Here is a 288,358-nt window from a genome sequence, read left to right on the forward strand (position 1 = left end):
ATATGTACATACATATATGTATATGTATACATATATGCATATATGCCTATATATGTAGCCACACACAGATATAGAATATATATGATTTCATTTGATCCTCACATCAAATCTGAGAGGTAGATACTATTTGAATCCCAGTTACATAGATAAGGAAACTGAGGCCAAGAGATGTTAAGTGACTTGCCCAGAGTTTCACAGCTAGTTAGTGTTCAAGGCAGAACTCAAAGTCATCTTCCTGACTCCAAGATTAGTGCTCTATGTACTTTGCCAACTAGCTCCCATTAAATGCATTTAAGAGTGAAAAAAGTGAAAATGAAGAAAGACAGGGAGGGGGGAGGGGGAGAGAGAAGAAGGAAGGGAGGGAGGGAAGAAAGAATGAAAGAAGAAAGAGAGAAGGAAGGAGAAAGGAAGGGAGGGAGGAAGGGAGAGAGGAAGAAAGGAAGGAAGGAGGGAGGGGAAGAAAGAAGAGAAAAGGAGGGGTGGAAGGAGGCAGAAAGGAAGGGAGGGAGGAAAGAAGGAAGGAAGGAGGAGGAAGGAGGAAAGAAAAAAGGAGAGGGGGAGGGAGAGAGGGAAGAATGAAGGGAGGGAAGAAAGAAGCAAGGGAAGAAAGGGGAAAGGAAGGATGGAGGGAGGAAGGAATAAAACTAGATGGATAATTCAAACTAGAATATCAACTACTGAATAAGTAAGAGGTCATTTTAATCTGGAGGGTGATTATGTATTTTTAATTATTGACAGACAATTGCTTGGCTGATGGCAGTGTAAATCAACAAGGTTAATCAGTCAATGATAACCTGAAGGTTTGGCTGATATGGTTTTGCAATTTGAGGTTCTATTGTAGAATACCATTTCTCCCTCTCCAATTTCACATGTGGTTTGAATTAAAATCTCTCATTCTTGGGAAAAATATTGTATTTCCAAATTGTACTTGGTACTATTCATTTATCAAATAGAATAGAAACAGCATCTTTAGGGCTATTTTTCTTAATAGATATTTAATTAAAGGAACATCCCTACATCTCACCCTGTCAGAATTAAATAGAGATAATAGTTTCAATACAAATAAAATAGACATAGGTTTAATTCTTTAAATAGGACTATTGTAATGACTTTCCTGAATCCCTGCCCCCACATCTCTCTAATACTGACAGGTGAAAATACTTCTCACCTGTAGGCTGGGCCCAGTTTCAGACTCTAAGACCAATCCTTACCCCCATAATGGAAGGAATATAAGGATCTCTTTCAGGAGTTCAATGCCTTAACATAATCTATTTTGGTCTGACCTTGTTACCAGAGTCTTCAGTGACTAGGTTACCCACCTAGTGCCCCAATGAGTACAGTCCTCCAGAAACTGGGTTCCTGACACTTTCCCTATTCCAGTCATGAGATAACAAATGTTTAACAACTGGCTGTCCAGAAAAAGGAAAATACAAAATAATATGTGCCCTCAAGTGCCCTCATTCTTGGGATGGGGATAAGGAGGAAGTGTAAACATATAAATATATACAAAAATAAATGCAAGATCAAGGGGGAAGGTGTAGCAGCTGGGACTATGAGGAAGGGGCTCATGTAAGAGGTAGCATTTGAGCCAAACTTTGATGGAAATTAGGGTTTTTAAGAGTTAGAGACAAGGAGGGAGTGCATTCTAGGCATGGAAAACAGGTTGTGTAAAGGAATCGAGATCAGAAATGGAATTGTGTGTGTAAGGAACCACAAGAAGGCTAAAGTACAGTGTTCATGAAGGGAAGCAAGGTATAATTATGCTGGAAAAATATGTTGGAGCCAGATTGTAAAGGGTTTAAAATAACAAACAGCAATTTATACTTGATCCTAGAGGTAATATGGAGTCATTGTGGCTTACCGAGCAGAGGAATGGCATAGTCATAGCTCTACTTTAGGAAAAATCACTTGGGTAGCTCCGAGAAGGATCTAAGGTTGCTTTCAGCTTTAACATTCTGAAATTCTATAGTCTATATAAAACACTGGAGACATAGGGAATGTTCATTCAGCTTTATTATTGCACAAGAATCATCTAGTGAAAATTCCTTACACATCATCCCTCAAAGCCAGATCTACCTCTGAAAATACTCTTAGGGATTTCCAAATAAGGATCCACTAATATTCTCCTTTCTTGATTAACAGACTGCATGATCAAAACCACCTATCCCAAAGACCCTCTCCCATATAAGTCTTGCTGCTTCTAACAGTAATAGTAGTTAGTGTTTATATAGTACTTTAAGGTTTGTAAGGTGCTTTACAGTCATCATAGTTTATCCTCACAATAATCTTGAGAGGTAGATGCTATTATTATCATCCCTATTTCATAGTTGAGGAAACTGAGGCTGAGGACATTTGTATGATTTGCTCAGAATCACACAGCTAATAAGTATCTAAGGCTGTATTTGAACTCAGATTTTCCTGACAAGAAGACTACCACTCTATAGTGGTACCTACCACCTAGCTAGATAATGCATTCACGTTACAATGATCAGCTTAGCCTCATCTGGATTGTTACAAACCTCATGTTTCAATAAGCTCTCTCCTCATTCTTAACCTCAGACCATCAGAGTTAACCTTGGTTTTCTATTCCTCTTTCAAAACAAGCCAAAGCATTCTGGGACTTGTAATGCAGATATTCTACTCCAGTTTTCTCAGTAATTACAATTTCTTGGGCTTTGAGTATGTTGGCACTCTTTAATTTGTTTTTAATTCTACAAAGATAATCTAGGTCTCTTGATTTCAGTAAAATTTATAAGTTCTTGAACTTTGGTGAAGAAAGTAACTTGAAATAGCATAAACAAAACTATGTCCTCAATCAACTAGAAATGGAATTAAGAAATTAACTTTCTCAGGGAATGACACTCACCTAAAAGCAAAAAGAACCTTGACTCCAAAATAATAGCTTTTCTAACATTCACTGGCGAATTAAAATGGAAAACTTTGTTAGATAAATATTCCCTCCCCCTGCCCATCAATTATGTTACTAATATAGTAAATACAAGTTTAGAAGTAGATGATTAAAGTGTTCACCAAAATGAAATCGAACATAAGTATTCTTATTATCATAGTTATCTGCACGGGGGAAATGAGGTAGCTACTTTTAAAATTATATATCTTAAAATTGGTACTCTCTTCAATCTGCTGCAGGTAGAGCTTTTGAAGTATGATGACCTTTCCTTCATTAGCATGAATTTACCTTCAAGGCAAACATTTTTCAATCAGTACTAATTTGCATATAATTTATCAAGAGAGATGGAGAGGAAAATAATTTTGTTTAAAGATTTCCCTTTGTCTTATGTGTCATTAGCAGTTCTGACTAATCAAATTTTTACAATCTCATCAGGCGCTTTTAGAAAATCTCTATGAACTCATCTGGAGGATGCATTTATTCCTAAGTGTCCTATATTGCATTACAACTCAGTAACGAGTCACCGTCTGCTACAGATGTTTATGTGAAATACAATTAACACTCTGCCAATTTAGTTTTTATAGGGACACAATCAATTTTTATTCATTTTAAAAGCAGAATGCTTTGTTTTATTGTGTGCAGCCTTTCTGCTGATTATAAGCTAAACAAATTACTCCTGTTTGTACTAAGTGGCAACAGTGGAGAAAGATAATGGTATGGTATTAATGGAATACATTTATGTCAAATACTAAATATTGGATGTTCCTACACTTTTTTGTACAGGCTTATTTTAAATTTGGTCCTTCAGCTTCTTCTAAAACTTAATTGATTTATTTTTGGTTTTCAACATTCACTTCCATAAGCTTTTGAGTTTTAAATTCCCCCCCTCCCTTTTCTCCTCCCTCCCTGATATGGCATGCAATCTGATATAGGCGCTACATATACATTCCTATTAAACATATTTTCACATTAGTCAGGTTGTGAAGAATTAGAACCAATAGGAGGAAGATCCTTCTGCTTTATCTATTGAAGGTGCATTCATTGGTACTGATGTCTGTTTAAATCTTTACATGAACTAGGAAAGGGCAATATGCTTTTAAATACTTAAGTTGTGTGTTGTATGACTTAAGTATGAGCCATGTTTGGTAGACTTCCAATATAGTTTTTGTGGCTTAATATTTTAATTGAACTCCAGCTATAGAAATATTAACTATGTTCATTGAAGTGTTATCACCACAATGACATTCAAACAGATTTAAGCAAAAGAAGAAAAAGAAAGTGAAATAATGTATAGTGACACAGACCAAATAAATTGATGTATTCATGTATGATTTTCATTTTAATTATAATATCTTGAATGAAGCCCTTTTTAGTGGTCATGGAGAGACAGTTTTAACACTATTATGTTGTTCTTGTTTGGAGATGACATGCTCATTTCATTGATGAATCAATAAGAATTTATTGTGTCTACTGTGTACCAGGCACTATTTTAGGCAATGGAGTTTTGAAGACAAAATGAAATGCTTTCTTCACTCAAGGAACTTACATCCTATCTTGAGAAACAACAGATACATATATAAGTATAAACAAAATAAATAATTGCTGGTTGTGCTTTAATATTTACAAAGTGCTTTTTATGTAGAATCACATTTGATAATTACAACTCTGTAAAACAGGCACTGTTATTATCCTCATTTTAGATGAGTTATAGCATATTACACATTATAGCATATTACCAGTGATGCCTTTTGCAAGAGCAGTGGCATAAAAGACATCATCAGTCAGTTCATAAACATTTAGGTGCCTACTATACCCTGGCACTGTGCTAAACACTGGAAATATAAAAAGAGACAAAAGACAGTCCCTGCCCTCAAGGAGCTCACAGTCTAATGGGGGAGATAACATAGAAGCAAGCTACATATAGGATAAATAGGAAGTAATTAAGAGAGGGAAGGTAATAAAATTAAGAGGCGTTGAGAAAGGGTTCCTATAGAAGATGGGATTTTAGTTGGGACTTGAAAGAAGGGAAGCCAAAAGGCAGAAATGAAGAGAGTGGGTATTCCAAACATGAGAGACAGCCAGAAAAAAATTCAAGGAAATATTGATCACAAAAGGAATGGGGCTGATTGTATAAGTGATGAAGGATGAATACAGACAGGGGCCTGTAAAAATAATGTCATGAATGCTAAAACTTAGAATGACCTAAGGCTGGTGAAGGAAGCTATGGACCATAGAAGAGATCGTATTTTGGGAAACTGAGGAAGACTTTTGAATTATTAATTGCCATCATAAGCCCCTCTATTTGCATAATATAATCTGTGCTACTCAGCCAATTTGTCTACAAGTGTTGACTGAGTTAATGTGAATGTCACCCATCCAGGGGTCTTTGATTTCAGTCTTGAGTTTTAGTTTTCTCATAGACTTAATCTGTCAGTATATCACCTTCAGTTACATTTGACAAATGCAGTGACATGAGTCCATTGTCAGTTTTTATTATTGCTCAGGAAAGTGTTATTTGCATGTTTATTTATTGAATTCTCAAGGATATTGTGAGGTTTGTATTTGTGGTGTGTAAGTAAATGTGTTGTCTATCAGGTTATAAATGGCAGCAAGCCTTTGGTATATAATTCTAGCCATTTGATCATGTCTTCTAGGTCTCCCTCTACTAAGTTACATTAACTGCATGAATGTAATACACTGGTTTTTGTTGTTGTTGTTGTTGTTTGTTTGACAAGGCAATTGGGGTTAAGTGACTTGCCCAGGGTCACACAGCTAGTAAGTTTCAAGTGTCTGAGGGCGGATTTGAACTCAGGTCGTCCTGACTCCAGGGCCAGTGCTCTACCTACTGAGCCACGTAGATGCCTCAGTGTAACACACTGTTAACCATCTGTCTTTTCATAATAAGCATAGTCAGTGCAGAATAATAATCTTTCTTCAATTTTTATTCCATTAACTTGATCCTGAACAATATTAGAAAGACTTTCATTTCTGCAAACAAATCGTCATGATTCAGTCATTCTTAGATGACTTTTTATTGGTTGAGTTTATGTGTAGTCACCTAGGATGCCTCTTAATATCACTCATTTGAGCTATTTCAAAGGCTCTGTCCAGATAGAACCTATTTTCCATTATGTTTGACAAATATAGTATCATCAGCCTTTGTGGAGTGTTTTTTGTTCATTCCTTTTTGTTCCAAAAGAATTTTTGGTGGTAAATTTTGACTTGTTTATCACACACTCTGAGAATATCTATCAGTCTTCAACCTCCTTTTTTGGACAAGGAAATGTTCATCTTTCTGTAGACGCCGTAGGATGATAAGCCATATGTTTTGTTAGCATTGTATGGGTTTTTGTTTGAATTCTTCTAAAATATGTTTTAGCCCAGTTATCATTATTATTTGTAGCTATCATTATTATTTGCAGTTATCATTATTGTTATTATTATCACTTCTAATTTTATTCAATAGAGCTCAGGTACAAGTTGTTCTAATATTATATGAGTTTTCATCTAGGCTACTGGAGGACAGTTGTCCTCCCTTTTACTGTATCAAAATATACAGTGAGACTGGTGTTATATAGGTGTTAATTGTTCTAAATGTGTTCTTCCCTTTAAGCTTTGACATCAGGATGCCAGTCTCTTAACATACTCAGCCTCAACTTTCTCCATGATAGCCTTATATTCGATGTGTCTTTCCTGGAGAAGACCAAGGTATTTGTAAGTATTTCCTATTCCTCTTAAGTTGTAATCCTATTTCTTTCTTGATCATCCTCTTGTTCTCAACAGAGCTTTGAAAAGGCTTTATTTGCTGTTCTAAGTATTCATTGCAAGCCTCACCTCATCCTAGGCTTTAAGCCTTCCTGACAGTGTACTTTGCCTAAATAGGGCCCAGTTTTTAGAGGCTTGAATGCAAATTAATGCATTTTTATTTTATCTTATAGGGAATGAGTCAGAAATCACTGAAAGTTCTTGAACAGGAATCTACTAATTCAAACAGTGTTTTAGGAATAATGATCTTAGGATAAATATCTGAAGCTTGGATTTAAGGACAGTGTCACTGGAGGCAAAGGCCTCAATTAGGATACTATTATAGTAGTCCATGTGTGAGGTCATGAGGGCCTGACCTAGATCAGGAAGATATTACAACAACTACCTGGATTCATATTTTTCACTCTCATTAATCACCAGGGCTACCAAATAAAAGGAGTGTTAGAGTCGAGATTTTGTGAAGGGAGAATCAAAATGACATAATTACTATCTGTATGTGGAATAAGAAGGAGAATTTAAGAATACTCTTAGGTTTAGACTCTGGTTATGTTGTTGTTCAGGGGTTTTCAGTTGTATTTTACTCTTTGTGACCCTATTTTGGGTTTTCTTGGCAAAGATTCTGGAGTGGTTTGTCATTTCCTTCTCCAGCTTATTTTACAAATAAAGAAAACTAAGGCAAACAGGGTCACGTGACTTGTCCAGGGTCACACAGCTAGTAAGTGTCTGAGGCCAGATTTGAACACATGAAGATGAGTTTTCCTGACTCCAGGGCAGGCATTCTATCCACTGTACCACCTAGCTACCTTGTTTTAATTAATAGCATTCTTCTAATCATCCAAGGCAAAAACTTGGAGTCATGTTAGACAACTTCTTCTTCCTCATCTACCATGTTATTATTTGTCCTTCATTTCTGAAGAGGACCAATGACATCCTGGGTGTCTTGACTCATGCATGAATTTGGTTTCAGTGAGGCAGAGTTGCACAGTCATCAGCATCACTCCCTCCCAAAGTCATCAAAGTCCAGTGGCAAGACAAAAGTCAAGACAACTGGTATGGGATGCAGTGGATGACCTTTGCGTCTTTGATGTCTGTCCAAGCTCCAAGTGGTCCACTGTGCCTGCTTCAGCCACCTTCGTGACTGTTGGAACAAGTTGTTCTCATCTACCCATTCCACCAGGGGGAACCTTCACATTCTTGGGATAGACACCACCACTGCACCCAACTCACCAGCAGGTTTGAGGCCTGTCAGTTACCCTCAACCTAGTTTAGTCCATTTGCTAAGACAATTCTGCTGGATTGTGGCCGCTGTGCATGCTACAACTTCTTGGAGCCACAGGTGAGAGTTGAGTGCCAGGTAGACACTAGAGGCGGATGAGCAGTTCTGAAAAGGGCTCAGCAAGCCCTCACACCAGAGGTGCTAGTCCTCCCTGAACACCCCATATACCCTACCTACTATAGCTAAACAAGAAATAACTTCAACCGATTCTATTTCGAAAATGTGTTCTGACTTGTCTCAACATTTCCAGTCTCCATTCCTACAATCCATGCTACAGAGCTTTAGTTCTAGGTGGCAAAATGGTTAGAATGCTGGTCCTGGAGTCAGGAATACCTGGGTTCAAGACCAGCCTTAGGCACTGTAAAATGGGATACTAATAGCACCTCGCCCAAGGTTGTGAGGAGGACCAAATGAGATATTTGTAAAGCATTTAGCATGGTGCCTCACATACAGTAGGCACTTAATAAGTGTTCCTTCCTTCCTTTCCCCTCCTTCCCTCTGTTCCTTCCTTTCTCCCTCCCTCTTTCACTCTGTGCCTACCTTCCTCCTTTTGTCTCTCCTTCCTTTCCTTTCCTTCCTTCCTTCCTTCCTTCCTTCCTTCCTTCCTTCCTTCCTTCCTTCCTTCTTTGCTTCCTTCCTTCCTCTTACTAAAAAAGTCATGAGGTTCCTGTTGCCTACAATAGAATAATAAGATTTTAAAAAGAAAAAGAAAAAAAAAGAATAATAAGATTATAGATTTAGAACCAAAAGGTATTGGAGGCCCCCAAACCCACCTTAGATATGATCCTCTCAAGAGGATCAAATAAGACAATATTTTTGAAGCACTTAGCACAGTAGCTGGCATCCAGTAGGTGCCCAATAAGTGCTTGTTTCCTCCATTCCGTCTTCTCCTTCCTTTCTTTCTTTCCTTCCTGATTTTCTTTCCCTTCCTTTTCCATCTCTTCCATTTCCTTCCTTCTTTCTCTTCCTCTCCTTCTTTACTTCCTTCCCTTTTCATTCTTTCCTTTCCTTCCTTCCTTCCTTCCTTCCTTCCTTCCTTCCTTCCTTCCTTCCTTCCTTGCTTCTTTAATTCTCCTTTCTTTAATATCTATATGGTTACTCCTTCAACCTAATTTCCCAAATCCTCAGCCTTCTTAAATCCCACAACCAACTTCATCACTCTATCGTGGCCTCACATAGTGCTTTTCAAGCACTATCATTTTTCCACTTTCCTGGTTAAAAGGTCTGACAGTCTCCTATATGACCATAGCTTCTTATTATGCCACCTTTCCCTATGCCTCACCAGTCTGGAACTGATCAAATCCTTCTATCCCTCCACCTCTTAATACTTTCTAAGCCCATAACCCTAGCTTTCACTTCTCTTTCTTCTCTTTTCAGTGTAAACCCAAAAGATAACCTTTGCAATGCTACACTATCCTCTACTCTCCATCCTTTGCCCTCCTTCCTACTATTACTCATCTCTTGCCAAACCTCAGCCATGGATCATTCCTAGAATCCGCCTCTTCCACTCTGACTCACAAGCCACTGAATGCAGCTGAAGAAAGTCTCACAACTTTGTTGGCTGGGTACGTTACAAATTCATGTTATCTAACCACAGTCAGTCTGTCATGATCACAAGGCAGTCTTTTTATTTCTCCCTATTTGATTCCCTATCTAAACCACACAGAAGCTATTTCAAACCTTCTCTTCCCTCTGAAAGCCTTCCATACCATCCCTCATCCCACGTTTTCAACTGACGAGATGAAGGCCATTCTAAGCAAGCTCTCTTTTTCTTCATTCTCTTCTCATTGTCTCCAACTCCCTTGACATCATTTCTTACTCTCTCTCTTTTCCCACTTTTTGAAAAAAGGTGGCCTTTCTTGCTAAGATGAATACCTCTTCATATGCCCTTGATCCCATACCCTCCTCTCTTTTCTAATAAATTACATCCTCAATCATCTCTTCTATTCCTACCTTTTTTTGTTCCTATTTGTATACCTAGGATTTAGCATCGTGCTTGACAAATAACAAGCACTTAATATTTTTTAAATTTTTGACTTCTGTCTCTCAAATCATCATCCTTTCCACCTCTATTGTACCTTCTATATTGTCTTCAGGATTTTGTGCTATCATTCTTTCCTAGTTCTCCTCCTATTTATCTGATTAGCCTTTTTCAGACTTCTTTGCTGGCTTCATCATTCATATCATGCCCCCGATATTAGGTGTTCCCCAAGGCTCTATAATAGGTCCTTTCCTTGTCTCTCTCTCTCTCTCTCTCTCTCTCTCTCTCTCTCTCTCTCTCTCTCTCTCTCTCTTTCTCGCTCTTGCTCTCTGTCTCTGTCTGTCTCTATCTCTCTTGCTCTCTGTCTCCCTCTGTGTCTCTCTCTGTCTGTCTCTGTCTCTGTCTCTGTCTCTGTCTCTGTCTATCTCTCTCTCTCTGTCTCTGCCTCTCTCTTTCTCTTTCTCACATCAGCTCTCATGGGTTCACCTATCATCTCTAGATAGATGGCATATATATGCATATATATACATGGATGTATATGTGTGTATATATACATAAATTGGTGTATGTGTATATATACTTAGACACATGCATATGTATATACATCCTAGGCCCTATATCTAACCCTGAGCTTTAGTCCCATTTCACCAATCGCCCATTGGCATGTCAAAATAGATCTCCAAGAGACATCTAAAATCAACATGTCCAAAATTTAGCTAATTATTCTTCTCCCTATATTTTCCCCTCTCCCAAACATCTCTATTCCTGAAGGTCATAAGTATCCTCCCAGTCCCCCAGGTTTATAATTGACATTATCCTTGACTCTTCATTCTCTCTTATCTCACATATCCAATAAATTGCTAAATCTTGCTTTTCTTCTCTCTCATATCTAACCCCTTCTCTCCATTCACACAATGACACCTTAGTTCAGAACCTTATCACTTCTCCCTCAACTTACTGCAACAAACTCTTAATAGGTCTCCCTGTCCCAAATGTCTCACCATCCCAGTCCCTTCTACACATTGTTGCCAAAGTAATTTTCTTCCAGCAAAAATCTGACCATGCCGCTCTCTCACTCAGTCAACTTTAGTGACTTCTATTGCCTCTACAATGAAATGTAAACTCTCCTATTTAGCCTTTAAAGCCATAAATACAATCATGCTCCAACCTAATTTTTTTTGAGGAAATTAATTGTTTTTTTCCAATTACATGTAAAACAATATTTTACATTTGTTTTTTTTTTAAATTTTGAGTTCCAAATTTCCTACCTTTGTCCTTCTCCTCCCCCCTCATTGAGAAGGCAAGCAATTCGATATAGGTCATACATGTGCAGTCATGCAAAACAAATTTCTATATTAGTCGTGTTGTGAGAGAGAAAAAAAAACAGACAAAAAAAAAGACCCAAGAAAAATATAAAGTTTAAAAAAAAGTATGCTTGATTCTGCGTTTGGACACCATCAGTTCTTTCTCTAGAAGTAGATAGCACTTTTCATCTCATATTCTTCAGAATTGTTTTAGATCATTGTATTGCTGAGAATAGTGTCTTTCACAGTTGATCACTGTACAGTATTGCTGCTAGTATATACAGTGTTCTCCTGGTTCTGCTCATTTCACTTTGAACCAGTTCTTATAAGTCTTTCTAGGTTTTTCTGAAAACATCCTTCTTGTCATTTCTTATAGCACAATAGTATTCCATTACATTCATATACCACAACTTGTCCAGTCATTCCCCAACTGTTAGGCATCCCCTCAATTTACAATTCTTTGCCACCATAAAAAGAGCTGCTATAAATGTTTTTGTACACATAGGTCCTTTTCTTTTCTTTCATTTTTTAAAAACTCTTTGGAATACAGCCCTAGCAGTGATATTGTTGGGTCAAAGGGTAGGAACAGTTTTATAGCCATTTGGACAATAGTTCAAATTGCTCTCCAGAGTGATCCAACCTACCTTTCCAGCTTCATTTGGACATTGCTCCCCTTCCCACCCACACTTGGTGATCCAGACAAACTGACTTTCTTTCTGCTCCTCACAAGTCTCTGCTCCTCACACACATCAATGGCAAAGACGATCTCTGCGCCTTGCACTGACCATTTCCACATGCCTATAAGGTACTCCCTCCTTACCTCCATCTCACAGTCTTCTCTTAAGTCACATCTCAGCTGTCGTCTTTTACATGAAATCTTTCCTGATCCCTCCAACAGCTAGTGCTCTCCCTCCCTAACAACCTTGTATTTCACTACTTTTTTATGTATTTGTATTTATTCACTTCATTTTTATACTTCATAGACATTTTATGTACATATGTGTACATATATTTATGCACATACTCATGTATGTACACATACATACATATATCTCTGTGTGTGTATGTGTGCATGCTCATCTCCATTAGAAAGTAAGCTTCTTGGGAATAGAGATTATTTCACTTTTTTGTACTTATATCTCTAGCATCTGGCACATGGTAGATACTTAATGAATACTTGTTGATTGATTAATTGATTGAGAAGAGAGTAGGGACCATGTCCTCTCTGTCTTCAGGCATTTTAAAGGCTGTCAGCTAGAAGAGGGATTAGGCTTGTTCTGATTGGCCCCAGAGGTCAGAATAAGAAGTAATGGGTGGAATATATGGTGAGGTGGCTTTTGGCTGTATTTAAAGCATCAAAACTAAGCATTAACACTATGCTAAAATGTAATGAACTTCTGCAAATTTCCGCTCACTGGAGATTTTCAAGCAAATGCTGGAGACTGGTCAGGGATGTGGTAGAGGGGATTGTTGTTCAAGTACAGGTGGGCTGGACCAGATGGCCTCTCATGTCAATTTCTACCCTCAGACTCTGTGAATGAATTAAATAAGGAATGAAAAATGAAACCCCCAAATGCAAGGCTCTATTTAAAATTAAATTAAATGATGGATGCTAGGTTCATCTTTGGTGTCTATCTTTAACTTTCCTGTAAACTGTAAAGTCTTTGCTAGGCATATTTGAATTACCAGCACCTCTCTGACATATTTGTCATGTACTGTTATGTGAGAGTTATATGTGCGTCTTATCAAGACTCAATTTGAGCAGGGACTTTTTTTTTTAATCTAAATGCTGCATTTCCTCTAACTCTTTGGCAGAGTTGTCGTAGAATGTAAACTCCTGGAAGGCAGGGACTGTTTCAGTTTTGACTGCATGCCCAGAACCTAGCACAGTTTCCAATACATGAATGGATGGAAGTAGGTACTATGTCAGATGTCACCACCTCTTCTGTTGTCATATGTTTAGTGATGTTTCCATCCTCATCTCTACTTCCTGGCTTCCAGCTAAAATATACACACACATATGTATACACACATACATAGTATATACATATATATATAACATATATATACATACATACATATATATACATATATATATGCATATATACATAACATATATATATATATACATACATACATATATATACATATATATATATATATATATATAGAGAAGAGAGAGAGAGAGAGAGAGAGAGAGAGAGAGAGTTGCTGTTTAGTCATTTCGAACTCTTTGTGACCCTTTTTGGAGTTTTCTTGGCAAAAATACTGCAGTAATTTGCCATTTCCTTCTCCAGGTCATTTTATAGAACAGGAAACTGAGGATTAGGTGACTTTCCAGGGTCAAACAGCTAGTAAGTGTCTGAGGCTGGATTTGAGCTCAGGAAAATGAGTCTTCCTGACTTTAGTCCTAGCAGTCTATCCACTGTACCATTTAGCACTGTGTGTGTGTGTGTGTGTGTGTGTGTGTGTGTGTGTGTGTGTATTATAGTTTGTACATAGTTTGCATGTTGTCGTTCCCATTAAACGTAAACTCCTTGAGAGCAGGCACTTTTTGCCTTTCTTTACATCCTCAGCACTTAGCACAGTGCCTAACACATAGTAAGTACTTAATAAAAATTTGCCTGACTGACCAGATTGTAATGAATTTACATGACTTTACTTAAATATAAATTCCAACTAGGGGTTCAGTGGATACAGTGAGTGCTGGTCCTGGAACAAAAAGACCTAAGTTCAAATCTAGCCTCAGCTACTTACTAGCTACATCATCTTGGGCTACTCATTTAACTTCTTTCTGCCTCAGTTTCCTCAACAGTAAAATATTAATAATAATACAATAATAACACCTACCTTGCAGGGTTGTTGTGGGAATTAAATAAGATAGATATTTGTAACTTAGCACTATTTGCACTTAGTAAAGTGCCTGGCCCATAGTTGGTGCTCAATAAATGTTTATTCTCTTATCTCCCCCTACCCCAATTTGTTCAGTAATATACATGGTCAATCCTCTCAGCGTTGTTTAAAACATACGAACATAAAATAAAACAAATGTGATACTTGAATTTCACACCTTATTGCTTGAACAGATCCAACTGTTTCTTAACATTTTAATGTTTTTCATTAATGTATACATGGAGATATTTTTAATTTAAAGATATTTACATTCCATCTCCAATGTCATCATATTTTACAAAATGCAAAGTTTGCCTGTTTAAGTGGGTTATGAGAATTCTTTTATTTTTTAAGTTATTTGGTAGATACAATAATTAAAGAGAAAACAAAGTTTGGGGGCAAACAATTATGCCTTTGGCATGGTGGGAAAAATAATTTATGCAAATATAATCAAAGTATTAAAGAAATCTGCAGCCCTCTTTTATGTGACACTATTTTGACCTGATATGGCTTGCTGTGGAAGGTAAGCAAATACTTCCACTGAAGGTGCTAATACTAATAACTTACAGACAAGCTCAGAATTTTCCTTAGCTTCCCTGCAGACAGAAGGGAAGGCCTCTCATTACACTTCTTGAAATTTATTAGTATTTGGGTTCAGTGAAGCCTAGATGAATAATTGCAGAAAATAAACACCCCTAGGAAGTATGGAAAAGGTAAACTGTAGAAACTCTTATTGAACTTCATTAAGATTTTTCACTTCTCTCATGTTTCTCCTGGCATTTTTCTAAGGAAATGCCACAATGACTCTGAGGTTTTTAAGTCACATGCTGAACTTGCAAGACTATTAGAAAGGCAAAGTATTGTGAAACAGGAAAAAAAAAGACAGAGTTAGGACACTTTAATGAACAGTTGAATGCACCTCAAATGAAAAACAGATGTTCTTTGTTAAATTTAATAGCAAGCTTTATATTCGGATTGAGGTAACTAGGCCATTGAATAAGGTTGAAATTGACAGTAAGATGGTCCTGTACTAGGAAAGTTTGTATAGCTCATGTTGTTCCTTACACAAAATTTTACAAGTTTTTTTTCCCCTAATTTGGAAAATGAGCCTTTGGGATTCTTATTTTTAAGCGTCATAGAAAGTAAGTTAGTGTTATCTCTTTGCAGTCATTTTTTTTTTTTGGTACAATTAGAAGCTATGCACAATTAGAGCTAAAAAGGCAATTATCTCTTATGACCAGTAGCATTTTCTTTATAATTCTGTACTTTATAGTAGGTTTTTAAAGAGGTTGCAAATCATCAGCATAGGACAATTTAACTTTAGATTTATATGTTTTTCCTTAATATGTTAAAAGTTACCTGAAATTATATTAAATATGTGTTATTTGATGGAAAAGAATCACTGACCAGGGCTAATTCATTCATATAACAATGATTTATTAAGCTTCTATTATGTATGAAATTATACATTTTATTTATTTATATATATTTCAAATATATGTATTTATGTGAATATACAAGTTTAATAGAACATAAGCTCTTTCAGGGCAGATTTTCTCAGTATCATTCAGTAATTTCAGTTTCATCTGACTCTTCATGACACCATTTGGGGTTTTCTTGGCAAAGATACTGGAGTGGTTTGCCATTTCCTTCTCCAGCTCACTTTACAGAGGAGGAAACTGAGGCAAACAAGGTTGAGTAACTTGCCCAGGGTCACACAGTAAGTGTCTGAGTCAGGATTTGAACTCAGGAAGATGAGTCTTCCTGACTCCAAGCCTGGCACTCTACTGCATCACCTAGCTGTCCCTTTTAAGCACAGATACTGGTTTGTTTTTGTTTTTGTTTTTGTATCTCCAGCACCTAGACTTGTCAAAGCTCTGCCTCCTCTAAATCCAGTTCATGTGCAAGTCAAGACATCACCATCATGATGTCATTGGGCCTCTTAGAGAATGATGGGTGAACAGCATCAACAATTTGATTAATAAATGCTTATTGATAAATGGATTGACATAAGGCACTGTGTTATGCTTTTGGGATACAAAGACAAAATTTAAAAACAGTCCTTGCTCTCAAGAGCTTACATTGTACTAGAGGGGTAGAACATCTAACTGATAAGAAAATACAAGATGATTTAATAATAATAACTAGCATTTATATAGAACCTTAAGGTTTATAAAGCACTTTACTTACGTTATCTCATTTGGTCTTCCTGCCAACCTTGTGAGATAGTTACTATCATTTCCCCTATTTACAGATGGGAAAACTGAGGCGCAGAGAGTTTAAATGACTTGCCCTAGTTCACACAGCTAATAAGTGTATAAGACAAGATTTGAACTCTGGTCTTTTGACTCCATCCATTGTGCCACCTATGGGCCTAAATTTAAGGAGGGAGAGAGCATGAACAAGTAAGGGGATCAAAAAAGGTTTCCTGTGGGAGATTGAGCCAAGTTAACAAGCATTTTTTAAGCACCTCCTATACACCAGACACTGTGCTAAGAGAGGTGGCATGTGAACTAAGCTTTAAAGGAAGGCATTAGCCAATTAGATCAGTCAATTGACAAGAATTTAGCAATATCCAGGCTCTATGCTCTGGACGGTATAGTAGAAGCCTGAAGCACACTCTCTGACTACATGAAATGGAAAATTTTTAGAAACAGGAATGTATGACTTAATTAGAGATGATTAGTGACCTAGTGGGGGATGCAGATAGGTAATTATAGAGCCTGTTATCATTTTAAAGAATCATTGCAATTGAGATTTATTCTGCTTGTAAAAAAAGTTTTATTATTTAAAGACTTACAAAACAAAATTAGTAGTCATTAAAAAGTAGGGAAGATTATTTAACAAGCTTTCTTAAATAATGTGAGGAGAAAGGCATTAAAGGCCCTCACAGTTAGGTACTGCATGCCTCATGCAAGCCCCCGAACTGGAGCAAGGTCAAGGCCAAACTCGGGGCCCAAGAAGAAAAGGAGGGAGGAAACAAATAAAAAATTATAGTTAAAGATGGCATAAATCATACATTATCCCAAAACTCTTTTAGGGTTGCATCCAATCCAATCTTACACTAAGAATTGGAAAGAAAAGCTAAAAGGATTAGATAAAAAGCTTGAGGTCTTAAGAAATGGTCTACTTACATTATTCAAATACATCTGAATAATAATGAAGCTCATCTTGGGCAAGTTTCAGATAGTGGTTTCAAATTGCTTTCTGATTATTTACCTTCCTGGTATCTCACTAAGCTTTAATGCATCACTTTTTTTTTCTCTTTTAAAAAAGGCAGGAACCCAATTATACATGACAGACCTTTTCTTTATTGAAAAAGATTTTACATAGCAAAATGACAGGCAGTTTGGTGTAGTAAATAGAGATGACCTCAAAGCCAGGAAGAGGTGAATTTGAGGTCTCCTTCCTGACACGTTCTGGTTGTGTGACCCAGGGTAAGTCATTTAATTTCTCACTGATCTAGGCAAATTTTTGTAGCAAAGAAGGCACCAACCTACTTTAGTACAAGAAATTTCTCCACTTGGATGGTCTGAAAAGACCATCGTGAAATGAGAGGTCTAGTTTATATCCCTGTACAGAAATTGTAACTCTTCCTGCATGCAGTGGTTTTATAAACCTAGAAAAAAATAGACTTGAAGAGAAAAGGGAATTCTTATTTGTAAAGTAAAAATGTTGTTTAGGACTTACTGACACAAATAATAGCAAGAAGGAACCTCCAAATGCAAGAAGCTACCCCCCTCCTAGACTGTGCAGTGCACAGAGAGTTGAGCTTGGAATCAGGGAGACCCAAGTCCTCATGGCCTCAGTCACTTACCTGCTGTGTGACCATGGGCAAGTCATTTAACCTCTGTTTGCCTAAGTGTCCTCAACTGTAAGAATGAGGATAATAATCATACCAACCTCATCGAGTTATTGTGAGGATCAAATGCAATAATTGTAAAGTGCTTAGCAGAGTTCCTGGCACATGGTAGGTGCTATGTCAATGATTATTCCCCATTCCCTTATTTCCAAATTCTATACAGTCAGAAAGTGTGTTTAAAGTGTTTTAAAAGATTTCAAATCTAATTCTAATGATGCCAAAACAAGTCAGGAAAGAATACTCACATCTAGTCTACAGGCTTAAAGAAAAACATCATTTTACTTTATAATATTGTAAAATAGAGGCCCTACTGAAAATTTGGGAAGCTACCTGTTGACTGACATTAAACTTTGAAGAAATGAAATTGTTTTCCTGAAAAGTCTAAATAATAATAATAATAATAATAATAATAATAATAATAATATAGTGGCTTAGGAGAGAGGTTTAATCTTATATTTCAGAATATGCAAATGTCTAACTGGAAAAAAATTCTCTGCTTTTTTTCTTCAAAAGTAGGAATTTCCATTTATTGTTATTCAATTTATCAAAAGAAAAACACCAATCATTTTGGTTTTATATTAAATGAGTTGATGGCTTGCTTTCTCGATTTTCTTTTCCACTGAGAAACAATGTTTTAGAAGTATTATTTTGGAAACAGTGTACTACATTCCCAAGTTCCCCTTTCTCTTAGTAGAACTCTGGAATCCATGGTGTTTTCTTTAAGAGTTTTTTCTCCATATACCAGTAGCCCTGATCTCCCTGCCCTTAGACTGGAGAATAGGAAGTAATGTGTAGCTAAGCAGAGCTGAGGAAATAATCAATCAGGCCAGGGCGAGAACTAGACACCAAGAAAGTCTTTTCTCTTTATACAAAGCAAAATGAAAAATCTTAGTAGGCAGAAAGTTCAACAGGAACTAACATTGATCACAGCGAGAAGAGAAGTTTATGGATTTCACTTACATCCTACTCTAGCTGTGTTAGAAGATGACATTCTTCTGCCATTTTATCAAGAAAAATGGTCCCACTGTGGAGAGTGTTTATTTTAATGAGTTTTCATTTATGTGGGATTTATGTTTTATTAAGCTAGGTCCATGGGCCAGGGAGAAAGTTTAAATATTAATATGAATATAAATCAATTGAATTTAACAAGCAATTATTAATTGTCTACTCTGTGGAATCTAATAGGGGGAATTAAACCCTTGTGAACAAGCCTGCATACAAGAAGGATATGATGAAGACTGATGAGCAATCTAAACAGTGCTTTTAGAAGTGGAAGGTGAGAAAACTCACTTTTTGCTTTGAAAAGTACTTATCAAACACCTACTATGGTCTAAGCAGTGTGTATCCTGATGCTAAAGAAGCAAAAACAGTGATTGTGCTTTTTCCCTAGGGAATATATATTCCATTGAGGCAGATGTTTTTAATACTTTTTGTGTTATAGATACTTTTGGTAGTCTGGTGAAGCAGATAGGCCACTTCCCTGAATTTTTTTTTAAATTTATAATTGAAGGAAATGCTAAATTTCAGTTATGGATTAATGAAAATGAAGGTGTAGTTTTTTTCTGTCCAATTTTGCTAACCATTTGAAAACTAAATATGCACCTAGGTTAAGAATCCCTGTATTATATCATGTAAGATAAGTAAAATAATATAATGTATTCAAGGAATGGAGAGCACTGATGACTAACAGAATCAGAAAAGGGTTCCCATTGGAGGTAGTTTCTAAGCTGAATGTTTTTTTTAAATTAATTTTGATTTATCAACAATCACTTCTGTAAGCTTTTGAGTTTCAAATTTTTCTCCCCCTTCCTACCCCTCCCCAAGAAGGCATGCAATGATATAGGCTATACATATAAATTCCTTTCAAACATATGTTCACATTAGTGATGTTGTAAGTAAGAATTAGAACCAATAGGAGAAACCACCAGAAAGAGAAAATAAAACACAACAGAAGAAAAAAATAGCAAATAGTGTGCTTTGATCTGCATTCAAACTCCATAGTTCTTTCTTTGGATGTAGATAGCACTTTCCATCATGAGGCCTTCTAAGCTGAAACTTGAAGAAAAATAAGACAGTGGGGTAGCACAGTGCCAGGCCTGGATCAGGAAGACCAAAGGTCAAAATTGGCCTCAGACACTTAGCAGTTGTGTGAAAAAATGGGGATAATAATAGCACTTCTCTCCCAGGGCCCTTATGAAGATCAAACAGATAGTATTTGTTAAGTGCTTAGCCCATAGTAAGTGTCAGCTTACTTGCACTTATGGGGCAGCTGGGTGGTACAGTGGGATTGGAATCAGGAAGACTCACCTTCCTGAGTTCAAATCCAACCTCAGACACTTATTAGCTGTGTGACCCTGGGCAAGTCACTTAACCTTGTTTGCCTCAATTCTTCATCTCTAAAATGAGCTGGAGAAGGAAATAGCAAACCACTCTAGTATCTTTGCCAAGATAACCCCAAATAGAGTCACAGAGGGTTGCGCCAAGTCAAACAACTAAAGAAGTGGCCACATGGCACTGGTTATCTATTAAGTGGTGGAGGCAAGGATGGCGTACACTGCTGCTCGGGAAGAAATCCTATACTAAGTCAATGGGGGGAGATGCAATCCTGAAGGTGAATAACAAGATGGGCTGGCACATCAAGGAGAGTGGCGTGAAATATGTCTGATGAGGTAGGCTAAGGCCATGCCATGCAGAACTTTAAATGCAAAGCCAAGAAGTTTGTATTTTGTCTTGGAGGCCATGGGAAGATATTGAAACATCTGAAGTGGGAAAGTGATGTGTTCAGACCTTTGCTTTAGGGAGACTCTTTTGGCAGCTGAGTAGGGGATAGATTAGAAAGAGATACATTGGAAGCACAGTAGCCCATTTGGAAGCTAATGGTCTTGGTGAAATGTGATGTATACCTGAATTATGGTGGGTACAGCATGATTGGAGAGAAAGGATGCATGTCAGAGAGACTGTTGGGGATCAGGACAGGTTTCAGGGGGCACTGACACCTGATATGGGCTTTGAGAGAAGAAAAGGATCTTGGCAGTCAGAGCTGCAAGATGTGTGTTTCAGGCAAAGAAAATGTCTGATGGGAGAAAATGGAAGCGTTACATTGTCCTTTGGGTTCACATCCCCGGGGATATGTAGTATGACAAGGTACTGAAGTTCTTCTGATATTTCCCAAAATAAATCACCTTTGAAAGTCCTCCAATTCATTTTATGTTCTGTGATACATTGGATTGTTTTGTATTGAGGCTTCCATACATAAGTGAGATAAGAAATGGAAGCGATAAAGAATTCAACCACCTTGTTTGGAAAAAGAGTCACAAAAATTGGGGTGAGGGAGGATTAAAATTAAAATGACCCTTTTACATTCTAAATTCCTACTGCAAGGAAAATTACCTAGAGGCAAATAAATAGAAATGGCTAAGGGAGAAGACCCAAATGTCCAAAGAGAAAAGTCCTTTAAGCTGACCAAAATTACATAGCTTTTTTTTTCCTCCAGCATAAATGTGCACAGTGCTTGACATTTAGTAGGTGCTTAAGAAATGCTTATTTACTTCCTTCCTATATATTCTAAGAACCTTGAAAAAAATAATCTTCTCATTAAAAGAAAGAAGATAACAATGAAATGATGACCAAGAAAGAAATATTTTATTCTCTCATGCTTCCCTTTTTCAGGTTAGACATGGTTAATTGTGTGTCACATAGTGAACAGTATTGAGTAATTATAAAGAAGCACAACTCTAAACATAGTATGTCTTCAAATTAAGTAAAATGTTGATCAGATTTTTTCTTAATCTCTTTTGACAACATTGAAGAACCAAATACTCATCCAAGAACAGGACAAAAGACCAAAGCATACAAAAATTAAAATGGTTTTTAACAAACTATGAAATAGGCTTTAATAAACTATTAAAATAGTTTCACAAAAATCATCAGAAAGATACCAAGTTGATGAGGGTACAGAAATCCTCTTCAGTGATTTATCTAATTCAACGAACATAATCCAGACTGAGTTAGATGCAAAGAAGAACTGGGTTGAACACTATATTATTTGGTTTGGTTATCTAAATTCTTCCTTTGGGAATGTTTTTCCAAACCAGTTTGTGTATATGAGAAGACATAGCTGTAGGGAATTTCTAACTACTAGTAAATAGCAAAGCCCCTAACAGGCTGGAGGTAAGCTACTGACATATTTTAAAATTAGCATTTAAAACTACTAGCTTTTGAGACTAAATTTTATTTGCCAGCCATGGGCTTTGACAAAATTACTTATAAGGAGATAGATAGCAGTGATAATACTAATGCTCCACAGTTATGTGGGCATTAAAGTTCTTTACACCAAATCTCTGGATAAGTTAGGTAACACACCTTGCAAATGAGGGAAACTGAGGCTCTAAGATAGCTATTAAACATAGCTATTAAACGTCTGAGGTGATATTCCAATGCAAGTCCCCTGACTCCAATTCCAGCCTGCATTACACTCAGCACATTTACTATTTTTAGAAAAATACTAAAGCACATGGCGTGCCACCTATGGGAAAGGAAGAAGGATAGGAATCATTTTGCAGATGCAGCAGCAGTAACTCGGGCTCATTAGTTCTAGGTCCCTTTTGGCCCTACGCTGGTCTTAGCTGAAAGCTGAGAAGGGTCTAGAATCAGATGAGTAGACTAAACTAAATTTTCTCTAAAGTCCCTTCCAATTCTAAAAAAAATTGTTCCTAAGATTATGTCTAAGGTCATTCCCAACTTAAAGGTTCAATGACTATGATGAACATATGACAAAAACAAACAAAAAAAATTTGACCAGGACTCAAATTAACTCATTACCATAGTAGCAACATTTAAGAAAAAAATGGACATATTTTACTTTCTAACATGTTTATCCCTCTCCTAACCAAAAAACTATTCCTGTAACAAAAATAAAATATGCTATAGAAATTCAGCATAACTAATGAATATATTGATTGAATCAGATACCATATTGAGAATTTCCATAGTTCCCAATCTGTGCAAAGACAGTTGTGTGGTACATTTTCATATTCCTTCATTAAGGCCAAACTTGGTCATTATAGACGTAAGTGTTCAATTTTTATATTTTTGTGGCTTTCCATTTATGTTGCTGTAGTGATTGTGTTTTTTCTGTTTTGCTTACTTCACATCAGTTCATATAAATCTTATTTTTTGTATTCTTCATATTCATCATTTCTTATAACATCATAATATTCCATGGCATTGCATTAATATACTGCCATTTGTTTAGCAAATCCTCAATCTATGGGCAGCTACTTTATTTGTAGTTCCTTCTAATAGTGCCATGATGTGACAAATTAATTTGACACCATTGATGAGCGCTCATCCTGTTCCTTACTTGTCTCCTACAAATGAAAATGAGGGGTTTTTTTTAGTTTCAGGTTTTGTTTTTGTTTTCTGAAAGGAGAGGGGAAAGGGAAGGGAACAAACATTTCAGGGCTTACTAAGTGCCAGGCACTATACTAAGTGTGTTATAAATACTGTTTCATTTGACCCTCACAATAATCCTGGCAGGTAGGTGCTATTATTATGCACATTTTGTAGTAAACAAGGTACTCCTTCCCTAAGATTTTCACCTTGACTTTCAGAAGAGAAATTCTGTCCCCCAACCCAAAGCAGTTGAGATATTTGTCTGAGCAACTAGTGGAGAGAATCTTCTGATGTAAAGTTGAAAGGAATCTTACAGATCATCTATTCAACCTTCATCATTTTTCAGATGAGAAACTTGTGGCCCAGAGACATGTACATACATGTAGGTCATGCACATAGACCAGGTCTCCTGACATTAAATACAGTATATTTTTCTGCTATACTTACTCACGTGACTGGGCTGACATTTGATGCTCCCTTATGATATGTTGCTAGCTACTGTTCCAAATGCAGATTTAGCCATAATCAGTACCCACAGGTTTGTCATTGGTTTTTCAAGCTCAAATAAATGCACTTGGTCAATTCCTTGTCATTCTGCCATAATTTTGTCAGGAAAAAATGTCTGCCTTGAGAAAAATAGCTTCTAGGACAACTTAGTCTGAACAGTATGCTGCTTGTACCTTTACCTCTCACAAATAATGCTTTTCTCCTATCTGACATGAGGATGTTTCCTTCCATTGTTCATATTAATTCATAAAGGTTCACCTATAACTGAGATAATGACTTAGACTCTAAGGTTTTACTATTCTGGTCCAGCTAAGTGCTTCGGGAGACTCGGAGCACAAAACTCTGCCCACTCAAAAAGCTTGTTAATGGGTCCCACATGACTCAACTATCAATTTTTTAGTATCAGATATACATGCTGTATCCATTATAACTTTCACTTAGAGGCAATCTTGACCTAACAGTACAATAGTAGCATGTTAGATTTTACTTGTTTTCATTTTGAGTAGCAGACAAAAGGAAGGTTCTTAGAGACACAGGAACCAAATACAACAATTTCTGATAAAAAAAATATGCATTATACGCAGATGCATGTGTTTGGTGTGTGTTTTATTGAAGCAGCCACTACTATCCTTTAAAAGCAGGCAGTATTGCTTTTTGGGGTGATACACGCTTTCCTCTTTTAATGTAGGCTAGGTTGTTTAAATGTGCTTTGTAAGCAATGATAAAATGACAAGTTATCATTGATCTGTCCTTTATTCCATCTCAGAGGGCTTCATTAAATAATGCATGCACCCTTGTGAATTATCCTTCTTCCCTATAGTATCCCCAGACCATTAGCCAAATATAGCAACATTAGTGTCTTTCAACCCTTAGATACCCTTTAGCTTTCATTTAATTAAATTATCCCATTATGAAAATTCTTATAATGAGATTAAATTTAATTATTTATTAGACACTTATTTGCACTAGGGAGCCTATCAATTATGCATGACTGAGCTAAATATTTTTCAATCCATCACCTTTTCTTTTTAAAGAAGGTGTAATTTATTAAGTGCAATGGGAATTCAGTATCTGAGGCTTTAATAGAAATAAAAGTATAATACTCTTGAGAGTACCCAAAACATAGATTTAAATGAGGTGTGATTATATATATATATATATATATATATATACACACACACACACACACACACACACACACACACACACATACACACACACACACATGTGATATACTAATATATTATCATATAGTACTCTCTATACATGAAATGACAATCTTTCACATTATCCCAATCTGATTTGTAGTCTCTTCTGGAGAAATGTTTCCAATATTGTTTACTTATCCAAAAAATTCCTTTTTTTTGTCTAGAGAGACTTGTAGAAAATATTGATAAAGACTTTCACACATAACTGACAGCTTTCCTAGAAATTAACAAGATACATATAAATTATATGTCTTTTAAAATGGTTTCCTGTCTTCCATTAGTAAACCCAATTTCAGTAACTCAACCAATATTAGCAATTGTGGAGGTTATGGGGAGTGTGGCGGGGGATGAAACTTGGCTACCAAAAATTTGTCAACATCTTGAAGATGGAGTGCATTCTTGGCCAATCTTAGGAAGATTTCAAACCTTAGTTCAAAGTTCTTTTCTATCAGGTTTTATCAATATATAATTAATTATTCAGCTCTAGCTCTCTGTGCTACAGCTTAGGGCTGGATTTCAGGGAACTTGCCATTTTTCAAATTGTGGAGTCATCATAACATTGCTTAATTTTCAGTTTCATGGCTTTCATTCATTTCAGGAGAAAAGTTGTATAATTTGGTAGGATGATCTATGAGCTGAAAGTGAAAGTTAATGATAGTGGTTTCTAGCATAATTACCACCTTTAGCACCTCAAAAATAATACCCTCCAATTTCTTTAACTTAGGTTGGGTAATAAGGTAGTATTGGACTTGGAGTCAGGAAGACCCAAGTTTTGACTTCTGTTTCAGACTCTTACAAGTGAGACCTCGGGCAAGTCTACTAACTTTTCTCAGTCTCAGTTTCCTCATCTGTAAAATGTGGATAATAATTGTGCCTCTGTCAAAGGTTATCATGAGTATGAAATGAGATATTATGTGTAAAGTTCTTTGCAGATATGAAAGCTCTTCATAAATAATGGAACTTAGGTCTTGACAAATGCAAATATAGAAGCCTCTAGGGCAGTTGCATTATTTGAATTTGCATGGCATATTTCCATTAGGCTGGAACCAATTACCAAATTTTATGTAATTATAACTTCAAATACCATGAATTCAAATACTTGTGACCACTTCAGGGGATCCAGTATTTGCACTAATTGGGACCTAGCTATATCATTAAATGTATTTGTGCCTTTAGTGGATTACTTTTGTGATCCAAAAGGATACGAGACTAGACTTTTAGATTGGAGATAGTTTAGGAAGAAAGGTATCAGTTTTCTTAATTTGTAAATTCACTGACTGGATAAACTTTACATATTGATATTTTTATTATAGCAGTCATGAACATCATGGGAGTAGATGAATTTTTTTATTTAAATATTCGCTCTCTATATAAAAATATCTCTATTGAAAGTGAGGATGCTGTATGTAAGATCCTTTTTCATTTTTTCTATCCCCCACAGCACCTATTACATGTAAATAAATATAGAAAGTAACTTGTTTTGATGATAATGACAACAAAAATTAAATCATAGCAACCAGGATTCTCAGTAACTAAGAAAGCAACACAGCATTGTGGTAAGAATAAAAAATGATTTGATTATGTTATCTATAACACAGAGAGCAAGTTTAAATTAATTTCAAGAATACAGAGAGACCTATTTCAGTAGAAGAATACATTTTTGGTTACCTCTTCCTACAACTTGGAAGATTTCTGACTGACTAACCATGGTCATTTGGAACAAGGAATCAAGTTACATTCCATTTGGCTTTACTTCTGGGAGGTTGGTAGAAAATTTTCTGGCTGTGTTCCAAAATCTGAAATTTTTTTCTAGCTATTTAGAAACATCCTCTCTCTGCTACCCACAACATTTTATTTCCAACTTTCAAGATTTTCTTTCCATAAAATCATACAATATTAGAAGGTACCTTAAGGTCATTTAGTTCAATGTCTTAGGCAATGTAATAATCCCCTCTATGATATTCCTCTCAAGTGGTCATCCATTCTCTGCCTAAATGGGAACTCACCCTTTTGCAAGGTAATCCATTCTCTTAATCCAGAGTTCTAATTCTTAAAAGGTTTACCATGGCATTGAGTCAAAGCTGTCAGATTTTGTATCATAAACCTTTTACTGTAGTCCTTATCCTGTCCTTTCTCACAGGATAGTCCCTCAGATATTTTTAAACAGTTATCATACCCCTCTCAAATCTCCTCTTAACGCATTCCCCCAACTGTTCTTCATATAGCATTGTTTCCAAACCCTTCATTATCCTAGTCGCCCTTCTTTAAAAGTGTTCTAATTTGTCATTGTCCCTCTTTAGCTGAGTTGCCCAGAAATCAACACAATGTTCATCACCCGATACCCAATCTTCTACCAATGAACTCAAATCAGCAAGACTTGAGCTCTAATCCCACCTTGGATTTATGAGGTTTGTGGCTGTGCATCATTAAATGTATTTTATTCTATGCAGTTAAACCATTATGCCAAGAAGAGGTCCATAGGCTTTCACCAAACTGCTAAAGGGACTCATGACACACAGAAAAGTTAAGAGCTCCTGCTCTAGAAATGCCTCACAAGTGGGATAGGCTTGAAGTGTACCCTGAAGATGAACTCTATATTTGTCATGTGGCTACCAGCCTAGCTGAGTTCAACAGAGGCTCCTTGGTAGAAGATTAGACACAGGGTGATGAATGTTTCCAACCAAAATAACTTATAAAAGGAAACTACTAAGATGTAGAGTGGCCTTGAGCAGCATCTGAGGAGGGTATTAACCATACCTTGAAATAACAGATCATGCAAATAGGGAAGTAAGACAGCATTAGTATTTTCTACCATCACGCCATATTGTGATCTGTAGGGATGATTTCATTCTTCGAACTTGTATCCTCGTGGCTTAGCACAGTGTCTGGGACTTAGGAGGTGCTTAATTAATACTTGTTGATTTGTTGTTGTCAACTAAAATAGCAAGGGATTTTTTAACGTGAACTTTTTTTTAAGGTCAGGCTCCACTAGTATACATGCTTAACATAAATGTAGATTTTGTATGTATCCCTGTTCAGTTTCATTTGGGTTTGGTCTCATTGCTCTAGCCTTTTGAGAAAAACATTAATGATACTTCCATCATACAACATATTCACCGACCTTATCTGTGGGTTTTGTTGTTGTTGTAGTTGTTGTTGTTTGAGGCATGCCTTCCACATCTTCATTCAAGTCATTGATGGACATAGTAAACCAGGCAGGGCCAAGAACATTGTCTTGTTGCCTGGTGCAAAAGGTGTGCCTTTACATTGACAAATTGACTTAACTGTATTCTCATCTAATAGAAGGCTCTCAGGAATGTTGATTGAGTCTCCTGTGGAAAAAGTCACAGACCTAAATTACTCATGATGAGAGGCCATGCCTAGGTTTTGATCTCAGTAACTAAAAGAAGTCTCGGAAGTTGAATCGCTCTCACTTATTTTTACCTTCTGCTGAGTTTTGTTTCATCTTTCTGATGGTTCCTCCTGTTGGTTTTAATTTTTACTTACAACTTCACTAATGTGAAAATATGTTTAATGGGTATGTAAATGTAAAGACTATGTCAGATTGTGCACCATCTTGGGGGGGGGAGAAAAAGGGAGAAAAAATTTTCAACTCAAAAGCATATGGAAAAAAATTAAAAAGAATATTTAAAAAAACACTAAAAAAAATAATAAAAGAAGTCTCCACATAGATGAGATTATGGACCCTTTCAGCTCAAATAGCTTCATATTGTGCACGAGGAGCTAATAATAGCTCACAATTCTATACTGCTTGAAGGTCTACAAAGCACTTTATGTATGTTATGATCATTTGATCTTCATAACAACCTTGTGAGATAGGTATTGTTATTTTCCTCATTTTACAGATGAGCAAAAGGAAGAAACTGAGTCTAAATGACTTGCCTAGAATCACATAGCTAGTAAATGTATGGGGCAGGATTCGAACTCTGATTTTCCTGACTCCAAGTTAAGTCCACCACTCTGGTACCTAGCTGCAAAATGAGAAATTTTGTCATATATGCCTTGCTATAATGATTATATATTATGATTGTATATTACATCTATGGCATTCCCTTGATCACTTGTTTATTAACTTTATTTTTTAAAAAAGGAAACGAGGTTGGTTTGACATGAATTGGCCTTTGGAAATCTTTTGTGGCTTCAGTTGCCGTAAGGGAAGTTTGTTGTTGTTTTTAATTTTGACAGATGAATTTTGAAGGAATTATTATCATAATTAGTTGATCAAGCAAATGAGTGAAAAATCACAATCCCCAAATTATGTAAATCCAAGATATTCCCCCAACCTATGTGGGAAGAGAATTTCTTTCCTTCTTCCAGCGGGCTGTTATTCAGAGGGTATAGAATAGCAAATTTCAACTAGATTTTAGAAGGCTTTTTACTTAATAACAATTAATAATCTGGCAAATCACACTTATCTATGTATTCACAAACCATTAATAATCAATTATACTAGTGATTAACCTTAAGTTTATATACCTAATCTATTTGAATGTACTTGATTTAACCTGGTCCATTTGATGTTTCTCCTCATGTCTTCTCCTTGAACTTCTCTCAGCCCTGAATATCCTTGCCCTGGAATATCCAACCATATCCTGTGGCCTTCTCAGTCTGGAATATCTCTCTGCTAGGCTAGCCTCTCCCATTGGTAAGTTCCTCCAATGGCCTCCATTTTTTTTGCAGAGTTGTAGACTGGACAGACTTCATTCTCTTCCCAGCTCTGCTCCTGACTTCTAGACTTCAAAATCATGCCCCTGTTCTAGGTACCTGTATAATGCCTTCCCCCACTCCATACTTTTCATCTCTCATTTCATGTATTGTCCACCCTTTAGAATGTAGGCTTCTTGAGGCCAAGGACCGTTGTTAATTTTTTATTGTATTTGCATCCCTAGCACTTAGCACAGTGACTGGTACTTACTGAGCTCTTAACAAATGCTTGTTTCCTTCCTCCCTTCCTAGTATTTTTTTTGTTTACTTAGAGTTTTCTTGGCCATCAGAGATGTCTTACAATGCTAAAGTACTGATTCTGTGTGAAAAAGTCATCAAATAGCATCATCATCATTATCATAATCAGAATATACTTGCCAGGCACTGTACAATTAAACAGAAATGTTTTGTACTTTCCTCCTCTACATATTTTCTCACGTCATTTACCTCAAATGTGCTCCTTTCCTTTCCTTTCTATCAAAATTCAGTCCATCCCTTAAAGACCAGGTAGATGAACACATCTTTATAGTCTTTCCTTCTTATGAACTATAATAGCATATGTTTTCTTCAGCATTTTCTTATAATTTCTTGTTTACTGTTGTTAATGATTCTTTCATGTGTTCATCTTTAAGCAGATTTTAAGTGCATTAAAGGCAAAGAACCAATTTCATACTACTTCATATAAGCATGTTATCTCCCAAAGCTCTATCCAGGGACCCTTTTCTCTTTTCTCTCCCTTACTTACTTCATCTACTTTCAAAAGTTCAATTATTCATCTTGAACAGATGACTCCCAAATCTATCCATCTAGCTTTAATCCTTAACCAAAGATGTTGTCGGATATATCCTACTTCCTGCTATACATTTGTACTTTTATGGCCCAAAGGCATTTCAAGTTCATAGTCTCCCAAGTTCATAATTTTAGAGTCATCTTTGACTTTCCCTTCTCCTCACACTTCATATATAATCATCCTCCTTCAGCTACCAAAATATTCTTGCTAAGTGCAGAATTGATCATGCCATTCTCCTACTCAAAAAACTTCAGTGACCCCAATTGCTTCTAGGATGCAATTCAAATGCTTTAACTTATCCAGCCACAAGTTCCTTCTAACCTCCCTTTCCAGTCTTTTTCTCCTTCATGAATTGTGTATTCCAGCCAAACTTGACTTCTAGATATTTCCTGAACACAATATTTTGTTCATTCACCTTAGCTATCTCTCATTCCCAGAATATACATTTTCATCATCTCTACCTGGCAGAATGCTTACCATTGCTAGGAGGCTCAGCTCAGGCATCATATCCTCCTTGAAGATTTCCCTTATGCCCCTGGTTGGTAGTGTTCCCTCCCTTCTGAAATTACTTTATATTTGCTAATGTAAATGCACCATCATGCGGGAATATAAAAACAAAAATGAAATAGTCCCTGTCCTCAGGGAGCTTACATTTTAGTAACTTTCAGCTAGGTGATACAGTGGATAGAGTGCAGGACCTGGAGTCAAGAAGACTTGAGTTTGAACATAGTCCCAGACATTTACTAGCTGTGTGACTCTGGGCAAGTCACTTATCTTCTATGCATCTAATTTTCTTCACCTGAAAATGAGGATAATAAAAGCACCTGCCTACCAGGCTTATTGTGTATATCGAATGAGATAATTACTTTAAAGCACTATATAAATGCTAGTGATGATGATGATGGTGATGATGAGAAGAAGAGGGATGCAGCCTGATAAATATTATAGGCCATGCTTAAAGCAGTATCAAATGCCTAAAAATTCAATCAGCAATTGACAAAGTGCTAACGATAAAAATGACAATTAAAAGCTTTTTGCCAGGAGAAACTCCAATTTTATGTGAGCTAATCTGGTACTTTAAAGGTATCTGAGATACTATTTTGTTTGTTTGCTGCTTGAGGTATAAAAGACCAGCCCAGGTTAGGGAGGGCAGGGTAGGAGTTGGAGTTAGTGTTAGAATTTTCCCATTGCCTCCCAATTATTCCCTGGGAAATCTTTTCCTGGCTGTCTCAGTGGCCAAGAGGAATTAAGTGTTAGCCTAAATTTTATATCCACATGCATAGTATAGCAAAACTAATTTCTATATTGACAATATCCCCCCCAAAAAAATGTCTTAATCTGCACTCTCTACCATCACTTCTTTGTCAGGAGATAGTCCTTTGGAATTATTGTTTGTTATTGGGTTGATCAGAGTTTTTAAGTTCTTTAAAGTTCTTTGCCTTTACCATGTTATTTTATAAATAATTCTCATAGTTCTGATCATCTCACTCTGCATTAGTCCATATACCCCTTCCCAAGTTTCTCTGAAACTGTCCCCCTCATCATTTCTTATACCATACTAGCACTCCATTACATTCACCACAATATATCCAGCCCCAATTGATGGGCAATCCGTTAGCTTCCAGTTCTTTGCCACCATAAAAAAAAAAAAGAGTTATTATAAATGTTTCTGTGCATATGAATCCTTTTCCCTTTTTTATTTCTTTACAATATAAACCTGGTATTGTTATCACTGGGTCAAAGATTATAAATAGTTTAGAAACTTTTGGGGCAAAGCCTTAAATTACTTTCCAGAATGGCTTGACCAATTCACAGCTTTAACAACAGAGTATTAATGTATCTGTTTCCCCAGATTCCCTTCTGCATTTGTCATTTTCCTTTGTTGTCCACTTTGCCAATCTTAGGTATATGACATGGAGCTTCAGAGTTGCTTTAATTTTCATTTTTCTAATTATTAGTGTTTTGGAACATTTTTAATGTTGCTGTTGATAGCTTGAATTTCGTCTTTTGAAAACTGACTGTATCCTTTGAATATTTGTCTTTTGGGGAATGACTGTTGTTCTTACAAGTTTCAATTCCTTGTATATCTTAAATAGGGAAGACATCACTTTTTAAAATAACAATTTTTATGTTTTGTTGTTTTGAACTTGACAAACATGAATATTTCCATATAAAAATAAGAAGATAAAAAGTATTATGAATGAAACTTATAGAGTTTTTTTAAAGTTTGTAACTATTTCAGCACATTAATTTCAGAATTGTTCTCTGAGTGTGTCTTTCAGAACTTTCTTCTGTTTTCTTCTGTGCATTTAAAACCCCTCTTTTTCTTTCCTAATTAAAAAAAAAGCCTACCTCAAAACAGCAAAATGAATCTTTAATTGTCCATGTCCAAAAATGTGCATCTAATTCTCCACTTTGAGTTCACCATCTCTCAGTCAGTAGGTAGGTAACATACTTCATCTTCTTTAAGAGGTAGCATTTCAGTCCTTACCAAAGAAAAATAATGGACCCTGAGGGCAACTATACACACACACAAATATGGCACATGCACATATATATACATACACATATCATCTCCTCTCTTGGCTAACTTTGTGAATACAAAGGTTGTCAGAATAACTGTGAGCTAACTAAAAGAGAAGAGCAAACAATCAGGCATCTGTTACCTGATTCAACATAGGTGTCCCAGAGACTGATTCCTACCTGTTTCTTTCCAGAATGATAAAATACCAGTTTATAAACACCATCATTAGAAGCCTGGCTAATAAGTGTTTGAGGCTGGATTTGAACTCAGGCCTTCCTAAATCTAGGCCCATTGCTCTATCTACCAAACCCCATAACTGTCTCAGTTGGTTAGATAATTTTAGACTAGGTTCTCCTAACATTTTTGAGACCTACCACAAAGATAGTTTCCCATTTTTCCCATATCAAGAGTCATTTTTGATCCCAATTTTCTGGATATTCCAAGTAGATATGAACCCTGGGAAGGAGCTTAGTCCAAGAACCCTCCAAAGTTAACATCTGCATTTCTAGGAACCCAGGTAATAACTAACAGGCCCCTAATATCCAAATCCTCTAAACACAGGGCTATTTCCATTGCACTGTACTGACAGTTATTTGATAAAACAATTTATGATTAGTGAACTTTGGAATAAATAAATATAGGAGTTTCTGGGATTTGTATTAGAGATCCAAGAAAGAAAGAAAGAAAGAAAGAAAGAAAGAAAGAAGAGAGAGAGAAGAGAGAGAGAGAGAGAGAGAGAGAGAGAAAGAAAAGAAAAGAAAAGAAAAGAAAAGAAAAGAAAAGAAAAGAAAAGAAAAGAAAGAAAAGAAAAGAAAGAAAGGAAAAGAAAGGAAAAGAAAGCAATAATTCTCATCTCTCCAGGATGGTTTCATTATGATCTTGTGTGAAAGTTGGTTATGTAGGGTACTAGGTGAAGTCTAAATGTACCCTTTTCTGTTACTTTACTGCTAATAGAATGAAATGTTTTATTACTAAGGATTTTAGTCTGTATCTGTCATCAACAAAATATGACAACCCTCACTCTCCAGTTTCTCTTGAAACCAATTTTTCCCCAGGTGTTAACATATCTTCTTTAAAAGACATTCTCTACCTACAAATGACTTTTTTGCAAAGTCAAGCCCAGAATGAGAACATGGAAGTGTTTGATTGATCCTCTTTGATAAGAGGTATTTGAATAATACAGGAGCTGTTCTTGCTGTTATTGCCTCCTGAAAATCTTGCCAAGTTCTTGAGGCTATGTGTGAGGTGCAGAACATGCCTAATAAAAGGAAAATGCTATTAAGTTTAAGGGCCCATTGATTTAATCTGCAGAGCTATAACTGTTTTTCATCATTAGTAAGAGAAACATGCATATCCTAATGTGAGATCTTTTGGTACACATTAAGGAAGAAGCTATAAAATATGGGTTTTTAATTGTTTTAATAATATATCAGTTAAAAGTACATAGAGACAATAAATGACAAATTCTCTCTCTTTTCCTTCCTCTCTCTGTCTCTCTCTTTCTCTGCCTCTTTCTCTCTGTCTCTCTTTATATGTGTGTGTGTCTTTCTATCTCTCTCTTTCTCTCCCTGCCTCCGTTTCTGTCTCTCCGTCTCTCTCTGTCTCTCTGTTCTCATCATTATCATCAATATCTTGCTAGAGTCTTGAGGTAAGCAGATTGGTTGGCATTCTAATATGATAGGGGTTTCAGTAGAGGAATGCCCTGCCTCTTTTAGTCCACAGAGAAATTTGTATGTAGAACCTGGCATGCTTCCCAAATCTCTTGAAACTGGCTAAGATAATGAAGTATTGCCAGAATGTTGATAACTACCACTGGTCTACATAAGACTTGGTATGTATAAATTCAGTTCATGAAGGAGTTAATCCATGGGTCATTCTCATTCTTATGAAAATGTTTCTCCATTGACTTGAGTCATTGAGCTAAGAAAGAAGTGTTCAAACCTAAGTCAATGGAACCTGAACATGATAAGTAGCTGTAAGGCTATAGGGAGCAATTGTGATTACTCAGGTAGAGAAAATTCCTTGATGAGGAACTCCTGCTCATGCAAGCTGGTGCCTTCCCTACAACTTACAGAGTTGCCTAGAACAGAGGTTTCAAATTCATGGACACCAGCTACACCAGATTAAAATTTAATCGGGAAATGTTTAACAAAATAAATAACAATACAACATCAATGATGTAAATTTATGTTGTTGTTGTTTAAGTCAATATGCAGCCCACAGGGATCAGTTTCTATTTGAGGTTGACACGACTGGTCTATAATATTGAGAGGTTTAGTGAAAAAGGTTAACTTTCCTTAAAGTATACTACATTATAGCTATAAGATTTCTGAAAATTAAAAACAATATTTATAAAAAGATTACCATTTTACTCTTTTAAGATACAAATCTGAAGAATACAGATTTAGATCTGGAAGGGACCATTGAGGCCATTTTGTCCAACCACCCCATTTTATTAATGAAGAACTAAGGTTCAGAGACATTAAATCATATATCTATGGTGAAATAGTTAATAAGCAGCCAAGCTAGATTTGAATACAGGTCCTCTGACTCCAAATCTGGCACAGCTTCCACTGCACCATACCACCTCTTCAAAATCTCTTTATACACCTTTTCTTCTGTTCTCAATTGTGATGACAGACAGAAGTCTATAAGTTTCTATTCAAGGAAAACTCAAGAAGTCATGCTACAGAAGGAACTATCTCAAAAATCCACATCTAACTAGTGAATTTTTAGATTGTAAAACTCAAACAAGAAGAAGCAGATTTGACAACTTCTTTAATGATGGAAAGTAGGAGGCACATTCTCAAAGTGGTAAGTGAGAATGCAAGTGCATGACTGCCATTAAAATTAATAAGAACCACATTGCTCAGTTTCAACTGAGGGCTTTGAAATTTTTTTCATAGGTGTTTCTTTATGAATATTTATGCAATCAGAAGGAAAATGTACAAGGAAGCACAAGTACAGAAGGAAAATGTACAATGAAGTACATGTAGATGTTATTCAATTATTACAGCTCATTTTTTCTAAATCATAATGTAACTCACCTGGACATATTAAAACATATCTCACCATCATTTTGAATTATCATCTTTACGGTGCTTTTTTTTACCCTTATGCTTATCATGAACACTAAAGTATGCCACTTCTTGCCTTTGAACAAATAGAAGAAAGTTGCATCATTGGGTAAGCACAGATACATGGATTGTTATAACAAATAGGATGATTTGCATTGTCCTTATTCATTTTTATAACCATTTTTTCCCCTTTGCGCCATCATTCCCTATGAATACTACATCTATGGTCAATGTGTGTTTAAGGCGTTGGGGCATTCTGTTTTATTAAGTGATTGGAATGTTCATGTAATTTCTTCCCTCACTGTGAGGCACCACATTGCCTATGATCTCATGGATGTGGACATTCCCTCCAGAGGCACTGATGATAGCTCATTCATACTCTTCATCCCATGCAATTTTTATCCTATCCAGATCATTCTAACCACAATCTTAGAAACCTTTCCCTAAGTCTTTTTTATGTTTCATGAGTACCAGAGGAGCAGTGAGACTGTAGATGTGTCATTGCTATCTTTATGTACCTGGCCCATTTGCTTTTCTGGTCCTAGATTTCCTCAATGACAAATTTGTTCCACTTTATGTCTATTTTGTGGCCTCCTAGTAGTTTAATCTATTAATGCTTTTTGGATAATATGGTTCATGGGTCTTACAATAAACTTCATGAAGATTTTTTTTTGCTTCCACTACTGTGCACTGTTTTATAAAGTAATACAGCTTATAATTCGTTGCTACTTTCTTCAAGGTGCTTTACAAGGAAGGAAACATTTATTAAGTACCTACTACATGCCAGGTACTGTGTTTGACAAATATCTCATTTCATCCTTACAATAACCCTGGGAGATAGGTGCTATTATTATTCCAATTTAACAGTTGAGGAAACTGAGGCTGACAGCAGTTAAGTGACTTGTCCAAGGTCATTATATTAGTAATATCTGTCTGAGGTCAGATTTGAGCTCATCTTCCTGATTTCAGGTCCAATGCTCTATCCATTCCACCACTTAGCTATTCTAAACCTGGCTAACATTTCTCTTTGTTTGGCAAAGAGACACTGTTTACTGTTTAAGCAGGGTTTGTTGTACTTTTTGCCAACTCAGTATGGTGATTTTTATATTGGTTAAATTGTTGTAGCCTATGATGATAATTTGGTCAATATCTTTTTCTTTCTTCATTCTTTCTTTCTGTCTTTATTTCTTTCTTTCCATCTTTCTTCCTTGCACCATGTGAATAGATTGTATGAATAGGTAATGTTAAAGCTATTGAAATTGCTAGCATCTCTTCTCATCATTAGGCCGTCTTTTAATGTGATGTTGATGGATAACTGCAAACAGACAGCAAATTCAATTTTACTCAAAAAAAATCATTTAACAGTTGATACATCTGATTCTGATATGGGTTCCATATTAGTAACCCGTCATTTCTTCTCATTTAAGTAAGATATAATCACTTCTATTTTTTGTGATGTTATTGCTTGCTATGTCCGACATCTTTTAACTCTTCTCTAGAAGAATGAGTGAATGGCAAAGCATTTAATAAGGGCTTATTATGTGACAGACAATGTGCTTAGCACTAGGGACACAAATGCAAAAAGAAAAGCAGTCCCTGCTCTCAAGGAGCTTACATTCTAAGAGGAGACCACAAATATAAAGGAGCAGAGGGGAATGTTTTAGACTGGGAAATCACAAGACTAAAGAATGGAAGCATAGGGCAATTGATTGTCATGAAGTTTCTAGAAATAACAATGTTATTTAATTACAGTTTGGCGAGAGGGCAGAGAGAGGCTAAGAGATTTTTGAAATAGCATTGGAAAATACCATAATGCAGGGCTCCAGGGGAGGAGATGGATAGCCATAGGGAAGGCAGGAAGAAATTACATACATATATACATACATACATACGCCCATCTATATGATTTATATATAATGTTTCTGAAGCTATAGTGGATAAGCCTTTGACCTCTTTCATTTCTTCACTCCTAGATTATATTTTCCAAAATATTTTTCTGTCTTATCCCCTACGCCCATCTTCATATTGAAGTCACCAAGTCTCAAAGTGTATATTGCCTTAGTTTGGAGGATCTTGTTAAGTTATGAATAAAATTACTCTTACTCTTCATTCTCTGGAACATATAATTTTAGATAGGCCACAGTTATCTTAATGGTGGTTTTCCATCTTATGCTTATGATGAGTACTCTGTGATATCTCTTCATCAACTCTTTTTTTTTTGCTTCTCCAAAGAGATTCTGTTAGCCATCGTTCCATTTAGCTATAACTACCTTATGTCTTATCATTTCACTTATCACAAGGATATCAGTATTCATGCAGTTGATTTCTTTCAATTCATGCAGTATGTCAGTTGGTTGGTCATTGGGTAAAAGTTGAATATTTAGATTTCCTGCTTTTAAGCTAATAGTTAAATTAAAATTGAGTGATTCCTAACCATTCTATGCCCCTTTTACCAATATTCTATGATTGTTTCTGTGGAAACTGAATGGTGCTATACAAGACTGGTGGCCATTTTGTATTTTTCTTTTTCTAAAATAAAAGAGTTGAACTAGATGTCCTCTAGGGTCCTCTTGGGGTCAGAAATTCTCTTAGTCTATATTTATTTACCTAAATAAGTCAAGACTAAATTATGCTGAACCATAATCTCTGAGTCACTGTGATTAAATTAGATACCTTTGGAAGATTTCTAATGTTTTAAGGCTGCAAGGGTGCTATTAGCAATAGCCCAGTAGTAATATGGCTCATAGATCGATGAATCCAATGGATATGCAGATCCATAGAGAGAACTGAAGAGCAGTTGAGAGATCACTTAATCTACCCATCTCATCTTACAGATTAAGAAATTCATTCTACGAGAGCAGAAATGCATTAACCAAGGTCACACAGTTAATAAGAGAAAAAGCTAGAAGTTGACCCTAGGATTTCTAATAGCAAACCCAGTATTTTTTTTTCCTCTGTACCATGCTACCAACTAAACAGTGCTGTCCTGAATTCAAGACAGGAACTAAAAAAAACCAAGTAGCATCTTGTTTATATAAATAAAGAAATTAGACTTCCTAGGTTATAGTCAGAAAAAGATGATGTTAGCACAAAAATGAATGTCAAACACTAGAATTTCTTTGCCCAGTTTCCTCATCACTAAAATGAGGTGGTTGGACAGGAGTACTTCCAAAGGCCCTCCAGAGGGGTTTAGTAGAAGGAAGATGGTATTTGGGGTCAAGAGAATTGCAGTTGAATCCCATTTCTGCTTTTTATTTCCCACGTGACCTTGGCCAAGTCATTTATCTTATGTAGACCTTAGTTTTATCATCTAAAAGATGTTTGGGGGTAGGAATCAAAGGTGAACACTATGGCTTCTTTCAGCTAATAAGCCTGTGATTAAGCACACTATTTTGTGAATCCATCATTTGGTGGACTTAGTATGTATGCAATATTTCATTTAAAGGCCACTGCATTGGGCAGTCTGACTACCAGAGAAAGCCAGAAAACTTTTTTTTAAAAATACATGTACAAAGATAATAATCACATGTAATATTTCACATAGCAATCAGAATCATTAAGTGCAAATACTGATCACATCCCCTAAAACATAATCACAGTGCTAAACAGGGAAAACCAACATTTTTTTTAAAGTCCTTATTCTTTGAGTTACATAATATAGCTGGTTGTATATTTAAATATAAAAATGCAGGATTTATTACATTAATCAAATAAAATAGAAAACTTTCAGTAAAAATATCAAAAAGAAAATCTAGAATTTCTTAAAGAATTTTGGTAATTGATTTAATTAGCTCAAGTAATGTATTATCCAAAGTCCTACAAAAACTTTACTGTCATACTTTCTATAATTCTTTCTCTCCTCCTGGGGCTAAGCATAAAATCAAGATAATGCAATATTGGTTCTGATGTCCATTAGAGGAAGTAGTGTGATGTGGTGGTGGATAGAACTGGCCTGAAAATCACAACAACCTAGGTCCAAATATGGCTTCTGACATGGATTGGCTTTGTGACCCTGGACAAATCTCTTCAGCTCTCAGTGCCAGGTAACTCCATAAACTGCATGAGTTTCAGACAAAGAGCTGATCTACTGTACATTAGGAGAGAATTCTGTATAACAATGAATCCCTTTCACTATCCACTATTTGTTATTGTTGTCGTTCAGTCATTTCTAAGTCAAGTTCAACTTTTCGTGACCCCATTTGGGGTTTTCTTGGCAAAATTACTGGAGTGGTTGGCTATTTCCTTTTCCAGCTCATTTTAGACATGAGGAAACTGAGGCAAACAGGGGTAATTGACTTACCCAGGGCCACACAGCTAGTAAACATCTGAGACCAGATTTGAACTCATGAAGATGAGTCTCCTTGACTCCAGGTCCAGCACACTATCTGTTAGTGCCACCATTATGCTAATCCACTATATTAAGGACCAAATTAGCATTAGTATTTGTAAGTACTATTGAATTTTAATGTGTCACATGACATATTTAAACATAAACTTACAAAATTAATTAGTTATGGTACTAATAAATATGTTACTGAAAGATTTCTTATTTTAAAAAATTAGACTGAGCAGAACAGAACAGAGATGGCTAATAGGAATTTGAAACTCAAGATAAACCCTCAAGAGAACACCAGGTTGCCTTTCCTGAATTCAAAACATGGGGTTTAGGAAAAGTACGTTAAAGGTACTGAAAGACCATGGGACTGAGATTGCTGAAACATTGTAAATGATGAAAGATCACATAGAAGAGAAGTGAGGGGCAGCTAGGTGGCGCAGTGGATAGAGCACCGGCCCTGGATTCAGGAGGACCTGAGTTCAAATCCGGCCTCAGACACATAACACTTACTAGCTGTGTGACCCTGGGCAAGTCACTTAACCCCATTGCCTAACCAAAAAGAGAGAGAGAGAGAGAGAGAGAGAGAGAGAGAGAGAGAGAGAGAGAGAGAGAGAAGAAGAAGAAGAAGAAGAAGAAGAAGAAGAAGAAGAAGAAGAAGAAGAAGAGGAAGAAGAAGAGGAAGAAGAAGAAGAAGAGGAAGAAGAAGAAGAAGAAGAAGAAGACGAGGAAGAAGAAGAGGAAGAAGAAGAAGAAGAAGAAGAAGAAGAAGAAGAAGAAGAAGAAGAAGTGAAGAAGAAGAAGAAGAAGAAGAAGTGTTATAGACCCAGAGAAGGACAAACATTCTGATTTGCAAAAACAAGAAGAGAATGAGTCTAATAGGGTGGGGGTGGGAGGACAACACGTGAACAACTCTGCATGTGCTGGTAACCATGTTATAAAAGTATTGCTTGAAGGCAATGGGGAAAGTTTGGCCTATAAACAGGAGAGTTTTTAAACCTTTAAGAGTCTCAAGTATCTGAAGGGCTTCCATATAGAAGGAAGATTGGGAAGAACTAGAAGCAAAAACCTTAGAGCTTAGCAAGAGGGCAATATCTGCCTCAGAAAAGAGTGGGTTCCTTTTCACTAGAGGTCTTAAAGCAAACTTAGTATGACCACTCATTGCAGATGTTATAGAGGCTATTCTTGCACAGATAGAGATTGGCCTAGAAAGGCTCTGTGATCTCTTCCATCTCTAAGATTGTATGATTCCATTTATTTCCTAAATCATGACTACTCAGCGCACTTACATTATTATTTGATTTATGTGCTTGGGGAATTCATCTGTTGTATAAAGTGAGGTACAGTTTGCTAGCATTTCAATTGCTAGCTTTTAATATGTTAGACTTATATTTTCTGGCACTTAGCAGAGTGTTTAGCACATAGGAAACATTTAATAAACACTTGACTGACTGGCAGGCATGCTTGGGCAATGGGCTATGCTGATCATTCACATATCCTAGTTAATAAAGAGTTTCCTTAGATATAATACATTATTGCAAAATTTTAAAGAAGCATAAGATGATGAAATACATTTAACACTAAATAAATGAAGCATTGGAGGGAGTGAGACCCAAAGAGCATAAAAGAGAGATGGAAAAAAAATCAGAAAGTAAGTCTTATATTACTTTTCTTAGACTCATAAATTTGTAGCCTTAAAAGTCATCTAGTTCAATACCCTCATTTTATACATGAGAAAATGGAGGAACCAAAAGGTTAAGTGACTTTCCCAAAGTCACACAGGCAGTAGTCACACAGTAGCAGATCCTAGCTTACAATCTGGATACTCTGAATCCAAATCCTGCATACTTTCAACTACTCTTGAAAAATTAAGCCAATGAACATTTTGGATTTTGTTCTAAAATGGTATTCAAAAATAGATGTTTATGTATTTTTATCTTGCTTTTACTTACCCCCACAAAATGATTTCTGAAATCTATCCATTGGGGAATCTTTTATGTATATTATGGGATCAGATCATTAAATTCTTAAACACTGAGTCTAATCAATACAACTTTATTGTCGTTGTTTCATTCAGTTGTGACTGCCTCTTCGTGGCCCCATGTGGGGTTTTCTTGGCAAAGATAATGGAATAGTTTGCTGTTTTCTTCTCTAGCTCTTTTTACAGAAGAGGAAACTAAGGTAAATAGGGTTAAGTGACTTGCCCAGGTCATACTAATAGTAAGTATATGAGGTCAGATTTGAACTAAAGTCTTCCTGACTCCAGACCCAGTACTCTATCCACTACACCATCTAGGTGTCCTTATATAGCATCTACTATGTGCCAGGCACTATGCTGTGTGCTTTACAAATATTATCTCATTCGATCCTCACAACAACCCTGAGAGATAGGTGCTATTATTGTCCCTATTTTACAGTTGAGGACACTGAAGTGAACAAATTTAGTCAGTTGTTCAGAGTCACACACCTAGTAAGTCTCTAAGGCCAGATATAAACTCAGGTCTTCCTGACTCCAGGCTCAGCACTCTTATCTACTGTGCCACTTAGCTGGCCACAGTGACCATTAATTTTTTTTCAAATGCTTTTGATTTTTACTTAACCACAATTTCCAAAGACATTACCTCATCATCCAGTATGCTCTTGTCTATAAATGAGAAAAATTTTTCACCCAAAACAAGTGAAATAACAGCCTTGTCTTATGGGGATGCAAAGCATTACAGCAGTGGCCTTTTTCATAAGCAAATTCAAATTGTTCAAACTACAAAGAATAATAACAACAGGGGTAATATAAAAAATGGTGAACTTCTTAACAAGATGGCTTTTTTGTTCTCTTTCCCATCCTTTAATGAGTGTTTCCCAAGGGTCTATCCTGTGTCTCCTCTTCCCTGTATATTTCCTCCCTTAACAATCTCATTCATTCTCATTCCTTTAAGTATCACCTATATCTCACCTTTCCTGTGGTATATGGGGCGATCAGGGAGGACTAGTGTGAGGTCTTGGTGAGCCCTTCCAGGGCTGCTCATCCACCTTTGATGTCCACCTGATTCACCCAACTCGCCTGTGGCTCCAAAAAAGCTGTATCATGCACAGCAACCACACCCCAGTAAAACTGCCATACCCCAATAAAACCATCTGGGCAGAGGGCTAAACCAGGGTGAAGGTAACCAACAAGCTTCACACCCATTGGCGAGATAGGCAGATGTCTACCCCAAGCATGTGAAGACTTTCCCCAGCAGAAAGAGCATATGAAAACAAATTTGTTCCAGTGGTCATGAAGACAGCCTGTGGAGTGCTTAAGGCTTGGTCATACAGGAAGACTCCAAGGTCATCTGCTGCATCCTCAGATATTGCCTGTTGTCTTGACTTTTGTCTTACTGCTAGACTTTGATGGCTCAGGAGACTCAGAAAGTGAGGGTGACAATTTAAATCCAATTCCCATCCAAGTCCAGACATCACCCTTGACATCACTGATCCTCTTTGAAAATGAAAGACAAACAATACCTCATTTTTCATACCATCTTATTGATTACATCCCCAAAACATCTCTTGCATCTGTCTTCTTTTTATTTCAACTACCATCACCCCTACTACAGAAATTCATTACAACCTGCCTGTAATCATCTCCAACCAGGTTTGCCAATACATTGCTAGGTAGTGCAGTAGATAGAATAGTGGGCCTGGGATTAGGAAGACCTGAATTCAAATCTGCCTTCAGACACTTACTGGAAAGTCACTTAATCTCTATCTTCCTCAGTTCCCTTATTTGTAAAATGGGGATAACAATAACAACTCCCTCCTAAGGTTATTGTGAGGATCAAATAATGTAATATTGTAAAGCACTTAGCAGTGTACCTGACACATAGTAAGTGCTATATAAATGTTAGCTATTGTTGTTACTTTTAAAGCTGAACTAATCTTACTAGGGCATCAGTTTGGTCATGTCACTACCCCACTCTCCTGCCAAAAAAAAAATTTAGTGGTTGATTTCCTGTCACCTAATGAGTAAAATTCATACTCTTCTTCCTGGCATTGAAAGCCCACACTATGGAACCAAATTACCTCTACAGTCATTTCAAATTGTTCTGCTCTATCTACTTCATATTCTAGCAAAAAATGGAAAGACTCAGCTTGCTAAAGATTCATTATCCTCTCTTTTCTCACATACTTTTATTAGCTATAGAGAAAAGAAATGTTATCTGATAAGAAATCATCTCTCACTCTACATTTTGTGTCCCTTTGCTTTATTATAGATTACTAGCTATGGAGTGAATGCTTTCCTTTGCTTACACCATAAAGGCATGAAAGAGTTAATCCTGTTCTTGGAAGACTGACAGATTCAGAAAGTCACATCCATTGGGAGGATTTGTCTGAGTAAGCAGCTAATCCCTACACCACCTATGTTATTGTCCTTGCAAAATAAATGATTTAATCAAGGTCATAAAAAAAGTAGGGGGGAAAAATCCTGTCTCCAAGCTATACCTCACAATCCTTGTCCAGGTGGCAAAATTACATCCCTAAAACTGGTATTGGTATCATTTGCCTTCAGCTATTAAAAGAAAAATCACAATTCTTCCTTTAGTGTGAGAGCTTTTGTGAGAAGGACTTAAAAGTCTTTCTATTCCTTTCATTTGCTGCTCTTATCAGGATAGTTCTCTCTAGGCGTGTGACCTGGCATAACCATTTTCAAGCAGGGTAAGCAAATATCTGCCCGTTGATTTTCCGTACCATACACCGTCTTTTCTCTTAGTTCAAACGAAAAGCAAAACCTTTTGGCGCTGGAATTATCTGATTTGATGGTCTTCATACTCACAATTCCTGTAGTTGCAAGTTACTTGTTTCATTTTTATGCTGTGTTAAACTGACCTGTGAATTATGCATATAAATCATTCACATATCAGTAAGCAAACTCAGACCTTTGATTTTTTTTTAAGGGCTTTTCCCCACTATTGTAAAACATTTCACTTTGAGTTCAATTTCATCTTTTAAAATTGAAAACTGAGCACCCCATGGGTATAAAGCAGTATTTGAGGTACTAATAATAGTGTGATGAAACATAATTGAGGTATATGTAGTCTGCATTCCAATAAAATTAAATTTGTTATACATGCAACATGCATAGTTAACTATCTGGATACTTCCCCAGTGGCTCTTTTTATTTAAATATTTCTGTTAGAGTAGAACAATCTTGGGATATTGTTGTCTACTTTTATATGACAGTACCTTGGGCTATATTTTCTAGCATTTTATGATTATAAATAATATTCTATATAGAAAATTATCTTACTACTATATGAGAATTATTTTAATTCATCATATCACTTAAATTACAAAAACTAGTCTTTTATCTACTGTCTTCTGGTTTTGATTTCTTAATTTTTATTTTAAGATCCCTTCATAAATATTTTGTGAGTCATCTATGGCTCTACTAAAAATGTTTAGTTTCACTATAAAAAATAGAAGATTGAATGGTAGCCTTAAAAATATGTTCTTTTTCTTCTATTCTTGCATATCATTAGTAAAAATAAAAATTATTTCAATGTGTAATGAAAATGCAGATTCAAAACAGGATCAGCTTTATGTAAAAACAAGTTATAAAGTGCCTCAGGATTTAAAGACATTAGGTTGGATCTTAGCCCATCTTCTCTGTACAAAGTGTCTCTCTATAAGCAAGAGCTCAGAATCATCCTGCTGCCAGAAATACCCAGAAAACTCAAATGGCAAATTGGAATGAATGAGATAAATAACAATGGAGTTTATCCACCTAGGTGAAAACATAGGTAGTTTTATATTGAAATTAATATATTAAAAAAATAAAATGGCCATCATTCAAAAATAAGCATTTTGTTGTTGTTGTCGTCGTTGTTGAGTCTTCTTTCAGTCATGTCCTACTCTCCATGACCCCATTTGGGGTTTTCTTGGCAAAGATACTGGAGTTATTTGCCATTTTCTTCTCCAGTTCATTTTATAGAGGAGGAAACTGAGGCAAACAGGTTAAGTGACTTGCCCAGGATCACACAGCTAGTAAAAGTGTGTGAGGCCCCATTTGAACTCAGATCCTCCTGACTCCAGCACTCCACCCACTGCCCCACCTAGCTGCCCTAAACATTTATTTAGCACCTGCTTTGTGCTGGGCACTCTATTATGTACGTTATATGTAAAACCAAAACTGAAACAGCCCCTAATCTTGGGGAGAAATTGCTTGTGTGTGTTTGTGTGTGTGTGTGTGTGTGTGTGTGTGTGTACATAATAAGTAACTATAATGGCAGAATTCTTGCTTTTCAGATACCATGACAAGTATAACTTTACTGGAAGGAGTTTGTTTAAGCAATAATATATAATAAATAACAATATGTCGTAACATATGTATAAGTTTAATATATAATAAATAATAAAGTAAATATGAATTTACCTCATTTTTTTCTTTAAAAAGAGCTGATTGATTCAATACCTCTTCCTGGAACTTCTTACTGACCATCGCCAGATATGATTTTATATCTTGGCAGAAAAGGAGGATGTCCTCTTCGTATGATTTGTCGATCACCTAAAAGACTCATGAACGTGGTTGGTCTAAGGAAACATTGTGAATCAATCAATCCATCAACAAACATCTATGTGACTACTATGGACTAGACACTGTAGACATTGAGGATACAAAACCAAAAATGAAGTAGTTCCTGGCCTCAATAAGTTTACAGTCTAAAGAAGACAGTTTTCTCATAGTACTTGTCCATTCTTCTATCCTCTTTTGTAGTACAAATAGCTAAAGATAATAACATTGAATAATGAATTGATGGAATTTAGAGTAAATTTTTTTAAAGAAAAATTCTAAGGGAAAATTTTTTATCTTTTTCACTAGAACTTAGCTGTTTTCATAATGACCAATTCAACTCTCATCTATTCCTCAGAATCTGATTATAATTTCATATTTAACTCATTTTATATAGAGATAATACAAAATGAGCTAGTCTTTTGTTATGAATAGGCCTGGGTTTAGCTGAAATATATGCAGAAACTCAAGTTTTAGAGCTAGACATGAATAATGAATATAATTCTCCTCAGAAAGAAAAAAAAATACCGTCCCTCACCCTGGTATTACCATATAATAGTAGTCTTACATTTTCACTTAATGTATTTTTGGAAGTATTTTCAAAAATTCCTGTGGAGCATGGATTATTGACTTGTAGACAGGAAAGTAGTTTAGGAATCAAGAAACCTGTCTTTCCCACTTATTCACTTGGTGATTGTATTGAAGAATAAAATTATGTGAAATACTGAAATGGAACAATGGGGGAGTCCTCTGATTTGTTGGATTGGTGCTCCTCCTATGAAAATAGGCAAGTGCACTTTGGCTCTGTAGGGTTAAAGTGGCTCCATAGGGTGATAAGGGGACACATGCTCTGTCCCCTTACTAAAGGAAATGCATTACCAGAAATTCTTCATTGGTCTCTGTGGCCAGGAATTGTATCAAAAGAGAATAAATGCTTGTTTATACACTGCCTGAGTGACTGGCCACCAAAGAAGGATGAGGCGCTCATTATAAAGGCTATAAAAGGAGATACAGAGGTTTTCCTCTTTCTTCCTCAATTTTGAAATATCACTTGGAAGTCTGCCAACTCTCTCTTGAACTTATAGCATGGGAAAAGAAGAGTATTTCTCTCTACTCCTTCTCCCTGACAACAAATATGATGGCTATTCACACATGGCAGCAAGAGAATGTACTTCCATAAGTGAGCCTGACATGCTTCTCAAGTTCCCAGCTGCCTCTTCTTCAAGTTGCTTTTACTGAACATGAGTGGTTTAACAGAGAACCTTGGTAGAGACCTCAAGAGTTTGAAAAGTCTGAAGCCATTTAATCAAGTGCTAATTGTCCACTGGGTATTGCTTTCTGCAACTACATCCTTCTCAGAGAAGATCATTGCCAACAAGAAGCTGAGCCCCTTGTGCCTGGAGGTCCAGAAACTGAGAACCTTGTGTGAGTTGGTCAAACAGCACAGATCCCTGGTGAAAGTGAAATATCTGAATGAATCTGTTCATCAGGTATACAGCATGTTTCATGTTGTAAATACTGAACTCCCAGGAAATAAACACACACCCTCAATCCAGGAGGGAAGAATTAATATTGTTTGTGTCTCTAAAAAACAGTGGCTACTTCAAAAGAAAGTAACAGAGAGAGTGGCAAAGACAGCCATCTATTTTAAAAGTCTACTGTATGAACAGTTTTTCCTAGCTCAATATCCAATTCATATTGACACAGCTCCCAATCAAAAATCCTCTATATGTGTCCTTTAAGCAAGGGGTCAGAATAGATAGATAGATTCATACATGAGTCTATCCTCAATGAACCAAATCACATGTGCCCAGTTCCATGGGATATGCCCTAGTCTTGCAGATCAGAACTTCCCTGATCTCCCCTAATATATACTCTAATGGGTGTTTAATCATTTCATCAGACAACAACATTTAAGTGTCTACTATTTGTCAAACACCGTACTAATACTAGGGATACAAAGAAAGGCAAAAAAAAAAAGTCCCTGCTGCCAGGGAGCTTACATTCTAATGGGAGGACCTTATGGTCTATTCACATTTGCTTTTAGCCTATCTCCTAGTAAATCAAGTGGCTAGTTTAGTTTTCATTTTTTACTAATGCTAAAGTTGTATGATTGGCAAAATGACTGAAAAGTTGTTTTCCACTCTCCAAACAAGCTCAAAAGAATAAAAGATATGCCTCTATTCATTAAAATTGAATCCCCAAGATTAAGATAGAAAGACTACACAAAGAAACACCCACTTACTCTACCCACCTGTAGTCTGGCTGACTCCGTGCACCAGACCGAGGCCACACAAACAACCTCACAGTTGAAGTAATACCTTCCTGGACCTCCCATGGCAGTGGGAATTCTCCATCCCCTGTAGGGGGCAGAAAATATTGATTTTTATCCATCCACATAAAGAAAAGGGAGTGAAATCTGCTGGAGGGAGAGAAACTGTCATCATAGAGCTGGCTAAAGAGGAAAAAGCTTTTGTGTCCAAAGGAAAAGGGACTAGAAGCATATGAGAGATCCAGCCCTTCTTTGAGCTGCTACTTACCCTGGATAGGAAATTAGCCAGCCCATAGGCCCTTGCCCCAAATGTCCAAATAAGTGAAATGATAGTAGAAAAATCCAATTTATTTCCTTTGATATTTTGTTGATGTGAGTGGGTATTCCCTCTATCACTAATCTGTTCCTGCCTTCCCATCCTGTCTTGTTCTTGTCAGTGTCCTCCCATAAATCTCTATAGAAAATCCATCTGATATACTGGAGGCCTTCTTTGTAAATTCCAGGGTGGTACTTGGGCATTCCATTGGTTTTCCTTTGCTCTTGTTACATGAGAATACCTATTCTAACCATGTGTGTCTTTTACACTATTTCTCCACAAAGTCCTATTCATTGTCACATCTTGGTATAGACATGATCTTTACAGAGAAGCACAAGTCCAGGCAGCTCCTACCAAAAACTTTGAATATTTGACCTGGCAATAGATTGTGTGGAACCTAGAATCAGGAAGAACTGAGCTCAAATCCAGCCTCAGACACTCACTAGGTGTGTGGACCTGGGGCAAGTCACTTAATCTCTGTCTGCCTCAGTTTCATCTTCTTCAAAATGATGTATGCTATAATGCTATAACAATAGCACCTACCTCCCAGGATTATTACAAGGATCAAATGAGATAATATTTATGAAGTGCTTAGCTAACCATTATAAATGTTAGCTATTATTATTCCAGCATGAAAACCATCTCAAGGAAACAGAAAATTGAGCAGCAGTAGAATGTTATTAGGTAATACTACATAGGTAGTAAGATCCAGGATTCAATGGTCCTGTATCTCCAAATGCAGTGTTCTTTCTGTTGGACCCCACTACCTCCTCCTAAATAACCTTTAAAATTGCTCAAAGATTTCAATCAAACTGTCTACACAGGAATCTCCACTTAAGTGAAAAATTGACATAGCCCAGAATTGATGCATCAGTAGAAATATCTTAGGCAGAAACTCCTGGTAGATAAAGAACTGACTAAGAGGAGAGGGGTGCTGTTGACTAGCCTTTTGGACATTATACGGGACTCCTAATTACTACAAGATTTTCCCTCCAAACAACAATTCATCTTTATTCATCGGTATTTTACCAGCGGTGCTGTATGGTTGTGAGTGATGGAATACTGTATTCTCTGAAGAGTTAAAGTTATGAGTCACTCACAGGGCAATGTAAAAATGATGGTGGGCATCAGTTATATTACAAACTAATAATTGTGCAGAAATGGAGGTGTCAAACTCTTGGCTGGTTATTGGCCTGCAAAATTCTGGAGTGCTGCCTGAACCAGTTTAAAATATACTTGGGAGATGTTTAACAAAATAAATAAAAATATGATGCAACATAGATAATGTTAAATTGAGGTTTTCTTAGTTAATATATGGCCCCAGGGGTCTATTTCTATTTGAAATTGACACCACTGATATAAGAGACTTTATCCAAGAAATGTTTGACCAGGAAAGAGAATGGGCCTCTCATGTAGAGAGAAGAAGGGACAAATAATGGATAGGATGACAGAATTTACAGTTGAGAAGAGTCTTATGGACATCTAGTCCAATCAAAATCCAAAACAAACCCCCAGGATAACATAACTAACATTCTGTCATCTACAATGTCATCTACTGTATGAGCAGTTTTTCCTAGCTCAATATCCAATTCATATTGACACAGCCTCCAATCAAAAATCCTCTATATGTGTCCTTTAAGCAAGGGGTCAGAATAGATAGATAGATTCATACATGTGTCTATCCTCAATGAACCAAATCACACGTGCTCAGTTCCATGGGATATGCCCTAGTCTTGCAGATCAGAACTTCCCTGATCTCCCCTATTATACACTCAAATGGGTAGATCTGCAATCAAAGGGAAATCAGTATTTCTTAAAGTAATGCATTCCACTTGTGGACCACTCTCATTGTTAAGAAGTTTTTTTCCTGAGCTCAAACTGAAAATTTACTTTTTGAGCTTTCAGTCTAGATATGTCCTCTGGTTCAAAAAGAAAATCTGTATTCAAACAGGAAAATCTCAATTTTACATGACAGTCCTTCAAATAATGGAATACAGCTATCATATCATGCTTGTGTCTTTTCTTTTCTAAGCTTAACAGCTTTTGTTATTGTTGCTCAGTCATTTTCAGTCATGTCCAACTCTTTGTGACTCCTTTTGGGGTTTTCTTGGCAAAATTCCTGAAGTGGTTTGCCATTTCCTTCTCTTGCTTGTTTTACAGTTAAGGAAACTGAAGCAAAGAGGGTTAAGTGATTTGCTTGAGGTCACACAACTAGTAAGTGTCTGAGGCCAGATTTGAACTCAGGATAATGAGTCTTCCTGACTCCAGGCCTAGTATTCTATCCACTGTGCCACCTAGCTGCCGCTAAATTTAACCAAGCCTCATTTGACATGTCATCTAGGCCCTTTACTATCTTGATTACTTCCCAGATTATCAATGTCCTTGTTAAATTGTGATGCCTAATTAACACACTGCTTAAGATGTAGTCTAACCAGAGATTGTCACCTTCTTTTTCCTAGAATCAATGCCTCTCAAATATAACCTAAACTGCATTAGTTTTTTTAGCTGCTAGATTCATATCGGACCTGATATCCATGTAACACTGAGATCTTCTTAGACAAAGTCTGCTCTGTTTCCCTCATACATGTGTAGTTGATATTCTGAACTCAAGCATAAGATGTTGAATTTATCCCTGTTAAATTTCATTATGTTAGATGCTGCTCAAAGAAAATTTTCTCTTGACCTTGTCATCCAGTTTTCTAACTCTCCCTTGCAGCTATATGTCATCTGCAAATTTGATGAGCATACCATCTATGCCTTTATCCAAGTCTTTAATAAAAATGTTTTAAAGCACCAGGCTAGACACAGGTCACTGAGTCACTCTACTGGAAACCACCTAGCAAGTTGAATTTTAATAATTAACAACTACTCTTCAAATTCAGGCATTCAACAAGTTCCAAATTGTCTAGTCCATATGTCTTCATCTTTTCTACTAGAATAGTATGAGATTTTTTTATGCAATCCTTTGCTTAAGGCTCAATAGACTCCACATTCATTATTCTCTTAATATGAAAGCTTAATTACCTTGTCAAAAAAGGAAATATTATATCATGTCCTACTCTTGAGGAAACCATCCTAGCTCTTTGTAATTACTGCTTCTTTCACTAGATGTTCACTAGCCACTTTGCTAATTATCTCTTCTAGAATTTTCCCAGGAACTGAAGTCATACTGGCATACTATTTGTAAACTGTTTTCTTCTAACCTCTTTTGGAAAAGTTGAAAAGCTGTTTTCTTCTCTTTTTTAATATTTTTCAAAAAAAAATTACAGGGGCAGCTAGGTGGCATAATGGATAGAGCACTGGCCCTGAAGTCAGGAGGACCTGAGTTCAAATCCAGCCTCAGACCAAATACTTGACACTTACTAGCTGTGTGACCCTGGGCAAGTCACTTAACCCCAATTGCCTAAAAAATTTTTTTTTAAATTGCAAATTTTGATTTATTCTTCTTCAAACTTGTACCCTTTGTCTTTCCCCCATGATCTTTCAAATATCACTGATGGGCTCAGCGCCCACAGATGCCAATTCTTTCAGTGCTTGGGGATGTAGTTTATCTGGACTAGGTGACTTGAATTTATTAAAGGTAGCTACATGATCTTCACTCTTCCCATAATAAGAATCCATCATATGTTTCTTTTGCTCATGCTGTTTGCTTATTTCCTGGCCTTTAAAGAGTCTGAGCTCTCCTTCCGGAGAGCAGAGGGCACTGACCCAAGCTTCTTGTGTTGGCAGACTAGGGCCTGGTCACAGGCTTTGTGTGCTGGGGCCTCCAATGCTGGCAGTTGGAGGCTGTAGGGTTCTGGTAGCTTACCTGGTGTTGGGCTGGAATCAGCAACACTGGAATTCTAGGGGTAGGATTGGGTAGTGTGGCTCCTGAAGATTTCTTGCTCCTTCCTTTTGTTTTCTTTAGCTCCTTTCAGATGGATATTGCAGGATGTTTATTTGCCTGGGACCCCTTGGAACATTTCTTTCCTTAGTTTTGCTGAGGCACTGGGAGACCTGGTTGCTGCAGAATGCCAAGGCACCTGGTGGTTTTCCAAGTTGGTTTCCACTGGTTCCCCTCCCCCAGTGAGGCTCTTGGGGGTCGTGGTGTTGGTGTTTGTCTGCCCCACCACCTGGGTTTCAGGATCTTCCAAGGTAGGTCTTTCCACTAGCTTGCTAGGATGCCTCCAGTTCTGTACTGCTCCCCTTCCCCCTGGGCAAGAGGGGCCTTTCCCATTAATCCTTCAAGATGCCAGGGCTACTGGACTGCTGTACCCCATCTTTCTTCTGGTTCAGCTGTTCCAGGGTTTTTCCTGGGGCACTATTTTCTGGGCTTTCAGAGGTTAACAAGGGAGGGTAAGAGTGACTTACTTCTTACTCCAACATCTTGGCCTAAACTGGAGCATTTTTGAAGCTATTTTTATATGATTCTGCCATCTTCTTACATTCATTCCTATCTCCCATCTTCTAAACATCTTTTAAAACTCTAAGTTGATTGGTGAATTCCCTAAGCATCCACATTGTTCTCTTTAGACAATGTTGATTTTTTTTTCTTTATTGAATTTGTTTCCCCCTGTCTTCAGAATTTCATTCTGGAGTGCTTTCCATCTCTTCTGAAGGGCTTCCCCTGTAGAATTTTAGTCCATGAGATCCCACCTCTGCTTTCTCTGAACCCTTTGAAATAGGCTTTCACAAAATCATGTTAGACGATGTCCAACTTTTCCTCTTCTCTATCATAAAATCTATGAGAGAATGGTCATGTATCCCAAAGGTTTCCACCCTAGCAAGTGTTCCTGACCCTAGATACAGCTGAGAATTTCCTCCATCTTTTAAAGAATGAAAGTAGCATTAATATTGATTGGAGAAATTATTAGCTACTCTACTTTTGGCAGAGACTACCAATAGGTATCTAGATAATTGAATTATCCATTATTACTTTTCCATATCTCTATGTCAGAATTGTGATGTTTCAAAAATTTCTTGTCTAGTTTCTCTTGGTGGTCCAGGTGGTCATTCGTATGTTCTGATGACAAACAACTCCTCTTTCTCTTTCTATTGACCTTTAGTCAAGTCAACAAGGATTCATTAAGTATTTACTGAGTGTCAGGCACTGGGCTAAGCTCTGGAAATACAGAAACAAGCAGAAAGACAGTTCCTACCCTTAAGGAATATATTGCCTAGTGAAGGAGGATAACATATAAGTGGAAGATGAATATAATTATGAATATATTTATATAAATATAAAATATAAAAGGAGGTGTAGGGGAAGATATACTTAGGCCTAGGCATTGTAGAGAAAGTCCAGAGAGTCAGTAGTGTAATCTGAACAAAAGACATGGCTGACCTGGACATCCTCATTAAAATTCTTTATCCAAATTATTTATAATATAGTATGTCATATTAATATAATATGCCATACTTTACCTCTCTGATTTCTGGAGTCCTTATATGAGTTTACCTTCTTAATATAGAAGTCTTTATGTTCCATTGACATTCATGTGATGTCAAAAAAAAGTAGGGAAAAGGTCTCTAGCCTTTCATTCAACATAGTGGCAGGCATGTAGTCCCTTTCATCAATGATTTCACATTCAAATGGAGTAGAAGACATTCAAACAACTTTGTATATACAAAATATATGCAGTGTAATTAAGAGGCAATCTCAAAGAAAAAGCACTAGCAGTTGAGGTTGGGGGTGGGAATGTGAGCAAGAAAGGCTCCTTGTAACCAGGAAGTCAATGGGCAGAAGAAAGGAGGGAAAGCAATCCATGCATGGGGGACAATCAGTGAAAAAGCAGGGAGAAGGAGATAGAGTATTATATGCAAGGAACAGCAAGAAGGCTTGTGTTGGTAGATCTCAGGGGTATGTTGCAGAGATACAAGTGTATGAAGATTAGAAATAAAAGAAGGTACATGGTTGTTAAGGAACTCTAATTCCAAACAGCTGATTTTGTATTGGATCATGAAATAACAGTCAAAATTTATTGAGTAAGGGGGAGGGGTAACATAGTCACACCTGTACTTTAGGATAATCACTTTGGCAGCTAGGTGGAAGATGGATGGGAGTGAGAAGAGTGATGCAGGAAGACTTAAGAGATGGCTACTGCAGTAGTTCAGTTGCAAAATGATAAGACCCTGAATCAGATTGGAATGAAATGAATGGAAAAAAGGTAATACAAAAATGAGAGGTTGTGAAGGTCACATGACTTGGCAAAAGATTAGATATGTGGAATGAGCTTGAGTTAGGAATCAAGACATTGAGATTCCAAGCCTAGGTGGGTGGGAGGATTGTCCTTGATTCTTGAAGAGCTCCATGACATCAGGAAGATGATGACATGACTTGCAATTGAGTTGGATTTGAATGAGGGAGGACTGTGCAGTCATCAGTCTCACTTTCTCCTCCAGAACAATCTGTGACCAATGGCCAGACATGGATCAAAATGACTGGAGATGGCCCAGGATGCAATGGGAGACCTTGATTTTTTAAGCTAAGGTGTTTTTGAGTTCTTATTTGAGTGAAGCAACATCTGTTCAGTGAATAGGCCTGTTTAAGAAGTGAGTCAAGGGATGTCCCCTTTAATAAAAAAAAAAATCAAACTTGGAGGGGAAGACCCACAGGGTTACTGGCCAGAAGAGAAACAGTTACTATTTACGTTCACTCTGAGAAGGAGGGCCCCCAAGAAATCCTCAACAGTAATAGAAGGTTTGGGGGAAAAGAAAATAAGCTCTCTTTTGTACATTTTGAGTTTAATATGCATGTGTAAAATCCAATTTGAGATGTTAATAAGGCAGTTGGTGATGTAAGACTGAAAGTCGGGAAAGGAGTTGGGAGTTAATCTGAGAATCATATGCATAGAAATGATCATTGAACCTAATGAGATCACCAAGTAGAATAGTATAGAAAAAGAAGAGAAGGCCTAAGGCAGGATTTGGAGTTCTAGTTAGTGGATATCATATAGAGGAAGATCTAGCAAAGGAGACCAAGAAGGAATAGTCAGACAGGTAGAAGAACTGGAAGAAAATGGTGGTGTGAAAACCTAGAGAAGAAAAGTATCTAAAAGAGAATGACCAATAGTAGCAACTTGGGTTAGCTCCTTTGAAAGATATATGAGAAGACATTTATACACATCACCCTGGATAAAAAGGCATGAAGGGCTTATTATATTCATCACTAAATTTAGTAATCACATTGATAAGATCTCATACATTAAAGTTAGTATGGATTCCTCTACATCATGGGTTCTTTGCCTCAGGTTGATGAACTTGGTTTTATAAATACATTCACACACACACACACACACACACACACACACCCATACACACACATATACTATTTAAAAATATAACCCATTTCCTTTGTAATACTAATTATTTTATTTAAATTTATTTATATTTATATTAGATTTCATATTTATATATTTATTTAAAATTATTTCATGTAAAACATTTTTCAGAGAAAGGGTCCATAGACTTCACCAGACTGTTAAGGGAGCACAGGATATAAAAAGGTTAAGAATCCCAGCTCCACCCTCCCTCTTACAGAATCTATAATAACCTTTTGGGTGAAGAATACAAAAGGGGAGATGTGAACTGTATTAGGGAAGAATGATAAGCTGAGTGCTGGAGAAACAGCATATTAGGCATGATGATCTAAGGCTGTGCCTTTCTTCTTTCTTTTATACTAAAATTTCTGGTGGTTCCCACTTCCTTAACTTTATTGCTGTTTAACTATATGACATTTTCAGTAGAAGCAGTACCTTTAAGACCCAAGATTACACTCAGTATTTAAGAAATGTTTTTGATCATGAAAAATGATCCTCCCAAAAAAAGTCCTGCCAAGATAATAACACTATTAACAAGACCAATGATGCAGATTCTAAAGCCAAAAGAAAAAAGGGGCAACAAAATTAAGCAGAAAATAAAATGAAGACTGATTCAGGGAAAAAGATAAAAATTCTACTGTGCACCACATCAGAGATATAAGGTCAATTTCCATTAGGAAGACCAAGATAATATATGCTACCATGCCATTCTCCCTGTGGGCATTCAATAAAAAATAATTTTATTAGATTGGTTTGAAGACTAGACCATTTACAGCCTTGTTTTCTGGAATAATATTACTTACCAAATGTCTTAACGTAAATTTAATGCTTTTATCTCACAACATTTCTGTAAGAGGTGTTACCTTTCTCTGCATCCACTTTATAGATTTGGTATAGAAAGTTTAAGTAATATAATAACCAAGGTCACTGTGCAAGTCTCTAACTGCACTAGAATTGGAATTCACTTTGAGTCAATAACTATTCAATTCAGTTAACATTTGTTAAGCACCTACTATGTACGATAGATTGTGCTAACTCCTATCTTGCTAGTAGGTGGTTTAGTTGACTGAGCTGCACTCCTAAGCTACAGGGGTGGAAAGTCATTGCAAATAAAAGCAGTCATTTAAAAACCCAGATACACATATACATAAAAGGGGAAAAAAAGGAAGGAAAGAAAGAGTGCAAATGATTTACTTGTAGCATCTTTGTGTAACTTTTAGTTTAGTCTTCCCTTTCTTAACACTGCTTTAATCATAAGTTGGAATTGATGTCAATTTGAGGTATTCTATTTAAAGTTTTGAGACATTACTTTTAAAATTCTAGATACTAAACGAGATTAAGTCAATTTGGATGGGTGCCATTTTAGTGGGATGTGTGCATGTGTGTATACACACATATGCATATATGTGGGTTGTATGTACATGTATAAACACACATGCCTATCATAAGGGTATCTAGCTGGCACAGTGGATAGAGTACTGGGTTTAGAATAAGAAAACTGATCATGAGTTCAAATCTAGCCTCAGACACTTACTAGTTGTATGACCCTGGGCAAGTCATTTAACCTTGTTTGCCTCAGTTCCTCAACTGTAAAATGTGCTAGAGAAGGAAATGCCAAACCATTCCAGTATCTTCACCAAAATGGGGACATGAAGAGTCAGACACAACTAAAATGACTCTACAGCAACAAAAATATATATCATAAACAGAGCAAATTCCCCACCTTTCAATTTGCCCAAAATATCATTATTAGATTTTTATGGAATTATTATATGATATGCGGTAGGGATTGCTAGATTCATTTCTTATGAATAAATAAAAAGCAGCAGCTTTAAAAAATACAGTATTTAAAAGAGCAAAAACCATGAGAGCTGAGCATGGTTCATGTTTGCAGGCATGCTTTTTAATTTGCCAATAAAAACATTCATTAAAAGCACTAAAGAAATAGTTATGAATCCCCAGGAAAATTGTGAATATATATACATATATGTATATTCATGCATATAGACATTATACATGTATCTATACACATATATACATGTGTATATAATTTTTAGGAATGCTACTTACAATATTCCAAAACCAAGAGAAATTTATAGGTACATTAATGATTATACTTATAATTAAAATTGAGCAATATCAAAATCTTTCTGTCTAAAAATGATATCTCCTTTCTTTAGGCTCCCCATACAGGCACCATATCTTCTCTTTTGAGAAGTGGACTTTCAAAACTAAGGCAATTCTTTGGTTTAAAGACTTTGCCTCTTTCTTATTTCCTTTCCTTTGACTTCTCCATCTCTCTCTCTCTTTCTCCCCACCCCCCACCTATCTCTCACACCTCTCCTTGAAGCCAATACTCATAGAGAAGATGTCTCTAGCAGGGACAGGAAGGAAAGTGAACAGCTTTCCCATGAGGTTAGGCCTAATTGGGGTTTTATGGATCCCTCAGCGGGAGTTCTCTTGATAATAGTGTCAATAGAATTCTCTTCTACCAACTGTCTGACCTCTCGATAAACTGTTTGTTTTTTCTTCTACCACACAAAATAGCTGTTTAAATGCCATGCCAATGTTTATCAGATCCATATTATTTAAGCTTGTTACCTATTCAGAGTATATTAAATCAGAAAAATCAATTAAACAACCTTAAATCCTTGACCTTATTTTATTCATCACCTTTCAGTTTGGCCAAAATACCATTATTGGATTTTCATAGAATTATTATATGACACACAGTAGGGATTTCCAGATTCATTTCTTACAAATAAATATAAAGCAGCAGCCTTTAAAAAATCAGTATTTAAAAGAGCAAAAGTCATGAGAATTGAGCATGGTTCATATTTGCAGGCATGCTTTTTAATTTGGCAACAAAAACCTTCTTTAAAATGCACTAACAAAATAGTTATGAATCCCCAGGAAGTTTATTTCCTTTATTCCATCTCTAACTGACCTTGTATCTAATTTATACATAGAGAAGCCCTAATTTTACTTCTTCCTAAACTCTTAGGCTAATTAATGATGATGCAAGGTCTGGTTTAATATCATTATAATGCTTTTAGGTAGAAAAGACATGCCCATTGAAACAATGCACACCAAAGCTTAATATTTTTCCCCAATTTCAGCCTCCTTTAAGTATCCAGGGACTAAGAAGTTTAAGCTTTATTTACATTTTGTCTACCAAGATGTGCCCCTTTAAGTATTTGTATAAACAAACTGAAGCTGTTGCTTTCATTAACATGTAACATAGGGTCCCATTTCCTTACCTCACAGAATTTTACTAAAGTAAAATTCAGTGGCCAAAGGCAACTTGATCTCCTGTGTGTATGATTCTAGATAAACTACAGTACAGAAAACCCTCCAGATTGTATACCTATTGACAGTACTTAATAAAAACATCTCGAATAATGGTGCTCCTGGTTGTGTTTCCAATAGTGATGTGATTGCAGTGCACTGTGGATTAGGTTACCAGTCCTTTGAATTCTGACCTTCTGTTTAAAACAGCTTTAAAGGTTACTTTTTCCCCGATTTGGGAGATTGCAAGGAAAAGGCTGAAGGGGGGGGATGTTAATGCTACTTGAAGGAAGAAAAAGTTTTGGTCAGTTTGTCAAGGTCTATACTTTGGCAGTCATTTTGTAGCAGCAAATATAGCTTTCTGGTTCTAAATATTTAAACTATATCCCAAAATCTGTCATATGACTTATAGAGCTTTGCAAATATAATTACTTCCTTGGTGAGCAAATGATGTGTTCATAATGTAATTGCTATTAAAGATCAAAGCCAATCATTTCAGTTTAATTGAAATTAAAGAAAGCAATAGGGAAGCAATTGATGCTACTATGAAACAAGTTATCCATGAAATTGCTTATTGTAAACTCAGACATTCACTTTCTCCTTTCCTTTACAAAATAGGAAACATTTATGAACTGCAGATATTTCTCTATTCCTGATCATCATAAGAGGAGTGATCTTGTCTGATTAAATGATTCAAAATTAAGGATACTCATTTATATTTTATTCAGCTTAATCGAGGTTTTGTTTGTTTGGGGTTTTTTTTGAGGAATTTATAAACCAGCCTTCAAAGTATGCTTAGGAACATTTCTTTTAATTGGATCTAGTCAATATTCTATGTTCTTTGAAATTTCACAAATTTAAGTGTTCTAGCTAAATAACTCCTATTTTTCTGGATTTATAATATTTTGTATGTGTCACCTTTCAAAAAGAGTGGTACAACCCTTGACTCACCTAGGTTACATTAATGACCCAGTGCTCCATCTACTGTTGAATGGTGACTTTAACAGTGTTATAAAAATGGGGGAACACAACAATGTAAATATTTAGGGAAAAGTATTTTAAAGTAGTATACAAACGTAATAAGCTATTCACTACCATGCTTGGTTGAGATGTGCATTATTTCTGAAGAAATTTTAAAAATGTGAACTGGGTTGTAATTCAAAACTGGGATACAAAAAAGTGAATTTCCAGCTCTTATTACATTTTGTGAAAGGTGCTGCCAAGATTGGTTTTGCCCATGCCAGGGGAAAAATGGTAGAAGCAAAGATACCCTCAGTCTGCTAGGCTGATTCATGTCGATATAAATCTAATTTATTACGTATAGTAGACAAATTACCTCATTGCTGTGATCAAACTCAGCCCACGTGGACCAGTTTGATCGTAATAATTTAAAGAAAAGGAAGAAAAATAAAACTTCATAAGGGTGTAGTTCTCTTTGTTGTTTTTGAGAATAAATTAACTACAATGGAAAATTAGTCATGTCAAACACTTTGCTTAATGGAATGAATAGGTTAAAAATGCTAGCAACCCTTTTATTCTTCAGTTAAAATTTTGCTGCTGTTCTATTATTTGCCAGGAATAGATATTTTTTAGTGTTCACAGTTTAGATTAACAGTTAATTTTTTAAACTCCATAGATAATCACTATTGAATTTCTGAATTCATATTCCACAAACATTATTATATCTGACAATAAATGATGTGCTCATTAAGGTTTCAGGAAATGGGCTGTATTTTCATATTGTGTTGTAATAAAAGCTCCAATACAATTCATCACAAGTCATTTTCTTTAGGAGTTTATAATTGTCTCCTTTCATTCACTGCTAAAAGCTATTCACGGTAGAGGTGACTAAAAGAAAGTTAACAAAATACTGTTAGATAGTATGGTCAATTTCATATCATTCTTAAAATAAATTGTGGATGTTTTCCTTGCTGAAGTTTCAGCAGCGGCTACTGGGAGTTTAATTCAGGATCACAGTCCTGGTTTGTAGATCTTGTGCCAGTAGAGAAAGAATAGGTCATGCAAGTGACCATGGAAGCTGCCAGGAAGCATGGCAAAATCCTTGATGACTACATGAATTTTTCTACCAGCAGTTACCTAGAATACTCAGAAATATGTTGCCATAAAAGAAATCCTGCAAAAGGGAAATGATAAATCTGGAATTAGAAAGAGGCTAATATTCTAATAATCTTAGATGATTTCATTATTAAAATCCTGGCTACTTAAAGGAACAATTGATATAAGTTTTTAATATGAAAGAAATAATGCCAGTCTTTGATTTACATGTTTCTTTTTGGAAGAAAAACAACTATTAATATCTATTTAGTAGTATTTTTTAAATTAGATGATGGAGTTTGATATGCATTTATTCTCAAATGATAACAATGTCACATGCATTAAAGATTCTGATAGATTAATGGATTATTCTGACAGGTAACACAATAAATATTTAATACTGAAGTATTTAGTTGTAAGGTTAAAAAGAAAATAAAGAAAAAATGCTAAAACAAATGTTTCAGTAAAATATATATTTATCTTTAGAAGGGATATTTTGGACCTGCCAAATCCATTTAGAGTACTCATGTCAAAAATGGAAAAGATGCAGTGTCTCTTAACCCTTAAATATTTCAGTTTGATTGTTTTATGATGATTTATTTTGAGTTGAATTATCTAATTCTAGAAAATCTGGAATAATATTTTTGAATTTTCTCATAAAGTCCCATAAAGCTTCTTTCATTTAGAATTTAAATTGAAATAATGACTTTTCTTATCTTTGTAATCACTACAGATTGGCTTCTTCTTTAATCTTGAAGCAATAAGAAAGCCTGTCAAAATTTCAAACTTGACTAAAACTGGGCATATAGCTAGGCAACAGCTTGCTGTGTAAGATAAAACCTGTTTGGGGATGCAGTATAGGGAATAATATTGTGCCTTTTATGACATTCAAACATTATGCTAGAGTTTGATATTCAAAGTGTTTTACTTTAGCAACTAAAATGAATTTTTTAATGTAATGTTATTGTTTTCATTGGGCAGTAAACATGTTACTGATCTCTAAGTCTCCAATCACAAGCATTTGAGCACTAGATTGATGCAACAAATTGACATTCATTATTCCTTCTTACAGTCCTTCTTAAACTCTTTATTACCTGTATGTTACCATTTAATTTTCAGGAGATTAATTTCCTAAATTATGCCATTGACAAACAGGAAAGACTAGATTATACTCATATGTACCTTCATTTATCAGTTAGAAAAATTGTGTGTTTATCATAAAATTCTAGGAGATAATCCAAGCGTAAGTATACAGTGAACAGAGTAGATAGCAGGATGTAATAATCAAATATACTGATGAATTGAGTGTGAATAGAGTTCTTTTGTATTGATTTTTCCTCCACACTTTCTTCCTTTCTTCTTCCCTCCCTCCCTCCCTTCATGTCTGGTTTATTAGAAATGTCTACATTTAAAGTTATGGATAGTAACTTCAAAAAGATTCCAGTTTGATTGTACTACAGATAGTATACCAGGCTATTGCAAATTTCCCCTTTAGTGATGAAATATGTCAATATGGATATTGTGTTTTTATCCAAATGACTTGAAGTTTTTCTGTTCATAACTACCAATCATTAGCTACACTATCATGCCAATTAGTGGTCACTTTGAATGTATGATACTTTTGATATTTCATAATTGCATGCATAGGTCACTTAAAGATAGCTCATTTGGCTATATAAGCACAAATAATTAAATTTTAATTTAAAAATATGCTATGTAATGATAGATATAATTTAATCTAGTTGAATAATTTTCTTACTTATTTGTGACTTCCATTGCAAATCACACCTGCCAATTATTATCTTAAATGGTTAGTGTTGTGATATTTACTGATTATAAATTTTTATAAACTACCTAAAAATAAAATGAGATTTTGATGCTTAATTGTAATTTTTCAATGTTTAATGGTATATAATTCAAATCATAGATCTTTATTGGAACAACTGAGATGTTATACATACTCAGGGTTGAATTTTCATATATCACCTCAGTTTTAAAAGAGATGGTATTTCAAAAGTCTTTGGGAAGAGTTATGATTTAAAAACAATGACCATGGTTATGGTTGATATTTTAGATTAAATTAATGCTTTATTACATTTTATATGACAATACTAGAACTCTCCATTACATTCAGTGTTAGATTTTCTGAATAATTAACTTTCTTCCAAATAATATCTGATATTTACAGAATAAGAAACTATTATAGGTCAGTAAGATAATCCTATATCTGCTGGAGATATAGACAGGTCCAATAGAAACCTACTTATTTTGAACTGGCCTCCCACATATGAGGAGAAGGGTATCCCAAGATTCCTCTCTCATCTGTACTACATAAAATGGAATCATAGGTGAGTTTGCAACTTGAAGCTGTATTATAGCTTTGCCAAAGCTTTCTTTGTCTGAGGAATTTAGATTGGCATCCTTTCTGAAAAAAAAGTTCATTACTTCTATTTCATAAATAGAAGTTTGTTCTTGACTTGAAATAGTTGTCATTCATTCATAAGTTAAATAAAGGTAAAAACACATCTTACTAATCTTAAGAACCAGGTTGCTGAAGAAAAGTTGTACTAATTGATGACCTCAAAGCTTAATGCAAACATTATATGATATACTAGTAGCAACCCAATTTTAACAAGTGCTTCTTTATAAATCATTACCTTGTTCTTTTTTAAAGGAGACTGTTTTTTTGATAGAAAAGTCTTGGCACACAGAAAAAGGTTTCATGTAATAATAAAAACAGTTGGAAAAAATACCTTAATATATAACAGAAAGGAATTTATAAGAATTCCACTTTATTTTTTATAATATAAAACTTATGATGAAACAGGCAAAAACAGAGACATTTGTACTCAGACTTTGATCTAAGACCTGTCATGTAAAATATATAGTTAGATTTTTTTAATCAATGCTTTTAAATATTTAGAATAAATACATTATTGAAATAATTGACCTTAACCTTCAGAAGCCATTTAATAGTATAAAATGTAATAATATTAAGAAACTGTAAAAATGCAGTTTTCAATTTTATTCTTAATCATAATATTCACTCAGATGGTATAGAGTTCCATAGTGTCTCATGTAGCAAGCTGCAAAGATTCGAACTGTATGAGAAGCTTTTCTCCTAAAATGATTTTAAATTCAACTATTAAATACTGAATCCCATTCATATACTTGCTCACATAGTTTATGAGAAGGTAATGTTCTCGGAATGTTGAGAAATGCCTTCATTCCAACTTCCATTGGATTCACCATAAAGGTAATGATTTGAGTTAGAATTTAGTTCATTTGTAAATTCGCTTTTTTTTAATCTTCTGGGTTGCTAGGAGTTAGCAAAAGGTAATTAACCTCCAAACCTGTAAATCAGGTAAAAATTATGAAGAAAGATTTAGAAAGCATTGACTCTACTAGTTTCAGAAGGGAGAACAACAACAAAATCTTTGGAAAAGTGTTTAAAAAGTGATTATACAGCAGCCTCCCAAATAACTATATTGGCAGCTGCTGTTAGAACCGAGTGTGTGCTGACAGAGTGCTTCCACTAAGTAATTCTCACACAACTGTTTATCCAGATAGCATGAGGCTCATTCATTTACATAATAAATTTTTCTAAAGCAGCAAGATTGAGTCAGACAGAAGAGTGCTCATTTCAATTGTTACATTTAAACCAATAAGGTTAGGACAAGAGAATAGCTGTGGTTTGGGTTGCAAAAACAAAACCAAAAAAAAAAAAAGCCCTTAGGCTACATGGGCAGACCTACAAGACTGAGCAAACAAATAGGAGGGATGAAGATTCTGCTGTTTCTTTGTCTAAGGATCTTAGATATTATCTGCTGCTGTTTGGTGGGGGGGAAAGCCCACTGCTCGAAGCTGTGACTAAATAGAACAGTGGGAGCTGATGGCTCAGGGGTTGGTGCTAGATACAGACTCTCTAGTACCACTTCCGACTTTAAGTCTTCCTGTTAAAGTCCACTGCGGTGGTTTTCTTCCTCGAGGAACCGTTTTCTCGCAGACACTCGGCAGTCAGAGCCTCCAGCAACAAACTGGGAGCTTTGCCTTTAGCTTGGGTTTGCCCTCCAGAGACTCTGCACTTCTGTTCTTGGGCTCCACTGAGAACTTCTAAAAATCACCCTCACCGTCGTCAGCACAAAACTATACCTTCCCCCAGGGATCTAAACATGCACGGAGCGGAGATTTGTTAAAGCAGAGAACGGGAGAGAAGAACGGAAAACTAGTGGATGCAGCAGACAAGAGCTCTGTAAGTACAAGCTGGCTGTTGATTGTGGAGACTGACCAAAACTGTCTTGTGGGCAAAGTCCCAGATAGATAACAGGAGAGATGGATTGGGCTTCCCCCTCCCTCTCCGTTGAAGGGTTTTTTTCGTCTTTTTTAATGAAAAACAATACTTAGAACTGGCCAAATTTGTGGGGCAATTTCTATTACTTCATTAATCCCGATGTGCCATCCTAAGTAATCTAGTTATTACCTACAAACATGATTCTAATCATTAATGATACATCATCCCGAATCGTGTAAGTTAACATGTTGCGTTCTACGTTAACGCTGTAAATTTAAACAGAGAAATATTGGAGGGCTATTGTAACATTTTGCAGACAGCATTTGGCACTGCTATTATGAATGGTCTCTCCAAGTAATATTGCATAATATGGAATGGAAAAGGTACATTTATGCATATGTTATATTGCATATATGCAATGGCAATGAGTGCTTTTTCATAGCCCCACTCAAAAACAATACCTGAGCATGAAGAAAAAGCTTAAAATTTGGAAGAAGGAAGCAAAATGAAGATAAGTTGGCAGCACATTTTGGAGGAGTAAAGTCGTTTCCTTAATATGTTTAAATTCCCCCAAAGATAAAATATGTGACTCCTCAAAAAGGAACTTTTCAGGCTGATAAAATATGCATTTATACAAATAAAACCTTTGGCCTTGATTGGCATTTCATTTGACTTATAGATATATACCTATCACTTTGAAATCAAAATGTTGATTTTTAAAAGATCTTTTAACTTATTTCATAACCAAAGCTGATACAAGAACCACCAACTATTTAGGAATATATATGTCCTGGAATAAGTATTTTAAAATAGATTTCAGCACAACATTACATGAACTTTACTAAATTCAGACCTGTCATTGTATTTACTAGGTTATTTTTCTCCATGTTTTGACACCTAAGTGAATGGCAAGGGTGAAATAGGAAAAAGTTAGTGATACGTCACAGTGTATAACATTTTTGTCATCATATAACATTTTTCAGATAAGCTTTAATTGATAATTATTTTATTAAGTCTTTTGCTCCATACTGTTCATTTTGGAAGCAATATACTTATGAAAAACAGCGCTCATACATTGTCAAATGCTTAACAGTTAAGGCCCAGTGTACTTTGTGAGTGAACAGCCGTGGATTTTCAAACCTGAAAATACTTTGCGGTGACAGACAGAGAAGCCTAATTGAGCCACTGTTCAGCATTAGGTTGTCTGCCATTTAAGGATACAATTCCAAAGGAAAGGCCTTTCTTATGTGTTTGATAGATATAATAAATGGTTTCTTAAAAGAAAATTGCCCCTTGGAATTTTTTTTAAATCTGTGGTATTTTCTGAAAACCAGGATACAGTGGAAGGGTAATATACTTGAAGAACAAATCAGTTTACATTTAGTCAGATGTCAAAAGCATTTCAGTCAAAGTTTACTTAAGTGTTTTTTAAGTCAACTAAACTTTGAAAACTGTAGACGCTATATAGATCAATTATTTAATTGTTCTTGTTTGCACAAGAATTCCGTTTTTTAAAAAATTTGCTTTGAACTATGTGATCAAGACCAATGTCTTGTTGGATGTAGAGAAATCCATAATTAATTCTATTTGAAAACATTCCATTTATAAATTGCATATTAAAGGATAAATGAATAAAAACAGTGAAGTCTAAAGGATACCTGTCTGTGCCGTGTGTGCTTTTGAATCTGTGTTTTTGCTTGTTATAATACAGTTGCTATGGTTATAAGTACTGATTGGAGAGAATTTTTACCAAGAAAAATATGCTGCTTGAAAAGCAGGATTATCATTAAGACAGGTTTTCCCTATGAAATAGTCTGATGAGAAAATAGCCATTGTCTTTCAGATTTGGTAGGGACTAGGGTCGATCTGTGGTTGAACAAAACTAGCTTGCCTGCCAGCTCTATTTATTTGGATAAGCTTGGTACTTTCACTTTGAAAATTTCTTTTCAGTTAAAAAATGTTTTAAATTACAGTCATTTTATAAAAATTGCTTCTAGCAAGCAAAAAAAAAAGACTATGGAAAACCCATAATTTAGACAAGTACCTATGTTTTATTTGCTCTGTGCTGCTGAGATTTAGAATCCCTTACCATTTACAGTTTACTTTTCACAGAACATTATTAACTTTTTGGCTTCATACATGATCTTCTGTCAGATGCTTTTGATTTGTAATTTAGCAAAGTATAATAAACAGTGCAAAAGTCATGAATTTTCCTCTGCATCCCTAGCTCTGTGGTAGGGAAAATGTGATAAAATGTGTACCTTAAGTCTTGTTTGATGATCTCTCAAAGCAAGTTTGCCTTCTGGAAATAATTTCTGGGGTTGAAGAGCATGGTATTAACAGATTTAATGTGGCTATTCAATGGATTGGTGAAGTACTCTGTGAGGTTTAACAAAATGAGAGAGACAAATTGAACATCAACAAAACTTACATCTGTGAAGAATTATAAATTTAATTAGAAAAAAGGCAAACTTAAAAGACCTCATTAACTAATCAGAAGTCAATGTTACCAGTTTGACTTTTTTAAGGGTAGAATTCTGTGACTTTCTTATCAGTTTCAGTTTGTCTTTTATAAGAACCTCTCAACAAGATATTTCTATTTTGTAGATAAAGAGGAAATGCTTCAAAATTAAGTATTTGAATTATGTATAACCTTATGTGAGATACAATATAGGAAATGCATATACAGAAATCATTTGAAACTCCAAATAAGGACACTATAGTGAATGTTTTGAAAATATAGGAAAAAAGAGTAAATTTGAATTAACTCGATGCCTTATTATATCTTTTCTGAAGTCCATTGAAGAGTTTTTTTTTCATTTCCTAATGAAAATAACCTTAATCAGTTTTGGAAGATATTGCAACTTAGACTCTTACCAAATACAGCGACTTTTATTAAGCATAGTACATCATAAGAGAAAATCAACACCAATCAGAAATAGGTGTCCTTTTGCATAAGTCTTTAGAAGAGTCTGTTTTCCTTACTGTATTGTAATGTTGGGCTACATATAAAAAAACTAAAAGCATGTGAAGTGTAGCATTTTGTAAACTGTAACTAATTTTGCTCACATCTGTGTCTAATTGTTGTCTGCATTCGCATTCTTGAGAGTAGATTTATTTTTCCTGGACCTCTATGTGGATTCAGCTGACCAGCCTAAGTGAGGATTAGTTGTTTTAAAGTTATTTTGATTAAAGAGTCATTTTTAAATACAGTAACACACAACACATGGTTTAAATAATCCCTGAGACACAAAGGAATATATCTGAAGTATACTTAATGAAATGAAGATCGTGGATGTGGACTTTCAGAAATCTTGGAGTGTAAAAAGTGCAGCACATGATAACTTGAACCAAGCTCAGCGGAAATAAGATGTGGTCTTGAAAATACCTTTAAATTTTGGGTTTTTTTTAAAGGAAAGTGTTAGATTCATTTGTGCTCATATTAAAATTCCCTTTATAGTTAGTGGTATCTTATTTTGAAATTGAAATTCTACAGGTCAAACCTTAAACATAAAATATAATTATTTCAAATTATATAATACCAAATTTATATTACAAAGATATCTAGCAAATATGAAAATAGAAGTATCAACAAAAGAATTTTTTGTAATCAGGTAGTATAGTCTAAATAAGCTCCTAGGTAACTAAGCCAAGATCACTTTTAAAACAGTTAGCTTTCACCTATAATATATTCCAGATATATAAAAATAGCAATAGGAAAGTATATCCTTGAGGTATATTGCTACACTTTCAATCATTTTATCTTGAGTTTAAGCATTTTCTGAAAAGACTGTGTTTTAATTTCTAGAAACTTGTCTCTGCTTCCCGAAATTGACTTAGTTTATTTGAATATTTTAAAATTTAGATTCCCATCTAATCTTTTAAATTTATTTTTTAGCTAAGGTTTTTTTCCCTATATACATGTAATGGAAATGCATACATTGAAATAATATCTAATGTTATGAGCCTGTCAGACTTTGAGCACCTTATTCTTATGCAAAAAGTTTATTAATTTTATAATTAGAAATAACAAAGCTCAAACACTGATTATGTTTGCCTAGATAATATTTATGCCACTTGAGATGCTTTGCTTTTCTTCTCTATTCTGTAATCATTAGTGATATCAGTTCAGGTTGAATGAAGACACATCAAAAATCTGGAATTGAGTGTCATGGAAACACTAGGTAGAATACATACTCTTCACTGGTGGTTCCAGGTCAACAACCAATCTTCCCCTGAACTTTATCACCTGCTGGCAATTTGGACTGTCCATGGAAGGACTGTGATATCAAAGGCTGTATATTAAACTATTCATTGTATCCTAACTAAATGCAAATCCATCTAATAACAAAAGGGTCCATCATAATGCTGTTTCACCAAGGTGTTGAGTTGATTATTGAAATACTAAATATACTGATTTTCTGGACAAGGCTTAAAAGACAGATAATTAACTAAAGACTAAATACATTCTAATTCTGAAAGCAATGAAACTATATTGATTATTTTATGTTTACATGAGAGAAGTAGCATAGCTATATGCAGAATATATCATGGAAAATACATTTTTGCTATTTTAAGTCAGGCTGGCATTAAACGGAGTTGCTTAGAAACTGTTCTAATGAAGGTTAAAGGACAAACAGTAAGAGTAGAAAAAGTTCAACATGATAAGGATAAGAAACTGTCAAGACTTAAAGGGGTGGGTGGGAAATATATTTCAACCAGTGATAACAGAAGATGAAAGATCTTTTGAGGATGCAGGAGGGTTAATGTTTGAACTACTTCTGTTAACCATGTTGATTGGGTGAATAGCTACCTTTCCTAGGCACCCTTTCCAAGTTGCCTTCCCCAGGCTGCTTTGCATGTTGATTGGGGGAGGGGTAATCCAGTTTGCAGCTGTCATAGGCCAGTGATGAATCACTATCCCGTCATTTGGCTGCCTTCCCCCTTACACGGGGAGAAGGATAGACCTGCAAGAGGAAACAACAGTTGAGACTTCAACTTATAGACAATATGCCTTTCACTGCTGCAATATCCCCCTTTTTTTCTTTCGGTTAAAGGCTGTATTGTCATCCTCAGCCATGTGCTCTGTATAATTAAGCCTGGACACTGAGGCAGAATAACAACAGCGTCTAATTTTTCTCCCTGACCACAGGTGCAAAAATCTCAAACCAGTTCAGATGTTGCTGTTTCCTCAAGTTGCAGGTAAGGGCATTACTGATATTGGGCTTTTATTGAAGAAGACACTTTATGATCCCCATCCATTTTTACATACGGTTTCTTCATTTCTTACCATTAATAGCAGAAATTTTCATTGTAAGCCATTTAGCAGCTTTCTGTGCATGTAAGATTGTTGTTTGTAAGAAGAAATGCAATAAGAGACTGAGCTTGAAAAAAAAAAGCATCATGAGCCAATAATCATTTCACCGTGGTAAATATCTGGCAGGCCCATATAAGTGAGTACCTACTGAAACAGATGAGATTTAGCCGGATTTAAAGGAATCCTGGCTGGAATTCAGCAATGAAGGTGAATTTGATAAGTTTTCAAAGGAAAAATAACTTGAAAGTTTTTCAAAGTTTCTATTGAAATATTAAGAATATTTTAAGTGGCCCTACATAACTGATTTAATTGAAATCATTAAGCTAAAATTTTAACTTGCAGTAGCTCTGAGTTTGTAGGTGAAGAGTAAAGAGTATCAACATCATATATGTGTATGTATATACACATACATGTGTCAGCTTCATATGTACAAGCTGTTCCAAAAGTTTTAGTGCAGCTTTAAGCTGTTAATGTTAATGTTAATTTAAGCTATTAAAGCCTAAATCTGCACCAAGATTTTTGGGTCACCTTGTACAACATATAAATGTATGATATCCATGCACATCTACGTGTGTGTATATTATGTATTTATAATACATATATCCTCTTTTAAGGAAGGGGGACTTTTTTAGAATTTTTAGAAGTCCTGGCTAATTAGAAAATAAAGCAATGTGTAGCTGTGCTTTTTTGTAACTTAAAATAAATCTTCCCAATCTTCCCCTACCCCCTTTACTAACAGACTACAAAATATAAACTGGCAGTTTTCTAATGGTGAACATGACTAGTTGCTTCTGTACCTTTATGAAATAATTAACTGCTGAATATAAGAACTTTCAGAGGGAATTTATCTGTTTCTATATTGTAAAAATGTGAAATTACAGCACTGAAGTAGAATTTTCTTATTTCCCTGACTAAGTGACAGCTGAGGAACTAGCAAGTGCTAAGGCAGCCTAATGCCTGTATGGATTCCCTGTATGTCGGCCTTATCCCTTCTCAATTGGGCACGCTGTATATAATCCACAAAGCAAACAAGTGAGCCGACATAATAATGTTTTAATGCTGCATTTGTTTCAAGGGAAACAGAGGAACAATTAAGTAGTTTGCCAGAGTAAACACATGCATCAGGAATATCTCATTCCCTGTCACTGGACTGTAGGCTTCAAGTGTTTTATTTGGTTTGGAGACCCATTAAATTACAATTGGGTGGTAAATTATGAGGGAGTACACAGTGCTAATTTATTGCTTCTTTGGAGCATACTCTATAATAAAATGATGGTCCTTTACATTATGTATATACAAAGGTAACTTTTCTGCTGTGAAAAAAGTGTTTTTAAACATTTTTGTAACATGATTGAATTTCTTCTTTCAACATTAAAAATAGATGTATTGAGCTGTGACCCACAGAACTACTTGTTCAGTTTGGGGTGGAGTAAAGTAGGGATTGAATAGCATATTTAAAAAAAAATCAGGATGTGATCTCTCATGGATATAAGCTTTGATATCTCCCATTGGCTGTTAACATCATAATAGGAGTAGCAGAAGTCACAACATAAGACAACCATTTGGATTACAAAAAAAAAAAAGAATACAAGGAAAATTTCTACATGTGTATTTCAAAGAGGGTATCAAATAGCAAGCACATTAAAGAGTGGTGTTATGAATTTAATACATCTGTCAAATGGAAGACTTCTTGTCTTTAGGTCTATGGAAATGCAGGATCTAACCAGCCCACATAGCCGACTAAGTGGTAGTAGTGAATCCCCCAGTGGTCCAAAGCTTGATAACGCTCATATAAATAGCAATTCCATGACACCCAATGGCACAGAAGGTGAGTTTTTTTTTCCTTCTGATTATTATTTACTTAGTATTTTCATTTGTTACTATGGACCATTTTTTTTAAAGATTCCTATGGTTTGAAATGATTATGCCAATGAATGTCACTATTGCTCTTTTATTTTCCAGTTGCTAAAATGAGATATTTGCAAATAATTAACTTTCTATATTATTCTGAGATGAGTTATTTTCCATTCACATACACTGAAAAGTATTGCTACTGATCATTTTTACTTATGTCCCATTTTTGTTCATTCTTAAATATCAATAACTGGTTATTCACCATTTTTCAATTAAATGAGCAGTAAAAATGCCAAATTATCTTATTTTATGCTACCCTTTAATAGATATAACTAATTTTGGTAAATTGTGAGATTTTAAAATAATAAAATATTTTGATTATCTGTTGCTGTTCTTTAAGCCATGGGTACATAAAAAAGTCAAATCACTAGTTTACAAAATATGTTTTAAAATAACAAAGCATTTTAGTATTAAAACTCAGTAGTATATCTCAGTTAAAGTTATGCTGTATACATATTTTATAACTAATTACGATAGTTTATAAATCATAGGTTTAATTCATCTGTAGAATTTCATAGGTGATTTTAGATATCATGTACCTTGGGCATTTTTAAATCTTAAACATTTACATAGATGCATTATAGAAAATATTATCTAAAATGACATGAATCATGCATGTGTGTGTGTGTGTGTGTGTGTGTGTGTGTGTGTAAATACACTGTTTATTTCTGCTCTCACCTAATGTAAGTATTTTTTGTTTGCTTACTCTTGGCCCTAGAAGAGCAAAGACAGTGAGCCACTGTAATCTATAAAATTTAAAATTTCTGTATACTGGTAAATGCAGAGATTTTGTTTCCAACAGTAGTTCAGGAAATTGTACCTCCTATAATTCATTATAGTAAAATAATACAGTTACATAAAATAAGTTGTTTCTCTTGTAAGTTGAGGTTTATATTTTTGTACCCCACAGAAACTTTTAGCAAAATTTTAAGTAATAATTATTTCTGTGATTTATATAAAATGAGGATTTGTTAAATTGTCTTCCATAACTTGAGAAAGACAAAACAAAACAAAACAAAAATCTTCTTTACAAATAATTAATTTTCATCCAGAAACCTTTTTTGTTCACTTACACTTGGGAAAAAAATACCTAAACTTAATTTATATGAATTATAGGAATACAAAAGAATTTTTAAAATTTATGTGACATCTAGCACAAAGCCGAACAGCTCTCGTTTTCTTTTTATTTTTCTTTTGGCCTTTCCCTTCAGGTGACAACATGACTCTGCTCAACACTGCAGCCTGGTTTTTAAATATGAGTACTCAGACCACTGCAGGTTTGTGTGACTGTGGTGAACACAAACACAAAGGTGTTAGCGGGCATTCACAGATACTGGCAGAGAGCTTAGGAGAAGCATCACAAAGAGAGTGGGCAACCCTTCTAAACCTTCTTAGTTATTTCAAACACTGGGGTAACCGCCTGAGCAGGCCATTGTATAGTATACTCTATGGAGTGGATGGTGGGTGGGGTGCTGGACTTAGAAACAGGAAGACTTAGTTTCAAAGCCTGCCTCTGACACTTTGTATCTATGTGACTAGAGGTGTGTCACTTCAGCTTTTTAAGTCTATGAGTTACAAACTTGTGGCTCTTATCCCTTGACGTGATGAGCAACTAAGAAACAATATATCTAGGTTTCTTGTTATGTTATTCAGTAATTCAGTTTGCTCATCATCCAATTCCATTTATCAGTAAAAAACCTCAGCCATAAGTTGAAGTGATCTTAATGAATGAATTAAGCATAAGTAATTAAAAAAAACTTCTCTAACATTTTGCTGAAACACAGTCTTAAAAAATGTTAAGCCACATCGTTTTAATGTATCTTATGTGTGTTGGTGACTTTCTCTTTGGAGTGCCGCATTGTAGTGGTGTTTGGTTTGCTCTTTTTCTTGCATGTGGAATGGTAAACTTCTTTAAGCACACACATTTTACATCAGTTTGAAGGTGATTTGGAGTAGTGTAGCTTTACAAATTTTATGTATCAGGAGGTTGTTTTTATTTTGTGAGCAGTCATACACCATAAGATTCTACCACCCCACTTCACTCTACAGACTAAGTGGACTTTGCTCTATAACCTAGAGATCTTAAGTTCATTTCCTAAATTCTAAAGGGGAAAGGGAGGTGACAAGATAAACCTTAGAATGGCTATTTAGGGGCAGCTAAGTGGCGCAGTCGCTAGAGTACCAGCCCTGAAGTCAGGATGACCTGAGTTCAAATCTGGTCTCAGGCACTTACTAGCTGTGTGACCCTGAACAAGTCACTTTACCCTGATTGCCTCAAAAAAAATAAAAGGTAAAAGAATGGTCTTTTTAAACAAATATCCATGTCCATTGATTCTGCTCAACATATTTTCAGACATGTCTTGCACTGATGTAAAAATGGGACTTTGTAGATTGATATTTGTGTGTCATTACTGTCATTTTTAGTATAGATTTAGTTATCCTGCTGAGTTGTGCAATTTTAGGTCCCTACACTGCTTTGAAAGAAGAGACCTCATGCTTCAGAATATGCCATGGCAACCTGTCTTTTTAAAGTAATATAAAATGTTTATATGCTAAAATATAAAACTTCAGAAATTTTCAGAAGATTTGAAGCTAAAATTATTATTATCCAATTTAGGCTTCAAATCATTTAATTATTATACCTATCTCTTCCATTATGTGTTTCCTTCATTTCTCTTGGCCAACTCTAAAAGAATGAAGATTAAGGGTTGTTAGGTTATTGTTACCCAAGATTCCTGTCTATAATCTTATCATTCTGATATAAATTTTCCCTTGTTACTTTTGACTGTTTCAAAACAAATAGGAATGTTGCAATTTGCAATAATAACAATAATAATGGCTAGCATTTATATATGAGATAATACTTATAAAAGCACTTAGCACAGTGCCTGGCATATAGTAGGTACAATGTAAATGCCTTGTCTCTCCTTCTTCATCCCTTTTTAAGGTTTACAGAGAGGTTTGCAACTATCATCTCATTTTTATCCTCACAACAATCCAGGAAAGTACCATTGTCTCTTGTGGATAATAATGACATGGAACACTGGAAAACAAAACAAGAAAACCAAATCTTAAACTCTTATTACTAAAAACAAAAAGTCAAGAAGTCAACCTCTGCCCTTAACAAAAATAAAACTTTGATTCAAAAGAAGGAAGACGCCAATGATCAACATGGTTTTGTTTTTTAGAAATTTAGGAAGGTAATTGGAAATACCCTTGGAAATCGTTTCCAAAAATCATTAGGTCAGCAGAACCTACACATTTTTACACTGGTTCTGCCCACATTCATCTTGTCTACCTTAACACTTTTCATGCCTCTCAACTTTTCACTGCTTTTCTATAAGAAAAAATAAGAATTTGCCTTCAAGAACATCAACCATCACTTCATCAGAAAAACAAATAAGGGAATGCAAAGGAAAAGCAGAGTGTTACATTGTATGTGTAGCCTCTGGTTATGGGGTCAGAACATGTCTTTTATGCCCTGAGTACACAGGCCAGTGCCTATTTTCATGGTCAATCAAGAAGATAAATACAAAAAGGACTTGGAATCATGATTTCAAATACTGTGCTTTTCCTTTCTAGTCCCATCTTATTTGGAATAGATAAGTGCTGATTTCTTTGTAATAATAATAGTCAGCATTTCTGCAGTGCTTTAAAGTCTGCAAATCAAGGCTTGCAAGGACTTTACAAACATTCTATCATTTTATTGTCAGAATAACCATGGGAGAGAAGTATTATTATTATGCCCAAAAGGGGAAATTGAAGAAAACAGAGGTTAAGTGACTTGCTCAGGGTCACACAGTTAGTGTCTAAGGTTAGATTTGAACTCAAGTCTTCTTGACTCCTGGTCCAGAACTCTATCTATGGATCAACCTCACTGCCTGCATCTCATGAATAAACATTCTTTAGATTCTACCACCACCACCACCACCCCCAGTTCCTAATTTTCTTTGAGTGTTGCTTATTATTGTTGTTGTCATTGTTATTGTTACCAGTATCATCACCACAATTATTTTTCTGGTTTGAATTCTGATTGTAGTTAAAATGAAATAATAGATAAGGACATGTATTAGCCACAGGAGAAAAAAGGGGAGGGAATAGAACAAGGGAGGAAATTGATGTGAATTTTGTTAAAGGCAATTTTGATTTAGTAAAATATTTATGTGTGTGTGTGTGTATTTACTAAATCTAAACTGCCTTTAAAAATTCTCACCAATTTATATTGATATACATATATATATATTCCATAGTTGTTGTTTTTTTATCTACACTGAACAAGTATTTCAATATTGAAAGTGCTATAGTCACAGGGGTGGCAAACTTATGGAGGAGGCTGTCTTTTTTATACCTTAACCTCTTTATAATCTTCCTTACTCTACTATTATCAACACCAAATGGAATTTCAAGCTGGAAAGAACCTTAAATATTTTCAGTCTCATCCTGATTTTCACCCATGGTGAAGCTAAGACCTAGACCTGTCAGTAGCCTGCGCTAAGATCACACAGCCAACAGTTAGGGCAAATCTGATTAAATCTTGGATTTCCTAGCTTGTTATCCAATGTGCCACATTATTCTTTTGATGATCTAGGTGGGGGGAAGGGAGTAGTAGATCTAAAGCAGTCTGTAATTATTTAATGTGAAAGCTTAATTTGTGACTCCTCCCAAGAACCATTGCATATTAAGAGTGCAGCCTAAGGGAACATTGGTGCTACAATGGAAAGAAATTGGAACTTGGGAAATGTAGGTGATATAAAAGAAAAGATAACTTTTTAAGAAAGGAGAAGCAACCTAGATGGAGGGTGAGAGGATCACGATTCCAATCCTACCTATGCCACATACATGACCCTGGAAATGTCACTTACCATCTCAGAGTCTCCATTCTTCCATCTGAAAATGAAGATTTTGAACTAGATCACTAAAGGCCCCTTGTAGCTCTAAACCTCTGATCCTGTGAAGGCTCCAAATAATGCTGACTCCCAAGATTACCCTGACTGAATCCTCTACTCAGAACCTGTCCCTAAAATCAATAGACAATTAAAAGAAATTTTTGTCTCTAAGACAATATATTAAATAAGTACTATAAGTATATTCATAATAGTTTAAGTGTCAGTGACACTTTCAAAAGTTAACTATCCTTTAAAATATTGCATAAAATTATATCATAGTTGAATATAATCCAAGTTGCATGCATACTTTTAGGATGGTAAAAGTTAATTCTTTAAATTATACATGAATATGTTCAATAAATAGGGCCAGCTAGGTGGCACCGTGGATAGTGAGCCTGGAATCAAGAAGACTCATCTTCCTGAGTTCAAATCTGGCCTCAGACACTTACTTACTAGCAATGTGACACTGAGCAAGCACTTAACCCTGTTTGCCTCACTTTCCTTGTCTATAAAAAATGAGCTAGACAAGGAAATGGCAAACCACTCCAGTATCTTTGCTAAGAAAACCCCAAACGGGGTCACAAAGAATCAGACACAATTGAAACGACTAAGCAATGAAATGTTCAATAAAATACATATACATTGATGATTAAGATGACATAACCCTGAGTTTAAAGATGGATATCAGATAACAGAGTTCTCCCAAGTTTTAAAAATCTGAAATAAGGAGAAAAATTCAGCATGGAAAAAAAATGGAAGCAGTCCAAATATTTCAGTTGAAATAAGCTTCATCCATTTAAAATGGAATTATTTTTCTAAATATGTTAATAAATGTTGTGGTTGGTAGTGTATTGTTATTGCACTACTAATAATAAATTAACACATAACAATACATAACAACACTAATGAAAAATAGGGAGATTAGCAGAAAGTTGGGAAAGTAGCTCCTATTACCATTATGGTTGGCAAAGTTAATTTTTCATGACAGGATTAGGTTGTATCATTGTAACATTGTGTAGGACTCTTGTAAGACTTCTGAAAATGAAGACATATATTCTTAAGAAGTATACTTTTGGGAGTGAGGTAGCTAGATGGTACAGCAGATAGAGCAGTAAATGTGAAGTCTGGAAGACCTGAGTTCAAATTCTCCCTAAGAGTATTATTGTTGACCGTGGACACATCACTTAACCTCTGTCTTCTTCAGTTTTGTCATCTGTAAAATGTTGATGATAATAATAACACTTACCTCTAGAGTTGTTGGAGGATCAAACAGTGTGACATATAATAATGTGTTTCGGAAACTTTAAAGTCTATAAAATGTTAGCTACGAATGTTTGAATGAAAACAAATCTATAAGAAGTGCTTAAGATGATCTCAAAACTGTGCTAAACTCTAGAGATTCAAATATAAGAACAAAGACAGTCCTTGCCCTCAAGGAGTTTAAATTCTACTAGGGGAGATGATACATAAAGAGGAGTGGTGGCCTGAGAAGGGGTGCTTTGGTCTGAAAAGTTCCAGAGATAGTGAATGAGGCCATAGCAGAATATGTTACCACTAACTTTCCAGAACAGTGGCAATTACCTTAATTGTGATTTGTATTTCCAAAATTGTGAGGGAAAACTGAGGATAGAGAGTAGAAGTGGTGTGTAAAAGTTATCAGACGGTCACAAGATAGCTGTAAAGACTGTGAAGGAGATGGCTGGAGAGTTAGGAGTAAAGTTAATTTTATATTAGATGAATATCAGAGGTCAAGTCAGACAGGATTTCTCAAATTTGGATTTATTCTGAAACGTGTATTTGACAGTGATGCTAAGAATTTTCATTGTTGCTGTTTGTTTCAAGGCGTGAGAACCAATTTCTGGCATAAAGACCTCAAGGTTTGAGTGGTTATAAGATTTTTATTTACTTAACCATCACAACAACTGGATATGACCAAGAGAATGAGGATCAGGAAACCTGGATTCTAGTTCCACCTCTTCTATTAGCTGGCTGTGCAACTACTGTCATGCCACAACTTTCCTAGGCTATGTTTTCTTCATCTACAAAGTGAGATTTCTGATGACCCCTCCAGCTTGGTGAATTTTATTATATCCTGATTTTTGAGGCAGTAAATCAGATGTTCCTTTAGGTTTCTGGTTGTCATTCATCTGTTTGGACCTAAAGTTGACCATTTTATGTTATTAGTTTTGATGTGCAATTTTTTTGGGGGAGGGGGTTATTTTAGAGCTCTAAATATTAATTTTCTCTTGTTCTCCCTATAAGTATTAAGCCAAATTTTTAAAAATCCTTACCCTTTTTCTTTAACAAATCAATTGTTTTTATTTAAGAAAAGCCAAATAAAATGCAATTAGAATCTTCATTTGCTTCACTAAGGTTTGGAGAATTCTGATGATAATTTAAAGAGCATGTCTGAGTTGCTATCTCATATTTCTGATACTATGCGCAGATAGACTCTTGAATTAAGCGGCTGAATTATATGCATTTGGAAATGAACTTTATATGATGTTGCATGTAGAAAGAAATAGGTTAATTTAATTTTTACAATTTACTTTAATTATAGAGGATATATTTATGATGCTCTTTAATAAATCTCCATTTTTTCATGTTTTAACATAATTTAATGTAGATTACTAACAACTTACATGTATCTCTTCTTTTTTTATATGCTGTTTAATTATGACAAAAAATACTTGTAGCTACTTGAAATACTTTAAGTACTTTGTCATATAGGCATGGCCATATCAAAAATAAATTAAAAAAATGTTTAGATAAATGAATGAATAGATAAACAAATAAATAAGCTTTCATATAGAGACTTCTAAACTTAAGGGTAGGGCAGCTAGGTGGCACAGTGTATAGAGTACAGGGCTTGGAGTCAGGAAAACTCATCTTCCGAATTCATATCTAGCCTCAGATACTTACTACCTATGTGATCATGAACAAGTCACTTAACCTTCTTTGCCTCAGTTTCCTCATCTGTAAAATGAACTGGGGAAGGAAATGGCAAACCATTCCATTATCTTTGCTGAGAAAACCCCAAATGGGGTCACAAAGAATTGGACACAACTAAAAACCAATCAAACAACACGTAGAGGTAACTTTTAAAAGATTAACATGTTTAAAATGTTTGCGATTCAATCTTTGTAAGATGTAGTGTCTGTAAACTTAGGGTGAACACATTGAAGGTAGAAACATTTATGATTTGCAATATATTAACATAGTTGTGATTGTCCTGCTAAGTATATTTCTTCAATATTTAAAAAATAATTATAGGAGGCAGGAATATCCAAATTTGATACAATTTTAATGTTTGTATATGCTTTGTAGTTTAATATACTTATTATTGAAATATTTAAACTCTTACTACCATCCTCCAACGCTATTTATGGCAAAATCATTGAAAATTGACTGTAACACCTTGAGCTACAGAATATAATTTTACAGTGTAAGGCAAATCTGTAGAGCACCCTATACCACCCAATTTGGCCTCTAAAGACCAAAGGAATGGCTTATTTTAAGGTATTTTGTCTATGAATCAGTTCCATGGTGTGAAACCAAAATACAGTTTATAGTGAGGCTCCTTGGTACTACTATACTCATGTTCTTACACGGAGTTCAAAATACATCAGATGTGCAAGGTGACTTTCTCTCTTACTAGCTTTCAAAGCTTTGACTTCATTCTAATTCCACTAGCCATTTTCCTAAGCTGAGCCTGATAAGAGAAAGTGTGAATGTCACATTTTGACTGTTCTTCTTTTCATTTTAACAGTTTTGCTTGTCACTTTGTTGAATTTCTGGTTTCATCAGTATGTGTACTGCCATATCAAATAGAAACCTATTCCATCTCCATTCCCCATTTCCCCATGAGGACTTTTCATACTGTTTAATTCTTATCTGTACATTCACATTAATTCTTTATATAGGATGATAGAGGGTACTATTATCCAACACAATGAAGATCTTCCTTTTATTCCTTTTAATGTCTTGGGGGTACAGAGGTACCATTTGGGCTATGTCTGTTGTCCTTCTTTCACTATATATGTCTAAACTACCAACAGAATATTCATAGGAGGGAGGTATATTTTTCCATTTAGGGTGAGTTAGTAATATTGTCCATCACTTCAGTACTTGGAGATGTATTATTTCATCAGTTGATTCATTCATTATAGCATTTATAAACATTTATGTTTCAGGCACTGTGCTAAATATTTGGGGTACAAAGACCAAAATAAAATAGTCCCTAGCCTTAATTATCGTCCAGTCAATTAGACATATATGTAAATATAAAACAATTTTGAGAGGAATGCTAGCGACTGTGGGGATCAGAATAGGCAGGAAGTAGCACATGAGCTGAGCCTTAGAGGGAGCTAAGAATTCTACAAGGCAAAGGGCATAGGGGGTGCGTTTCTCTTGGAGTCAATCTGACATTCCAAGACGTAGTGGCAGAAGATGGAATGTCATGTATGGGGAGCAGTTATTAGGCCAATTTGTAGAGTATATCAAAGACAGTAAAACACAGTAAGCCTGGAAAAGTCGATTGAAACCAGATAATGAAGTGCTTCAAGTGACAAGCAGAGGAGATGATTTTTTTTATCCCATAAATAATTTGGTGCCACTGGTGTTTCTGATATGGAGAATATATTGAGGAGGTTTGAGATTCATTAGGAAGTCATTGCAATGGTTTAAAAAAAAAAGAGGTGGTAAAGTCTAAACCAGAGTGGGGATCATGTGAATGGAGAAAAGACAGACTGAGACAATTTGTGAAGTAGAACAGACAAAACCATGACAACTGACTGGATATGAGGGTCACAGAAGATTGAGAAATTGAGGATGGCTTCCACACTGTGAACCTGGTTGAGTAGAAAGACATCTGTGCCCTTAACAGAAGTAGAAAAATTAGGCAAAGGGGAGAGTTTGGGAGCAAAGATAATGATTCCTATGTTTTGAGATATCTAGTTGTAAATGACCAATAGGTGACCATACATGCAAGTCTGGTTTGCATGCTTTTATGCATCCATGCACACAGATGTCCGTATATGTGTATCTAGCTCTAGCTACTGTGAGTATATGAATACGTGTATAAGGATATATTTATATACATGTAACTATAGGTATGTATGTATAAATGTATGTTTATATATGTGTAGATATAGACATACTTATAGATATAGGATTCTTTGGCATAGAGAAGATAATTGAACCCATCAGAGCTGACAAAATTACTGAAGGAGGATATAAAGAAAGAAAAAAAGAGCCCATGACATAACCCTGGGATATACCCATACATGGTAGGTAGAATATGGGCCATGATCCAGCAGAGATGACTGAAGAGGAGTAGCATGATAAGTGGGGGGGGGGGAGGATGGGAAAAAAAGCATACCCAAAAAGAAGAGTCAAGGGACAATGTGAAATGCTTCAGAGAGGTAAAGAAGAAGGAATAGTGACAAGAGACCATCTGATTTGGTAATGTAGAGAGTGTTGATAAACTTGGAGACAGCAGTTTCAGATGAGTGTTGAGGTCAGAAGCCATATTACAAGGAATAGAGGAGAAAGAGAAAGGAGAGAAAGAGGAGGCAAAGAATATAGACTTAGCCTACCATTATGAGTTTAACAATAACAAGAAGAAAAGATATAGGATGGTATATCTTGAGTGTATATTTGTAGGAAATAGGAAAGGAGCTGGAAGATAGGAACAGATTTAAAATTATAAAGGAGTTGAGAATTATTGGAAGGGTAAGCTTTCAGGCAGACAGGAAAAATGGAATCAAAGATACAGGTAGAAGTGTTGGCCTTGATAAGGACTAGGCTTCTTTTTTATCAAAAACTAGAGAAAGGGAAGAGAAAGGGGTTGATATCCAGAATTATATGATAATGCAATTAGGGAGAAAGAGCTCCTGACAAAGAGCTGCTATTTTCTCAGTGTAGATTATGAGGATATCTACTTCTTCATGCCTTTGGAGGCAGTTTTGCTGAATTGGGGTAGCCAAAAATATTCATCACCTGGATAGCAGCTTTCATAATGAATTTATGACTAGAGCGGTTTTCAGAAGACGGCCTAATGTTGGGGCTTAAACTTGAACTTTTTATCCCTGATAGGATTTACCAAAATTTGCACTCCACTGGTACAGCCTTAGAGAACCATGGTGAGTCATAGGAATTGGACTATAGCAGAGGCATTATGTTTTGAGGAGGAAATTTTGATAACAATCATTCTTAAAATTCTTTTAATCTCAGAAAATATTTCAATTCAATTGGTAAGTTGGTTCATAATTTCCCCTCTCAGTTTGCCATAGGTAATTTTGTGAAGTTCACCAGGCATCAGATTTAACAAGCTAGTCAAGACCATTTCAATGAATGTTAGTTTTCTTCCAGTGGTCAAAAATGACACAAACATGCTCCTGATGATACAGTATTCTGCCTGGGAGATACAAATATAATGATTTTGAATCCTTAAAAATATAATTTCCTTTGTCTTTGAGATACCATTTATTAAATGGAAAAATAAGACAATGTCTCTGACCATTATGATAATTTTAAACCATATCCCTCCAAGAATATTGCCAAATTCTAAGCTATAAAAAGCCATACATGGGGGGCAGCTAGATGGCATAGTGGACAGAGCACCAGCTCTGGATTCAGGAGGACCTGAGTTCAAATCCGGCCTCAGACACATAACACATACTAGCTGTGTGACCCTGGGCAAGTCACTTAACCCATTGCCTAGCCAAAAAAGAAAAAAAAAGCCATACATGGGGCATTATTTAAATTGATTTATTATATATTGATATTCTATGATGTAACAGAAAAAGTGCTAGAACTGGAATCAGAAAATCTAGGTTGAAACCCCAGTTTGATGTCTACTAGTCATGTGATAAAGAGCAAGCCATTTAAGTGGTTGACTTTAAGTTTCCTCAACTATACAAAAGAGGGAAAATTGTGTTTGTACTGCCTACATCCCAGAGTAGTTTTAGAGAATTTCTTTGTAGACTTTAAAATCCTATGGAAATGTCTTCATATTGTGATTATTTTTATTGATCACAATTCTAAGAGGGAATTCTGGTAAGCTTCTTATTTGTGTCTTGTATAACCATTAAAAAAACCCGTAATGCATTTTTGCACAAAAAGTAACTTATAAAGCATGTTTATTATTTTTACCCCATTTTAATTTGCCAGGCACTGGCAAAAAGGGTCTTCAGTTTTTATTTCAGCCCTTTCTTGTTACTGCTCAGGGAAAAATTCTAATGAAACATCATTCAGGATAATGATGATGATGATGATGATGATGATGATGATGAAATATACACATACATATACACACATATACTCATTCCATGCTGCGAAATAACTTTTTATTCCAATGAAATATGAATTAGAAATGCTTGTCCTCACTCTTTCTGTTAATGAGGAGGCAACATAACATTGATATAAAAATTCCTACTATGTAGTGTTTATTGGTGTCATCAGACTAAAAAAATTTTGATGCTCTTTTAAGATAGTTAATATTTTTAATTTACCAAGAAAAATGTTTGGATAATGACAAAATTATGAAAATTCATGTTTTATTCACTAGTACCTTATCAGAGCTAATTCATTAAAATGATAATATTTTAAATGTAAAATGACTATGTAGTTTTCTATACAATATTATAATAGACTATTCTAAGGCTCCAAAGGAATTTTTCCTAAATCCTTGAAAAAGACTATTCCCTTATTAACTTATCCTGTATTTGTGCCATTTAATCCAAATTGAATTTTGCATTTATGGTCATGAATTTTGTCCATATTAATAGCTGAACATTTCATAGGCTTCCTTTTCATGTCTGAAACTAAAGCTGTGTTAGCAATGACATAGAGGTTCTTAGGGCATTTGAGGATACTCTATTGTTAAAAATTAAACAAAAACATTCAGTCTGTATTCTCAGTTGAGAATACAGTAGGGCACAGAAAATTCTAGCTCAGATGGTAAGGGAAAAAAGTTGGAGAAGAACATAAGAAGAAATACACTTGGGGAACAAGAATATTTGAACATTTGGGAGTAGAAGGGTTGCTCAGTATATGCTATAAAAAGAACTAGGACACCAGTAATTTTTGCAGTCTTGTTTCTGTGGTAAAATAGAATCTGTCCATTGAACTAGGACTTGAGGATGAATGATAAACACTTTGATACTTCAACAGATGTGTGATTTCATCAGCATGGGTTCTCCCACCAGCACTATATGTTACAACCCATCCATACCTTTAAAAATATTTTATTGATATCTTTTATTTTTATATTGCTTATGCAAATAAGCAATATATAAATTATATAGCCAACATATATTTCCCTCTATCCCTCCCCAATTCTGGAGAGCCATCCTTATGTACACATTTTTTAAAAACAGCAATAAGAAAAAAGAATCAGCAAAATGTATCAACACACCAAAAAAAACCCCATGATGTTTTATATAACTCTGTTCCACACCCCTGGATCCCTCGGCAAGGGAATTGTGGGGAGGGGAAAAGATGTCTTCTTATAGCTCTTTTTTGGGACTAACCTTATTCTCTTTATAATTTCACAGCATTCAGTTTTTATTGTTTTGTGGTAGTTGTTGGTCTATTTTTATTATTGGAATCATTACACGTTTTGTTTAATTGGCTCTTCTTACTTCCCTTTGCATAAGTTCCTACTATAATTTATTCCGTGCTTCTTTGTATTAATTGTTTCATAATGACATTTTGTTACATTCATGAACCATTTTTGCTTAGCTATTCTCTAATCAGTGGGCATCTATTTTATTTCTAGTTCTTTGCTATCATGAAAAAAATCTATTTCAAACATTTTATTACATATGGATTCTTTCTTTTTTGCAACTTGCCTCCTTGAGGTATATACCTCGCAGTGGAATTTCTGGGTCAAAGGACATGGCCATTTTAGCATTTAGCTTGAATAATTTCAAAATGATTTCCAGAATGGCTGTACCAATTCACAGCTCACCCCCAAACTGCATTAGTGTCCTCCTTTTCACCACCCCTCTGATATTGACTATCTCCATCTTTGGTCATTTTCCATCTACAACATCTGACCTGTATGACTTCTTTTCATATCCTCTGATAAGTGCTTTACTGGCAATCCACTCAATATTCTAGGGAACTTGCACTAGTGAATTCCATGGGTCTGCTTTTTTGTTAATATTTCACCCTCAATCAATTGATTCAGTTATATTCAACAAGCATTAAGTGCCAAATATACACTAGGTACACTGAATAAAAAGAGAAAAGTTCAATGCTCTCTGACCTCAGGTAGCTTATATATTGACCCATTTAATTTTTCTGGCCATATGTCTCTTTGATGACATCTTTATTGTTGATTCTGGAGCTCAGTTCTCCACTGGCAATATACCCTAATCTATTTGTTCCCACCATGCATCTCTTTAAAAAATTTTAACTGTCTGGAAATAATGTTCTGTGATAAAATAGGCATCTTTCTATGAATATTGGCCTCCTTTGATTGAAGACTTCTTGAGGACAGGGAGCATGTCTTCTTCTTCCACTATATTCTTGTGTAGTATCAGATACACAAAAGGTATTCTAATATTTTGATGAATGAGGAACTAATGGGTTCATTATTTATATGGTGTGTTTATTTGTGAGTTCATGTGGGTAGATGAAAATGGGTATGAGGTATATTTGTATGACCTTTGAGGGTAGGACATGTATACATTTTGTAGGCTAACTAAAAAAAATAGATCTAATGATTTTCTTAAATCATATGGTTGAGGTTCTAAATCATGGGTAGCTTATCTACATTCAACTGTAACTGATTTCATGGGAATTGGAACCATACCTTAATTTTCTTAAAATCTTCCACAGTACCTAGGATAAGCCCTTGCACATAGTTGGAAGTAAATAAATGGTTTTTGGATGAATGTAGTACTGGCTGGCTAGTTGGGGGAATGAATGAATCTAAAAAATGCTTTACTACTATCTACTCCATAAGTAACTACTTTGTGTCCCTTTGATTTTTTACCTTTTCTCTCTTTTTGCTGCCCTCTGTATGAATGAGATGTATTTTACTAGATAGGCAAAGAAAAACCCTACTCAATAAGTTTTGTTTCATTTAGTTGTTTATTTCCTATAATCCTTAAAAAACTTCTTTAACCCATCATAAACTGAGAAATGATTTTATCTTCATCTGAATGCATATAATTAGGGTATTTATCTCATTAGCTTTTTTGACTTATCACAGTATTGACTCTTATTAAAACCCACAAATGTTTTTACAAAGACTTTGCCATGTAGTAAAGTATGTTTGTTGAATGCTTTATGAACTCATTGATTAATTATATAAAGGATACATTGCTATACATCTTCCCCCATCCTATCATTGTAAAATTTCCTTTTTTTAAATCAAGTCAAGAACTGTACATGTTTCTATGCATCTTAATCTTATTAACTTTGATCCATAGTTCTATACTGTCAAGATTTTTCCATATTTCAACTCTGTCATCCAACATGTCTTTGCTGATTGTCTCCTGAAAATTTGACAAGCATTATTTTTGTTGCTTCATCCCCATCACTGTTATGGTTGAGCAGTAAAAGGTACAGGACAGACCCCTGTGACATATAGGTAGAAATTTCACCTCAGGTTTACATCATCGAATTAATACTTATCCAACTGTTTAAAGATACCATTATGTCTTCGATTTTGGATGCTTAGTATTTTTCTCGTGGTCCCTTCTTCCCCTTCACTATTTTTACAATCTGTTACTAATGCCTGAAATGACCTAGAAGTTATCACTTGTCCAAGCAATAGTATTGAATTGCTGTTTTAAAATATTTAATGCATAAGTACAGGGAAGGCTTCTGAAAAGGAAATAAAAATTCTCATAATGGAAATAGTTTTGTCCTTGTTGCATGAGACATTACTTTGTTTCTGACAATCTCCTGGTTATTTTCTGTACAGTTCTGAGATAAATCCTTTCCTTTATTCTTTGTTGTGGTACTAGAAATTATGCTAAATTTGATGTAGTGCTGTAGCTGAAGATTTGTGGGCTCTTGATATGGGTAACTGCTGAACTTTTTTCTCCCAAAGATATTCATCACAAAACCCCATTTTAAAATCTAAAATATGGTAATAAAGTTGTTTATATCTTTTCTTTCCTAAATTAAGCCAACTGAATCAATAGAAACTCTAGAAACAAAAATTTTCCACTTTTGTATATATTTTATAGGCTCCTGTTATTTCAATGTAAATAAAGTATACTGTTTTCTTTATATGGAAGGCCCCTGAGCAAGCCTGGTTTTTGACTGTAGTCATTTTGGATGATGATATGTAGAAATTTCATTAAGGTACAGTCTTTCCAAAGTATCACCATGCCTCTGTTAAAATCCTATTTAAACATTCAAGCTACAGATTGAAAATTGCTATGAATATGCTAGTCCTTAAGCCATTCAAAGAGCCTAAGCTCTGGCAATAGAAAGACAACAGGAAAAAACAGTCCTCACCTGTAGGGAGCTTGCATTATCCTTTGAAGATAGTATATGCAAACAATTTTGTGTATATGCGATAATTTGACGAAGAGGGAAACAAAAAAGAATCACTAAAAGCTTCCTCTAAATGATAATACATGAGTTGAGCAGACACTTGAAGTTGATGATTTTAAGATGAGGAGGTAAAGAAGTATATGCCAGGTATGGGGGGAAAAACCATAACAAATTATAAACTCCATTGGGCAGAGTGTATGTTCTTTGTCAACTTCCTATACCTAGAACTTAACTGTGTACATGTTAGGTGCTCACTACATGTTTACTTAATTTAATCCTATTATTAGTAACCACCCTATGGGCAGGGACTATGTCATATCTTCTTCCTACTCTTAGAACTTAGAGAATGCCCTTTATGTAGGACTATGCTTAATTTAATTTCCATGAAACAGAGGGTAATTATGGTCCAGAATAATATTATTTCAACTCCATTTTGGGTAAAGGAGATTTGGGTGAAAATCCAAATTACCATTTAATAATGTTTCAATTGGAAATTATGTTTTGAGTTCCAAATAATTGAGTTTGGTGCACCACTAGTATTAAAGTGGTATGGTGGACAAAGTACTAGAAATGGAGTCAGAAGGTCTTGAATTGAATCTCAGCTGTGTCCTAGGAAAACCAAATGAATTCTCTGTACCTCAGTTTCCTCATCTCAAAAATGCCTCTCTGGTAAAATACTTATAGTTCATATAGAGAGCACAAAAAAAGAGAAAAGGTTAAAAAAAGCAAAGGAACACAAAATAGTTGAGTCATTAATTATTGTAACTTTTACTAGCTAAAAACTCTTTTTTTTTCAGGGTGGGGGCAAAGTTACAATCAGGGATCTGCTGGAGTGAGCTATAACTAGCATGCAAGAGTTAAATTTTCATTGTGACCATTGACACCTTGGAAAGCAATCTTTGCTACAAAGCAAGGCTTGATTTGTTGTTGTATTGATTGACTAAACTTAAAAAAGTGTTTAAGATGCGGATTAAACTTAAGTGTGTGGAAGGATCTTTTTTTTCCCCAAAGAGCCCAGTTGTTAAACATTTACCAACACCCAGATTATAACGTAGACAAACAAATATGACCCATGATACAACATGATTGGAATAAAGGAGAGCTTCAGTTAGATGCCAGGAGAATTTGAAGAGGGAGGGAGGCTTACTTAGTTGGGAGTGAATGGAAGTGGATCAGAGTACCCTTCAGGAAGATGTGCACTTGATCTGGGCCAGAAAGAAAGAGTTTTTAGCTGGTAGTGAGTGAATGTATTCCACACATGGTGGATAGTTGGCCTGAAAATTCATAAAGTCAGGATGAAGTCAAAGAATAGCCAGTATTTTACCATACCATTTTCCCAACAATAAGGAGTCCCTAAGGTTTTTTGAGCAAGTAAGTGATATCATAAGGTCAGTGTCTTAGTATGAATATTTTGACAATTGTACCAAAAAATATTTTGCATAGGAAAGAGAACAGAGGCAAAGAGACCAATTTGAATGATATTCTAACAGTCCGTATCAGGTCTGCACTTAATTAGGGTAGCAGTTGTTTGAGTATATAAATGGGAGCAAATGTGAGAGAGATTGTAGAGACAGAATTGATAATACTTGACAATTGATTGGATGTAAAGAGGGTGAGAGTCAAAATTAGAGGCAGATACACAAATTTGAAAGTCACCAGTGTAGAGGTATTTATGGAACCCAGGGAAGATAAATGAAATCACCAGAGACACATCCAGGTAGAGATATCAAGCAGCTAATTGGTAATGTGTGATTGCAATATAGGGTGAGACTGAGACTAGATATATAGATTTGGATGTCATCTTCACAGGGGGATGATTGAAGTTCTGATTATGAGTTTATAGAGAGAAGGGAAGGCTAAGGACAAAAATTTGGGGAAGGTAATACTTGGCGACCATAGCCAGATATAAAAATACTGATTGTGCTCAGGCATACCTTAATATTTAAAAAGGAGGGCATTTTGCATTTCACTTTTAAAGTTCACATATAATGAAGTAAGATTTAATTGTTAGCTTTAAAATTGTTAGTTTTAATTTCTTTTGTTTGATGGACAAAAATATTGTATTTTTTGATAGACAATTCAACACATTTTTACCTTTAAAATTACCCCAAAATTGCCTAGGCAAGCAACTTAATGAAACATACTGTGTTTCATTACTGTATTTCAAACATGTCTGTGTTAGGGATTTGAAAGTCAAGGTAGGAGAACAAGGAGATAGCAATATACTGAATATACTGAAAGCCAAGAGTAGAGAGAATATGAAGAAGGGTGAGGTGATTGCCAATGAAAAATATTGCAGAAAGATCAGGCAGGATAAAAAGTGAGAGAAAAAAAAACATTATATTTGGCAGTTACAAAAGGATAGCCCTACCATGTAGAAGAAATGTTAGACTTGTTCTGCTTAGTTCTAGAAGACAGAAATAGGATTAATGGGTAGAAATTACAAAGAAGCATGTCTTTGGTGTATAGTGGAAGGGAGAAAGGACAGGGGCTCCTCAATAATTTGAGCTAACCCAAAATGGAATAGGCAGCCTATAAAATAATTGATTGACATAACTGAAGAATTTCAAGAAGTTGTAGCAATACTTTCCAAGGATCATAGGCTCATAAATTTAGAACTGGTCATCTTGTCAAAGAGTCTCTTTTTCACAGGTGAAGAACTGAGTCTTAAGAAGTTAAGTGATTTGCCCATGGTCACATAGGTAGTATGTGTCAGAGACAGGATATAAATTCATGTCTTTCTAATTCCAAGTTCAGCACTCTATCCACTATGCCATGTTGCTTCTCTGTTCAGATATGAATTGGGCTCTGGGTCCCTTTCATCTCTGAAATGGGTGGTGAGCAAGTGAAGGCAGGAAACAGAGAAGAGAGGGGCTGATAGAAGGCAACAGTTTGAGAGTTTGTCAAGGAAAGAGTTTTTATAGGATAAAAAAGACCTGATCATGTTTGTAGGCAGAAAAGAATGAGCCAACAGAGAAGGATAAGATGGAGAAGGAATGATCTATTTATCCAAGTTCCCAAAAAGATACTGAAGGAATTAGATCAAAGATATGGATAGTAAGAAGGAAAGAGACTTTCTCTTTGTAAAGAGAAGGGCAATGTCATCCTCTAAGACTGGAGGGAAAAAAGATTAGTTGGGTGTGGGTAGAGAGGTTTGGAGATATAAGAGTTGAATGAGGGTGCTTCTCATGAATGGCCCCAATCTACTCAACAAAGTAGGACATGAGGTTATCTGTGGATCAAAACTAGAATAAGTGAAGTCAATTAGAGTACTAAAAATCAAATTTCTATATGAGGTCCAAAGAGGGAAAGAACATTTTCTACTGAAAGATGAGGAAATATGTGGAGGAGAGTAGCGTGAGATCTGACTGGAGAAGTAGTCTAGTAGTCTAGTCTTAATAAAAGGGACATAATTCATCTGTTCATATGAAAAATTAACCTAGCAGCAATGTGAAGTATGGGTTGTAGTTGTTAGATATTAAAGTCAGCATAATTAAGAAGTTATTACAAAGAGTGTAGGTAAGTGGTGCAGTAAAGGGAACCTGTAGTTGTCTGGTACTGGTGAGAAGAGAGACTAAAAGATGGATATAAACGATAGAAGAGTAGGACATAGTGAAGAGAACACTGGATTTGGAGTGTCAATTCCTGGTTCTGGTAATTAACTACCCATCTGACCTTGAGCAACCCACTTAGTTTTGTTGGGCCTTGATTTCCTCTTCTGTAAATTGAAAGAGCTGAACTTGACCTTTGAGGACCCTTCCAGCTGGAACATTCTGTGGTTCTAGATAGAATTGATAGGACTTGCAACTGCTTGAATATAGGTCATGCAGGAAAATGACTGAAATTCCAAGTTGGAATGCCATAAATGACTTCACCATTACCCCCACACCCACAGTAGGATCTGGGACTCTGCTATCCTTATCTCCTCCACAGACCAGGCAGTGGAAAGAGGAGATTCCCTAGCCTCAAGCTTTTGAAAATGGGTTCTATAGCCTGGGGCAAGGGTAAAAGTTATGGGGACATGGGGAATAAGGAGAATAGAATTAGGAAAGACATCATGTTGTAATGGATCATAGGAGCTAGAGTTGGGAGATACGTAAAGAGATTATCTAATCAAAATCTCTCATTTTACATGTGAAAACACTGAGGTGGAGTGACTGACTTGTCCAGAGTCATACAAGTAGTAAGCAGCAAAGGGTATATTTCAGCCTTCTGATTCCAAATCCAGTGTGCCCTCTACTCTATCATTTTACTTGAAATTGAAGCTTCTTTGTCTCCTAGGTTGGATATTCCTTTCCATTTGCTCCCTTTTACAGACTCTAAAGATTGATTTATATAATAAATATCCTTTCTACTGCCCTTACATGCTGCTGCAAGTCATGGTTTCTTTCTTATATTCTATTCTAAGAAATCAGTAGTAGAAATTCTATTGGTTCAAGGTTTTTTAAGGCTTTTCATCAGTAGTCAGAAAAGAGAAAGGAAATGGAATAAAGAGAATCTTTTCTATGACTTGGTTCCTTTTTCACTTAGAACCAGTGATAATAATAAGTAATTACATCTGAAAGTTCATAAAGCACCAGCTGAACAAGGAATGTGTAAAGTAGAGAGACAGATGACTTGAGAGTCAGCCATCTTGAGAAAATGGTCGAAGCTATGAGTGTGGAAGGAGAAAGCATAGTAAGCATTATCATTTTTTGGGGTTTTGGCCAGCTCACCACTGAGTTTCAGATAGGTTCACTGATCAAATAAGTATCAAAGCAGGGATTTGAACCCAGGTTTTCTGACTGCCAAGTTCAGCATTTTTCTATGACACCATACAAATGTTATGGCTTTGTTCACAAAGAACAAAAGCGAGATTTTTAAATCTTTATTTTCCCTTTTAAAAGGGAAACAAGACTTAAGTGGTTCTGGACATTTATTAGAAGACATCCTAAGGCACGGGTGGTAGCTCTTGAGGGAAGAAAAAGATAGAGTCTCTGATTGGGACCAGAGAGTGCTACTTGTGAGATCAGCCCTGGATCAGTTAGAGAAAGGGAATAAAAAATTTCAGAAATGGAAAGGTAATAAAAGGAGGGGAGTGAAATACAAAGCCAAACATAAGAGAGAAAAAGGAAGTTTCTGTGGCCATTAGCCATTCCTGGAAAGATAGACTGGAGCCAGATTGTGAAGGTCTTCAAATACAAAAAAGAGGAGTTTGTATTTTATCAAAGCTTCTTGAGCAAGTAAGATGTCAGACATGAGCTTTAGAAATCCTTTATAAAGTTGGTTGCTGTGTAGAGCAGGGATATCAAACATGCAACTCAGAATACTCCTGATTTGGCCCAAAGCAGATTAAAATGTAGTTTCTATCTAATTTTAATGTGTTGATATATTAATAATAATTATACATATGAGAGAGGCAGACAGACAGAGAGAGTGAAAGAGAGATGTGATTTTCAAAGTCAGTATGTGGCCCACAGAGATCCTTATGCATGGTTTCGTTAATTTGACACCTCTGGTGTAGAGGGTAGACTGGTGAGAGAAGCAGCTGGAGGCTTGGAGATCTAAAAGGCTAGATTTAGAATATTTGGATATATTAGATATTTTCAAAGATGTATTATGTTATATGTTATATAATGTTTAAGTATTTACAATTTAAGTCGAGATTTAGGTTATTGCTGAAGCTCACCTGAAAGTTGATATGGAAGGAAGCATTTATTAAGCACCTACTATGTGCCAAACACTGTCTAAGTGTTTTGCAGATATTTCTCATACCTTACAACAACCCTGGGAAGTAGGTACTGTTATTATCTCCATTTTGCAGGAGTAAGGGAAGAGGAATAAACATTTATTAATTTAACAAGCATGCCTGCTTTGTACCAGGCACTGTGCTAACTATCTTCAAAAAATAATCTCTCATATGATCCTCACAACAATCCTGGGAGGTAGGTGCTATTATAACCATCATTTAACAGTTGAAGAAACAGGTAAACAGAGGATAAGTGAGTTGCCTAAGGTCTCAGTGCTAGTAAGCCTTGCCACCCAGAATAGAATAGATAGATGACAGATATATGAATGGGTGATAGAGCATTTATTAAGTGCTTACTGTGTACCAAGCACTATAATAAGTGATAGGAATTAAAAAAAGAAAGAAAGAAAGAGAACCCTTATTCTCAAAGGGCTTACATTCAAATAAGGGAAGAAAAAATACAAAGTAACAGTGGGGTAGGGGAAAGACTGACTCAGGGACCAAGCAGCAATATGGTGATGAGGAGGAAGGCTGGGTAGCAAGCTGGTGATGGAAAGAGAGCAGGATGCCTTGGCCTTTGAAGGTTTTACACAGAGACTCATCAATTATTGCTTCAACTTCAGGGTGGAGTCCTCCACAGTGGGCCAGGCAGTCAGTGTGGAAATGAAGCAGGCTGGAGGGTGAGTCAGAAATGGAGATTGAGCACTCCTTCCTTACATCCCTCCACCCCACACCCAACAGACACACACAAATTCACCAGGCCAGAAAGAGGAATCAGCAAACATTTTAAATTTCACTGTCACTTTCATTTCCTCTCCCTACCTCCATTACTCCATCCATTTATATAATCCTATTCTAATCATTGTTGAAATACTAACAGGACACTGAAGTGGCGATGCCCACTTGGTCATGTCTATTGACTGTGTATTGGTCATGTATATATTGGTCATAGGTCAAATTCCCTTCTTTCTCAAAAAACTTAATACTTTGCTCTCAATCTTCCTTTCCACTCCAAAAGTTGACCTAACCCTCAGTGACTTCAGTATTCCCATATATAACCCTTCAAACACCATGGCCTCCAAGCTCATCTCCTTAGTTCCCAGTGACAATATCTCAGTTCTAACTCAGCCACCCATGGGAATAGTGTTTCCACTTCTGAGATGATTGACACTGAAATTCCCCTCTCTGATATAAAATTCTGTTCTTCAACCTCTCCTATTAAAAATAAAGATTCCTCTTAGGTCTGTTCTTCATAATCACTATTACTTCTAGTCCCCTAATTATTATCTATTTTCTTCTATCTACCATCTCTTTTATGTACTGATTTCCCTTTCTTCGCTGTCTTAACCAACTCAACAAGGTGCTTTCATCTCACCTTGATCTCCTTACCTTTTTATTCTTCTGTTGGTAGGTTGCTAATCTTTGATCCTGTGTTAAACAATAGCTTTTGTCCAGTCCAGTTCCCAATCTGCCAAAGCTTACTGGAGGTACTCACAGAACCAAATAAAATGCACTTATTACAACTGCATATCATCTAATCTCAATTGTACCTTCACCACTTGAAGGGCAAATATTTCCATTCATCTCTAATACTTAACAAACAGAAAAGAAAAAGTAAATAAACCTGAAGCTTTCACCTCCTACTTTACGAAATAATTGAGGTAGTCCATCATGAGTTTCCTCAACTTGAAACCTATTTCCATACTCTTAGGACCTCTCCTCATTTATTCCTTCTTTGAGGGTGAAATGACTTTTCTCCATGCCAAAGCTAACTCCACGATTGTGCCCTTGATCCCATACCTTTCTGCCTCATTCAGGAAAATGTTTCATTTATTGGTACCTCACTCATCTTCAGTTTTTATCCGATTCCAGATTTTCCCTCAGCTGCCTTTAACCATGATCAGCTATCCCCTATCATTAAAAATTTCCCCATGATATTGCCATTCTCTCAAGCTATTTCCCCATATCTCACTTCCTTTTCACTTTTAAATTCTATAAAAGTACATAGTTTACTCACTATATTTGCATCTTCATAATTTGCTTATTCCTTAATCCCCTATAATCTAGCTTCCAACTCTATCCATCTAGCTTCTAAGTTTGCCAATCTACTAAAATACTCCTTTCTCAAAGGCTACCTGTGTACCTTTTACAGCTATGGAGAAGGGAAGAATTCTTGACTAAAAGAATAGATGTGATAGTGAAAAAATACATGAAAAAAATCCTATAAAACTAAAAGTCTTTTTTGTAAACAAAATTATAGTCAGAAGCTATAAGTCAGATTTTTTTTCATTAATAGCTTTGATTAAAGCCTGATATCTAAGGCATGTATGTGTGTGTCTGTGTGTGTGTGTGTGTGTGTGTGTGTATATATATATATATATACACACACACACACACACACACACATATATATGTGTGTATGTATGCATGCATGTATGGAATTAAGGGAAATGTATGAGACCAAAAACTAATTCTCAAGAGATAAGAACCAAAAATAGAAACAAACAAGTTTTTAAAAGAACAACTTGCAAATTATCAGCAGCCATATCATAACAGACTCCAAATCACTAATAAAAAAGTAATTAAACAATTCAGATTTCAAGTCATACCCATCAAATTGGCAAAGATGACAAAAAACATAAATACTGAATGTCAGGGGGAACTTTGAAAAGACAGACTCATTAATACACTGTTGGTAGAACTGTGAATTAGTTCAACTATTCTGAAAAACAATTCAGAATTATGTGAAAAGATTCTCTATTATTCATACATTTTGGTAAAAGATCCTGCTGCTGGGCATATACACCAGGAAGTCAAAGACCAAATAAAAGTCTTGTATATATACCACAATGGTCATAATATTACTTTTTTGTGATAGCAAAACACTGAAAACACATATGTGCTGTGTTCTCAGTAGGATATAAGTTTCTCATGTGCAGGTTATATTACATTTTTTATCTTTTTTTATTCCCCAATGTTGGGCATAGTCCTTTGATGAACAATGTAAGCATTTAGCAGATGAAATTTTAATTTATACATGTATATTCATATATTATATATATACACACATACATATATACATATTATAATAATGACTATTGCCATTTCTGAATCTTTCTCTGTGAAGGAGGAACTATAAAGATATAATGAAATAAGCAAAAGAAGCACCTTGAGACCTAAACAAAAAGTATTATTTATCACTCTATTTTGCCTGGGTTTCAATGGATATTTGAGGGATCATTCACTCAGAGTAGATTTTATGTTCTAATAGCCTAGTTATATGGAGAAGAGTAAGAAGGGATTTAGCAGATAAGATGAAGAAGAATAGCATTGGGTGATTGTAGCCAATATAAGACCTAAAGGTATGTGAAATTTCTATATCACACAAAGACTTTTAGAATCACTAACTCTTCAGATTAGAAGTGATCTTAAAATTTGTCTTGTACCTTCTAATACACTTTGTAAATTATATATATATGTTTCATAACCTATGCTTGAACACTTCTAGTGACAAGCTACTACTTTATAATATCTTCCTTACATTGAGTAGAAAACTGTCATTGGCTAAGGATTATAATTAGGGAGGTTCTTAGATACACTACATAAATTTAAGTCTCCCATTTGAAAATAAAATTACACCCCAGAGTAATGAAGGAATTTGAAGTTGCAATTCTTGAACCCCTTTCAATAATTTTTTTAGAAACTGTGTAGAACAAGATTGATATAAAAAAACCAGAGGCAGCCAGATGTTATCCTAATTTTTAAAAAGTGAGTAGAGTAAAAGGAGTCTTGGGAAACTAAAGACCAGTGAGCTTGACATTCATCTTTGACAAAATTCTAGAGCTAATTATTAAATGGATGACATGTCAGCACTTAGAAGTTGGAGCAATGGTCACTAATAGCAAGCATGGCTTCAGTTGACAGGTTTACTAGACAGGTAAATCAGGATAACTTGTGGACAGAGTATATCTGGATTTCATTAAGGAGTGTGATCGTTTTTCACGTTCTTTTGGACAAGATGGAGATATGTGGATTGGGTGATTGGATTTTGGTGGAGTCTATCTGCAAATGGTTAAATGACTTTACCCAAGGAGTGTTAATTAACAGAAAGAGAATAGAATACTGAATCAGCCCAAAAGGGATTTCTAATAGTATGTCACATACCTGTGTCCTCAATCCTTTTTTGATCAATGTTAACATGTGTGACTCCAGTGAGGTCTGATGGCATGTTAACCAAATTTGTGGATTTCACATGAAGTGAAAGGATTCGCTAATATGTTGGGTGATTAGATGCTTGAGGGCTCAATAATGAGCATCTAAGAAGATCTGGACAGGTTGGAACAATGAGTGAAATCTAATAATATGAAATTTGAGAGGGATAAATGGAAAATTCTGTACATGGGTTATAAGAATCAACTACATAAATACAGTCTGGGTGATATGGCTAAATAGCAACTTATATGGAAAAAGCATCATAGGGTTAGTTGACTCTATACTCATAATGAATCTGGAGTATTATGCAACTGCCAAAAAGAACATATTTGATTTGATGGAGTAGCTGGTGGAGCAGTAGATAAAATGCTAGGCCCAAAATTTGAACTGAGTTCAAATCTGGTCTCAGACACTGCCTGTGTGACCCTGGGCAAACAACTTAAATTCTGTCTGCCTCGGTTTCCTAACTGTAAGATGGGAATAATAACATCCCTACCTCTCAGAATTGTTGGGAGGATTAAATGAGATAATTAATATTTGTAAAACACTTAGTATAGTATCTAACAAATAGTAGGTGCTTTATAAATTTATTCCCTTCCTCTTCCCTTATGCTTCATTAAGATAAGCATACTGTCCAAGACAAGGAGATTAATAATAATTATTATTATTATAGATATCATTTATAGATCATCTTACATGTGTTACTTCATTTGAACCTCATAACAACCATGGAAGGTAGGGGCTATTATGATCCCCATTTTACAGAATAAGAAGTGAGGCACAGAAAAATAAGGTATCTGGGTGGTGCAGTGGTTAGAGCACTAGGCCTTGAGTCAGGAAGACCTGAGTTCAAATCTAGTCTCAGACACCACTAGCTGTTTGACCCTGGGCAAGTCACTTAACCCTGTTTGCCTCAGTTTCCTCAATTGTAAAATGATCTGGAGAAGGAAATGACAAACCACTCCAGTATCTCCAAAGAAATACTCCAAGAAAACTCCAAACGGAGTCACTAAGAGTAGAACTCAACTCAACAACAACACTAGAAAGATTAAATGACTTGCCTAGGGTCACATAGCTGGTAAGTGTCTGAGGCAGAAGTTGGCCTTAGGTCTGCCTGACTCCAAGTCTAGGCTCTAAGCAACACTATGTCGCCTAGATGCCCGACTGATGTAGTATAGTAAATAAGAGCACTATACTTGGAATCAGGAGAGAGCTGGCCTCAAAGTTCATCTCTAAATTTTACTAAAAAAGATAGCCATGGGCATGACTCAGAGAATGGGATGAGAAGGAGTCACCATTATGTAAACAATAATGCATCTATCTGAAACTCAATTTCCTTACCTATAGGGTAGGGATAATAATTTCCAAGCATTTATAGAGAGCTTTAAGATTTGCAAAGTGCTTTACAAAATATCTTATTTTATCCCCCAACAACCCTGAAACTAGGCAGATAAAAGTTAGGTGACTTACATAGACTCACATAGTTAATATGTGAGATGGAGACTAAATTTCAATTCAGTTCCTCCTGACTCTAGGTCCAGAACTCGATCTACTGTACACCTAGCAATCTCAGAGGGGAAACCAAATGAAATAATGCATATAGAAGATGCTGTTGGTCTTAAAGTACTATATAAATGCTTGTTATGACTTTTATAAGTCTGATGATACTTTGTGCTACACAGACCATCTTTGATTATTATGTTCAGTTCTTAGAACCAAATTTTAAATGGGATATTGATGAGCTGGAATGTGTCCAATGAGAGACTTGATAGCTATCTTCAAATATTTAAAGGGATTGACAGACCTTCAAGGGCTGAAAAAGGGATTAGGTTTATCCTTTGAGAACAAGGAATTATGGGGGAGAGAAATTAGAGAGACAGATTTCAGCATAGTATAAGCAGAAGATTCTAATAAATCTAGAAAGTGGATTTTTTTTTTAGGTTTTAATTAACTTCCTATTACTGGGTATATTCATGGAAAGTGAGATGATCACTTCTCAGGGATGTCATATATGGAATGTTTTAATAGTTAATGACAATAGTAAACACGTATGTACTGCTTTAAGGTGCTTTATGTATATAGTTCTTCACAACAACACCATGAGGTAGATGCTATTTTTTTTTCAATTTGATAGATGAGGAAACTGAGGCTTGATCTCTAAGATTCCTTCCATCTCTGATTTCATACAATAAAATGATACTCATTATAATATAATTTTAGAGTAAGAAAGGAACCTTATATTGTGTCCAACTTCCTCCCTTTATAGATAAGGAAATCTGGAACTGAGAGGGGTTAAAAGGGAATATTTAGCTTCATTCTGATTTCTTCCTAATATCTGTAACAGACTGGGGATGCTGGGAAAAGAGAAACCTCACTGGCTCCATAATGCTTCCATTTCAAAATGTATGATTGTTTTATGCAAGAAAATTGTCATTTAATGCAGTAGATAGAGCTCCAGCATTGGAGTCAGGAGGACCTGAGTTCAAATCTGGCCTCAGACACGACACTTACTAGCTGTGTGACCCTGGGCAAATCACTTAACTTCAATCGCCTCACCAAAGAAAAGAAAGAAAGAAGTATTTCCATTGATTGTCCTTGCAAGGGACCTATTGTAAAAAATTTTTTTTAAATTGCATTGAAAATTAGGCAACAACTTAAAACTTTATTCTAGTCTTAAAATCACATCATTAGGACTGCAGTAAGTTAGTAAGTGATGCCTACTCACTTAGAAGAATTTCCAAATGTTCCACTTACTATTTCCTCTTCTGTCTAGAAAAAAGTACAGTAATTTTATTTTTTAAAAAAGACTGAATTCTCTATGAAAGTTGTCTATATATCATCTAGGAATGAAGCAAGGAATACTTTATTTTTAGGAAGTTCATAGATTTTGGAAAAAAGCATGTTAATCTATGTGGATATTTATTCTATTTCCCAAAGATAAAATCCAGATAGATCATATTTTAATACATGTCTCATTATCTGATATTCTACTATTAAAAACTTTATTTGTAATCACAAGCCACATGTTAAGTAAAGATACAACTAGTACTCAAAAACCATGAGAAAGATTATATTCAATATGATTTTAGTGTGAAGTGCATTTGTGTTCTTATCTTTAAATTTTTCCTGTTTCTACATAATTTCTCCATTATTTGATTAATGAAAGTACCCTATTCTTTGGACTTGTCAGATTTCAGAAAATATTATTTTTCCCAATACACTTGTCTACATCAAGGTTCTTTTAATTTCTCTCTCTCTCTCTCTCTCTCTCTCTCTCTCTCTCTCTCTCTCTCTCTCTCTCTCTCCCCCCCTTCTCTCCCCCTCTCTTCCCACACTCTTCTCCCCTCTCTTTCCATACACATACATTTAAATACATGTACAGTAGTAACTCTAATGCTAGATGGTGAGGATTTCATTAAAGTTCTATAAAACCACTCAACGGAAGTAGGGCACTAGAGGATGTCATGGAGGATTCAGAGTTTTTCTCCTCTCTTAACTAACCAAGTCTCAAGATTAGACTATGAAGGAAGGGTGAATGGCTTCAAATACTTCTTTGAGGACAAGACCTGGGAGAGAAATAGCATGGTGCAATGGAAAGAGAAAAGAATTTGTGTTCCATCTCTTCTTACATATGTGACCTTGGAAATGTCCCTTAACTTCTCTGGGCCTGTTTCCTCATGTGGAAAAATGAAGCTGTTGAGCAAGATGACCCTTAATATCCCTTCTGACTCTAAACCTCTGGCTACCCCACCAGTTCTAGGACCACAACCAAATCAACTGTCATTGTTTCTGGAGACAATATGTCAGTGTATTCTACTGTGGGTCAACGCATAATCCCTGTAAAATTCCTATCCAAAGTGCCTTTTCCTTGGCACCACTCCCTTATGTGTGTAGTCTCCCCCATATAATTCCTTGGGGGCAGGGACTCTTTTTGCTTTTGTATTTGCAATCCCAGTTCTAAGCACAATACTTGGCACATTGCAATGACTTCATGATTGCCTTTTCATTCATTCACTTAATTTAATTTCATTCATTATGACAGACTGGAGCATTGGATTGGAACTAATAAGATAACATTCAATTAGAATCAGTTTAAAGGCTTACATTTGGATATGAAAAATAAACTTCATGGTTATAAGATGGAGAAGCATTTTGTCTGAAAAAATTTTAGGAGTTAGAGTAGACTGCAAACTCAAATGGTCTACCAGTGGGATGTAACAGCCAAAAAAGTGAATGTGGTATTGATTGAGCTGTATTAAGTAAAGTATAGTTTCCAGAAATAGGGGATGATAGTACCACTTTCAGGCATCATCTGGAGTGTTTTGTTTGGATCTGGTGGCAACAATTTAAGAAGGAAATTGATTAGATACAGAGTGTTCTAGTGGAGAAACGCCAAGATGAAGGGACTGGAGTCTATGTCCTATGAAACTAGGTTGAGAGAACTAGTGCAGACCTGGAGATGTTTAACCTGGAGAAAAGAAGATTCTGGAGGGACAGGGTAGCTTTCCTCAAGTATTTGAAGATATGTTATATGGAAGAGGGATCAGACACGTTCTATTTACATCAGAGGGCACAATCAGTAAAAAATGAGTGAGAGTTGCAAAGAAGCAAATCTAAACTCAATGCCAGGAAAAATTTCCTAATAATTAGAATGGACCTAAAATGTAATAGGCTATTTTAAGTGGTTGCATTCCTTCTTTCTTGGAAGTATTCAAGCAAAGGCTGGATGACCGTATTTTTGGTTTTATAGTGGGGTTTCCTTTTGTGTATGTTTTGGAAAACATAGCTTCTGAGATCCTTTCCAATTCTCAAATTCTATGACATATATATATATATATATATATACATATATATATATATATATATATATATATATATATATATGTATATATATATATATATATACATATATATATATATATACCTATTCTTCTTGTAATAAAAACAAAATTTCCTCAAAAATAGATGAGAGAAGCCTAAAGAGAGATTAGTTTGAGATCCAGCTAAATAAAATTATTCCCCAAATGCTCATAGATGCAAATAGAAGAAGGCAGCAAACTGGCGTCTGATAAAATATGTCTGCCAGCATTTTTATGTGATTTATTTTCATTGGCAGCAATAGTGGAACCACCACATTTGGACTCTACCCAAAGTATGTACGATGTTGAGAAGTGGCAAGTGCACATAAGCAAGTGAAGCATTCGTTTTAAAATTTAAAAAAAAAATGAATCTCCTAATATCTCAAAAATAGCCAAAGGAATGCAAAAATCACAAATAATTGTTATTGATCATGCTTTCTATGACATCTTTGAAAATGTTCCACATGGTATTTAATTTAACATATTCTCGATTTCAAACTTGAGAGGTGAGCAGGTATATTTTCCCAAGAAATTTTCTACAATAGACTACTTTTTAATCAGACAACTGACTAAAGCATTTAGAGAATATAAAATCCTACTGTGTTTATTATAAACAATTTGTAACAGGGTATGCAACTTGTTAAAGTAAAATATGTTCATAAGACTCTCCTCAGTCATGATATATCTCACATAAACATTAAAATTATTTTTAAAAACTTTATGACAGACACAACTATAGATAAAATTGTATTTCAATGTTTGGTGAATATTGATGTCAAGTGAGGTCTTATGACATCTCCAGTGTCATGGTAGCAGTCCTACACAGGATTCAATTAAAATAATGGCATATTGTTGTTGGCAAATTTCTCCACAGTGTCCCTATTTATAAATTTTATTATACTAACTAAATTGAGCAAGTATGAAATCCACAGTATTAAAAAAATGATCTGTCTGATCATTTACACTAGAAAAACTTAAGTGGATGAAAAACACATTGCAGAAATTATAATGTGCAAATGGATTGTCAGTCCATTAAATTAATCTATCCACTTGAATATCTTAGACAGGACCTTGAACAAAATTTCCAAAACTGAATAAGAGGAAATTTCCTGAATTGTATTTGAGAAATTACGAAATGTTTTCAGTACTTCCAAGTTCCTTACTGTTACAGAAACTCATCTCTTTAACACGATTATCTTCTGTGTATCAGTAATTAAATACTGTGGTTTGGGAAAATAATTAAAAGAAGACATATGGCTGAAACAAGCTTCTTCATGTTTTCTATAAAGTTTTTCATTGAAGCACTGACATAAAGGGCATTAGTGAAGATATGTATGATTAGAAAATAATTTGATTTGATCTATTAGTTAGAGTGATAGAAAGTAGACAGGGAATACTATCATACCTCTCAGAATGTCAAAAATATTAAAAGAAAAAGTGAAGAATTCTAATATTGTGAGGAGCCCCTATATTGAATATTTATGGAGAAATATGGTCAAAAATTGCCAAGGATAAAAAGGTTTTAAGTAATTAGAATTTGCATATGTGGCAAGGTGTACCTGTAGGGATAAAACAATAAATCCCCCAGAGTATAAAAATATGTACACATACTATGCTAAACCTTTCAGTGTTAAGCATAACCAAAAGTTTTCATGACTTTAAGTACTTTTTTGTTCTAGGTTTTTTACCCTAATTACCTAAGATAACTTCAATTTCTCAGTTAACTAAGAAAATTCATCCCAAACACATTTTCAGAATGAAACCGGAAGGACAACAAACAAGTAAAAGATAAATCAACAACCATTTATTGAGTACTTACTATATGCCAGTCACTGTGCTAAGTACTGGTAAATATAAAGGCAGAAATAGTCCCTAACTTCAAGAAGATTCCATTTAATGAATGATTCAACTTACACATAAATAGGTGTATACAAGCTGTATTCAGAGTAGATTCAAGGTCACCTTAAAGGGAAAAGCAGTAGCAGAAGAGGGGCCTGGGAAATGCTTTCTGAAGTAAGATTTGAGTTGAGCATTGAAAGAAACCAGGGTTTCTAAAAGATACAGGACAGAAGGAAAAGCATCGAGATACAGGGGCAACAAATACAAAGGCATAGAGATTGGAGATGGAGTGCTGTATGTGAGGAACAGCAAATGGGCCAGTATGACTGGATTGTAGAGTATGTAGAGGGTAAAATGTAAAAGGACAAGAAAGATAGGAAAAGCCACATTGTGAAGAACTTTATATGCCAAACAAAGGACTTTATATTTGATCTTGAATATAACAGAGAGCCACTGGAGTTTATTAAAATGGGGAAGGAATGGCCAGACCATAGGAAAAACATTTTGGTGACAGTATGGAGAATGTATTGCAGAGGGGAGAGACTTCAGGGAAGGAGACCAGTTAGAAGGCTATTTTAATAGTTCAGGGTACAGGAAATGTGTACTTTGACAAGAGTGGTGGATATATGAATGGAGAGAAAGAAGCATATAAAAGAGATGCTGAAAAGGTAGAAACAACAAGATTGAGGACTGATTGAACATATGGAGTGAGTGAGACTGAGAAACCAGGGATGTTACCTGAGTGCTCTGATCCTTGGTGACTAACAACATATCCTACAAGTAATAAGATAATTTGGGAAGAGAATGGGTGTGGGGTAGGACCTGTTAAGTTTAAGGTACCTGTGGGGCATCTAGTTCAAAGTATTCATTAGGCAGTTGGTAATATGGAACTGGAACTTAGGAAAGAAAATAGGGTTGGACATATAGATCTTAGAATCATATGGACAGAGATAATAATTGAATCCATAGAAACTGATGGATTGAAAATAATGAAAAGAGAAAATGGCACAGGACAGAGATTTAGGAGATATGATAGCTTTAAAAAAAAAGAATGGGAGATATAGGTATATTTATAGGTAACAAGAAATGAGCTAATAGATAAGATTAAAGACATGAGGATGTCTTCTCTTCTAGAGAAGATAGGAGGGGATGATATCAAGGGTGAACACTGAGAAGTTGACTTTGGCAGAAGAAGGGCTACTTGGAAGGAAGGGAGGGAGGAAAGAGAAAAGAAGAAAAGAACGGAGGGAGAGAGGAAGAATTTGCATAATCAACTCTTCTCATAACAAATCTTTTCACCAACAAGAACAGTGGATCCTACACATTTGATATCTAACATCACAGTTCCAGATGTGCTTCTAAGGGAAATATTGCTAAAGATAACAAAAAATGAGAATGGCATATGGATATAAATGGTCTGAGTTAAAGGCAACAAATTGGAGGGTACTGAAGGATCAATTCTTAAGATACCTGAAGGAGGCACAGATACCAATTGAATAAAAACATCTTACTTTATTATTGACCACTCTCAACATGACAGAAAAACATCAGTAACTAAAGACACATATGTCTCTTTTCTTGTCTATATAAAATTGTTGTGAAAATAATCTATGTGTATATCAAGGCCACCCTTGATAAGGATATTAGAAGAGAATAGGAAGACTTTTGAAGCAATAATCTGCAGCAGATCATGACTTTCCATCTCCTAACTCCTTGCTATCGAACAGGTAGTTCCCCAGGCCTATAAATGTGGTCCTTCCTTCTTCCTGCCTCTTAGAAACTTCAGGCCTCTTCAGAGCTAACGTGCCTCCTCCTATATAAGATATTTCCTGATCCCACCTCAGCCAATTGCTAGTGCCCCCCAGCCCTTGAAAATACATAGCACATAGTAAGTACCAAATAAATGTTTACTGATTGATAGATTGATTGATGGATTGATTGATTGATTAAGAGAGCTCAAAAGTTAGCACACTGTGGGTCCATCCTGTATGGCAAACTTATGGAAGGACATAGAGTAAAGTCACACAGAATGGGCAGGCATGGATAGATCATAAGCTGTATCATTGGAGGGAATATTCACATCAGTGAGATCACAAATCCATAGGAATATACTGCCTCAGATAATTGATGAGAAATCAAAGTCAATTGGTATCTTCTTCCCAGAGGTTCCTATTCCTAATAATGTAAATGATAGAAAATAGTATTGCTTCCATATCATTTGTCTCCCTAACAAAGGAAACATTTAGCTTCCAAATAATTTATTATATCTACAACATTAAGATTAAAATGTCCTTAATTTTTGCAGTTTATTAAAAGAAGATATTCTATTAAGACATATGTGGCTGATTTAATATTTTTAAAAGAATTGTTGTTTGCAGTGGTTCTTTTCCTAGAGGTCTTTTTTTTACAATTGCAAAACTTTATTTTTACTTATGAATAAGATTAACATTATTATTGACTCTCTTAAAACTGCATCTAATTTCCCGAAATACCCTAGGCTAGCTTTCTCCTTTTGTTTGTTTTCTGTAATTTTTAGTTTAGCTGATTCTGGTTTAGGAGTGTGTGTGTGTGTGTGTGTGTGTGTGTGTGTGTGTGTGTACACACACATACGTGCACATGCCTGTGCACACTATGGCTCTCTGGATATTCATGGATATACACACATTATATAGACTATTTCTTTTTCTAGTTAAAACAGAGCCAATGAGCAGCAGTGAGATTGCTACAACAGCATCAGACGGGTCTTTAGACAACTTCTCAGGATCAGGTATGAACAGCAAAACTTAATCTTCTTAGTCCTTGTGCTAAGTGCTCTTTCTGCTTCCTTTGTACTCTACTAAGGGATACACTACTTTACTCCTGTTGAAAATTTCTTACAATTCATCTAAGTGACATGATTTATTGATAATTTAATGACTATTTCAGTATTGTGCCTGAACTCTATCTATTGGCAAATCCCACCAAAATTAAGCTGAAGAAGTTTGACTTAACTGATGGCTGCATGAAAGATTAAAATGTGAAAGGGAAGGCCCTTCAGTAAACATAAAGTATATGTGGTAACATTCCCAGCAGTTACAAAGAAAGTATTTGTGCTTCCTGGCACAACGTAAACAACACAATCAGAGATGAGACATAATTGATGTTTGATTAAGAAGTATTCTAGAACCTTTTTCTGGGGGAAGAGTCCTAGGGTTAAATGTGAATTTGTGTTTCGGCTGCCTTAGGATGTCCATCTAGGAAAAAAATATGTTTGATACAAGTAGCACATTTCCAAAAATCTATAGAATCAGTTATGTGTAAATTAATGATGTTGGATCATATTTGAATATTTCTGATTGTCACATCCTGAAATATATTCAAACATGGAATTTGTGTTTCTCTAAAATGTTAAAGAATACAATGTCATAGGCAATAAGAAATGTAAGTTACACATATAAAGGAATCTTAGCTATCATGGTTTCTAAGTTATTGTAGACAAATGAGAATCTATGGTATATATCTAATGACGTTTTAGAGATAAAAATTATATAATGTTCCTATAGTAATCCACTTCAAAATCAATGTATTCTTACCTAGGTCTGGATGATAATTTGGATGGCCTGTTATGTTCTTTTCAAAACAATGTTTCCTCTGCTTTTATTACATTTCCAACAGCAGTTAGTTTTGTGTACGTTTGGAATGTATACAAAACATAGCACTCTATTCTGCTAACAGTCACTTAGAAAGTATAATAACATAACTCTGTACATGTGAAGACTTGGGAATACTTAGTTAACATTTTAGATAGATTACTTTAGATGTGTATGCACCCATATTGCTATCCATATTTTTTCCCTTCTTTCTAGCAATTGGAAGTAGTGGCTTCAGCCCAAGACAAACACATCAGTTTTCCCCACCACAGATATATCCTTCCAAGTAAGATGTATTTTCTCTTAATAAATATTTTTAATAAAAAAAAGTTTTCCTTATTTCAAATCATAATTGGGTCCATGTGTGAAATCATAATTTGAAATCAAAACTTGTTCTTCAGGAACTTTAATGTATTTGCTTCTTACTAAAAGTAAGAATTTGCTATAACTATTGTTTAGAAGAATTTTTCTTTTCTATAGCACAGTGTATTACAATGTCAAATAGCAGAGTTATGATATAGTTGTTACTTGGAAACCTTGCATGTTTCCATCTAATGCATGGGCTTTCTATTTTCTGTCATTTCTGACAAATAGCAGACCATACCCACATATTCTCCCTACCCCTTCCTCACAAACTATGGCTGCATATGGGCAAACACAGTTTACCACAGGAATGCAACAGGCTACAGCATATGCCACATACCCACAGCCAGGACAACCATATGGAATCCCCTCGTATGGTGAGTACATTATTAGCAGCATTATATAGTATTTTATGCTTGTGTATTAAGACGATCCACTTGAGGGAGCCTTAGGAAGTCTTACCTCTGAGCCAAATTTTCAGAAAGTATTTTCTTACCCTTTGGCTTCCAGATTCCCCACAAGATTGATTTTAGTGTGTATGGATCACACTGCATGTTGATTATTTAGGTAGTACAGGTGACAGACTACATAGTCTATATGTACTCTTTAAATTGTCATTTTTTTTACATTAGGTGTTTAATACTTTTCTGTTTTATTTTTGTACTCATAAAATACCATTTTGTGCATTTTTTTCTAAGAAAAAAATGGGTGAAGTCTTTGGTTGTTTTTTTTTTTGAAGGCGATTGGGATTAAGTGACTTGCCCAGGGTCACACAGCTGGTAAGTGTCTGAGGTTGGATTTGAACTCAGGTCCTCCTGAGTTCAGGACTGGTGCTCTTTCCACTGCACCACCTAGCTGCCCCAAACAACTGTGGTTAAGTGACTTTCCCAGGGTCACATAGCTAGTAAGTGTCAAGTGTTTGGTCTGAGGCCAGATTTGAACTCAAGTACTCCTAACTTCAGGGCCAGTGCTCTATCCACTGTGCCATCTAACTGCCCCACATGAAGTCTTTGGTAATAAGCCACTTTTCTATTTCTCAGATATCCAACTTTTTTGGGGGGAAGTAAAAGAGAGAATTAACAAGCTCTCCCTATGTCCTTTTCTATGGCAATATTATCAAAGGTCAGAGCAATCAACAGTCAGGAGAATGAATCAAACATTACCTTCTACATTGTATTTTTTGGGAAAAGTAAATCAAGAAATGTTTGAAGATCATATATGCATTCAAAATGTTCATATTTGGGATTTATGAGTAACTTTGGTCTGTGGAAAACTGTGGACCTTGGATTTCACTCTAGCCCACATGAATTGAAAACTGTCTTTTAAGATCCTACGTTAATTTAGAGCAAGCATTCAATATAAAGTTTTAGTCATTTTGGGAGTGCGTTTTTGGCCATTTTTCATCATATCATGATTTTAAATATTGATCATTTTAATTTATCTCTAAGGGTTACTTTTACTACACAAGAGAGGTGAAGGGAAGGAGAGGAGTAGACTCAATTCTGTAATTCAATGGAGTAGCATCAGGTTTAAGCATTAGTAATGCAGATATCTTAGTTACTACCCACTTCGAGTGCTTTATTCTCCATTTGTCCTGATTTCAGTGATGAATATTTTACTTTTAAGCATTTTTAAGAATATAATTGTAAGAATATAATTTTGAAATACAATAGGAAGCTCTGATCTGAGTCTGGTTCTTTCAGTGTGTTAGGAAAATTCCTTGACTTCAGTATAATGATGAAATGAAATAAATAATGAATGAAATGAAATTAACTAACTAAATAAAAATGAAATAAGAATAGCAAGATTACTATGCGTTTTAGATCTTAAGGATAGTTTTTTTAACATAAAAGTAAAATTTTTTTTTCTAATTTCCCCCATGTCCTTCCTCCCTATCCACCACTCCTCCACCCCAAGTAATTCTTCAGAGAATTATTTTCCTCTTCTTTAGGCTGTGACTACAAACAATTGCAGATTTATAGTTATCCTTAATCATGGTCTAGAGGTAGTGACTGGCCCTCCCTGTTACCAAGTTTTAGTCCTGACCTTGTGATATTAGACTTTAGCTTTGGAAACCATTTTACAATGTTATAAATGCTTAGAGAGTCAGCATGGTGTGAATACAGTCAGTCTTAGACTCCCAAATGCTTGAGTTTAAGCTCTCCTTCTAACATTTACCAGCTAGGTAACTCTGGACAAGTCATTTAACTTCTCAAGGCCCTAGGCAACCCTCTAAGACTTTAAATTACCAAACAGTTCTTGATCTCCATTGGTAGAGTTGTGTTGGCAAGATTTCCTTATAACAATAAGGGAATTCCCAATACTAATGAGATCAGGTCTGTAACAACAATAAAAAGGCAAAGGATTCAAAATTTCCATTTTAAAATATGAATTCTGATTTAGGCAAAAGAGGGAATTTAATATTTGAAGTACATGACACCAGTATAAGGAGTTGGAAAGGGAACTATTGACAAACGTTATGTATTCTGTATGCATTTTTAAAAACTGAACGCTTTGGAGAGTCTCAGTAATATGGTAGAAGAGTAGTCTTCACGTCAGGAAGACCTGGGTTCAAGTTCTTCCTCTGAAACATATTAGTTTTTGTGACCACAGACCACAAACATCACAGTTCCCCAAGCTACTCCCTAAGGAAATTATCCACAGATAAATTGCTGATATGTATCAGAAGTTTCCAGAACTGTTCCTCATGTTATTGAAATAATATATCCATATTCTCTGTCTTCTCCTTCCTACCCACCCCTCCAAAAAATTAGGTAAACATTTTTCTTCCAAGTTCCCTCTAATCTATCATTTGTCATGATTTGAATATAGCAAATGTGTTCCAGGATGAAGGATGGTTGCCTTCCTAATTCTATGCCTGACAGAGCTCCCATTGCCTTCAAAGAGAAATTTTCTAGTAGAATCACATTTGTTGTGGGCAGAGAAAAATAGAGCAATTAGGCATTTTTAAAGTTGTTTGCCAAGACAAAGCAGCTAGGGGTTTTGTCACCTCCAAAATTCCCAAGTGCTAAGCTAGTAGACAGCTGGCAAGAAACAGGAATGACATTTTTGTACATTCTCTGTTTAACCTGTGGTGACAATTGGATTTTCATTTTCAACCTCATCCAAAATCTCTTATTGAATAATACAGACAAAATAGAATAATAAAAGTGTATTTTCCAACTCTTTAAAAAAATAAACATAGTACATATAAATCAAAGCTCATTCATTAATAGTATTACTAGCTTAGAATCCAAACATGTGTAATTAAGGTAGATTTTTTTTTCTAGAAGACATATTTTGGGGGAAAGAACTTAAACATTTTATATATTCCATTTAAGAGTAATCCTTTATTTGGACTTGAAGGTGTAATGATAGTATATCCTTGTAAATTTACATTCCCTTTATTGTTCTTAAACAGTATAAATACTACTAGATGGTAAACTAAACCATTACTAGTTGTATACTATTGTGTTTCTACCAATTTTTGAATCTGAACAAATAGATAAGCTATTACTAACTGATTTAGGTGCATTGTGGGCAGGCATCAAGACAGAAGGTGGATTGTCCCAGTCACAGACACCTGGACAGACAGGATTTCTAAGCTATGGCACGAGCTTTAGTACTCCTCAACCTGGACAGGCACCATACAGCTACCAAATGCAAGGTCTGTATTTTGGCATCGTATTCTCTGATTTCATTTATTGTGGGGAGTGGGAAGACAAGCGTTTATTAGATACCTACTGTATGCCAGGCACTGTGTAATCACTTTACCATTATCTCATTTAGAACACAAAGCTAATTCTGTAATAATAATCATATGCCCATCAAGTATAACGTGACTAAATTCAGAGCAGTTGAAGAGGCGAGACTGATTAAGTGAAAAGAATGTTTTGGAATACTTTAAATGAAGTATAATTTTTCAAGTAAATAAAATGCTGTATATTACAACACGGACATATCATATGTTAGCAACAATAGTAACAACAAAAAAGGCATGCTGTATAAGAGGAAGAGCTTTGGAGTTGGAGCCGGAGTACCTGAGTTTGAATCCCACCTCTGCTCTTTGTACCATGTGTGACCTTACACAAAATCATTTCATCTCCCTGGGCCTCAGTTTCTTCATCTGTAAAATGAAGCATTTGATCAAGACTACATGACTTCTAAGTTTCTTTTCCTGTCTAAATCTATGATCCTGAGAATTTCATCAATGAAAAATGATGTCTTGAATTTATAAACACTGGTGAGCTATTCATTTGTTGTGGGGGAGGGGGAAGGGTATGCCACCTTCCTTGATAGGAACAGTAAATATTAACAAACTCTATTAAATAAAATGCTGAAAATAAATGCAGCCTTTCAAAAATTCATACTTTTTTCTTTTCACACACCAAGGTAAAAATGCTTCATGTGGGCTCAGTCACGGTCTCAATATTTTGCTGAAGTATCAACCTTGTTGTATTTGGAGAAGCTCATCACCAGATTGGCTGCAGGGTGATTGATTTTTTTTTTAGCCGTGGGCAACCCTCAGTGGTCATCTACTAAGTTATAGTGGAGGGAGCATGTTACACCATTGGTTCCCATTTATTCAGTGGTTCATGAACCCCTTTGTGATGGGTGGTCAAAGGGATTCGTTCTAGAAATTCTTTAAGAGCACCTTAATCAGTAAATAATTGCCCGATAATGTTACAAATATATGTTCTTCTTTGATAACAAGCCTGTATATGTTTACATTTGTTTCTGCAGCAATTTAGAGCTTGAGGGGGGAACAAAATTATCATTTTGGTTATTGTAGGCACTTAACAAATCTAAAGGAGTATTATGAGTAGCATATTAAATTATTCTAGGGCTTCATGATGGCCTTTTGTTGTTGTTATTGTTAAAAGGTGTTTGCAGTACAAAGATGTTGGGAAATACTGCCATACACATATGGCATTGTGGATCTTTGAAGTATTGAAATAAAACCATCTTAGAGGGGAAAAAGCAAACTAATTTATTGCTTTGAAAAAGAGGCCCACCATTTAAACCCTACTCTGCTGCCCCACAATGTTGTGGAAATTCTTAAAAGCTATACTAATAAAATATAAGCTCTAGAAGTTCCTTCCAAGCTGGAAAGGCTGAGGTATAGGCCTGGTGATGGACTCTCTGTTATCCAAGTTGTTGTTGTTCAGTTGTGTTCAATGCTTTATGAGTTCATTTGGGGTTTCTTAGCGAATATAAGGGAGTGGTTTGCCATTTCCTTCTCCAGCTCATTTTACAGATGAGGTTATATTTGAACTCAGGAAGATGAATCTTCCGACTCCAGACCCAGCACTCTACGCACTGTCCCATCTAGCTTCCTGGTTATCCAAGTAGAACCAGTCTAGCTAAGTTCCAAGTTTCTTATCACCAGAAGATTAGTCTTCAGAGGATAATGCTTGATTATGATAATGATTTTCTCATCTTAATCACTTGCTAGATATGTGATCTTGGGCAAATTGCTTAACCACTCTTTCTCATCTGTAGTGTAAGCGGTTTGGGCTAGATGACCATTAAGGTCCCTTCCAGCTCCGTGTCTATGATCCTTTGATAGTTTTTACTGTTGTTTTGTTTTTGCTACACTGACTCATGAGGTTAGTCCACTAAGGTATGGAGGAGCTGTAATTTATTATATAGAGGGAGTAACCATAGTGATGAAATCACTGCATCTTAGGTAGTCTTGAAAGGGTGTTGGGTGCTTATTTAGAAGTTCATTGCCATTGATGAGCCTTTAAGATCTTACTAGCAGAAGCTATTTGTCCTATGTTGCCTTTTAACAGGTATAGTCACAAATCGGTTTAATAGCAGTCATGATTCATTATTCTCCAATAGAATGACAGGTAACTGAGTTACTATATAGATGATAAATTGAATTTTCATTTTTAATAAACGTTTGTTGAATTGATTTGAGCAGATTATTTGTGTGTAATCACTTCTAAAGTGCTTGAGAATGAATGTTTCTTCTTTGTTGCCTGTCTGTTATATGTTCAAAAATCATTTAATCTTTTTTCTAAAAATACTGTATAACTGAACTTTATCCCATCCTCTATAGAAGAGTAGAATCTTGACTATGAAATTTTACTGTATATGAATTTTTCAAAGTTAAAAACTGTCTCATAAAGATGTCTTGGAGGATCGATGTTATGTATGGTATTCTTAAAGGATCTCAATAACCATTCACCTTCCCCCTTCTAGGCCTATTTAACATATTGTGAAACCCTTCTAGTCTATATTGAACTTTTTTGGAAATGGTTCACATTGTTTCCACTCACAAAAAAAACAAAAAATGAAGAAAGGATAAACTAGAAAAAAATAAGCTGGAGAGGAAAATCGGCTCAGTTCTTTCTTTCCTATTCTTTTCAAATGCAAGGATATACAAAGGGTGAAGCTAATTCTTTTAGTGGATTGACAGTATCTGGCATATCAGATGCTTACTGAGTCCAATTGATTGATTGATTTCTGAGCTTAATAAAGGTTTAGACCAAATAGAACATAGATAATACCAACTATTTTAATACATGGAGAATTTTTACCCTTCTAACTAGCATACTTATTATTTTCATCATTATTTTTCTGGTCAGGAGTATCCATGGACCAATAAAATATTGTTTTGATAAAATGCATCCATCATACTGTTGGTTCCTTGAGAGTTGGGACTATTTTTGTTTTTTAGTATTCCTATTGTCTATCGTAATGCCTGGCATATTGTTGTTCATCCTCTGTTCTCAAAGAGAACCAGTGGCATCATGAGGGTGATATCTTGACTTGCAAGTGAATTGATTTAAGTGAGTCAGAGCTATGCAAAGTCACCAGCCTCACTTTTTCCTCCAGACTCATCTGAATCCAGTGGTAAGACATAGGTCAGGATGATTGGCAATGACCTGGGATGCAGTGGGAGACTTTGGGCTTTTTAAGCTAAGGTCTTTCCCAGGTTTCTAATGCTTGTTGTCTTAATTTTAGTGGCATTGCCAGTGGGGTTTTGGAATTTATTCTCCAATTCTGATTCTGCGTGTGAGATTCCATTACATATAAAAGTTTCTATAAGGTAGAGATACTTGTACATTTTAGATTATTGAAAAGTACTTTCAAAAATGTTGGTAAGTATTGAACATGCTAAACAAGAAAGCTCATTGAATAGCAAATTGGGAGAGAAAGAGGTTGGCATGGTACTCTGCAGAATATTTCTACCTAGATTCCAATGACCACTTAGATTTATTTAACATATTTCCTTCTGGTAACAAAAAAAATGCCTACCTCTATTGTTAAATAATTTTGTTTGACTATATTTAGGAATTATCATTTGAGACAATTAATTTTTGGTGATTCTACCTAGGTAATTCTTATTTAAAGAAATTTTTGTGGTGATATCTGTTTCTTTTATTTTAAAGAAAGCCAATAATACTCAACAGGTACTTAATAACAGTAATTTTAACAATAAACATCTCAGCAACATTTTAACATATTCTAGGAGTTATTACATGAACTATATAAAAATACAGAGATTTTAGTCATATGTAGTATAGTAAGAGTAGCTTTGCACATGGGCTCAAATGTTGCCTCTGATTATTACTAGCTACATAGTCTTTTAGCAAATCACTTCATCTTTCTCAGCCTAAGTTTCCTCATCTAGAAATACAGAAAATAAAACTTATACTTCCAATATCCCTCCTTCACCTGGAGAGAGTTGTATAAAAAAAAATTCTTATCATCTTAATATATTCTAAAATATGATCAGATATTATTTATCTTCTATTCTTTTACCAATGTGCCAGATTAAATGCTCAATAGTTACAGTTCTCCAGGATAACATAAAAAATACTTACTTTTATTATTCAGTGAAGATCATTGAAGTTTCAGAACATCTCCACTGAGGGTAGGATGTCAGCATTTCAGGTGTATTCCAAACAGCCAACAAGGCCTTACAAGAGATACATCTCCTAGGTGAAGGTGAATCAGTGCAAAGCACAAAGGCATTTATTGGATGCAGTAGGACAATGGCTAAGTCATTATAAATACTGAACTAGGCAACGATTGAGAATTCTGTTATTCTGCATATAGTTGCCTGTACAATAGTATTTCCCAAAGCCTTCCTATGACATAAATTTCAAATTTTCTCAAGGAAATGACAAAGGGAAGAAACATAAGAGACTTGCACTAACTTTGTTATGGGGAAGAGGGAAGGGACATATTCTGGAGAGAGAGAACTGCACCAATAATTTTACACGTGGTAAGAACTCATGATGTAGAAACCCTCTGCATCTGCTGATGCAGATCAGCGCCTATAACTTAGACTTTATTATTTTTTTTAGAAAGTTTACCTGTATTAATCTAACATAAAAAAATCTAAAACAGGGTAATCCCAGGAAAAGCAAAATCAACAGATAGATAATAAACACCAACTACTTGCTGGGCATTGTGGTATATGTCAAACATAAAACAAAGCAGTGTTTGCCTTCAAGTAACTTTCCTGGTATCATGAAAACTAACTTGTAAAAAAGATATCTAAATACTAATAATGGATTCTAAATAACTTAGAAGGGGAGCACTAACAGCCAGGGAACAAGGGGGAATCTGGAAAGGTCCAATGTAGGTGGTGGTATTTCAGATGAGCTTTGAAGGAAGTGAGGCATTGTAAGAGGCAGGAGCCAGAAGGTAGTTAATTGCAGGCATTGGAGACAGCCTGAGTATGGACATGGAGACAGGTGATGGATTGTTGTGTATGGAGAACAGCAAATAAGAAAGTTTGATTAAAACATGGACTGAGTGAAAGGGAACAATATGGAATAAGCCTGGCATAGAAAACTTGAGTCATATTATAAAGGGCTTTAAATGCCAGACTAATTGGTGAAAATGTTGATGGAATTGTACATAGGAGTTTAGCTCTTCAAATGTCAAGTAACTCTGAATCATCCAACAGCATCAAACACTGCTTTGCCATTCACACTTGTAACTCAAAGTAAATGAACAAGAGTGTGTTTTTTTAAGTTACTTGGAATACTTAACTGGAAGAGGTGAATCAGGAAAGTGTAAGGCTTATCCATTGTTCTCTGGATGGGCTGACCCTGTGATTTCCCCAAATAAAGGTAACTTGACTGTACAATTTGTGGTAGTGGGGGACTGGATTCATGCTTTTCTCTGAGGGGAGAATGAGGCTACATAGAGGCATTTGTCATCATTAAGTTCACTTTGTAATAGCTATAAAACCAACTGAATGGCTTCTTAAAGCACAAAAAAACATTTTTTTTCTTGAGTTTTCAATACTGGTCTAAACATTTCAAAAGGAAATGTTATAAAATATGTAGGACTCCTCTTTCCTTAGCAGAAGTAGAGGGTGAGGGGTGTCCATGAGTCTAGAACGTTGCACAGATGGCGATTTCCCCCCATATATTGACTAGTTGTAATGATTTTTTGAAAGTCTTCATTATATGGGGTGTTTGTTGCTGGTGTTCATTCTTGATTCTCAAAAAGGAACAATGACATCATAAGGGGGATGTCTTGACTTGCACATGTATTAGATTTAAGTGAGGCAGAGCTGCACGAAGTCATCAGCCTCACTCTCCAAAGTCATTGAAGTCCAGTGACAAAAGTCAAAGATGGCCCAGGATGCAGTGGGAGACCTCTCTGGGAGGCAAAAGCAGAGGGATGGAATTTATTTAATGTGGGGTGTGGGGGTGGAAAGGAGAGTCCTTTAGAAATCACCTTCACTTATACATCTTTATATATTTGTTCAAAAACATATGTGTGTGTTTGTATGTGCATGTGTATGTTTATCTTTCTTTTTCCTCTCCCCTCCCTTGGGATCCAGCCCCAGTAGTTCAGCAAAATTAACAGACAAATCATTGAATCTAATTGCATATGAAGTCTCCTATGCCCATAGTCTCTTATCTTGAGAAAGAAGAGAAGGGGGAAATTTTCTCATCTTCTTTGGGACCAAACTTGCTTATGATTTGGTGTTCAGCTTTGCTAATTTTTGCCTTCCATTTCCATTGTTCTGGTCATTGTAGATATTGTTTCCATGGTCCTACTTATTTCACTTTGCATGGATTCATATGTTTTCTAATTCTCTTATTCTTCATATTCATCATTTCTTTCAGCTCAGTAATATTCTATTATATTCATGTACCACAATTTGTTTAGCCATTCCCTAGCTGATGATAAGCTTTGCTTTCAGTTCTTTGCTAACATAAAAAGTGCTGTCATCAATATTTTGGTATATATGGGATCTTTCTTTCCATCTTTGGCTTTCTTGAAACATATTACTGATAATGGAATCTTTGAATCAAAGGATTTGGACATTTTAGTCCCTTTCTTTGGATAATTCCAAATTGTTCTCCAGAGTGGTGAAGTATATACTTCTTAAAAAATAAAAATGAACAGCAATTTTATAATTCCAGGAAGAAATTTTGTTTTTATACTTTTGGTACTATTGGGTTATGATGAAGTATCTGAGATCTGCTGATAGAAAGTACGTTTTGACCACCATAAAATGAAATAGCTTAACAATTAGATAAACAGAACTTCAGTTTGAGGTAAATTATTGCAGCTTTTATAATGCTTAAAATGTATAGTTACTGCTTTTCCCTTCAGTGTCTTGAACTATATGATTATTCTTTAGTGTTCAGCTTACTAGGATTTTAATCTTAACTTAATAACATATCTAGTTATTGAAGTACCTTCTCTTACTCTTAAGATTGCTAAGTTTTACATGTTGATTGAACCTTTCCTGCCCTCAGTCACTAGGATAGTTAACCAGTGAAGCCTGCTAAGGTAACTATATTTGAATGGTTTTTGTCAAAATACTAAAGTCAATAAGATTGGAAATTTACCCATAAAATGCATATGAAGACTTTATAATGTTTATCACCTATGTAAAATTGTGGGGGCACATATATAAGCTATAGGCCAAGTGGAAAGACTTTAAGAGGAATTTTTAAGTGACATAAGCAAGCAGGAAAACCTCGATTTTTAAATAGCCCATCTGGCCTTCGTAGGTTTTTCCCCAGAGAGCTTCACTAACGTCTGCCACATATATTGTGCCCTGATGATAGACATGGCCCATGGCAAAGAGGCCAGTGAAGGAAAGCAAATGGACTTCTGCAGAAAACACACAGGAGACAACACCTCCTGCTTGCTGATTAAGTACTAGAGAAAGGTCCTCCACATGGGAACCACAGACAAGCCCCAGCAGGTTCCAACATTCTTCCTACCCTGGCTGAGATTCCTAGCTTTAATGTGGGTCCTTGTTCTTTGCTAAAAGGACCTTTGACCTAGAAGTTACTGCTTTTATCATGATGGAGGTTATAGCTGGGCAGTTTACTTTAGATTAAATCACTAAAACTCCCTGTTATGTTTTATTCATAAAGTTTCAGATTTTTTTCTTTATAAATAGCAGTATACCCCATGTGTTGACACAATTAATTTTAAATGTGAAATCAAGTCTTTTTTTTTCTTCTATTGTTACTTGGCAATCATAATCCTGGGTGGCCTAGACAGCATCTTCCAAGAAGGCTGTTTCTTATTTGTTACGCTTGGTGAGACTACTACCCTTTCTCTGTAGGAATCAGTGATGTTGACAAGATAAAAGAGAATATGCTAAATAGGGAGTCTATTTATTTACATTTTAAAACTTTACCTAAATAATTTCTCAGCTTGAAAAGATAACATTTTAAAAACTCAACTACTGGATGTGACACTTTTTGTTTCATATATCTGCTTAATAATAAATCTTGAAGCACTATGTAAATGAGTCACTATCTTTATCATTCTTATCCTGTAAATATATTTATTTCTACCATGTAAGTTTCTTTGTACCTTTTTGTTACTATAAATAAATATCAGTCTTTATAAATGCAGTGTCCATGAAGATGAAATGGAGGGTCTCAAAGTTTTATTCAATGTAGTTTAAGCAAAAGAGCTCCAAATCCAATTTCTTCCCCCAATTTTGTCATTACCTTGATCTGTGACTGTGGCTAAGTTACTTTAATCATATGAAAGACATTTATTAAGTGCCTTCTATATGTGAGGTACAATGATAATCATTGGGAATGGGGAATGCAACAGTGAATATTGTCCTAAATTCAAGAAATCCAGATTGCACTGGAACCCTACATAATCCCTCCATGACTATTTCCTCAGCTGTGAATTTAACATTAAAATACTTGCCCAACCAGACTTGTTGAGAAAAGTACAAAGTGCACAAATATATTATATTCTTGTACCTTTGATGGGAAATTTTTTAATAAAAAATGGAATATGTATCCTCATTTTTTAATCTTGATGTGCTAGTAACTGAGTTTTCAAGGGCTATATCAGCAAAGTAGAAGGTGTGGGAAGTCCTCCTCACCATCTCAAAAACAAAAGAAGCTTCAAGCATTGTCTAATGATAGATTGTTATCCTAGCCATGTTAGAAGAGTCTTAGTACCCAAAGGTTGGCCACCAGATATTTCCCTTAGAATACAATATCCATGAGGGAAAAGTCTCCCTAATTTTGGGTATTTATATCCCCAGCAGTAAATGTAGTGCTTGGCACATAATAAGCACTTTTTTTTCATTCATTCACTTACTCATTCAGATATAGATATAGATATAGATATAGATATAGATATAGATATAGATATAGATATAGATATAGATATAGTTATAGATAAAGATACAGATATAGATATAGATATAGATATAGATGTAGATGCAGATGTAGATGTAGATATAGATGTAGGTGTAGATATAGATATAGATATAAATAGATAGCATATATATACATATATATTCTCCCATCTCTGACACACATAGGAAATTAATTCATGGATTTATAATAGCTTTTTATATTCCCCAACTAAAACACTTGAGAGAATGAAAAGGGAGGTCTATTATGTTCTAGTTCTCAATTTGAAATTTTGAGGTGCTAAAATTGGTTTATAAATAATTTTGATCCTTGTTTGAAGAATGTTGTACATGATCAATATATAAAGTCTGCTAAATATTTGTTCTTAACCTGGTTAATAAAATCTGCCTAGTATCCCTTTTGTTCCTTCTCAATTACCTTATCACTCAATCCTTTTGCTAGCCCCTAAAATTTGCCATAGTGACTTGCACCAAGGTCACAGAGCCAGTATATATCTGACATGACTTGAACTCCCATCTTCCTGACTTTCCACTCCATCATGATGGTATATTATGTTTTCCTAACTCCTCTGAAAAGGAGTAACCATGGCTGTGTTTCCCTCGATACTATATTTCCTTCTAACTCACAATGGCACTGTACCTAATCAATACTGTTAGTACCATTGACTGTTTGAGAAATCATCTAGTAAAGGATTCTTCTCTGGGTTGTTTTTTTTTTGTTGTAAATATATAGGATTTTGCCTACAAAATTTGTAGAAACCCACAAAATAACAAGGAGAATGTTGAAAATATTTTTATAATTAGAAATTTAGTATAGAAAAAACATTTATATTAGTCTCTTCTAGATAATGTCAATTGACCAATAAGCATTTTTTAAGTTCATATTACATGTCAGGCACTGAGGATACAAAGACGTAAGTGAAATAATAGTCTCTGCCCTCAAGAAGCTACCATTCTGGATAGGGTAGAAGACATTTCATCTGTATTTGCAAAATAGATATAAGGTAAATTAAACATATAAGTACATATATCTACACCCATACACAGGAGTTTCACAGTGGTAAACCATTTAAATAGATGATGGAAAATATATAATTTTAATAGTAGGAGGCTGGCAGTGTTCTGGAAACAGTTGAAAAGTTGGAATTAAGAGGTCTTGGGTTAAATCCTAGCTCTTCCCCCTCACCCCTGATGACTTTGTGATCTTCAAGTCTTTTAACCTCTCTGAAGCTCAATTTGCTCACTGTAAAGTAAGGATAATATATGTTATACCTATATCATACCATTATTGTAAGAGTCAAGTAAATGATGGAATGAATTGACTTTAAATGACAAGTCACTGTATAAATGTGAGATATTAATTCTTCACTTATTGATAATAGGTGTGTACTGTTTCATGAGTTATGATTCCAAAACGATAAAAATTAACATGGGGAAACAAAACTAATAATTTGCAATTCTTCCTACCTTGAGGAATTTTTGTTGTTGTTTAAATAATGCTGGATTTAAAATTGTATTATGTAGTCTTTGTACTTAATATTATTTATTTAATTTGGTTTCCCAAGTAGTAATTTTTATCAAATATGTAAATGGGGGGCCATTTTTACCTAATTAAATTTGTGATAGGGTTACATAAGATTAGATTTATTGATGAGGGTAAGTAAAGAACATGCTTCAGACCTGGAATATATGGAATTCTTCAAAACATTCACCAAGCTGATTGGCTGTCAGAGGAGGCAGTAGTTTCCTCCTCATTAGAAGTCTTCATGCAGGTGCTGGACAACCTCTTGTTGAAGATATTGTAGTAGAGATCATTGGACAACAACGTGGTGGACTAGATGGCCTCAAAAGTGCCTTCAGCTCCTTCTTGTTCAAAACTTTTATTAATAACTTGAATGAATATACAGAAGAAAATTCCAGATGATAAAAAAAGCTAATTGGCTTGCATAATCAAGATTCAAAAAGATATCCTAAGACAAGGGTTATGGGCCTAGTCTAACAAATTGAAACCTAAAAGGGATAAATTTACTACAGGTACTGATTTAGCAAATCAACTAAATAATCACAGGATAAGGAGTAATATATATATATATATATATATAAAACCAGAATATAATTCAGTTATGGGTTTTAGTGGTCTTAAGATGAATTCACCTCAGTTTCCCCAACTGTAAAATGGAGATAATGTTGCCACCTCTCTCCCAAGGTTGTTAAGAGAATCAAATGAGATGATATTTGTAAAGTACATAGCATGTTGTAGACACTATATAAATGCTAGTTATTATTAGTGGCAATAACAATTACCAAAAAACTACTCTAAAATTAGGCTGTATTAATAATCCTAGAGTCCAGAAAAGTAGGTAACAGTCCTTCTGTATTGTGCACTACCATATGAAGTAACATGTTCATTACTGGATGTCACATTTTAAGAGGGACATTTTCACAAACTGTAGAGTATCATTTTGTTGGGTTTTTTAAGTATTTATTAAGCATCTACTGTGAGCTAGCCACTGTGCTAGGTGCTGAGAATAAAAAGGCAAAATCAAAACAATCCCTCCACTCTTAGAGCTTATATTCAATGAGAGGGTGTGCATAATATATGCAAAAATTAAATGTAAAATACATACAAAGTAATTTATGAGGGGACGACACTAGAAATTGGAAAAATGTGATCAGGAAAAGCTGCTTATATAAGAGAATACTTAGTCCTAGTTTTGAAGATAGTTGGGCATTATAGGGATGGGGCAAAATTTGCACAGAGACAAAGAGGCAGGTGATAGAGTATGCAATAAATCCAAAAACATTATCTGGAGATTGTTAAGGTTAAAAGCCAAATGATTTGTAGTTTATCTTAGAAGGAGCCATTTAAGCAGCTAAGCTCAAACTAAGGGGTTGAAGGACGGACAAAACATAGTGAAATGATCAGATTTGTGTGTCCTTGTGTTATCAGTACAGCAGCTGTGTGGACTATGGATGGGGAGGAAAGAGACTGGATGCTGGGCAACTAATTAGAATGCTTTTGCAATAAGCCAAGTGAGAGATGATAAAGGCCTGAACAAAGGCAATGACTGTATGAGTAGAGAAGAGGAAATGATACAAGTGTGTAGCATCAAATCCAAAAGAAGATGACTTAAGATGATGTAGGGCCTGAAAAAAAATTATATGAGAGACATTTGTAGGAACTGGAAATGTATAACCTTGAACTTAAGGAAACAGCTACCTTCCCCCATTTGAAGGATCATCATATGGAAGAGAAATGAGACTTATTTTGTATAATGTAATGGGAAACAACTGCAGTATGTAGGCAGAAGATACAGAGAAGCAGATGAGGAGATAAGAGAAAGAATTTTCAAACAAAGTTATACCCTAAAGGAATGGGCTCATTCCATCATTATTATGCTCCCCAATCCTGGTATGTACAAAATCTGGAAGAACTAAGTGTGAGATGCTAGAAAAGGGATTTCTGTGTGCGTTGTAGGAGGTTGGCTTAGATCACCTTTGAAATCTCTTGCATATGTAAGGTTATATAATTCTTTTGCTCTTCAACAAAGAGAGAAACCTGTAAATTTGTGCCATAAGGGAATTGTACTCATATCAAGCCTAATTCTTAGACTTACAGTTTGGGGAGAAAGCTCATTCAAATCATATAAAAAAACCTTAATCTCACCCTATTATCGGAATTGAGTGCTTTCCAGCCCATTTATGTTCTATATACCCTGTATAAGAGCACAAATAGCTGGCATCATAAACAATTGCAAATCCTGTTACTGAATAGTAGAGCCAGAGACAGGGTTAAGACAGTTTGGCAAGTGTTATAGCATGATACTTGAGAATACATAACCACTGTGGTGGTGTCCATGCTCTTAAGAGTTTTCTAAGCATCTGTGAATTGTGTGTTGAAATGTATTGATGCTGAAGACCTTACAATGCCAGATACAGGAAAGTGATCTTGTTTTTTCCTTTAACCTAGTAAAGCATAGATTAAATATTTTTTGGCTAAGAGAAAATTCCTTTCCTCTGTAGAAAGCATGTACTATTACATGTTTGATTTTTGTTTTTTGTTTGCTTTGCTGTTACCACTTACTAGATAAAGTGTTCTTTGGTCACAGCAATTTGTTTCAATCAGTTGCCCCCTGCTGGGATAGTCTTATTTTTCCATCTTACTTTTCAATCCTTAACTGCACTGCTCTTGGAAAAGTCGTGACGCATTCAAGTACTTGCTACAAAGCAACACAGAATTTTGGTCACACTACTTGAATGTTACCATAGCTTTGATGCAGATCATGGATTATTTGGATAAATCCTAAAGATTTTAGTTCAAGTATATGAGAAGAGATTATGCAAAAAAAAAAAAATCTAAGCACCAAATCAGTAACATGTTATTGGCAATGCTGATGATTGTCTCTGGTTAATTTAAGTCTAACTCAAAACAAATAAGAAGTATTAGAAAAGACTATAATTTAGAGGAAAATGTAATGTTGCTTAAGCAAGATTTTCCACTATGTAAGTGTATGTACTACAGTGTGTACTCTCCCTGGGAGGAAGACACTTTTGGAAGTTGCATTAACTCTATCATGCCACTGGGGGACCATTTAGTAAATAACTACTTCAACATTCTAAGTGGTATCACAGTGAAATCTGCAGTCAGCCAGCAAATGTATATCACATGCTAATGTAGCATCTTGGAAGTACCTTTAAGTCTGGCTGGTTACTTGGGTACCATTTTGGTAGGCCAAAGCGTAATTTTCTCAGTAATACCCCAATGGCCTGTCAGTCCACAAATAGTTTTCAAAATTGCCTTGTTGGCCTTTCTTCCAAAAGAGTAAGTGGGGGAGGAAGGGGATCATTATTCTAAAAGTATATTTTACATGTATATAATAGCTAAATAAATAGTATATAATAGGTAAAGGTAACCAACTGGTGTCCTTGTGTTGCATTAAATTCATACCCTTTTTATATAAAATGTTGATTTTCACAGTCATTTCAAAACCCTATCCATTTATTCTGTGTAAAAGATAATACTTTCATATTTTAAATTGTTATTAGCTATACAGTGATACATGTGGTTCTAGAACAAAAAAAAATCCCTGTACATCCATGCTAAAAATTATTAATTATTGCTGCAAACTACTTGAGAACAAGAAGAGAGAATATATTTTTTTCATTTCTTAAAAATCTCCCATGGTGACTTTTTCAATGTTTTCTCTCATACTGTGCACCAAATACATTTTATTGACAAGTTCTTAAGAGTAGGGACTTTGTTTTGTGCTTATTATATATCTCTAGAGTAGTCATTGAAGTAATCTGTAATTGATCGATCATTGGTAGCAAATCCTAATGGATAAAACTCTGGCTTAAGTTTTCCATGGATTGATATGTAGAATAAATCTCCCTGAGTGCTCTAATTAATCCATATTTGTAATAAGATATTAGTATATGTACTAGTTAATACATGAGGGCATTATAAAAGGCAAATATATATATATATATAAGCATTTAAGATTCTCTAGAATAAAAGAAATAAATCTATCTAAATATCATTTCTTTTAAAAAAACTTATTGCATGACTGGTGGTTTAGAATTAAAATATTATATCATCTTTGTTTATATGAATTTTAGGTGAACCAGGAAATCTTTTGGTTTCAAATTCTCATAATTTTAGGCTTATGGTATTATGGATTTGGAACAAAAAGGAATCAAAGAAATCATATGTATTTCTTAATATTGAAGAGCTTAATAATTAACTAAAATTGTAAATGAATCTTTAACCATAATAAGGCTAATACGTGAAATTGTTAGTGTACCATAGCACATGCAACTACACCACAAAATAGCCCTGACAGAGCAAATACTTTCCAGAAAATTTTAGTAACCATGATTTCTTTAATATGTTTTGTTCCAGGTAGCAGTTTTACAACATCATCAGGACTATACACAGGAAATAATTCACTCACAAATTCTTCTGGATTTAATAGCTCACAGCAGGTAAATTTGTAAAGTAAAAATGAGAAAGATTTTGGAATATATGAAATATGTAACAGATGCTCCTCTTTTTTTCTGAAGTGAACTCTCTGATTTTAGATTCCCCCCCCCAATTTCTTTAAATTTGTATTTTTTTCTTTAAAATATCCATTAATGAAACTGTGTACTTTTTTTAGTGACTGGTTTAATTTTTGCTAGTAACATGCATCTTGTTGGATGGGAAAGTGTCAAAAAACATTCCCAGTCTTACATAAGATTTATGTTTGCAAGTGTAAACAGATCAACCTGTGTTTATTTTGTTTGCCCTACTGTGTGAAGTACAGAGAGAACACTGAAATACAAACATGTGTTTGCTGTTATGATTTGGAAGGCTTAATGCAATATTTTGACAGAATCCTCTCATGTTGCTTTTTGGTTTGGTAGGAATATGCATCTTATACCAGCTTTGGCCAGGGTCAGTATGCACAGTATTATAATAGCTCACCGTACCCATCCCATTACATGACAAGCACCAACACCAGTCCAACAACGCCTTCTACAAATGCAACATACCAGCTTCAAGAACCACCATCTGGCATCACCAGTCAAGCAGTTACAGATCCCACTGCAGGTAATTACAGGAATTTTATTAGTCCTACAGGTCATATTTTTGCTGGTTCATGTGTATTTCAATGGTTAGTGCAGTTTTGGCAAGACATAGGATTAGAGTTGGTTAACAAGAAGTTGTGTTGTGCTGTTTAATAGATTTCATTCTTCTATTTTTTATTTAAAATAATGTTACAGTTTAAAATATAGGAAATACTCATTTGTAATGATTATAATATTGGTTTTTTTATCAATAATTGTGAATTTTTTAAAAGATATAATACCCATAACTAGAGATGATATGAAATAGCATAATAGAATTGCTTAGGAATAGGAAAATATATTAGTGACATACATGGATAAAATTCTATACATTGCATCCTACATACAATGCATAGAATTTTTAATTCTATTCATTGCATCCTATATACAATGTATACAATTCTATGTATAAATGTTCTATACGTAACATTTAGAATTCTATATATTATATTCTATATGTGTGTGTTAGTATTCTGCAATTGTCTTTTGTTTCAGGACATGTAAAAAATTTAGAGGGCATCTGCCATAGAAAAGTTCAGTTTTAGAGTCCATATTGTAGATGGGACTCATTATTTCAGTAGGGCTTGGTTTAAACATCATATATTTGGAGCTGGAAAGGACTTAGAGATAATCCAATCCAACCTTTTTTATTTTATAGATGAAGAAAATAAGTCCAAAAATCACACTGATAATAAATAACAGGCCCAAGATTTGAACCCACCTCCTCTAACTCTTAACCTTGTGTTCTTTCCACTGTACCAGATTTAGTGACCTCTGAGGTCCCTTCCAGTTCCAAGTCTGTGATCTACTGCTAGTATTGCAATCAATCAAATACGTTCATTGGTCAGTAGACAAAGTCACTGTTGTAGTAATGTTGCCCAATAGAATGCATTTTCCTATGTTAGAAAAATGGAACACCAAATTTAAAGGCACAAGAATATCTATTGTTTTTCACTTTTTTGTGAAAGTTCTTGCCCAATAAGAGTGAATGGTCCTTAAAATAAGAAAAAAGAGACAGCTTCTGTATATATTACCGTGGTACATGATGTGATGTCTGCATGTCTAAAAATCAAACTGTAGTTTAGTTATGTTATCATTACAAACCTTTGAAGTTGCCAATGGTTTTAAGAACAAATTGGAAATTTGTTCTTAGAAACAGAAACAACACTCTGATCTCTGCTAAACTGAGAGGCAGTGTGGTTTAGTGGATAAAGCATTGTTATGGAAGCCAGGAAGACCCTGAGTTCAAGTCCTACTTCTGACACAAACTGATGCAATGAGTCTTGGTAAGTGACTTAATGACTCAGTGCTCTAAACACATTTCTAAGGTTATGAGGTGCAAAGAAGGTGCTGCCCATCACTGGTAGAGAGAATTTCCTTACCTAGAAATTCTCTATACCAGTGAAATTCCAGGTCCAATCTTTTGTGGGGATTGAGAAGACTTGGTGGAATGAGTGGAATCCATTCATTGGATTAGAGGTTACTGTTAAAAGCATGTGATACCGTAAAGTGATAAAAGCAACATGAAAGTAATGATTTCCCTTCATTTGGATGGCGCAGAAGGAAGAGGGTGTGAGAAGAATGCAAAGCAAATTGCTATCATTTTATCGTTTTATCAAGGACAGTAGTTGAAGCAGGATGTCAAAAAATTCAATGAGGTTCTGTCCTCTTAACTCTGGCCAATTTTTTTTCATAAGTACTATTATATGGAAATGAAGTGACACAGTATGGGTGCCTCAGCACAAAGTCATCATCACTACTCACAAACAACTCAAAATGTAGTGGTTTTCTGTCTTGTGGAAGTAGCATCATGTCCATATCCATAATGTCAAGATCATCATCTAGATTTTTTAAGACCCTGTTTTATCTTCTAAATCAGCCTCAATACAAGTTTTATTTACAAATAAACTAGCCTAATATTTATTTTAATATGTACCAGATATTGTAGGATAGATTCCATTCTCTCAGAACTTCTATGCGCATAGACACACTTACACACATGCACTCACAGAAACACAATGTTATGCTGGTCAAGATGGAAATATTTAGAAACCTCTTTCTCTTTATACAAGCTTTTCTATTAATAGTTAGTCATAGGGATTTCAGTGAGCTTACAAATTGAAAAGCAGATTATTTTCAAAGTTAAAGGAAAATTTGGTTGAGGTTTATTTTATGTTGGTGTTGTTTTCTAAGGAAAGAAATCCCCTTTAATTTGGCAACCATTGAGTTGTCTATTCCTAGTTATACATAAAATTAAAGACCAGGTGCACTTGATGAAAGAGGAGTTTACTGATCTTTTGGGAGGCATACTTTAGGGGCTCATTTAACTAAGATTCTGGGAAATGATCCATTAAATATGTAAGCTCCATGATGGTAGGAGCAATGTTTTATTTAAACCTCATCTGCCAGAGAACCTTGTATAGTTTTCTGTATAAAACAGGTGCTGACTAGATTTTAGTTGAAATGAAACTAATGTTTTATCACTGATTCTAAGAAAGCAGTGTGCTTCTGCTTTTATTATCTATGAGAAGTTTTTTCCATAAAGATCCAGGAAATTACTTTCTCAGACAGTAGTACCAAGATAATAATTTAGCTTTTTTGAATCATTTTAGATCTTTCTTTGAATCTCAAGAAGTATTTGGATTTAGAGTGCTGCTCAGTCCTGTGAACCTGGATTCTAGTTATATTTTTATCCTAAATCTTCAGAGAATTAATTTATTCTTTCTGCTTATTATGTCTCTAACTGACTCTTGAAATGAGGATTTCAACCTTTACCTATCTTACCAACATCTTTTAAAAACTAAGGAACTTGCAAGGATATTTTGATGATTTTTTTCCAACAACAGTTAATAGAAATATAGTTTTAAAAATCTGTTACCTCTATAAAATTTTCAGTTATGTTTTAATATACATATGTGTGTATGCATGTATGTACATATGTGTATGTGTGTGTGTGTAGTAGTAGTAGTAGTAGTAGCTCATTCACTCTAAGTATGGATCTTGGGTAGTATGTGCTCATAGTTAAATGCTGAAATCTGTGTTTTTTGGATGTGCATATGTAATCCATTAAGAGGAACATAAGTAGAATATATAGGTCTAGACCAAAATACATCATTGATCTCTTTCAAGAATACAGTATTCTTATGACAATTTATTTAATATTTTTTCAGTGATGTATTAAATATCATAACAAAAAAATCACATCACTTAGAAATACACACGAAACCATAGACAGTCTTAACCTTCCACCAGAATTTTAGTGAATCTTGTCATTTAAAAGGACTTTATACAAAGCTACTTCTTTGTTTAGTTCCTTATCTGATTCTCCTCTGATATTAAACAACCACCACCAAAAGAAATCCTGGGTGGTCTTTAAAAGGATTTTCCCCTCAGTTCTAAATTAATCCAATGAATTGAGTGTATGGCTGAAGCCTCATTTTGTAAACTAATTAGCTTTTTTAACCAATTTTTTAAAAAGTTATTCTGCTGTTACTTTTTAGATCTTTCATTTTAAAACTCAGTCCTAAGCCACTTTACTTGAAAAATGTAATTTAATGATGTGTAATTATTATCATTAATTACATAGCATCACAGAGTTGAAAAGGTATTTCATTGATAATCTGGTCTAATTCATTCCTTTTCCAAGTGGGGAAACTGAGATCTAGAGAAATGAAATGGCAGTCACTAGCTATCATAGTCTTCTTCTTAAGTATTATTAAAGAAAAGATTTGATGCTTTTAAGTATGATGAAAAGAAAAAGCACAAAGTGGAAATTACATTATATAGCCAAGGAAGACAACAGAGAACATTGGGAAGATGACTGGCTCCTCAGTCAGAAGATCTGGGTTCAGATCTACAGTATATCATTTAATCACCCTGAAGGTCAATGGGTTGAACTAGATGGTTTTTGTCTGTTTTGGGGGGTGTGTGGGTGTGAGTGAGGCAATTGGGGTTAAGTGACTTACCCAGAGTCACACAGCTAGTAAGTGTTATGTGTCTGAGGTCAGATTTGAACTCAGGTCCTCCTGACTCCAGAGCTGGTGCTCTATCCACTGGGCCACCTAGCTGCACCAAGCACTAGATGGTTTTTAAGGTCCCTTCCAGCTTTAAATCTGTAATGCTATGAATTTCAGCCTTCTCAGATGGTAGTGAAACTCACAACCATAAACAATCATTGAAAGATTATATTTTGATGGGCTTGTGATTTCATTGATATATGGAATTCCCAGGGAGGAAACGCCTAGTACCAGTGGAAATCAGTATCTATTCTGCACCTACTATTCATAGACACTTACCTGGTGGGCACAGAGAAGTTAAATGACTGGCCCAGAGTCACACAGCCAGCAACAGGACTCAAATAGAGAGACCTTGAGGTCAGCCTTCTATCTCCTACATCACTCTGCCTCTATTGAAAGAATGTTGGTATTGAAAAGATGGACATTTGTTTCAGAGAGAAGCTTCAAGTCATTTAAAATACTTTTGCAATTATCTGAAGGCAATATTCTTTGGAGTATTGAATCTAGGGAAATATTCATAAAGCATATTCTTTTTTCCTCTCCTTCCAACCTTTCTGCCCCCTCCCTTCTCTTCCATTCCCTTCTTCCCTCCTCATCACTTCATCCTCCCCCCTCCCTCAAATGACATATATCAGAGAGCACCAGCTTTAAAAGAATTACCCCTCTTAAGTGTTTTAATGCAGGTATTTCCCTCATTTCAAATGTCCTCCTGAAATGCTTAATTCTTCTTTACAAGAGAAATGGTATTCTTTTATCACTTCAAAATATGTAGAGATGAAAAATAAGAAAAATGGATTTTAAGATGTTTTCCTTTTGTGATGAGATTTGAACCAGTACATTAGAACATCATTCCTTAACCACTGAAGTATAAACAGCATGTTGTTACCTTGCACTGAACCCTTAAAGCTTAAGGCATATCATTACCAAAGTAACCTAATATTTTTCAGAGAATCAAAATATTTTAACCATTTAGATAGAAATAAAAAGAATATTGGGTTTTTTTAATCTTGTTTTTTCCAGAAAAGTCGCCTATGTCTTTTTCCCTATGTTTATCCATGTCAAATGTGTTTTGTGTAGAAAGTAATTTATATTGTCAGCTTATATTTTAAAACTGCAACTTTCTTTTATAGCTAAATAATGTATTTAATCTGGCAGCTAGGTGTTGCAGTGGATAGAGTGCCAGGCTGGAGTCAGGAAGACCTGAATTCAAATCTGGCCTCAGACGTGTACTAGATGTTTGACCCTGGGCAAATCACTTAGTCCTGTTTGCCTCAGTTTCCTCATCTGTAAAATAAGTTGGAGAAGGAAATGGCAAACCACTCTGTTATCTTCTCCAAGAAAACCCCAAAAGGGGTCACAAAAAGTTGGACATGACTGAAAAATGACTAAGCAACAGCAAATATGTTTAAAAGTTAAAGGACTAGATCATGTTGTATACAGATTTGTTTGTTGTCTTGCAAAATTCTATGCCATACATGAATTAATGTTACATACAACTGCAACCATGCTTACTTTTACGATTTGTTATTATTTCAGAATCATTACACCTATAGGAGTTAAAAGATCTCTTAACCTAAAAACTATCAGAGTATTCTAATTTGCTTTAGCTTGATATATCTATGACATACATGGTAATTTTAAATAAACAGATTAATTATTTTTTTATTTCATGCTATAAAATGAAATGACAGACTATTAATATTTGAATTGCACAAAAAGCATGTTGCCCCATTCTTACATTTTAGTGTCATTTTTGAAATGTCATGAGAAAGCAACAGTCATTCCTTTTTCTTTCATACTGAATGTCAAAAAAAAATTGAGTAAAGTACATATTGATTACAAGTTGACCAAGAAACAATATAACCATGTAGAAAAAAGTTAAGAAGTATTGAAGGCAAAAATGTGATAACAAAATAGAAGTGAGCTGAACACGATTATTGCCTATATGTGCTTAACTGGTTAAGGTGGTGTATAGTAAAATCTTGCTAATATTGAATTTCAAATGAGAGGGAAAATCAGCATAAGAGGGAATTCAATATGCATGGGAAACCATTTGCTCCTTTTACTTCTTTGATCCCTGCCAAGGCATTAGAAAGTAGAACAGAGTCTCACAACAACACTGAAACATTCTTGTGCAGAGTTCCATGAGAACACTAGACTCTCGAAGGAATTAAGTAAGAGAGGGTTAAAAACTAGGTAGCTGTCTTTACTAATAGAATGGCATATGCTAGAAACTGAGGCCATGTCTATACTACCGAATGTTAACTGTGGCAAAAGTCCAAACATTTCCAAAAGTATGCATGCTGACTTGTTTTTTGCTGAGTGAAAATTTTTAAAATGTTTAGTCCATATTTGCACATTTTTACAGATGGGCCTGTGAACAGCAGTCAATCCATGGAAACATTTGCAAAACTGCAATTCGTTAAGCTCAAAAACAAACCATTTCACTGTAAAAAAAAAATGAAACAAACATTTTGGAAACATTTGTCAGCAAAATAAATATTTGTAGCTAAAATAACTGAGCTGGTAAGATGTGAGAAAACAAAACAGATGTTTATTTTGTTGTTGATGTTGGAGTGGGGTTTTTAAGGCATTTGTTTTATTTTTCCAATGGAAATGTAGTCTTGTCAGTGAAATTTTCAGAAGAGTAAAATGAAGTTTACCCTTTATTTTCCATTGACAAAGGAATTTAACTTTTAAAAAGGATTTACTGTCTGTCAATTTGAGGTAACATGAATAGTGAAAACTCGTACACTTAAATATCATTTTATCTACATGCACTCAAATAACCAGTTTGAGTTTGCTTTTAATTGATTTAGCTGGCTTTTTTATGTTATTTGCCATGATCCAAACATACAGCAGCTCCAATATACAATAAAAATTCACACTTCCAACAAAACACATAGAACTTCATTTAATTCTTGATTAGTTTTAGTATCTGAAAAGATATAATTTGTTGATTACCATAAAGGACCCCTACAAATTAATTTAGAAGAGTTTTAGAGTGTAATTTCAGATGTTTTTGTACTCTATCACTTCCGAGTTAAGAACATACAAGGAGAGAATGGAAGAATATTAACAGTTCTATCTTGTACTGTATATCATATCTCTGCCCCCATTTATTTTGCATAGGATTGTAATTGGTGAGTGTGAGGATGAATTTAGGATAAAGAAAAATTGATAGATTGATGAAAGGTAGTGCTAGCACAGTCTTAGCACAGTTACAAGAGAGGTTTTAAACAAAAATGTTTCTTGCTGAATCAACTATATAGTACTGTGAGTGAAGTTTCATGTAGAAATAACAGTGGAAATTCAGGACAAAGAATTGTACTTGTTGAAATGAATAATACAGTTGAGAAATAAGGTGAGATGAAATGCAAATTATATATTTTAGCGACTTCTTAAATTATAATTATTAAACTTGCAAGTAACTGATGATAGATGATAGATAGATAGATAGATAGATAGATAGATAGATAGATAGATAGATAAAGTAGCTTGCTGTACCTTTCTCTCCTCCATCACAAAACCTGTACTGTCTTCTTCCCTATGATCCAGACAGTAGCCACCTGCCATGGGGCAGAATGGAGAACTGTCTTAGTCACTCTTCCAATAATGACTCCTTTTTCCTCTCTCAGAAGAGTCATGCATGTACCATTCCCCTCACTTTTCTCTTTCATCACTTGTAGCTCATGGAAGCTAAATATTAGAATCATTCCAAGGAAAGCTATGAGTCTTTAAATGAAATCAGGCATTTTCTTTGAACATATCTCTAGCAAAAACAAATAAACAAAAAAACTTTAAAGTACTTAGAAATTCAATTTAGAATTTCTATCTACCTTCTCACCTGCTAAAAGAAGTTGCTTTTTCAAACATGCAGTATTTATCAGTTAAACTAAAGTGAAATGTGCTTGTTTAAGCTAGCTTTGGAAGTTAACCCCCATTTAGGAATTTGTCATGTTTCTCCAAATCTTTAATGCTATGGAGAAGTGAATTATGATTTCCAGGGGAGCAACTTACAAACTAACTTTTGGAACAACTCACGTACAATGAGAATTCTTTTTATGCCTTTAAATCTGATATAATAAGCTTGAATTTCATGTCGTGGAGAATGGGAAATCACTGAATTTTTTAATTAAAAAAACCTTAGAGGTATCTAGTCCAATGACTTTGTTTGGAGGAGGAAGAAACTTGTGTACAGAAGAGTGATTCACCTAATTTCACACAACTAGCATGGAAGTTTTGTGAATATTCAGGTGATGTCATCTTTTCTGTTGGATGTTTTCCAAAAGGAGGGCTTGAAGTCCCCCAAACTGTGTTTTTCCAAATGGTGGAAATCAGCAAGTATGAAGTGATGTTTGAGAAGAATATTAGTTCCTGAATATTGTACATAATGTACTGCAAAGTGGGTAGAAATTTAGAGTCCATTAATAAGTCTGCCTTAATCAACTGACTAGATCTATAATTAAGAATTCCCATCTTTTGTCAATGTTGAAGGAGTTGTGAAAAGATGGACACACTACCATACTAACTATTGCAGGAAAAAAATCAGTGCTTATTTTAAGCATGTAGCTAAAAAATGTCCTAAGAAATCCCACTGCTAGACATATACTACAAGGTGTTCAGTGATAAAAAGAAAGGACTCATCCACACCAAAATATTTATAGGATAGTGGCAGAGAAATAGAAACAGAGTAGATGACTACCAATTGGTGAATGACTAAACAAATTGTGATAATAAATATAGTAAAAATGGCTGCACTCTATGAAATTATAAATATAATGGATACAAATAACCATAAGATTTGTATGAAGTGATATAAATAAAAATAAACAGAAACAGGAAGATAATATACACCATCACTATAACAACATAAGTGCAAATACCACCATTAACAAAATAACAGACCCTAAATTCTCTAGAATTATAAAGGCTGATCTTGGTCTTAAAAAAAAGCTTAAATAAGTGTGTTATCTCCCTTCTTTCTTTGTAGAAGGGTGTGTAGAATGTGGTGTACAAATCAGGCTTCATTAATGGATTGGTTTTGCTGTACTTTTTAAAAAAATAATGCAAGAAAGTACAACTTTCTCTATAGGAAAGAGGGAAGGAATGTATTGGGAAGTGTAGGTCATCTCAAAACAAAAGATTGCAATATTTTAAAACTAATTTACCTATTGGGATAGGCCAAAGGGTATGCTATCAATGAATCTATAAAGGAAGAAGCCTTAGCATGCGGTGGTGAATGGAATATGAGCAGATATACCTCAGGTGAAAGATAATGGAACCTAAGATTTCATTTGGAACTGAAGCTCTCAGGTGAAGAAATTCCTTCCACTAATAAATAGTGGTACTTTCTCTGCTACTGGTAATCCTACAGAATTTACCAGAGCACTGAGAATTTAAGTGGCTTACCTAGGCTCATAAGAGCTTGTATCTGTCACAGGTGGGATTTGAACCTGGCCTCAAGGGTGACCCTTTCTGCATGATGGCATAATATGTCTTGGGATATACCAAAGCCAATTCTCAAATTTGATTCCTTTTGGAACCATTCTATTCAATTCATTTAATGGGTATTTATTGACCAATAATTGACCAGGTTAGCTTGCCATAAACTAGTGTATGATATTGCCCAAGAGAATGTGGGCAGGGGACAGAGCTTAAAAGTTGTCCCCTGCTATTCTTGTTCAAGCAGCATTTGTATTCTATAATTTCTACCACACCACTAACTTTAACATCCTTTTCATTCCAGTCACTATTCTTCCGCTTTTTTTTTCAGATTACTTCTGTAATTCTCTGTATCTCTAGAAAAGCAAATATATACTTCAATCCAAAAATTCAATAAATATGTACTGTCTCCTTTTCTTCATTCTGGGCAGAATCTACATTGATATCTATGACCAATTTCCCTCCTTTTCTTATCTATCATCTTTCCTTATCTACTTGTTCTATGTGATTTCTCCATATGAGCTAATGATTACAGAATGTTCTATAGAACTTTTTTCCTATCTAGTCAGTTAGCACTTATTAAATCTTTTTTGTAAATTGACTAGCCAGATTTATTAAGCATTTGCTATGTGTCAGGCACTGTGCCTTAGCACTTCCCAACCAGACTCTTGTAAGTGTCTCTTATGATCCATCTGCCCAACTAACTTTCCCCTGTTGTTCTCTGCTTATTTGCATGTATCTAATGAAGGCTACTAATTTCTAATTTTGTCTTCAGTAGAAAGAAAGCATTGAAATTTCCTGCTGAATTATTCTCTTAAGTTCGATGTTCTACTTTATATCTTCCATTATTTTATGTACCTAAAAGATCAGAAAGAACACCTCCTTCCATATTAATGAAATTGAGTAGTAACTGTCAAATATTTGTAATTAGCAAACATTTATTAAATTCCTGTTGTGTGCTCTGCAATGGGGATACAAGTAAAAAGTGAGACAGTCACTGCCCTCAGGGAACTTACCTTCTACCAGATGGGTAAAATATGGTCAAAGATGAATACATATAAGACATATAGGAAATGGGAACTAGATCTGTGATTTCATTCATATAGGGAATTCCCAGGAAATTCTCTCCACCAATATAGGCTAGCATTTTCTCTTCATTGTTCAGTCTTTGATCATTGTCTAGAGCAGAGGTTCCCAAACTTATGCCAACTGCCCCCTTTTAAAAAAAAATTACTCAGCACCCTCCTGGAAATCTACTTTCTTTAACCCTTTAATGTTTTTTTTTAATTTGTGTCATTTCAAATATGTGTGTGTGTGTATACACGTATATATATATTTAAATGATACATCTTAAATTTAATAATTTATTGTAAATTTATGATTTTTCTTGCATTGAAAATTTTGAGGATGTAATATTACATCATGTAACCATATAGTATCATATTATAAACGAATCATTACATGCATATATTCTTGTCAATGCATGCTGGGCTTCCTGACAATGCATGGCATGCTTGCCTACTCACACTTGCTTGTTAAGACCCGTCAGCAGATTTGACCGCTGATTGGTTATGATTTTCATTTTGTGTGTTTAATTTGGAAAATAATGTAACCACTATGACTTTAACTCTGTTACACAAAAGATGAAACATATATGAACAGTTTTTTTTCAAAATTTTCTCCTTTCATTATGCTTCCAAACCCCCTTATTTGTATTCAGTGCCCCCCAGTGGCACTCAAGGCTACTACTGCCGCCCCATGCCAGATCATTCCAGCGCCCCCCGGGTGGCAGTATAACCCACTTTGGGAACCTATGGTCTAGAGCATTGAGAGGATAAACAACTTGAGTCTAGGCTCAATCAATCAGTACATGGCAGAGGCAGGATTTATACCGTGGTCTTCCTGACTTCGAAGCTGACTCTATTCACTATGTCATGCCCCTCATACAAAATAAATACATAATGAGTGAGGTATCTCAAGACTCTCACCAATCCAGTCCAACTCCCTCAGAGATGCCCGAAGGGATTTTCCTCAAGTACACCTCTGACCATGACCCTCTCATGTTCAATAAACTTCAGTGGTTTGCTATTGCTAGTGGGATAAACTATAAACTAACTCTTCTATTTAGTTTTTAAGGACTTTTGTAACTTGGACCCAAACTATTTTTCTAGCATCATTATTAATAATTCTTTTTTGGTGCACTCTATGATTCAACAAAACTTCTTGTCTCTGTTTCTCTCATATGACACTCCATGCTTGGTTTTATGCTTTTGCACTGGCCATCCCTCCATACCTGAAATGTACCCTTTCCTCATCTCCACCTCAAAGAATTCCTCTCTTCCTTCCAACATGTAGAACAAGCACAAGCCACATACACGAAACATTTCCTGAAACCACCTGTCACTGCTAGTCCCCTGTCTCCCTTGTCGTTGTTGTTGTTGTTTAGTTGTTTCAATCTTGTTTGACACTTCATGAACTCATTTGGGGTTTTCTTAGCAAAAATATTAGAATACTTTGCCATTTCCTTCTCCAGCTTATTTTATAGATGAGAAAACTGAGGCAAACAGGGTTAAGTGACTTGCCCAAGGTCACACAGCTAGTAAGTGTCTGAGGCCAGATTTGAACTTGGATCTTCCTGACTTCAGGCCCAACACCCTATTCACCACACCACCGAACTGCAACTGTCTACCTAGCTACCTTTTATCTTTTATGTATTTATTCTCTTCACATTTATTCTGTGTATACTGATAAGTGTGCTTCTTTTCTCCTCCATTAAAATATAAGGTCCTTGATAACAGCAATTTTTTTCTTCTTATTTTCTTTTTTTGTTGGTATTTTATCTCTAGTTCTTAACAGAATATAACCTCAGTAAATGCTTAATAAATGCTTCTTGATTGATTGATGACATGCAAGTCAAATATATTTACTGAGTCCCTTTTATGGTACTGTGTTGAATGATGGGGATACTATGAAAGAAGACAACCCTCCTCAGTTAAGTGCCAATCTGATTGGACAGAAAGAATTAACACATAAAGCAATCTGAGAACAAAGCAAGCCTATATGTAAGTACTAAATTTCACAGTACAGATAAGTGGTTTATAAGTTGAGAAATACAGCAGATTTATTGCACAGAATACCAGAAAATAGTGTTTGGGGCAACCAAATATTCTGGTTAATGGGAACTATTATGGTAATAAAATTGTCAGTTTGCAAACAAATAGAATGCAACATAACCCTAAAGCTGTGCTGGACATAATCTGATCATTCTTTAATGATACAGATGATGTCATCGAATTTTGTATTACCTCAGGTTCAGCAATCAACCAACAATCATTTATTAAGCTCTTACTATGTGCCAGACATTGGTTCATCATGATGACCATGAATTACGATTACACTATACATGTGTATCAGTTCTAGTTAATAGAGACTTGTGACATTATTTATGTCACTCTCTACTGGAATTTTTACAGATCCAGTCAAGCCTTTTCATCTTGTACAATTATTGCCCATATCATTCCATAAAACTTCCATAGAAAATCTACCAAATATACTAGAGGCTCTCCTTTGTGTTTGAAAGTGTTTAAACTGTTACCACCTTGCATGATGAGTTCACTTCTTTTTCCAGTCATACATGTCCTTGAGACAATTTTTAGTGCCAATCCTCTCACACAGGTAATCATCAAACATATTTCATAGCCCATTTACACTTACCATGCCTTATTGGAACTTCTAAAGTTCTTTTACTTTTATGTTTCATTTAATGATTTTAGGCTCTTCGTCCTATTTTAGGCTTTGCTCATCAGTCAGCTGTGATGATAGTCCAAGGTACAGGTACTGATGGACTAACTCGGAAGACTACTCATCCAACTTCTTGACACTGTAGGGGAAAACAGTCTTCTTTATTTACTTGGGTGGCTAGACCATTCTCTTCTGAGTAGACAAAGATCTGATTGAAAAGATATTGTATTGTCCCTGTGTTTGATGCAACCAACCAAAGTAATCCACAAACCAGGAGCATTTGAAGAACCATGTAATCTATGGGAAATCACTCTTTACTTTTGATATACTCGAAAAAAGTGGTGAACACCTTCAATGATCATACATCTCTCTGATGTATGTCTTGTTTGTTTTTACCAATCAATCAATTACTAGGTATCCAAGTGGCATAGTGGATGAGTTTGGGGCTTGGAGTCAGGAAGACCTGAGTTCAAATTCTGTCTTAGGCATTTACTAGATGTGTAACCCTGGACAAATCAGCTAGTCAATAAACAGTTATTAAATACCTACTTTGTGCCAGGCACTGTGCTAAGCACTGGTAATACAAAGAAAGGTCAAAGCACCTGTTCTGAAGAAGCTCACAAACTAATGAGGGAGATGAGATACAAACAACTATGTCCAAACCAGTCACATACAGTATAAATTTTAAATAATCAGTGTCAAGAAAGCAATAGTATTAAGAGACATCAGAAAGAGTTCTTGTAGAAAGTGAAATTTTAGCTAGAGCTTGAAGGGATCGAGCAAAGCCAAGAGGCAGAGAGGAGGAGGGAGAATATTGCAGACATGGGAGATAGCCAGGGAAAGTGTCTGGAGCCAAGAGATAGAATGTCTTGTTCAAAAAACTTGAAGGAGGACAGTGTCACTGGATCGCAGAGTATGTAGGACAGGGGGCATGAGGTGCAAGAATTCTGGAAAGGGAATGTGGTAGATTATAAGGGCTTTGAATAACAGAGGACTTATATTTGTTCTGGAGGTGATAGTCACTTAAAGGTCAAGTCACTTAATCTCTATTAGCCTCAGTTTCCTCATATGGACAAGAGATAATAACAGTATCTACTTTATATTGTTATTTTAAAGATCAAATGAGACTTCATAAAAAAAGTGTTCATAAAACACTTTGCAGATCTTCAAATACTATATAAATGCTAGCTATTACTAGTGGTTAATTATTGAACAACCATAAGTGTATGGTTGCATCTCTCAAAAAAATTATATCGTATTCACATGTGAATCAAAGATATCCTTTTGGAAGATATCCTATAAGATTATGTTTTGCTTGCCCAAATCAAGTGATTTTTAAAAATCAACAGCAAAACAAACCACAGACTGCTTTTGTATTATCCATACCCTTCAGTCAATTGTGTGATTATGAAAATATGATCTACTGGGTAGTATAATGCCAACTTATACCAACCACACAGTGTCATTACCATATATTTGAATCATACTTTCTATTTTAAAAGTATTTTCACATACAAATCTCACAATTTAATATCTGGCATTTATATAGCACTTCAAAGTTTGCAAAGCTATTTACATATTTTAATTCATTTAAACCTTACAGCAACCCTGTGAGGTAGATGTTATTATTAATCCCATCTTACTGGGAAACTCAGGGTCACACAGCTAGGGAATATCTGACATAGGATTCAAATTTTGGTCTTCCTGATTCAAAGTCCTGTGCTCTATCCATTGTGCTGCTGCCTCTGTAGTTCAATAATCTTGTGAAATCAACAGAGCATTTTTCTCTTTTACAGATCTTAGAAAAGACCATTTATTTGTTCAGTATGGCCCAAATAGTAACCTGCAGAGACATGGTTTATACTCAAGTCTTTTTAAACCAAGTTCCATCTCCAAAACTTCTGGCTATGTGACGGTGGGCAAGTCACTCACCTTTCTGACCCTCAGTTTCCTTATTGGCAAAAATATAGACAATAGGGGAAGAAAGGAAAGAATAAGCATTTATATGGTGCACACTATGTGCTGGACACCGTCCTAAGTGCTTTATAAATAACATCTCATTCAAATCTCACAACCCTGTGGAATAGATGTTATTATTTTCCCTATTTTACAGCTGAGGAAATCAAAGCAAATAAAGGTTAAGTGACTTACATACCTAGTGAGTATTTGATGCTAGATTTGAACTTAAATCATCCTGACCCCAGACTCAGCGCTCTATCTGCTATGCCACCAACTGCCATACATTGACTACCTACTGCGCAGGGATGTTGTGATGCTCAAAAAAGATATTATATGCAAAGCACTTTAAAAACTTGAAAAATTTACATAAATTTCAGTTGTTAGTAGATAGAGGGTAGGATAGAGTAACCATTACAGTCCTAACAGTTCTACCACACATTTTAAATAGATGCTGTTTGATGAATCAATAGATGTGACACTATAACTGAAATTTAGGATAGACATGGAAGTAGGAATTCAAGACAGAGAATTGCAAATTAAGACCTAGCTGCTGAAAAAGAAAATTAAATTAAGAAATGAGAATTTTTTCCTCAAAGTTTATGGGAACAATTGGTGTTTTTGTCTTGGCCACAAGGCTGTAGCAGGGTATGACTTTTTTTTCCAAAATATGTGAAGGGCTGTCATGTAGAAAAAGAATATGATATATTCTGCTTGGCCCCAGAGAACAAAATTAAGGGAAATGGATAGAAGCTGTATAGGGGCAAATTTAGGCTCAATATAAAGAAAATCTTTAGAATAATTCAGTTGTCCTGCAGCGGAGTAGGCCCTGTCTGGACATAGTGAGTTCCCACTTACAACAGGTCTTCAAGCAAGGTTGGATGACCCCTCATTAGACATATTGTAGAAAGGAATTCTTGTTCTGGTACGGATTGGATTGGATGATCTCTGGAATCAACAAAAACAAGCAGCAATCCACTGAATCCAACAATTTCTGGAATGCTCCATTGCCCTAGTACTTTCTATAATGAAGGAAAGGTGATGTGTTCTCATATCTCTTCTTTGGAACCGAATTTAGTCAATAGCAAAATTTTTATATTATTTGGCTAAAATGTCTCCACTAACATTTCATCTTGATTCCTTGCTGTGGCATAACTATTACCTGGATTTTCAAAAGCTGTATCAATAGCCTCTATTGGTTGTGTCAGATCCTACAGAAGGGAAAAAGCACAATGGTGAAATCTATAAATGTTGTCTGAGAACTAGCCTAAATTAGAGAAGCAGAATACTAGAAAGTTGATCATGAGGTGATGGATATTTTTTTCAACCATTGCAACACATGACAATGTCTAGTAGATTCTCATCAGTGAAATCATAGATTCTTGAAACAATGAATTAGAAACCAAGATGCAGGGTGAGAACCAAGTCTTGTTCTTATTTCCACTGCCCTGCCTCCTGCAATTGTTGTTGTTGAGGCATGTCAGTCATATCTGACTCTTTGTGGCTCTGTCTGAGGCTTTCTTGACAAAGACACTGGAGTGATTTGCCATTTTCTTCTCCAGCTCATGTTACAGATGAGGAAACTAAGGCAAACAGGGTTAAGTTCCTTGCCCAAGGTCACACAGCTAGTAAATGTCTGAGGCCAGATTTGAGCTCAAGAAGATGAGTCTTTATGATTCTAGGCCCATCACTCTATTCACTGTACTACCTATGCCTCAATTGCACTGATCTCTTTTAGTTTGGGAAGCATCATTGTAGTGATTAGAGTAATATATTTGTCTCTTTATGGAATGCATTTTTAGTTCTAGCTATATGCGGCTGCTTATAGTTGAAGTTTAAACTTCAAGTGTTCATTCAACACTCATTCAACAAATATTTTTAAGAACTGTATACAATGTATAGTACTAGGTGCTAGGAGAGATATCTAAATGAATGAAATGTGGTTCCTTCCCTTAAAGAGCCTGCAATCTAGTAATAAGAATATTCCTCATGAAAATACTATGTTGCCCATAACTTCTACAAGATTATTTTTCAGAAACAATCTTTTATTTTTCTAAAGCCTATCAAGTCTCACTTGAAAAATCAATTTTTGTTAACCTGGATAAATTTGCATTTAAATGAAGTTGGGACCTGCTTTTCCATCTTCCTTTTCCTCTGCTTTGCCTAATTTTCTCCATATGGAGCAGTTGGGGAGATAGAATCTACAGTGGCAGAACATTTCAGGCTGCCCCCTTCTCTCAGAAATGCAGCCTAACCCATTGTCCACTGTCATCAACATCATTTGCTGTCTGCATATAATTTGAACGTGTTTGCTTCCTCCAGATTCAGATACAAAGAGTCCAGTAAACAAGCAATCCTTCTCAGCCACAAGGTCATAGGCCCAGGCTGCTTCTCAATTTGCTTCAGTTATGTTAGGCCTAATGCCAGGATGTATCCACTCTATCGTACTTTGGAACTCTGAAAACTACTCAGGATGGTTGTGTTGAGTGCCAATATCAACAGAAGAAAAATTTGTAATCCGCCCTACATTTGGACTTTGCCATCTCCAGGATTTTTTTAGTGTCTTCCAATTCTTGCCTGTCCTGAGCATTCAAGAGGGAGACAAACATACTGCTTTTAAAACCCACTTTCCATCTTCTAGCTCTGGGTAGACATTTTGACACATATAGTAACACAACTCATTTTGTCCCCAAAGCAATTATATAAAATTGTGCCCCCTCATCTAAATGGCATGATATACTTGAAATATTTAATTTTTTCTATGTCCACTGCTTTGCACATGTGAGGTAAATACCTGTTCTATGTACTTGTCATTCCCTGTGCTTTAAAAACACAAACTTATGGGGGCAGCTAGTTGGAGCAGTGGATAGAGCACTGGCTCTGGAGTCAGGAAAACCTGAGTTCAAATCCAGCCTCAGACACTTGACACTTACTAGCTGTGTGACCCTGGGCAAGTCACTTAACCCCCTTGCCTAGCAAAAAATAACAATAAAAATACAAACTTAGAATTCCTGTTGCTTTCAAGGTATTTACATTCTCCATACTGTGATCTAGAATTTTTCTAGTTCAACACTCTGCCTTTAGGTAGGACTGCAAATAAGTCATCTAATATACATTCTTGCTTAAACTGCAGACATTTATTTAGGGAACATGACTCTAAAATCTTGATAATGCTTCCTGTTGGGTGCTCAGTAGATATTAAGTAGAATGAAATTCTGTTAGTGATATGTTATCATGTCATTCCGACTATAGACTATGCTAAGTCAAAACTAAGCTAAACTCTAAAAATAATCACATTCATCTTGGCCAATGCCAGTAAACCTAGTATCTTGGATGTTTAGATATGAGGCAGACTCATCAACAGTAGTTATAACAAAACAAATCTTACAAGGTATTGGAAATTCATTTTGGGGTATAACGTTTTAATTTTTGGCCAAGCCATAATTAAGTTACTTGAGGTCAGTATGGTGTAGTGGAAAAGGAACCAGAATGAAAATAATCTGATCTATTCTAGTTCTGGATCTCCTATGATTCGCTATGTGACCTAGGATGAGTCAAGAGCAGGTGATTACAAACTAATAAGAGAAATAAGATACATGTGCAATTAAGTACGGCATAAAATAGAAAGTAGTAAAAGAGGATCCTAGATCAATGCTGTAAGATGTATGAGGGTGAGGAAATCATCCAAAGGGGTGGGAGATGGCTTGTGTAGAGATAGGAAAAGTTCTATGAAAAGCCTTGGCCTCAGTTTCTTTGAGTAGGGGTAGATGAATTTTAAGACATCTTTAGTAGATTTCTGTTCATCTGATCCAGGGACCTTTGCTGTGCAAACAAATTTCTCTAGACAGTTTATAACCAAATAATGACCAAGACTTACATTTAAATTGTGTTTAAATATTATGTTTAATAGTGTTTAGTCACTTGTCTCCTGTCTCCATTTTTACATGTTTTTCTAATTTTGAGTTGTCATCAAAATGTATTTGAATTCCCAGATGGGTATGGTGCTATACGAAGAGAAATAAACATAGTCCCACCCTGTAGGAATTTACAGTCTAAAATAGGTAACAGGCAAGTACGTATAATCAACATTTCATTATCCATGGTAATAGAAGGTATATCTATACTTACTTTAGAAAATTCAAAACAGCATGTAAACTAAAAATCAAATCTATTTATCTTTGGGATGCATTTTATGATTTTCCCCAAAAGTACATGTCTCAGCCTAATTGTGTTTTGCTCAGGCTATAGAAAAATGGGTGTACATTCACTGAGCCACATGCTATTGATGGAAGATCCCAGCCATGAACTTGTTAGGGTAAGCCAACATGGGATTCAACTAAATTACCACAAATAACACACCTAATGCATTTTTTGCTTATGGATAATTGATAGTTTACTGTAATACATCAAGAGATATCTAGTAAGCATCTACTAGCTGCCCCACAGATGTACAGAAGGTCTTTGTTTCCAAGACTGGAAAATATTGTTGTCCACTACAGGCTGTGAGCCTTCACACTCACAAGTGAGATGATTTATAACACAAATAAAATACATTCTATGGAAAATGGACTTTTCTGGCATTGAAAAACCATAATACTTATGAATATTCCTTATTATGTATTCTGTGCATTTTTACCTGCCTACAGTAATTTGCCCAATCTCGGTCAATATAAATGTATGAAATTATTATCATCTCACTGAATGGGTCTGACCATATCACCACCCTGTTCAAAAATATTCAATGACTCCATATTGTCTAGAGCAATGATACTCTAAGCATTCAGTCCTGCTTACGTTTCCATTACATTAATCTTTCAATTGCATCTAGAAATTATATAAAAAAATTTTATGGAAAATTAGCTAGTAAATTTTCATCTTCTTTATATACATCAGTTGTTCTTACAAACTAATCATAAGGTATTGTGTTTGTATATTTGTAAGTAATGTGTTCAAAACCCACTGAAATTCTTTGTTTTTAAAAATTTAAAACAGGTTAGAAAACTCTATTTCCAAGGTGAAGTATGTAGATGTGAGAGTTTTTATAAGTGACACATATTGTTTTCAGCAACAAAAGCTAAATTTTAAAAGTCTTATTAACCATAATGATGTCATACTATCATTAGCTGTTATCTCAAGACACAGTATACACTTAGTATGAAGTTCATTGTTCATGACAGAGGGTGTGAATCTATATTTTAAATACTCTTGGTCATTTCATTATTTTTAGCCAAGTTCTTGTCAGATGCAATTAGATCATCATTGCATTTTCCTCACGATGTGGATGATAAAGGGTTCTATAGGAATAGAGAAGTTAGATCTATCATTTTTTTATTTACTTGTGCCTAAGTTATTAGTGTTGTCTTCAATCCATTTTTTCTTTGTAAACTACTTGTTCAATTTCTGAGGGCATTTTATAAGGGGTTCTTAGTCTTTTTTTGTGTACTCTAGATCCCTTAGTCACTCTGGCAAAGCCTATAGACTGCTCCTCAGAACAATGTTTTTAAAAAATGGAAAGAAATGCTAAATTTCAGTTAGAAATTAATGAAAATAAAGTCATAATTTTCCCATCCAATTTCATGGACCCCCTAGAATCTCTTTAGAGACCTGTTGTGAATCTTAAGGTTAAGATCCCCTGGTTTAAATAAAATTAGATAATATAACGCATATAATCATTTAATCTAGGACACATAAATTGAAGTATGTCACAAGTGAACAAGCAAATGAGGGTGGCATTTTGAACCCTTCCATGTTGTGAAATTCACACTGTTCTCTTAAGAGGCCTTACATACTAATGTGCCATATATTACATATGACCATTGAATGAAATTATTACTTTTAATAATGTGTATATTAAATACTATTAAAGAATAATTTCTTTATCTTCTTAGATAAAAATAAATAGAAAAAGTTCCACATCTCAAAGGACCATCTTGATCATTCCATGGGTAATATGCACCACACTGAAGAAATTACTGGTCAAATGGCCTTGGAGTCAAGAGGGCCTGAGTTCAAATCTGACCTCAGACACTTAACACTTACTAGCTATATGACCCTGGGCAAGTCACTTAACTCTATTGCCTAGCAAAAAAAAAAATTACTGGTCAATAGAATAAATATATTGAGAATTTTTGACAATCTACTTTCAACTTACCTTTATACCCTTATTTTATAATCCTTTCCCCTGAAATATTCTAAATTTCAGTCAAAATGGACAGGGCCACCTCCCTCCTTCTAACTCAAACTATTCCTTCTGCCTGAAATGGACTACCTCCTTAGAAGCTCATACAATAAGCTGAAACTGGATCCCAGAAGTCCTTCTCTCATTTTCTAGATAAGGAAACTAAGGTACATAGAGGTAAAAGTATGTATCCAAAGCCACACAGTAAGTGATGGAGACAGGATCAGAACCAGGCCCTCTGAATTCAAATGCTGTGTGTTTACCACAATCTTCTCACCTATACTATTAAAATTATTCTCGCTGTCAAGCTCAGCTCAATTGTTATCTCTTCCCTGAAGCCTCCTCTCCACCCAAAATGAAAATGTTTTCTTCCCTATTATGTTTTATGTCATTTTATATAACACTTGTCTAGACATAGCTCTTATCATCCCATGTAACCTCTAATATCTGTGAAAGCAGAGACTGGGTCTTTTATTCTTTTTTTATCTTACATCCCAACACCAAACACAGCAACTTGTACATAGTTCATTCATTAAGTGTTTGTTTAACTTAATTGATTTGTATTTATAAGAGTTTGTTTAACTTAACTGATTTATATTTCTAAGAGAAAGAAACAATCTGAGACATGGTTAGGATGGTAGTTTAGTCCATGTGAAGATATTTCAATGTAGGAGTTGGAGGAGGAAAAGACTTTTTAAGTTATACTGTTGTTGGGTTTTTTTTTCTTGTGAGGACCAGTACATGTGCACACATACACACTGTCTCTCTGTTTCTGTCTCTGTCTCTCTGTTTCAACCTTCATTCTTTAAATAAATGTTAAAATTACTGTCCATGCAACTCATTAACAAGATACACAATAATGCCAGACAGAAATTATTATTTACAATATTAAATTGTGAAAAATATGACAGATGAAGGCCCCTGTTACTACAACACTTGATTTCTTTTCCCTTATGTTATGTGGTCCCATTATTCAGTTATCTTAAGATACCAGGTAAATATGTTCTCAAAAATTTTCTCCTCTTCTTTGAATAACAAAAATTAAAACCCTTCTCTTAAAAAAAAAGTCCTCTTCATCCTTTCCTCCTCCCCCTCCCAACAGTGTGTGTGTGTGTACCTCATTCACTCTCTCCTCAGTCATGACAGGAAAATAGTCCCGTCACAGGTGACTCCTCATAGACTGGCAGCTAAACTATATTCAAGATTCTATAGCCTCTCTTAAAGATAAGGTAACAACATCTATAGTCTCAGTGGGAGAGACCATTGAAGATACTATTACATGTAATATACTATTTAGTAGGAACAGGTAACATTGTATAATGGTACAAATAAATTAGTGAAGGATTAGAGCTGGATAGGTTTTTCCTGAAGGTAGTACTTCTGTTCTGCTATTGATGATGGAAGGAATATGGTTGGAAGAGATCCTGGAAACTATTTCAGGTATCTATAAAGACAGCCTGAAGAAAAACAACAATGTAAATATGAGAGAAAAGGTTGTGCTGGCTGAAGAGGAAATATTTCCACAGAAGCAAGAACTGAGGTCAGGAATGAAAAGTCACTTGGTAGAGAAACATTCAAGTCTCTGAGCAGGCATTTTATCTTGATTTGGAATCATTGTTGTGTCTGGGAGAGGAGAGCTGAATAACTGAAGAAGTAATTGGCTCAGATAGCCTGAAGTACCTTAAAACTTGTCTCCCCAAAGGTAGGAAGCAACCCTGTGTTTCATACCATTTCATTTAGAGAAATTGTGAGGGTAAAAGGTTTTGCTCTTCCCATGGAAACAGGGAGGGGAAAAAAAGACATAATCTGCTTTCAGCTTGTACAGATTCGTTGAATATCTTTCAAATATCCATTGTTATTCTGACTCTCTGACACGTGGATTGAGACTTTCAACAGAAAGACATCTATATGTTTAGACTTACACTCAGCTTACGAACAGACTAGGAGATGAGTGGCATCTCTGTCCAGAGAACATGTGTTTCTTGAAAGGAGGGGAAAATTAACCACGTTATTATGACATACATCAGGTAGGGGGTTGGATGAAGTAACTCTTAAGATTACTTCCAACTCTAAAACTGCATAATTCTTTGACAATTTCTGTCACTATAAAAGCAAATAATTTAGGGTTGGAAAAGACCTTAGAGATGATCTCATACAGCTCTTCGTTTTATACAAGAAGAAACTGAGACCTAAAGAAATTCAAGAGCTTTTTGAAGGGCACGCAGTGGCAAAATCAGGACCAGAGCCCACATCTGCTTCTTCTAGGGACATTCTCTTTTCAGCATACCATACTGACTCTTATGATTTGGGGGGAATAGGGATAGGGTAGGGAGAGGTCAAGACCTGTACTTTCATCAAGGCAGGTAATTTCTGGTGCAGAAACTGTCTCCATTGATTCAGGTCAGCAACTTATCTGTGATGTATATGGTTTTAGAGAATTGCTCCAGTGAGACACTAATTGATTTGCTTGTGGTAATACAGCTAGCATGCATCAGAAGCAGGATCTGAAACAAAACCTTCCTGACTCCAAAACCAGCTTTCTACCTATTCTACCACACTATATTTCCTGATTTAACAGGAAAAAAAATTAATACATTTTGCCTCTTTTATTTTATCTTTGTATGTGTATACAAAATCACAGGTTCTTTATGTGTTATACGTGTGTGTTGCTAGTTTTGTAACAGTGTTAACTGTATTTTTAAAAGGAGATAAAATAATCAATTTTATAAGACCTGAGTTCCTAGAATTTAAAGCTAAAGCATGAAGGGGTGTATTATTTCACTCTGACACAATTCTGAAAAAAAAATAGGCATAGACTCTGCAGGATGTCCAGAGATGAAAAATGAACTGATTGTAAGATCACAGGAAAAAAAAGTTTGCAGAAAGATTAAAAAGAACTCAGTAAGTGCTATGTAATTTAGTTAAGCTAAGCAATGATATAAATAAGGGAAGATGCTTGCCATCTCTTATTAAATATTTGAAGAGTATAACACTACAGATAATACACACACATGCACACACACACACACACACGTATATTAATGCCGAGATACATAACAAGTAGGAAAAATTCTGAAACAGAAACATTTCGACTTGATGAAAGAGATTAAATTTTAAAAAATGATTTCCAAAGACAATTGGTTGAAGCCCTATTTCTTTTTAATATTGAAAGCTAAACAAGAAAATACACTGGAAGGCAGAATTTTACCTATGAGACTCCTCAGTTTCCTAAAGAATAGCCAGTTGTTTTTGTTGAACTTTTTCCCCATCCTTCATTTTGTTTTTACTAACAAGGATTGACGTTTTTTTAGTGAATATAAGAAACAGACTGAGAATGAGAACAAAGGAAAGCAAATTATACAATTAGAAATTTTAACGTTGTTGGTGTGATTAATTTATTCAAGGAATGAGCATTTTTCAAATGTGATATGATAGAAAATATAGCAGAAATATGTATTCAGGTTTCAAATGTAAATCATGTTACTACACATATATATATGTTCAAAATTCAGGTTTATGGCCTTGCTTAAAGAAAGTTGTTTATAAATTTCTTTTAATAAGCATTGCATGCTTATTTATGGCTTTATCCTTCAGTGGAGAAAAAAAAAAGCATATTTAACTAGGGGTGATATCCCTCACTCCCCCTTTTAAAAATATATTTAATTTCACTCAATATTGTTCATTCATTTATTCATTAAAAATAAATTATTAAGAGTTTGAAGCAAGTACTTATTTTAATGGTAGTAGTTATCTTCTATAAAACCTAGCATTTTGTGAAAGCTAATGTATTGTTTGAAAAAAATATTGGAGAAATGAATTGTGCAATATATACTTAAGAGTAGAAAACCAGTTTTATATAGAGTTTCTTAACTTATTAATGGTATCATAGAATACATGTTCTCTCCAATTGAATAAACTAATAGAATATCAGTAATTAATCCTAATGTATTATTTTTTTAATATTCAAGTAATTTCTCATAAGTGAAAAGCAGAGTGTCACAAATCTATGGAGGAAGTCCTTTGGATTTGTGTAAGGAAAGAAAGTATATATTATATTCTGAAACCTCATGCATGAGGAAAACAGTCCTACACTTAAGACTCATCTCATATTACCTGAGTCATATAGGCCTGGTTAAGTGCTTTCCCTAGGCTAACAGTAGAGAGGCAGTTCTATATACTACCATACTCCTACCTTCAACCCAGAGTCTGCTTTCTTGTTCATCACTTTCCATGAACCAAAAGGGCTTCTCTGGGCTGTTAGGCAGCTGTAAGAACAACTACTATGACAGATTAATGATTTTCTTGACTTAGTCAAGCACTATTCATTTAGATACCCTTTGGAGAATTTATGAGGAAGCTGACAAAGTATTTTTGCTACTCTGTGACGTTGAGTTGTATCCCACAGAACCACAGATGTGAAAAACCAAATATTAAGTTAGAATACAACTTATTTTGTTCAATTTCAAATTAAGGTGGTATTGTCTGATGTTGATGTGTTTTGTCCTTTAAAAAAAAAGCCTATGATCCTATCTAACATTTTTGCAAAGTGATTGCCTTCTAAAAGATATTACCTATATCATTAGAGTTAATCCAGAATTGAGGTTAAACAAAGTGTAAGTAGTTATTTAAAAAGTTCCCTTTGAATTAAAATAACTGGTACCATAGTAAAACTAAAAGGTGAAAGTCATTTGTGTATTTCAGCAGAGTACAGTACAATCCACAGTCCTTCAACACCTATTAAAGATTCAGATTCAGATCGATTGCGCCGTGGTTCAGATGGGAAATCACGTGGGCGGGGCCGAAGAAACAATAACCCTTCACCACCACCAGATTCTGACCTTGAGGTATGTTATGTGCCCGGGCCCAAAAGAAACAGCTATATGGTGGTCCTAGGTGTATTTGCATAGGTAGAGCACAGAATAATTTTTACTGCTTTATTTGTCAGAGAAATAACAGAGTAAAACAATTGTCTTACTGATATTTCATTTTCCCCCACAGTATGATAGCAAATTATCTAAATCTTGCTTGTAAAGCCAATTTTATTCATAAAATTCCACCTTTCCTCTAATTTCCTATTAAACAGCAGGAATTCTGGAAATTATCACAATACCATCAAAAATTATTTTACAAATTCTTTATATGAAGAGTAGAGAGTAGTTCTGTATTAAGACACATCATTAACATGTTTATTTTAAAAGCAGAAGACCTTAAAGAGGACAAGATTTCATAGCTCTGAGTCTACTACAATAAAATTTTATTGCCAACCTGAAGTCCAACGGAAAACATTTTAGTTTGCTAATCTTTTTGTATGGGGGTAGTGGTGGTTGGGGAGGGGGAGCAGCAAGGAGAGGATAGAAATAAGAAAGCACTAAATTCCATGGGGTCCTCATCATAATTATTACAGTTCCTTTCACCAAATTCAACCTTGGTATGTAGGGAATGAGATAGAATTTATGCAAGATTTTTTTTTTAATTTCTAAATAATTTACTAAAAACTCCACTTTTGAAGGCTTTAAAATCCAACAAGGGCAAATTGTTATTTCTTGTTAGCAACTCTTACATCATGCTAGGTAAGGATCTGATATAAAATGAGGACCTTCAAGTTATATAGCTACTAAAACTTAGCTTTTAAAAAAAGGGTAGGGATTGGATGCTAATTTATTTCTTTTCAATATTTTTTAATGAGAAGAAATATGAGGAACAAAAGAGAAACTGATAGCCTACTTTTTAATCAAACTCTGTCTTTATTGGAGCAAAGGATAGAACAGTCCTGCCTCTTCATTCCAGGACTAAGATTGAGATTGCACCTATTCAACAGATGGACAAATAAATAATTGTGTACATATTGCTACCTAGCACTCTCCCCTATGTATAAATTTATGATGCTAATATAATTTTTAGCTTTTTGGTCATTAAGTTTATGGCTAATGGGTATCTAGAAGCTATATCTGGCACTGCTTGTTGATTTCTCTTGTAAGAATACTGAAAAAAATTATGTTTTCAGGATATCAGGCATTTCAATATAATTTTTCATATCAGTGTTAATTTGAGTCATACACTTCTGTAATTGGTACAAAGACACATTGCTTTGGTTCTGTTTTTGCAGAGAGTATTCATCTGGGATTTGGATGAAACAATCATTGTTTTCCATTCCTTGCTTACTGGGTCCTATGCTAACAGATATGGAAGGGTGAGTACTGAGGAATAAATGTGCCAGTTTGCAGCTCCTTTGAACTGAGGATTAATCTTGGTATCCAAGTGGCAAAATTAACTACAGATAGTAATTTGAGACAAGGATTTGGAATTTTTCATTGGGATAGGTATATATCAGTGGTTTCATAAACATTTATCACAATGGAAGTGTTTTTAAAGGAACTATACAAAACATCTGCAATCATTTTAAGAGAAAGTCTTTCATTTAAAAAAAAACAACAACTTTTTTCAGGGAATTAGAACCAAGAAGGTAATCCTGGGTCTGATAATGAATGAATTACGGTGGCATTAGGTACCTACTGTCCACAAGCTTCCATTTCTTGAGCCATACAGTGGAAATGTTTAAGAAATGTCATGATTTTTGTGTAGTCTGGAATTGAAAGCATCTATCCCTAAAAAGCACAAAAATAAACACTTAAAAGTGCAAGTTCATTCAAAGCTTTTTTTTTTGTCAAGCAAAAACAACCCCTACCCCAATCTTGCTGTTTTATTTAGTGACAGGTTAGAGCAGATAGGGTAAGTGGTCCACATGAACTTTTTCCTCACTAAACCCAAATGTTTAAGGAAAACTAATCTAGAATATCAAGGAAGATATTTCCTTCAGCTTTTTTTTAACCATTTAAAATGTGTATATCTTGTTTTAGACAAAATAAACTTGTTAACTTTATCACCATATTTGATTTTATAATGCAGGGTTGTTGGCTTCTTGGGTCTTCAATACCTGTACTCTTCTGTATATTTTGGATGGAAGTAGGAGGCCAAGAAAGTGCTGACAGATTCTTGAGGACATTGATCATAGCTTGAAATATGTCATAAACTGCTGACTAGTGTCTAGTTCATCAGAAAATCTTAGAGTTAGCAAGACTTTTAAGCGAGCTTCTGTTCAATAAGCCTGTTATAAACATGACATGGAAATTTTTTTTTCTCAAAAAATCCCTTCCAGGAGTTAATAATGGGTACGCTGGCCTGACCTGGAAGTTAAGTGGTTTATTAGAATTCCCTTCATCCTCTCAGTGATTTGGGAGGTCTTGGAAAAGGGCTCAGGTGTCTTAGTAGCAAGCTTGATTTAACTGATCTTGGATTTACTGTGGTAGAGCTAAATGTGTGGTTGTACTTTACTATGTATGTTATAAGGAAATGCATGCTGGACAATGGACTAGCAGTTCTGTCTCTATAGAAACCAGTTACTTGAGAGCTAGCTTAGTCACAGTGGGTTAGGTGATTGAATGAGAAGCCCATTCAGTAAGTTGATACTGGATCTTATTGATATAATACAAAATTAGGGCACGTTACAGCAGTATGTACTCCCCCCCCAAAAAAAAGTTAGAGAATGTCCTTCCTTCAATGTAATCCTATCTGTCAGAAGAACACGTAATGGGTGTTATGAGGAAATGTTGTTTTATAACAAAGGTGATGGGAACAAAGAGAAAGAATGCTGAACACAGAACATGATGGAGAGAGAAGAAAAATCACAGCATCTTATGAGAAGAATGAAATCCACAAATATTGCTATAAATCTGTTTTTAATAGTTACTAAGGTACATGATAATTTACAAAATTAAAAGCATCCTCTATTCTTCTATTTGACACTGGTAATGCATATTGAAAATACAAGCAATGCAAACATCAAAATATATATTCAAAAAAGTAATTATTAGGCAGTTTGGCATTAGACCAAAATTTCTATAAAGGATCATACTGATATTGCCACGTCATCCTCAGATTGTGTAGGATTTGTGGTGCTTCAGGGAGACCTGACTAATTCATCTTTGTTCAAGAACTTTGTTTTTATACTTCATTAACATATAACATGAAATTTAGAGGTCAATGAAAACTTCAAGGACAGGAAATCCAACTTCTCTTATTAAGGAAAATGTGGTGCCAGAAAATGTATAGTACTGAATAAGCATTATGATTTTTCTTCTGGTTAAAAAGGTCATATAAATTGCTGTCTTTCAGCTTTTAAAATGACAGCCACTATTAACTTTGTAATCATTCAAGGACAGGAAATAATAAAAATTATTGCATATACCTCATTTTCACAGGGGCATGGCCGGTCCAGCATCCACACCTACCATTTAGCTGCATACAACTTGAGTAGCACATACTAATTGTGGGGTATGGAACAAGGGCAGCCCAAGATAAATGTGAGATATGAGCCCCTCTGAATGTTTCTACCAGACACTGTTCACGAATATAGGAATTCCTCATGTTGACTACTAGTAATTACCAAAGAAATACACCACAGTGGAGTTTCCCCTATAGATAATACAATGTCTAATAATTTAGGAAATGTCTGCCTTCTGTAATAAATATGTACATTTATATGTTTGTATCTGTGTATCCCAAAGCATCTAAATCTAAGGAACATTTGTTTTTATGTCACTCAAAGCTCCAAAGAATATAGAAGGGTTCATGTGGAAGCAAGCTTAGATTTGCTTTGATTCTCAAAGGCAGGAACAAGGAGCAATGACTAAAAGTTGCATAGAGGCAAAATTTAGGCTTGATGTCAGGAAAAATTCCAATAATTAGAGCAGTCCAAAAATGGGAAATACTGTCTCGGTAAGTGATACAATAGGTTTCCCCTCATTAAAGGTCTTTAAGCAGAGGTTGGATAACCAACTGTCTGATGGATCATAAGAGGCCTTTCTTTAAGATAGAGCTTGGATTAGATGACCACTGAGGTGCCTTACAGTGCTAGAGTTCTGAGATTCTGGGACTTAGTCTTTTACTATAATAATTCAATATTTTTAGTAGAAAAATTGAATGCAACAGCTCTTGACTAATTTGCTTAAATAGTCTAGTTAAGACTACTGATTACAGATTTAAACTCCAGAAAACAGTACAAAGCACCCAAAACCCAGAAAACTCTGGAGGATTTCAGATTACCTCTTTACCTCATAAGGGCTGCCCAAGACTCTGTGTAAACAGAGGGAGTACTGTAGTAACTGGGTGCTCAATGCTTATGTTGGCTTTTAGATTATCTAGTTAAATTACCAAACTGATCTCCTTAGGGAATCAAATCTACGACTATCTAGGAATTAAAACAAAAGTTGTTGTCATTTCAGACATGTCCAACTCTTTGTGACCACATTTGGGTTTTTTTGGCAAAGATACTGGAGTGGTTTGCCATTTCCTTCTCCAGCTCATTTTATAGATGAGGAAACTGAGGCAAACAGTGCTAAGTGACTTGCCCAGGGTCACACATCTAGAAAGTGTCTGAGGCCAGATTTGAACTCAGGAAAATGAGTCTCCCTGACTCCAGGCCCAGCACTTAATCCACTGCACCACATAGCTGCTATTGTGTTATAGCTATGCAACTTAACATCTTTCCAATATGATTTTAATATGCACTTAAAGGATTTGGGGGCACTTTTCTGTAGGGTACCTACTTTATGTGTATTGGTGCTACTTCCCTCAGTTTGGCTCCCAGTCTGCTCCTATTTCTGCATCTTTTATCTTTAAGTTTTTAGACTGTCTCCACATCTCCATTATTTATTCCAACTTTTTTTCTGACCCAGAAACAAAGGTATTTAGTTTTTAATATTGGCTCTCGTACTCCTAATGAATAGTAGTAGACTTGTAGAGTACATTTTTTTTCTGGTGGCAACTGAATAAATAAACCACTACCTCAACTACAGCATAGCTTACAAAAATCACAGGTTTAGGATATTCTGAAGGACTTTTGTTATTACTTGTTATGTTTATACTTACCTGATTTCTTTTTGTTCCCTTCACTACAACCTAGCTAAATTTTTTAATGGACTTAATTAGGAAAAGAGAGATATAAAACATTGAAATAATGTAATAAAGCATAACTTTTAGGCAAGATAAAGCAGTCTATAAGTTAACCAGTAAGTTTACAGAGCAGCTGGCTGGCAACTGAAAAACAACTGAACCAATAAGGAACCATACTAGTCAAGGACTATTTCCCCCCTTTTTAATGCCATGATTTGAAACTATATAGATATATAAAAACACGTAAATATATATATGTGTGTGTGTGTATTTATATATACACACATACACACATATGTATGTATGTATATTTATATACACGTGTGTATGTGTGTACACATGTATATGTGTATATGTACAAATATTCTTCCTTCTAGAAAATGTGAATAGCTATGATTTCTGCTAAATCGCCCCCAGTGACTTGCTATAGGAATTGACCCTCAATATCAAAGCTGAAGGGGATATATATGACATCACTTAAGAGGGCTGTTGAACGACGTGAAAATGATTGACTGTTACATAGGTGATACCTAAGAATTTGCATTCAAGTATGCATATGTGATAGCTAAAGAAAAGTTTAAAAAAATGCAACCCCTGCTATTCTGCTTCTGCCCTGTTAATACCCCTGTTCTACCCTGTAAACCAGACTTCCATAAATCATGCCCAGGAGAAGCTAAGATACTCAGCTGGGACAGTATATCCTGATCTTCACCCCAGTCATTTTCTGCCTTCCTGTTGCTACTCCACCCTCCAAACTAGATCTCCAGAGACCATTCCAGGGAAAGAGCTGAGACACTCAGCTTTGAACACCCTGGGACCATTTGTACTCATCTTCATCCCAACTATTTTTATCCCTGTACAGACCCCATTTCTTCCTCTGCTCTACAAACTGTAATCAAATCAATACTACCATTTCCTCTGGAAAGAACATGTCATTTGATTATCTTTATTGCTCTATTTACTATCCCTGTGCCTTCTCAGAATGAAATTTCCTTCCCTGGTCACCATTCCTCTTACATATTATTTTTTCCTGCTATTAGAATGTAACCTCCTTGAGAGCAGGCCTTTGTCCTCAGCATTTGGTGTAATGCTTTGTACAAGGTTAGCACTTAATGCTTTTTGATTCATTCTAACAAAATAATCTAATGTGCAGCTAAATTAAAACGCAAATTTACAAGTGCCATCCATGAAAGCAATAGAGTCCTTAGTATATACATCATAGGAGAACGATGATCTGTTTTTGTTTTCATTTTTATGCTCCAGGGGATCCTAGAAAGGCACAGTTTGGTATGCATCTCCTGAAAGCTGTCTAGTCAAGCAATCAATATTTATTAAGTGTCTAGTATGTACCAGGCACTGTGCTAAGCACTGGGGGTACAAAAAAGAGGATAGAGTACAATCTGTACCTTTGAGGAATCCCCAAGCAACCTGCATATTTAGAAGTTCTCTATTTCATAAAAGATCCCATTATTGTAGGAATACAGAGGCTACCACAGTTTGAACATTTGTATTTGGATTGGACCTGTGATTTCACTGGATTAGGGAACTCTCCCTACCAATACCAATCATGCTTCCTTTTAGTATTGGAGAGTTGCCTAATGCATTGAGAGATTTAGTGACCTAATCAGAGTCACATAGTGAGTATGTGGCAGAGGCAAGACTTGAATCCAGGTTTTCCTGACTCCAAAGCCTATTTTCTATTCACTCTTACTCACTGGCCCTGACCAAGAGCAGTTGTTTAATAAATGTTTGTTAAATTGAATCAATAGAACAACCAAGCCTACCCTGATACTAACAGCATCTGTGGAATAGTCAGAATCCCTTAGTCAGATTAGTAAACTTAATTTGAGGCCTCCTCGGGAGCTCTGATGCCCAGCATAGCACCTGTCATCGAGGGTCATGGATTTATTTCCTTAATACTCCAAGGGTTATGGTGATGAAAGAACAAAGTAATGACCTGCTTGACTCAATAAAGCTATTAAAGCCCTGGAAAAAAAAAAACTTAATTTGAAGCTACAGGTGCCTTGCTGATGATAGCCTTTAGTCAATTAGCCATACAGTGACAAAGTATTTGGTGTTAGCCTAGTTGAAGCTGGCTCTTATACTGACAGTAAAAGGTAAACAGCAAAGTTATGTTGGGATTAGGAGAGAGAGGAAGTTTGATTCTTGCCATATATATATATATTTTTTAGAATTTGCTACTTCACCAAAATGTCAGGTATTTACTGAGCAATGATAGATTTGAAAGAGACTGAACTTTGCTTGTAAAGAATAATAAGGATGATAACTTATTTCTGTAATGCTCTAAGGTTTGTCACCTTCTCTAACGTGAGCCTTAGGACAACTCTGTGAAATCTAAGAGCTTCTGTAATTATTTGCGTTTTGCTTGTGAGGAAACTAAGGCTGACAGAAATTAAACAAATTCCTCCACAATCCAGAGCTATTAAGTAATTAAGGAAGGATTCAAACCTAGTTATTCTTGTCTCCAAGGACAATATTCTTTTTAGTTTACTATGTTTTTCAAAATATGAAGAAACAGAAAAGAATGATTTGCTCAAAGAACTTCAAATCCATTTATAGATTTCATATATATATATATATATGTACATACATACATACATATATGTATATACACATACATACACACACACACACACACACACATATATATATATATGTATATATGAAAATTAATACATCTTACTCAGAAGGGAACATGACATGATATCGTAGAATCCTGGCCTAGGAAGACCTGCATTGAAGTCCTTCCTCTGACCTCCGGCTCTGTGATTCTGGGTGTCACTTAACTTCTTAGTGATTTAGGCAGCTCCTTAAAACTAGAAATTGAAGAAAAGATGCTGACCTACTTTGATAGAGCTTCCTCCCTATGCCATAACATTGTATGTGGCAAATAGTGATTCAGACAAGTGCTGTAGGTTGTTATAAGCATAAGTGGGCTGGAAGAACCAAGAAAGATTAACAGAGGAGATGGGTTTGGCTGTTTCTCTGCTGGTGGAACATCATTAGAAAAGTTAGGGATGTATAAAGTTTGTTCAGTGGACAGTAAGGAGAGATCAGCAGGAGGGGAGTCATGGGAGATTAAGATTAAAAGGCAGTTTATGGGCCAGATTGTGGAACTCTTTGAATGCTAAGATTTTCCTATGGACAGTGAAGTGGAGGTACAAGGGACTATGAGGCATATATTCTCTGGTTTCTGAAGGTTTTTGATAAGGGGAGGACTGCAATAGAGGGGGAAGTAAAAGGGGGACAATCTGATGATGAAGAATGAGAGATGATAGGAGGCTACTGTGATCATCCTAATGTGAAATAATAAAGGGTGGAACTAGGGTGATGGTAGCTGGAAATGGAAAGAAAAGGGCATTATGTGAGAGGACTTAATTACTGTTTGGATATAAGAAGATATTCAACCCTCTCTCTGTTTGATCCAGTCTGGTTTGGATCCAGTTTTTTCTAGCTCCCCTCTATCTTGGTTTCTGTCAATTCCCTCTCTGTCTTTGTACTGTGAGGTTATCCAGCACATGAAATCCAACTGTTAATTTTTCTGCATGCTTTAAAGTAAGTTTAGAATGCCAAATTTCTTTCTGTGCTTATATTTTTGATGTTTAAAGGGAGTGTGCTAAGTAAGGAAAACAAAGTATTGAAAGGCATAACTTAATAGGAAAAATGCCCTGATTCTTCCCATCACTACTTTGACATTGAGGCATTAGCTGTAATAGAAATGCAAAGATGAAAAACATTGATTAACAGTGTTTTATTTTGCATACAAAGAAATTACAAACAAGGATCTGTCTACTATTCCATTCTGATGATGTTATTTTAATGGAGATTGACAGAAAACACTTCAGTAAGTATGATATTTGAGATTTATTTACTAGTTTATTAGACTATAAACTCTACGAGGACAGGGACTATATACAGCATATTTTATTTCTACCTACCTGCTGAGAGTTACAAATTCTAAAGAATGTAAATTATCCCCTCCCTATCTTACCCCCATTTTCCCATGGCCCAACTGATAATTATCTTAAAATGCAATTCAACAAACATATATTAAGTACTTACAATTTGCAAAAGAGAGTATACTCATCAGATTCCACATAGTCCATGTGTGGTTTGCCATAACATTTTTAATATCACTTTTTTTTGAGGAATAACTTTCAGCATAAAATATTTCTTTCTATGTCAGATAAGGGAACCAATTTTCGAAACTTATTCTTAATCCTTCCATTGTTAGCTGTCAACCTGTGTGGAAAATAAGCAAGTTGGGTCCCCATAGTGCCCTTTCCTGTTTTTCAGCTTCTTTTTTCCAAAAAAACAAAGACATTGAGAGGGCAGATCCTTAAAATGCCATTCAGGCAGCATTTGTGGCTGTAATATCAGCGTTCTAAACAAGGAATTGTTTAAGGGTTTCAACACTGGTATTTCTTCTTTCAGTTGATCTATACCTCCCTCAGAGGTTTGCACCTGATTTGAGCATGCTTTATAAGATATTCACATTGAACTGCAAATCCTAATAAACATGCCCTTATTGTTAGCTCTGCTCCTCTGTTGTACCATTACTGTGCTCAGTAATTACTTGGCAGTTGGTGGCTTTAAATTGCAAAGAAGGGCTCAATGTACTGTATTTTATGGGCCTTATCTTTGATCCCACACATGCAAAACCAGCACTATGCCCCCTTCTCCAGCCAGGAGCCTAATTACACTTTAAAGAGCAATTGATAATAAGATATCCTTAGCCAAAGATTAAACTTTAAAAAAAATTAACTATCTTGATTTTTTTTAAAATTTAACAATGCAAGATAGAAATTTCCGAGATCGTGTTTTCTTTAAATTACCCTAATGGAGCATACCTTCAAAAGAGATCGGAAGCAATCACTTGCATATTAACCTTTTGCAAATTGTTATCTATTTTTATAAAAAGTTGGCTTAAATAAATTTTCTTCTAGTAAGATTTAATTTAAATATTACCTGTACTTTGTGTGGCCTCAGTACTACACTGGAATACTATTAGTTTGCCAAAATTGAAACTATTGTATTGACCTAATTATAATTTTTCTGTATCTCAACTTCTGTGCCCCCAAATTTACAAAGTCACAGTAATTTTTGTTAGCTTTTGGTCTGGACCCCCTTTTTTTGTAAGCAAGGGACAAAGGAAAAGAAATGGACTAAGGATGTATATGAACATAGATGGCTGGGGAAGGGGAAGAGTTATGCATTTATGTGTATGAATAAAAGTAGAACCACAATAATAGTTTTCTTAAAAATAATTCTTTAAAATGCTTTACTGGTGTTTCTTAATCTGTGAGTCTTAAGATCTCCTCCATGTCTAGAACTTTCTCCTTCCTCATCTCTGCCTCCTGATTTCCCTGGCTTCCTCCAAGCCCCAGCTAAACACCTACCTTCTGCAACAAGCCTTTTTTTAAGACCTCCTAAATCCTCCAAGATTTACCCAATCTATCCTATATCTATCTTATTTGTATATAGTTGTTCACATGTTGACTCCCCTACTAGACTGAGTTCCTTGAGAACAGGGACTGTTTTCTATTTTGTTTAGTTTTTTAGATATTTTTTTTTCTTTCTTTGCATCTCCAATGCTTCGCACAGTGCCTGATGCATAGCAGGCACTTAATAGATGTTTATTGTCTGACTGGCTGACTGATCTAAATTGCTATTCTATTCTCCTGATTTGTAAAACAAAGTTTTTTAAAGGATTGTTAACCATAAATGCTTAAGGGGCAGTTATTAACCACAAAGTTCTGTATTGATGTAGGCTGTTGTTTCTAAGGCATAAAGAGAAAGGGCCTCAGACTTTGATATTTATTTTTAATTTTATTTATGAACCATTCTTAAGTGAAATTTGATTTTGTCATTAACTCTCTTGACAACACACAATCTAAATGCAATACTTAGTTTTTGCTAAGTATTTTTCTAATTCAATTTTAGCTAATTCATTACTAATTCAATAATAACAAATTTTAAAAGTACCTCATTAAAGTTCTTAAAAGGGAAAATATTTAGTTCTCAAATTTGGAGAGAATGGTCCTTTGTTTCAACATTGGAAAAATAATTTTGTTCACATTCTCCAAACTTCAGAAAAGGGAAACAGCTTTTCCTTAAATGTTCCACAACATTCCTTTTGGGTACACAAAGAACCATAGACAGTTTGAATCAAAAGTAGGATTCTGGAGAAAGCAACTGAAACTAGATTTAAAAAAAAATGAAACAATCCTGTAACTATGAATTTTGTCACAGATACTATGGGATGCACCTATAGGTACATATTATGTGTGCATACATAAATGCATATTATATATAACATAATGTGTGTATATATATATATATACATATATTATGTGAATATGTATGCAACATATACCTTCAAATTACATATCCATCCTATACAAGAAGGTATCTATGATTTATATCTACAGTGTGGAGAATTCCTGGCATGTGGGAACTCACTCTATCAGTAGTCTACGTGTTAGTCTATGACTTAGTAGATAAGTCCTAGGGAGTCAATCAGTTAACATTTATTAAGTAGCTGCTTTATGCCAGGCCCTGTGCTAAATACTAGAAATACAAAGAAAGGCAAAGGCAATTTCTGCCCTCAAAGAACTCACAATCTAATGAGGTGTGTGACACATTAAAAAAAGCTGAAAAGAGGTGTGGAAGAGAGAGGGTACCTGTGGACACAAGTCATGATGAAATCCTATAGCTGGGTGGTGCCCTTGGCCCACTCCTTAAATAGAAGATGCAAGAAAGAAGAGGGCTTTCATGTTCACTGTCTACCTTCTCCAAACAGAGAGAGGGAGGGTATCTAGGGAAGGGTATATTGAGGAGATGTGAGTTAAAGAGTTGATTCCATCTTGCAGGAAGATGAATTTCTGGAGATGATGAAATCTAAGAAAGCAGCAGGTACAAATGAGGTACAAAGAGGTTTAGAGGTTTAATTACCTAGAGTAACACAGCAGGCACTATATATAAGAAGAGGAATCTGAACCCAGGTCTTTCTGGGTTGGCATTTTTTGGTTTTAGTCCAGGTTTGCTGGACATTAAACTCATATATCATATACTACATCTAAGCATTTAGAGAGAGAGAGAGAGAGAGAGAGAGAGAGAGAGAGAGAGAAAGAGAGAACATTTAAAAGAGCACTAGATTCTAGTGTTGATTTAACCACCCTACTAACCATTTGACCTTCAATGACTCAGCCTCAGTTTCTTTGTTTATGAAATTAGAATAATATTACCTCCCAACCTACTTCATTATGGTTATTGTGCTGAACAGATGAGATTACATATAACAAAACAAAAATAAAACTGTAACAAGCTATTCAAAGTTGAGTTCTTGTGGTTAGATAATAGGCGGCACCGTGGATAGAGTGCCAGGCCTGGAGTCATGAAAACTCATCTTCATGAGTTCAAATATGGCCCCAGAAACTTAGTAGCTGTGTGATCCTAGGCGAGTCACTTAACCCTGTTTGCCTCAGTTTCTTCATCTGTAAAATGAGCTGGAGAAAGAAATGGCAAAGCACTCTAGTATTGCCAAGAAAACCTCAAATGGGGTCACAGAGTCAGACACAACTGTAAATGACTAATCAACAACTAGATAGTAGTGAGTATAGTGATGAATTTCATAAGGAAGAGACATGAAATAGGAACCAATAAGAAATAGAGAGATGACAAAATAAGAGATATAAGTATTTGCTTAAGCCAATGGTTTTGGGCAATAGGGAACACTAAATGAATCTCAGGGATTGGTTAGAAATGGGTGATGAAAATTCACTTGTTGGCTACATTTAGAAAAAGAACAACGTGTTTACTATCTACTAGATTGTGAATTCCTTGAAGTCAAGGTTTTATTTTGGACTTTTTTCGTGTCCCCAGCTCTTAGAATAGTGTCTGACACATAGTAGGTACTCGATGTTTATTGATTGATTGGTTGTTAAATTGTATAAAAATTAAGGTCAACAGTGCCTTTTCAGGTCCATAGTTTGCGTAGTACTTTGTATCTTACTAAAGGAATTGAGAAAATTATTTTTAAAGACCATTGTAGCCAAATAACATGCAAACTTGCCTAATTTAAAAACTGTAGGATAGCCACCACTGAATAGCTGTCCAACATCAAAGCAATCCTGAGTCTCAGAATGCTTTCATCAGCACAGCTTTCAACCCCACCCCCTTCCTCCAACCAAGCCCATACCAGGGTGTAAACCACGATGTAAATAAAAGCATCCTCTTTGCCAACCTGCCATTGGAGACTAGAAAGGCAAAAAGTAATTTCCCTTTGGCAGGAACGTATGCCAACCCTAAGTAGCCTTTCTATTGTTTATGTCTGTTTTCCATAAAGTTCATGAACCAGGTACAGGAAATTGCCAGACTAGAAGTGATTATCAGATGAGATATTGTCTTATCCTTTGAAATCATACTAGTCTAGTTTGGTTATTGATACTTCATTGTTTCTAGGATTTTTATTCTCGTTATTGTGGGCACCACCATGTAGGTCATGATCTACTTAACATCTTACTAGGTAAGTTTGTGTGAGTTGCTTTGGCCAACATAAGTTAATTACCCAGTAGACAACCTTTTGATAATGAGGCTCTAAAAGCTTTGCTAGGCTAGTCTTTTGGTGATAGGCATGCAATCTATTGCCAGGCCCGTGTTTGTTTTGTTTCATTTTGTTTTGTTTTTTGGCTAGGCAATGGGGTTAAGTGACTTGCTAGTAAGTGTTATGTGTCTGAGGCCGAATTTGAACTCAGGTCCTTCTGAATCCAGGACCAGTGCTCTACCCACTGTGCCACCTAGCTGCCCCATTTTTTGTTTTGTTTTGACCAGGCCGACGTTTGAAGCAATAATAATTTCACAGGGCATTTTGCTAACAGTGTTGATTGATTGATGTTGATGCCAGAACTGGTATTCCACTGGGCCATCTCTTAGCAATCCAGGATGACCTCCACACCACAAGGAGGCACTGGAGTATGAGAATTATGCCATTTGTGGGTAGTAAAATATATTTTAAAACATTTAAAACCATGACAGGAAATAATTATTGCTGCCGCATTATTAGGCCACAGGTTACCTTGATCATTTATCCCACTCAGGTAGCTACTTCTATATACTTCTCCATTCAAAAAAACATAAATATACCTTTACATGAGAAGCGTGTATTATTGCTATCTTACCCTCTTATTTCCTGAGCACCTAGGAGTCAGTTATCAAGTATTTATCAAGGATTAAGTATTGAGTCAATATTTTTTTTTGGTTGGTTGGATGGATGGTTTATCTTAGATCAAACCTATCATTGGTGTGGAGAAAGTTCTAGTGAGGAAGCTCTCTCTGTCACTACAGAATAGCAAGTGTCTTGCATTTTATAATCTTACAAAATTGCTTCAGGCACTTAGCGATACAGTGACTTACTCAAGGTCACGCTGCCAGTGAACTGTGAAAAGAGCAGGGCTTCAATGTAAGTCTTGATTCCAAGACTGCTACCTCTGTCTCTCTGTCTCTCTCTGTCTCTTTCCCCCTTCATTCTGTGTATTTGTGTGTATATGAATATATGTATATACATACATATATATGTATATGCATGCACATATTAAGAATAAACTTTAAAGATTTGAACATATTCTCTGCCTCCAAGAAAATTAAGAAGTAATAGGTGTAAAATAGAAATACATGATCAATGAAAACTTGTATGCACAAATATAAAATTTATGTTAAAATACTGAAATTATTAACAAGGGCAGGCTAAAATTGCAGCAGCAAGCTCCTTAACTGATTGTTTTACTGACTCAAATGTGTGCAAAGGAAATTTATCATTTTAATACTATACTAATAGAGTCAGAGGGGGGAATTGTCACTGATTTTTTAAAATAATGCCTTCCCTTACCAGCAGGATTTTTTTGGTTTGTTTAGCATAAAAGCCACAGTAATTCACACATCCTTTTTCTGGAGAAATAATGTAACATTCAATTTTCTTTTCTCTTTTCAAGCCATTGCACTCCATTGCTTTGTTTTCATGAAGAAGGATCTATGAATAGCACAAAATTATATATTTTGTACAATGATATTTGTGGAAACCACCCCAACTTTGCACCAGTCCAGTTCCATCCAACAAGAAATGCTTTCTGTGTTAAAGGAGCCATGCTAGGGTTCTGGGGGGCAAAGACAACAATGAAAAACAGCCCCAGTCTCAAGGACTACGGGGACTAATGATGGACTTGGTAAGGAGTTAGGGAGCACTAACAAATAGGGGGACAAGCGAAGACTTCCTAGTGAAGATGGCACATGAACCTAACCTTGAAGGAAGCTCAAGATCTGAAGAGGCAGACTGGGAACATCCACTGCAAGGGAGTAGAGACAGGTGATGGAATGTCCAATTCAGCAAACACGTAACAGTCTAATTTGGCAGAAACATATGTGAAGGAGAAGTGCCATGGGCCTGAAAAGACAGGCTACAACCAAATAGTGAAAGCCTTAATCCCAAGCCAAGTTTATATTTTTCTTGGAGACAACAGAAAGACACTGAAGGTTCCTAGAGGCAGTGGATAAAATGCCAACTCTGAAGTCAGAAAACTTAAGTTCAAAGTCAGCCCCAGACACTGCCCATATGACCCTGGGCAAATCACTTAACTTTTATCTGCCTCTGTTTCCTGTAAAATGGGCATAATGATAGTATTTGCCTCCCATGGTTGTTGTGAGGATCAAATGAGATAACATTTGTAAAGCCCTTTGCACAGTGCCTGGCACATAGTAGGTGCTTACACATACTTGTTCCCTTCCACTCCTAAAGTAAACAGGAGAGTGAGGTGGACGGAATTAGGCTACAGGAATTCAGTGCCTGGCTCGAGTTGGCTCCAGATGAGCACAGTCAGGGAGGTTCAGCCATCACTGGCTTCCTGTTTGGAGCTACTCGGGAAACCTTGTGACACTACTATAAAAACATAGGAATATCACTAAGTAGGAATTTGGTATACACAGAGTGGATGAACCTAATAATTAACTGTTCTCTGATCTTGTTGGATGTTCTACTATGGCTTTAAATATGAAGTTTCTATAGCAATCATTTCCTGGCTGCAACTTCAGCATTTGTTGTCATAAAAGACATAAGAAATGTTAGATTAAAGACTTAGTGTATGAATGTTATCAAAGTTAAAACTGATTTGCACATTTTTCTTCCATGCTCTGTTTTCAGACCAATATTTATTTGATAACTATTGTTATCTTATTCCTCAGGTCAGAAAAATATTAGGCATTTTAAATCTATTAAAATATTATAAATTTGAGCTAGAAAAAATTAGAATTATTCCTGATATGAGGTTGTAAGAATGCAAGGACATTTTTAGGAAAAAGTAATTCCTTACTGGTTTGCTTTCTTTTACTAAGGTTTACTAAGAATGATTAAGGCATTGTGCTAAGTCACTCAGGAGTACAAAAATAAATAATACATGATTGTTGCCTTCAAGTAATCTTGCTGAATTCCTACAGCATAATGGAAAATATAAGACAAATAATAATAAAAAATAAAATAGGGTGTAACAAGCCCAGGGTACAAATGGAATTCTTTGAGAGATGTGCTGAGAATTCTTTGAGGGAGGGGAGAAGAGGGCATCAAGGGAAACATCCTGTCGAAGGGAGTCTTAGAGCTGGGCCTTGAAGGATAAATAAGCATTTTAATAAGCAAATTTTGGAAGAGGAAGTGCATTCTGGACAGTGGGAACAAATGCTTGGGGAAGGTTGGATAAGTTAGGAGAAAGGTAAACAGTCAAGATTGGCAAGATTTGGAACTTTATTCAATAGCCAATGAAGAGCCATTAAAAGTTTTTGAACGGTCTTATGCTCACTGCTTGATTTTAAATGCAGTTCAATCATTAAGCAGTTGTGTGACCTTTGACAAGTCATTCAACTTCTCTCAACCCACATTTTCTCTGTAAAATGTGATGGTCAGATTACAAGATCACTAGGGTTTATTCTTTGCCAAGAGAACCCCAAATTGGGTCATGAAGAGTCAGACACAACTTAAGATGACTGAACAACAACAAAAAATGGTTTTATTCATTGTTGCTTTAAAACTATATGGTTTTAAGTGACTTTTGGAACTGTTCTCTTGGGTATTTGAATGCTTAATAATAGATATTCTTAATAGAAAAATTAAGAACTATTCAGAATAAGCACAAATATCTACCAAAAGAGAGAATCCTTTAAGTTAATTTAAACAAGGTCTCAGAGTCACAGAATTTGGTAGTTGGAAAGGGATCTCAGCAATCCTCTCTAGTCCAACCCATCCACTAAGAAAAATCCCCACTAGAACCCTATTTGGTGTTTTCTTAGTAAAGATACTGGTTTGCCATTTCCTTCTTCAGCTCATTATACAGATGAGGAAATTGAGGAAAACAGGGTTAAGTGACTCACCCAGAATCACATAGCTTGTAAGTGTCTGAGGCCAGATTTGAACTCATAAAAATGAGTCATCCTGATTCCAAGCCAGGTGCTCTATCCACTGTGCCACCTAGCTGTCATTTCTTTTTAGAGATACAATAACCTTTATGATCATTTCAAGAACAGAAACCAAAGTCAAGTTCACTGGCTTTCATTTTACAAACTTTATTTTCTTCCTTTTTTTGAAAATTATGACATTTGCCCTTCCCCAGTCTTGTGGCACATCTCCTATTTCCCACAAGCTTTCAAATATCACTGACACAGCGGCTCAGCAGTCAACATTTGCCAATTCTTTCAGGATTGGAGGATTTAGTTCATCCAGGCCAGGTAACTTAAATTTATCATTGACATGTTAGAGCTCATTTGTTATTCCCTTATCTGATTATCAGTTCCCTGTTAATCATTTATATTCTTTGTCATCATCCATTACTTGATAACCATAAAACCAAATACTAATTGATTTCTTTTCTATGAAGTATGTTGCATATTTCAAAATGATAGAGTAGTTCATTTAATGGCAAAATCAGTAATAAGGCTGTCTTAGAGAATCATGTTATTTAAGAAGTAACAGTATCAGGGAACATATATTTCATAACTGGCATTTAACTAAATGAGTCCTTACACTGTTGCTACATAAAATAATTTTTAACATAGTTATGATACATCACGTCATTTTTATTATCCTGATTCTATACTAAATCAAAGTAAGTCAATGTAGCAACCCGGTGTTTTGTTTGAGCAACCACTGTTTGAGTTTTCATTACCAGATAATTCTACTCTAACATACCATTTGATCATTTAAAATTTTCCAGTGTATTTAAGGATATCTTGTGCCTTTAGAAAAGTCAGCTTACCTCACCTGAAGGACTAACATTCCAGAAAACCAAGGTTTTTGTGAGAGCCCTATTTCACTTTAAATGCTTATTAAAACATTCTAGTTTTTTTTAAACCATAATAAATTTATAAACAGATATTTAAAACTTGTTAGCATATTCTAAATTCCTCAGGTTGGCTCCAGAACTAGGACCAGTGGGTAAGGAGTTACAAAGCTACAAGTTTAGGCTTGATTTATTTAATAATTAAAGAGAGGATGTACATTTATGTTAATTCATGAGGAAATACAAAAATATAACCCTTGTGATTGCCTTGGAACTTGGCATGAGAATTAGTAAGAAAAACGAGGTGACCACCCCACTGACAGTAAATGCTAGGTCACTGACCTTAAAATTCTGCCATATAAGGAGAAGCTATCCAGAAGTGCAATGTGCTGCCTTGAGAAGTCATGTATTTCCTCTCTTTTGGAAACCTTCAGTCAGAAGCTGTATATTTGCTTGGTGAGAATACTGATAAAGGAATTTTTTTTTCTTTATTGGGAGGAGATGAATTGGATTAATGGACTCTCAATTCCCTAGCAGCCTTGAAAAATTCTGAGATTTCTTTCAAGTACTTTTAAACTTAAACTTTGAGATAATGTTTTCCACTAGAGGCAAGTCCTAGTTACCCATGTGGATCATTTATGTTCATTGAGGTTCAGCTGTACACTGTCATTCCTGAACTTTCTTGACTTTCTTTCCACCAACTCACAAAACTTTTGTTTTCTTTCTTTGCCTATTCTCTCTACCCAACACTAGCAGTTTTTTTTCTTCTCTATGATGATGATAATGATAGTAGTACTACTTTTGTTTTTGTTAAGTCATTCCAGTAATGTCTGACTCTTCATGACCCCATTTGGGGTTTTCTGGGCAAAGATATTGGAGTAGTTTGCCATTTCCTTCTCCAGTACATTTTACAGATGAGGAAATGGAGGCACACAGGATTAAGTGACTTGCCTAGAGTCACACAGCTAGTAAGGCTAGTGAGGCCAGATTTGAATTCAGGAAGTCCTTCAGGAAAAGGAATCTTCCTGACTCCAGGCTGGGCACTCTATTCCCTGAAGCACCTAGCTGCCAATAGTACTAGCACTACCACCACTACTACTACTACTACCAGTACCACCACCACTACTACTACTACTACCACCACCACCACCACTGCTACTACTACTACTACTACTTCTACTACTATTACTACTACTACCACTACTACTGCTACTACTACTACTACTACTACGACTATTACTTATAATAGCAGTAAATCGCCCTTTAAAGTTAGCAAAACCCTTTATAAAAATCTTATTTGATCCTCACAACAATCCTAAGAAGTAGGTGCTTTTATTATCCCCATTTTATAGATGAGGAAACTGAGGCAGACATATGTGAAATCACCAAAGTTACACAGCTAATGAGTGTTTGAGGCAAGATTTAAACTCTGGTCCTCTGAATTCCAGGTCCAGCAATATCCACTGTGTAACTTAGAAGCCTATAATGTACTCACAAGTTCCTCCCCCTCTCCCCCCACCCCACTGAGACTGTAAATGTCTGGAGGGCAGGAACTATTTTTCATTTTTCTGTGTATTCCCAGGACCAACATAGTGCTTGTTGAATTAAATAGAATTGCAGGAAAGTGCATACATGAAATATGGCAAAATGCATTGCAGTGTATATTTATATGCTGAATTTAGTTATATAGACAATAAACTCTGTGGAAATTCAGAAAAGGGCGAAGTTGGTATAGCTGGATCATAAAATCATAGTCTTTTATATGTGAAAAGAACCTCAGAAATTATAATTTTGTAATTGAAAAAAAAAGACCCAGAAAGAAAAAAAAAGACTTTGCCAAAGACATGAAGCAAATTAGCATCAGAGCAGGCACTTGAACCCAGATCTCATGACTTCTGGTGCAGCACTCTTTCTAAAATTATACTATCCTATCTCTCAAATCCTTGAAGAAGTGGCCTCCAAATGAGCCTGGAAGGAGCAGCTGGATTTGGGTAGATAGAAAGTAAAAGAAAGGAGATGAACAAAGGCTTGAAATTTAAAATAAACTTGAGCAGTAATTCTGCCAGCCATGGTTTTACTTGAAAGGGAGTAGCTCTTTGAGGTTGTATTCTTCTGCCTGGGGCACAATGTAACAGAGTACAGCATTTTTTTAAGTATCTACCTTATGTAAGGCATATAGACATAGCAGTGTTTCTCCATTAGCTCCATGTGATATAGAGAAGGCCTACCCTTTCATCCCTCAGTTTCCTCTTCCAACAAGGATAATAACTTATTTGTGTGCTTGACAAGGATGTTAAGAGAAGCACAAAAATTATAGCTATGGAAGTATTCTTAGCAAGTTAAATCTCTATGCCGATGTAACGTAGCATTGCTATTGTTGTTAGACTGTCATAAAAGCATGTAAGAACACTTTGTACTCCTCTTCCATTCCCTTCTCAGAGAAGGTTGTCTGTCAACATTGTTACACAGTGCCCTTTGATTCCTTGATTTAATAAAAAGCCTGAAAAGGGAAGCTGCAGTGACTTTACATCATGAAAAACACATGGGTTTGTCCTCAGTGCCAGAAGATCCCAAGGATATACTTGGTTCAGACCAGCTATGAGGAATCTAAGGAATGGTAGGGGGCAGGGAGGATGGAGCAGTCTGTCTTCCCAGTCCTTATTGGGTACTGGGTCAGATTGCCTGGGTCTTGTAGTGTTGACTATGTGCTGGCTGGATAGCCGCCACCCAAATGGCAAAGTTTCTGTGCCTGCATGGCTCCTGGCAATCATAGTAGGGGCAGTGCAGCTAGCACTTGTTTCCAATAATGGCTCAGACTTGGTTGGCTTTCTGTGTAAATGCTGTTACCAATGGACAGTCATGTTTTCTTACTACAATATATTGAGAGTAAAATAATACATTCTGTAATTCAACTCTTTGTAGCTAGTTCCTGGTATTTATGATTGAGAATTTAAATTCAGTGAGTTGTAAAGTTATTGAGGTGGTTGGTTTTCGGGATTTATTAAGCATGTAGTATTTTTTCTTTTAAATAAATGTTTCTGTAACTGGCTTTGCTGCACTTTATATGACTGAGTCTTTAAATTTTAAATTATTTGTAGTGCTGTAGTGGAGAATTATTTTCTTTATGAGACAGTTAAGTCTCGTAAAGTCAAGTCTCATAAAGTAACATTTTAGGCATTTGGTTGCTTCTGTAATATAATGTTTAGATGCTCATTAATTTAATATACTCGATGGCACATTTTAAATTTTGCTTGCAGTCCAAAAGTCTTATTGTTCCTTCTTCGTACTGAGAGCCAGATCTCATTTGAAATCATGTAAGATTTCATATAACAGAAGGAGGTATGTTACTGACTTTTAAAAATTCTTTTTTTCTAGGATCCACCTACTTCTGTTTCACTTGGACTGAGAATGGAAGAAATGATTTTCAATTTGGCAGACACACATCTGTTCTTTAATGATTTAGAAGTAAGTAGTAATTATTTTATGTCAGCCACTTAGCATTTGTTCCCTGTTATATCCCACAACACAATGGTAGTCTTGACAGGCAACGATGGAGTGTTACATTAAGGGAAATAGGGCTGGTGAAATAAATATGAAGTAAAACAATTTTAACTTAACTACATCAATACATTTTACTGTCAAAGTCTTCCTGTTCTTATCTGAATAGATGAGTATGTAAAGTAGGCTATGACATAATAATATATAAACATTAACATTTAATATCTAGACATTAAATATTAAACTTTGACTTCTACAGATTTTTAATAGGAAGCTACAAATTTCTCAGTTGCCTTCTGGTACGAGGAAGTTCAGCCTTAGAGCCAGAAATAAATCATGTATTTTTCATATGTTGTCACTTTCACAAGTATATTCCATTGCAGGCTCGCCCTGCTTGATAGCAGGCTCAATTCTTGAGATATTGAGGGGGGATTTTTCAGCCCTCTGGCATCCGCTGCACTAGCAATCCATATGTCAAGGTGCCAGTGACTTTCTTATTATTTTATGATTTTTTTCTCCCCTCTTGACAACTTTGAACAATTGTGTTGAAAACTGTTACGGTCACTGAGGGATCTGATCCTTCTGTGATCTTGGGTAGTTCACCTTTTAAAAGCAAAGATGGCTGCTGCTTCTATCTTCATTATGACAAAACATGACCATAGCTCCATTTCACTCTCATCTTAATATAGACAGTTGTTTATTTAAAATCCTGCCGTTAAGCAAGCTTGTGGTAGGGCTGCCAACAGGCATTAATCATCAAGTTGTTGTTTTGCTAGATTTTATAAATGTATGTTATTTCAGACAGGAGAAGGAATCTGAAGGATTCAAATACAACTTTTGCTGATCAAAGTTAATTGGCAGCAATTGGCCTTTAAATATTTCCTCATGTTTCCCTTTTTAAAATCAAGCAAAATGCACCTTATTTAATAGATGAGCCAAAATTATTTGAAAAATGCCAGTATGTGACAGAACTTAAATGTGGTTTGCTCAACATCTGTCCTATATTTTGATTTCTTTTCATCTGCAAAGAAACTGCTCACAGACGAATTGGCAACTTACAGTGCAATAAAATTATTTAAATGTGCTTTATTTTTTCTTCCATTCCTAAGTGAAGTATTTATTTTTACACTTAAAGTAAAATACAAGATTTCTTGCATTTTAGAGTGTTTGCTTTCATTAAGAAAACTAAATGTAAGACATTGCTGCTTAACACAAAAAAAAATGTTCTAGAAGTGAGTGAAGTGTTCAGAATTTATTTTCAGGATTTTAGAAAACATTAATAATTATACTTATTTTCAAAAGATGTTTTTAATTCATGGTTGTATTTGTCTCCATAAGAGAGCGGCAAAAATCATTCCATATTTTACTAGTATGTTAAAATGCCTTTTACAAAGTTTCCATTTGTTTCTAATGATACAGAGAAGTCTTTAATTCTGTGCTGGATACAACCATGTAACTCTTATTGATGTTAATGGGTGTTAATAGCACACATCAAAAAGAAATTAACTATAATTTGGTATGGTTTAACCATAGCTTATAAAATGGGAAATCTATGTCTGTAAGATGCCAAAACAATGAGTCGAAAAGTGAAAATTTGGGGAAACTGGTGTTGGCCTCATGTATACTTTAACCCTAAAAATTCAGTCAGGTTAGTTTGAGATTTTGGTTGTTTCTTGAAAAATTTCAGCCACACTGATGCATGTGTAGACATCAGTTGAAATAGTACTTTTCCAAAGCTGAAAATATATTAAAATTAGTGCTTTAGTAATGGAAAAAATATTTATGTAAGATCAAATTAAAAGCAATATTAATGCTGAATATTTCTGAAAAGTAGGTTAGAAGGAAGAATGTTGAAATATTTTAACTAAATTTTTAACATTTGTTCTTAAGGTTAATGAAACATTAACTAAAACATAAAGTGTTTGTTTTATAGAAGTTGATTCTCTAGGGGTTTTTTCTTTCCTTATTGGTGACTCAGTCATGATTTCTTTAAGTACATTCTGAAAGGTATAACAAATAGGTTCCTTTGGCATGTGTCGTCAGAAACTCCCAGTACTTTGCTCCAGGTTTTTTTTTTCAGCATTTAAATAAGTAGGTTCATCTTTGTGCTCATTTCAGGCCTTCATTGCATTCATATGTCATACAACAGGAGAGTAATCCGTTATTGGTCATACTTGATTTCTTTAAGAAAATGTTACTTAGTGGCAAGAATAAATATATTGGTATAATGCTCTTAAGAGGACCAAAATTATCTCATCAGGCAGGAATGATGTGGTAATGCCTGATTTCACACTCCAATTAGCAGTGTGTTGTGGTAGGGGACTTGAATGTTTTAATTTATTTAAATTGTATGTCTTTAGCATTTTAAGCCTACAGTAGAAGTAATTTCAAGGAGGTTAACAATTTGTTGGTTAGCCTGAAGTGTGATATCTGAACTCTATTTAAAAAAAAAAAGTATTGGCCTTAGTTCTCTTTATAAAAACTTAAGTTGCTGCCAGCTACCCTCTGCATAATTTAGGGTTTTTTTCTCCTACATCTTTGGCATATTAAATATTCTGCATAATGAAGTACACTGAATGAAGAGTTGCCAATAATATTTGTATTATCTTGGTATGTATTTTAAATGGTGATTTGCTGTGTGAACTTAAAAGGGCTAAAGGGTAATAAACTGACTTGAGATTTTTTTAATGAATTTTGAGGCCTCTGCAATAACTGACATTTCATTTTTTAAAACTAAATTTGGAGAGCATTTAATTTTGTTTAAAATGTGTATAACATCATCATAAATAAATCTTGCTTGACATTCATTCCCAAAAGAGGCAGGTTGTGTTTGTTCTGTGATATTAAAAATGTTTTACATGTAAGCTCATGAGTGACATATAAGTCAAATTACTTTTAGAATTTATGATTTCTCCACCAGTGAATGGTAGCTGCTGCAGCTCTGTTACGTACTCTGACTTTCCTATTGATGAGTCTGAATCACGTCCTGCAGATTATTTTACAATAAATGTCTCCATGTGCAATATGATGATACTTATATGGAAATCATTTATTGAGAATGACAGTATGGAATTGGAGTTTCTTAGCTCCTTTATAACAACTCTTACTCTTTCTGACTGAAAGGAGAAAGAGTTCTTTCTATCAGATCCTTCTTGTAAGACAATAGTGTATGTCTCCAAATAGTGCAGGAGACAAAGGCCTTCAAGGAACCTTAATGTTTTCATTTAACTTGTCACTGACTAGTGCTCTTTTGAGTCATTTCCATGGTGGAAGAGAAAAAAATGTTTTATATAGACCTGAATATTTAAAAATAACAATAAGAATAAAGCAGAGGCTTATAATTATGTTTTTTCTCTTTGATTTTGAAAAATGTCACCCGACTTAAATCTTATGACAATCACTGGTGTTGTTGACACTGTATCTAACTCTATTGAAGGCAGGCAGTAGGCCTTATGCTTGATACTCAAGACTGGCCACATTCAAGCCTTTGCCTCAGGGCTACTACCTCTACTTTGTTCTGTTCTCTTGTTCCTACCCCACTCCCTACCCTTTGAGCAGCCCTTCAGTGAACAAAGAAACTGGGAGTGGGGGGAGGAGGTAAGAGGAGAGTGGAAATTGAGAAGCCAAAAATAAATCTTGAATTAAAACTCCCCGCACCTCAGCCAATGCCCTGAACATTTTCCAGCTAGGTAGCATGACGGCAAGATGTTGTCATTACCTGCAGTAGAATTTAAAATTATGTCAGTGTTAGAATTTCCCAAAACACTTCAAACCAGACTCCAGATTAACCTTCATAATTTATAACTTCACAAAAATGGATGATGATTATTTGTTGTATACTTTAGCCTTTTAACTTGATAATTTTTTTTAATCTCATATTTATGTATTGTCGGTAATGAAAAAGGGGAAAGAGTTTTCTTGAAAGTATAATCACCCACATTAGATACAGAATTTTAATTAAAGTGTTTTGTACTGAAATAGCAATTATGCTCCCAGGATTAGAAAGAAGCTTTGAGGAATAGTATAAAGAGTTGTGAATTTTTTAAGTCAAAAGATCAGGTTTTTAGTTCCAATTCTGTCACCTCCTAGCTAGTGACCTTGAGCATGGTTATCTTGCCCCACTGAGATTCAGCTTTTTCCTAAGTAAAATGAAGTTGGACTAAATCATCTGCAAAGGTCTCTCTTAGCTTCAAATCAGAAAGTGAGGCATTTAAATGTATGCTAAAATTGATTTCATAATAATCAACAGTCTTTAAGGCAAAGACAAAGCAGAATTTTTCAAACAAGTTTTCCACTTTCCTCAAAAGAAGGCAAGGGATTATGAAACTATGGAGAACATTTTGTTAGTCCACTTGTATGGGAACTCTGAAAACTATATGGTTTTCAAAAATTAGAGATAATTAAGGTGTTACAGTGGATAGAGTAAGTTCAAATCCAGCTTCAAACTTTTTCTAGTTGTGTGACCTTGGGCAAGTCACTTAACCTCTATTTGCCTTAGTCTCCTCAACTGGAAAATGGGGATAATAATAGCCCTACCTGTCAGAGTTGTCATGACAATCAAATGAGATAAAATTTGTATATAAAAACGTGCTTAGCACAATGCCTGGCACATAGTAGGTGCTATAGAAATACTAATTTATTATTATTGTTTGGTAACTATCTTTCATTTCTTTCTGACAGCTGAGAAAAACTATAATGGAAGTGATACCTGTGCATACGTATATGTATGCCAGTCAGTTAATAAACATTTACTAAGCACCTACTATGTGCAAGGCATTGTGCTAAGTACTAGGGATACAAATACTAAAAGGAAAGAGTTGCTGCTCTCAAGGAGCTTACAATCTAATGTATGTGTAAAATGTATAATCTAATGTATATGTCTGTGGAAAATGGACCAAAGAAGCCAAAATGTCCTGATTTACAAAAGGGGGGAGAGAGTCCAGCTACGGAAATTGACTCCAATTCTTGGAAAAATCCTAGAACATATTATTAAAGGATGAATTGGTTAATATCTAGGAAAGGAAGCACAAATCACATAAAGTCAGCATGGCTTCATCAGGAACAAGTCATACCAAAGTAAGCTCATAATTTTTTGAAAAGAGGAATGCTACATATAGATAATAGTATTTAGTAAAGTATTTGACAAAATCTCTCATGCTATTCTTATGGACAAAATGTAGAAATGTAGACTTTAATATACCACAGTTAATTAGATTCAGAATTGACATGTATCTACACCCAGAGAATAATCATTAATGATTTCCTATCACCTTGGAAGGAGGTAACTAGTGTAGTGGGCCAGAAATCTAGTGTTGGCACAGTGTTGTTTAATATTTTTTCCAATGACTTGGATGACAGTGTGCTTATTAAACTGACAAATAGCAAAAATTTAGTAAAGATAGGTAGCTAATACTTTGAATGAGTGATAATCCAAAAAAATCTTGATATACTAGAACCTTGGTCTGATTCAAGGGTTGGCAAATTAAAGGCCACAGGCCAAATCTGCCCACCACCAAAATTTTATCTGAAAATGTAAAAACCATTCTTGGCTTGCAAGGCTTACAAAAACAGGTGGTGGGCTGAATATGTATGGCCTGTGTTCCATAGTTTCTGTATCCCTAATTTAATAAAAGGCAGTTTCTGAAATTACAGAATTTGAGAATTAGAAATGACCTCAGTGTCCATCTAGTCCAAATCATACATGAAAGCAGTCCTCACCATAAGATGTCCCTCATGAGTCCTTTCTTCTTTAGTCTGAATATGCCTTTTTCCTTCAGCCAGTCCTCACATGATATGAACTCAAAGCCCTTCAGCATCCTGATTTCTCTGGATGTTCTCCAGCTTGCTTAAGTTGGGTTCAAAAAATTCAACTTCATAACCAGATGGAAAAAGGAAGGCTAAATATCACTTTGTTTTTATAAGACTTGAGAGTTTTGGAGAATTACAAACTAAGTATGAGTCAACAATATGATTGGGCATCCAAGAAAACTAATACAATCTATAGCTACATTATAAGAGACAGTGGTTGGAACCAGAGAGGTGATATTCCTCACTATAGCCCTACTTATACCACATCTGGAGTGTTGTTTTCCATTTTGAGGACACCCCCAGTTTAGGAATGACAAGTTGAGAATGCCCAGAATACTCAAAGGACTCTAAGATCATGGCACGTGAAAACTGTTTTAAAGAACTGAGGATGTTTAGTTTAGAGTAGATATGGTACAAAGTAGCATCGGAACATGTGTTAAGCCATTTGAAGAGCTGTCATGTGGAAGAAGGTTTATACTTGTTCTGCTTGGTTCTAAAGGAGAGAAGCAAAAGCAGACAATGTCCTGGTGACAATGGCAGACAAACAGATAAGGTGTGATATCAGAAAAAAAAATCCTAATAATTAGAGATATCGAAAATTAGAATGACCTGATTCCAGAGGCTGTGGGTTTTTTGCACTGGAAGTCTTTAAGCAAAGCCTAGAAAACCACTTTGGCAGTATATTGTGAAGGAAATTCTTGTTCATGTATGTATTGGATAGACTATGTGGTCTTTGAAGTACCTTTAAACTCTTAAGTTCGATTGTGATTCTGACATAATGTATTCCAGTTGTAAAGAGAAGTGATCTTTTATTATCCATTGTTTTGTGTGGTTCACTTTCTTTTCCTCTCCTATATGTATTATAGAATTAAGCATACCTATTTTAATCACAAAAAAATGTTTTTGCCAATAGTGTAGTTGATGAGATAACAAATCAGTCATTCTATTGCCATTATTGTTATTATTATTGAATTTTTTAACATTATGCCTGTTACTTCATCTTCACAAGATTTTGTTGTATTTCCACCAAAAACTGGAAGTTATAAAAATACATTCAAGGACTCATTTAATAATTATTTTGTTTCAGTTTGTGTTAGAAACATGATAAAAGTTTAGCCCGTGGTTAGAGATTTATAACAAGTTAAATCCATTTTTTCATCAATCATTTAGTGCATACCTACTATATGCTAGGCACAGTGGCGTTTACAAAGATGACTAACACATGAGAGCTGAGGTCTTACAAATAACATTCTAAGACTGAAACCCTTCCATGAGGCCCAAGAGGTCAAAACTATCTTCAGAATAATACTAAGATGTTTTCATTTCTAACCCAGCAAATATCAATAGCTATGACCCATAAAAATGAAACTCTTTGAAAGATCCTCAGTAATTTTAAGAGGTAAAGGAGAGGCCAAAAAGTTTGAGAACCACTGTTCCAACTTCTTCTTGGTGTTCAGTCAGTCAATCATGTCCAACTCTTCATGACCCTATGTACCGTACTGTCCATGGGGTTCTCTTGGCAAAGATACAGGGGTAGTTTGCATTTTCTTCTCCAGTGAAACTTCTCAAACTTCTTACCACCCTATAAAAGGGATAAGGGTATGATTCAGGACAGTAAATGTGGGAGGATAAAGGCTGAAGTGTTTGAGGCTCTAAATTTGGAAAAGGCACTGAGTTCCAGGCACACTTACACCACCCACAGCTCACCCTCCTCAAACTTCCTTTATTCTTGGGTTATCTGCTCTGTAATTATAAGTGAGGGCATTGTTGTTAACCATCTCCAGCTCACATTATAGATACCTGTTTTATTATGTGAATAACATATATCCCAGATATTGTACCTGCCAGAAAAGACTCTTGCTGAATCAAAAAACTCATAATTGTGGCTAACAATTGAATAGCACTATTTACAAAGCAGGCAGCTAGGTGGAACATTGATAGAGTACTGGGCCTAAAGTCAGGAAGACTCATCTAACTGAGTTCAAATCTAGCCTCAGATATTTACTAGTTGTATAATCCTGGCCAAGACACTTAATCATGTTTGCCTCAGTTCTTCATCTGTAAAATGATCTAGAGAAGGAAAGGGCCAACCACTTCAGTATCTTTGCCGAAAAAAACTCAAATGGGGTCACAAGGAGTCAGACATGACTGAAAAACGACCAAACAACAACCATTACAGAGTTCTTTACATCATTTCATCCTCACAACAATCCTGTGATGTAGGTAATCATTCAGTCCGTAAGAATTTATTGAACCCTAACTATGTGATAAGCTTTGTGCTAAGTTCTGGGTATGCAAAAGAAAAACAAAACACAGTCTCTACCTCCACAAGAAGGAGCTTACATTCCAGCCAGGGAGATAGCATGTAAATAACTATGGGTATATAGGATACATGCAATATAAATGGAAAAGAACCTCAGAGGGAAAGATAGAAAGTAGGGGAGAGGATTGTAGAGCAGAGAAAGGGGTTGGAGTTGGAACCAAAAAAGACTTTCTATTTCTTTTTCTGGGGGGAAGGGGCAACAGGGGTTAAGTGGCTTGCCCAGGGTCACACAGCTAGTAAGTATTATGTGCCTGAGGTCGGATTTGAACTCAGGTCCTCTTGAATCTAGGGCCAGTGCTCTATCCATTGTGCCACCTAGCTGCCCAACAGTTGAAATTTATAAATGCAGAAACTACCTATGTGACCTTAGTCAAGTCACTTAGCCCTGTGGATCTCAGTTTATTTACTTATAAAATAAAAGAGCTAGATTAGATGATCTAAGGGAGGTAACATGGAATAGTAAAAAAAAAAACACATAAATTCCAGTCAGAGGATTTTAGTTTGATGTAAAGCACATATCCCAGCTCTGCCACTTTATACTGCAACATTGGACAAATCATTTAACCTTCCTGTTCCTTAGTTTCTTCATCTGTAAAGTGAAAAGGGTGAGACTAGGTAGCCTCTCAGGTTCTGCTGCTATGACTTTTAGCTCTAGAGATAGGGTCTTGTAATCATAATTTTAAATAACCAAGTAAATGGCTTTTAACATAGAATTCTCTAAGCAGTATCTATGTTGAGGACTATTATTTCCCATCTAAATATTTCTTTTACTTTAGAGTTGAATGAAATTACTTTCTTTTCTCAGATACAATATAAATTCTTAGTTTATATATTTACATAATTTATATAGTTATCTTTTCCATATGCAGGCTAGGAGGCATAGTGCCCCTCCACGATCTGGATAATCTGCATAAAAATTTTTGGCCCTCCCTTCATACCAGAGAAGAAGTCTGAATTTTTTCTTTTTATCTTATGAGGTGTTTACAATACCTTATTGTAAAATTTAGGTTGATATCATACAATTCTACACATATATTTCACGCATTTCTGAGTTTCTAAACCTTTTGTCATCTGTGGCTTCCACAAAACTCCCAAAAAATTCCTATTTAGTTTCGTATGCTGACTCACGATATATCAGAACCACAATGGGGAAAATTGCAATGTGGAAGAGATAACTATATTATTCCAGAAAAGTTTGACATCAAATCACCTATGAATTGACCTCCTTAACTTTGCCATATTCTTTCGGTATGAAACAAACATTTTATGCTATATCTCCCCTGTTAAATCAAAGCGTACCACTTAGGGAAGAGAATTCTCCTAATGTGGATATGTACCTGATCCACAGAACAGGAGCAGGCAGACATAGAAACTTGCTGTCAATCTTGGACACATATGGCAAAAAGAAAGTTACATTTCAGCTGTATGAACTGATGGCTTTTTAGTGTCTTCTATGACAGGCTTTTGATTTAGACTAGAATCCTTGATTTTGACAGGTGTGTACTATTATTTTAATCTGAGGAAGAGTAATTTTTAAAAAATCTACATTTCTTTACCTTCCTAGGAAGTTTGCTTAGTAGAAAAAAAAATACAAGGTGTCCTCCTTTAAAAAAAAAAAAGGTTGAATAGGGCAGAAGTACTGTAACTGCAACTTCCCAAAGTGTGTTTCAGTTGCAGTCTCAAGAGGCGTCTCCTATTTCAGCACTATTACAATAAAGTCTCTATCTGAGCTCAATCCAGTTCAATACACAAACCTTTTTTTTTAAAGACGGAGGGGGAAGAAAAGCTATGATTCTAGTGTGATCTTGTACGATTTTATGGGGTGGGGGAGGGAAGCTTGTTTTGATATTGTTTAATTTTAAACTTTCTTTCCTCATTCTCAAAAAAAATGGTTGAAATTTTCCACATCCTCTATGTAGTCCCCATGGAAAGTTCTCAAGTCTAAGACTCTGGCCTCTGGTAAGCTGTTTGTTTGAGATTGGATGTTTTTCAATTTATCTAAATCCAGTTTTGATGAGATAGGGAATTACTAGGAAAAGACTAAGTCATTTTAGGTGAGGAGATTTGGGAAAATTCAATTTAAAAACAGAAGGTGATTGGCCTATAAGCACTGAGATTATCAAAGGTGTGAAAAGCTAAAAATATTTTCCTTATTAAGGAAATATGTCACATTACCTCTTTTATTATGCAAAAATAAATTTATCTTAATTTTAAAGTAAGCAGTACTTATCCATTTGTAGAGTAGTTCTTGCCACTTACAAAAATATATATAGCTATTTAAGTTATAACCACATTAATAATTCCTTACATGTACAGTTCTCACTCACATCTGTCCCTTTGTTCCCTTCACAGAGACAATACCCTCCATCACAGAAGTTCAGACCTTCCTCACATTTCTCTTGGACTATTAGAATAGCTTCATTCTCTCTCCTCTCCAGTCCATCTCTCCCAAAACTTCCCAAAATATGTGTGGCTCCCTTTGCCAATAGAATAATGAGGAAGAGGAGAAGGGTGGCAATGATGGTGACAATAGCTAATATTTATGTACTGCTTTAAGATTTGCAAGAGCTTCACAGATATTGTCTTATTTGATCTTCCCAATAACCCAGTAAAGTAGGAGTTCTTATTACAAATGAGGAAATTGAGACTAAGAGGACTTGGCCAAGATCACACCAACAGTAACTGAGGCAGGATTCAGATGCCGGTCTTCCAGGTTCCAAAACCAGGACTCTGTTCTCTGTGTTAGCTAGCTACAAAGTCCTTAGCTTGTCATTTAAGGCCTCCCCGAACCTGGTTCCAATCTCCCTTTTCAACATTAGTTCATACTATTTCCCTTCACACACTATACCCTTGCAAAACTAGATTGTTCCCCATTCTACCATGTCATTTCCTGCCTAGATCACACTTCCTCCTTACCTTCACATGTTGAAATCATCTTCTTTTAAGCCCTCTTTCAGCTCAGATGCTACCTCTTCCATGAAGCCTTCCCTGATGTCCCCAGTAAAAAGTAGCCTCTTTCTCCATCTCTCATAGAGAGCTTTGTTCCTATCACACTCTTCTTTGCATCATACTCATTTTTGTTGAAGTCTTTTCCCACCCATTCTAAGTTCCCTGGGGTCAAGGAACTCTGCCAGCTTTATTATTATATACCTTGCCTCTCAGCACCTAATGGATGCTTAATAAATGCTTGTTGAATTGCATGAAATTCCTACCTGTGGTCTCCCCCACTCTATTGCATTCTGAATTTTGGTACTATGGCGCAGTTCATTGATATGAGCTTACCTGTCAGCCTTGCCAATTGCAACCCCTCCAGGAATTCCTATTCTATGATTTTCAGCTCCATATTTTCCCATAAATCCTCCATAGAGGATCTGTTCTGCTTTAGAGAAGCTTTCCTCTTTTGATTTTAGTATCTTTTAGTTTCACTTTAAGCTGCCCTTCTCTTGTCTCTTATTAATTGATTACATTAGATGATCAGACAACATCCTTGAGGTTTATCACACCATTCTCCAATTAATATTCTTAAAATAATTTTAATCATTTGACTCTCTTGCTCAAAAGATTTATATGTATTTATATTAGATCAAATCTGCTCCCCAGCCTCTAGCATACAAGGCCTTTCATAATCAGTATCCACCTTACTTATCCAATCATATATTTTATTAATTTCCAATGCAAACCAGTCAGTTCAATTTTCCTTTCCTCACACCCTTGACATGAAACATGCTTATCTCTCTCTTTGTGCCTTAGCTAACATTGTCTCCTCCTTCTTAAACTGTATATTCTTCAGTCTGTCCATAGCTCAATTCCTGACTCCTCTCTAAAGCTTTTCCCAACTGTTATGCACTGCAGTGACCTCAGAACTTTTGTACTTATTGTCTATATTACAGAGTTTAGCACCGTGCTTAGGTGCTGGAAGAACTACACAAATGTGTGTGTGTGTGTGTGTGTGTGTGTGTGTGTCTGTGTCTGTGTCTATGTGTGTATGTGTGTGCAGTTCCTGCCCTCAAGGACTTTACATGCTACTGAGGGAGAGTAGACATATAAACATGGAATATGATACAAAAGAGAATATAATTGCTAATGCAAACATGAAAAAAGTACTTTAAGATTTATAAGGAAGGGGGTGGCTAGGTTGCGCAGTGGATAGAGCACTGGCCCTGAAGTCAGGAGGACCTGAGTTCAAATCTGGACTCAGACCAAACACTTGACACTTTCTAGCTGTGTGGCTGTGGGCAAGTCTTTAACCTCAACTGCCTTAAATAAATAAATAAAAAATTTTTTAAAAAAAGATTTACAAGGAAGGACAATATAATACAAAGAATATTAGGAAAGACTTCCTGAGTAAGGTAGCATTTGAATTGGGCCATAGGGGAGGATTTTGATAGGAAAAGAAAAAAGAGAATTCTGCCTGCTCAGGGGAAAAAATATATGAGCAAAGATTCAGAATGTGGGGGAAACATAAGGCTTTTTCCTCAAACTGAGTAGAATAATTTGGCTCAATCTTAGAGTATATAAAGTAAAACACTATGGGATGAACTTCAGAATTAAGTTAGTGCTGTATTATGAAGAGCTTTGAATGACAACAGTGGAGTACTATTGAGCAATGGAGAAAGATAATCTGTTCTCTAAGATTAATCCATCTGGAGTTTCCATGATCAAAATGAGGGTAGGGGGACAGGGGTGGTAGGATTCTTTTAACATCTAGGTGCTTTAATTGCTTCATGCATAAAAGTACTTGATAATTTTTCCTAATGTACTTTATAAATATATTAATAAGATTAACGTATTCAAATAAAAATGTTTTTTGAAAGAAAAACAGCATGTACAATCTATGTCTATACACACACACACACACACACATACATACACACATACTGTATGGTTAGAACAGCAGGGCTGACTTTATACATATTGACTGAGTAGCTGAAGTGTCTTTCCTCTCCCCCCACCTTTCTTCAGTTCTTTGAATGAAATAAAGGGTTAAAAAGAAGTGATTGCAGAAAGGGATAAAAGGTTTCCTGGTTTGGATGTCTTCCCCTTGCTTCTGGCAGCAAGTTTGCAATAAAGGGAATGACTTTTATGGGAATGTGGTTATTCACAGCAAGACTACAGTGGGTGTCAGTATGAAAAATTCTTCTTTAGTAGATTCTCTCAGCAGGAATAATAGATCTAAAAGAAAAGCCACAGAATTTACAAAGAGCATTGACTGGTGCCAGTGACAAATTACGTTTGCAAAATGATGAGCAAACCCATTGAAAATTGAGTAATCGGAGTAGCAGTAAATCAAAGACGTGTTTCTAAGAGGAGTTCTACCTCAGCATTCAAAAGACATTTGTATTAGCCATGAATATGAGTGACTTTCTTTTCTTTCACTCTTTTTTTAGTTCCTTGGATAATAATTCTTACATTTCATACAAATAAAACCTTTGTACTCTTACTTTTTTCCCATTTCCTTCTAATATATACTAAACAATTTTAGATAACACGGCTGTTGAATATTAGTGAATTATTTCTTCTATTTCTTTTCATTTGGATCTATGCAAATGTATACCAAAATTCTCATGCTCCTAGACTAATTGCCAAAGAAGCTACTATATTCACCTAGTGTCAGACTCCTATGGAATGAATACTGAGTAGTTAGAGAATCATGTGCTCTAAAATCTACACTATGCTTAATCATTTCATTTCTTTAGGGATTCTTAACTTTGGGTCCATAAACTTTTCTTTTTCATATTTTGATAACTGTATTCAAATATAATTGTTCCTTTTTAATCTTATACATTTTATTTTTATGCATTTAAAAACATTATTTTGAGAAAGGGTTGATGGACTTCACTACGCTATCAAAAGGGGTCCAGGGCATGCAAAAGATTAAGAAGCCCTCCTCTCAGAAAAAAAAAAAAAATATATATATATATGTATGTATGTATGTATATACATTTATACCTAAATGTTAAGTATGTTTAGCAAATAAGGGTAAATTGATATATCCATTAAATGTTCATAATAAACAAAAACTTGAGATTTGAATAAGTTTTTAAAAAGTGAGTGATTAAGAAAGCCCTAATTTCAATAATACCTTAATTAATGTGTACTAGAATTTCAGTGGAATTATGTCTTAATTTTTGACCTGTTGCTGAGCAACTTCACATTTGTCTTCATTTCTTTTAAATGCTTCGTTTATAGACAATTCCTCTGCTTTTAATTAGTTACCTTCCTCACCCCTCTCCTACACACACACACACACACCACACACACACACACACACACACACACACACACACACAGAGTATTTATATACACATAACATAGTCATAAGATAAAGACAACATTTGTAGTATGAAAAGCTAAGCTCTTAAAATATAGTGAAATTGAGACTTTGCAGTAACATTGCACTTTCCAAGCACTGACTGTCTTTAGAGGAAGCCACTGGAAAGGGGACCAGTTAATTGCATGCTAAATCTGATAGGTGAATGACTTTTTCCTATTCTGAAATAAACCCAGTTGGTTTTTGAGAGGAAAATCCTGCATATAAATATTATAGCAAACGTATTTTAAAATAGCATCTTGGACATGCCTCTTTTCTACACTCATCATATTTCATATTCTAGAAGAGAAGTTTGAGGGTCCTAGTATTTGGAATACACTCCAAACATTATCTACAATTTGATTCACTACTCACCTATAACTTAAACACTTCTGTTTGTTACCCTTAACAAATCAGTGACAGAAACTCTCAGTAAAAGTTGAAATATAATATAAATATGGTTTTCTAAAGCATTTTGTGCCACTCTATCTTAGAACTATCAGAATAAACAGGGTAATAGGCTTGTATAGTTAATAGCTTAGCTCAGTTGATCTACCATAATGTAATCAGTCTTGGGCAAGCTAGGTCCCAATCTAGTATAAACAGAGTTTTATTTTTTAATTATTTTTTTAGATCATCCCATAAAGAATACTAAATAAATTTATTGAAGTACTCTTTTTAATCATCAGCCTCTAAAAACACTGGTAAGGTGAACTTTCTTTTTCAATTTTCTGTTTGAAATCTAGGGTTTTTTTTATTTCATTTTTATTCAGTCACTTTGACCATATATATTACATATTAACATACACATACGTATGTTATCAAAGTCATTTGTTGCTTACCTGCAGTAAAACAGAATTTTAGTTAAAATGTATATAAAGAAAAATGTCATCCAAGTCTGTTATAATTCCTTGACTTGCTCATCCACAAATTGCCAAATGGAATGAAGTAGATTTCAAGAACTCTCTTTGTTCCTCATATCCTGTGCCTGACCCCACAGGTAATCTGCACCTTTTTTTTTCCCCCTTCAGCATGAAGTAATTGTGGTGGGAAAGCAGAGAAAATGTGCAGGTCACAAAGTGCAAATGAGACAGGGATGACAGGTTCTGCCAATTGAGTGCCAGTATTGAGAAGCTGCGAACCATAGAACCTGCTTTTTCGCATGGATTCCTGTTGTAGATTGGAAGGAATTTCTTGATAATGGGTGAAACAGGTCTCAGCAGCATTTAAGCTTTTTAGTACCTCTATTTGAAGCTTTGTCATACCTTTAGAAACTGAAGTGGAATTATGTTATTCCACATCAGTAACTGCAAATGCTTACAAGAATAACTGAATTGTCATTTATTTCCAGAGAGGAATATAAAAGTAAAAATCTGATTTTCGTATATCAACTAATAATCAAAAATTTCTAAACTACAGTGGCTCATATTTATATGTCAGATTTAGTTGTCAGAGCTAAGTAAAAGCAAGATTCTGCCCATCTTTTGTCTCACTTTCTTTTTCTTCCACTTCCCTTTCTCTCTACCCCCAACCTCTGAATCATGAAGAAGCTCAGGAACTCTCCACTTTGCTTTATTTTTAAAAAGAAGTTATAAAAATATTTGAAAAGCCAGAAGTTGCCCCTGAAGCCACTGTTGATCCAGCTCTATTAAAAAAAAAATCTCTGTCACTCAAACACTAATCACGGTATAAAGTCTTCAGTATTGCTGAATTTGCCTAGAATAGGCCAGGGTAAAGTACCCTGCTTTATGGGGTGATGTGATTTTAAAGTATTACTCTTCACTTGTCAGAAGTAATATGTATACATTACACAGACATTTTTTGTGAATATGGCTCAAAACATATTGCCAAGGGGCCCTAATGTTAAGCATGCCACAAGATTGAACATTTTTCATATTTAGAAAGGATTGGCTCTTTTTTTTTTCTTGGCAAGGCAATCAGGGTTAAGTGACTTGCCCAGGGTCTAATAGCTAGTAAGCATCAAGTGTCTGAGGCTCTTTTTTTAAAAAAGAAAAAAAGTCTTGTATGCAGAGGTATACAAACAGATTCCTTGCTTATTGGGTATAAAGGATGGAGCAGTAAATTTAATTGCCTTATGCTATGAAAACAGAATCCTCTGATTATTTCCTTTTGTTAGGTAACTTCTAGCTAGTCTAAAAGACACTGGTATGAAGATTGAAGATAAATAGATGGTTCTCAACCTGTGGGCTTCTTTTCTTTTTTTGTTACTTTGCAAAGCAAGGGATTAAAACAATTTACAGGATGATAGATCTGGAACTAGAAAGGACTTTAAAGGTTATTGAATTCGATTCCCTTATTTTGCAGATGAAGAAACTGAAGGCCAGAGAGTTTGTGACTTTCCCAGGTTCACATAGCTAGTAAGTGTAAGGAATCTTTCTGACTCCAAGGCCAGCATTCTATCTACCACACCAACATGCCTTTCTAGCCAAGTGTGGTGTTAGTTTTCTTATGCTAAAAGGTGAAACCAAAGCAAATATAAAAGGATAATTAGCAAATTTAGGCTTTGTAACTGTTGTCTTTTTTGAGGACATGTTTACAACATTATTCATTTTTTTCCCTTTTAGAACATGTATACTAGCTAAAAGTCAGTGTGCCTGCTTCCTGTCCAAAGACTACAGATTTATTTGAGCTTATTTTTCAAGTTTTGTAGCTCAGAAATACAGAGGATCAATGTGTTACCATTACATCACTGTGATTGGCAAGTTCTACTGGTACAGATAATAAGACTCATTGGGACAGTCTTAATTTCTTTTTTCTATTAATGTTCCTAACTAAATTGAATAGGATAGTGTATTTTTACATAATTATGGCACAAGTGAAAGGTTTGAGGGAAAAATATGACCACTATGCTATCAAAGCAATATAAATATTTGCAGAAAAATTCTGCCATAACTTAATATTTTGCATGTGAGACTCTGTGCAAAATCTTAGTTATTCCTGGGGCTTGGTCCAAAATAACATGTCTGTGGCCCAGCCCTGGAAAGCCAGAGATGATGATGGAGCAGAAAAAGTTAGATTGAGGCACAGGGCCAAAAATAATGAGAGAGAGAGAGAGAGAGAGAGAGAGAGAGAAAGAGAGAGAGAAAGAGAGAGAGAGAGACAGAGAGAGAGAGAGAGAGAGACAGAGAGAGAGACAGAGAGAGACAGAGAGAGAGAGACAGAGAGAGAGACAGACAGAGAGTGAGAGAGAAGTATTGTAGAAACAGGGGTTGCTGAATGAGCTATAAATCCCATGTGACTTTCTTGTGCCACCATCACCAAAGTTGGTATTTCAACTGCTTAAGAATCAGTGTGGTAGAGTAGATAAAGTGCTAGCCTTGGGACTGGAAGAACCCTACCTCAAATACTGCCTCTAATACTTATTAGCCACATGAGTATGAATGAGCAAATTGCTTAACTTTGCTGAGTCTCAGTCTCCTCATTAGTAAAATGGAGACAATAATACCTGTAGTAGCTACTTCCCATAATATTTGCAAGGCTCAAATGAGATTGTGTGTGTGTATGTACACATATACATAAATATAGTTAACTGATATTTATAAAATCACTTGAAGTTTATAAAGCACTCTGTGTATTCACATATATATGACACACATATGCATCTATGTAATAAAAAGTGCCTTATAAAATTTGAAGTACTATGTAAATATGAGCTATTATAATGTATTTTCATTTTTCCCCAGGAATCTATGTGAGCATTTTACAATCCAGCACTGACCTTGCTTAAATTCTTATGAGGCCAGGGCCAAAAGTTAATGACGCTTATCAGTTTTATTTATTTTACTCTTCTATGAATCATAGACTGTATAATATAGAGGAAAGTCAGGAGAACATAAACATCAGACTTTTCATTTGTTGTATTATCTCAACGTTATCTGAAAATTTGGTGCGTGAATGTCACATGAGAACAGAAAAGAGGGTTCTGGTAATAGCTATGGTAATAATGTATATTTGTATAGCATTTTTGATTTATAAAACTTTTCCAATATTTTATCCTTATAAAAATTGTGTAAAGTAGAAAGATGGGTGGTAATCTTACTTTGCAGATGAAAAAAACTAGAACCTTTGAGAGGTTAAGTGACTTCTACAAAGCCACACCTACTAGGTGCCAAGCATTGCTAGGCACCAGGAATACAAAAATGAAATATCCTCTACCCTTAAGGGACTTCGCTTTCTTTCTCAAAAGTGTGTTAGTTTGAAGGAGACACACAGCTAGAGAGATAAAAATGTAATCCTTCATGCACACATATAAATCAAGATTGCTTCATTCTTAGTGTTTGGATCCCCAACACTGTTTATGGCATGTAGGAGGTGTTCAATAAATGCTTGTTGATTAATTCATTGATATATAAATTAAATATAAGGTAATTTCAGTGAAACAGCACTAGTATCTGGGGACAGGGGAAATGAGGATCTTCGGGATTATGGGACTAATAAAGCAAGGGGCCAGCCTTTAGAGTCCACACCCAGTGCTTTATCTCCTACATCATTACTTCCTTGCCTGGGGGCTCAAAATAGTCCATTAAATCATTTATCTCTGTTCACCATCCAAATCCAACTCAGCTGTTCTGTCCTAATTCCAATCTAGGACTCAGCCATTTCATGGTACCAACTCTGATAAAATGGGGTAGTGAAGATTTTGCAAGGTCTCACGTCAAATATAGTTATAACAGCTGCAGTTTTCTGTAACTCTCTAGTGATTTGTTTATAATCTAGGGTTAAGATCACAGCCTAAACAATGATACCAGAGTATGTCTCCTCGGCTGCCATCTCTTCACATTGCTAGAAATGGTTCCATGACATAGAACTTGAATGAACCTTGTTGGCTTCTATCTGTTTGACAGAGCAAATGGGGTGACTCTCAGGTCATTAGCCATCTAGCAGTTGTTTGTAACATTCATTTTGGCACTGGGTTATTTCTTTCTTTGCGTCATTTTATGATTTCAAAAGCTTATGTTCCATCTCCCCACGTAGACTGACATTAGCTTGAGAACAGGGACATGTGCTAAACTTATTTTTTTTAATCTACCCTCTCCCCAGTGCCTTGCATAGTACAAGGTATACTGAATAATTTTTTTAAAAATACTTTGTTAAATTCAATGAATAAATCTGGTTGAATGGTAGGGTTGTTTTGTTTCATTTTAAGTATTTGAATGTTCAAGTTTCATGACTCAGAAATCTTTAAACTATGACAAGGCTAAATCCAGGGCCCACCTTAGGCCAGCCCTAAAAAGTTAAAATCAATTTCATATCTTCCCACTGCCCTATTCAATATTCTGTCTTCTCTCTGAAAAAAACCCTCCTCTAGCCCCTAAAAGTGTCATCATACTGCCTTCCACTCAGGACTAGTCTCCTTCAGTAGCACTCCACATTCCAAAATTATCCTACACTATTCCCCCTGCCATCAAAACTCTCATTCATTAAAAAAAAAAAAAAGTTTGTTAAGCACTTATTATAAACATGAAATTGTATTTGCACATTGTGGGTAATACAAAAGTCAATAAGACAGGTAACTGTACATAGAGGGCTTGCAATCTAGTAGGAGAAAAAAAGACATATGAATAACTATACACAAGCTGTAAAAAAGAGGCTCCCAAAAGTGGGTTAGTTTAAAGGAGAAAGACAAAGCCAATGAGATAAAAAATGTAATCCTTCGTGAAATTATGTATCAACCTGTTCTTTTTCTCTCCATGCTTTGCTATGAGGAGGTGGTTGTGGTTCTCTAAGACTGAGATTAGGGATTTTCTGTCCTACCATCTCAGCTGGATGGATGTGGATGTATTTCAATCTATGTTATTGGATAGAATGACCACATTGATGAGACAGAGATCCATCAAAGTTCTGCTCTCACCTAGCTAGAGTAGAAAATAACCAGAGATGTCCATATTATGTTGTGAGGGACTGTTTGCTTAGTGTTTTACTGCAATCATCTATGTCAGGAACATTTGTACTTAAAAGAAAATGCTAGTTGTGCAAAAGAATGAATCTTGATGGTGTTACAGGCAATGTAGCAGATAGGTGAGAAATGTGGGCACCAGGAGGTCTTTCTGATTCTCCATGAGGTCCTCAGATGACTACCAGTTCCCTCTAGGAATGGACTCTGAGGCTAGAGGTGGAGTTCAATATGTCAATTAGTGTATTTGGTAAAGGTGTTCATGAAAAGCAGGGAACTTCAGCCACATCCACACAGAGCTGCTTACCTAAAATCCTTCCTGTTTCCTTGTGACTTTCCACAGTCATGAATGTTCTCTTTCACCATTTCCTCTACTTGGGACCCCAAGTTCTATTCAAGCCCCAGAGCAGGTGCCACAGGCTTTCCTGATTAGTGCCCCATAAAAAATCACTTTGTAATTAATTTTATGTATTTTACATTTGCTTATCTGGATACAAGTTGGAACCCCTCCTCAACAGGAGAGGATAAGCTCCTGAAGGGCAGGCCTATTTCTTGTTTTTATCTTTGTATTCCTAGGACACAGCATCCCTGGAACACAGTACACACTTGAAAGGTTGTTGACTGATTAAAACAGTCATCAAAAATGGTAGTCATGATTTTTCTTCATCACAAAGCTGCTATTTAGAATGTAGGAAACGGTATGTGAGAATCAGGTTAAATAAAATAGCCTTTGCAGGTATTTAAAAAAAAATTTACACCTTACAAGAATGGAAATTTAGACACACCTTAGCAAGGTCATCTGAACATTTTTCCCCATCTCTTGATAATTCTTTGGTTCCCATATCTATTTTCTCTTCTGTTTTTTGGGGAATTAAAGGAGTAGTAGCCTCAAGATGCTGAAAGTTATTTCCCTCTCACCTTTTCAGGGTCCTGCCTCATCATAGCTCAGAACAGAGATCCTCTCTATCCCTATATCTTCTGGATATCTCCTATGAAGAAAGAAGCCTTGCTCAATAAGGTTCACCCCCTTTTCAAAAGTACTCTGAAATAGAGAATTGATACTGCCATACCTGGATCAAAAACTTTTTCTTAGTTCTCCCACTGTAGGCTGAGTGAGAGTTTGTTATATCCCTGCCATTATTTCCCCCTAAATCCTGAGAACCACAGGGAGACATCACGGGCTATTTGCAGTTCCCTGTAACACCAGAACACTATTGCCAATCAGGATATGGAATCTTCAGGGTCCCCACTCTGGGTCTCCTAAACTTGGAGTTATTCTACAGCCTCTGGAGGTTCATAGTGACTCTGTCCCCCAGCCCCAAATATTATTCAGCAGGCTGTCTTGGTCCATTTGGTAACAAATATCCATAAGGTCCAGGTTTATTGGAGTGACTTTTACCCTCAAAATGATGTGAAATTTGGGAAACTGTTTGAACATCCTCTTTCTCCCCAAAACTTCTGGGTTCAACTTGGTCCTCTTAGAGTAGGTCCAGCACAGGGTCAATCTTATTCTAGATTAAAATAGAAAAATTTAGTCCACCCTGAGTGTAAGCCCAGATCCCAGTTTGCTGGCCTGATGAATCAACCAGTCTATGGCCAATGGTATGTTTTGCTCTTTGGCATCAATTTTACCTAGTACTCTTCCCCTCCCCCAGGATTCCCCTTTCCTAGACTTTATTAGTGGGTTAACCTAAGCCCCAACCACAGAATACTATAATCTTTAGGCATGAAATATTTTAAGCCAATTAAACAATTTAGCCTTGAAAAATAAGGCACCTCAAAAAATGATAAAGTTTCCAGCAAAGCCTCTGATATATGTGAGCTTTAGATCTATTTGAACTAGTACAGCCTAGCTATTCCAAGTATACCCTGGTGGTCGCAAGTTCTCCTGAAGTTTGTTTCCAAATTCGTGTGGTCCTTTTATGCTATTTTAGCAATAGGTCATAACTCTCCTCCTCTCTTCAAACATCATTTTTCAAATTAAAGTTTTATCCTCCTATGGAAGTCTGATGGTTTTGAATTATGCATGTAGGGCAATGAACCTGTGCTCTCATTAGAAATTTGTTATAAATATATGTTTATTTGGCAGGCTTATCTCAAGTAATATATTTATTAATATTCTACTGATAATCCAAGGCAAGCCTACCTGGCTAGATGAAGCCCTTTGTGTGGTTTAGTTGTGCTTGGTGTTTGACACCAAATACAAGTAGAAACAGGGGCTGTCGAACAATGCATTAGGATCCCCCCAGGCTGCTTGCTAACTTAGAAAACCATTAACATTATTATATTAATATTATTTATGTTCTATTGGTTTTTTATTTATTGTGTTACTTATTTCTCAATTACATTTTAATCTGGTCCTGCCCACACTCAGGAGGCTGGCTTGGGTTTGATGCTCCTGCTACAGAGCTAGACCAGCAAATCAGGGATGAGGGAAGGGAGAGTGGACAGAAGCACAGTGGGTAAGAATTAAGTAACTTGAGTGCAATCCTCCTAATTTCTTTTGGTTTGTTTGCTTCCTTTGGAACCACCATTTATTTCATTGTTGTGGTTCTTTATCCTGATTACCCACTCTACCACCTCTCCCTCCCCCCACCACAAAAAAAAAAATACATCTTTCACTGTGCTTCCCAAAGCTAGGCTGTCAGTGGAAAGTGAGACCTATCTGTCACTGGCTTTGGAGCAGCCATGATCAAGATGAAGGGCTGAGAGCCTGGGGAGGGAGTAGTCCCTGGGGTTAGGCTATGGAATGAGGATGCTCTTAATTTGATGTACTCTTATTTTCCCTTTTAGATTATTAGCTCCTTACAGGCAGGTTCCTTCTTCTTATTCGTCTTTGTACCTCTATTCATTACTTATCTATCTAGATAGCACATGGGCACATACACATTTAAGTGCTAAATAAATGTTGAATTAAATTCTCTCCTCCTTTCTTTATATACATAAGCTGTTGTCTCCATCATACCTTTTTGTTATTGTTTCTTTTTCCCCATTTTCTTTCTGCTCCCTATCATCATCTTTGCTTTAATTATATAATTATAAATAGCCTATACAAAATTTAAATTACCTGTGTTTATATAGCCACCATCTTTTCTGTAAAATATATCTATAATTTCTTATATTTATACACAGTGCCTCTGATGCTTTATATGGCTTAAAGTTTTGGAATGTCTTAAGCCTACCTCCCAGCTATCTAATTTTCTGGTTTTAAAAGAACAGATTTGAGAAACTAAAACAATCAGTTCACTCTCCAGAAAAAGAAAAAGAAGCTAGTTAAATTGTACCCTAGAAACACTCTGGAAGATAGCACTTGTAACATAAGGGCTCAGTGTTGAATTTCAGATACAAAATAAATTTCAGAAAGAAATTGCTGAATGTGCAAACCTTTGCAAAACCAAACTGTTCTCTTTCAGCATTCCCTAACATTAATCTGTTCTCTTGGGACATTGAGAGTTTCCAGTAGAATGTCAAAATGATAATAATGCACCACTTCATCATTAAAACAAGGCTCAGATGAGCCCTCATCTCCTCTTGTTTTGAGACTGAATAGTATTACCAAGGTATGTAGGTTGGCAAATACTACACTAGAAAAAAAATAAAATTAGTTTTTTAATATAGTTTATATACCAAAAGCACATAAGTTTGAATTTTTCAAATGCCATTGCTGAGATGAAAGAAGGGTTTACCTGTAGTTTCTTTCTTTACATGAAGACACATATTTTAGAAAAGCAACCTTTGATGTGCTCTTTTCTTCTAAAGTTAATTTGTCATGAATTTTGAGTTTATGGTTTTGTCAAGAGACTTTTAAAATATATATAAATGTATATATATGTATGCACATATACATATATATACACATATATATATGTATATATATGTGTATATATATATAAAGTTCTGATGAAGAATAGGGACTGCCTTGTCCCTCCACTCAAATGTAATTTTAATCAAATCAAAACTGAATGGAGTTCAATAACTGGATGTTAATGCTCAACACTTGCTGACATTTAATTAGAGTTAGGCCACTGAATTTTCCTTCTAAAAGCTCCCTCTGTTTGAGAACAACAACCAAAAAAAAAGGCAGGAGAAAACAAACACAGGATGTTTAAGACTGATAGCAACAATGGACTCATTAACAGTCAGTTACAAGATAATTGACTTCTGTCAGCCCTAAAGATTTACAATTAATTTAAGGAAAGCATGTACCACTCCATCCCTCCCCCCCAAACAGGCTGTGTTGAGAGCTTTCTTTTCTTCCCAGGCCTAATGTTAACCAAGTAAAGCTTTTATTTAATACTTTTTAAAAATTAATATTAGGAGATACTAGTTAAAATTTTTTTCTTAAATTATCTTCCTGTTCTTGTAAAGTATCTATCCTTTTCTCCTTAAAAAAGAGAACTTCTGTCATTCACATTTCTGTTTTTTTTATGTAACAATAATTTACTAACAATTTAAAGACTAAGGTTAAGGTTGGGTAAATGGCAAAATTTACTACTCTGACCTTGCTACACCATCTAAAAGACTAAATGTCTAAAAAGATAAACAAAAATCATTACTTCCCTGAAAAAAAAAAGAATTTTAAACAGCTTTAGAAAGTTTCTGAAATAGATCTTAAAATAATGATCTATGTTTTTAAAAAGTTAAATTCATAGTCCAATATATGGTGAAACCACATAAACTCTCTTTTCCTTTTTTCTTATCTGAAGTGGTTGACCTCAGGAGAGGAGGAGAAGGTTACAAGGTCAAAGTCTTTTCCTCCTTGGATCTCACTGCTTGCTGAGAGAGGGTTGGCTGGAAAATAGATGTTTTAGAGCAGAGGTCAAGGGTCATGATTTTAATTCTGTTAAGGAACAGCTGGTTTGAGTTTCTTTCCACTTCTATCTCCCCTCCCTTCCTTACAAATCCATAGAGTGAAAAAAAATTTGTTCAGAAGGAACCAGTAACATAAAAATACATAGTTCCCGTGTTTTCGTACTTACAATGTGTCATCTTTGCTTTATCAGGAGGAAAAGAATGGTTTTGTAGAATTAACTGTACATGAGACCGGTCAAAAGCTTTAGTCCCTGGAATCTGTTTAAATATCAAGTTTAGTAGATCATAGGATTGTAGATTTAGATGGTTATTTGGTATTTTTTTTAACCTTTCCCCATCAAATATGAAGGATTGAATGGAACTGCATTTTATGAAAGCCTCTATATGTGTCAGATATTTGGAGACAAATTATGAAGTGTGGCACAAAGACTTGAAAAACCAAAGCAAGCCAAATGTTGAAGTCTGTGTGGACAGCCACATTTCTGTATTTGTACATATGTGCATGCCTTTTTTTGTGCATACATTCAGTCAGGCACACATTCAATACAGAATTTTATCTTCTCATTTGGAACAGCATAGGCCTTTAAAATTCTAGGCTGTTTGGGGTTATGTGATTTCCATAATATAATGATGAATTTGAGACCTTAATATGAGTATGTAGCAGTAGTTGCACATAAGTCACTGAAGAAAGCATAGCTTGACTACTTTTATTTATGTTTCTGAGTCTTTCATGCTTTTTTTTTAATTTGAAGACACACACATAAAGAATAAAACTCACAACTCCCAGATAAATGGCAAACCAGTTACAGATTTTTTGTCTGCACTCCTCAGCAACGTTGGCCTCAGGCTGTGTTGGTGTGTGGCTCAACAGCAACCAGAGGTCATAATTTCATTGGCGGTTAGCATCAGGTTTAATTTTTCTAGCATGTTACATTTACCAAAATGTCTGGTTTCAGTTACGCTCAGGCATTGACTGAATCCGCTTTGAGCTGTGTGATGTCTTAAGGTACCTGAGGTTTATGGAACACATATGCTAATTGTTTTTAACCACTTTCCTTTCTAAACACAAAAATGTGTTTTCTGAAAACCGTATAACAGTAGTTGTTAATGACAGTGCTTATTTCTTATATTAAAGTACTTGTAAGTAGGTAAAAATGGTGATTTAACGAGACTGCCACCTACTGATTGACACAGTAAAAAATGCCCCAATGAAGAGAATTGGTGGTTCTTTAAAAAAAAAATTATGTGCTTTTCTATTTTTAATAAAAAATTTGTTTTTGTTTTTCAAAGTCCAAATTGTAGTTTATTTTATTATGTTATTTTATTATTATTATTTCACTTTAGGAATGTGACCAAGTTCACATAGATGATGTCTCTTCTGATGATAATGGTCAAGACCTAAGGTAAGTCACTTGAGATCTAAATAATAGTCTTCATTTAGCAATTTGATTGCTTAGATTATTAGTGAAGTATCTTCTTGGTTAACATTGGACTTTTCTTGCATCTAAATAGCACATATAACTTTGGAACAGATGGCTTTCCTGCTGCAGCAACCAGTGCTAACCTGTGCTTAGCAACTGGTGTTCGAGGAGGAGTAGACTGGATGAGAAAGTTGGCCTTCCGCTATAGACGAGTAAAAGAAATCTATAATACCTACAAAAATAATGTTGGAGGCAAGTAACCATAGCAAATATCCTATATCATGCTTTTGTTCAAACATATTATCGTTGCTGTTCAGTCGTTTCAGTCATGTCTGACTTCGTGACCCCATTTGGAGTTTTCTCAGCAAAGGTAGTAGAGTGGTTTGCCATTTGATTCTCCAGCTCATTTGATAGATGATGAAACTGAGGCAAACAGGGTTAAGTGACTTGATCAGGATTACCTAGCTAGTAAGTGTCTGAGGCCAGATTTGAACTCGAGAAGATAAGTCTTCCTGACTCCAGGTCTGGCACTCCATCCACTCTACCACCTGGCTGCCCTCAAGATATCAAAATAATTTTGCTTCTTAGATATCATTTGCTTATATCAGCACCTTTTAGTTTGTTTCCCCTCACCGTTGACTATTGTATCTCCTTAAAATCTTATCACTTGTATTTCACTTTTATCAGTGCCAGAAAGAGCATTGAACTTGGAGTGACAAAACTTGGTTTTGGGTCCAGGATCCAAAACTTATGAGCAACATAGCCTGGCCCGGTCACTAAATTTCCTTGAATCTCAGTTTCCCTATTTAATCTACAAAATGTGAAAACAAAGTAAGATAACATCATAAAGAACTTCGTTTAAAAAAATGACATACTACATAAAAGTTGACTTGTCATTGTGGTCAGTGGTGGCATGTAAGGGAATGGAATGCCCTCTGTTACTAAATGTACACTCCTTGAGGAAAGGGACTGCTTTTTATCTTTGTTTTTGTATCCCTAGAACTTAGCATGTGCTGCCTATCACGTAGTAGGTATTTGTTCATCAGTGTGTTTACCCCTGTCAAATCAACAGGTCTTCTTGGTCCAGCCAAAAGAGAAGCTTGGCTCCAGTTAAGGGCAGAAATTGAAGCTCTAACAGATTCCTGGTTAACACTTGCACTGAAAGCCTTGACGCTGATTCACTCTAGGTAAGTGACCACACTTGGAGAGCGTTTATGGCAGGATGATTGAAAGAGTGTTTACAGCAAAATGTGTCTATGGTTTGTCCATAGTTTGCTTTCAGGTGGGTTTCATTTGGGGAAGTTAATTTTCAACATTTTTTTCCCCTGGTTCTCACAGGACAAACTGTGTGAATATTTTAGTAACAACTACTCAACTTATTCCAGCCCTGGCAAAAGTCCTGCTGTATGGATTAGGAGTTGTGTTTCCAATCGAAAATATTTACAGTGCAACAAAAATAGGTGAGCTATTTTTATCATCCACTTCTTCTGCTGCAGGCTACTAAAAATGAAAGACAGTCAATGAAACTTTTATCTGAATGGCTAAATAATTAGCTAAAGAAAAATCATCTGAGCAATTTTATTTCATTTTCAAAATTGGCTTGAAAATTCAGGGGAAATAAAAGTAGTATAATCCATGTAGTTAGTTGTGTTTTTTTTCCATAAACCTTCATATATCTGACTGTAATTAGGGCATATACATATTTGTTATACTTCACTTAGAATCTCTTCTTAATAATACATGATATCATTTTTCTTCTTTTAGACCGTAAAGAGCAAAACCCCTTTGTTTCATAAACTGAAACAAAAGCAGTAAGGGCTTAATGTAAAACAAAAATGTACATGTGCTAATTTTTTTTTGTTTAAAAATTTTCTTGCTTCTTTTATGCTATTCAGTCCAACATTTATTAAATATCCTGCATCATACTAGGAATTATGGGGAGTACACAAAAAATAAGGTCCAAAAATACAGTGTAGTTGGGGAGAAAAGGTGTACCTACATGAAAAAAAAATTAGAGAAAGAGAAAGATTCTCAATTTCCAAAATATATGCTTTTTATAGTAAGTGATTATGAAGTTAAAAAGAGGAGAGCTGAGTATGGACCAGAGTTGTCTGAAAAGGGTTTTTCAGAGGAAGTAAGATAGGAAGTGAACTTTGAAGGACAGATAGGAGAGAAGAAAAAGGATGAAATGTTATATGAGAAGAAGAAAAAGAGAGACAGTATGCCTGCAGGCATGAAGGATCATGAACAAGGTATATTTAGGGAATGGTGGGGATACAGATATGTTAGTGATTAGTGTGAATACCTTGCAGACAGAGAATTTAGATTATAGCAGGATTTGAATGGCAAAATGAGTTTGTATTTATTGAAGTAAATCCTTACCTTAGTCAAGAAACATTGTAAATTCTTTAGCAGGGAAATCACATGATAGAATGTTTTGGAAAGATTCATCAGTTTGGAGCAATTTAGCCTGATCTAGGAGAAAAGAAAGAGTGAAGACAAGGAAAACAATTAGTCTATTGCTGTAATCCAGTTGTGAGGCAATATTGTGAGCAGTAGGAATAGAAGGGTTGGCAAGAATCCACTGTTGCATTGAGAATCTCTTTATATATATCAATGTTGATCTCCTTGGTGAGATAAAATTCAGCATTTTTTGGCAATGCATTAACTGAAAAGCAAAAGCATGGTACCTGCCCTCAAAGAGCTCACACTCTAATGTTAATTAGTCCAATAGCATTTAGCAAATCAACATGCCTAGCTCATTCTGCATCAATCCAGCTTTATCAAATGCCATCTTTGAGGCCAGAGAGGACGTGTGTGTGTGTGTGTGTGTTTGTATGTGTATATGTGTATGTATGTATGCATATATATTCTAAGGAGAGAGACGATTGGTAAATAGTTTTATGTACATACAAAATATAGAGAGTGTAAAAGGGGAAGGCAAAAGTAATATGGGAGACTGAGGAAAGCCCTTTGCAGAAAGTGGGATTTGAGACGTCTTGAAGGAGGCCAGTAAAGCCAAGAGACAGAAGAGAGGAAGGAGAGCAAATGAGGCATGAGGGAGAGTCAATACAAAGGCATAGAGTTGGGATTTGGAGTCTTACGCTTGACCAGCGCCGAGTAGGAGAGTGCACGTGGGTCATAGAAAATGTAGAGGGAAGTAGAGTGTATGAAGACTGGAAAGGCAGGAAAGGACCCAGTTTCAAAGTGCTTTGAATGCCACTTTTCAAGCATATTTCAAAGATTTTTTTTAAGAAGGAAGGTACAAGTCCCAAATAGAAGACCTCCATGCAGCTTACAAGGATATGAATTTGGAAATGCCCTTAATAAAACTCTGTTTAAAAAGTTGAAGGACAGGGATATGCATTCAAGCAAATGAAAATCTCTCCTCTTTGTGGTTGGGTCATTTTTTAGTTGTGCCCAACCCTTTGTGACCCCTTTTGGGCTTTTCTTTGCAAAAATACTGGAGTGGTTTGCCATTTCCTTCACCAACTCATTTTACAGATAAGGAAACTGAGGCAAACAGGGTTAAGTGACTTGCCTAGAGTCACACAGTTAGTAAGTGTCTTGGGCCAAATTTGAACTCACAAAGATGACTCTTCCTAACTCCAGGCCAAGTGCTCTATTCTTTGTGCCACCTAGCTGCCCCAATTACCACCTTTCTAAAGTGTATTTTGGTAACTTACCAGGGTCATGGTATCAAAAGAATGCAGTAAGCCCTATCTCCCCAGATTAACAGTCCTGTGCAATGTATGTTTTTTATGTCAGGTGGATGAGACTCCCTAATATTTGGGTGGTTAGAATGAGAAATGACTATTTATCATCTAAGGAATACTTAAGTACAGAAATGTACCACTTAGAATAAAATTTATATTTAATAGAAAAATGGCTATTTTATTTTAAATACATTTGTAGGCTTGTGCCTCTGAATAAAGATGAAAAATTAAAAGTGGAAAATATTCTAGTGATCAAAAAAATAATAATCAAATGTAATACTCTTTCTCTGGAAATATGTTGTTTATTAGTAGAGGACTTTATAAATGAAGGTAGAAAAGAGAAAAAAATAAAGATTGAACTTAATGTATTTTTCTGTAAAAGTCACCATCAGATGTGGCATAACTGGGAATCTGAGGACTCAGGAAAGTTCAGGATTGGAATAATAGACAAAATACCAAAACTATATGAGTATTGTTCACAGCATGCTGACCTTTAAATCAATGGCTTCATTTTAAAGAAAACTGAATATTTCCAAATCAAATTGTAGAAAAGATTCTATTCATTTCCTAAATACTAAATTTTGTTTTTAAAACATAAATTCATCATCAGACCTGAAAATGATCATAATGAAAACTTTTATTTTTTTTTTCTGAATTGATGACTTCATTGGTAAAGGGAAGCTCCCAATAAGAAAAACAACCACTATACTGTATCTTCTAGTCTTAGAATTTTCAGTACTGAATGTTCTAGTGACTTGTTCAGGGTCACAAACCTCTGGCTTTGTGTCAGAGGCAGGACATGACTCTGAGGCCAGTGCTCTATCTACTATGTGTGCACCAGTACATCTTAATGAAAATTTAATTCTGAATTTATAATTGTTTTCTTAATATGAAAATGCCTTGTCTACAACAGGCAAAATTGGGACATCTTTTATTTTCATCAATTTCACATTAAAAATAAATTATTTTTTCTGAAAAAAATGTTATTTTATTTACATTTGTTTTTATATTTTTATATACATTTGCTTCTCAGGAAAAAAAACAAATTACTATATCTAGTTTTACAGTTTTATATTTATGTGGAGAAAGCAGGCGCTGTTTTTCTGTGGGTTTTTTAAGTAATTTAGTATTTCTCTAGAGTGAGATGTATTAATGAAATTGTGTCCTTTGAAAATATATGTATATATAAATCCCATTCTGTCAGATGCAAATGAGTATTTTTGAGGCAAAATACAAATATGAAGCAGACATTTGTTTAAGCAAACAGGTAATTTGTTCTCCTGTATATCTGATACTTATTTGAAATGGATGCAGGCACAGCTCAGCCATTCACATTTCAAAACCTATTTATAAGCTGGGCCATTGTCCACTAGAACAGGTCTGTTTGCAACAGAGGACTCAAAGGCCCAGTTTTTTTCCAGAAAGAGACAATGCTTGCATTAACTGCAGCACAGGGCAGACAGTGCCTCAGACAGACACTGTAGTCTAAAGGAAGGTCTGACATAGAAAAAGATAATGAACAGATAAGCTGGTAATCTATATAGAATTACTTTTATCCTATTTTTTCCTTTAGGAAAGTGTTTTATTGGACTTTGGTTGTCTAGGTATGGGATTTGCCATTCAGAGCAAAAACTCCCATTATTTCTCTAGTCTACTTTGACATATTATTCTCACAAAAATATCTCAACTGGACATGGCAACCCTTTTATAAAGGAATATGGTAAGAGAACCTGAAAAGAATGATAGACCTCAGATAAAAAGAACCTCCTAAGTTTTTTTCTCTTGCTACAAGAATAGCGATTCTAATAACATTTCCCCATTTTCATCCCTGTCTAGGTAAAATTTCAACTGTTTTTAAATGTCAGTGTAGTTCAAAACATTATTGCTTTTTGCATCTATACATTAAAGAAATTCTGTGTGTGTGTGTGTGTGTGTGTGTGTGTGTGTATTACATAATGGTGTTAACTCACTGTTTTTCTAAGCACCACAAAACAAAATCTTAAAACTCAAGCTATGTCCATAAAATTGATCATCTTTCACCTCTGATTAGACATATACACACACCCCACCACCAACAAAAAAGACAATGGAAAATGGTTTTTGTTTGATTTCCCTAGACCCCTCAAGTTCATGTTTGTTCAGTTCCTACTAGTGAGTAAATGTTTTCTTCAGAATCATTTCTTGATACATGTGGGGAAAAAAACCCAATTCTGAGGAATATTTAAAATTTCAGACAATTTGATTGATGAATTCTTTGCTCTGAAGGCCTGAAGTGACAGACTTCTTCACATATCTTATTTAGTCAGAATCTAGTTGAATTATAAAATTTAAGTATGCAATGTGAATTAGCAAATGTGAGGCACCTTTTATTGACTTAAAATCATTGTGTGACTGATTATTTTATTATCAATATTCTATTGCCCAGACTTTAAAAAAAAAATAAGTTTTTTTCCTACTTATTTCTGTCCTTTAGGAAAAGAAAGTTGTTTTGAGCGAATAATTCAAAGGTTTGGAAGAAAAGTTGTATATGTTGTTATAGGAGATGGTGTGGAAGAAGAACAAGGAGCAAAAAAGGTAATAATCCTTTCTGTATAATTGGTTTCTTTTAAGAGAATGGGTCACTTAAAGAACAATGAAATAGTTTTGGGAAAAGTACACTGCCATGAGAGGAATGCATCTTTAGATGTTTAACATTTCTCCTGATTGCAGCTGTCCAATCAAGCATTTATTTCTCCCCCTCTGGATTAGGAACTTAAATGTATTCAATGAAAAAAATTATCGTGATTAAGATAGAAAATGATGCGATTTTCCAAATGCAGGCAGTACATGAAGGAAAAGGTTTCTTGGATAGTGCTATTAAATATGTATTTTTTATACAGTTCCATGCAGAACATTTTTTCAAAGCATTATGTCTGAGGGATTGTTACAGTTCATTTTACAGATAAAATTTCTGTATCTTAAGCTGCCCTCCTTGTGAAAACCTCTTCCAGAACACTGGTCCTTCTTTAGAAAGCTGAGTATGTTCACGGGACCGTAATCTTAAATATCCCATACCCTTCTCATATGGTCCTCACTGTAGCACCCAAAGATAAATGTAGTTCATTCATAGCCCCTCATTTTATCCTTTTGCCCCTAAAGATAGTGGAAACAGACGTTTTCCCATCTGTAAACACATATTTATTATTTCATCAAAGTTCGTTTTAACTTCAGAGGAAAAGGAAAGTTTGGATATCTTGAATCTGAAAGAAACTTCCTAAACCTCAATAGCAATTTGGTTCTGGCTCTGATTATAGAAATACTCTCTATCTTGAGTTCCAGATCCAGGTCTATGGAGGTTTAACTTAGCAACCTGCAACACTCCCTTAATCTCTGTGTATCTCAGTTTTTCCCATCTTTAACCTGGATAATAGTTCACTCTTGCTACCACATGTGAGTGTTTACATTACAATCTGAATGTGTAATTTATTAATGATATTAAAACAGACAATATTTAGCAGAACACGAGCAAATTAAATACATAGAAATTAATAAACATTTTATATATTATATGCTGTAATATGTCTTATTGTTGTTCCCTATTAAGTTGTGTCCAACTCTTTGTGTCTCCATTTGGATGTCAGCGGTTTGACATTTCTTTCTCCAGCTTATGTTACAAATCAGGAAATTGAGGCAAACAGGGTTAAGTGACTGGCCCAGGGTCACACAGCTAATAAGCACCTGAGGTTGGATTTTAACTCAGGTCTTCCTGGCTCCAGATCTGGTGCTCTGTCTAATGCACCACCTACCTGCTGTATGATTTTAAATACTCACAATCTCAGTAGCTAATTACGCTTTTTTCCTGATAAATAAACAAATATAATTGTTTACACACTTTTTAAGAGTACAGACAGTCTGATGCAAATTTTCCATGGGATATGTTGAATATGTCATTGAATTAACCAACAGGAGAATTTGTTCATAGCTAAATTTCCATGCATTCATCGTGTTTGCTTCACTAAATAACACCCAGATCCAGATATTTGGGAACATCCCAATAAATGACACAGATGGGACTTGCAGACAAACTTTGACCCTAAATTAAGCATTATATATACCACATCTGTGTGATGCAGTAGATAGAGTCCTGGGCCTGGAGTCAGGAAGACTCATCTTCTTGAGTTCAAATCTGGCCTCAGACACTTACTAGCTGTGTGACCCCAGACAAGTCACTTAACCCTGTTTGCCTCAGTTTCCTCATCTGTAAAATGAGCTGGAGAAGAACATGGCAAGCTACTCCAGTATCTATGCCAAGAAAATCTCAAATGGGGTCAGACATAGCTGAACAAAATACAACACTTACGTGGTGTTGGGTCTTACGTAGGCATTATTTCAACCCTGGAATCTAGGATAATTTCTCGTCTGCCTGAAATTAGGGTGGACCAAACTCATATTTCTAGAATCTCCCCTGTACCAACTAGATCTGAATGCTGGGAAAGGTCAAGTACCTTACTTTGCCTTCTCATTAGCTAATGGACCAGTCCAGGACTTCCCAAGAAGGTCTAACTCTACCGAGGATATGCAAGAATGGTTTAAGAATCTAGAGGATGATCACAGTATCACAAAGGAAGCTAGTTGCCAAAGCAATTCATAGTTCAGGTTCTATAACATTTAGTAGTTTGGGTGGTGTAAGCCATTGACAGTATATATTAGATGTCCCAGTTCCGTCATTGTCCAGTGACACTATAGAGAAACATATCTGTTTGTTCTATCAGAGCTGATTGCAGTCTAGTGAATCATGAGATTTCCCAGATTGTTCCAGGGCCCTCCAAACCTACCGCTCCCTAATGAGCCGACAATAACTCCTGAATGTAGTTTAGAGCCATTTCATCTTCTTGGCAGAGCCTCGAGATAGTGACAACTCAGCTACATTGGACCTCCTGGAGTGTCTTGACGGAGTCTATTACTGGCCTGTATTTCAGGAAAGAGAGCCAAGGTTGAAGTGTAGTCAGTGTTGTGCCAAAGTGGGCACTTGCCAAGACATGGGTCTGCCTTAGAGGCTGGTATTTTTTACTCTGGCATTCTCTGGAAAGGAAAATTCTAGGATAATCCTTATTAAAGGTACCAAAATGTTGCCTTTCCCCTTGTGGTGACCAATGTGATGAGTCTGAAGCCAGACACTTACAATACCAGGAAAAATCAGTAAACTCTGTTGAACCAAATCAAGAATACAGTTAGTGATTTGTTTTGACAGCACCTTCCTAAGACAGAGTTTTTATGTAATTTAAATGTGTATACATATGTGTGTATAAATACATATCTGTATATATTTAAATATGTATAAGTAAAATAAAAAATAAAGCAATATTTTGTAGGGTATTATTTTTTCTGATATGTGTAATATTTATTTTTGCTAATTAATCATGCAATACTTGCATATAGTATTTAATTTTTTTTAATATTACTGATCTTTTTTTCTCATATCGCCTTCATTTTCAAATATATCATTTCCCCTTACCCTTCAAAGAGAGGGTTGGAAAGGTAGTTCAGTAAAACTGATCAACGCTTCAGCTTTTTCTGGCTGAATCTGCAGAGGTCTAGTCCTGTGAGCTCTACACTCTGAGACAAAATTCTCATTAAAATAAAGATAGATTAAGTTGGGAATCATTCTGTTAAATATTGACAGCTTGTATCTGTGAGACCTTAGATGTGTATTATTTTTTGTGATCTGTAAAAGGAAAAAATTTCCAACAGAAACAAAAACATTTTAACGGTGATATAGTAGACCTAGCCTCATAAACAAGATGCCCTGGGTTTCAAGTTCTTTCCCTGTCACATGATGCCTGGCAGGTGACTTAACCTCTCCCTGTCTCAGACAACCCTCTAAGACTATGCCTTATAGACAAGCGGCTAACCTGTAGTGATGCAAGGAGCTTCCTTATTAAGGAATTTTCTGTTCCATTGAGATGATAGTCCCTAAACCCATCCCTATTCAACAAAATTCAGCAAACATTAATGATCAGGCTTGATCCTAAAGAGAGGGGCAATGTAGCTCCTTCTTTTCTTTGCAGCCTATCTCAGTCATTTATATATGTTAAATTTTGTTGAATACCAGTTTAAATTGTTTAGTTTCTTTTTGAACAATTTTTTTCTCATAAAACACTCACTAAAACATGAGACCTAACAGCTCTAGGGTAATAATGATTAAATATGATGACTCCTGGATCATCTGTCAATATTTTAAATGGGAATTTGTACTTGTACCAGAAATCCAAAGGTGTGTGCCACATCTGTGCTTGTTTGAGAGACAGTACTCTTCAATAAGCATTCATTAAGTGCCTGCCAGATGCTATGCTATGCACTGGTGAACAAAGACAAAACAAAACAGTATCTGTACTCAGGGAGTGTACCTCCTATTCAGGAGAAAGCAAGACATAATAGATAGATGTTGTTATTATTGTTATTCATCCTTCACTTCTGAGGAGAACCAATGGCCTCACAAGGGTGATGTCTTCAATTGGATTGAAGTAAGGCAGAGTTGTGCAAAGTGGTTAGCCTCATGTAGATAGAGAAGAGAGAGAGAGAGAGAGAGAGAGAGAGAGAGAGAGAGAGAGAGAGAGAGAGAGAGATGTAGATGTAGATATATCTGTGTTTGCACACACATACACACAAAGTAAAAAGGAAGACATTAGCAAATTAGGAGTGAATCAGTACATTTCTCTTGAGAGGGTAACACATGAAGTGAACCTTGAATGATGCTAAGGAGTCCAAGTAGAGGTGAGGAGTGAGAGCATTTTGGGCATGAGAAAGTGCCCACTCAAAGGAAGATGGTAATATCCATTATAAATGAGCTCAGTGCATATTTTCCAGAACCAGTAAAAATTTTCCAGCTAATTTTTTTAAATTTCAGAATACCAACTAGTTCCAGCAAAAGATACAGATGTAATGAGCCCATCACTTAACAATGTGTTTTATTTTATTTTTCTTTTATACCTAAGTATTCAATTCTTGTGGTCCTTCAGTATAGGCACAATATTCTGCTAGTCGTGATTTCTGTATTTGTCTAATAGAGAAGGGTCTGATTTTTTTTTACTTACACTGAATTATGAGAGAAATTCTTTACTTTTAAATAGGCAATATTACAAAAACCTAAATTTGGGGGGAAATAAATCTATAAAACAGGTGTGTCTCACTATACCTTAAAATAAAATAAATTATGGGGTGATTACCCTCATTATTAAGGGATTCTTTGCTTTGCAAAAGGAGTTAACACAGAGTTCTTTTAAATAATAAGCTTCTCTTGCTCACTGAAAATATTTTTATTACCAAAAAAGCAATTCACATCCCACTTCTTAAGAAAATGTCTATTAGAATTAAGTGAGGGTCATATATATCTTAACTATTGTGTATAAATGTGTACATTTGGTCTATATGTTGGAGGTAGGGGGGAACACCTCCATGAGGATGTAGGTTGTTATATTGTTTTGTTTCTGAACTTAAATGAAACTTATTAGTAGCTGTGATAACATAATAAGATTTAACACCAAACTATTCTATAGAAGCAAATGCCAGTTCACATCTCTTCAGAATTTTCCCTCACTCCCACATTTCGAGAGGGCTTTGTTTACCTGTCAGTTTCATATGTCATTTTACAAGCTAACGCAAAGATTTCTTCCTTTCCCTCTTTAATCTCTTCAAATAATGCTCTCTTGCAATAAATGATTTAGGGTACAAAAATGTTCAAACCAGGGAGAGCTTTGTCCTTTGTTTCTTTATTGATGGTTGATGAGGTAGAATTCTACGGAACAGGAACAGGAGCAGAAGTCATCCTTATTTTCTTTGCCAGTAAAGTCCCTGAACTTTCTTCAGTAATTTAATCTGATGCAGTAATTTCTAAAAATGAAAAACAACCTCTAGAGAGGAACAGTTAGGAAAGCATGTCAAAAGAACGAACCATTCTTCTGACAGTATTCTTTTCTCCCCAGAATGGGGAAATCTTGGAAGTGCTCTATCTGCCATGATGTAAGGAAGATGTTCTTAATCTAGAATCTATTTAAAAAATACATTTGGATGGCTATATTTCAATATAATTGGCTTCCTCTAGTTTTCCTATGAATTTCTTTTTATGCATTGTGAGAACAATTGTGACAAGGGCTCCCTATAATTACCAGACTATCAGTTGGGTCCAGCAAACAAAAAACAGTTAAGGATCCATGGAATGGTGGAAAGAGTACTGAATTTGGAGTCAGAGGACCAACACTGAATCCGCACTCTGCTTCTTTTACTACTTTTGTGACTTCGAGAAATTTCACCTTTCTGGGCCTCATTTTCCTCATTAGTGAGATAAGGAAACTTGATGATCTCTAGGTATATTCCAACTCAAAATACTATAACTGGCCTAAACCCAGTTCTCATCTTCTAGTATGTGATATTGAGAACAAAAAGAAATCTGATTGGTTTTTGGAAGCAAAGTTTACCTTGAAAAGGTATTGAAAGTCTAACTATGTATTAAGCAAAATTAATGAGGTAAATGAATGAAAAATGTCTTGGAGATTAAAATTGGATTAACTAAAAGACCCCTTTATAATTACATGAATCTTAAGCCTTTAAAGTAAAAGTTGGATTTTATTTTGTAACATTATATCTGAAGACAACTTGTTTATGTTGCAAATAACTATTTATATGAAAAATCAGGAGGAAGAAATTTAGAAATAGCAACTAAACCTATGAATCCACTCTTATGGGGAGCTCCAGGGTAAAGAAACTCCCTATCCCAATGCAAGCTGTCATTTTGTTTACAAAGTATAGTCTTATAGAGTTGCTTAGGGGATTAGAAATGATTTGCCCAGCCTTTCTGGTTCTGAAGCCAGCTCTCTATCCACTAGGCCACATTGCTGTTATAATGATGAAGACTTCAAAGAGAAATGTGTTTTCCCCTGAGTGCTTAATTCTTAGAATTGATAACACATACATTGCCTAAATGCTAAAGTCGTAGATTAAGCAATATGATGCATGGATATACAGAAGATTGATAGATAATAGTTTATAATGTGTTTGTTGATGGAAAATTTTTAGCTCATCCAAAAATAAAAAATATTTTACATAATTCATTTTTTCCTCCTATGGAGGCTATCATCTGGCTAAAGCCTAAAGATTACATCGACTAGAATGGGCTAGAGCAAGAACTATGGAATATACTTCTCTAAGAAGCCTTCAAAAGCAAATGCCTAATATTATTAACAATCTTTCAGCAAACAGTTAAAAAAAATAAACCTACAAATTAAACCTAGAAATTGAGCCCTTCACCCCTATTCCTCTTCCTCTTTAGCTTTTTGCTTGGTGAACCAATGTAGTCTCATGGGTTTCTGTTAACATTTGTATCCTCATGATTCTCAAAGACACGTCTCTAGCCCTGACTTCTGACCCAAGCTTCAGTCCTGAATCTCTAACTACCTGGAGGACATGTCCTTTTGTCACCTCAAATTCAACTCAACCAAAACTGAATTGTGCTGAAGCTTGCCCCTCCTCCCAACTTCATTATTTCTATCATTAGTGGCACCATTCTCAAAATTACCCAGTCTCAAAAAACCTGGAAATTATCTACATCGCTTTTCTTTCCTCCATTCTTTAAATATAATAAACCACCAAGTCCTGCCAGTACTGCTACTGACATCCCTTTCACTTTTTGCTGTTCTTTTTCCACAGATCTGAGCTAGGGATATATAATAAGAATCATTGGGATATAAGTGATAACAGAAACCACAAGACAGGATTGGTTCAATAAGTGAAAAGCTATAGAGTGCAAAGAATTTCTAAAACCTTGGACTGGAAGAGTAGGGGCCAAAAGCTAAATCCATAGGCATTCATCACTTCATGCTTAAACGCCAGATTGCTTCCAGCCTCTGTTAGTTTCCGTGACACAAATTGAATCAAAAAATGCTTGCTTAATTGAATAGTCTCTTTTTTCCTCTCTTATCCACTCTTACATACTAATTCCAGACTTACCTTCCTAAAAACAATTCTTAAAACACATTTGTTCCCTACTGTCTACAGGATAATATCTAAACTCTATTTTCCCAAATCCTATACATCCTCCAGGTCAGTTAGATGGTGTAGTGGATAGAGTGCCTGGCCTGGAGTCCAGAAGACCTGAGTTCAAATCTGGCCTCAGACACTATCGCTGTGACCCTGGCCAAGTCATGTAAACCTGTTTGACTCAGTTTCCTCACCTGTAAAATTAGCTGGAGAAGGCAATGGCAAACTACTTCAGTATCTTTGCCAAGAAAACCTCAAAGAGGGTCACAGTCAGTCATGACTGAACAACAACAAAAACAATCACCACACCACCACCACCCATCCTTCAATGTCTACTAAAAGCCTCACTTTTTTCAGATTACCTTTCTTATACAGATCTTCCCCCTTCACTAGACTTCTCTAGAGCACTTCTTATCATTCTTTTCTTTCTTCTGGAGTCTACTTTGTTGTGCTGGGGTAGTGTAAATAGCCCTAGACCTGGAGTCAGGAAGGCCTTGGTTTAAATTTAGCTATATAACTTTAGCCAACCATCTTATCTCTCTGAGACTCAGTTACCTCATCTGAAAGATGAGGCTAATATTATTGATACTACCTCACAAGGTTCTGAGAAAAGTGTTTTGTAAGCCTTAATGTACCACAAAAATTATCGTTGTCCTTTTCATATGTCTTCCCAAGTATATGATGTACCTAGAGGTCACAGGGATGGTTTTACTTCTATTTATTTTGCATCCCCCTACAACATCCAAAATGGTCCTTTGAATTAACATAGAATCATGTAGCTAGAATAGTCCTTAGATGTCACCTAGGCTAACCCTTTTATTTTGGAGATGAGGAAAGAGACCCAGAGAGATTAAATTATTTACCCAAGGTCACACATCTGTTAGTAGCAGGCTCAAGACTAGAAAAAAAAAAGTCACATGATCTACATCAGTACTCCTGCCACGTTACTGCACTGTTTTTTTTTTGTTTGATATGTTGGACGAATAGTTAATGCCATTTCAGAGAACTAGGGCACACAATGTACCTGTTGTCCTGAAACATTCATTCCCGCTGTATTTTCAGAGAAATCACAATACTTTAGAGGATATATCTTACCAAACATCCTCTCTAAAACACAGCAGAAAAGTGACTGATCAAACTTTTACTTAAATACTTCTATCAAGAAGAACCCACTAACTCCTGAGATAAGCTGTTCCATTTTGGAACAGTTCTACTTATTTGGAAGGTTTCCCTTATACCAAACTAAAATTTTTTCCAGCTTCCAACCATTGCTTTTAATTCTATTTTCTAGGACCAAGGAGGAAAATTCTAATACCTTTTCTACACCATAGCCCTCCAGCACTTCATAGTGGAGGTTTGAAGGGCCTTACAGTATAGGAACCTACTAACAGTTGATTGAATGGAATCTTCATGCAGGTGACCTTTGTTGGAGCAATCATCACTTCATCACTTGGTCAACAGGTTAGGGACCTAACTGTAAATCATCATCCCTTACTACTTACTACCAAAGCAAAACACATCTTCCTGTCCCAGCTGTCCTTTATCTGTTGTCTCCCTTAGCTTCTTAAGTTAGAGACTATCTCACTTTTGCTTTTGTATTCCTAGCTCAGAGCAGCATGCTTGGCATACAGTATGTTTTTGTTTGGTCATTCAGCTGTGCCCAAGTGCACCAGAGTGTCCGTGGGGTTTTCTTGGTGAAGGTACTGGAATGGATTCACATTTCCTTCTCTTGTGGGTTAAGGCAAACAGAGATTAAGTGACTTGCCCAGAGTCACACAGCTAGTAAGTGTCTGAGGTCACATTTGAACTCAAGTCTTCCTGACTCCAGGCTCAGAGCTCTATCCACTGAGCAACCTAGCTGCCTCTGGCATATAGTTAGTATTTAACAAATGTTCATCTATCCACTCATTCAAGTATGAGTACTAGGGGAAACTTCAGGGTTAGTTAGGCTTGCTCTCTTTGACATGAAACTTCAAGTTCTACACACATTAGAAGTGTTGCATTATATTACACCTGTTCTGTAGAACTTTAGTTGGTAGGAAAACCTTGATTCTTTATTCTCTGTCTCTTTCTGTCTCTATTCCTGTCAGTCTCTGTGTCTCTCTGTCTCTGTGTCTCCGTCTCTCTCTCTTTCTCTCTCTCTCATTAAGAGTGCAACTATTCCCCAGATTCCACTATGGGAGCTTTGACATTCTCCATTTTAAGCCTGGCCCAATTTACCCTTCAGGCAATCTGAGGGCTCACCATATTGGTGCTCTACTTTTCCCCAACACCCAGTGGACTTAACCCACTGCAGCTCCAAACTCGTAAATTCAAATGACCACCAGCCTCAGAGCTCCAGTAGCAGTGATTACAAGTAAGGAATATAGGCATACACTATCAACCCCAGCTTATCTCCCATTTTCACAATACAGTTAACCTTCTGCTTTCTGATTCTTAATCAAGCCATTCTTGGTTAGAAGGTATCATTGTAACAGCATTCATTAGTAGCTTTTCAATATGAAATACTAATGAAAATAGAAAGCATGGCATAGTGGATAAAAAGTAATACCTGAAGCCAGGAAGGCCAAGGTTCAAGTCCTCCTTCTGACATATTAGAATCACAATTCTAGACAAGTCATTTAATCCTCTCAATGTTTTAAGCTACTCTCTACGATTCTGCCTTGCAAAGAAGGCACTGACCTTAATTGATAGAGGGAGTTTCATACAGAGATTTCCCTGGATCACTGAAGTTGCAGTTCTAGTTCCTACAAGCCCCAGTTTTTTGCTAGTGAAAAACCGCTTGACTCTGCCACTGGCCAGGGCAATCATTTCACTTCAGTCTAAAACATCTAAAAAAGACTCTTACTTTTTTTGCAAATGTCATTCTGCTTGTGGTATAGAGTATGGTCATCATTATTTAGCTCCTGGACCTGGTAAGATTCATCTAATGAGTTGTATGAATCTCACCAAAGGGCAAAAAAAGACACACACCCCCCAAAATTGTTGAGGGGCAACTTCTTTTGTTGTGTCTTCCAGCCTTAGTACTTGAAAAAACTGTTATCATCATGCCACCTTTCTTCCCTCCTAGCCAAAGTGATAGCCATAGCCAGCCTGTGAATACAGCTAGGTTGAGGGAATTTCAGCCAGAATGTAAATCCACAGATGAAGTATTTTTTTTAAGTTAATGAATACAGCAGAAGAGGAGGATGCTGTTGTTGTTGTTGTTTTTCCTGAACTACTTCTATCCCTATCGTTCAGGAAAGATCACATGGCCATCATGGTACAGTGGAAATAGGAGAGCTCTAGTGTCAGAATGCACATGTTAATATCCTACTTTTGCTCCTTATGAGTTGTATGATCTTGGGCTAGTCATTTAACCAATTTGAGATTCAGTTTGCACATTTATGAAAAGATGGTGTTGGTCTAAATATCACCTCGGAGGTCCCTTTTGACTTTAAATCTCATGTGTGCCATCCTGTGTTGTAATATAAAGTCTTATTAAAAATATTGACTTTTGTTATACAGTAGCCGATTTGGAAGAATAATATCAAGAGTCTCTTTGATCAAAGAGAGCAATGAAATTCATGATGATTGCCATAATCAGCTATCTTGTCATTCTCCTAAACACGAGGGTCTTTAAAACATTGTAACATTTTTCAGCACTTCATATGCTAAAACCAAAGCAGTGGTTCCTTTCATTGATTGTAAATCTCCATGGGTTTATGTGAGGATCCCAAGGCTTCATTTTATGACTTTAAATGAAAAACATGAAACTTAGACAAAGGTTCGTGTTGTAATTTGGCAGGTCCTTTACACTTTGTGAAGTTTCATTCATGATGTTAAAAAGATATTAAGTAATTCCTAGAATTCCAGAAATGGAATAGGATTTAAAGATAATCTGTTCCAGACTTTCTCAGTTCAAATTGTACTTTTGAGTCTCCCTGTATGACCTTGGGCAAGTCACTTTACTTCCCTAGACCCCTGTATCCTCATGTAAAACAAGAGGTTTGAACTAAATACCCCCAGAGGTCCCCTCTAGCCCTAGATCTATAAGTCTACCATCTTTACCCAAAACATGAATCTTGTCTATGCCCAACAAGCCAAGGTCAAAGATCTCATATGTTGGGGAATTCTTTATCTCACAGGCATTCCATTCCATTTCTTTTTTGTTGTTGTTGTTTTTTCTTTCTTTCTTTCTTTTCTCCCTCCCCCACCCCCTTCAGCTCTCATTGTTAAGTAATTTTGCTTTATATTGAGCTAAATATGTCTCCCAGAAATTTATAGCTAATGGTCCTAATTCTGTCTTCCAGAACAGAAGACCCAGTCAACCCCCTTCCAACCTTCAAATGTCAAAAGAAAGTAATCCTGACCCCTCCTCCCAATTCTCTTGGCTAAATATTCCCAGACCCTTCAACCAGTCTTCATATGATGTGGTTTCTAGTTTCTCCTCACAATCAAAATCTGGAAAGAATTCCCAAGTTCTCCAGATCCCCTCTTTGTCAGTAATGAGAATGGAGTTAATGCTGGAGGCATGAATATGAGCCTGTATAAATTCTTAAGGACTTTATGAAAGTTTTTGGTTTGATTGTGACCTACATAGCAGGATTACGATATGAGCTGCTTTATTAAAGCAGTCTACCTGGCTCATTTGTGCTTCAGAGATGTAGATGATAGATATTCATTGCTTTTCTGTAATCCCTTGATTGATGCATTGTTCTCATTGAACTGGTTGTGGTAGAATCAGTTTTCAGTACCCCTACTGCTTATGTAAACAGCTTAATAGATGCTCACCCACTCAATGTTCATGTGGGTATCTGCTGCAGGGATTTGAGATTTCTCTGGAATTCTTCATGAGTCTTTATTCACTAGAAGTTTCAAAATAATGTCTAATTGTGCTCAATCATAAAATGCCAAATTACTCTGCTTGCATTGCCAAAGAGAACTTGGAGCATAGCATCATATAACTTCAGCAGTCTTCAAGATGACCTTGAACGAGACACTTAACCTTTCTAAACCTCCGTTTTCTCACCTGGAAGTGAGAACTAATAGTGCTTTTACTAGTGTTTTCAGAAGGTTTTTGTGAAGAAGGATCATATGTAACCCTTGAAATATTATATTAATGTTAGTTATCTTTACTGCTATTGACATCCCACTAACCTGATTGAAATCAGATAAGCAAAGAAATTTCACTTTGGTTTTTATTGTTTTGTTTTCTTTTGTTTTATTGAAAGATAGTAGTGATTATGAGTGACTTCTTATTGGGAAACATTGACCTATGACCTCTTTGTTATTTTCCATGTTTGTTATACCACCACATATACTCCCCTAGATGACTGTATTCTGAAGAATCCATCCCTGGGTGTAGAACATCCTCTACCCTCATAAGATCAAGAGACTAACATTCATCCAGCTAAATGGATTTCTCATGTTTTTGTTTCATTTATTTTAACTCACTTTAAGTTTTCTTTATGACTTTTGTTTTTATTTTCACCTCATGCTCATTTCTAGATATCCCTTACCTGCTCCAACGGTGAGCTTTCCTTATTAACAAAGAAAGACAGTTAAGTAAAACTAGTTGACATAGTGACTGCATCTGAAAGTACATACAGCACCACAAAGCAGGGTCCCTTAGCAAAAAGAGGGTGATACATTGCCTCATCTCTGGGGCCAAGATTAATCAGTAGAGTTACAGAGCATTCAGCTTTGTTTTATTATTTTCATTATTATGGTAATGGTGTATAATGTTTTCCCAGTTCTACTTACTTAACTCTGTATCAGTTCATACAAGCCTATGTGTATTTTATCTGAATTCATACTATCCATTGCTTCCTGTGGCACAGTGGTATTCCTTGTGCCACAATTTATTCAGCCACTCTCCAAATGATGGAGATTTTCTAGATGACTAGTTAGAAGGATGAAAATGAAGAGGAAAGAGCCATGGGAGATGGTGACTGATTTCTGGCATAAAAACTATAGAAAGTCAATGTAGTTTGTGAATAACCTTAGAACAAGGAATTAAATAAATATGAAATATAATTATTAGCACTTATTGCCATATATACTTATTTGATCCCATGCCAAAAAAGCTAAATAATTTTTTTTTGCAAAATGGATAATTTTGTCTATTCAGTATTTGGTTTATTTAAGATAATAATGTTATAGATTTAGAGCTAGAAGGGACCTAAAAGATCTTATAGTCCAACCTTGTCATTTTATAAGTAAGAAAACTGAGGCCCAGAGAAAATTGGACTTGCGAAAGGACACATAGGTGGTAAGAAATAATGGTGGAATTCAAAACCATGGTCACTGACTTCAAAGATTTTACTGTTCTATTGCATTGCTTCACTTACTTGTCAATGAGTACATTCTTCTTACAAGAAACTGCAGATATACACTTAGTTCTTAATCAGTTCTTAATTATCCTTAGATGATATCAGTGTCATGGATAGTTCAAAACAGTTTGCCATCCAAAAGTCATTTACAATTGATGAGAGAACTTGGAACCATGTCAAATGAGAAAAGATTGAAAGACCTGAAGATATTTAGGTTTATAAAGAGGAAACCTGGATCGACTGGGGACGAAGATGTACAGGATATGATCTCTGTCTTCAACTGTCAATCTTATAATTCCATATGTTGGAAGGTCTGTCATGTAGCAGAGGGACTAGAAATATTGGAGGTTGGAGAGGAGATTCAGATCATATAATTAGAATTAATGGAAATCAGTTATAAGGAATTGATTTTCATTCATGTAAGAAGAAACTTCCTAACAATTACAGCAATCCTAAAACAGGGTCAGCTAGGTGGCACAGTAGATAGAACATCGGGCCTAGAGTCAGGAAGACTCATCTTCTTGAGTGCAAATCTGGCCTCAGACACTTACTAGCTGTGTGACCCTGAGGCAACTGATTGCCTCAGTTTCTTCATCTGTAAAATGAGCAGGAGAAGGAAATGGCAGATCACTCCAGTATCTCTGCCAAGAAAACCCTAAATAGGGTCACAAAGAGTCAGACACAACTGAAACAACTAAAAACAACAAAAACAGAATAAGAAAACAAATCTTTTAGAGGTATATAAACCAAGGTTTGTTACGGGTATTGTAGAGATGTTCTCTGTGTCAGATACGTGTTGGACCAAATGGAGGAAGCAGGTGTAGTTCTTATGGAACTTGACTTGGAATCAGAAAGTCTTAGGGCTCAATAATTTCCTTGGTTGCTCATTTAATCTCTCTGTGCCTCAGTTTTTTCATCTGTAAAATGAGGTTAGACTTGACCTCTTAAGTCTCTTCCAGCTTTAAATCTATAACCCTTTGATCCTGTGAAGTTGAGTCAGAGGTCCTTTCCCACCTTCCCACAGTGGGATTCTATATCATGATCAACAAGCATTTGTTAAATTCTTACTATGTACCAGGCATCGTGCTAAACACTGGAGATACAAAGACTATAATATAGTATCAGTTAACCAATGTATCAATTTAGTAACTTATTATTTACATTTTTAGACACGTAATCTAACCAGTGGTCCACCTTCACCCAGCGGTTTAGGAGGTTGAGATGATCCGAGATCATGTTGAATAGTGGGTTTCATAATGACTTTCAGATAAATCCACCAAATGGATACCTAAACTGATGGCATTACTACGTTATGTGTGCCAGAAGTTTATACTTTGAAGCTGCTCAGATTCCATAGAATTACACTTGCAAAAAAGTACACCTTAGCCTTCATGTTATTTTTTGCTTAAAAAACATCTTTGCCCTCTGAAAGAAAGGTGATGGTTATCTCCTTGTTATTTACGGAAAAATATCTTGCTGATGCATCAGAACTTGTAGTTTTTTGAGCAGTAAGACTTTATAATCATATTTTCACCCTTCACGGATGAAGTCATCTGTGTTTTTTCCTGTTTTTCCTGTTTCTGGTTTATTCAGGTGGTGCCTAAGCATACATATGGTTTAAACCCCAAATTTTTAAGCTTCTCTAAAAAAATACAACTTAAACATTCATTTTAAAATTTTCCCATATGGCAATGCCATTTGGAGGTCATTGCAAAGAATAAGCAACATAAACCACTCAAGTAAATTTACTTTAGATGTGAGCAAAACTAAGTTTTGATATATTTAAATCACTACAAACCACAATTGCATGAATTGTTACAAACTACAAGCTATTTAAAATTTAAGCTCTGACATTGCACTATATAAATGTTTCAAAAAGCCCAGAAGTTTTCCAGACTTTCATTCCTAGCTAATGTTTTCTTTAAAATAGAATCAGTAGCCATGTTGTAATGTAGCTCTTTCTACTTAAGATCTAAATGTGTTCCAGAGCAAGTCATTTAACTTTTCTCAGTCTCAGTTTTCCTGTCTATAAAATGGGGGGGGTAACAATATCACCTACTTCACAGAGTTGTTGTGAGGACAAATGACATTCCATATGAAATGGGCTTTGAAAACCTCAAAGTGCTATATAAATAGTGACTGTTGTTATTTAAGAACTACATATCATTTTCTTGAAAGAAATGAACTCTAGGTGATTAATGTTCTTAAATTAATGTACTCTAACCCAGCCTCATATTCAGGGAAGTTTTGTTTTTTGTTTAAAATAGATGTGATAATGTTGGACATCAGTGGGAGGTTTCCAAAATAACACCAGAGAGAAGTGATAAGACACTTTAATTGATTTCTAAATAGAGATGGATAGCATGCAAAACACCTCATCAGGTGAAGTCCCATTGTCTTACCTTTTTTTTTTCTTTGCCATCCACAGCATGCAATGCCATTTTGGAGGATCTCAAGTCACTCTGACCTTATGGCTCTTCATCATGCCTTAGAACTGGAGTACCTGTAGCAGCCTGAGAGCACTTTGAAATTCCCCCACACCCTTATGTCCATGGACCGTATACAGGAGGCCTGTATCTTGTGACAGCATTGGACTACAGAAATTCGTGGTCTCCACATGCAGATACGCAGCTGCAAGTGGTCTTAACCTATGCCCTTTCAGTAAACGGAGGACCATGCCTTTTCCTTCAGAACAGCTGTCGATTCTAGTACTGTGAATCCAATGGGAAAAAGACAAAAGCCATGCGAATGTCCTAACCATGTGTCTCTGCCACATTAGCTACACGGTTCAAACCTGTGAAGGAAGAAAGACCCTTAAAATGCTTTGATTCGTAGCATCTTCAGTGTGACAGAAACTGCTTCTTCAGTACAGCAAACTTGATTGCACAATGAAGACTGGGATTGCTTTGTTTTGTTTTTTCCTTTCTCAATACCAATGGAGTAATTTTCTTGTAAAGAAGGTTGACTTTGGGGTGTCTCCTACCCAGGGTACTCTGTACATCTCTACTTATTTATGAACAGACTGTGTTTCTGACATCAAGTAAATGGAAGGACGTTTGATAGGAGTTAGGTGCTTTCTGACCTCAGCCTTCTGATAGACACAGCAAGTACTTGGATTTTAGCACATTGCGAAGTAGATTAAAGTATGTCTAATTTAAACAGATGTGTACATCACTGAGACAATCATGTACAGGAAGAATTTTTTGTGTAAATTTGTAATAATGGATGATTCTTTTACATATTGTTTAGGGAGATGCTATTGAAAGGTAGAAATGCCTTGTTAGTGAAATATAAGAGGCATCATGGGCACAATGTCTCATGATGCACCTTATTCAAAGGGTTGGCTATAAATATGTAGATAATGGATTTTTTTAGATAAATTTGTCAAGACCAAAAGCATGGATGTCAAGTGTCAATCAGGATTTTCTTTTTTTTTCTAGCTGTTTTCTTTCCCTCGGTTCTTCTGCGTAAATGAAAAAGGCCTATTAGGACATCATTATTAATAGCAACATGCCCACAGCACCTCCTCCCCCTGAAGTTTCTCAAAAGAGTTGAATAAGGAAACCCAATACCTCCCTTTTTCAATTTTAGCACTAATGTATTATATGTAGCTACTTGAAAAAAAATAATCAAATGCCTCATCCCACAGAAAGAATGTAGAAGCTGGATATATTTTATTAAAATGGTTTATGGGTTGGAGTCCATCAAAATTTTCATGTAATCAGAAAATCAAAATCATTCTAGTGTCTGCATTGTTTTGTTAAGGAAGGAAGGGAAATACCATAGTTCTATGGAATTGAGCAAAAATCCATACCCAATCCTTACATTTTCCTTCTTTTCCTTTTCTTTTCTTCTCTCTCCTCTCTTCTCTTCTTCTGCTCTCTTCTCTTCTCCCTTCTTTTTTCTCCTCCCCTTACCTCTCTTCCTCTCTCTTTTTTCTCTTCTCTTTTTTTGTTGCACCGTTTTCCAGAAGTAACTACACAACAAAATTGTTTTCACCAAGAAACTGACATTTCTATCTACATTGGGGATAAACATACATCTAGGAAGTAGGGGCTGTCATATTTCTCTACCTGGAAGGCAATTTCTGTGTTAGAGTATTCATTTTATCAGTAGACCCCTTTTCTTGATGTGTTTCTTACCCTTTTCCTCAAATCACTCTATTGAGGAATTCATCTCCTCTAACTCCTTGAAAAAAAGCACCAGCTAACCAGGGAAGCTAAAGAGCACCTCCATCCACTTACTGAGGATTCATATTGCTGCTACTAGAATTAGTCATTTGTGAATTTCCCAAATTGTTTAATTACCAACCATAATAGACTTTTTTTTTGCCTAAAACAAAGAAAGATTGACAGAATTTTTTTTTGTCTTGCCTTTTCTTTTCATGTTTCTGTAATCAGTATGCAGACTGGGGGAAAACATTTCTTTTTCTTTTTTTCCTGGGCCTTACTGTACTAAAAAAAAAAAAAGGTGTGTTGTGTCCACAATTGTGTACAGGATTTTTCTTCATTTATTTTGTGTTTAAATTAATAAAATTGATTTGTGAAATATTGAACACTTCCTCTTGGATTTGTGTCTTTTATATTTATATGCGCCCCCCAGTAGGTTCTTGATACAGCAGGATTTAGATGATCTTTAAAGCTGGATGCTTCCTCTTCTGCCCTGACAAGGGAAACTATTAAAAAAAATTGTAGTTATGATTTAAAAATCCCATATGGATATAAACCATAAAGCAAGTAGCTATTACTTTTGTCAGTAGGAATGAGTGAAGAGACCCAGAGTAGTGAATGCACCAGAAATGATTCCACATGCTTACCTTGTCACCATGGAAAATATATAAAGTGACCTCACTATAGCATTATAAGATACCACTTTCTGCTCTAGAGTACAATTCATTTGTTCAGCAAATATCTATTAAGTACTCATTTGGTACAAGGTCCAATTATAGGGGATACAAAAGGAATAAGACAAAATCTCCTCATCCTTGTGCAGCTTATGCCCTTGTAGAGGAGATAAGATGTATACACATATAATTATAGTGCAAAATATAATGTGAAAAAGCAATTGGAGGAGAGTATCATGTGTGTAAGATGGACAGATCACTTCCAAATGAGGGGCATCAGACAGACTTCACATAGATCACATGTGAGTAGACATTGGAGAGACTGAGGTGAAAGAAGGAGGACATTCCAGATGGAGGGAACAGCATTAGTAAAGTAAAGGACGCATTCAGGGAAGAGAGAGTTGTCCAGTTTAGGTGAACCATGGATAAAGAGAAATAGTAGGAATTAAGATTAGACAGGCAAATTAGAATTAGATTGCAGAATATCAGTCTAAGATGTTATAACAACTAAAGGTTCTTGAGAAGGCTCAGGAGGGTAATATAATGAAAACTTTATTTTAGGAATATGAAACTGGAATCATTATATAGGATAAGCCAAAGGGAAACGAAACTGGAGGTACAGAAACCAGTTTGAAGTTGGTTGCAATAATCTAGGTAAGAGGTGATAAATTAAGGTTATGGCAGTGAGAGTGAAAAACCATTGAAAGTATATAATTGACTTAGCAATGAATTAGATGGGGGTGATGAGTATGTGAGAAGTCAAGACAACTCCAAGGTTTTAAATGTGAGTTAGAGTGGGGCAGCTAGGTGGCGCAGTGGATAGAGCACTCTAGTGCTCTATCCACTAGAGAATCAGGAGGACCTGAGTTCAAATCCGGCCTCAGACCAAACACTTGGCACTTACTAGCTCTGTGACCCTGGGCAAGTCACTTAACCCCAATTGCCTAAAAATAAAAATAGAAAATAAAAATTAAATGTGAGTTAGAGTGAAGATGATGATGCCATGAATAGAACTGGGAATGTCAGAAGTGGAAGCAGTTTGGAAGAAAAAAGACAAGGTCAGTTTTTGGGGGACATACTGAGTTTGAGGTACGAGCAGCATGGGCAGCTAAGTGGCTCAGTGGCTAAAGCACTAGGCATGGAGTTGGGAAGACCTGAGTTCAAATCCAGCTTCATATATGCACTAGCTGTACAATTGTTGAACAAGTCACTTAACCCTGTTTGCCTCAATTCCTTAACTGTAAAATGAGGTGGAGAAGGAAATGGCAAACCACCCCAGTGTCTTTGCCAAGAAAACCCCAAATGGGAGCACAAAAAGTCAGGCACACCTGAAACAACCAAATAGCAACAACTCTCAGTAGCATATCTAGGTAGAGTCCTATATGTACACAGTTTTGGGGCAGCTAGGTAGTATAGCAGATAGAGCACTGGACCTAGAATCAGGAAGACATAAGTCCCAATCCTGCTTCCAATGTTTCTTAGCTTTGTGAACTCTGGAATCACTTAACCTCTGTCTCAGTTGCCTTCTCTACCAAATGGGAATAATAGCACTTACCTTCCAGGATTGTAATGATAAAATGAAATAATATTTATAAAGCACTTTCTAAAACTATACAAATCAAAAAATATAAATGCTAGCTGTTATTATTGTTAAAATATAAGGTGTGGGGGTCAAAGTCTTCAGACAATGGAATTTAGTTATGGAAATGACAAAAAGTCCTTAATGCAAAAGTTTGATGCTGTGGTAATGAGTCTCCACAGCATTTTGTGACAACCTTTCTTTAGCCATCTTGAGCACTGAGATAATCCCAATGTATTTCCAGATAGCACAACACAGACTTTAAAACTGCACTCATTTATACAGATGTGTAAAAATATTGTCTCAGAGTATGAAAGTCAGTAATAAGACCAAGTAAATTAATTTATCATAGGATATTGGGGTATGTGATGGAGTATTTTAACTTATGATAGGTTCGGTGACTGAGAAGGGACTAGGAAAAGTTACTGCTCTGGTCCAATCATTCTGGAAAGTAATTTGGAATTATGAATCCCAAAGCTAATAAATTACAGATACTCTTTGACCCAGTTATACTGCTACCAAGTCTATACCCTAAAGAGATCAAAGAAAGAAGAACAGGATCCATTTGTATAAAAATATTGGTAGCAGCCCTCAGGCAACTAGGAGGCACAGTGGATAAAATGCTAGTCATGGAATCAGGAAGACCTGAGTTCAAACAGCTTTCAGACAGTTCCTAACTGTATGACCTTTTGCAAGTCACTTAGACTCTGTTGCCTCAGTTTCCTCAACTGTAAAGTGGAGATAATAATAGCACCAGGGTTGTTGTGAGGTTTAAATGAGATATTTATAAAGTACTTAGCACAGTAGATGCTGTACAAATGCTGTTATTATTATTTTAGCAAAAATTGGAAACTAAAAGAATGCCCATCAATTAAGGAAAGGCTAAAAAAGTTACAGTAGATGAAAATGATGGAATACTATTGCTCTATAACAAATGATGAAAGGTATGGTTTCAGAAAAACCTAGGAAGACTTCTATGAACTGATGCAGAGTGAAAGGAGCAGAACCAAGAGAATAATTATACAAAGATAATAGAAGTGTAAGGACTCTGGACAACACAATGACCCACCACAGTTCCAAAAGACTCGCAACCAATCATGCCAGTCACCTCCAGATAGAGAAGTGATACACTCAGAGTGCAGATTTAAGCAGATTTTCATCTTTTTTTTCTTTCTTTTTGGACACTGCTAATGTGGGAATTTGTTTTACTTGAGTATTATTTATAATATACTATTCTATTTGTAATGAGTAAAAAAATTTAATTTTATATTAATTTTTTATAAAGAAAAGAAAGTTACAGTGCCCTTCCAGGATATTCTAAAAGGTAGGTCTTCATGAAGGTGGGATTTCAGACTATTTAAATGATAAAGAAAAAAAAATATTTATCAATATGAGAAATGGAAAGCATTTTGAAAAGTATCATTCAAATAATTTTCCTAAAATATTAATATTATCATGTCAACCTTAATATTATCATGTCAACCTTATGTTCAAAAACCCCCAATAACTTCTACTGTCCCCAAAACAAAAGTCCAAATTCCTTTGTCTGGCATTCAAGGCTTGCCACAATATGGCCCCAACCTGCCTTTCCAGTTTTAAGTCATTATTCCTTTACACAATTCCTCCTTTACATATAGACTGCTTGCTAGTAACTCTCTCCCAAACATTCTCCACTCCATATCTATATTCATGCAGAAATCTCTTCCTGGAATGCTCTTCGCCTTCCTCCACACATCTAAACCCTACTTATCCTTCAAGTTCTATCCGCAGCCTCACCTTATTTATGACTCCTTCTCTGACAACTAAGCTCACAGTTTCTCTGATGGATGCTAGAGAGTCAATGTGGAATAGCGGATAGAGAGCTAGAAAGATCTGGTGATCAGAAAGATCTGGATTGAAATCCCACCTCAACGCATACTGTTTGTGTGACCCTAGGGCTTCCAGCAACTCTTCAAGACCAAAACTTGTAGGGCATTTGCCCATCTTCATTGGTCAGAGAAGTTCATCACTGGGGCTTCCAACCTCAATGAAGTCATAGGGAAAGAAAGAAAGAAAAGAAGGAAGGAAGGAAGGAAGGAAGGAAGGAAGGAAGGAAGGAAGGAAGGAAGGAAGGAAGGAAGGAAGGAAGGAAGGAAGGAAGAAAGGAAGGAAGGAAGGAAGGAAGAAAGGAGAGAGAGGGAAGGAGGGAGGGAGAGAGGGATGATGGGACAGAGGAAGGGAGGGAGGGAGGAAGGAAAAGACATATAACTAGATGAATGAATGAATGAATGAAAGAAAAATTAATGAATGAATAAATAATAAATAGTGGTTAACTTTCCATATCTAAGTACCTATATCTCCCAACTATAATTTAAACTGCTTGAGGACCAGGGCCAGCTTTTCCTCATCTTTGTATCCACAAAACACCTTATAGTGGCTTTAAAAAAAACCAGAAGTATAATTATCTGTTGATTGATCTTTGGGTCAGGATAAAACTTAAGGTTAGATGAACTGGAAAAGTGTTCATTTACCTGTGAGAAGCAGACATGTGGTTGTCTAGAAGGTAGTGGGAGGTGTTGCAATTCAATCCATTGAATATTTATTAATGAATGCATGAATAAAAAATAATAATTGCCTATCAGCTGCAAAGCATTGTACTCAGTGCTTGGGATACAAATAGAGAAACAAGGTAGTCTCTGCTTTAAAGAGATCACATCATAATAGAGGCAAACAGCACATATAGAAAGTTTCATATCTAAGGCTTAGGGACGTTAAGGTTCCAAAGCAAGGCAGGTGGGTACCACAAGCAGTCAAGCCCTACAGCACCTTACAGAAGCAATTCCCATATTACATCTCCTCAAGAGCAGCTGTCCTGGGTGATAGCTGAATGGGCTGAACTGGAAGCAGAGCTATTAGCCTGGAGGCTTACAGTCTTGAAGAAAAATATGACACATACCCAGATAAATATAGTACAAACTGTTATAAGTGTATCAGAAAGGTGCAAGAAAAGTACTTCATGAATTTCAGAAGAGGAAAATATCAGTGATGAGTGAGAGATGATCTGACTTCCCTTCCCTTCCCAAGCTAGCTCTTAAAGGAAGGGTAAAAATTCAACAGATTGAGACATGAAGAGAATGTTCTGGGATTGGAGCAAAACCACTGGAGTGGGAACATTGGGGTGGTGATAAGTCCAAGAAGGTAATATTAAATAAGACTTGAGAAGTAAGTGTGCTCCAGATTGTGTAAGGCCTTGAATGCCATTGATGTAGTCTGAAGTGCCTAGTGGAGGGCCAGAAAAAAGGAACTTGTATCTTACTTGTAATAATAATTTTAAAAATTACAGAATTAAAAAATCGTAGAATTGGAGTAGGAAGGGATTTCAGAGATCCGAGGAATGGTCAGATAGAAAGGAATGATCATAGAGGGTGGTGATAGAGAAAAAGAAACATGTACAAAGGAGGTGGAAGTAATCTCAGTAGGGCACACAAACAGAATCATGACGTGAAGGTCAAGAACAGTGTTTGTTCCATATTGATTTATCATTTAAGACTCAGCATTTCAGCATACTGTGAATGTTAAAAATGGAAACAAGGGGACTTAGCATTGCCAGGAAGATGAAAGTGCCAGAGAGACTTCTATAGATGATTGAAATGAACATTATCATTGTGATCTTATTAATCACATTATTTCAGGCTTCACTTGTTAGTGACTGACAGTAGTGTATAAATTAACCCAAAGATTAAGACGTTTCAGTATCATTCAGAAAATTGCCCACTGTTTTAACTGAGTGCAGTCTCCTCACTGCTGCAAAAGCCCATCTCCTTAGAACCTCAGCAGAATACAAAGAGCTGAGCTTTGTACCTGGTTGCCAAGAACAATTAATTAAAATAGCAAGCAAATGACTAGATAGTTTATCCTTTGGCTTTACAATATTCCAGGATCTCTATCCATAGGGGCGATGTCCAGAAGTCTCTCTCTCTCTCCCCCATGCAGCCTTGTGTACTGAAGTATTTCTACCACTCCCAATTTTTTTTTCTGAAAAAAGTTTAATATATAGGGTGCATTTTATGAAACCTGTCCTAGTGCCAAAATTTCTAGTTCTAGCTTTATATTTCTTTAAACCCTGTACATTCCTAGTAACATTAAGTGGCTATGAAGCCTGGATCACCATAACATCAGATTAACTAAAATTACAAATAACCCAAATGAACAACAACAAAAAAGGACTCCGTATGAGTGAGTCAATACATTTGGCCACCTAGCATGCTAAAACTGGCTTAATAGGCGCCATCGAGGATGTGTGACCTGGGAAAGTGATTTCCTTTCTCCAGACCTGTTTCATCCTGTGTAGAATTAAGGGATTAGACTAAGGGACCTCTAAGATTCATTTCAGCTCAAAATCCTATGTGTTACTGAAAAAAGAGCCAATCAGACATATGGCAAAAATGAGAGATTATAGCCTTAGTTACATTAATGCTTTTAACGTATTGGAAGACTCGGAGGATGGCTTCCAAAAGAAGTGAGTTTTTGTCATCACTGGTTCTCAAACCATGAACCTCTAGGGGTCCCTTTCAGGGGGTCTACAAGGTCAAAACTATTTTCATAATAATATTTGGATGTTATTTTCCTATTAAAATACTCCTCCCTTTTCCAACTATTTAGCTGTGTGAGGTCAGATTTTCTTCATATACTTCAAACAAAACATCATATTGCAAGAGATTGAATGCAGAATCAGATATGAGAAGCCAGCTGTCTTCAATCAAGCCAGATATTTGATTTGTAAGGCTATGTAGAAAAATGCCACTCTGCTCAATAAATCTTTTCGTTTTAGAAAATAGCTATTTTTCATAAAAATATTATGTTAACATGTAGCAGGTTCATTATTGTTATTTTTAAATGAATTAATGTTGTTTTTGCTTTTTGGTCATGTCTGATTCTTCGTGACCTCTTTTGGGAGTTTTCTTGGCAAAGGTATGAGAGTGGTTTGCCATTTTTTCTCCAGATCATTTTATAGATGAGAAAACTGAGTCAAACAGGGCTGAGTAACACAGCTAGTAAGTGTCTGAGACTGAATTTGAACTCAGGTCTTCTGATTGCAGGCCCCAAGTTCTATCCACTGCACTACCTCACAGCCTAAAATGAATTAATAAATGTATTTTTAAAAATTTATTGGTTTTAATTTCTAACATAGTAAATTTGATAGCTATAACCCACACAAATAAAATTTTTAAAATAATTTTTGAGAATGCAAATAGGTCCTGAGATCAAAAAAATTGAAAACCATTGCTCTATAGTGAATTTATAAAAGCCAAAGCCAAGAATTACGCAGGATTAGACAGTATGAAGGACATGTGATCTGCATTGGTGTCATGCTCACCCACATCAAGGAGTCATGGATCCATCAGTGTCTCCCATCTCTCCCTTAAATAAACACATATCAAGAGAGATTACATACGTAGTAAAAGATCATTTTGCAGATGTCTTCACATTCTACCTTAAAGCGCTCTTTGCTGATGCTGTCCAGTAACTGGTCTCTGTATAAGACTGAAGGTCCAGTCATCTGTTTTTTGATAAGTAACAGTTCTACTGAGCTCACGGATAGGGCTTCGAACTCGGAAGGATAAGGAACCTGTGGCCTTGAGGCCACATGTGGCCCTCTAGGTACTCAAGTGCGGCCCTTTGACTGAAACCAAACTTCACAGAATAAATTCCCTTAATAAAAGGATTTGTTCTGTAAACCTTGGACTCAGTCAAAAGGCCCACACTCAAGGACCTAGAAGGCCACAGGTCCCCCACAAGTCTCACTTCTTACAATTACTACTTTTGTGACTGTGGCTAAATCTCTTAACCAACCTGGGCCTCAGTTTCTTTTGTAAAACAAAAATCACTGGACTAAATGGCTTCTGAGGTCTCTTCCAACTCTCTGTGAGATATGAGCCTATGACTTGCCCAAGACCTCAGGGTCAAAGAAAGGATTGTAATCTGGGGATCCTGACTCCCTGTCCATTGCTCCTTCCAGCAGGTTATGCTGTCTTGACAAAGCCTCCTCAATTTTTAAGGTCCACCGCTTCTAAAACTGACTCCAAGATGACTTCAAGCCAGTATGTACATGCTGCTGCTACAATACACTGTTAAAAAAATCTCTAGTCAACAGTCAACAAGAATTTATTAAGCACCTACTGTGTGCCAGCCACTGTACTCACACTAGAGATAGAACAAAGACACAAAACAAAACAGTCCCTGCTCCAAAGGAGCTCTGTCTAATGGGAAAGACAACACGCAGACAGCTATATACAAACAAGATATCCTTATGTAATACTAGTCCCCTTCTCCCTTTGGAGAGTTCTTTTGGAGGGCCAGGGTGGCCATGCTACATTCCTTTCCTGACTGTGCTTCCAACTCTAAAGATCTTGCCATCATACTTGCAGGGCCTCCACCACACCACCTTTCAGCTCCTGTGTTGTCTTTTCCCATTAGAATATCAGCTCCTTGAGGTCAAGGACTGTCTTTTTGCTTGCATTTGTATCCCTAGCACTTAGCACTATGCCTGGCATCTAGCACTTAATAAATAATTGTTAACTACCTACCAGTGCCAGCAGGTGGCTCAGCGGATAGAATACAGGCTTAGAATCAGGAAGACTCATCTTTATGAGTTCCAATCTGGCCTTAGCTATGTAATCCTGGGCAAACCACTTAACCTTGTATGCCTCAGTTCCTCATCTGTAAAATAAGCTGAAGAAGGAAATGGCAAACCACTTCAGTATCTTTGCAAAGACAACCCAAACAAGGGGTCATGAAGAGTTGGATATGACTGAAATGACTCAACACAAAAAGTTACCTATCTCTGGGATAAATTGGGAATAATCAAGAAAGGGAAAGTGCTAATATCAAGGAGGATTGAAAAATTCTTACTTTAGAAGGTTGAGTTTTCGCTGGTACTAGAAGGAAGAAGAGAGTGCAGGAGTTAGAGAGATGAGGAAGGATGAATAAACCCCTGATCAGTGAATCAACTTGTTAAATACATACTTGCCTGGAACACTCTTGTCCGTAGTCCACTGTTGTGTATCACACTATATTTTAAAATAATTTTCAGTTAACAAGTAAAATGGAGGCTTTTACATTAACCTGGGAAAATCTGTTCAATCATTTTTAGAAAGAGAGATGAAAAAGAATTGTAGCATATTATCTGTGCCCTTCCTAAAAGCAGTCTAGAAACCAATTTAAGTGGAACTCCCATTACCTAATTTTGAGGGGAGAAAAAATAAAGATATGTCTTCACTAGGGCATTTTGTGGCTTCCAACAAGAATAAAGTTTCTGACCTTCCTTTTCTTGATCTACAAATTGAAGAGACAATGACCATAATGCTTTTCTACTACAATTAGTGGTTCCAAGGGGACAGCTAAGTAATGTAGAAGAGAGAGTACCAGGTCTAGAGTCAGGAAGACTCATTTTCCTGAGGTCAAATCTGGCCTCAGACACTTACTAGGTTGTGTGACCCTGGGTGAGTCACTTAACCCTGTTTGCCTCAGTTTCCTCATCTGGAAAATGATCTGGAGAAGGAAATGGCCAACCACTTCAGTATCTTTGCCAAGAAAACCCCAAATGGGGTCACAAAGAGTCGGACATGACTGAAATGACTCAGCAGCAACAGTTGGTGGTTCCAAAGATATTATCCTTATTCTATTCTTCCTGTTTTCATGGAGGATGGCTTTTGGGGAGAGGTTGGGAACCAAACCGTGATTTCATTATTGTTGTGTTGTTGTGTTGTTGTGTTTGTCCTTCATTCTCAAAGAGGACCGTGGCATCAGGGAGATGATGACATGACTTGTAATTGACTTCGATTTGAGGGAGGGAGGGCTATGCTAGGTCACCAGCCTCACTTTCTCCTCCAGAGCCATTTGGGTCCAGTGGCCAGATATTCATCAGGACGACTGGAGATGGCCCAGGATGAAGAGTTCCTGGAGAGGAATGTCCACCGACGCAAATTCCTTCTTCCTCTGCCTGAGACTGAGAAGTTAAATGAATTGTCCAAAGTGGAATAGCCATTATATGGTGGAGAGGAATCTTGAGCTCAGGTCTTCCTGACTCATAGGTGGGTTCTCTACACCCAACACCATGTTGTTTCTCCCATGATAATTTTGTGCTTTTAAATTCTGCCAAACTTGCTTTTCAACAGATGAATATATGAGCTATCTTGCCCAAATGCAAGGAAGAGGCAGTTCCCAAACTGGAATGCAGAATTGTTTCCTGAATGAACATGCAGGGGTCATGTTTATTTTGATGACACTTGCCCATACTGTAGGAAGCTTCCCCCCATGCATTAGCACTCAGCCACACTGTCTGAGCCCCACTGGCTTCAGCTGTAATAATACTACAGATCCCAAATTGGCATTACTGTTTGACAAATCCAAAGGACTAGACTTAATAAAAACCACTTTTGTCTTCCCTCCTTTAGTGTCTCTTTCAACATTTCCTGTTTCTTTCTGTTTGGTGTGTTTTAAGCATGCAATTATGCCCACTGACAGGATGGCTAGTGACAGAAGAAATGCAATGGTTTGCAATTTGGGAAACCTTTGGCCCCGCTGACTGAAGGCAGGTTGTTTGGAAAAAGGAAATCCTAAACTTAGCTAACTGGCACACTCTGTCAAAAGCAATAGAAGTAAGAGGAGGGGGAGGACATGGGGGAAGAGACACACACACACACATACACACACACACACACAATACCACTGTCTGCACACGGCAGTTTTTATTGGCAACTGAAAAGAATGATGAGCAGAACTCAAAAACCTAAGAAAGAGCACACCATTAATGGGAAACAAGCCCCACTTGAAACCATTGCTACTTTGTACTGTTGTATATGCCAAGAGTTGCATGTTGGTGGTGAGGGGGCATTGTTTGATGTGTTTGGAGAGTGCTTTTTAATAGAAAACTGCTCCCCGAGACAATTGCTTGATTGATAACCGTGAAAATAAGATTTCCTTCACTCATCCCAAAATGAAATCATTGCCACAGTCTGCACATCTCCTGCTTCTCTTAGCCACTATAACATTTTGATAAAATGCCCTAAATCCCAATTGGATTTAAACAATCATATTAAAGGCGAAAAGGCTTATGATGTCTTGAATTCTCTCGCCCATATTTCAGCTTGGGAAATATCAAAAGAACACACTCATTCACAGATGATTTTCTTTTTTTCTTGGGTCCTTCAGCTTTTCCTGCTCCATGAAACAGGCACAAGGATCCCGGGAGTGATAAACTTCTTCAAGTGATCCCAGCTTCCAAAAAGTCTGGAATTACTCATCGCTCCTCTATTGGTTCCACCCTAACCAAAATTGCAATGCAATTAAAGTTAGTGTTCAGTGCGCCTACCATCTTTCTGTGCCTCCTAAACATAAGAGCTCCTCCATCTTCCTTGTCTTCTGTCCTCCGCACTTACGAATGTATGCCCTCAGCCACCCTCTCCACCTTTGCTGCAGTCTCTCAGGAGAAGTTCACCTTCCTTGCTTGCCTAGGTGAATTTTTGCGCCTGTGCCTTTGATTCCAACTCCTGGATTTGGACCCACTGACCATTCCCTCTCTTGCTCTTATTTTAAAGTGAACGCTATGTATTGACTCCATCATTGATGGCTACAAACATGCTTAGGCCTCCCCTATCCAGTAGTATACTGATAGATGTTTAACAACTGGTTCCCAAAAAGAAGTGTATCCACTACACATTTCTAAACTTAATCTAAATTATCATAATTTTCTCCATTATTTTCTTAATTTTAGAGTGTCAATGAACAAAACAATAAACCAACCCCTGGTTTGTAGTGTTTGCCAATTTCTGAGGTATAAATGCTCATATTGAAAATTTAACAATTGGCTGTCATCACTGTGATGTCTTGAAAGAGGATTCTACATTTGTTACTTCCACATTTATGCCAGCCAATCACTACTCAATGCGTTGCAATCTGACTTATGACCCTATCACTTTATAGATGCTTTAATTGTGTAGCCTTTCTCCATCCTTTTCTTGACCTTTTTTCTATATTTGACACTGCTTATCATCCTCTCCTTCTGAATATTCTCCTCCCTGGATTCCCATGATACAACTTTGTCCTCATTCTACTCCTATATGCCTAATCCTTCTCAGTTTCCTTCCCTAGTTCACCCTCTTCCTCCCAACCCCTACTTATGGGTATCACCCAAGGTTCTGTTGTCAACTCTCTTCTCTCTCTCTAGATGCTTTCCTTAGATGACCCCATCTACTCCTCTGGCTTTCAATATCACTTACAGAACTCTTGTCCTACATTTCCAGCTGTCTGTTGAATGTCTCTACTTGGATATATCACCCCCATTGGCATCTCAAACCCAAAAGTAAATCCATAATTTAACCTCTAAAATCTGTCCTTCCTCCCAGTTTCCCCATTTCTGATGATGGCACCACCAGCCTCAGAACCACCTTTCACTCTGTCTTCCTCAACTAAGTGGCATAGTGGACAGAGCCCTGAGCCTTGGGTCAAGAAGATCTGAGTTCGTATCTGGCCTCAGACCCTTACAAGCTATGTGAATCTGTGTAAGTCACTTAACCTCCATTTGCCTCAGTTTCTCCAACTGTAAAATCAGGATCATAATAGAACCTGCTTCACTGGGTTGTTGTGAAGATCAAGTGAGATAATATGTATAAAGTGCTTAACACAGTTCCTATCACATAGTATGTGTTTGTAAAATGCTTTTTTTCTCCCCTACTCCCATAATCGCCAACATCCAAATAGTTGCCATCAATTCAGTCTTCACAGCAACATTCATTTCCAACCTTTCCTCTCATCTTCATGGCCACCATGCTCTTCAGGCTCTCATAACTTCTCACAGGAACTATTTCATTAATCTCCTAATGGTCTCTCTACCTCCATCCTCACCCTTCTCGAATTGATGCATTAAACAAGTGCTAAAATGATACTGCAAATGCCCAAGTATGATTCATCACTGCCATGCTCACAGACCTCCAATGAACTCAATTATGTATAGGAAAAAGCATGAATCTCTTAGTCTGGCATTTAAATCCCTCCAGAAACTGGTTCTAGCCTATCTTTCCAACCTTATTTCATACTGCTTCTTTCCACAAAATTTTTTGTTTCGGCAAACCTAAACTATTTACTAACTGTTCTCCTGGCTACATTCTATGAAGGAGGAAATGTGTTTACATAGGGAAGAATGTTGTATTCAGACTCAAAGAATCTGGGTTTAAATCTTGGCTCTTCCCTTTAATATTATTAATACCTGTGTGACCCTAAACAACTAATTTCACCTCTCTGGGTCTTAAAATAATGAATACAGAATCTACCTAACATAGTTGGTAACAGGTTAAAGCGGTAAGAATTTGAGATGAAGGTCTTGGTATGGGGAAGAGATGAGAGACAGGAGTGAGGAAGGAAGATGAAAGACCATCACGTCAAGCACAGAGCACTGGTGCTATGTATACTCCTCCCTTCTCGCTGCTCTGTTATTTGTAAAGAAGATAGTGTTGGGTAAAGAGAGGAGAAAGTATAAGAAAATAGTTTATAGGAAAATAAACAATTAGTAATTATAATTATAAATGTGAATGAGATGAAATCACATAAAAAAGAATGAAATAGCAGAATGGATTAGAAAGCAGAATTCAACAATAATTTGTTTATAAGAAACATAGCTAAATATGAAGAATCACACAGAATTCAAATAAAGGGGTGGAGGAAAATATATTATTTTTCAACTGAATTAAAAAACCATGGATAGCAATCAAAAACTCAAAAAAAAAAGTCTATAGCAAAAATAGACTTATTGCAAAAGATAAACAGGGAAATTACAGTGGATTGACATCAATTCTTATCATATATTCTGTGAATGGTATAGCATCTAAATACTTAAAGGAAAAGCTAAATGAATTCTAATAAGAAATAGATAATGAAGCTATAATATTTAGGAATCTTGATTCCTAAATTTCAGAACTAGACAAATCAAAAACAGGAAGCTAAGTACATAAATATCATTTTAGAAAAGGTATATATGATAGAGCTATGATAATTACTGAATAGAAAGGACTTTACATCTTTCTTTTTTTGCTTTTTTTGGGGGGGCAATTGGGGTTAAGTGACTTGCCCAGGGTCACACAGTAAGTGTCAAGTGTTTGGTCTGCGGCTGGATTGAGTCCTTCTGACTTCAGGGCCTGTGCTCTACCCACTGTGCCACCTAGCTGCCCCTAGAGTTTACATCTTTCTAAGAAGTGCATGGAACATTTTAAAAAACTGACCATTTGTTATGATTTTTACAAACCCTACAAATAAATGTCAAAAACCAGGTATAATGCATACCATAACACAACAAAAATTTTTATTTAAAAAATGTCCACTGGACAAAGGACTAAATATCAATTGGAGATTAAATTATTCCATCCTAAAGGAATGGAGGATGGTCACTAAAAAACCAACAAGTCACAGGAAAAATAGATAATTTCAACAAACAAGATTACAACACAAAAGAATATACCTAAATTTGTGGTGATAGAAATTATTATTAATAACCAATATCTTGGGAGATTCAGACCTCTCCCCTCCTTCCAACGTCCTAAAAGTTCAGTCTTTCAAAGGACATTACTGATAATGAGACCCCATTAAATCTTCTGGATCTTGGTCAGACCCACTCAATCCTATAAGGAATTTAATCTAAGGTGGGGAAGCCCATTGTGTTCTACTCAAGCTTGGGTGGGGACAGATCTTTTTGTCTAGATAGCCCAGGGTTGGGGGTTTCTCAGAGATAGGTTCTATGTTCAAGGGTGACATGATATCATTTGAAGCCCCTCATTGAAACATCTACTCTTAGGGAAGAGTACACAAACTGTGAGCCTGCAGCAATAATTGTCTTTGGTCTAAGAGAGACAGCCAAATGACCATCCTTTTATTAATAAAATGATTAAATTATACAGAAACTATGATTCTTGAACATTTTTAATCATCGCAGTTGGATATAGCCAAAGTAGTTCTTCACTGAAAGTATATGTCACTAAACACTTTCATTAACAAATGAGAAAAAGATCAGATAATGAATTTGGCATTCAACTTAAATTTTTTAAAAACCCAACTATTAAAAATCTCAATGAAAATCAGAGAAGATTAACAAAATTGAAACCAAAAAAGTGAAATACTAGATAAAATTATAAGCTTATTTTTAAAATACATAAATCATTACTAATTTTATTTATTTTTAGGCAACTGGGGTTAAGTGACTTGCCAGGATCACAGAGCTAGTGTCAAGTCTTTGTTCTGAGGACAGATTTGAACTCAGGTCCTCCTGAATCCAAAGCCAGTGCTCTATCCACTGTGCCACCTAGCTGTCGCTCTAATTGTGTTTTCTAAAGAGGAAGAGGAAAACCAAAATTCCAGTTTCAAAAATGAAAAAGGAGAATTAAAAACAAATGAAGAATAAAGAAAATAATTAGAAATTAGTTGTATAAATATATGCAAATAAAAGCAACAATTTAAATGAACTTGATAAACATTTGCAAAAATATAAAATACCCCAATTAATGAGAAAGAAATAGATAATTTAAATAATTTGATCTCAGGTAAAAAAAGGAATTTAATAAATTAATATTGAAAGGAAAAACTTCTAGAATGAGATAGAATTTTATTAAACATTTGAAGAAAAATTAATTCCAGTTTTATATAAATTCTTCACAAAAATTGCATTTTTAAATAATTAATTTGTTTATTTTTAGTTTTCAACATTCGCTTCCATAAGATTTTGAGTTTTAAATTTTCTCCCTCTCCCTTCCTCTCCACCCCACCCAAGATAACATGTAGTCTGATATAGGCTCTACTTATACATTCATATTATGCATATTTTCCCATTGGTCATGATGTAAAGAACAATTAGAACTAATGGGAGGAACCACAAGAATGAAGCAATAAAACAAAACAGCAGAGGAAAAGGAAAGCAAATAGTACGCTTTGAGCTGCATTCAGACTTCATAGTTCTTTCTCTGGATGTGGATAGCATTTTCCATCATGAGTCTTGGAGTTGTCTTCTGTCCTTATGTTGCTGAGAAGAACTAAGTCTATCAGAATCAGTCGTCACACAATGTGGCCATTACTATGTACAATTTTCGCCTGGTTCTGCTAATTTCACTTAGCATCAATTCATATAAATCTGTGCAGGTTTTTCTGAAGTCCACCTGCTCATTATTTCTTATTCCATCACATTCATGTATCACAGCTTGTTCAGCCATTCCCCAATTGATAGGCATCCCTTCAATTTCCAATTCTTTGCCACCAAAGAAAGAGCTGCTATAAATATTTTTGTACATGTGGGTCCTTTTGCTGTTTTTATGATCTCTTTGGGATAGAGACCTAGAAGTGGTATTGCTGGGTCAAAGGGTATGCATAATTTTATAGTCCTTTGGACATAGTTCCAAATTGCTCTCTATAATGGTTGGGTCACTTCACAACACCACCAACAATGCATCAGTGTTCTAATTTTCCCACATCTTCAACATTTATCATTGTCCTGTTTTGTCATGTTAGCCAATCTGATAGGTGTAATGTGGTACCTCAGAGTCATTTTGATTTGCATTTCTCTAATCAATAATGATTTAGAACATTTTTTTGTGTGACTATAGATAGCTTTAGTTTCTTCCTCTGAAAACTGCCTATTCATATCCTTTGACCATTTATCAACTGGGGAATGACTTACATAAATTTGACTCAGTTCTTTATAGATTTTAGAAATGAGGCCTTTGGGGGGTGGAGCCAAGATGGTGGAGTGAAAGCAGTGACTTGCTTGAGCTCTCCCCCAAACCCCTCCAAATACCTAAACAGATTCTAAAGCAGCAGAACCCACAAAAAGACAGAGTGAAGCAAATTTCCAGCCCAAGACAACCTGGATGGTTGACCAGAAAGGTATATTGTGATGAGCAGGAAGAGGAGCACAGTGTGGTGTGGGCACGCAGGCCACAGCGAACCTGGAGCAGGCCTCAGAGGACTGAATTGGGAGCAGCTGTGGAGGTTTCCAGACTTCTCAACCCACGAATACCAAACACAACTTCGAAGGTCAGTGGGAAAAGTCTGTTTCTGTGGTGCTAAGAGAGAAGCAAGGTGGGCTCAGCTCCATTCCCTGAGCATGGCCCAGGGTGGGGGCTGCCTCCTGAGCTTCCAGCCCACAGACTGAGGGAGAATCTAGTGGCTGATCAGAGGGAAATTGCAGGGATCTCTTGCTTTGCCCATGCTTGGATCTGGGTCATAGTTCTGGGTAGTGATTCTGGGGTGAGGAGACATGCTGGCATGGTGGAGCTTGTAGTGGCTGTGGAAAGAAAACACTCCTCACAGTTTCAAAACAGAAAGGAGTGCTTGTGGTCACTAACAGACCAAAGCACAGACCAGGTAAGGAGTAAACACCTCATGCCTTATCATACCACCTTGCAAGAAATGAAAATTTACAGGTCCCTACAAGTATCTCTGAAAACAGCTACACAAACCCCGGAAGCTTGGGACAGTACATTCTCCATATTGGAAGCAGACTCTTACCTTAATGAAGAGTTTAAAACTCAAGTAATTGGCCTGGATCATGAGCAAGCAGCACAAAAGGAGTCATACTATATTATCTTACTGTGGTGACAAAGAAGATCAAAACATACAACCAGAAGACAACAAAGTCAAAGCTCCCAAGAAAAATATGAATCAGTCCCAGGCCTTGGAAGAGCTCAAGGGGATTTTGAGAAGCAAGTAAGAGAAGTAGAGGAAAAACTAGGAAGAGAAATGAGAGTGATGCAAGAAAATCATGAAAAACAAGACAACAGCTTGCTAAAGGAGACCCAAAAAAATACTGAAGAAAATAACACCTTAAAAAATAGCCTAACCCCAATGGCAAAAGCAGTCCAAAAAGCCAATGAGGAGAAGAATGACCTAAAAAGCAAAACTGGCCAAATGGAGAAGGAAGTCTAAAAGATAACTGAAGAAAATACTTCCTTAAAAATTAGAATAGAGCAATTGGAAGCTAGTGATTGTATGAGAAATCAAGACACTGTAAAACAAATCCAAACGAATGAAAAAAATAGAAGACAATGTGAAATATCTCATTGGAAAAATAACTGACCTGGAAAATAGATCCAGAAGAGAGAATTTAAAAATTATTGGACTATCTGAAAGCCATGATCAAAAAAAGAGCCTAGATATCATCTTTCAAGAGAATATGAAGGAAGGGGGAGCTAGGTGGTGCAGTGGATAGAGCATTGGCCCTGAAGTCAGGAGGACCTGAGTCCAAATCCAGCCTCAGACTAAATACTTGCCACTTACTAGCTGTGTGACCCTGGGCAAGTCACTTAACCCCAATTTCCTAAAAATAAAAATAAAAAATTTAAAATAAATAAAAAATAAGAAATTATCAAGGAAAACTGCCCTGATATTTTAGAACCAGAGGGCAAAATAGAAATTGAAAGAATCCACCGATCTTCTCCTGAAAGAGAACCCCAAAGGAAAACCCCAAAGGAAAATTGTAGCCAAATTCCAGAGTTCCCAGGTCAAGGAGAAAATATTGCAGGGCTGCCAGAAAGAAACAATTCAGGTATTGTGGAAACACAATCAAGATAACACAAGATTTAGCAGCTTCTACATTAAAGGACCGCAGGACATGGAATATAATATCCTGGAGGGCAAAGGAGATAGGACTACAACCAAGAAGCACCTACCCAGCAAAACTGAGTATAATCCTTTAGGGGGGAAAATGGTCATTCAGTGAAATAGAGGACTTTCAAGCATTCTTGATGAAAAGACCAGAGCTGAATAGAAAATTTGACTTTCAAATACAAGACTCAAGTGGAACATGAAGAGGTAAACAAGAAAGAGAAATCATAAGAGACTTATTAAGGTTGAACTGTTTACATTCCTGCATGGAAAGATGATATTTATAACTCATGAGACCTTTGTCAGTATTACGGTAGTTGGATGGAAAAAATTATATGTATGTATATATATGTATATAGATGGATGGATAGATAGATAGATAGACAGACAGATAGATAGAAGGCACAGGGTTGTAGAAGTTTAAGGGGGTCATATCTGGAGAATAACATTAAGGGATGAGAGAGGATTTTACTAGGAGAAAAAGAAAGGGAGAGGTAGAACAGGGGAAATTATCTCACAAACAAAACAGAAAAGAAAAGGCTTTTACAGTGGAGGGGAAATGGGGGAAGGTGAGAAGGAATGAATGAATCTTATTCTCATGGGATTTGGCTTAAGGAGGGAATAACATACACACTCAATTGGGTATGGAAATCTGTCTTACCCTACAGGAAAACAGGGGGAGAAGGGGACAAGAGAGCAGGGGGATGATAGACAGGAGGGCAGACTGGGAAAGGGGGTAATCAGAAGCAAACACTTCTGAGGAGGGACAGGGTCAAAAGAAAGAATAGAATAAATGGGGGGGCAGCATAGGATTAAGAGAAATAGAGTTAGTTTTTCACAACATGTCTACTATGGAAGTGTTTTGCATAACTGCACATGTATAACCTATATTGAGTTGCTTGCCTTTTCAATGAGGGTGAGTGGGGAGGGAGGAAGGGAGAAAATTTAGAACCCAAAGTTTTAAAAACACATATTTTTTTAAAAAATGTTTTCACATGCAAATAGGAAATAAGAAATACAGGAAACGGGGTACAGAAGTCTAACCTGCCCTATGGGAAAATAGAAGGGGGAGGGGATAAGAGAAGAGGGGGAGAGATAGAAGAGAGGACAGACTAGGAGAAGGGTATTCAGAATGCATGCCATCTTGGGGTGGGGGGGAGCGGTGAGATGGGGTGAAAATTTGGAACTCAAAATCTCATGGCAATAAGTGTTGAAAACTAAAAGTAAATAAATTTATATTTAAAAAAAGAAGAAATGAGGCCTTTATCAGAGACACTGGTTGTAAAAATTCTTTCCAAGTTTTCTGCTTCCCTCCTAATCTTAGATGCATTGGCTTTGTGCAGAAACTTTTCAGTTTAATGTAATCAAAACTGTCCATTTAGCATTTCATAATGTTCTGTATTTCTTGTTTGGTCATAAATTATTCTCTTCTCTATAGATCTGAAAGATAAACTATTCCTTGCTCTTCTAATTTGCTTATAGTATCAATTTTTATACCTAAATCCTATACCCATTTTGACTTTATATTGGTATAGGGTGTAAGATGTTGGTCTATGCTTAGTTTCTGCCACACTACTTTCTAGTTTTCCCAGCAGTTTTTGTTAAATAGTGATTTCTTGTCCCAGAAATGAAGAAAGTGATGTGAAAACAATACATATTAATAATTTTAAAATAAAAGAAAAAATAAAACAAATCAAAAGAGATGAAGGAAGGAAAAAAAGGAAATTAAATGACAGAGGGCCAACTAGGGCGAGGATCTTGTTATGTCTAACTGCTGGAATCCAGACATCAGAAAGAACTAACCCAATTAACAGAATCTCCATCTGCTGGCTGAAATCACTGTGTGAGGGGTCTGGAGAGCCCTCCTGTCAAGACAAATGCAAAGGGTTAAGAGGGCTGCTCCCCTGGGATCTGAAAAGAATGATCAAAGTCACTTAGGGCCCAGTATACAGAGAAGCAGAAGGCAAAGAGCAGAAGAGAAAAAATAGCCAGACAAAGCTTGCATAAGACAACCTGGATCCTTAGAAAGGGGCTCTCTGCCCATCATCCCATCTGTGTGCAAACCACTTACTGAGAAATCACCACAGACTCCATTACCTAGCATACTTGGATGCTTCAGAAACCCCAGAGGCTCCAGGGACTTTCCATTTTTCCCAAAGCAGTTAAAATGCAAAAGGGCAGGGTTGAGGGGGAGAAAAAGCTAATGGAGGAAGCACACACCCTTTTTGGAACAGTCTTGTTTTGAAAAACTCCTGCCTTCAGGCATTGAAAGTATTTCTTGGCCCAGTGGAATCAAGAGAGGTGCCATGGTATCTCCAAAACTTCTTCCAGTCACTGACCTTGATATTTATTTGCAACGCCCTTACAGGAAATCAGTCTTCTGTGTTCCATGAAAAACAGTAACATACGGGAACCAGGAAAAACAACTCACCACTCCAAACAATTCTATATCGACAGATTTTAAGGAAAAACTTGAGGTTGAAAAATAGTTTTCTCCATCACCCATGTAATGTAAAGTTCTCAGAATTTAACCAGGAATGTATTAAGATAAATAGCCTTGTACTCGAATGATCAAAGGTCTTGATTTCTAGGCTTCTTGCATCTCTTTACTCTAGCCCACTGCAAACATTTATCACTGATTTCACATTTTCAAATTATCATCTAAGTCTAAACTGAACAGTTAATTATTCAGCTTTTCCTACTGTAATTATAATGCCTGGAATCTATAAATGGTTTCTCTATCATTCAGTATCTAGGTATTGAAAACATCACAGACTGTGATGCAGCAGAAAGATTTGTGACCTAGGATTCAGAAGACCTTGATTCCAGGCCTATCCCACACTTAAGTCACTTAACTAAATCTGGAGGGGGAAAACTAAAGATAACTCTGAGCTTGTTGCCTCTTCAATAAAATGGAGATAATTGGAGCCTCTGCATTTGGACACAAAGGACCTAAGTTCAAATCCCTATGCCACTTACTATTTACATAAAATTTACTATCAGCAAGTCATTTAACCTACCCAGATCTCAATTTCCTCACATGTAAAATTCTTGGTGGGAGTAGGGGAGGTTCCTTCCAGCTCCAGTCCCATGTAACTATATGTAAATGAAAACAATAACCCCTGCCCTCTCTATCTTACAGAGTTGTGTTTGTTGTTGTTCAGTCATTTTCAGTCATGTTTGACTCTTTATGACCCCACTTGAAATTTTCTTAGCAAAGATACTGGAGCGGTTTACCATTTCCTTCTCATTTATTTTACAGATGAGGAAACGGAGGTAAACAAGGTTAAGTGACTTGCCCAGGGTCACACAGCCAGTAAGTATTTGAGGCTGCATTTGAACTCGTGAAAATGAGTCTTCCTGATGCCAAGCCCACTGTGCCAACTAGCTGCCCCTACAGATTTGCAGTAAGGTTCAAATAACGATGCACGTAAAATGCTTTGCAATCTTTCAAAGTTTACAAAAATGTCAGCAGCTAGTGTTACACTACCTACCTCATACAGTTTTTGTGAATAAAGCACTCATTCAATAGGCATCTCTAATTAGACATTATCTTCTTCAAACTCATTGCCAACCTTCATTATTTTAAAATATGAAAGAGTTTCAAGCAACTCACGTCTCATCTCTGAGCCCTATGATTCAATTAAATCCATTTTGACAAATATTTATTAAATGCCTATTGTGTACAAGGTATTAATCTGGATATATCTGGGGATATAAAAACTCAGTCATCTCTGTCCTCAAGAAGCTTAAGCTCTACCAAAGGGGTCTAACTGTACACAGAGAAGTGGATACAAAACAATTTCAAGAGATAGAGACACTAACAACTGTGGGAGGTAGGGTATCAGGAGAGGCTACATATAGGACACAGTATGAGCTGAGCTATGTTCTGAAAATAGTTAGGGACACTAAGGGGCAGCTAGGTGGCGTAGTGGATAGAGCACTGGTCTTGAAATCAGGAAGACATCTTCATGAGTTCAAATGTGGCCTCAGATACTTACTAGCTGTGTGACCTTGGTGAAATCACTTAGCCTTGTTTGCCTCAGTTTCCTCATCTGTAAAATGAGCTGGAGAAGGAAATGGCAAAGCACTCCATTACTTCTGCCAAGAAAACCCCAAATGGGATCACGAAGAGTTGGGCATGATTGAAAACAACTGAACAGAAGCAGGAATACTAAGAGAGAGAGTTAAAGGAGACATTGGATTGGGCTGTGCAAAGGTGTGTATACAGGAAATAGAATGTGATGTAGGCCACTTGGACTCATACAGTGGGAACAAAAGGGGAGCATTATGATGTTAGAAATGTAGGTAGGAGCCCAATTATGAAAGGCTTTAAATATTGGGAGAAGTATGGGGGGGGGGCACAAGGCGTAGATAGGTAATTCAGGAACCTGCAGATCATACTACACAGACAGCTAGCTACTCAATTTGCCTCCAAAATTGAACTGACACTAAATTGATTTCCCCTTTTTGTACTATAGGGCCAGTAATCAAGTTTCACAGGAAAGAAAACAACAGCCTATCAACCAAAGTTGAATTTGTAAGTACGAATGAGTCTCTTTTTCCGAGATGATGAAAGAGGTTCAGCACCTTCAAAATAAAACCCGGGTATTTCCCTCTCTTTAAAATAAATAGAAGGCCTCCCCCTCAGCAAGTCATCTGTAGCTCATGAAAAAATATCAATGTAAGGGGGATATATCCACAGCGGATTACCCCCAAGACCTCCAAGAGAAAGCAGTTTATTATTTTGGCAGTCATGACCAGCTGCATTCTTACTGTTAATGCTCAGAAGTGAATATAGCTCATTCTATTTATAGCTTAGTAAACCCCCTCCCCAGATTTTTAAAAGTTTTAAATAAACTAAGCAGATTGAAGAATGGAAGTGAGCAGAGTAATGTGATATGGCAGAGAAGATCTATAATACAAAACGAGTACTTCCTTCTCTGGGTTCTACTGACACTCCCAATTTTTCATTTTACCAGGAGAGACATTATGCAAATAGTACCCAGAAAAGAAACAAAAAAGGAAATCTCACTTTCATGCTTCCAGCAGAAAAACCAAAATATACTGTATACCCAAACAATACATGCAGAAAGTAAAGGTATGTACAACCTGGCTACTCCAATGATCCTCTTATCAGTGAGCATGCTGATAAAGGGAATATGGAAGGGATTCATGGAACCTTTGAGCAACCCATACATTTGGAATTTGGCAGGTGAAGGGTCTCATTTCACAATAATTCTAGTGATTCTAGGTCATTAGCAAGGGCTAATTACATTGTGTTATGCACACAATGGATTTTATACTGAGACTGATGAATTGAAAAATACCAACTCACATTTACATAATACTTAGGAAGTACTTTCGAAGTATTAGAAAATTAGTATTAGTAAGCATTTTCCAGTAAGAACTGGATCCTGGCAATAACCTTGTAAAGTAGGAAGCACAGAAATTATTTTCATTTTTCAGAGGAGAAAATTGAGGCTCAGAGAGGTGAAATGATTTGACCTACTTAAGAGGAAAACTAGCTGTCAAATTTTGGATTAAAAGTGGATCACTCTAGTTTTGAGTGAAAATAACAAGTAACTTCACTTAGAATAGTGGAGAGACAAGTGTCCTTGTTGATACAAACAGCCTCTATCTTCAGTACTTGGCCTTCAACTCCAAATAGGGACATTACTCTAATGTCAAAAGATAGTAAAAACAAAATGTTATAAAGGGAAGGGAAAGGTCATGGGCAGCTTCAATGGAAGCTATTCTTATTCAGTTAAAAAAAATAATCCTGGGTGGAAAGTGGTAGAATTAATATTTCAGGTCAGCTGAACCATGCAAATGCTTGGATATTCTGCATGCTAGATCAGACTTTTAATCATTCAATACAAAAGCATTTACTAAGGTCTTAGTATCTGACAGGCACTGTGCTAAGTGCTAGAGATACAAGAAGAAAAGAAAAAAACAAAGCTTGCCTTCAAGAAATTTGCATTCTAAAGTGAGTAAACTTCACTGTATGTGCATACATATATCTATGTGTGTCTGTGTATGTACATGCATATGTATGTGCATATATATAGGTATGTATGTTTATATGGACATAGAAAATACACACAAAGGGGCAGCTAGGTGGCACAGTAGGTAGATCACCAGCCCTGAAGTCAGGAGGACCTGAGTTAAAATCCTGTCTCAGAACAAACACTTGACACTCACTAGCTGTGTGACCCTGGGCAATCACTTAACCCCAATTGCCTAAAAGAAATACACACCAAGTAGGTATATGAAGTAACCTTTGAGAAGAAGGCACTAATAGCTAAAGAGACTAGGAAAAAACTCCTGCAAGAAGTGTGGGAATGTGGAATGTGAAAAAAAGTTAGGAATTCTAAGAGGTAGAGATGGGTAGGGGAGAACATTCCAAGTATGGTTGACAGCCAATGCAAAGCCATTTTGTGGACATAGAAATAAGATTTGGAAACTGATTATAGACGTGTGGGATGAATGAGAAAGGAGTCAGGACCCTGAAGTTTCCAACCTAAGTGACTAGAAAGATGATAGTGCCCTTGACAGTAATAGATAAATCCAGAAAAGGGGTGTGTGGTCTTGAGGGTATGGGGGAAATGTAATGATTTCTCTTTTGGACATATTGAGTTTGAGATACTTATCAAATATCCAGTTCGTAATATCTAATAGGCTATTCATGATGTTGGACTGGAATTAAAGATAGATTAATGCTAGGCAACATAGATTTGGGAATAATCTGCATAGAAATGAACATTGAAGCCATGGGAGTTAACAAGATCACCAAGTATGAGAAAATAGAGATAAAAGAAAAGAAAAAGTAGGACCTGGAGCCTTGGAGTGTCCCCGCAGTTAATGGGCCTAATGTGGATGAAGAACTAACAAAAGAGATTAAAAAGAACTGATCATACATGTAGGAAGAAAATCAAGAAAGAGCAGTGTCATGAAAACATATAGAGGACCAATGGGACAGAAAGACAGGAGGAAAAGGTGGTCAGCAATGTCAAATGCTGCAGAGAGGTCAAGAGAGATGAAGATTGAGAAAAGGCCATCATATTCAACAATTAAGATATTATTGGTAACTTTGGAGCGAGCCTTTTGGCTAAATGTTAGAGTTGGTAGCTAGATTGCAGAAAATTTAGAAAAATGACAGGAGATGAAGTAGAAGCATAGGATATAGATAGCTTTCTCAAGTTTGGTTGAGAAGGGGAGGAGGGATAGAGGACAATAATTAGTGATAATAGGATCTAGTGAGAGGTTTTTCATTTGTTTTTTTTTAAAGATTTGGGAGATTGGTGTGTGTAGACAACAAAGAAGAAATCAGGAAATAAGGGGAAAGAGGAGATTATAATAATGGAGGCAATTATCTGGAAAATGTGAAAGGAGATAGAATTAAGGGTGCATATATGAAAGTTTGGTTATGCCAAGATGAAGGGACATCACATCATCAGAGACTGTTGAAGAAGAGGAAATAGCAGGGGATGATGTCAGTGGATGTGAAATGAGAGAGGAGAAGAGGGAGCTTACAGTGGATGGCATTGATGTGTGGGATAGGCTTTGTGTGTATATGTATGTGTGTGCATATAAATATGAGGTTAGGTCTTGGGTCCAGGAGAACTGGGGAAATCACCTTTTCCATTGCAACTTTCTGAATTACATCCATACCACACCAGCAAAGGTCTCATAGTGGGAGGAAAAGGTGGGCTCTCTTCACTCCCCATGAGCCCATGATGGCCATTTGTAACAAAAGCACATGGCAGAGATAGACAAATGTCTATCCTTGAATGCTGAGAGGCAAGTGCCTGATAGTGGACTTTCCCAGCCAAGAGATGACTGTAGCCATGGTGCTGATAAAGTTCCTACTAAAGCACTCAATTGTATGGCCTGTGAGAATAATTTACGGATAATATTTTAGAACTCCAACCTCTATGTAAAGTAGGAGCCATTTCTTAAGCAAAGTGATTCCAGAATATAGTCTTCAAGTCAAACAAAGATTTCCTGGGAAATACTAGCCTTGGTGGTTACCTCATGGGTAGCCTAAAATTCATGAGTTACCAAATATGAGAGTTCAAGGATCAGAACTTCTAGAAAAGGAAGAGGATTTCCTAAGCAGTGTTACACTTCTGGAGAAAGAAGAGGATTTTCTAAAGGAGAAATATTAAAGCTACAGAATAGCAGGTGGTGGAGAAGAGACCAAGGTAATCATTCTTATTGTTCAGAGAATAGTATAGGTTTGATGAAAAAAAAAAAGAGTTTCCATCTCACAGTTTCAGTGGAGTTGTTTGTTTGCTTTTCTGGAAAAGTCCAAACCCACAGAGTAGCTCCATAACTCTGAATTTTGTGCCAATTAAGAAGTATTTACTATGCATGCATCCTATGCCAGGCACTAAAGTAATGAGAATAAATTATAAAAAGCTTAAGAATCTCTGCTGTCAAGGAACTTACAATTTAATTTGGAAAACAACATGTGCACATATAAGTTATATAAGATTCAAGCAAAGAGGATATAAATAACTTTGGAAGACAAGTCACTAGTAGCTGGGGGTGAGAGGGAAGAAGAAGGGAATAAAGAAGAGAGGCTCACTGGAATATTTGAGTATTGCTTGTTCACCAACTCCCAAATTCTTTGCCTTTTGAGGGGAGTTCAAGCCAAAAGGGGCACTATTAGCCTTGAGGGGATTGTATAGAAAGAACATTGTAGAAAAGCTAGGGTTCCATTGGCATGTCAAAGAGTTTCTCCAAGTTCAGTTCCTTCTGAGGAGAAGTACAATGAATGTTTTCTTTTTTCTGTATCTGTAGGCTCCAAAGAATCCCTTGTGTACTTTATTTGATTTCTGGATCTGATTTTGACCTCCTATGAACAATTTTAATTTTCTGCATTTGCTATACAGTGAAATAAAGTCTGTGTGATACACATGTGTTACTTTAAGTATTTGTATGGGAACTAAGGAATCCCTTTTCCCATAACTTTAGAAACCTGGACATAAGCTGTATTTAGAGATTTTGCCAGAGTGAAGCCTAAGTGGTGGCATAACAAGACAAAGGGGAAAATGACCTAATAATAGGTTAACCTTTGAAATTACCCTCAGTCTGTGTGACCTCAGAGTCTTGGGAGAGCCCAGGGTTTATCTAGAATTTCAATTTTCAGATTGATTTATGTAACTGAAGGGATTAATTGAAGAACTTCTCAAAGATTTTCACTTTGGATTGCTATATTTGCTTCAAGGATCAATCCACTGAAGAAATCCATGTTTAGGATCTAATTTGTCACCATGGGGAGAAGCTGATTTTCAGTTGACTCCAACTACTAAGGCCTATTTGGGACAACCCTACATATCTTGAGAACTCATTTGGGATGTCTTATAAAACAAATCTAGATTGCTTACCCTAGAGTGCCATGAGTATAGCTAGTTTTATCAAGATCAATACACACATACATATATGTAATATATGCATATAAAAAGTGTATATATGTTTATGTGTGTGTGTATATACATACATATATATATATATATATATATATACTCTATCTCATTAAAACCTCTCAGTATCCTATGAAGTAGGTACCGCAAAATATTAGTGTTATCCCCATTTCACAGAGAGAATGTTGAGGTTACAGCACTTATGACTTCCCTGTGACCATCACACAGCAAGTCAATGTCAATGTTATATATGAACTGAAGCACTCTGGACCCCAAGGCCAGCACTCTATCCACTATATCATCCTGCCCTGAAGTCTGGGCAGGTATAAATTCAGCCTCATTAATAGAAGGTTAAGCAGCCAGAGTTTCTCATCTTTAGCTTTAAGTGAAGTCAGGGTATAAGCCCATTATATGTTTCATGGTGCTTTTTGAAGTTCCAATTAATGCTGTTAACAACTCAGAGTATTTCAGCACTTGCCCAGCATATATTTAAGATGAGTTCCTTGATTGGTAGGAATCACTTGGGCTGATGTAGTGGCTAGGCGAGGAATTATGTTCCCAGCTGCATAGACCACCAGAACTTAACTTCTTTAGAAGCAATAACACCCCATAATTTCCATGATTTTTGCAGCAAAATATTTTCAGAAGAAGGACAAGTTATGTAAGTAAATATGGAATACAGTCAACAGCATAAATTACATTCTGATGGAATTCCACTGAACAGTAATTTTAAAGAAAAAGAAAAATATAGCAAGTTAAACAATTATAAAGAAACTAAGTTCAAACAGAAAGAATAACATTATTGAGAAAACAGAACTTCCCAATAAAATATCAGGTATAGTTTGTCACCAGCCAATTTCATCTCAGAAGAGCTGAAATACACAGTCTCTGTAAAACTGAAAAAATAATGAGGAGTAATTAGAGTAATCAGAGAAATAGTCAAGAAATTTCTTTGCAAAGACACTCAGGTGGATACGGAAGGTCTGAGCTTAATTCACATTGTCTCCTTCCAGACTTTGTACTCAAATTTAAAAGAAAACAAACCTAAAATGTCCTTATAAAGCCTATAGGTTTCCCACTTCACAAAGGTATCTACTGTTAGCAAGAAGAATGTACAGATATTATTATACATTCCAAATCTGGTAAATCTTTTTTTTTTCTACAGCATCACTAAATCCATATCTTTGCTTCAAATTATATCAACAATAACATCTATAATGAAACATATAACAAGTTCCTTGTAAAACAATATATGTCTTCAGGCCTCAAATCATTACCAATCAATTATATCAATTAATTAATGAATACACAAAGTGGGAGGCACTGTGATAGGCACTGAGAATATAAATAAAGAGAGAAAGTCTTTACCTGCCTTTAAGTCAATAGAGTTGACATTCTAAAGAGATTCAACATATTCAAAGATAGCCAAGTGGAGGATATATTAAAGAAATGGAGTTAAAGGTACAGGAAACATTATTGCATGGGACACTTGGTCAACCCAGCTGGTAGCATTCAAAATCAGTTCAGCATGGTACAGAGGAAAGTGTTAGATTTGCAATCAGATACCTACCTGGGTTTGAATTCCATTTCTGCCACTCACATCTGGGTGATCTTTGGCAAATAAATAATAACAGTTCACGTTCAATTTACATTATTCTCCTTTGCTTCTCACAACACCTCTATGGGGTAGGTGTTACTATTATTCCCATTTTATAGATGTGGAAACTGAGGGTCAAAGAATTTAAGTAACTTGCCCAGGGTCAACTACACACCAAATTTCTGAATCAGTATGTGAGTCTAGCTTTTTTGACTATAAGTTCAACCATGAGGCCTGTCTTAACTTCTCTGAGTCTCCATTTTTTTCCATCTACAAAATGAAGTTTGAATTAAATGACTTCTAATGTTATTTCTTGTTATAAATCTGATTTTTATTATCTGAAACAATCCACAAATCCCTTGAAAAAGATTAAGTAGAGGAATGTTTGGAAGAACCTTTCATGATCTTTTCAATTAAGTTAATATACACCTTGATTCTTGGTGATTTCAGTAGGAAGGTAAACACAGGAAAGCCTGGTAGAAAAACTATGTTGCAAGATAGAGTTTGGCCTAATTCAATCTCTTCTCATCATCATCTCTCATCTAACCTACTATAATATTCTCTTCGTTGGTCTTTTGACTCAAGTGTCTATCCTTCTCAAATCCGTCATCCTCATAATTGCCAAAGTGATTTTTCTGAAGTATAACTGAATGTATCAACTTCCCCACTCAATAAACTTCAATGGCTCCTTATCACCTTTAGGATAAAATACAAGCTCCTTTGTTTAGCTTCTTAAAACCTTGATAACCTGAGTACAACCTAACTTTCCAATCTTGTTAGACCTTATTCCCCACCCTACACCCTGAAGCTGCAGCTTAAGTACTTTGGCTACATAATGAAAAGATGGGACCCATTGGAAAAGACCCTGACATTGGGAAAGATTGAAGGCAAAAGGGGGTGGAAGACTATGAGATAGATAGATAGATAGACAGTACTGTGGAAACAGTGAATTTGAACTTGGACAGGCTTCAGGAGATAGTGGAGGATAGAAGGGCCTGAGGTGCTATATTGTCCATGACTGAACAACTGAAAAACAAAACACCCTCCTCTATGGTGCAGCCAAATTGGCCTTCTTGCTTTTCTTCACAAATGGGAGTATGCTTAAGCCAACTCAAACTGATTCATGAGAATCCATTGTTAAATTTTCAGTGTAAGAATTTACACCTCAAAAATTGGCCAGATCAAGACTTGGTATGTTATTTTGTTGACTTCTAGACTTAAGAAAGGGATGGAAAAAATACTAATAGTGCAGATTACACTTAGAAGTTAATATACTTATGAGTACTATTTTTTTCCAGACGCAGTTGTTAAACATTTACCAATACACCCCCACTCACACAGGACGTTCTGCTTCCCATCTCTACTCCTTTATAGGGTTGTCCCAAATGCCTAAGATGAATTCCTACATTGCTTTCATCTCACAGAATCCCTCATTTCTTTCAAAATTCTACATAAGTGACCCCTTCTACACCAAGGGGCAGCTAGATGATTCAGTGGGTAGAGTGCTGGATTCAGGAAGACCTAAAATCAAATTTGGCATCAGACAGTCCTGTGTGATCCTAGACAATTCACTTAACCTATTTGCCTCAGTTTTCTCATCTGTAAAATGGAGGTAATAATAATAATAGCATCTAACTCTCAAGGTTGTTGTGAGGCTCAAATGAGATAATATTTATAAAATGCTTTGCAAAACTTAAAGTAATATATAAATGTGAACTATTATTATTACTGACTGCTTTTGTGTCATAGTTCTCTTTGGCCATCTAGTGAAACCTATGAACCACTAAGAATATATAATTAATATAATTAATATAATATAATGTATGACATGATACAATATGATGATATGACATAATTAATATGATATGATATTATATGATGGTAATGTAATATACTATACATACACATATATATATATATATATGCATACATAGATATACACATAGATATACAAATAGTTACAAGTATTTAAAGCATAAGATAAAATACATAAGACCACAAAGGAAAGCAATGATATTGAAATAGTTATCAAAAAGTTAAAAAAAAAAAGTTCACAAGGTTCTGATTTTCTTTTTCTATAAAAGCCATTCACGACCCCTTTTAAATTACATAGCATTTATTTTGTATATACTTCTCTCTCTATATATAGATAGATAGATAGATAGATAGATAGATATGTTGTCTCTTCTTTATAGAATGTTATATTCTTTTTTTGCTTTTAATAGTATTTTATTTTTCCCAATTACATGTCAAGACAATTTTTAGCATTCATTTTTACAAGATTTTGAGTTCCAAATTTTTTGGCCTCCTTTCCTCCCCTCCCCTCTTCCAAAAATGGTAGGCCATTTGACATAGGTTATACATGTGCTATCATATAAAACATATTTTCATATTAGTCACAGTTGTGAAAGAAGAAACAGATCAAAAGGGAAAAAAACATGAAAAAGGATAAAGTAAGTAAAGAAAAAAAAAGCTTCTATCTGCCTTCAAAGTCCATCAGTTCTTTGTCTGGATATGGATAGCATTTTCCTTTGTGAGTTATTATGTTGCTGAGAAGAGCTGAATCATTCATAGCTGATCATCACATAATGTTGCTGATATTGTGTACAATGTTTTCTTGGATCTGCTCATTTCACTTTGCATAAGTTTGTACAAGTCTTTCCAGGTTTTTCTGAAGTCAGCCTGTTCATCATTTCTTGTGGCACAGTAGCATTCCATTACATTCATATACCACAGCTTGTTCAGCCATTCCCCAATTGATGGACACCCCCTCAGTTTCCAATATTTTGTCACCACAAAAGGCGTTGCTATATTTTTCCTCATGTAGGTCCTTGTCCATTTTTTATAATCTCTTTGGGATACAGACCTGGTAGTGGTATTGCTAGATCAAAGGGTATGCACAGTTTTATAGCCCTTTGGGCATAGTTCCAAATTGCTCTCCAGAATGGTTGGATCAGTTCACAACTCAACCAACAGTTATTAGTGTCCCAATTTTCCCATATCCTCTCCAACATTTGTCATTTACCTTTGCTGTCCTATTAACCAATAGAATGTTATATCCTTGAGGGGAAATACTTTCATTTTTGTCTTGCTCTTACTAATACCTAGCACAGCACCTTGCACGTAGTAGGCAATTAATAAATGCTTGTCAATAGATTGCTTAATTCCAGGTAAAGAAATAAAAACTGTCAAGGGCTTTTAGATTGCAACAGGATATACCAATAAGACCACTAGATCTGGAGTTAAAGAACCTGTATCCAAAACTTAATGCTATTTACTATCTTTGTGACGCTGGGCAAGTGACTTAACATCCCTAACTTTCAGGTTCTTCCTTTGAAAAATGAAGCAGCTGAAGTGGACAATCTGTGAGATTCCTTCCAGACATAACCTTGTGGTCCTATAATATGTACTCAGCAGTCTTAAACTTGTACATCAGCAGATACTACATGAGGGGAGCACCAATCAGCACCCCCCCCCACACACACACACACAAAGAATATTATTATTATTATTATTATTATTATTATTATTATTATTATTATTATTACTATTACTATGACTTAACTAACAAATAATTAGGTGCTTGCATGAGAATCTTTACAGAACCATGTGCCTATATAGCCCTTATTATCATCTGTTTAGGAAAAAGGAAATAACAAACAAAAAAAAAAGATAAAGCTAAAAAGGAGGCTCAGTGTGCAATTCGTTATAACTCCTTCAACCAAGGTTGCAGCAATACGTCTATTGAAAAGGGGAGAGTTATGCAGATAAATATGGTATGCAGCAATAGCATAAATTATATCTTGATGGAATTCCACTAAATCTTAATGTTGACCAAAAAGAAAAATAGCTCACGTTTAAGTTGCACTTTAAAGTTTGTAAAGTATTTTACAAATATTATCTTACTTGATCCTCTCAACAATTCTGGAAGGGAGGTGTTATTATTATTCTCATCTTACAGGTGAGGAAACTGAGGCACAAAGAGATTGACAATTTGCCAGGGTCACATAGCCTGAGTCTGTATTTACCCTCAAGTCTAACTATCTCCAGGTCTAACATTCTCTCCACTGCACAGCTTAGATCCAAGTTTCACAACTGAAAAGAAATTAACTTCAAATAGAAAGAATCAAATTACAGAATATGGTTTGAATGATCTGTTAAGTCTGAAAATTGGGAATTAGACAAAAGTGAAGACATTAAATTTGACTGTCACTATTTTTTACAGAAGTTTACTTGGCAAAAGTTGCCACAGATGAGCAGACCAAAGAACCTAGAAAACCACTCACCCAACAACTTGATCTCCTTGCCAAGGAGGGAAACATGGCAGCCAAAGGTTTAGAGTGCAAGCAGGCTCACTTGCAAAATCCTAAAACTGAGAATGAAAGATTGTGAGCAGTATTGACTTGTGAAACAGCAAAAGGCAGTCGAGAAAAATATGCCTCTCCAGAAAATTTGGAAGGAGACCCAGCCAAGCCAGATCATCCTGAGAGGAAACTGGAAGGAAAACAAGAAACAGAAGGAAAATGGAACAAATCCACCCGCATTTCTAAAGTGACCTATTTCTTACCATCGTTGATAGAGAAACCACTACATTTGGACACTGCCTCATTAATAAACAATATCCCATGTGAGAAGGTGGCAATGTCATTTCAATAGAGGATGTCAGCAAAAGTAGTTGGACCCTTCAAAGTATATATATTTGTGTGTGTGTGTGTGTGTGTGCAGGAGATAGATATCTATGCTGCAGGAGACAATTTCAAAGGCACTCAAGATTCCATTTTCTTGTCAGTTTTAATGTTTATTGATATATTTTGTTTTTACATCACCTTCATTTCTGGATTTTTCTCATCTTTCCCCTGCCCACCCACCATCTCATGTAACACAGCATAAAAAAGAAGATGAACACAATAAAGGTAGACATCCATTCCCAGGCTTCCCACAACTTCTTGTTGAATCAGAGTTCTTCCCCAAGTAATTTGTGTTCTCCAGTTTATTGAACACTGGCTTCAAATACTCAATTTCAAGATGTCTCAGAAGGAAAGATGTCAAAATAATGGAAAATATCACAAACAATATTTTGCTCCTCCCAAAAATCACCACTAACTATGGATCAATATATATACTCATACCTATAAATCTTCCCAAGAATGTTATAAGCATTAAGGCTTCCTTGATGAAAGTAGAATAAGTGGGCTTTTATTGTGTGGTTGTGGTTTGTCTTTCCTTCTCAAAGAGGACCATGACATCAGGAAGATGATGACATGACCTGCAAATGAATTGGATCTGAGGGAGGGAGGGCTGTACGAAGTCACCAGCCTCACTTCCTCCTCCAGAGCCATCTGGGTCCAGTGCCAGATATTAATCAGGACACTGGAGATGGCTCAGGATCCAGTGGGAGATCTTGGCCTTTTCAAGATAAGATCTTTCTGAGTTCTCACTTTGAGTGAGGCAACACTCATTCAGTGAATAGGCCTCTTTAAGAAGCTGGTCAATGAATAGCCCGTTTCATGAAAAAAAAAATCCAACTGGGAGGGGAAGACCCTCAGGATTGCTGGCCAAAAGCGAAACAATTACTATTTACATTCACTCTGAGCCAGGAAAGCCCAAAAAGTAACCACTAAGTGGTGCTTGGGCAGGGACCTATTGTTTTCCAATCAATAAGAGCCTGAGTAAATTGGGTTTAAGGCGTGGTCTTTAAGAAGGAAATCTAGCCTGTACACCCTAAGGTATCTATATAGGTTTTAGCCATCAAATTTATCTTCCTTTTGGGCAGAACACCCTCAGGTAAGGGCATGATACCCCATGTGGGCAGGGCAGGGGAGAAAGGAGAGAAATCAAGGGGAGGAGAGAGAAAGAGAGGAGAAGAGAGGAGAGGAGAAGAAAAGCTGAGTTGGCCAACTGGAACTGACTATCTGGGTCCCCACTGAGGCAGTTAGAACTACTCAGGATTTTTATAGAATTACAACAGAGAACTTTATGGTTGCCCAACTAAAGGTTCCATTGTCTCTGTTGTTTGATTGAGGTTTTAAAAAGTATTTGACTCAGTGGAACAAAAAAAAAATCATTGAAGGTGTCCTCAAATAAAATGTCTTTTGTGCATGTGTTACATTCATTAAAGATTATGTAAGATATATCAAGGAGATAATTTTGATCAATTATCCATTTAGTACTACCATTTAGCAAGGTATAAAATAGGGTCACAAAGGCTGACATAAAGGACGTTCTGGAAAAAAAAAGACCAAACATAAGGATTCTCCATTAATGGCAAATTTCTGTAAATGCTTCTATTCTAAGACAAATTAATTGGATCAAGACCCAGAACACTACAAAACACTTGCTTTAATAATTAATTAAATAATTAATTTAATTATAATTAAAAGAAATAGTTAAATCTTTGATCATTCAAAAAGATGGGTCACACAGGAAAATCAAAGTAACAAAGAACACATGACATACCTATAACTGTACATATGGTTCACTGATTATATGTGTATCTGTTTTCTCTCTCCTTTTCTCTCCCTCTATATATGTGAGTATATATATGTACATATATAAGCACATACATACATATACATGTGTTTTATATACATATATGTATGTTATATGTAATATATGAGATGTGGCTGATAGGTGGCAGAGTGGATAGAGTGCTAGATCTGGGGTCAGGAAGAACTGAGTATGAATCCAGACTCCAACATTACTAGGTATGTGACCCTGGGAAACTCATTTAACCGCTGTCTGCCTCAGTACTCCCAACTATAAAACAGGGATAATAATAGTATCTACCTTAGAGAGAAGATGAAATGAGATACTGTTTATTAAGTGCTTAGCACAGTGGCTGGCCCGTAGTAATTACTATGAAAATGCTAGCTGTTATTAAATACATAGTATAGTATATAAATATATAATACATGTGTATGTTACCTATATTACATGTGTATGTATTTGTGTGTATGCATATGTACAGATATCACATACAAATATACACAGGATGTCCCAAAATGGTTTTTTTTGCCATTTTAAACCATGAAGCCTAAAATTACAGACTTTTGGGATACCTTGTATATGTACATATTAGACAAGTATGCTATATCAGATATAACAGTGAGCTGAAACCAGAATTAAGTTGGAGGAACAAAGTAGTTTAGCCAGTATTTTGCAAAATGTACAGTTCTCTCAATGATGTTAAGTTGCTGTCTGGTTATTGTGACCTCTTTGGGGAGTTTTCTTGGCAACAATACTAGAGTGATATGTCGTTTCCTTCTCTAGTTCATTTTTCAGATGAGGAAATTGAGGCAAACAGGGTTAAGTGATTTGCCCAGGGTCACACAGATAGTAAGACAGCCAGATTAGTTGCAATGTCAGAGGAGAGTAGGAGGCTTGTACAAGAAATATTGTAAAGTAAAACCAACAGGTTTTAGCAACAGATTAGATATGGTGGGTGAGGGAGGGTGAGGAACTGAGAATAACTCTCAGATTGTGTGCCTGGATGACTAGAAATACAGTGGTACCCTCAACAGTAGTAGGGAAGTCAGGAAGAGTAGAAGAGTTTTTTTGGGGGGGAGAGGAGGAAGACAATTACTTCCATTTTAGACACGTCCGTAGCATATCCAGTTTGAGATGTCCAATTGGCAGTTGGAGATGTGAAACTGGGAGTTAGAAAAGAGGCTAAGGCTGGAAAAGTAGATTTGAGAATCATCAGCAGAGAGATGATAATTGAATACATAGGAGCTGATGAGATCACCAACTGAAATAGTATAGAGGAAGAAGAGAAGATAGCCTGGGACTGAGTTCTTTGGATGCCTATGAATAGCCAGCATGGCCTATAAACTCTCCACGATCCGTCATTACTCAACTACTGCTGTTACACACACACACACACACACACACACACACACACACACACACACACACATACACACACACTTCATCTCCCAATTCCATGCCTTTTCATCGCCCATCCCCCACACCTGGAATGCTCTCCACCTCCTGATTTCTTTCAAGACACCTCAAATTCCACCTTCTGCTGGAGGTTTTTCCTGGCTCCTTCACCCTTTGGTTCCCACTGCTAGCGCTGGCTCCCTAACATTACTTTCCATTTGCATCGTATATATCTTGTATGTAAGGGCAGCCTATGTGGTGCAGCTGAGTGAAGCCAGGAGTTCACTGAGTAGGTGGGCCTGGAGTGAGGAACACCTGAATCCCAATCCAGTCAACTATGTGCTACTTTGGCAAGTCACTTAACCTCTGCCTCAGTTTCCTCAACTGTAAATGAGGATAACAGTACCTCCCTTACAAATGTGTTGTGAGGATCAAGCACTTAGCACAATGCCTGGCACAAAGCAGGCAAAAAAGCAAATGCTCATTCCCTTTCTCTTCCCCTTCCCTTATATGTACATAATTATTTTCATATTGTCTCTTCCACTGACATATTAATCCTTTGAGAAAAGGGACAGTGTTTTTGCCATTCTTCCTATTCCTGATTCTCCGAATTGTGCCTGGCACATACTAAAGGCTTAATAAATGCTTATTGAGGTACACAAGAATTTTTTTTTAATGTGAAATGATAATGCTTACAAGCTCTCTCTAGCTTATAGTCACTATGCAAGCATCAGTTTGTCAAATGTATAAGTAAAGTTTTAAAAGTTTATTTAGTTTGTTTTTACCGTGAGTTGGAAATGTAACTACTTTTCAAAAGAAACACATGCTAAGGAGAGAGAGCATTTTGAAAATGGACATTTGGAAAAGTTTCCATTGCAATGTTACTTTTTTGTGGTCAAAAATTGTGTAAATGTTTCACCTACAAAAACTTTTATATCTGCATACTTTTAAAAACTTAGGAAAAGTGTTTTCTAACTCATTAAAAAGTTTTCAGACTTAAGAGTCTCAGTGAGTTTTGAGGTTATTTGTCTAAAAAAAATATGAAAATGCTACACTTTCTATTTAGTTTGCATAAGCTAATAAACTGAGTAGCACCAGGACAGACAGGAATTTACCAGCCGAATTTAAAAAAAATTCTGTATAATTGGAAGATGGGATTGAAAAAGGAGTACCATGATTTAGTAAGTACAATCAGCAATGAACTCTCCTATTTATATCTACACGTTTACTGGAAGTCTTTTTCAGTGATGACAGTCCTTAAAAGCAATTATTGCAATAAACTAAACTTAGTCCAGATAGGCAAGTCATCATCATGAAATTCTTAAACTTAGATTCTCATAAATAATAAAGCATATTCAATCACATTGCTTTTACTAAAAATTATTGATAATTTCCATAAAGACAAAATGTTTTTGTATCATTAGTAAATAGCATTTAAAATATGTTAAATCTTATTTTTAATCTTTCTCATCTTTTTTATTTCTATTTTCGTATGTTTTGTAACGTACATGATATATTAGCAGACTAGTGTGTGTATATGGTGTATATGGGGTACATGGGGTACACACTCAAAAATTCTTTACTGAAATGGGTAAACAGTCAGAAAAATTTAACAACCACTGTTAAGTAGAGTAGCTATGATGTAAGGAGAATACTAGAGATGCCCAGAAATTTACAAGATACAAAATCCAAGAAAGGAGCCAACAATAAAATCCATGAACATCTGTTGGAGCTCTCTTCTCTGTCAAATGCAGAGCAGCCAAAATTTTATTGACTTACTTTAATGATAATATCATTCTTCAAAAGGTGGAAGAACCAACATGGGGAATTCTTATTCTAGATCTAGTTGTCTCCAACAAGAAGGAATTGTTTGTGGGAGGCAGATATGATGGGAAACCTTGAGAGAAGTAAACACTTTATCTAGGGTTTTTTTTAGAAAGTAGAGCATAGTCTGGCTTTCAATGTAGATTTTAAGACAGTTAATTCCAAAACATTTGGTGAAAGAATTAGTAAGATCTTGTGTATTAAATGCTAGAAAAGTCAGCTCAGAAGGGTTATGAAATTGTAAGAATGAAATTCTACAGATAGATATGCAAATAATTCTTATGAGGAAGAAAAAGGATAATTTATCTATAGAATGTGATACATAGGCAATGCCCAAGGAACTCAAATTAATTTTTAAAAGATAAATACAGGGGCAGGTGGGTGGCACAGTGGATAGAGCACCAGCCCTGGAGTCAGGAGGACTTGAGTTCAAATTCGGCCTCAGACGCTTGACACTTACTAGCTGTGTAACCCTGGGCAAGTCACTTAACCCCATTGCCTAGACAAAAAAAAAAAAAGGAAGCAAGCTATCAGAAGAGGAATACAAATGAATGGAAGAGTACTATAAGAATAGCCTGAGAAATAGTAAAGCTCAAAAAAAGCTAATGATGGCAAAGAGAGCTAAGGATATTAAAGAAAAAAGGGGAGGCTAGTTTTAGCTTTATTAAGTAAATGATGATGAATAGGATCATTCTCAGGTGAATGGAATAATAATGACAATGCAGAGAACATGGAGCTTCTCATTCTGATTTTGCTTGTTTTCTATGCAAAGAAGAATGATCTTTAGTCTAGACAGGAAGGGACAATAATGATAAATAAATAAGCAAGGAGATAGAAAGCTCTTTGCCACTCTGAATGAGTTCAAGTCTCTAGGCCCAGGAGAACTACAGCCTGAGTTACTGAAAGAACTGGAAGATACTGTAGTCACTTTCAAGGATCTCGGGATGAATGTGGAGAATGGAAGAGTAGCCACTGGATTTAAGGTAAATACTATCCCAATAAAAAAGAAAAAGAAAAGAAATCTGTGAGTTTGACTTGAATTTCTCTTACATTCTAAAATGGATTATCAGAGGAGAGATTTTTGTTGTTCTTCAGTCATGTCAGACTCTTTACGACTCCATTTGGAATTTTTTTTGGCAAAGATACTGGAGTGGTTTGCCACTGCCTTCTCCAGCTCATTTTACAAATGAGTAACTGAAGCAAATAGGGTTAAATGACTTGTGCAGGCTCACACAGCTAACAAATATCTAAGGCCAGGTTTCAACTTAGTTCTCCCTGAATCCAGGGCTGGTGCTCTATCCACTACACCAGCCATTTGCCCCAAGGAGTTTCAAGAAGCACATTTAGGCTTGATATTAGGAAAATATTTTCCAGCAGTGAAAGCTACTTAAGAGTGAAATGAGTTGCCTTAGGAGGAAGTGGTATTTTTCCTCAGTGCAGGGGGTGAAGCAAAGGCTGATAGATGACTTGTATATGCTTAGAGGAGATCTTGTTCAGGTATTGGTTGAACTGTCTCTGAGACTCTTTCCAAATCTGACATTGACTCTGTGAGTATGAGAAAGTATGAGGGATTGTGTGCACCAGTGAAAAAGGGCCATTTATTCATCTAAGACTCTAAGTATCCATGATTTCCATTAGTTTCAGCCTCTGTATGTAAAGAACACATTAAGAGTGTGTAAGAGTAGTAGGAAGAGAACCTGACAGTACTTGATTCGTCAATAACTAATATTGGAGGTTCTTATATGAAGAAGTCTTTATGTATCATCTTGAAAAAACACTAATTTGAAACAAATATGGAGGCAAAATGTTTTTCCATACCTACACTTAGATGGATCAATAAATTCCATCTCTAAGCATGTGTTTGCTGTCATGTTTACACTTGCCAATCCTTAAATCCATCCTGCTTACCTTGCCATGTCATTATAGCACATTCTGCTTCTATTGTAAAGCTACTGACAAGAAATCTCTCTCTCCCTCCCTCCCTCTCTCTCTCTCTCTCTCTCTCTCTCTCTCTCTCTCTCTCTCTCTTTCTCTTTGAAATGAAGAGAATGACACCATTCTCTGCACTTGCCTCAATGATATTTTAAAAAATAATTGATGACATCACTTCTGGATTGATCTAAAAGGCAAAATTCAGTATGATTCCAAGCAAAGGAAAGCTTCAGACATGTGTAAGAAAGAATACCATGTATTTTAATCAGGTGTTACTTTATCCTTCATCTTGGTAGTAATAGGATTACAATTCATTGTTTCATGATGCTGGGTGCCAAAGAGAAATGACTCCTCTGGATCATAAGTGGATGTGGAAAAGACTCACTCTCTGGAGATTTCTTCAACCTTTGTCATAATGTTTATCTCATCCTCAGAATACTCTTGAGCTGCCCTAAAGATAGTAATAATTAGTTTGTCACATGGATCCAGGCACAGCTGCCTAGGAGGATTAACATCAGGAAACAGGAAACTTAGAGGGCCTGCTGTGCATACTTTGTGCTCTTCAAAATCAACTCCAAACCAACCGTGGAAAGCCACTGTCTAAGGATTACACCGATGGGCCTTGTCGAGCAATCTCTTTTTGCCGGTCTAGCTTCAAAATTATTAGAATGGTTTTGGAAACCAGACCAGGGACAACATTAACATTCAGAATCCTGCCAGGTCCTCACACAAGTTTTTAACATCAGCCACTATATTTGGTACAGATGAAAGAGGAGTGAGAGGACTGTGGAAAATATTAGTATTGCAGTTGCAGATTTTTCCTGTACATTTCAGGCATTCTGTCTTATGTAATGTTATGATAGTATAAAGTGACTATTGTCTCAAGTGTCCATGCCAAACACCTAGGGACATGTCAGACCATGGATTAAGAACCCAAAAGCAAAAGGCAAGGAATTGAAACAATAAGAGAATTAGGAGATTTTTCCTTCCCAAAGAACCTGCATCATCTGAGTAGTAGAAGAGATGCATTTCCAAAACGCTGAGGTTCTTCTCTTCTAGTCCAGTGATGGGCTTAACAGGAAAAGGGAAATGAAATTAAATGAAAACAGGTTTCCAAAAAAAAAATGTAGGTACCGGCCAAATCAATGTCCAAAAAAAAAAAGTTAATTATATCCTTGGTAAAAGGACAGCTCAAAATGTAATCCATCAGGAAAAAAGAAAGACTATTCCAAAATATCCCTTGAAAGGGAATCCCAGTGTAAGAATTAGCTCCAACTTTCATGGCAGTAATTCCCAGGCCCTCTTCATCTGGCCATTAGGCACACCAGGCCACAAACATTCCAGATGGAACTTTCCAATTTGGCAAACCAAACAGCACCTAGGATGGGGGTGCCCTGCAGAATAGCTCTCTGCTAAGTGTTGCCACAAATGAAAGCAAGGGAATCCAACAGAAGTTGTTCCATAAATGTTTCTGGAATGCCCACGGGATCTATAACCCTAAATTCAAAGTGGGGCCAGTTTCTGGTCATCAGTACTAACCATGTAGTTAGACCCCCATTGTGCCTTTGATCTGTCTTTACTGTAGTAGCCCCAGGGTCCCTCGTGTTGACAATGGCATCGTGAGATGAGTGTGACAAAAAGGCACAATTCCAACAACTGCTCTTCTGTGTGTGTTCTCAAAATCTGAGTTCAAATTCTGTGTTACCACTCTTAGAGACTTTGTGGAAAAGCACCAGACAAAGAGACCTGAAGAGGAAGACCCTCAGTGGTATAATGAGACTAATAGCCTGTTAGCCTCCCAAATTAAAAAATTCCTATGTGATATATAGTGTATAAATACATACACATATATAAAATATATACACATATTGACTATATATATGTATATATATATACACATACTGACTATATATAGTATCTGTACTGTGTATATATATATATATATATATATATATATATACTGTGTTAAATATATCTATATATCTATAACTATACTACATATACAATATCTATGTCTGTCTATCTATCTATCTATCTATCTATCTATCTATCTATCTATCTGTCTGTCTGTCTGTCTATCCACTGACTCCATTTTTGTTCTTGCTCTGCTCCATTCCCCAATAACTAGTATGGCCTCTGGGATTCATTCTTTCTGGTCCTGTTCATTTTTTTTTTCATCTTTCTTGCTCCACAATAGAATTCTGCTTCTCTTCATCAGCTACCTCCAGGGTCTCTTTCTAATTTAGATAGATCCAAAGACTTCCTGTTGGGAATACGGTTTGTTCATCTTACTTGCTCCTTTCCTTTCTTCCTTCCTGCTTTTCTTTCATAAACTTTTAAAGTTTTCACATCAACCAAACAAATAGTATAAAATAGATTATACAATGTAAAACAAAGGTGTCAAACATACAGCTACAGGTGGCCTACCCTACTTTCAAGTGTTGTCTGAACCAAATTAAATTGTAACAGGGAAATATTTAATAAAGTAAATAAAAATACAATAAAACATAGAAAATATTAATACATGCTTTTCTAAGTCAAAATGTGGCCTGCAGGGATACTTATATATGGTTTAATACATAAAGATTTTTGTTTGAGTTTGACACCACCGATGTAGACTCTATACCAATTTGCCAATGATCTATTGTCCTATCGATATTGGTGCTTTCCTCAACGGAGGAAATCCACACCTGCCCATCTTGTGTGATTTTTGCCTGTATGCTTCTACATAAATCTGTCACAGGAGGGTCTGCCTAACCTGCTGGCTGTCTTCCATATGTTTTCTTGACAGTACATGTATAACAATATAGCATGAAAGCTGTCCTCTGATTATTCCTGGTGGCAATCAGGGTTAAGTGACTTGCCCAAGGTCACATAGCTAGTAAGTGTCTGAGGCTATATTTGAACTCAGGTCCTCCTGACTCCAGGGCTGGTGCTCTATCCACTGCACCACCTAGCTGCTCCTATCTGTGGCATTTGCTAGGACCTTCTTCTATGGACCTTCGAAGGACCATCTTCTTTCCCAGTCACACATTTGTCAGATGATGTCATTTCTCCTATGTAGTTTGTGTCACTTAATTTCTAATGTGTGTTTTTATATTTATTTAAATTTATAATTTAAATGACACTTCTCCTTGTTTGAAATATATTGAAGTCTACTCATGCTATCATGAACCCCATCTCTCTATTATTTTAAGTGATTCTTAATTTTAATTATCTGGGCATTGTAAATTCCAATGATGCAGAGCCAGGAGTGTGCTGAAGTTTTTAACAGGCTCTCTTTAAAAAAAAAATTTATACACACACACACACACACATACACATATACACAACCCACTTTTAAGTTTAATTTATATTGTTAACATTTTCTCCATTACTTTCTTAAGTCTAGACAAACAACAAAACAATACATCAAACAGTTTGCCAATTGCTCAGGTAGAAAGACCCTGAAATTTTGACAATTGGCTTTCATGAGTTGTCTTGAGCTGTCTCCAGAACACCACTGTTGATGTGCAGTGTCTATCCCAGATATATGTACTGATAGATGAGCTCTATGGGTTGCCCAATCAATAGCATATAATAATCTGAACATTATGTATTCATAATCCAATTATGTGGAATCTTTTGAATGATTATGGATTTCATTCAGTAAGTAGGCTCTGCCATGTTAGGAATTTTGATGTAATTAGCAAAATGTCATCTAGAGGGAAGCGGATAAGAGAGTGGAGGGATGGTAGAGTGGAGGGCAGATTGGGGGAACGAGTAAACAGAAGCAAACACTTCTGAGGAGGGACAGAGTCAAAAGAGAGAATAGAATAAATGGGGGGTGGGAGGAGATGAAGGGAAATATAGTTAGTTTTCCACAATATGACTACTATGGAAGTGTTTTGCATAACTACACATATATAATCTGTATCGAGTTGCTTGTCTTCTCAATAAGCGTGGGTAGGGAGGGAGGAAGGAAATAATTTGGAACTCAAAATCTTGTGGAAGTGAATGTTGAAAACTAAAAATAAATTAATTAATTTTAAAAAATGTTATTTAGAAGCAATAGGACCTTGCCACCTACAGGGAATTCCTCCGTGATTTGAACTGTGTGCTAGACATCCTCAATTACAGTAGCAAATATCTTTGCAGAATATATGTACCCTTGTTTTGTTCCTTAATTGATATTAATAATCAGATACCATAAATTACTAAAGCTAACTCTTCTTATATCTTTCAAGAAGTCTTATATGATTTTGACAAATGCCTGGAAGCCCACTTATAGAAGGAAAGCCTTTAAGACAGTGTTTTCTTTTATAATCAACAAATAATGAGCACCATGGGATCTTATATTTTCTACATCTTATAATAAGCTGAGTGATTTCCATGGTGTGGTCCAACAGAGAATATCATTAGTGATAGTCTGTTATAAAAAACTTACTTCATTTAATTTAATGATGGCAGCAGTTCTTAATGCAGCATAGCATCTACCAGGTATTAATTAGAACTCAAATTGATCTGAGATCTCATCAATGTGAATATTTCTTCCAATGATGTGGATCGTTAACTATCTATGCTTGTCTTTTCTGTGTAACTCTTCCCTATGCCTTCCCATAAATTTGCCACAGGGGGATCTCCTGTATTAGCAGCCTTCCTTACTTTCTATCTGACAATGTGAAGACATCATCAGAACCCATACACTGCCCAAAGTTTATTTCTTGCTCTTCACAAAAGCAGGCCACCTTTTTTCCCCCAATCTCATAGTTTGGTGATGACATTCTTTACTCTGGTTATTCTCTGTAGTTCTTTATTTTGTATGTGTTCATAGTTTATACATCCATCATGCATATCATCATTGCTCTGTATGACATGTATCTTCAATTTTTCAAAGACTGTAGTGTTCCATGATTCACAGCCATATAATGCCACCAGTATAATATTGGTGAAATCTTTGTTTCTGGGAAAAGTGTAGGGTCCTTAAAAGAGTTCTACCATTTTTCAAAAGCTATCTACCCCTTTTCCCTTTATATAAGTCATATAAATTTGTATTATTTATGTAAGATATTACAGAATCATGGAATTGTAGACTTAGGACCTACCTCAGTAAACATGTGTAGTAGGTCACATCTTCAAAGAATTCTCACTGTAAAAAATACACAATGAGGGCTCATCCACCCTCAGCTTGAAGATCTCCAAGAAAAGGGAACCTGTCACCTCCCAAGGTATCCTTAAAAAATCTTAACTTGACCCCACCCTCCCTTAAGCTATTGCCCTGTATCTTTCCTTCCTTTAAAGACACACTTCTAAGAGAAAAAGTTGGTCTCCACATTTTCATTCCTTGGTCACTTCTTACTCATGAATAATATGTCTTCTGCTATTCTAGCAGTGGAGAAAGTGCTGGTCCTGGAGTCAGGAAGACTAATCTTACTGAGTTCAGTCCAGCCTCAGACATTTACTAACTCTGTGACCTGGGCAAGTCACTTAACCATGTTTGCCTCAGTCTCCTCATCTGGAAAATGAGCTGGAGAAGGAAATGGCAAACCACTTCAGCATCTTTATCAAGGAATACTCCAAATAGGGTCATCAAGAGTCAGATACAAGAAACAACATTCAACTGAAACCACCTTCTTCAAAGTCACCATTGATTACTTTCTTGTTAAATACAGTGGCCTTCATCAGCCCTTATCATTTTTGACCTTCCTTTCATAATTGACCACCCCCTCATGAATACTTTCTCCTGTTATGGTGTTCATGACTACTCTGCTGTAGTTCTCATCTTAGGTAAAAGACCAACTCTTCTCAGTTATTTTTGCAGAATTATCATCCATGTGTTATGTGATATACCCCAGGGCTCTCTATTGGTTTTCTCCTCTTCTCTGTCTGTATTCTCTCTCAGTAATTCATCTACTCTTGTGGATTCAACTATTAAATAAATGCCTGGATCTACATATCATTTGTCTCCCGAGCTCCAGTTCTACTTCTTTATGCTTGTGGACACGTCTCCTTAGATTCCCTATAGATACCACCACCCAACCTGGCCAAAACTAAACTCATTACCTTTCCCCCTAAACCCTTCTTTCTTCTTGATGCCTCTATTTCTGTTGAGGATACCAACATTCTTCCAGTCACCTAAATTCATAAGCTAAGTAGGAATCATCTTCAACCCTTCATACTCACTTATCCCCACATCCAATCAGTTTCCAAGTCTTGTCAACTTGACCTCCATGATATTTTTCCATCCATCCCACATACAGAGTCTTGCCTCTGTTCAGGACCTTACCTCTTACCAGGACTATAGCAACAGCCTCCTGAACTCCCTGATGTAAAACTTTCCCATCTTCAATCAATCCTCTACACAGTTGCCAAATTAATATTCCTAAAGCACAGGTCTAACAATGTTACTCCTATGCCCAAGAAACATCAATGACTTTCCATTGCTTTTAAGATAAAAAACAAACTTTTTTGCCCAAAGAGTTATTAAACTACCTATAACCTTTGATCCAGCAATACCACTACTTGGTCTATTTCCACAGATAATTAGGGAAAAGGGGAAAGAACATATGTGCTCTAAAACGTTTATAACAGAGAAATTTGTGGTGGCAAAGAACTGGAAATTACAGGGATGCCCATCAATTGGGGAATGGCTAAACAAGTTGTGGTATATGATTGTCATGGAATACTACTATGCTACAAGAAATAATGAACTCAATGATTTTAGAAAAAACATGAAAGGACTTGTATGAAATAATGAAGAGAGAAATGAGCAAAATCAAGAGAATATTGTACACAGTAATAGCAATATTGTTTTAAGGATGACTTTGAGCAAATAAGTTATTTTGAATATTATAAATATCTAAATTAACTATAAATAACATATGAAGAAAGATACTATCTGCATCCAGAGAAAGAACTGACAAATAGACCTATGTATGGAATAATTTTACATACATATGTGTGTGTGTGTACACTTTTTTTGATCTAATGGTAGCCATCTCTAGGGCAGAGTGAGGAGAGGGAAGAAAAAAAGAAATTTACATGATAATATTGTTGTATATTTGAAAGGAATAGCAAGGTGTACATAGACTTGCAGCTTCACATGCAATCATCCTTTTTATTGTGCTATGTTACGGAAATGCTTGTTTAGTCCATAAATTAAAAATAAAACTTAAAAACTTTTGTCATTTTAAACTCTGAATAATGTGACTTCTTTTTCAGCCTTATTTTATTTTATCCCCCTTCACATACTCCATGTCCTAGAACAAAGGTGTCAAACACATAGCTTGCTCCCACCTCAGGCCTGAGATCTCAGTTGGAGTTCAGGTTATTATTGTTGTTCAATTATTTTTCAGTCATGTCTGACTCTTGGCGATCCCATTTGGGGTTTTCCTGGCAAATATCCTTTAGTGGTTTGCCATTTCCTTCTCATTTTACAGATGACAAAACTGAGGCAAATAGGGTTAAGTGACTTGCCCAGGGTCACATAGCCAGAACCAAATTAAAATGTAATTGGGAAATAGTTAACAAAATAAATATAAATGCAATGAATACAGATAATGTTAACATGTTATTTTCTAGGTCAATAAGCAAAGATCCTTACATACAGTGGTGCCATTTCTATTTCAGTTTGACATCACTATTCTACCTAAACTAGAATAGATGCCTGCTATTCCCCATATGTGAAATGCTGTCACTTCTACCTTTTGGAACCCCTATTTTCCTTCAAAGCTAAGCTCACATGCCACCTCTTTTAAGAGTCCTTTCCTGCTTCATTCCTTTCCAGGACTCATCTTCATAGGACTTTGTCTACCATGCCATAGAAAACTTACCACCTTGGGAGTTCACTCCATTTCTGGACCACTCTTCACACTGGAAGACTTTTCATCACTAAAGCCTCACCTTCTGATTGGCTGGTTCTTCCCATACCTTCCATTTAAGGAGGAGACCAAAGATGTCATCATTCCTCTCCAGGCTGCACTGCTGACTCATCTGCATCAGATTTTCTCTACCATATCCCAGTGCCCAGTCTCTGTCCTCAGCTTACCTGTCAACTCCCATTTCTATGTTGCTTTTCCCAATTAGAATGTAAACTCTTTGAAGGCAGGGACTGTTTCTGATTCTACTTGTCCTCACTGCTTAGCACTGTGCATAGCACGTGCTTAGTAAATGCTTATTGACTGAAATGACTGAGGGAATAAGCATTTTCATAGCACATACTGTGCACCAGGCACTGTGCTAATGTACAAATATTATTTCATTTGATCCCCACAACAACCTTGTGAGGTAGGTGCTATTATTATCCCTATTTTACAGTTGAGGAAACTGAGGCAAAGGTTAAGTGACTTGCCCAGAGTCACATAGCTAGTGTCTGAGGCCAAATTTGAACTCAAGCCTTCCTGACTTTATGCTCAGCACTCTATCCACTGCATCACCTAGCTGCCTTGAAGCCCCAGGTCTTTTTCAGACAAACCTATTTGAGAAGTTGATTTTTTTTAACCCAAGTCTATGACTTTATATTTATCACTACCGGAGTCCATGTTATCAGGTTCAGTCCAATATTCCATCATGACGAGATCTTTTTAGTCCATGAATCTGACATCTAGGGTGTTTGCTACCACCTTCTAGCTATGAATAATTTTTAAATTTGATGATCATATCTATGCTTTTATCCAAATCATTGATAAAAAATGACAAACAGCTAGAGAATGGCTGCAAAGTTAATGTTGAAACCAATAACAAATATTCTGAGAATAACCAAACAGTTCTGAATCCATCTGACAGAGTTATTTTCTAGTCAACATATCTGCATGTTTTTCATAAAAATAATATGAAATATTTTTGCAAATTATTGGCTCATATTGATGTAAACCATGTCTTGAGCATTCCTCTAATCTGCTATTTCAGGAACTTTTTGTCTGATATGTCTCATATTGACTCTTTTTATTCACTAACCATCTCCTTAATGATCTGTTCTAAAATTTTCCCAAGAATTGAAGTTGAGCCCACTGGTTTTCAAACACTGTTCTCTTCTCTATTTTGAAAATTGAGGTGACATTTGTCATCCTTCATTCCTATGGTACCTCGTCTACTCTTTTTCCTTTTGTCAGTTTTATTTTCATTTATGCCTTTGCTTTCTACAACACATTAATTTCTGAATCAATCCTGCCCCTATTTCCTTACCTAGATATCTATCTTTTGTAATAAAGGTTAAAAAAGAAAAAAAAATGAATTCTGCAAAATCAACCCACACATTCACCATGTCTAAAAATGTATGCAATTGTCTACATCATAATTCCCCTCCTCTACAATGAAGGAAGGGAGGTATATTTTCTAAACTCTTTTTTAGGACCAAGCCTGGTCATTATAATTACAATATTTATAGTTCTTTCCATTTGCTTGTTTGTTCTCATTGTATATATTGCTTTCCTGGTTCTGCTTATTTCACTCTGCAACAGTTCATGTAAGTCCCCTGATGCTTCCATGATTTCTTCATATTCATCATGACTCTTGAGAGATGATTATTACGTGTTACCTTGCACAAACCATTTAACCTCCCTCGGTCTCATGTTCTCTGTCTAGATAAGGAGGGGATTGAAGTAGACAGTCTTTGAGGTCACTTACAGCTCTAGATCTATGATCCTTTGAGTATCTATGATTTTCCATATTTCACTCATAATGATTCAGCACGCATATCTGCTAGTTCTTTTAACATAAATGTGTTGTTCATCTAGAAGCAGCTAAGGTATTGAAGAAATTAGAGCACTATACTCAAAATCAGGAAGACCTAAATTCAAATATCATCTTATACACCTCCTAGCCATGTGACCCTGAGCAAGTTGCCATTTCTGTCTGCCTCAGTTTCCTCACATATAAAATAGGGATAATTATAGCCCCTGCTTCCTAGATTTCTGTGAGGAAGCAATGAGATTATATTTGTAAAGCACTTTGCAAACCTTAGGGCACCACATAAATGCTGTCATTGTTGTCACCACCACCATCATCATTATTCCTATATTCTGGGACAAGTGACTTGAAAATGAGGGGAGGTAGGTGCTCTCTTATTATCTTTTTACTCTTCCCACCATCAACCTCTCTTTAGTCATTGTTCTGTCATTGTCTGTGTAATGATTAGTCCCCTTGGCAGAGAAAACAGAAAAAGAAAAAATTAGAATTGGCCAACTCTGCCTTCTCTGTGTTGGATAGGACCGTCCTGTCCACACTGAGTAGTGGTTGTGCTCATCCTCTTTTCCCCAATATAGGGTTTTTTTAAAATCCTTCTTTTACATAGTTAGCTTCCTTTACCAGAGCTGTCACTCCCTTAATACTCTCTTTGCTGTCCTGTGCCATGCTCTTATGATCTTTTGTATGTACTAATGTATGAGATCTATTGGTCGGATTCAATCTAAAGGCCACACTTAAGGATTTAGAAGGCCATATGTGGCCCTAAGGCTGCAGATTCCCCATCCCTGACTAGCCTTAAGGGTTTTATTTTTTAATTTTACTTTATTGCCTAAAATGACATTCAAAATTTTGCAAATTTATTAAAGGCAAAGGTTCAAGATTCTCATTTCAAAATTATTAATGTAGTTTACTTTTATTTTTAAAAAGGCATTCCTTTCCACTATCTTAGAGTTATGTGCAGTACGTCTATATTCTAACAGGACAAAGCTCTCCATTTCATTATTTAGGTTTCTTGCATTGACTCTTTTGTATCCTTCATGGCTGAGTGATATTTAGCCCATGCAGTCCATTGCTGCTAACTCTGTGATTTTAACCTTCATGTGCCTCTATTCACCCATCTCCAAAAAGTGTGAGAATATCTCACAATGGCTATACTGAGGATTAGCCAGAGTCATTCAAGTGTTTTGAGAGCTTTAAATGACTGCCCCCCTGAGATTGTGAAGTATTCACACCACATCTGAATGTTTGTAGCATGGCCTTGCTCAAGCCCCTGAATGAGTGGGAGGAGGGTGGTCTCATTTTGGCCTGCTGCTTTGTTTCCAATTTCAACATATCATAGCCCATTACCAGCCACAGCATGGGGAAAGGACTTCAAAGAGGGGAAAAGGTAAAACAAAATGTCAACCTCCAGAACACTTTAAATAGCTACCATTTTTTTTAAAGGCTGGGAGTGGTAAACCACTGGATGGAAACTGTGATCCAGGGAACTGTAGGCAGGATAGGGGAAAAGGGAAAACCTGTATTTTCCTCATACTTGGAGAGAATGGAATTTTCCTCTACCTTTTATTGAAATTCAACAGAAAACAAAAATTCTTTTCATTTTAAGAGCCTCTTTCAGTAAGTTCATTTGATTGCCCTTGAGAGATGATTAATGGTTCATACTCTAGAATTCACTAGAAGGAAAGGCACTGGAAATTGTTATCATGTGGAACTGAAAAAATGAATGAGGTGCTTGGGCAAGGTATTCATCTGACTTTCCAGAGAAGTAAATTACCATTGCTACCTGAGTATAAAGAACAGAATTGCGGCAATTCTCTGAATAATTGAGAAGTTTTGCTTCAGTGGTTTACATTTTTCAGGCAGAGGTGTTTCTGGATTTCTTTATTCTTGGGTTATCAACTTGCCGCAGTGCTCCTCCATAATTTGCACATGGAAACCCAACATCAAAGAATATAATTTTAGTGGCCAAATGTTATGATTGGGTCCAGGAATTTTAGCAGCATGAGGTTGACAAGGGTCATTAACTAGAGCACAGGTGCTATTTTAAAAATCACTTTTTCAAAAAATAAAAACACAAGAATAGGCTTGACATCTGCTTGTTGTCAGATGATACAAGGGATTCTTGTCCATCTATGTCTTTGGCTGGATGGCCTCAGAGGTCTTCTGAGATTCTGTTCTTCTGTGATTCTGACACTGCCTTTAAGTACACAAGCAAGCAATTTGAAATGTTCATAGACAGATAAGGACCTGGGTGTACAAATAGACATTTTGGGGGTGTTTTCTTCAGTGTGATAACTACCTTTGTTGTTGTTTGTCTTTTGTTTTCAAGGAGGACCAATGATATAACAAGGTAAGGTCTTAACTTTCCCTCGAATTGGATTTCAATGAGGCAGAGTAGCACAAAGTCGTCAGCCTTACTCTTTTCCAGGATCATTGAAATCCAGGGGCAGCACAAAAGTCAGAATAACTGGCAATGGTCTGGGGTGCAATGGCTTGGCTTCTTCAGTATCTAACCAAGCTCTAAGCACTTCAAAGTGCCTGCTTCAGCTGCCTTCATGGCCACTGGAACAAATTCTTCTCATCCACCCATTCTATTAGGATGAGTCTCCCCGTGCTTGGGGCAGACATCTCCCTAACTCACTGATGGGTTTGAGGCCTTCTGGTTAGCCTCAACCTGGTTTAACCTGTCTATCGAGATGGTTTTACCTGGGTATGGCTGCTGCACATACTACAGTTTCTTGGAACCACAGGTGAGAATTGAGTAACACATCAAACAGGGATGAGCAGCCCTGAGAAGGGCTCAGCAAGCCTCACACCGGAGATGCCAGTCCTCCCTGAACACCCCATACACAATATATAACAACAACTGCTTTACAAGAATTTACTGAGGTGTGATGATTTCAGATATTGTTTCATCAGGAGTCTATGCTTGAATCTTGGGAGAGCCACCCAATTCTTCTAGTGAATAAGTCTAATTTCCACTCACCAGTATGTCTTTCTGGGGCCAATTTTCTACTTTCCAGTCTTGTACAAGTTCCATGTCTTGAAATCTCTAGTTTCTTTCAAAGCTCAGCTCAGACTTGAGGCTTTTTATGATTTCACCACTACCACTACTCCAGCTACTAAAGTCTTTCCTACTAAAATCACCCTTACTTTATTTTATTTTATATTTACTGAACATTTTTACATATGGTATATTGTATGCCACTTTTCCTAAATAGAATATAAGCTCCTAAAGTGCAGTGTTTCTTTTTTTGTCTTTGAATCTCAAGTGCTTATTACAGTGCCTAGCATAAAGTGGGTGTTTGCTTGCTTGATTGATTGGAAACTCTCACCACTGATGCAGATTAGAAACTGATCAGTAACTGCCCCATAAGTTATAAAACCAGTAGTATTAATTAGAATGAAAGAATGCTGCGCAAAGACAGAATTGTGGTCAACTTGAGGTTTTACAGATGGTGAAAGGAATTAGAAAACACTGAATTAAATTTGCATATACATGTTCACTTCTATTGAGACACAATTGGTTAGAGTCATAGAACTGTAGCATTGGCAGGGACTATAAAGATCATCTAATCCTAGACTCTCATTTTACAGATGAAGAAACTGAGTTACATGAACTACCCAAGGTCACATAATTCCCTCCTTTCAATACAGTAGTTTCTTTAGCAGACCAGGATACCTTCCAAGATGCTTCCGTAATTCAGATATTATATCTCAGTTGCATGTTTGGATAATAAGATGTTATTGCTCATATATTTCCATTTTTATTAAATTGCCAATTGATTTATTCCCACAAGAATATCCAGATGTGAAAGATAATTGATTTTCCTGCTGCATGTATTTGCATTATAGATTAGTTCTGAATTTTCACCATTATCTGAGAAATATGGAATGTAATCGTGCAAGACCATGGGTTTTTGAAGGACTTTATAGTTGACAAAGAACTTTTACATATGTGCTCTAAATTGATCCTCCCAACATTCCTGTTTGGTAGCCATGGGTGGTATCAACATTTTCTGTATTTAACAGATGGGGAAGCTGAGGCTCAGACAGGTCATGACTTCCGGCAAAGTAAGTGGCAAAACCAGGACCAAAACTGATCTCCAGGCACCCAATATAAAAATTGCCTACTCTACCATTTGGTTTTCAATATTGGAAGCTGTGCCACATTCTCATATTTATTCCAAAATATAGCCAGTAAGTGTCAGAGGCAGGACCTGAATGTAGTTCTTCCTGGTTCCCAGGCAAGCTCCCTTCCCACAAGACCACACTTGCTCTCATAGGGCCAGGGATAGGGGAGGCCCGTGATTTCATTTACATAGAGAACCTGATGATGAGGAAACTCCCTCTACCAATGAAGGCTGCACATTCTCTGCAACTTAGAGCCTAAGAGGGTTGCCCAAGGTATAGAAAGGTTAAGTGAATTTTTTGAGATCACTCAACCAGTATGTGTCAGAGGTGGGATTTGAACCCAAGTTTTCTTGGCTCTTTCCAGTTCTCTGTCAAACTATGCTGAGCTGCCTCTCACACAAATATTTAATCTTCTGTTTCATAAATGGGGAAATAGAGGATCAAAAAGGGTGAGTTCCCAATGGTCACACAATTAAAAGGTACCATAACCCCTTCTGTCTTGGTTCAAAGAGTACAATGCACTTTTTAAAATACTGCCTTGCTTCTTATAATTATAATACTGTTAATTATGGTATATACTTTATTGTTATATTAGATTGTAAGCTCCTTAAGGGCAGGGACTGTCTTTTTCCTCTTTTTGCATCCTCAGTGCTTAGCACAGTGCTTGGAACATAGTAGGTGCTTAACAAATGTTTATTGATCAATCAGTTATAACATATATATGTATATGTATGTATGTATGCATCTATGTACACACATATATCAATTGGTTATATATAATAATTGTCTTTTTATTCTTTTCTATAAGCCTTTATCCTCACCTTCACTTTGCAATCCAACAATTGCACCTGGGCAGCTCTGACAATAATGTTCTTCTCCAAGATTTCCTAGACAAGTAGAAGTTTAATCCAGCACCATAATTCCCATATTCTTACCTGTAATAACTTTGATGTCAGTTTGGAAATGTTAGTCAGTCTTCATCCAACTGGCAGTTTGTTCATCTAGTCCAATATTCTGAGCTAGAGAACTAATTAAAATTAGCACCTGACATGGGTTTACTAGTGGGAATGTGATAGGTAACTCAGTGACCTCAGACAATCATTAAGGTTCTCTACACCTCAGTTTATTCATCTGTAAATTAATGGAAATAATTCTTGTATTGCCTCTCAGGGTTATTATGAGAAAAAGTACTTTATGAACAAAGAGCTATGGGAAAACAAGTTCTGAGCAGCGTGCATAGATAAATGATGAAAGGAAAAGAAGCCAGTGGAAGAGTATAGTAGAAAGAGAGGAGAACCATAATACTTGCTATCTACCAAGGCTTTAAGAATTATACAGAATGTCTATACATTATCTTATTTGATCCTCACAACTCTATGAGGTAAATATTACAGATATTATACTTTTTTCAAAAATGAGCAAATTGAGATTTAGAGAATTAAATGACTTGGTCATATAGCGGGCAAATTTCAGAGGCAAAAGTTAAACCCAAGTCTTACTGATTCCAGGTTGAACATTCATTGCCCTAAATGGGAAAGCAAAATTATCATGAAAGCCAAAAATGATAGAGTTTAATCAAGAAAGAGGTGCTTAACACTTTCAACCATGAGGTAGAGAAGATTTAGAAAGGACCATGAATTATAAAGAGAAGATAATTGGTGAACTTTAAAAAAAAAAGAAAGAAACATTTCTGTGAAGTCTTAGAGAAGATAGATTCTTTAGGGGATTTCTAACAATTAGAATTATTGAACAGTGGAAAGAACAGGCTTACAAAGCAGTGAGCTGATGTCACCAGAAATGTTCAAGAAGAGGCCAGGAAAATGATGTAAAGGAAATACACCAGAGGGAATTTGGAATAGGTGACCCCAAAGACCCACCTAACTCTAAAATTCCATAATTTAAGGGAGTAAGTAGTGAGGAAATAGAGATGGTGAACTACTTGAGAAATTTAGCAATGAAAAGTAGGGGGGAAAGAATTGGTAGTCTAAGGGATAAGCAGGCAGAATCAATTGAAGTTCTTGCTTTAAAAAAAAAATAAATATAGAGGATATGTTTGTGTTAAAGATAAAAGGAAAGAAACCAGGATGAAGCCCTACATTCAAGGCACTGAGAAGGAACCTATAAGTGTTAAAAGAGGACACACAAAACAAGAATTAACATTACATAAATAGATAGATATTGGTTCCATTTGACCCTACTGTGAAGAAGAGATGAGCCTTTTAGCTTACTCCTAAAGCTGTGTCAGAGCATAGTTAATCTCTATCCCTTCTGACAAAATAGAGGATTTAAGTGATCTTTTTTTGGGGTGTAGGGGTGAAGGTAGGGAAGTGGCAACTGCCATTATAACACATGTATCTTCAGACTCATCCAGAGCTCTAAACAACTGTGCCTTGGACTTTTCTAGAGCATCCAGCTGCCCTTGGCCCACATTTCTAGCATCAAAAGCATCGAGTAAAAGCTATGTTATTTTCTAACTCTTACACTCACATCCCACAATGGATTATGTTTAGAAAGAAAACATATAAATCAAGTGACGTTTTGTTGGGAAGTGCATTCCTTTTATCAGCAAAGAGCAAGAAAATTTGTGGCTTGATAGGGAAAGAACATGGCCTTTTCAGGTTGAAATGTACTTTTACCTCCGCTACTGGTTTAGAAATGTTCTCAATATACACAAAGGATTTTTTTAAAAATAAAAACGCAGTGCCTCAGGGAGTGCCGCTAGTTTAAATAACACATGAAAAGTATTTATGAGCCCCATTTTATGAGGTGGTCAAAGCAAAGACCATCCAGCATGTAACATAAGACTGGCTTAAGAAGAAAGACTTTCCAAACCACATTGGAGAGTTAAGCATGAATGGAATTTTATTTCAGTCTCTATTGCTTATTTAAATTAATGATGTTTTCAGATGGGGCCTAAATGATAATGCAGATCAAGGTGAGGATTGCCAGGAATAGAATACACTACTCTATTATTCGAAGAATGTTACTGAGTAATGTTGAAATAATCTGAAGTATATGGGCTTAGCAAAAGTAGTTTTCTGGACAATGGTGTGGTGCGGGAGGAAGAGTAATTGTAATAGGCGGAAGTCCATTTTGAGATACCTGGACTGAGAATTTAGATAGATCCAAGGCTTTAGGACAATCGTCCCTCTGTTTTGATCCACGCATCATGTTTTGTGAATGTAGCTATCTGTCTATTTAATAAAAGAAACCAACAAATAGGTCTCTAGATAAAGGGTCCCAAAATACAATGATAGCATTTCCTCCAGTCAGCGTGGAACATGGTCTTGTCATACCATGACGGTGAAGCTGACCCACCAGGAGTAAAGTGCAGTCTGTTTTGTTTTGGTTTTTAATAGTAGGGTTTAGATGTATTAAATCACACTCTGCCTGTCACTTTACAAAACCAAAAGCCTGTGACTGTCAGCCAGGTAGCTTACTGTAACTAGAACAAAGCTAACCAACCCACATAGAATCTAACCCAGATCCTTGGCCTCACCGACACCCTATTCACACCAATCTGAGAAAACTGTCTGTATAACGAATTTGAAAGTTCAGAATCTTCTTGCTTAGACAGTAAGGGATCCAGGATCTAATCCAAGGTATTAGGCCTTCCCTTGAAAAGCTTGTCAATACTACAAAATCAACACATAATAATGACCTGAAGCTACACATGTTCTGTATATAATGGGGGTAAGAAAGCTCAATTTGCTTAATTATTGAAAAAAATTAATCTACCCAAAACAACAACATCAGAAATTACGTTTCCAATTCCAAAAGTGTCAAGCTGGGTTCCATATTCTCCTAGTTGAAGAAAGAAATCATATATGTGTTGTCATTGTTTTATACAAAAGCCCTCAAACATGTTTAAGCAGAAAATAAAAACACACAAAAGAAACCAATGAATTATTCCTTGATATGCTCAAAACAGCCTTGAATGAATCAGAATTGACTATTTTTGAGTGACTTTGACAACCCAA

General features: G+C 35.9%; 1 protein-coding gene across 7 annotated transcripts; it reads left to right on the forward strand.

The window, feature by feature from the left end:
• Window positions 1-66,440: 66,440 nt before the first annotated feature.
• EYA1 (EYA transcriptional coactivator and phosphatase 1) lies at window positions 66,441-229,432 on the forward strand. 7 transcript variants are annotated; one of them, XM_021002151.2, is made up of 18 exons: window positions 66,441-66,574; window positions 71,766-71,815; window positions 73,631-73,758; window positions 109,581-109,658; window positions 110,737-110,806; window positions 111,115-111,260; window positions 114,413-114,550; window positions 129,423-129,505; window positions 129,926-130,112; window positions 156,167-156,309; window positions 157,572-157,655; window positions 178,126-178,215; window positions 204,760-204,818; window positions 204,928-205,088; window positions 205,909-206,023; window positions 206,175-206,296; window positions 211,026-211,126; window positions 227,306-229,432. In XM_021002151.2, exons 3-18 carry the CDS (start codon window positions 73,635-73,637, stop codon window positions 227,384-227,386), a joined length of 1,782 nt encoding a protein of 593 aa, XP_020857810.1. In that variant the 5' UTR covers window positions 66,441-66,574; window positions 71,766-71,815; window positions 73,631-73,634; the 3' UTR covers window positions 227,387-229,432. The 7 variants fall into 7 exon arrangements, with proteins under 7 accessions (XP_020857810.1, XP_020857798.1, XP_020857802.1 ...); XM_021002139.2 differs by having other exon boundaries at window positions 156,170-156,309; XM_021002143.2 differs by having other exon boundaries at window positions 114,428-114,550; window positions 156,170-156,309.
• The last annotated feature ends 58,926 nt before the right edge of the window (window positions 229,433-288,358 follow it).

Source organism: Phascolarctos cinereus, unplaced genomic scaffold (assembly GCF_003287225.1).
Source record: "Phascolarctos cinereus isolate Bilbo 61053 unplaced genomic scaffold, phaCin_HiC Scaffold_4;HRSCAF=312, whole genome shotgun sequence".
NCBI classification, from domain to species: Eukaryota; Metazoa; Chordata; class Mammalia; order Diprotodontia; family Phascolarctidae; genus Phascolarctos; species Phascolarctos cinereus.

Bases quoted from the DNA above. Each gene is read 5' to 3' on its own strand.
- EYA1 (XM_021002151.2), top strand. From the start codon at position 73,635: ATGGAAATGCAGGATCTAACCAGCCCACATAGCCGACTAAGTGGTAGT. The intron at 114,551-129,422 runs GTCTGTATTTTG...GTTTTGTTCCAG, and splicing joins ATACAGCTACCAAATGCAAG to GTAGCAGTTTTACAACATCA. The intron at 206,297-211,025 runs GTGAGCTATTTT...TCTGTCCTTTAG, and splicing joins TTACAGTGCAACAAAAATAG to GAAAAGAAAGTTGTTTTGAG.